At 35.5% G+C, this 288,358-nt stretch overlaps 4 protein-coding genes across 6 annotated transcripts in view; 2 read left to right on the top strand and 2 right to left on the bottom strand.

Moving 5' to 3' along the window:
• Positions 1–21,514: 21,514 nt before the first annotated feature.
• NEUROG2 (neurogenin 2) lies at positions 21,515–22,381 on the bottom strand. The gene has a single exon (XM_003772994.1). The coding sequence runs from the start codon at positions 22,379–22,381 to the stop codon at positions 21,515–21,517; it is 867 nt and encodes a 288-aa protein (XP_003773042.1).
• A 35,152-nt stretch (positions 22,382–57,533) lies between these two features.
• On the bottom strand, positions 57,534–144,067 carry ZGRF1 (zinc finger GRF-type containing 1). 2 transcript variants are annotated; one of them, XM_031944005.1, is made up of 29 exons: positions 144,022–144,067; positions 140,786–140,913; positions 140,597–140,677; positions 139,413–139,472; positions 135,161–135,346; positions 132,595–134,083; positions 126,461–126,540; positions 118,530–118,613; positions 114,496–114,681; positions 111,442–111,547; positions 111,254–111,354; positions 102,666–102,780; positions 94,101–94,762; positions 93,282–93,420; positions 90,372–90,556; positions 88,379–88,575; positions 87,362–87,501; positions 86,312–86,455; positions 85,901–86,015; positions 81,240–81,499; positions 79,780–79,939; positions 78,668–78,745; positions 75,053–75,200; positions 65,387–65,514; positions 63,845–63,968; positions 59,302–59,478; positions 59,077–59,208; positions 58,041–58,302; positions 57,534–57,814 (listed from the first exon to the last, which is right to left on the bottom strand). In XM_031944005.1, the coding sequence occupies exons 2-29, from the start codon at positions 140,804–140,806 to the stop codon at positions 57,693–57,695; spliced, it is 5,682 nt and encodes a 1,893-aa protein (XP_031799865.1). In that variant the 5' UTR covers positions 140,807–140,913; positions 144,022–144,067; the 3' UTR covers positions 57,534–57,692. The 2 variants fall into 2 exon arrangements, with proteins under 2 accessions (XP_031799865.1, XP_031799866.1); XM_031944006.1 differs by lacking the exons at positions 57,534–57,814; positions 58,041–58,302; positions 59,077–59,208; ... (1 more) ...; positions 63,845–63,968; positions 75,053–75,200 and having other exon boundaries at positions 65,421–65,514.
• Positions 144,068–144,160: 93 nt separating this feature from the next.
• On the top strand, positions 144,161–176,031 carry LARP7 (La ribonucleoprotein 7, transcriptional regulator). Of its 2 annotated transcripts, none has more exons than XM_012552061.3 (13): positions 144,161–144,307; positions 161,070–161,273; positions 163,686–163,786; positions 163,909–163,992; positions 164,206–164,370; positions 164,521–164,629; positions 164,716–165,087; positions 165,171–165,315; positions 167,050–167,189; positions 168,054–168,175; positions 170,404–170,563; positions 171,137–171,228; positions 175,677–176,031. In XM_012552061.3, exons 2-13 carry the CDS (start codon positions 161,072–161,074, stop codon positions 175,755–175,757), a joined length of 1,773 nt encoding a protein of 590 aa, XP_012407515.2. In that variant the 5' UTR covers positions 144,161–144,307; positions 161,070–161,071; the 3' UTR covers positions 175,758–176,031. The 2 variants fall into 2 exon arrangements, with proteins under 2 accessions (XP_012407515.2, XP_012407514.2); XM_012552060.3 differs by having other exon boundaries at positions 168,051–168,175.
• Positions 176,032–267,129: 91,098 nt separating this feature from the next.
• The window catches only part of ANK2 (ankyrin 2), an 819,525-nt gene continuing 798,296 nt past the window's right edge, over positions 267,130–288,358 (top strand). Inside the window, exon 1 of the mRNA XM_031944040.1 lies at positions 267,130–267,721. Within this exon, the coding sequence (XP_031799900.1) occupies positions 267,650–267,721 (72 nt within the window). The 5' untranslated portion in view covers positions 267,130–267,649. The remainder of the gene's footprint in view (positions 267,722–288,358) is intronic.

Raw genomic sequence — 288,358 nt, 5'->3', positions numbered from 1 at the left:
AAAAGCTTGTATAAGGAATTCAGTGAGCACTTGAGCTGTCTCTTCTGCTGCTGATATTGCAAAAGTAAATGCTGAAAAGGTGTCTAATACAAGATAGATAAAAGACAGACGACCAAAATATTTTTAATGGGTTACATCCATTTGCCAAATTTCACTGGGTCTGAAACCACAAGGGTTTTTCCCTGAAGGGACCTTAGGAGCATGGAAAAGAAGACAAGCTATACAGGCTTTTATTATGCTCCTAGCTTCCTTTTTTGTAATCCCAAATTGCAAATGTAAAGCTCGAGCAACCTGATGATATTTAGAATGAGATTCTTGGATTGTCTGAAATAAAGGAGTATTGGCTAACATGGTTACAAGACTATCTGCCTTTGAATTTCCATAAAAAGTAAGACGTGGAAATCCACTATGTGAGTGGACATGCAAGATATAAATTTTACCTGGATGCTTTCTCACTTGCTCTTGAAGTTCCTTAAAGAGCTGATATATATTGGAAACTACCAATTTTATTTGGGCTGCGGCAGTTCTTTGTGCCACACCTACTGAATAAGCTGAACCAGATATTATACACACATCTCCTGAATGATAAGTAAGAGCTAGCATGATTGCATACAATTCATTCTGCTGAGTGGACTGAAAAGGAGTTTTGACTACTCTCTTTATAGTTAAGTCATGAGAGTATACAGCACAAATGTTATGTTTGGATGCATCTGTGAAGATGCTCCTTTAAGAGCAACCTTAGAAACCTTTACTTCAAAAATTCATTGTCAATTATGTAATAGCCAGGACATCTTTAATGGAGACCCATGTGTAAAATTTGGAGCCATGGCCAGTAAAATTTGCCACTCAGGAATGGTTTCACAGCATACATTATTTTGTGCATTGGGATATACACCAAAAGATCTTATCCCAGATAATTGTACCATTTGCTTAATGGTCTTTAATAAAATTCTAGCCACAAGCACTGGGTAAGGAGTAAGGCTTTTTTCTGGTTGTGCTGGGAAATTCACCCACTCTATCACACTGTCTCCTTGATGAAGGACTTCTGTGGGTGCCTCTTTTGTAGCAAAAACTGATATTTCCAAGGGTTTTTGAGTGACTCTTTCAACCACATTGGATAAAGCCAGTTCAACTTCTCTCAAAGCTTCTTGAGCTTGTTTTGTGAACTGGCATGTGAGTTTAAAGCATTGTCTCCTGTTAAAATGTCATATAATGGTTGTAATTGATAGGTAGTTAAGCCTAACACTGAACACATCCATTGGATATCTCCTATCAATTTCTGAAAGTCATTTAAGGTGTTCAACTTCTCTGTTCTTAAAGAAAATTTTTGTATTGTAAGTACCTTAGGATATATTTCATATCCTAAATATTAAAAAGGAGTGTGCCTTTGAATTTTTCTTGGAGCTATATGCAATTTGTAGTTCCTTAGTGCTTCTATGGTCTTTTATAGACATGCTTCTAACATTTGCTCCTCAGGTGCACACCCAAGATATCATCCATGTAATGTAACAATATAACTTTTGGAAATGCTTTTCTTACTGGACTAAGAGCAGCAGCAACATACATTTGGCACATAGTAGGGCTATTTTTCTTTCTCTGTGGCAAAACTGTTCATTCATATCTTTTATAAGACTCAGCTAAATTAATGCTGGGCACTGAAAAGGCAAATCTTTTCATATACTCCTTATCCAAAAGGATAGAATAGAAGCAATCCTTAATGTCTATAACCCAAAGAGGACATTCTCTAGGTAACTGAGTACGAGATGAAGTCCAGGCTGAAGAGTTCCCATAGTTTCTATCTGTTCATTTACTTTTCTTAAATCAATCAACATCCTCCATTTTTCAGATTTCTTTTTTACAACAAATACAGGGGAATTCCATGGACTTAAAGAAGGTTGTAAGTGTCCTTGGTCAAGTTGCTCCTGTACTATATCTAATAAGGCCTGAATTTTATCACTTGCTAAGGGCTACTGTTCTACCCGCACTAGTATTGAATGGAAACAGGTAAGAGTGTTGGCAGGCCTTCAACAGCAGCCCTGCTTCTAAAAAACCGAAGTACTCATTTGTAATCCTAACTGTTGTAAGATTTCTCTTCCCCATAGATTGATGGGAATTTTTTCTACTACAAAAGGAGTAAAAACTCCTGTTTCATCTTCAAATATCCATCTCAAAGGGGTAGCACTAACTTCAGCTGCGATTGATCCTCCTATGCCAGACATATAAGTGTCTGCCTTAATCTTTGACCAATGACTAGGCCAATTGTCACCTCTAATGACTGTATGATCTGTACCTTTGTCTACCAACCCTTTAAATGGTATGCCATTTACATAGATAGTGAGCATAGGATGGTCAACTGTAACAGCTACAGTCTAAAATATTCCTGGATGCTGTTGCTAGGAATCAAAATCTGGATAAATATCACCAGATTGCCCATCAAGAATGTATATCAGCAACCCTGATGCTTCTACTTCTCCTGGTTGATAAGTCACATGTTTTCTCCCTGTATTAGTGACTGGGATATTAGCTACACCTTCCCCAATTTCCTAAATCAGTGTATGGATAGACATTGTTTTGTAAGCACTCTCAGGAGGTGAAATGATCAAGCCTACTGTGCCTGGAGACAAAGGATCCATAGGCTGGAGAGGGACAGATTTCACCTCTCTAGGGAATATCTCAGTAGTCTCAGCTGCATATAACTCTATTCTCCCCAATTGTAATCACGTTTTCCCATCAGTTTCCTTCTCGGCTAATTGATCATGTTGGAGTACTGAACTTCTAAAGACTCTCTGGGTGTAACATCAGCTGCCATCATGCTCCAAGTGTCTTTTTGCCTAGAGCCCTGAAGCTGGGATCCACTTCCCATTTCCCTGAGTCAGTCTACATTCTGTTGCCAAATGGAAGTCTTTGATGCATTTTGGACATAGGGTTTTGGGTCTTGTTCTCCTATCCTGTTTTTTATGCCAAAATTGAGCTTTCAGATACCCTACTTTATGAGTCTCTCTGGAAGTCCTTTGCCAATGGGACCCTGTCTTCCCATTAACAGATCTTGAAAAGTCTGCATCATAGCCTGGACATAAAAGGTATTTGTGCCCACTGTAGCACAGTCTTATGATCTCCTCTAAAGGAGCATCCTTGTGTAGTCCTAGTGTAATTCTTCTACAAACCTCAGTAGCATTTTTCCTAGCAACTTGTCTTATAATTTCTGTTGCTGCATTTCCACCAATAAGTCATATGACAGCTCTCTGCAGATGTCCAACAAAATCAGCAAAAGGTTCATTTGGACCTTGTGCTATTTTTGTGAAGGCTTCCCTTCTATCTTGTCTTCCTGGGAGGGTACCTCCTGCTTTGATAGCAGCAAAAGCAATTTGCTCATATGCTGCTATAGAGTAATTAATCTGCTCTAAAGTGTCTGCATAAGGACCTAAACCTACTAGTTGATCAAAGGTGACTGATATATTAACTCCAGGTTGCCTATTTCATTGGGCTCATATTCTATAGAGTTCACTATACTCACAATTTTTGTCCAGGTTCTATACATGCCTTTGCTACAGATTTCCAATCACTAGGGGTTAAAATTTCACAAGCCATGTTCTCCAATACCATCTTAACATGAGAAGATGTAGACCCATAAAGAGTGCAAGCCTTTTTCAGATCTTTGATAATTTCCAGATTAAAAAGAATGTATCTTCTTCTTTCTTGATTTGAAGAGTCAAACTCTTCAATCACAGGGTATGCTTCTATTTTCAAATCAGATGTATCCTGTCCTTCATTTTTAGCTTTTAAGTAATGCTTTTTGAAATCTTGTCATAGGGGATGGACAAAACTGCTTCATGGGTGGTGCTGATGATGTCACTAACCCTCCCATTCCTCCTCTTCTCTCCACCCACAAAGGTGAAATTGAGCAGGGAGGGTCAGGAGATGGGGAATGCCCTAAGGGGGCCCACTGAGAAACACCACACTCAGTTCATCAGCATTGTATTTAATTTCTTTCTTGTCCAATTCTCCATGCTTTTCAGCTGTTTTGTCAGTACCACCCTGCTCCTGCTCTTTCTACTCACACTTCCTTATCTGGCTGTTCACATTAAAAATTTTCCCTTATTTTAAAACTTGTGGGATTCCTTAAAGCTAATTGTATTATGTTATATATCTAGAATGTTTCCTCAGGAATTGAATCAGGACCTTTAGCTTTGTAATATTCAATTAGTAGCTCTTCCACTAGTTTCCACATATCTGGCTCTAATTTTTCTTCCTTAGAGAACCAAGGAGACCTGCACTCTAATATATTTAAGAGTCCAGTAATCTGCTTCCAAGTAACCAACAAACCTTGCTTTTTTTATTAACATAACTATACATTCTAACCACTTCCCTTGGGGTAGGGAAGACTCTTTTGTTAGTATTTGCCCCATTTCAGCTGAAAAACCAAAGTGACTAGTAAACCCTTACCAAAGTTTTCTGCTTGTCTATTTTTGTACTCACTTTATTTCTGAGTCACAGGGACTTCTCCCCTGAGTTTATGATCACATCAGTCAAATTGCCAAATACAGGTCCTTATGCCCAGACTCTCAAAATGTAGTGTACTTCTTTCAGTGCCTCATGTTGGGCACTAAAATCTAATGTCCAGGTTAGCTTTCTCTGAAGTCTGGAATGTGAGCTCAAGCTTGAGCACATACTCCCTCACTTGAGTCTCTCTCAAGTCTGCTTATTTCAAGTCCTTTCAGCCCTTATATATTTTAGTACAATTACATCACTACAGTACTCTGAGCATGTGCCAACTGTAGAACCATTACATCACCATACTAAGTATATGTAGACTAGGGAACCATTATCTTATCAGTCACACTAAGTAAACACCCTGTTGTAAGTATCCTTGTTTCAAGTATACTCTTCCAAAATTCTGGCCCTTTATCAATCTCTTTTCAAAGTTCTAGCAATTCACAATTCAACAAACCAGGTGCTTACAACTGGGCAGTGGCTAAACAAATTATTCTATGTGAATGTAATAGAAAATTAAAGCACTTAAGAAATGATAAATATGAAGAACCGAATTAAAGTCAGGGAAACTGAAGTAAAGTGAAATCATCAGAATCAGGAAAACAATGTTCCTGAAAAACAGAGGTTAAAGCTAATTGATTGTCCATACTAATTCTAGCACCAATATGATAAATATGTAGGAGCAGGGAGCCAGCAGACTGAGTAAAGTGGGACAAAATGGTGCATGTCAAAAACAGAACCAGTCAAAAACTTCCACGCTGACCAGTGGTACAGTCAGGCCTCTGAGAGCCTGCTATACTTCCAATCTCAGAGAAATAGGGTGATCCAGTCACAGAAAGTAAAAAGAAATAACATTAGAGGAAAAAACCCAACCACCTTTTCAGAGCTACTTGTAGAACCTCCTGAGGGAAGAGCAGTAACCACACTCTGGGAACCTATCCTGCCAATGGAAGTACAAGTTGGGATAATGATACCTTCTTCAGACTTACATGTGCTACATTTTAAGTGTGGGACTTTTTTTAATAGCTTTTTATTTACAAGTTGTATGCATGGGCAATTTTACAGCATTGACAATTGCCAAACCTTTTGTTCCAATTTTTCCCCTCCTTCCCTCCACCCCCTCCCCTAGATGCCAAGTTGACCAATACATGTTAAATATGTTAATGTATAAATGAAATACAAAATAAGTATACATGTCCAAACCATTATTTTGCTGTACAAAAAGAATCGGACTCTGAAATAGTGTACAATGAGCTTGTGAAGGAAATCAAAAATACAGGTGAACAAAAATATAGGGATTGGGAATTCTATGTAATGGTTCTTAGTCATCTCCCAAAGTTCTTTTGCTGGGTGTAGCTGGTTCAGTGCATTACTGCTCCATTAGAACTGATTTAGTTCATCTCATTGCTGAAGATGGCCAGGTCCATCAGATTTGATCATCATATTGACTGTTGTTGAAGTATATAATGATCTCTTGGTCCTGCTCATTTCACTCAGCATCAGTTCATGTAAGTCTCTCCAGGCCTTTGGTGGTTAATGGCATGGAATCATGGGAATAATTTGAACCTACTTTGCAGAATTGTTTGCACTCTGGCCTTTATTATCCCATGTATGCTTTAAAAAAGCAAAAGGTCAGTTACCAAAAGTTTTAAGATAGAGAAGTTCTTAACCTGAAGTCCATAAACTTGTTTGTTTGTTTATTTTAAATATTTTGATCACTGTATTTCAGTACAATTAATTTTGTTTGTTATCCTAAGGGGTTTATTGGAAGCTAGGACTCAAGCCTGAGTATTTGTAAAAGATTCTCCTCCTCAGTGGAGAGAATAATTATATGTCAATGACTAAAGAGAATGGCAGAATTTATGAAAGCATGGGAGAGTGGAGTTTCTCTGGCTCTGGGTTTTAAGAGAGGATGTGTACACTCAGTTCCAGGATCTCTTCAGAGAAAGGTCCCTGTTGGGAGAGAAAAACTCCGACAAAAATAAGTTTGTAAAGGAGTTGGAGCCTGTTTCCAGCTTGCTGTACCAAGACTTCAGGGAATTTACCTCTGGGTGAGATTGAGGGGTTTTCTTTCCACTGAGCTATCTCATTCTTCATGGGAGAACTTAGTCTCTCTTTGTATTATCTGGTATGTTCTAAACTGTTTGACTCCTCTGACTTTGTGTTTTATTCACTATTTGCAATGGTCTTTGTGTAACTAGCACTAGAAGAAAGTCAACCTTTTCACATAGTTTGGTATCCTTCTTCCCCATTAAGGGATGGCAATGACAAAAGTGGCATAAAACCAAAACTTTTTTTCTAGACTATCCATTTTTAGAGGAGCAAGTATATATAATTTTAGGGTTATACCTCTTCTCTGATAAGAAGAGAGAAAGTCAGTTTCATGGCCCTAATCTCTTTGCAGAAATCAGTCATCCTTGGAGAAGGATAGATGAGATTCCAGAGATCTAGCCATATCTCCCAGCATGCATTTTGACAAGCCCTACAAACAACCTACATAAACAACTTACATATCTTATAAATGCATAATATTTAAACATAATGTTTAAAAACATTATTTTGAGAAGTGGTCTGTAGGTATCCCCAGGTTACCAAAAGTGTTCATCACATACATACATTCATACACACACATACACACACACACACACACACACACACACACACAGACATACATAGTTCAGGTTAAGAACTACTGAAATTTATGATATTAATCAAATAATTTATCAGTAGATATGTGGTCTATACAGCATGTATGGGGGTTTTTTGGGGGTGTTGTTAAGATTTCTTTACAAAGAATGAGCTTTGTAGAGGGCATACTATGTTCAGAGGAGATGGGAGAAAATCATTTCTTGGTTTCCTCCTTGGAAAAAATCTTAATGATCTTCTATTTCTTAGCCTATAAATGCTCTTCCCAGCACTTTGTTTCCTTAAGTCACAGGCTTCAGCTCAGTCAGCCAGAAGTCTCTTCCAAGCCTTGTCTGTCTTAAGTTTATGAATGTGCTTTATGAGAATACTATTCTTGAACATAGACTGTAGCACATATGGTGGTCAATCTTTTCAGATTCATGATATCTTTGTAGATATCATGACATCTTTGAATGACATTCTCATTCACCTCATACAGGTCACTTTCTCAGGCATATGAGCACTAGCAGCAATGTTTCTCTTATCAAAACCTGTGTGTCTCCCTTTCCATCTAGAGAAAGTGTTTTTCCAGTATCAGGAATGAAAGTGAACAGTTATAGACACAATACATATTATGTAATTGTGTAATCCAAGAAAAAAGATATATATTTTATACTTTCTTTCATAGAATGTAAACTTCTTGAGGGCAAGGAATATTCTACTTTTGTTTTTGTATTCTTAGTGCCTAGAAGAATGCCAGTTGCATTATAGATGCTTAATAAATATTTGTGGCTTAAATGATCAACAGTCAATAGAGAACAGAGGAAACTCATCCCTGATTGTGCAGAGAAGTTCTAGGAAGACTTAGACTGTTAGAATGGGAGTTAGAATGGATTTATAGAAATCACTTTAATCCCATATTTTCTTAGTTTACCTCAGACCTTTTCCCAGAATGAAACCTTTTTCAGAATGAAACCAGCCTCTTTGAAATGTCTAGAATGGAAATGGTGTTTAAAAATATCACTGCAGTTAGATACACCCATCGAACACCTCTGAAAACCTTGCCCATTTCAATTCATTTCATTGGAGAGATAATATTTTGAGATCAAGCCATTTCACTGCTTTGTTGTTACCACCCTTTTAAAATCATATTTCCTAAGAAAACCAGTCTCATTGTATATGTGTTTGTGTGTGTGAGTGTGTGTGTCCGTGTCTGTGTATGTGACAGGCAAACAGAAAGACAGACAGAGAGAGAGGAAGAGAATAAGAGAGACAGAAAGTGAGCAAAAAGAAATTGAGACATACAAATAGAAAGACAGAGAAAAATACAAGAAGGAAGACATACAAGGAAGAAAAGGGGAAAAAAGGGATAGAGACCAAGTAATAGAAAAAAGAGAGAATGTGAGACTAAGAAAGATAGAGCAACACAGAGAGAGAAATATAAGAAGAGAGGCAGAAACATAGAATAAGAAAGAAAAAGAATAATAGATGCTGAACAAGAAAGACAAAATATGAGAGAGAAAGAAATGGAGACAGAGAGACAGAGAGAATCAGAGTAAGAGAAAGTGAGAGAAATAAAAAATAAGAGAAAGTGATATAGAGGCAGAGGAACAAAGAAAAAAAGAGGGAAGTTTCCAGGGAAAAGGTGAGAGATCTGTGGTTAAAATTACAAAACCAAAGAGTAACCATCCCAGGAACCCTAATTTTAATTACAGCGATATGTGGCAAGATTTATGTATTACATGAAAGAAAGTAATGGTATGCCCCAGGGGTTACTCTTTTGTCACCCTGGCACTAGTTTGGCTCCTTTCTGCTATTCTTATGCCAAGAAGGGTAATAAACCCCCTTGAGAGCCATAGAACTGCTCTTTCGGTTCTGACAGAGCAGAGAAGCTTTTGTGCCAAAATACAATATACAAAAGGACCGTAAACATGTTTTAAAGGGAAGACGACCTCTTTGTCACCAGGAATTAGGCTTTATTGCCAATGGTTGCCACAGAAACGAGCCTCAAATCCCCTTCGGTTATTTTGAAAGGGCATGTTTCCCTTTGGCACACCACTTCAGCACTTTCACTTAATTGTTTCTAGACCCAATATTGGAAGATTCTTTTCCACATTGTACATAACTCCTCCCCCCCCCCCCCCATATGTCTCTCAAAGTGCACCTGAGAGTGAGAGGAAGGGAAAGAGAAAGAAAAAGAGGTTGTACTTAGAAAAGAATGTATATGCTAGATGGAATGGGCAAATTTAAGTGACTAAGAAAGTGATCAAGAAGAGAAGAGACCAAGAAAGAGTTCTCTAGATTCAGAAGAGAGCCAGGGGTGGGGATTGGTGTAGGGGGAGGGAAGATTATCAAATCATGTAAGTTGAATTCAATTTAAAAAGCAAAGCACTTATAAATCCTATGGATAGAAAGCAGAACTAGCACTCAGAGATGAAACTATAACATCCCAGTTCTGCAACATGGAAGAGGTCAATATACCTGTTTGACCTCCAGAAATTCATTTTATATCCCTACATGTCATTTTCCTCATCTGCAAAACATGGAGTTTTGTTTAGATGGCTTTGAAGATCCTTCCCAACTCTAGAACTATCACCTTCATGAAAGTGGAGTGAGGCCCCATTAAGACAGAGTATTGTATACATTGTTAGAATGATTCTGAATAAAGGCAAAAAACATCAATAAAATGTTTTGTGCTGGTTTAAGTTAAAGAAGTTTGGAAAAGAATAGGCTTTCTAATGAACAAGGGGCACAATTTGAGGAAGACTTGATGAGGAATGTCAGGTCATCAGGAAAGGGGACCAATCTTTAGGTTCATAGAAACATAAATTTAAAGATTGTAGAGGCCTAAGTTCATCTAAAAATGGGAGAAAATCTATTGGAGAATATACCTGAATAAATTTCTCTATACGAATGTAATAGAATACTATTACATTATATGAAATGACAAATAAGATGATTTCAGAAAAATTTGGAAAGTGATCCAGATTGAACTGATTCAGACTGAAGCCATTAGAAACAGAAGAATAATTAATACAATAAAAGCAACATTGTAAAGACAAAGAAAAAAAAGAGGACTAAGAAAGCATTTTTTTAATGCACAGAAAAGAACCACTCCAACTTTTATGATTTTAGAAAGAAAACCAAACAACTTAAGGGATTTGTTAAAGGTTGTACAGCTAATAAGTGGTAGAGCTATGGTTCAAACCCCAAGTCTTTGACTATAAAACAACCATTTCTCTTTCCACTGTTCTCTTTGACAATTTGCTGTTAGGAAGCTATCTACCTGGAACATATTGAATAAATATACACATTTATGCTGTTGTGGGTAAAGTTCTTTTTAAAATTTTTTTTCTTTGTTTTTATTAAAGCTTTTTATTTTCAAAACATAGATATAGATAATTTTTCAGCACTGACTCTTGCAAAACCTTTCCAAATTTTCTCCTCCTTCCCCCCACCCCCTCCCCTAGATGGCAAGTAATTCATTATATGTTAAACATATTAAAATGTGTTAAATCTAATATATATGTACATATTTATATAATTATCGTGCTGCACAAGAAAAATCGGATCAAAAAAAGAAAAACTGAGAAAGAAAACAAAATGCAAGCAAACTACAACAAAAAGAGTATTGCTATGTTGTGATCCACACTCAGTTCCCACAGTCCTCCCTCTGGGTCTAGATGGCTCTCTTCATCATAAGATTTTTGGAACTAGCCTCAATTATCTGCTTGTTGAAAAAAATCATAACCATCAGAATTGATCATCGTATAATCTTGCTGGTACCATGTACAATGATTTCTTGGTTCTACTCACTTCACTTAGCATCAGTTCATTTCAAGTCTCTCCAGGCCTTTTGAAATCATCCTGTTGAATGTTTCTTATAGAACAATAATATTCCATAACATTCATATACCATAATTTATTTAGCCATTCTCCAGTTAATGGGTTTCCACTGAATTTCCAGTTTCTTACCACTACGAAAAGAGCTGTGTGGGTAAAGTTCTATAATGTATGTGCAGCCTTTTTCCCTTTGTTCATTTAGAGTCACAAAGCAAAAAGATTGGTAGAAGCCAAATTAATAAAGAAGAGACTCGCTACATATATATACATATGCATGTGTATATATCATCAACCCTACTGGGAATGCCCTAGTCTAACCTGTGAGTGACCACAGCTAAACAAAGCAGGATAGAAACAGGAGATTCAGGAATCAGACAGAAGTTTAATTTCAAAGTAAAGGAAATGGTTTTCAAGTATGGACACCTGTGCCAGTGTCCTGCCTATAGTGGAGGAACTTGAGATAGTGTGGAGAGAACTCAATACTTATATCTCTGGCTATGAAGTGAGCTTCAGCCTTACAATAAAGGCTAATAGCAGCAATGAGACAAGTTTGATTCATAGCCAGGCTTCACTATTAGAAACAATTCTAGGTGTTTGCTGTGGCTGAGATTATCCAAGGGTAAGTGCAAAGGATTGTTGTTATGCCAAGCTCAGAATACAGCCTACTTGCTGAGCCTGAGCTCTAGAAAAACAGGGTGTCTCCTAATATCCTGACAATATATATGCATGTGTGGTATATGAATGTTATGGAATATTATTGTTCTGTAAGAAATGACCACCAGGATGAATACAGAGAGGCTTGGAGAGACTTACATGAATTGATGCTAAATGAAATGAGCAGAACCAGAAGATCATTATATACTTTAACAATGATATTGTATGAGAATGTATTCTGACGGAAGTGTATTTCTTTGACAAAGAGAAGATCTAACTCAGTTTCAATTGATCAATAATGGACAGAAGCAGCTACACCCAAAGAAAGAACACTGGGAAATGAATGTAAACTGTTTGCATTTTCAAGCCATTCTCTAATTGAAAAATGGTCAAAGGATATGAACAGACAATTCTCAGATGAAGAAATTGAAACTATTTCTAGTCATATGAAAAGATGCTCCAAGTCATTATTAATCAGAGAAATGCAAATTAAGACAACTCTAAGATATTCTACACACACCTGTCGATTGGCTAAGATGACAGGAAAATAATGATGATTGTTGGAGGGGATGGGAAAACTGGGACATTGATTCATTGTTGGTGGAGTTGTGAACGAATCCAACCATTTTGGAGAGTAGTTTGAACTATGCTCAAAAGTTATCAAACTGTGATACCCTTTGATCCAGTAGTGTTACTACTGGGATTATATCCCAAAGAGATTATAAAGAAGGAAAGGGACCTGTATGTACACGAATGTTTGTGGCAGCCCTTTTGTAGTGGTAGAAACTGAAACTGAATGGATGTCCACAGTTGAGAATGGCTGAATAAATTGTGGTATATGAAAATTATGGAATATTACTGTTCTGTAAGAAATGACCAACAGGATGATTTCAGAAAGGCCTGAGAGACTTCATAATGAACTGATGCTGAGGAAATGAGAGGACCAGGAGATCATTATATACTTCAAAACAATACTAGATGATGACCAGTTCTGATGGATCAGGCCATCCTCAGCAACGAGATCAACCAAATCATTTCTAATGGAGCAGTAATGAACTGAACTAGCTATACCCAGAAAAAGAACTCTGGAGATGACTAAAACCATTACATTGAATTCTAATCCCTATATTTATGCACACCTGCATCTTTGATTTCCTTCAAAGCTAATTGTACAATAATTCAGAGTCTGATTCTTTGTACAGCAAAATAATGTTTTGGTCATGTATACTTATTGTGTATCTAAGTTATATTTTAATATATTTAACATCTACTGGTCATCCTGCCATTTAGAGGGGTGGGGGGGTAAGAGGTGAAAATTGGGAACAAGAGGTTTGGCAATTGTTAATGCTGTAAAGTTACCCATGTATATATCCTGTAAATAAAAGGCTATTAAATTAAAAAAAAAACTGTTTGCATTTTTGTTTCTCTTCCCAGGTTATTTTTACTTTCTGAACCCAGTTCTCCCTATGCAACAAGAGAACTGTTTGGTTCTGCACACATATATTGTATCTAGGATATACTGTGACATATTCAACATATATAGGACTGCTTGCCATCTAGGGGAGGGGGGGAGGGAGAGAGGGGAAAAATCAGAACAGAAGTGAGTGCAAGGGATAATGTTAAAAATTACCCAGGCATGGGTTCTACAATAAAAGTTATTATAATAAAACAAATGAATACTGTAACTACTACTAATAAAACTAATAATCACAAAAAAAAAGAAAAGAAAAAATATATATATAAATGTGTCTATATATCTACATATACATACATATATACACATATATACTATATATACACACTTATCTATCTATCTATATATATACACAAAGATAATTACAGTTTATATGTATATAATTATAGTTTATATGTATATATGAATTTATACATATAGCATATATGTATATAGTACATATATATAAATATGTATATTAGATATATAGATATATATATAAAAAACACACATTAGGCAATGTTAAAAATAAAATGGCATGAATTTTGTTTTTAATTGTGTACAGCAGAATCGTATGGAATAAGGCCATAAAATTAAGGTAAAAATTCTAGAGTTGGGGTCAGCTAGATGGACAGTAGATAGAGCACCAGCCCTGAATTCAGGAAGACCTGGGTTCAAATCTGGTCTCAGACAATTAATACTTCCTAGCTGAGTGACCCTGGACAAGTCACTTAACCCCAATTGCCTCAGCAAAAAAAAAAATAATAATAATAATAAAAATAAAAATAAAATAAATCTAAAGCTGATAGGGATATTGAACATCCATTTGCCTTGGGTCACACAGATGGTTAAGTGGTTAAGGCCTTTAATTCAAAATTCATTCTTTTCCTAGTTATCCCTCTAGACTGGAATTAGATGGTGGGAAGCCTGAAATGCTACTCTAAAAAGTCTATTTTTACTTTACAAGCTACAGGGAATCAGTGAAGATTTTGATCAAAATGCTGAGATTGTCAACAAAAATAGCCACCTAGCAGAGATTAAACCTCTGGATTTTTAATCTGGATCTAAATCTACAGAAAATTTCTATTTCTTCTTTCTAGTTAGTGTGACTAGGGAAGAACACTAGGGACAAAATGGCTGAAAAGAACAATATTCTAATCTTTTACCTGATGCAAGTTAGACAAGATTTTCCCTTAAGCACTGAAACTATACTTTGAGGTTTAATTGGTTTAGGGGACTACTGACAGGCTATTGACATCACTTCCTGGTTATATAAATAAAAAGCAACCACGAAAATCTTGAGTGATAGATGATCATGAGTAATTCAGAGAGATAATCATCCGTAATTCATACAGAAGTACATTCTTGAATATATGTCTCAAGTTATGGACAGGTAAAACTTTTGTTAATTGTTAATTGACTTACCAATATATCTTTTGTTCAGATATTGAGCCTAAATTACCAAGAGTTGGCTTGATTAATTTGCAGCCCCTAAACTCTCTCAGGCAAAAAGGTGATACAATGGGTAGAGCACTGGGATTGAAATCAGGAAGACTTATCATCATGAGCTCAAATCTGCCCTCAGACACTAGTTGTGTATCCCTGGACAAGTTGCTTAACCCTGTTTGTTTCAGTTTCCTTATCTCTAAAATGAGTTAGAGAAGAAGATGGAAAGTAAATCTAGTATCTTTGCCAAAACTCCTCCAAATAGGGTCATGAAGAATCTAACTGAAATAACAACAAACCAGCCAGACATTCCAATTCCAAAATTCTGGAATCAGAGAACTTGAGTCTTCACATAAATTATGCTTCATCTTTTTCAACCTTCCAATAAAAGTGATTGAGTTAAATAATATCCTAAATAATGCTCTAAATCTATGATCTCACTATCTGGCCTTATTCCATACTTTATTCTACTCTATTTAAGAAGCTAATAAATGAACATTTAGTTCGATATCATGAATTCTTACCATCAGACTTGGGTGAATTTCATTCTTGGGCACTGAAATAATAGACAGTATGATTGCTGTTCTCTAGTCAATAATATTTGATAGGCATATAAACTTTTATCCAAGTTGTACCCCATAACTGTGTAACAGGGAATGGGAGAGTGAGCCTAGAACTTTTATTTATCTGGAATACTCACTTGTGACTCTTTGAAATCCTTAGGTCCCTTCAAACCTCAACTTGAGTGCCCTCCTATAAGAAGTCTTACCCAGTTGACTTTGGACAAATCACTTGGCCTCTCTGAACCAGCCTCATTTCTTCATCTGTAAGATTATGGGGGTTGGGCTAGATGTTCTCTGTGGTCACTTTTATCATTCGATCTGTGGTCCTATTATCCCTGCTCTCTCTGAGGGATAGAGGCTAAGTCCCTTCCCAGGCAGTGCTTTCTCTCCAGTCAAGTTTTTCCAGTGGCATTTACAAGCTAGCTAATTCAAAGAGATAATTCCTCCCTCGGTTTCTCCCCCTCTTTCCCCCCCACTCCCCACTACAAGAATGATGGCAAAAACATCTATCCCACCCTTTCCCCTTCTTCTCCCTCACCCTCCCCTAGCCTTGGCACTTAAAGGCACATTAAACAATGGACAGCGACCACACCATAAGGATCATTTTCCAGACCCATTTTCCTGCCAATTTGGGGGGAGGGAGGGAGAATAGCCTCCCAGTTCCCCTCACTCTGTCCTGTTCGTTCCCAGAGGACTGTCTCTACTGCCCTTTCAGGCCCTCTCTGAAGCCTGCCAAAGGCTATATTGGCTATTTTACCTATATTGTCATGTCTAGCCAGAGAGGATGCTGACTAGAACCATTACAACAGCTAGGGATATTTCTGACTTCTCAGAAATCAGCAACAAGCCCCTCTTACAAAGAGATAGTAGGGGTGATTGTGAGATTTTAAAGAGTGCATCCAGTGCACGGGGCATAATGCCACACTGGGGTAGAGAAAGGATTAAGAAACAGAGAGACACAGAGATGGAAGTAGAGATGCAGAGACAAAGAGGTGGAGGTGAGTGGGAGAAGATAGACAGAAAGGGGAAAAGCCCTTAGCATAGAAAAGAAAATTCTGACCCCCCCAGTCCCAGCACAGGTCAGGGTCAGAGGGACTCAAATAAAAGTCATTTCATTCAGAACTCAGAGGTCTGTCACTCTCTAGCCCCAAACCCATGCTAACTCTTTCCCCTTCCCGCCCCTCCGTTTTCCCCTACCTCCATCCCCACCCCCCGCCCGGGTCTGATGTGCTTTAACATTTCCTCAATGTTCTCACTCCGTCAGAGAAAGAAAAAGAACAAAGTGACACGCGGTGTGGGCCTGGTAGTGGTAAGACTAGGGGAGGGGGGCTCATGACCACCTGAAGTGTCTCCCCCAAAGTCCATTTGGAGAAAGAAATTGAGAACAATGGACTTTGGGGGATTGGGGAGAAATGGGAGGGAGGGACACTCATACTTAACCCCTCCCCTGCCCATTTTTGGCATTCCTTAAATTTAATCATTAAAAGAGACCCTTTATTTAAAATTTAAAAAAAAAAAGTCTGGAGCTTAAAGAAGTTTGTGACGCTGTGCCTCAACACTGTCAGCAGAGTGAAAGCTCTTGTATCTGGCTTTGTTTTCTTCTCCGCCAATGGCAGATCTGGGGAGATCAAGCTTCAGATTTCTGGCCACATCAAAGTAGTGATTATGCAAATTCCACCTTTTTTTTTTTTTTAAGAGTAAAAGAAACTGGGAAGGGAGTGTGAGTGAAAGAGAATTATTTATCACACAATGAACCCCCTGCCACGGTTGGAAACAATAGATTCGTCCCCTGTACTTGTAGCCCGAGGCTGGGGGAGAAGAGAAGAGGAAAATGGCAAGGGGGAGAGGAGAGTGGGATGGAGGCCAGCTCGTTTTATTGGTCTAACCTAATTTCACTAATTCTCTTTTCACACGTTTTCTTCTGCGGATTCCCCGGCCAAGGCTTTTTCGCTCACAGCATCCCCCTAGCATTGGCCAGATTCACTGAGGGCCGGTTTTTATTTAATCAATGCATTCAGAAGATAGTCAGGGGAATCCAGGGAGCTTGAGGGCCTGGAGAGATGGGAGAGATGGAAGCAGCGCTTTTTAATAGTTTCCAGTTATCTATGCCCAGGAGTCACAACTAGCTCCGGGCTGTATAATAAAAGTGGAGGAAGAGGGAAGGAAACTTGGAGTGAATCAGGAGTAGGGCCGACCTAGCCAGAGAAAACTAAAGAAAGAGGTACTACCCGGAGCAGCCCAGACTCCGGAGCTAAGGCTGCTCTGGCTGCTTAAGAGGTAGGGGGAGAGGAGAGGGTGAGTCTCCAACGCGCTAGCTAGAAGATGGAGTTTACAATGAGGCCAGCCTCAGTTCATGGCCAGAGTTCGTGGAGGGAACTGGGCAGGGGTCTGGACTTCTTTGTAGGGAAACCAAGTACGAAAAGCGAGTATTTCTGGGAGACCAAGAGTAGATGCATGGTCAGAGTCTTAAGAGTCAGACCCAAGTCGAACTTTGGGCCTTCCTCCTTTTCCTTCTCTGTCACAGATAGGGAGTCTCTATCTTACTGTTCTCTGGACCGAACTGCGCCTGAAGATACCTTACACTCTTGCTCATTCACTTTGGGAAACAAACACCGAAAACCTGGGCGAGAAATTCTCGAGGAAGGGCAAAGCTTGCATGACTCTGTCTCCTGCCCACAGTCAGCCCGTAGTCTATTATGATATCACTACTCCTTTGATCTGTCTCACCACCTTGATCAGTTTGGCGCGGGCCAGCCAAAGACTTTGTAATTTTTGTAGCTCTCTTGAGCTTTAAAGTCTGGGATAGACTTTAAAAGTGTTGGGGAAGGAGTGAAAGGAGAAGATTCTATGCAAGGAAAATAGACTAGGATGATAAAGGTCTTAAAATGAAGAGGAAGATATGGCATTAAAAAAAAAAAAAAGGGTTTTTTAAAACTGTTTCCAAACTGTTAGGACTCTCAAGGTCCCTAAATTAGACAAGGATTTTCTGTAGAAATCTAATATCAATGTTTGTGAACAGTTCTTGAATTCTCCCCTACATTCTCTAAACTGACAGACACTGAAAGAAAGATTTGGTAAATTGCAGATGGTTGACTCACCCAGTTCCATTTAACATTTATCTAACACCTAATATATTCAAGGAAATTAAAGGACATATTACTATGTTGGTTCTAAATTGAGTTGGTTCAAGTTTCTGGTCCTAGAGTCATAGAATGTTAAACCTAGAACTGAAGGGAACCTCAGAGACTACCCCAACTTTCCCCCAGTTCTACAGATAAGAAAACAAGATGCCCAGGAATGTTTAATGATGGGGGAGGGGGTGCAGGCCAGCAAGATTACTAGGAAGCTTGCGACATATTTTCAATAATCTGGTCATCTTCACATGCCCTGAAATCTTCTCCTTGGATTTGAATGCAGAATGGAATAGGCACTTTAGTTTCTTATTATTTGGCTCTGGCCATTCCAGTTAACTTTGGGGGGACTGCTTGGTCTCCAGTTTGTTCTAAAAAAGGATTGAAATGCTTTTCAGAGAAAGCATTTCTTGTGAAAGAACTATTGCTTTTCTCTCTGCAATTCTGAAAGCTTTGTGGGAATAGGCACAAAAGGGAAGGCTTCCCAAGTAGAAATCTTTAGTCGTGGGATTGAATCACTGCCTAAATGGAATTGTTTGAGGGCAAGCTGGGTGAAAGTGACAGCAGCAGCTAAATTCAGAAAATAATAATAGTTATTAGTATTAGTTCTCCCATTCCACAGCTCACTAACTCAGTTTTTAGAGATGATTATTTGTAGCAACTTCTTAAGATAGATAGGTAGGATAGGACCTAAGCGAACTGGAGATAATTTCCAACTTAAGTCAAGTTATTTCATTAAGGTTGTCCAATTGCAGATTTGTTGAATTTTGAACCTGCTTCATTTCAGATTTTAGGGATGTCCTAACAGAACTGTCATTTCTCCTCTTTATTATTAGTTAGTATGATAATAAGCAGAAACTAATATGAAGGGATCATGAATTACCCTATGGATTACAAATTCCCAATACAATAATTTGGAAGGGGCAGGATGAGAAGGGTTAAATATTAGATGCAGAACTCTATGAAAGTGTTGAGAAAACAATACTTTCTTGCTGATAATGGCTTAAGCAGCAGTAGCTGAGTGTCATAGAAACATGGAATCTTAGAAATAGAAGAGTTACCCGATTATACCAATTACAATTTGGGGGAGGGAGGGAGAGTAGACCCAAAATTGTTTAAAAGTAAACTCTTCCCTGTGAAATCAAATCATTGCTTCATTTATTAGAGCACAGGATTTGACCTAGATGAGAAAGAGTTGATAATTATGATGATGTGGGGGGATATGGGTTAATGATGATGATGGATGATTAAAAACAATAATAACATCTGTAAATGAGAGAGGAAGCTTCAACAACCTGAGAAACAAAGCATAATCTCTCTCAAGTAAAATATGATTTTCTCTAGCTGAACTCAACAAAAGCATTAGAGCTTTTGAACTTGTACATTCCCATTCTAGGCCTTCCCAGACTTGAGGATATTTTATCCTTTACATAGATCAGAAATATGGGGTAGGAGGAAAAAATGGAGAAGAAAAATGATTTAGAGATAGTTTATTTTTTGTTTTCAAAGGAACTTTTTGACATTGAACTGTTCTCATATAGGAAAACTGAATTTTGTTTGTTTGTTTGTTTGTTAAAATGGACTTTCTGAAGTCAGCTTCCACCAGTTGTGGGTTTTTTAGACTATTGGAATATTACAGCTTGAAGAATCTTTACAGATCAACTAGTCCAACACTCTTTTTCTTTAGATGAGGAAAATGAAGCCCAGCAAGTAAGTGACTTGCCCAATATCATGATTGGAAGTGATAGAACTGTGGCTAGCTCCCAAATCTTCTGGCATCTAGACCAAAGCTCCTTTTTTTCAATTTCACTGCTTTAATTTTATTTTATCATATAAAATGAATTTTGGAACATATTGCTACTCAAATTGTAGTTTCCGTTCCATTTGGTGACTTTAATTGATCAGAAATTTATTTTTAAAAATATATTTCGGTTTGCATTTGCAAGGAGAACCACATCATATTGTCCTGGTTCTGTCAGCAATAATTCAATTTCCCTTTTGTTTTGTTTTGCTTTGTGTTTTTTTTAATACTATAATTATATTTCTGTTCATCCTTATCATACTACCCTTGGGAATTATGTTAGTAATCAATATGGTAACAATTTCAAAATCTAAGCTATATCAATGCACAACACGCAATCTAATCCATAACTAAAAACCCTAGTGGCCAAGGACATATTACTACACAAAACTTATGAAAATTAGATCCTTTATTATTATTTTAGACACAAGAAGTTTTTCTCGTTATTTTTCGGGCTGTAAATACATACTAGAATAAACTCTGTGAAATGTACAAAAAAAAATACATACTTTTCCCATGAAATCTTTCTTTCTTTATAATAAATAGCAGGGACCACGTGTGTGGCTGGTTGCGGTAATGCTCTGGGTCTACTTAGGTTTTCAGTCTGTTGATTTGTTTTTAATCTCTTGAAAGAATAAAGGAGTTCTTCCTCCCCCCAAAAGTCGAGATAAATAATGCATGAAACAACCCTCCCTCCCGATTTTTCCCTTTTCCTCCACATTTTTTTCCTTTTGATAGAGAGTTCAGCCTAAATTTCCACGCTTGCATTCAATCATTACAAAGCCTACAAATTATACAATGACTTCTAACCTGGCCCTCTAACAAAACAACTTTCCCCCCTTATAAATCATAAGAGACAGATGGCAAAATAGAGAAGAAAAAGGAAAGAGAAGGGCTGGACAAAGGGCATTGTGACAAATCTGGGAAACTGAGCAAAGTGCACATCAGAGAGGGAAAGTTTGGTTTGACAGGCGAAATTCCCACAGGCTTCGAGCAGCACTGGGAAGAAAGCAGATGCTAGCCATTGCAAATCTGTGCATAAAATTGTTATCATTCAGATGCTAAGACACATTTCTGTCTAGTCGACATTAATATCTTTTCGGAGATGCAAAAGTGACAAGATCACTCAAACTAGTTAGTTGTGTTCCCCCTCTGAGATCACAGGGTGAGACTAAAAGAGAAAGGGGGAAGGGGCGAATTTGTTGGTTGGGTAGACTCGTTCCCACTACTCCAGCCCGAGCCCTACAGAGCCGAGTAGTCTTGAGCACTGAAATTAGAACAAAGCTGAATTCGAACACACTTCTGCAAAGCAGATCCCCTTCTTCCACCACTCCCAAGTTACACCGAAATCATCTTGGAAGAAGAAAACCCAGAACAAACACAACCAAAGGACTTTGCAACTATGCAACATACAGCTAGATTGTTAAGTGAGCTGACAAGCGGATTTGGGGGTGGGTGGATGGAGAAGGGGGCAGAGGCGCAGAGTGCACTGTGCACAGCCATAGTGTTATATACTGTCCTTGGCTATGGAGTGCAGAGGTGCATAACGGTGTTTGTCTGGGGGCTGGGGCTGCCAGTAGTCCAAGTCAGAGCCACCACCTGAGCTAGCCGGGCTGGCAGGAGATAAAGTGCAGTTGTAGGGCGAAGTGGAACTGGAGGGTGTACAGGAGGCGGATGCTGGACTGTCGCTGCAACTCCACGTGGAGGCGGATGAGGGGCTATCCGCGCCGCAGCTGCTGAGGACCGCGTTTCCCCCGCCGGGGCTCAACAGCACTGTGCCCTCGAAGAATAGCCCTTCAGGCAAGCCGCCGGGGCCCCCGCCCCCGCAGTGATCAGCCAGCCGTAGGGTCTCGGTGAGAGCCCAGATGTAGTTGTGGGCGAAGCGCAGCGTCTCGATTTTGGTTAGCTTGGCGTCCTCAGGGAATGTGGGCAGCACTTCGCGCAGTGCGTCCAGCGCTGCATTCAGGTTGTGCATGCGATTCCGCTCACGGTTGTTGGCCTTGAGTCTCCGAGTCTTTTTGATTCGCTGCACCGTCTCCGCAGTCTTGGCGCCTCGGGAGCTCCCCCGGGCACGATTCGGTCGTCGTTTACACTCGTGTACCATGCTCAAAAGGCGAGTCCCGGGCTTGCACTCCTCTCCCCCCCCTCCGCCGCCACCCCCTCCGTCTCCTCCGACTCCTCCTCCAGAGGCTTGCTCAGCTTCAGACAACCTCGGCAGCCGCCCTCGAGATGACGCGTCCAAGTCATCCTCTTCCTCTTCTTCGGAGCTGGAAGTCAGAGGAGTCAGGGAGGATGAGGAAGGGGAGGACGAACCCAAGAGCACCAGCATATCCTCCTCCTCTTTCAGTTCTAAAGTTTCGGATTTAATGAACATTTCTGCCCAAGAACTAAGGGAAGGCACCTGTCAGAAAAAGGGCAAAAACACAGATAAACTCCCAGTTAAGATATGAATCGAAATGACATTTGCTTTGATAAGCTGAAGAGGCTTTTTTTGAAAGGCATGAAAGTGTGAGAGATGGATAGTTTCTTAAAAAATAAAACCCACTGCGACCCTCCAAATAAGAATCCAATATTCTTCTCTCCTCCCTTCAACTACACCTTTGGGTAAAGATTTAAGCAATTGCTTTACTGGACTCACACAACTCTCCACTTTGTAATCCCACGCGACAGTGTTTAGCCTCTTACTGCATCCTATTCTTCCACTTTTAGGCTGTCTGTGCCTTCTTACCCACCCGAACTCCCTTATATCACAACTTGATTCCCTGGAAAGACTCTCAGACCTCAAAGAATAGAATCGAAAGGCAGGAGACAAAGAGCGATCACAGGGGTTAAATAGTGATCATATAAAGTATGGATAAATAAGATAAGGAAGAATAGCGCTCGAAAGTCTTTAGCAGCTCCGAAACTTACTTGGCTGCCTTTAATTGCGCCTAATCACTCGCTCGGGTTTGGGCTTTGGCCTGTGCCCTAAGCTTCTCAGACGTATTGGAGATTCAGGTCTGCGTTCACCTCCTGGAGAGAGAGCTCGTGCTGCTGCTGTGCTTATCCGAGGGAGTTCCTCCCCAAGATCTTCTTTGCCAAGAGTCGATGCAGGGGCCCCTTAGCGACAGCTGCCCTTTTTAGTCTTGTATGTTTTGGTGGTGTTGAGTGTCTGTCTGTCTGTCAGTTAGCGATGGTGCAACTCCTGGCACGCGACTTCTCCACACTTCAGTTAAAGTGAAGCTGCTTGTGGTTCAATGGCTGTGTGTCTGGCACACGACTCTCCTTAAAACCCCTTATATACTACCAAGAAAACAATCAAATCTGCCTGCAGGGCCCCCCAGATCTCCCACCCCCTTTCCTTCTCCTCTCTCCCCCCTTCCTTTCCCGGGTTTATTCTTTTCATAGCATTATCATCACTCATTTCTTTCTTTCTTAGACCCTTCCTCCCTCCCCTATGCTGCCACCCATCCGTCCTCCTCCTCTCTTCACTCCCTCCCCCCTTCTCTTTATCTAATCAGCATAAAGTGGTTCTAAAGCTCCAGTCAGAGTTGAGACTTGCTGCCCAAGCTGCAGAAGCGGTGGCGGCGGCGGCTGCTGCTAAAGCTGCTGTTGTCGCCGTAGCCGCCGCTCCTTTTTGTGATTGGTGGCTTGCGCTCGGCTGGAGCGTGCCGCTAATTTATTAATGAATGGTGGTCGCGAGGCGCAGCTGGCCAATCAGTGCACCCCGGACTCTGGCAGTACTGCAAGCCACGCGCACCAGAGCCTGTTGCCTTTCAGCAGCCTCATTAGGGTTGGGGGGGGGGAGGGTGAGAGTGGGAGACGTGGAAGAAAAAGGGACTCGGAGTAGTGCGCACCCCCACCCCCACCCATTTCCACATCCCCTCTATCCAGAAGCAAGAGGAGGGGTGTGCGGGCACTTATACCCTGCCTGTATTCTCTCCATCCTCCCTCCTTTCTTCCCCTACAAAAAAAAAGAGAAGAATTAGTAGGAATCAGAATTCTAGTGGAATTAGTCCCGGCTTTGGGCCGCAGAACATTTCTTTTTCATTTTATTTTTGCAAAACTATAATTTAAGAAGAGTGAATGGAAGGGAAGTAGCTATCGCTGAAGATATGAACGAGTATGGGAGTGAGGATATTCTGGGGAGTAGGGAACAGTAGTATTTCTAAAACATATACTATATGTTTTTGAATATTATATACATAATATAGAAATCATCTAATCCATTTAACACGATGAGTAAATTGAGGACCACAGAGTCCCAGAGTGGAGCAGTGAGTGGCTTAAGGTCATACAGCTAGGTAGCCGCTAAGCAGGGTCTAGGGGAAGAGAGGTGTGTTCGTGTGTGAATGTTGGGCGGGGTATGGTTTCCCAGGTTAGCAAATTTGGCCAATGGGCTGTTTTTACTCTAAAAGGGGGGGGGGTCCTCAATGTCGCTAGAAGACCTTGGTACCAGTCTTCCCAGCTTTTCAATCGGTTAAAACTGAAAGGTTACTCTGTTTCAACCTCCTGGCTGGCAATCTGATTATTTGCCTCAACCATATAGCCTTCCCCGGCAGGTACACCTAATTTTTTTTTTTGGGGGGGGGGAGGAAGTAACATGTGCTTTTCCCGTCTGTGGAAGGAAGGAGTAGGTAGGTGGGATTACAGAATGTTCTAATGTGAGTGGTTAAAGTTATCCAGAATTCTTGTAGACAGAAAAAATGCCGTTTGCTATTCGTTTTTGAAAGGAAGTTTTGTTTTGTTTTAAATCAACAGATTGGCATTAATTTCTTTTTTCTAAATATTAGGGTTTTGTTTCAATGTTTTTATTTTTACCTCGATGGATGCGGGAGTGAGAGAAAGACAAAGATGAGGAAGAAAGAGGTCTATCTCTTTCATACTCGGTAATGTGGAGACACTGGGGTCTTGTTTTAGGGGAGGCAAACAACCAGGAAAGTTTTTAGGTGTTTGGAAGCATATTTTATTTAGTGTTTTTAAAATAAATGATTTAACTACGGATTTTCAAAAATAGTAATCTTGGGATTAATGAATAGAGGAAAAAAAAAATACTAAGCACTTAGTGCAAAGGAAACAAAACTTTGGCAAAGTGAAGTTTTCCATGCTCCAGATTAATCTTCTTAATGAAATTATTTTGTCAATTATCTTAATCCCCCCCCCCTTGGTAGAAAAGTTGATTCACACACATACACACACACACACACACACACACACACACACACACACACTTCACCCCTTCACTGATTTTCTTTTTTAATCCCTTTCATTTAGAATGGGGATTCGTTCCCTTTCCTTCACTCCTTCCCCAATCTTGATGTTGTTCTTTGTAAATGAAGGGATCTTTCAGAACTAATCTTTCTCTCTCACCATTCCTACTGCCTCTTTTCCCTGTCCATTCTCTCATTTTATTCCACTGTATCAATAACCATGATGTTGTGAAATCCAAATTAAAGAGAACTCATCGAGAAGTTAAACGTTTAGTGACTGTAAAGATGGGATGTTATGAAAGGTTGGATTTGATGGTCTTCATACTTAATTTTTGGTACTTTTCTAAAAGATATTATCAGTTATAGTCAAACATCATAATGAGAGAGAGAGACACACACACACAGAGACAGAGAGACAGAGATAGAGAGATGTGGGGAGTGAGGGAGAAAAGGAGGGAGAGAGGGAAGGAAAGAGTCAAAGAGAGAAGATAAGAAAAAGACCAAGGAATCCAATTCTAAACAGAAAAAGTTATTGAGGAAAGGAAAAGCTATGTCTTTAGTAAACAATGGAAATAAAAGCTTATTATAGTGTATAATAGTCTTGACTGTTAGAATATAATCAGGGAAGTTGATTGTAAAGAAAAACAAATGCACCAAATTGAGTTAGAGACAAAGAAAAGTTTTATTTAGTACCTCCTTTAGAAATGTAGTCAACCTGCAAAAATTCTCTAAGAAGTGCTGGAGGTTAGTCAAATAATTTAAGAGTAGCAAGAGAAAAAGTGGCTTCATGAAACTTTTTTTTCTGGACTCTTTTTTTCTAATCCTTCCAAATCTGTTGATTTGTTCTGGCATTTTGTGAAATTTGAGGTTTATCCCCAGAACTTCTAGGAAGTGAAAAATGAGCTTTTTCGGTGAATTTTCCACATAGTCACAAATTCATCACTTATACATGAAAGTGTTCTTGGAGGCTATGTAAGCAATACCCTCATTTATATATAAATGGGGAGACTGAGACCCAATAGATTAAGTGACTTGCCAATTATCACACAAGTGGTTAGTAGCTCAGGCAGTATTTTTACCCAAATCTTCTGTCTCCAAATCCTGCTTTTTTTCCACTTTCATTTGACAGGAGAGAAATCCATATAGTTTGCACTGAGATAATAAAGAGAAAATCCAACATTTTACACATATTCTGTTGAGACTTGTTTGGGAACTTGGTGCTGGAGGTGAAGGAAACTGGGACATTCAGGTGAGGAATCTCTAGTAATGCAAATCAATTCCTTCACTGCAAATGTATAGTCCTGGAGAGATTCCTGTGAGCCCTGAAAAGTTGAATGACTTGCCCAGTGAGATATAGATAGTATATCAAGAGTGCAACTTGAATCCAGGTGTTCCAGCTCCGATAGAAACTTTCTATTTAAGATACTACCCTCTCAGCCTCTGTTTTCATCATTATCAGAAGAAGAAAAAAAATGATAACAACAATTGTAAAGTACAGACTAGCTCCCTGGAGGGCTTCAGGGTCAACCAGAGTCAGGATTAATCAAAATTCTTGGTCATAAGGGGAAGAAGTGAAGGAGGCAGGCAAGCTAACAGACAGCTTGCCAAAGATGTATCCTGGATTCTGGAGTCTGGAGTCTCCAGCCTCTCTCCTCCTTGTCCTGCAGCCAAGTGACTCTGACTTCTCTCCCTCCATTCTCCAATCTTTGCCTATGATTACCTCACCACCACACATCAACAAGTACCAATCGAGAGGAGAGACATCATCTAAATATATGCTAATAGAGCCATTGTCTCACATCTAATAGGTAGCCTTAAGTGCTCTCTTGTCTGATTCAGAGCTTCAGCCCTCTACAAACAACAAACAAAACAAAACAAAAACAAAAACAAAAAGGGTACTGTCTATCCTCCCTTAGAATTAGTTTACAAGGAAAAGGAAGGTATTTTGAAGCAATTTGTTCAGACAGCATTTAAACATTAAGCCAACCTTGGAAACTGGCTGTACATAATAGATAATAAAGATATTATAAGTGTTTTGCATGAGAAGATGTCTATCAGATTTACTTTTTTTTGTTCCCCGAAAAGAGATGGGGCTGTGTTAGTCAAATCTAAGTCTGAAGTACAGGTTAATAATGAAAAAGAAAAGCAAAATCTTTGAGCCTCCTCTCCTAATTTATACCATAGTTGTCCAACAGAATTTGGGTTGTTATTGTTAGTAACAGTTCCTCTCTCCAACAGAACAATCTCCAAATGTTCCTAAAGACACCTCAAGAACCAGTTTTCCTGTAAATTTAGAAATACATCTTTGAGTACAAGGAAAACAAAAGCTGATGTTTAAGGACATTCTCAAAAGTATTTCTCAGGTTCAGCTATAAGAATGACATACAGATACTATTCACTCCCACACCCCCCCCAAAGGGTGGAAGGGTCTTGATGAAGGCAATTTTGATTCAGACAAGGATTTGAGGACAACATGACCCAAACCAAACTTTCTTAGCACTCTTAATTTAGATAAATTCAAGAGGTACTTGTGTGGTCTAAAAAGATTGTCCAGATGAAACCAAGCTGAAATGTTATGCTAAAAGAGGGGGGAGGGATGGGGAGAGAGGAAAGAACTAAATAGCGTCAGAGAAGCCGGTGACCAAGGGACCTACTGTCCAATGCCTGAATTGTCTGCCCTAAAGAGTCAAACTGTTCATCTTCAGCCCCTTTTCTATGCCCAATCCTACTTTAAGGAAAACAAAAGCTCAAAGCAGGCAGTTATTAAGAAATGGGAACACAATGATTTAAACTCCTGGAAGGGTCTTAAGAACTTTGTGGGGGGAGGGGCACGTTCAGAAGTGAGGGAGAGGAAAGGGAGCAGGGGGTGGAGATCTTTAGAAAAATCTTTGTTGCTTCTAAGAAGCTTGAACTCTGAGACGACCCAACAGCCCTAAAAGTTTAGGTAGGTGCCAATGCACACTTTGACCTCACAAGTGGCGTGTCCCCATGGTCCCAGCCCAGACAACTCGCTTTTGCAGGTGATTAAGGAAAGGAAAATGGAGGATCCTTCCCTAAGCTTCAGGTTCTCCATTTCTGGGATAAGGAAGAAAAGGTTTCTAAGTATGAAATGTGTTTCTCTAGAAAGGCACACTCCACTTTCTCCTACTACTCTAGATCAATTTTCCTACACTCGCCAAAAAGTGGATTTGGGCTCCTGAAGAACGGCTGAGTGTATTGCTCTCAATCTTATGGATGAATATCATCGAAAAATGGAAGGAATAAGAAAATGGAATCCCTAATACAGTCACGTTTTTCACAAGTGGCTCTTCGAAGTTCTTTCATCAGAAAGCACTGGAAAGCATGTGAGGACGGCAAAGATAAACGCTGAAAATAACTAGTCAGAAACAGATTTGATAGATAAAAAATAACCTGGCTTTCATCATGTTGTTCATTTCCAAACCCACTTACACATTCCTCTGAGGTTTTCACTCACTGTTATCATATGTAGGTATTCTAATACCTACAAGCTAGGAAGGCCTGGGGAAAGAGGATAGAGAACTCCCTGATTTGAGCCCTTACTGAGCACTGGTGTGTTCTTTTCACATAAGAAACCTTTCGTGGTATATGTGAGTCCCTTTATATTTTCTTTCAGCTTGGGTTTTCAAGACCTAAAAATATGCTATCCCATTCACCCCCAATGCTAACCTCCTCTTTGCCTTTTCTTCCTCTAGCCCTTCCCATGCCCCCACTTGTACTTGGAGAAGGCGATGGAACAGGCCCAGTGCTGAAAGCAAACAACCAAAAAAAGTAGAGGAAATCTTTGGGCTCCGCAACCTTCCCCAACCCTTCCCCGCGCGCTGTAAATCAGGGAAGCAGAAAGAACTGAGGCCCCAGTGCAATCGAGAAAATTCCCGGTTGTCTCTACCCATTCAGGTACTCCCTCCCTAGCCAGCCTCAGTCCTACCTCCCTAAATCGAGTCCTCCATGGAAAGGCGGGGCAGATTTAGGGTTTACTCTACTTGTTTGCGATCAGATTTCGATGTCAGGTGCCGAGAGGGATCTCTAGATCTGTGGCTCCCGCTTTTCTAGCCCCCTACCGTTCTTCCTCATTATTCTCTAGAAAAACTTACTTCCCTCCACTTTCTTCACTTTCCCCAATTCTACTCTTTGTCTGTCTCCCTTGTTTCCCACAAAACAAAGGAATCCTTTCGGAGCTTTTGTGAAGCGGACGGATTATTTCCTGCAGGTATGGTCAGGACAGCCGCGGTATAAATGAGGGAGGAGGAATAGAAGGCCAAATAACTCTCTTTCTCTTCCTCCTTTCCCTCGCCTCTCCCCTTCTCCCCTTCTCCTCTCCCCCCTCCCCCCATGAAAAAACCTTCAGTGCCTGCAAAAAGGGACATAGGCTGTCCAGGCGAAAGTGCAAGAAAGAGCACTAATCGCTAAACCAGGAGACAAACACGATTACCAGCTTCAAGTCTTGAGTCAGAAAGTCTCACAGACTTTAAGATGTTAATCCCCAACATAATCCTTCCTTTGGCGTGTAGGAATAGTGCAGCCACAAGAGTTGTTTTGTTATTTATATTGGCGTTTAATAAAACCCAGCCAGTGGTGAATGGGCTGCCCACTCTCCAATGGTAATTAATTCCCTATTTCAGTGACCCAATTGTGCTGGGATAGAGCAGTGAGACCGTCCCAGTGCCCCAATCTTCCTTTGTGCAGATACACAGCTCTCGTGCTTCAACAGCTATGGAAACTCATTCTTTTGATGTCATTCAAGGAGTTTTCCTTGGGCATCTTCTAAACTTCAAGGACGCTTTTCTTTCTCCGATTCATGAAAAGCAGTGCGAGCTTGACCACCTCTGTAGATAATTTAATGATTTGGTGAAAGGACCTTTGGGGGTTTGTGTAAGAAGTTAGAGAGAAAGGAAATTTGGTAGACTGCTTTCCAACGAGAATCGTTCCGAACCTGGAAAACACAAAGCTCATTCATCGCGAATGGATAAAGATCTTAACAGCTGATTTCCCTCAGACTCACCACCACTCCTCTTCATTGCCACTCCCTTTTATTAAAAATACTTCGGGTTCTCTTTTGGAAATAAGCGTGTTGTTTTGGGTTGTTAATACACAGAGGACTGTTAGGAGAAAGTAAAGACCAACATTTTACATTCCTTTTTCCCATTTCCCAGACATACCAGGATTACAGCAAGAATGAGGGCGAGGGAAATCAGTTTTGCATCCGTTTTGCAGGCACTTAGTGATAGGATGGTCTGTCTTCTTTCAGAGTACAATCTTGTTGAGTGGTTAATGCTAAGATAGTCATATGAGATGTGCTTGCACTTTCTAAAAAATCCACTCTTCCCTTCTTTGTGATCATCTGTTAATCACGATATATTTGAATTCTGCTAGCAAAACTAGTAACGCTAATGATGATTACTTCTCTCTCTACTCCCTTACCAGCGTTGAAAAGGAGGGGGCCTGAAGGTTCCCCACTGAAAAGCAGAGGAGCCCATGGAACGCACAGATTCGTCAACTGGGACCAGAAAGGGGGAGCGGAGGGAACTGGGTAGTGGAGGAGGAGGGATACCTCTTGTGGAGGAGGAGGGATACCTCTTCCGGACGAAGAGCCTGCAATAGCGTGGCTTTGAGCGACTCTGCACAAGTAGTTGTTCTATGTCTTTATATGCACTTCCAAAAAAAAACCCCTTCTCAAGTCACAGAAACAATTCAGAATTCAACTAAGAAAATACAGAGTGAACCATATGGCCTGGGTGGCTCGAGTCGGCTGCATTTTCCCTCAGACAAAGAAGGGATTGAGAGTTGAAGGAAAGGAGAAAAAAACCAACTTTCCGGCTGATGAAGCTGTTGTCTGGAAGCAATGATCCCAGATCTCAAGGCTTTATTCCAGGCTCCGACTGAGACGTGATATGTCATATGATTAGCATCTTTCATATTTACAAGAGTAGTATGGGCTGCCAGTCCTTAGAGAAAGGCGATAGAAAGAAGAGGGCATATGCTGAAATGGATTTAGCATTTGAAAGAGAAAAAAAGAGATCGGATAAATACACTTAAACGAGGATTTCGTTTTACTCCTGTTGAGTTCTAATGGATTGTTGATTGAGATTGTTGGAAACTCGGACTGAGGTGTCAGTAATAGACATGCAAAGGGGACATATAGGCCCCCAACGATTCTTGCTTCTATATTCTACCTCCCCGCCTCCCCGGGTCTCTCTCTCCCTCCCTCCACACCTCGCCTATTAATGCCTTCAATGAGCCCCGAGGTGGGAAAGGGAGAGAAGAAATGCTTTTAAAATAATATAATAAGACACTCGTCCTGGCGCAAACAAGAGAAGCGAGTGCTCAGCAGTAAAATCAAGCTGGGAGCTTGGACAGGGTCTTTCCCCAGGGTGCCCGAGGAGTCATGCGGAGCGCCTTGTCCTGGCTTCCTTCCACCTTTTTTCTTTTTCTAAAAGATTGTAAAATTTTCTTGGAATCATTCTGGTCCCTCTGAGTTAAACAATGAAGGTCCTGGCGCCACCCAGTGGAAGAAAAACCTAGTTCCCTGGGTCCCAGGAGAGTCTTTCAAGTGTCTTGAAGAAAATTGTGTATCCAGAGCAGGAATCACACAAACAACAAGTATTTATTAAGTGCCTACTAATTTCTACGTATTGTGCACTACAAAGACAATAGGAAACAGTTTCTGTCCTCAAGGAGTTTACATACAATCGAAAGGGATCTCACAAAGTCCATTTCTTGCAGGGGTCCTCAAACTATGGCCCGCGGGCCAGATGCAGAAGCTGAGGACGTTTATCACTCTCACCCAGGGCTATGAAGTTTCTTTATTTAAAGGCTCACAAAACAAAGTTTTTGTCTTTACTATAGTCTGGCCCTCCAACAGTCTGAGGGACTGTGAACTGGTCCCTTATTTTAAAAGTTTGAGGACCCCTGCTAGAGAAAACCTTGACCTAGGGAATTTAAAGAGACTTGCCCACGTTTACTCAAATATGTGCAATAAATATGAGAACTGAGACTTAAACCCAGTTTCTCTAACTCAGAGCTCTTAAAAAAAAATGCATAGGCTTCCTAGCTATGTGACCTTGGGCAAGTCACTTAATCCCAATTACCTCAGGAAAAAAATGCATAGGCTTTATTGATATCTTTTGTTTTTATATTGTCACTTTATCTTAATCTCTTCCCCCAGAGAGCTACTCTTTATAACCAAAAACAAAAACAAAAAAATAAATCAAATTATATTAAATAAAAAGATAAAGAAGACACAAAATTTAATGAAACAAATCAACACATTTAAATGTTATAGTAGGGAACCCCCACTTCTATAGAGAAAGGGGGAGGTTATTGTCTCATTTCTTCTTTGAGTTAAAGCTTTTTCTTTATCATTTTGATTCATCTTTCATGTTTCCTGGTACTTATTTCTTACTATTTATGCTGATGTAGTTATTATATAAATTGTTTTCCTGAGTCTACTAACTTCATTTTACACCAGTTCTTGTAGGTTTTTCCATGTTTCTTTGATTCGTGTCTTTCATTATACTCATTATCCCAGTAATATTCCATTAGCTTCATTTGCCATAATTTATTTAATCATTCCCCATGTATGGTTATTTACTTTATTTCCAGTATATTCACACACACACACATTCTCCTGCTACAAATACTTTGATGTATAGGGAGACTTGATTTCAGTGACCTCCTTGGGAAATATATTTATCAGTGGAATCGCTGGATCAAAGGGTAAAGATATTTTTGACATTTCATTTGCATAAAATTGTTTCTAAAATGGTTGTACTGATCACAAGTGCACCAACAATATATTAGTGTGCCTGTCTTTCCAGACTTCTTTCAACATTGTTTATTCCCAACGAATGTCATCTTCCCCAATTTGTTGAGGTGAAATCTCAGAGTCATTTTGGTTTGTATTCTGTTAATATTGGTGATTTGAAGTGTTCTTATGGTTATTAATAGTATGACAAAGCTATTTTCACTGTAATAATCTGCTTCCAATTATATCTGTCTTCAAAGTAGACACATGACCCAGGTCCTAGGCAGAACTGTGAGTGAGATAAAAACTGTCTGCCTGGCAAATTGTTTCATCACTCCCAGAATGTGTCCTCTTAGACCAAATGCTCATGATTGCCTGGTTCTAGACAGAACTTGAAATAACCTTGTAGAAAAAGCACTAGTTGGAATGAAAAAGAATGCCAAAGTCCAACCTCCAAATCTGCTAGCTCACTGCCTCTGTAATTTGGGGGAAAAATTTTAACTTTCCCAAGCCTTAGTTTCCTCATCTTTAAAAGTGAAAGGATTGGACTAAATGAACCTTGGATGTCCCTTTCTAAACCTGAATCTCACAATTCCTCTCTAAAGCCTGAATGAAGGCCTTGTGACTGAAGACAACATGCAGACCTTTGTTTTTAATCCAAAGAAAAACTTTGATGAGAGTTTCAGCATAGTACCAAAGTACGCTAAAAGAAAGGTTTTAGCTAGAGAAGGGTATTTCAAGTATAATGTAGGTAGAATATCCCATTTTATAAGCAGTTTTTTATGCCTATCATTAAGGCTAGGCCTATAGACTTGGGATTCAGATATAATTGCACAGGAAACTGAACTTTGGGCTAGCAAAGTGTATGTAGCAAATGTATTTAAGAAAAATACATTTTTTTTTAAAAACCACCAACTTTTTGCCTTAAACTATTAATGTAAATATCTCTACATAAAATAGAATCTTTATAGCTTATGTTAATTTCAATTTGTACTACTGAAATACAAAATCTTAGGGCCAGAAAACCACCTAGCCAATTATATTGAGAAAAGGCCATATTCAATTGTTTTATAGGGATTTGACTACATACTGTTTTTTTTTAAAATATATAGAAAAATAAATATGGACATTTCTCTTCCCCACACCCACTCAATAGCAAATACAAATGGAAAATTCTCTATAGCTTTCTCCATTTTTTTTCTATTCTGTCCCTTTGTAATCTTGTGGGGGGTGAGGGGGAAGAAGGGTGTATGTATGTACGTATGTGTCCTCGTAATTTTGTATTATAAACAAACTCCCTTAAATTTAAAATGAAACATTTTTATTAAATTAAAATAGTATTTAAAAACAATACTAGGGAAATTTATGGACCAGAAGATTTTTCTTTGCTGTTTTTTAGTCTTTGCCTTTTTTTTTTTTTTTTTTTTTTTTTTTTTTGCCTTTCCTGGTTGACCAAAAGTACATCTACCAAGAAGTAGAATACTATGAATTTCTATGCAAATCTACATTTTTATAGCACCAATCACCCAACACATTGAAGCTAGATTGTATTATTGTCAAGGCATGAGATAAAAGGACTGAGTAGAGAGGAGAAAGGATTTGCAGGGGGATAAAGGTATTCTTCTTACCATACATTTCATCTCAAGGAATTTTATTTTTAAGAAGTTAGGGAGACTATTTTCTTTTTTTTCTCTAAAGATTTTTATTTTCAAAACATATGCACAGATAATTTGATATTGACCCTTGCATATCCTTGTGTTTCAGATTTTCTCCTGCTTCCCTCAACTCCTTCCCCTAAATGGCAAGTAATTCAATATATGTTAAACAGTTTAAATATGTTAAATCCAATATGTACAAACATATTTATATAATTCTCTTGATGCACAAGAGAAATCCAACCAAAAAAAGTAAATGAGTAAGAAAACAAAGTGCAAATGAACAACAACAAAAAGAGTAAGGATGTTATGTTGTGATCCACATTCAGTCCTCTCGCTGGATGGTCTCTTCATCACAAGATTATTGGAACTGGCATCAATCATCTCATTGTTGGAAAGAGTCATGTTCATCAGAATTGATTGTGGTATAATATTGAAGTTGTTGTGTACAATGATCTCCTGATTCTGCTCATTTCAGTTAGCATCAGTTCATGTAAGTCTCTCCAAACCTCTCTAAAATCATCCTCCTGATCATTTATTATAGAACAATAATATTCCATAACATTCATGTACAATAATTTATTCAGTCATTCTCCAACTGATGGGCATCCACCGAGTTTCTGGTTTCTTGCCACTACAAAGAGGGTTGCCACAAACATTTTTGCACAAGTAGGTTCCTTTCCTTCCTTTAATATCTCTTTGGAATATAGGCCCAATAGAAACATTGCTGAGTCAAAGAGAATGCACAGTTTGATAGCTTTTTGAACATAGTTCCAAATTGCTCAGGGAAACTATTTTCTACCGAAAAGATGATGGGAAGCATAATACCAAGCATATGCCAAAAAAAAAAAATCCTAAAATGAAGTCAGATGTTTGCTAAAGTTTATCATGGAAAAGACAATGAAGAAATTCTGAAAAGCAAAATTAAAAACAAACTTTTCCCATCTATTTTTGTAATGACTCAAATACAATCTACTTCAAATATATTAGATAAAACAGTTTTCCCTGCTCTTTTAAAAAGACCACAGGAAAGTCCTAAGATTAACCAATGTCATTAAAAACTAAATTGGGTCTTATTCTTTGAGTCAATTTGGGTCATCATAAACTTTTAAGCAATCCTCTTGGCATCTGATGTTACAGCAGCATATACTTAAGACAAAATAATTTAAGTTATTCATATGCAATCAAACCTTGGACTTTCTTATGGCTTTAAAAATCTTAATACTCACTGTGTCTTCTTTTTTGCCTATTTTACATGATTTGACATTAAGTTCATAAAATTCTGACATTCTTAAACTTTTATCATGAAACTAAAGTTTTATCACATTGGATATTAATGAATCTTTGATGAACAGTTTATTTTCCAAGCCTAGGCTTGATTATAGATCATAAGTTTTCAGTGGTTTCCAATTAGGGGACTTACCACATAACTGAAGTATGTTTATTTATATCCAATTCTGAAGATCGCGTATTTTAAAATCAGCCAGAGTCAGGAATTCAGGTTAGGGGAAAATCGTCTATCTTTATTCTCAGTGAAGAAGGATTGGAGGTGGAAGAGAATCGGCGATAGCAATATGTGTAGCTGAGTCAAGAAGCTAGCAATACCAGCAGCCACACGACCAACAGCTAGGAGTATGGAACCCAGGCCCAATCTCTCTCAGCTTCTCTTCCTGTCTCTCTCTGCCTGCACCCACCAAAATCGTCATTTCCTATACAACACATCAGGACTTGCACGGAGAGTGGGCAGGGACCATTCTTTATCCAATCATGTATATTAATAGAGTATAGCCCAATTATTATTTAACCTCACGTACTTGGGACCTCAGTGCATCAACTCAAACCTCAGCCCATTACACAATTCTTCAAATATATCCAACTAGATATATTTTTTAATACTTTATGAATTCTAGCTTGGTGCCAGGTCAATAGCTTATTTCTTTTTGGGAATTTTCCTCTTTCTATATAATTTCTATTTTTCATTTGAGAATTTCTCTAATTCCCAGTTTATCTATTGGAGATTATCATTTCCTCCAAAGGGGATACAACTTCCAGGCTCATTCAAAGTAAAAAGATCCACCCATACCTCTAATTTTGAGGGTATATTCTGTATTCTGAGGAAGATGCCAACATCTTCTAGGCATACCCAGACTTATAGCAACAATAGTTTTGTTATACCTATGGATACAAAGCTTTAGTATTAAAAATTACTTTTCCCCTCGATTTTCAGGGCTTCAGTTTTTGTATCATCTTGCCTTCAACAATTGTATTGTTGTTATTGTATTAGTAATTTAAAAGGTTTTATCGTTTATTGTTATTGTTGTTGTTTTTATTGGTCTTGCTATTCTTCTAATTCCATGAAGCTTATGTCAACTGGAAAAGGATAAACTAAAAACTTTCTTATTGCCAGATTCCTCTGAAGGTTTTTTGCTTGCTATCTGAGGATTAATTCAGCTGTTTTGCAGTAAAGGTTTCTCAATTCTTGGCAATGCTTTTAACCAGAATTTCCTTTATCTTTTAGTGTAACTGATACTGTTTTGCTGAGTGCTTAAAAGAATCTTGAAATATTTTTGTAATTAGAGTGGTACCCTCACTACTCCTACAAGACATTTATCAAAACACAATTACAATCAAATTTCTTGGAGTCCTATGAAATTTTCCCCTGTTGAAGAGAAATTCTCTCTCTCTATTCACCACTCTAGCTCCTGAACCTCCATTGATGGCTTTCTATTTTTACAACTAACTATTCACAATAAAATGTACTCACATAATTTAGCCACTCACAATGACATTTTAAAATCTTAAACAAAACCATCTATTCAGCAAAAATATTCAAAATAGATAACAACATCATACTCATGTATTGAAACAAACACACAAACAATAAAATATGTCAAAATCTGGATCATTATACCATTGGGGAAAGTAAGTGCATAGGTACAGAAACTTGATACAGAAAACCAAGGGGAGAACTTCATGTTTGAGTTGTCATTATTCTTTATTTTAGATTTTGATATTATTAGTGCATTCAGAATCTACTGCATTATACAAAACTGCTTCTCTGCTCATAGCTTTGATTGTTGATCTTCACAAATCTTTAGTTGGTCATTTTCCTTTTTAATAGAACATGCCTTTTACAGTCTTTCAACTTATTACTCTTCAAGGATCATTTAGAAAATATTACTCTTAAAGTGCATAGTACTCATAACTTTAAACCAAAAAATTGTAAAGACCATCAAATTGGCTATCTCTGGACTCTACAGATCACATCACCATTCAATCTGAATGTTTCACTGTCTGATCAGAACAGAGATCACAGAAACATAGCTCAGGTTATCTTTAAACAAGGCAAAAAAAAAAAATCTAGTTAGATCACCAGGACACAGAGTAGCTGCAAAGTTCATCTTCCTCTTTGTTTTTTTCTTCTTTAAAACAGAGTCAATACATGAACTGATGCTAAGTGAAATGAGCAGAACTAGGAGATCATTATATACCTCGACAACGATACTGTTTGAGAATGTATTCTGATGGAAGTGGATTTCTTTGACAAAGAGAAGATCTAACTCAGTTTTAATTGATCAAGGATAACTACACACCTGTCAGATTGGCTAAGATGACAGGAAAAAATAATGATGATTGTTGGAGGGGATGCGGAAAAACTGGGACACTGATACTTTGTTGGTGGAGCTGTGAACGAATCCAACCATTCTGGAGAGCAATCTGGAATTATGCCCAAAAAGTTATCAAACTGTGCATACCCTTTGATCCAGCAGTATTTCTACTGGGCTTATACCCCAAGGAGATACTAAAGAAGGGAAAGGGACCAGTATGTGTCAAAATGTTTGTGGCAGCCCTGTTTATAGTGGCTAGAAGTTGGAAACTGAGTGGATGCCCATCAATTGGAGAATGGTTGGGTAAATTGTGGTATATGAATGTTATGAAATATTATTGTTCTGTAAGAAATGACCAGCAGGATGAATACAGAGAGGCTTGGAGAGATTTACATGAACTGATGCTAAGTGAAATGAGCAGAACCAAGAGATCGTTATATACGTCAACAACGATACTGTATGAAGATGTAATCTGATGGAAGTGGATTTCTTTGACAAAGAGACCTAATTCAGTTTCAATTGATCAATGATGGACAGAAGCAGCTACACCCAAAGAAAAAACATTGGGAAATGAATGTAAACTGTTTGCATTTTTGTTTTTTCTTCCCGGGTTATTTTTACCTTCTGAATCCAATTCTCCCTGTGCAACAAGAAAACTGTTTGGATCTGCACACATACATTGTATCTAGGATATACTAGGACATATTCAACATATATAGGACTGCTTGCCATCTAGGGGAGGGGATGGAGGGTGGGAGGGAAAAATCAGAACAGAAGTGAATGCAAGGGATAATGTTGTAAAAAATAAAAAAATAAAAAAAAAAGTACCCTGGCATGGATTCTGTCAATAAAAAGTTACTATAATAATAAAATAAATAAATAAATAATTGATCAAGGATAGACAGAAGCAGCTACACCCAAAGAAAGAACACTGGGAAATGAATGTAAACTGCTTGCATTTTTGTTTTTCTTCCCAGGTTATTTATACCTTCTGAATCCAATTCTCCCTGTGCAACAAGAGAACTGTTCAGTTCTGCACACATATATTATATCTAGGATATACTGTAACCTATTTAACATGTATAGGACTACTTGCCATCTGGGGGAGAGGGAGGAATGAGGGAGGGGAAAAATCGAAATAGAAGTGAGTGCAAGGGATAATGTTGTAAAAAATTACTCTGGCATGGATTCTGTCAATAAAAAGTTATTTTTTAAAAATTTTTAAAATAAATAAATAAAATAAAAGAATCAAAGAGCAGCAGGCACTTATAAGAAATGATATTTTTTTAAAAGCACAGAGTTAAAAAAAAACAAAAGAAGTCAACAAAATTTATGTGTATAGTATAACTCCAGCATTCATCTAACAGGATTAACTAAAGTTAAGGGAATTAGCTCTATATGTTTTTATTTTGTTAAATTTAGATGTTCTGAGTTAGCCTGGTAGCAGCAAATTCACACATGCATGACCATTGTTGTCACAAAATGCACCTTATCAAAATTATTCCTTGACACAAGTAATTCACACAGCACTGTATTTCAGATATAATTACATATGGCATTACATATAGCACTTATCTGGAACCAAAAAAAGATAAGTATTTTTCTTTTCTCTTCTTGATTTTCATTCTTTTCATTACTCAATTCTTTTTAGTGATTTATTTATTTAGATTATGGTACAAAATAAAATCTCAGCATGGTTTTACTTTGCATTTCTCCAATTCTACTGATTTGGATTATATTTTTCTGTCATCATTTGAAGTTTGCAATTCATCTCTAGGAAACTGTTTATGCCCTTTGATAATTTATTTATTGGGAAATAGCTTTTGGTGTTATAAATAAGTCAATTCTTTATTTTGAATATTCTGAACAGTATTCTGGATATTCTAGATATCTTTTTTATTCTGTATATTTTGGATATTCTGATAAGTGGATATGATTAAATTATATTTAATGCATGTATTTTCTCAGTTTTTGCTTCTCTCTTAATTATTTTCATTGAATTTATTCTTGCAAAAGTTTTTCAGTTTTACATGGTCAAAATTTTTTTTTATCTTTTATAATTTTCCCTACTCCTTGTTTAATTATGCATTTTATCCTTAGTCATTATTGTGAATAGTACTTGATATTCTTCCATTTTTTTTTAATGGTTTGAAGGATAGTTTATCCAGTTTGAGCTTTTTAGGCTATATAGTTTAAGATGTTAATATCCATGACTTTCCATTTTTCCCAACAGTCCTTGTCAAAAGGTTTATCAAATATTGTGTATTGTAATTTTAAATTGTTTCTGTTGGAGAGATTTGGCAAAATGGTGGAGGCAATACGGTCCAACTCTCTCAAACCCACAGTTTAATAAGAACAGCTTTAGTGATGAAAGGGAAAACCAAAAATAAACTAAAGCGAATGTTGTTGTTATTTTCAGCCCAGCCCAGCACAAGAAACAGCTTTAGTCCTGGACATAGGGGAGGTAGCACAACCAGGAAGGCCAGTATAGAAGCAGTCTAGCTCAGGGATAAGGACTATAGCTTCCAATTGTATGTTGCTGGCAGGGAGCTCCATAGACCAAAGGAAAGCCTATGTCACTTTGCTCCCAGACCATACCATTACCAAAACTAAAGCTAGAGGATACAGCTATGTACAGGAAAGGGAACAGGACCAGGGTAAAACCAGTAATGTCCACTGGAGTTATTATTTTTTTATTTATTTATTTAATAGCCTTTTATTTACAGGTTTTATGTATGGGTAACTTTACAGCATTAACAATTACCAAACCTCTTGTTCCAATTTTTCACCTCTTACCCCCCGCCCTCTCCCCCAGATGGCAGGATGACCAGTAGATGTTAAATATATTAAAATATAAATTAGATACACAATAAGTATACATGACCAAAACGTTATTTTGCTGTACAAAAAGAATCAGACTCTGAAATATTGTACAATTAGCTTGTGAAGGAAATCAAAAATGCAGGTGTGCATAAATATAGGGATTGGGAATTCAATGTAATGGTTTTTAGTCATCTCCCAGAGTTCTTTTTCTGGGTATAGCTAGTTCAGTTCATTACTGCTCCATTAGAAATGATTTGGTTGATCTCGTTGCTGAGGATGGCCTGGTCCATCAGAACTGGTCATCATATAGTATTGTTGTTGAAGTATATAATGATCTCCTGGTCCTGCTCATTTCACTCAGCATCAGTTCGTGTAAGTCTCTCCAGGCCTTTCTGAAATCATCCTGTTGGCCATTTCTTACAGAACAATAATATTCCATAATATTCATATACCACAATTTATTCAGCCATTCTCCAACTGATGGGTATCCACTCAGTTTCCAGTTTCTAGCCACTACAAAAAGGGCTGCCACAAACATTTGTGCACATACAGGTCCCTTTCCCTTCTTTATGATCTCTTTGGGATATAAGCCAGTAGTAATAGTAACACTGCTGGATCAAAGGGTATGCACAGTTTGATAACTTTTTGAGCATAGTTCCAAACTACTCTCCAGAATGGTTGGATTCGTTCACAACTCCACCAACAATGCATCAATGTCCCAGTTTTCCCGCATCCCCTCCAACAATCATCATTATTTTTTCCTGTCATCTTAGCCAATCTGACAGGTGGTCCACTGGAGTTATTAACAAGGATGAATTTGCGTCTGTCTGACACAGACTCCAAACTAAGATCATGATTTTGAAAAGGTCAGATGGGAAGGGATTTTATGAGATCAAGCCCGAGGTTAGATTCCTTAAGATTTGAAAATTTTCATATTACCAATCCAAACTTTCCCTTGGGTTTTTGAGGAAGCAGCAGCAGAATTTTTCTCACCACTTACATCCAAGCTGTTGCCAGGGTCTATTGATTTCACTTTTGCAACATCTCTTAATTATACCTCCTTCTTTCCTCTGACATTGCCAGCACTCTGATGCAGGCAGGCCCTCATTCTCTCATACTTCAATTACTGCAATAACCTGCTGATGGATTTGCATGCCTCAAGCCTCTCTCTATTCCAGTCTACTCTCCATTCAACCATTAAAGTGATTTTCCTAAAATACAGGTCCAACTACATCACTCCCTTCTTCAATGGCTCCCTATTGCTTTCAGGAACATATACAACATGCTCTGTTTAGTATTCAAAACACTTCATAACTTCTAAGTCTCACCTTCCCAGTCTTCTTACATCTGACAAGTACTCTTCCATCCAGTGACACTAGTCTCCTGGATGTTCCATAAATAAGACACTATCTCTTCACTCTGGTTGCTTCTCATGCTTGGAATGCTTTCCCTCTTCAGCCCTGACAAGCTCCCTGGCTTCCTTTTAAGTCCCAACAAAAATCCCATCTTTAACAGGAAGTATTCACTAATTCCTTTAAGAAGATTTTTGTGCCTTCCCTCTATTATTTCCTATTCACTGTATATAGCTTGCTTTGTATGTATTTATTTGTATGTTTTCTTCTCCATTACCATAGTAGGGTAGCTCCTACTATGTGTCAGGATCTATATTAAAATTCTTTTTTCCTCCTGTCTTTCTCCCCTTCCAGATCCATGATCTTTGATTGCTCTCCTACAAAACAGTTTGGTATCAAAGAGATGCCTAAACCACCCAACCCTTGTTCTTTTAATAGCTTTGATTTATTCTTCCAGTTGTTTTTGTCTTTCATCTCCTTAGCATTTCAGATAATGCCTAAATATTACTTTGAGTAGTCTCAGATCTGTCTTAAATTAATAAGTATAAGCACAGAATTTGTGAAATAAAGAATAAAGAGATACACTTAAAATAAACAAAGAAGTTAAAAATCACAATATTTTGGGACTAAAAAATTTGAAAGGCTAAAATGCAGTTGGGTTAGGATTATATATTTTTCTTCTATAGTTTGTAATCAAAACTAATTATGTAAAACAAAACACATCTATATTAAATACTATTTTTACTCATCATTAATTACAAAGCAGACATTTCAAATTAGTGTTTAACTAATTTTTGATAATGATTATTTTATTTACAATCCAATAACAAAATCATCAATTTCCAGTTCTTCCTTTATTTAATAGAAAAAAAAATCAGATTAGTGTAAAGCTATTTCACAGCTGTCTTCTCTCAATAAATGAAAGTCAACAGCACCCAACATCTAAGGATTTGCTCAGGGTATTCCAAAGTAAAAAATTTTGATTTTGCTGCTGTTTTTTTCATATATACATTAATGAGCATTGCCACACACAGAATTCTCTGTACAAGTTCTTTGTCATAATACTCATAAACATCACCTTTCACAAAAAAGCTTACAAATAAGATAAAATCATCAAAAGAGAAATGATATTGATATTTTCAATATACTTTATGGGATTCTTTTATTTGCCTTTGGGAATTGTTACTCCAAGTATTTACATGATTATTATGAAACTCATTAACAATCAGATTTTTCTACAAATTAAAAAGTAGCAAAGGAGTTATTTGCCAAATTACTTATAAAATGTTTTGTTGGGGTTTTTTGAGGCAATTGGGGTTAAGTGACTTGCTCAGGGTCACACAGTTAGGAAGTGTTAAGTTCCCAAGTTAAGGTAAATCTGAGACCTGAACTTCAGGACTGGTGTTCTATCCACTGCACCACCTAGCTGCCCCACTTATAAATTGTTATGATGGATACTGAAAAATATTACCTCACTTAAAAAATAAAAAAAGCCATGTCTACCAAAATAGAAACAAAGTCTGTATTAACTTGCATGAAAGTCAATTAAGTTGAACATTTACAGCTGAAACTAAGACAAGATCAATAAGTAAATGAGTGGAGAAGAGGGTCTAATTTATACCATTAAGACTACCTTTCCTTGGACCTTATATTTCCTGCTGGAATCCCTTTTGGAGGGATGTTTTCTATCAACTGTTTTTGCAGAACTACATTGGTTAGCACATCTTTATAAAAGTTAATTAAGGCAGGCTAAATAAAATTGTTCTCTGTTAATACTCTTCAGAGGATTAACATCATTGAGGGCTCAAACTAATGACACTAGAGAATTACAACATCCGTACATCAAAGATTCACATAGAAACTGATGTGGCTATGTACTCTTGCTTGGACCTGAAACTCAATTGAAGGGGTAGTTAGGATAAGAATACCTCAGAACTTATATAGGTTATCCTTATAACAAAGAATAAAAATAAGAGGAAGAGAAAAAATTCCTCAAAACCAATTTTAACACATCAAAAAAATCTGAAATTGTAATATTTCATATCTATGAATTGCTATCTCCGCAAAGGAATGGGGAAGTATTTTTTAAAATCTTCTTTAATAGGATATATTAATATATCCTATATATTATATATAATAATAATAATAATAAACCCAGTCAAACTTGGTTTAAAACTTTTAGTTTTTGTTTGGACATGTATACTAATATTGTATTTAATTTATACTTTAACAAATTTAACATATATTGGTCAACCTGACATCTGGGGGAGGGAAAAAATTGGAACAAAAGGTTTGGCAATTGTCAATGCTGTAAAATTACCCACGCATATAATTTGTAAATAAAAAGCTATAATAAATATTAAAAAAAAACTTTTAGTTTTGATTGTTTTGTTACTGTCATCTACATTATTTGTAGTCATTGTATATATTGTTTAACTCATTCTGCCTGATTCACTTTGTTCTCTGTACCCATGTTCCTCATTTCTTACTGACCAATAAATTTCCATTACATTTATGCACCATAATCTGTTTAATCATTCCCACAGTTAGTAGGCATTTATTTTGTTTATTATTCTTGACTACTACAATGATTACAAAAAGTAATGTTCTAAATAATTTTTGTTTATATGGAATACATTTTTTCCTCATTGTTCTCCTTGGGATATATTTCCTAGGAGTAGGATTTCTATGGACATGTTAGTCATTTTATTTGCATAACTTCAAATTTCTTTTCATAATGGTTGTATTAATTCACAATTTCACTAATAATGTATTATTATGTTTATCTCGCCACATTCCCTCCAACATGGGCAAATATCTTCTGTATTCTTTGACAATTTACTCAGCAAGAGCTGAAATCTCAGAATTGTTTTGATTTGCACTTTTTTCATATTAATACTATGGAACATTCTTTCACATTTTAAAATAATAATAGTTTTTTATTTTTCAAAATATATGCAAAGATAGTTTTCAATATTCATCCTTGCAAAACCTTGTGTTTCAAATTTTTTCCCTTCCCCTAAACAGCAAGCAATCCAATATAGGTTAAACATATGCAATTCTTCTAAATATATTTCCACATCAATCTGCACAAGAAAAATCAGATGAAAAAAGAAAAAAATGAGAAAGAAAAAAACAAGCAAGCAAACAACAACAACAAAAAGGTGAAAATACTATGTTATAATCGACAAATGTGATTCCATAGCCCTCTTTCTGGATGCAGATGGCTCTCTCCATCACAAGTCCATTGGAATTGCCTTGTATCACCTCATTGTTGAAAAGAGCCAAGTTTATCACAGTTGGTCCTCACATGATTTTGTTGTTGTGTACAATGTTTTCTTGGTTCTACTCATTTCATTTAGCATCAGTCCATATAAGTCTCTCCAAGACTTTCTGAAATGATCCTGCTGATCATTTCTTAGAGAACAATAATTTTCCATTCCATTCCTATACCATAACTTATTCAGCCATTCCCCACTTGATAGGCATCCATTCAATTCCACTACAAAAGGGCTGTTACAAACATGTTTGGACATATGGGTCCTTTTCCCTTTTGTATTATCTCTTTGGGATACAGAACCAGTAGAGATACTACTGGATCAAAGGGTATGCACAGTTTTTCACATGGTTTTTTAAAAATAGTTTATAATTCTTTTCAGATTGTTCATACTCTTTCACTACTTCTCTATTGAGAAATAGCTTTTTGGTCTTATATATTTCTGTTAGTTGTCTAAATATCTTGGATATCAAACCCTAATCAGATATTTGATGAAAAAAATTTTTTTAATTATAGCTTTTTATTTACAAGATATATGCATGGGTAATTTTTCAGCATTGACAATTGCAAAACCTTTTGTTCCAATTTTTCCCCTCCTTCCCCCAACTCCCTCCCCCAGATGGCAGGTTGACCAATACATGTTAAATATGTTAAAGTATAAGTTAAATATAATATATGTATGCATGTCCATACAGTTATTTTGCTGTACAAAAAGAATCAGACTTTGAGATAGTGTACAATTAACCTGTAAAGGAAATCAAAAATGCAGGCAGACAAAAATAGAGAGATTGGGAATTCTATGTAATGGTTCATAGTCATCTCCCAGAGTTCTTTTGCTGGGTATAGATTCATTACTGCTCTATTGGACCTAATTTGGTTCATCTCATACTGGAGATGGCCATGTCCATCAGAATTGATCATCATATAGTATTGTTGTTGAAGTATATAATGATCTCCTGGTCCTGCTCATTTCATTCAGCATCAATCAGTTCATGTCTCTCCAGGCCTTTCTGAAATCATCCTGCAGGTGATTTCTTACCAAACAATAATATTCCATCATATTCATATACCACAATTTATTCAGCCATTCTCCAATTGATGGTCATCCACTCAGTTTCCAGTTTCTGGCCTCTACAAAGACGGTGATGCAAAGTTTTTTTTTACACAGCCTATCACATTACTGATACTAGATCTTTTAATTTTGCTTGTGCAGAAGGCTTTCAATTTTATTTTCAAATCAATCAAATATTATTTAAATTTTTCTATTTTATTTTTGGCAATTGCCTCTATTCTTCAGTTAAGAATTGAACACTTACACATATCTGTGAAAGACATATGATGTCATCTTTCTTTGTGTGTGTATGTCTATTGTATCAATAATCAGGTCACATATCCATTTTTAATTTATTGAAGAATATGATATAAGAAGCTGGTCTAAACTTAATTTATGCCAGATTGCTTCTCAGTTTTCCTAGTAGTTTTTATCAAAGACAATGTTTTTTCCTAGGTAGTTTATTTTCAGGTTTATAAAAAACTGAGTCCCATGATTTTTCCTGGTCGTGTATAGCAGTGTTCTACTTTTCTTTTTAATAAAACCTATTAATAGGGAGGCTAAGTGGCACAGTGGATAGAGCACCAGCCTTGAAGTCAGGAGTTCAAGTGTGACCTCGGACACTTAATACTTTCTAGTATTTCTTCCCAGCTTCCTAGTTGTGTGACCTTGGGCAAGTCACTTAACCCCAATTGCCTCAGCCAAAAAAAAAAATCTGGAAAAAGGAAATCATAAGATTTCATAAGATATGAATTCATAAGATTAATCTGTTTATATTCTTATATGAGAGGATGATACTTATAATTCATAAGGATTTTGCCATTGTTAGGGCAGAACTGTGAGTTGAATGTAGGGATAATATCTATAAAATTAAAATTAAGGGATAAGGGAGAAATGTACTGGGAGAAAGGAAAAGGGTGAGGTAGAATGGCATAAAAGAAGCATGAAAAAGGTTTTACTTGGAGTGAAGAAGGGAGATGAGGGAGAATGAGTGAACCTTATACTCATCAGAATTAGCTCAAAGAGGAAATAACATGTACATTCAATTGAGTTTAGAAATCTATCTTACTCTGAGGAAAGTAAGAAGAGAAGAGGATGCAAGAAGCAGGGAGGATAATAGAAGGAAGTTTATATTGGGGAATAGGGTAGTCAGAAGCAAAATACTTTTGAGGAAGGACAGGGTGAAAGGAGAGAGAATAAAATAAATAGGAGTAATAGTAATTGTGAAAAAATTTTTCAATCAAGTTTTTCTGCCTTATTTTTCAAACACAGAAAGAACTGAGTCAAATTTAACCATACCTCAATTGATAAATGAACAATACATATGAAGTTTTCAAATGAAGTAACCAAGTTACTTATAGCTATTTTAAAAAATCACTAACACAATTGATTGGAGAAATGCAAATTAAAATAATTCTGAGATACTATCTTATACCTATAAGGTATTAGCCAGCTTTTGACTGACTAATGGGCCAGAAAGGAAAATGATAAATGTTGGAGGAAACATGGGAAAAATGAGACATTAATGCATTGTTGGTGGAATTGTGAACTGATTCTGTGGAGTACTTTGGAACTATGCCTAAAGGGCTATAAAATCATGCATACCTTTTGATCTAACAATATCACTACTAGGCATGTATTCCAAAAGATTCTTTTAAAAAGGAAAAGGACCTATATGTAGAAAAAATATTCATAACAGCTCTTTTTGTCAAGGAAAAGAATCGGAAATTTAGGGATGCCCATCAATTGGGAAGTAATTTAACTTTGTTGTGATTATGATGGCATATTATTGTTCTATAAAAAATGGTGACCAGGATACCCTCAGAAAAATTTAGAAAGACTTTCATGAGCTCATGCTGCATACAAAGTAATATCAATGTTGTGGGATGATCAATGTGTGAATGACCTTATTATTCTCAGCAATGATCCAAGACTACTCTGAAGGACTTATGATAAATAATGCTATCCATACCCAGAAAAAGAAATAATTTTTTCTGAATACAGGTTGAAACATACTTTAAAAAATTTTTTTCCATCAAGCCATTCTCCAATTGATAAATAGTCAAAGGATGTGAACAGACTATTCTCAGATGAAGAAATTGAAACTATTTCTAGCCATATGAAAAGATGCTTCAAGTCATTATTAATCAGAGAAATGCAAATTAAGACAACTCTGAGATACCACTACACACCTGTCAGATTGGCTAGAATGACAGGGAAAGATAATGCAGAATGTTGGAAGGGATGTGGGAAAACAGGGACTTTAATATATTGTTGGTGGAATTGTGAACACATTCAGCCATTCTGGAGAACAATTTGGAAATAATCTCAAAAAGTTATCAAACTGTGTGTATCCTTTGGTCCAGCAGTGTTGTTACTGGGCTTATATCCCAAAGAAATCAGAAAGAAGGGAAAGGGACCTGTATGTGCAAGAATGTTTGTGGCAGCCCTCTTTGTAGTGGCCAGAAACCGGAAACTGAGTGGATGCCCATCGATTGGAGAATGGCTGAATAAATTGTGGTGTATGAATATTATGGAATATTATTGTTCTGTAAGAAATGACCATCAGGATGATTTCAGAAAGGCCTGGAGAGACTTACACGAACTGATGCTGAGTGAAATGAGCAGGACCAGGAGATCATTATGTACTTCAACAACAATACTGTATGATGATCAATTCTGATGGACGTGGCCATCTTCAGCAATGAGATGAACCAAATCAGTTCCAATAGAGCAGCATTGAATTGAACCAGCTACACCCAGCGAAAGAACTCTGGGAGATGACTATGAACCATTACATAGAATTTCCAATCCCTATATTTTTATGCGCCTGCATTTTTTATTTCCTTCACAAGCTAATAGTACACTATTTCAAAGTCCAATTCTTTTTGTACAGCAAAATAACTGTTTGGACATGTATACTTATATTGTATCTAATTTATACTTTAACATATTTAACATGTTTTGGTCAACCTGCATCTTGGGGAGGGGATGGGGGGAATGAGGGGAAAAATTAGAACAAAAGCTGTAAAATTACCCATGCATATAACTTGTAAATAAAAAGCTATAATTAATTTTTTTCCTGAGATTTTTTTGGGGGGGAAGTTCTGTTTTCTTTCATAACATGATTTTTATGGTAATATTTGGCATAATGTCACATGTGTCTTCTCATTGGTTAGAAACGGAAAAAGGAAGCGAATCTGAACTCAATTTTTTTTTTTTTGCTTTTTATATTCTGCTTATATTCTGCTTTATATTCTGCTTATTCTGCCAGTTATGATATTGAGAAATACTGGATCCTACTACCATATTATTCATATCCTGAAATGCCAAGTTTGTAGCAATTTCTTACATGCTAAACAAGGAGAAATGCTGTGAAAGACTTTGATAAGGATTCCCAAAAAAAACCTTGAAAGAACCATGAAAAACAAGCCTCAATATACTAAGTGGTTTTGGAGATACAGACCCTGGAAGCAATTACTTCACAAACTGTTTAATCCTAGTATATATCATTTTCCCACTTACTTTAGTTACTTTGGTTTACAAACCACATGGTTTAAAAAATACCAAACCTCTAATAGAATTTTATATTATATTCTATACCACCGTACTTAAAATAATTTGTATTTCTTTAGGTGAAACCATTGTTGATGTGCTTACTTAATATCTTGAATTTTGGGGGCAGCTAAATGGCACAGTGGATAGAGCACCAGCCCTGAAGTCAGGAGAACCTGAGTTCAAATCTAATCTCAGACACTTAACACTTCCTAGCTGTGTGACACTGGGCAAACCACTTAACCCCAACTGTGATGACCACGTATTTTAGAATCAGCCAGAGTCAGGAATTCAGTTTAGGGGAAAATCGTCAATCTTTATTCTCAGTGAAGAAAGATCGGAGGTGGAAGAGAATCAGAAATAGCAATGTGTGCAGTTGAGTCAAGAAGCTAGCTAGACCAGAAGCCACAAAACCAGCAGCTACCAGAATGGAACCCAGGCCCAATCTCTCCCAGCCTCTCTTCCTGTCTCTCTGCCTCCACCCACCAAAATCATCATTTCCTATACAACACATCAGGACTTGCACAGAGAGTGGGCGGGGGCCATTCTTTATCCAAGCATGTATATTAATAGAGTATAGTCCAATTATTATTTAGCCTCACGTGCTTGGGACCTCAGTGCATCAACTCAAGCCTCAGCCCATTACATTTCCCGCTTTCTTTTGTTTTAGAACACAGGTGGTCATGCCATCCCTGACTCCTCAGGGAGGTCAGAGCCCCCAAGGGGAGGTGATCACACCCTCCTGACTTCTCAGGAAGGGAGGTGAAAGCACTAAAAAGGAGATGATCTCGCACTCCCTGACATCTCAGGAAGGGAGATGAAAAGCACCAAAGGGAAGTGGGAGTTGCTAGCGGGTTTCTGGGCTGAAGGGTCTTATTATGCACAAACCCATCAGTATGGGAGGTATTACACAAGCACATAGCAATAACGCAGAGGCTATTAGGGATGACCCTCCCCTCAGTCAGTGCAGGCTCAATGTGGTGTAACAAATATGAATTGTACACACAAGTAGCGGAATAACTACTATATAAATCAACATGGTGTTGTAAAAGATCCTAGAAGGATCTAGAAGGAGGCTATGTAAACACAGTCACACATACACCTTCTTCAGCAGCCAAGAGATAGTCTAAAACCAATCTATTGTCCATTGCTTCACATGTCAGGGAATCCAATGATCCCCCTGAGTTTTTGAAGTCCTGCAAAAGTCTTTTTATGTGTTAGGGAATCCAATGATTCCAGCAGATTTTGAAGTCCTGTAACAGTCTTATCATTTCTCAGAGAATCCAATGATTCCTGAGAATTTTCAAAGTCCTATGTCTCAGAGAATCCAATGATTCTTCAGGGTTTTCAAGTCCTACAACAATCTTATCATGTCTCAGAGAATCCAATGATTCCTGAGGGTTTTGAAGTCCAACAATCTTTGATGTCCATGAGTCAAACACCATAACTGCCATACTCTTTCAATGATGAACACAATCAGCAACAGAACCACCCGATATTTCTTGGGTCTTCTTCATTTCAAGGGTCTGCTCCATCTCTCTGCGATGGACAAGGTGAATATGGCTCGTTGGCACCCATCTGATTCCTTCTCCACCTGTAGAGATACAAGCAAACCCTCTCCCCCAAGCAGTTAGCCTATCTGGTCCTTTTCATTCACCATTTTCTGGGTCTCTCCACATCACCTGGCGATTATCTAAAGATAGTGGAGCTGCTCGCACTGGACACTGACCTTCCAGTGGATTATAAAACCTGTCTGCCGAAGCCAGTGCATCTTTGTCAAAAATCAAGAAGTTAATAGTTATAAAGAGCTAAATTTAGAAGTTCTCTAGGGTTATCTGTGGCTCCCCCTTTCTTTTGTTTTTGGAGGAGCGACTTAATATCTCTGTTTCTCCTCTGTACTATTGCCTGTCCTTGAGGATTAAAAGGTATGCGCGTGGTGTGTAAAATCTTATACTGTGCACAAAAGTGTGCAAAATGTTTCGAAGTATAAGCATGACCATTGTCTGTTTTTATTGCTTGTGGCACACCCAAATCCTGAATCCCAAAAAGTGAATCCTGAAAAGGTGTCTACCACAATGTGGATAAAAGACAGACGACCAAAAGATTTATAATGGGTCACATCCATTTGCCAGATTTCATTGGGTCTCAAACCATGAGAGTTCTTCCCTGGAGGCAGTGTAGGAGCATGGAAAGGAAGGCAAGCCATGCAGGCTTTTACTATGCTCCTAGCTTCCTCTCTTGTTATTCCAAATTGTAAACGTAAAGCTCAAGCAGCCTGATGATATTTAGAATGAGATGCATGGGCTTCTTGGAATAAAGGAGTATTGACCAATATAGTTAAAAGGCTACCTGCCTTTGAATTGCCATCAAAAATGGGACCTGGAAGTCCACTATGAGAGTGGACATGCAAAATATAGATCTTACCTGGATGCTTTCTCACTTGCTCTTGAAGTTTCTTAAAGAGCTGATTAGAGGCTGCAAATTTTATTTGGATTGTGGCAATTCTTTGTACCACACCTACTGAATAGGCCGAATCAGATATTATATTTATGTCTCCTGGATAATAAGTAAGAGCTAGAATGATCGCGTACAATTCATTCTGCTGAGTGGACTGAAAAGGAGTTCTGACTACTCTCTTTATAGTTAGATCATGAAAGTACACAGCACAAATATTATCTTTGGATGCATCTGTAAAGATAGTTGGTCCTTTAAGAGGAACTTTAGAAACCTTCTCTTCAAGAATCCATCACCAATTATGTAATAGTCTGGTTATCTTTAATGCATACCCATGTGCAAAATTTGGAGCCATGGCTAATAAAATTTGCCACTCTGGAATGGCTTCACAGCATACATTAATTTGTGCATTAGTATAAAAGGTGTATAGCTTGTCAGGTCTTGTCCCAGATAATTGTACTGCTCGTTTAATGGCCTTTAATAAAATTCTAGCCACAAGCACTGGATAGGGAGTAAGGCTTTGTTCTGGTTGTGCTGGGAGGTTCACCCACTCTATCACACTGTCTCCTTGATGAAGGACTACTGTGAGGGCCTCTTGTGTGGCAAAAACTGATATTTCTAAGGGTTTTTGAGTGACTCTTTCAACCACATTGGATAAAGCCAGTTCAACTTTTCTCAAAGCCTCTTGAGCTTCTTTTGTAAGCTGGCGTGTATCTCCTATCAATTTCTGAAAATCATTCAATGCATATAACGGTTGTAACTGATAGGTAGTCAAGCCTAACACTGGTCACATCCATTGGATATCTCCTATCAATTTCTGAAAATCATTCAATGTGTTTAGCTTCTCTGTTCTTAAGGATAGTTTTTGAACTGTAAGCACCTTAGGGTACATTTCATATCCTAAATATTGAAAAGGAGCATGTCTTTGAATTTTTTCTGGCGCTATGTATAATTTGTAATTCCTTAGTGTTGCTATGGTCTTTTGTAGACATGCTTCTAACATTTGTTCCTCAGGTGCACATTCCAATATATCATCCATATAATGTAATAGCATAACTTTTGGAAATGCTTTTCTTACTGGAGCAAGAGCAGCAGCAACATACACTTGACACATAGTAGAGCTGTTTTTCATTCCCTGTGGCAAAACTGGCCATTCATATCTTTTATAAGACTCAGCTAAGTTAACACTGGGAACTGAAAAGGCAAATCTTTTCATATCCTCCTTATCCAGAGAGATAGACTAGAAACAATCCTTAATATTTATGACCCAAAGAGGCCATTCTCTAGGCAATTGAGTAGGAGATGGAAGTCCAGGCTGAAGAGTTCCCATAGTTTCCATCTGTTCATTCACCTTTCTTAAACCCGTTAACATCCTCCATTTTCCAGATTTCTTTTTTTACAACAAACACTGGGGAATTCCAAGGACTGAGAGAAGGTTGTAATATCCTTGGTCAAGTTGCTCCTGTACTATATCTAATAAGGCCTGAATCTTATCGTTACCTAAGGGCCACTTTTCTATACACACTGGTGTATCAGTTTTCCATTGGATAGGAACAGGTGAAAGTGTTGGCAGGCCTTCAACAGTAGTCCTGCCTAAAAAACCAAAGTACTCATTTTTAACCCTAATTTCTGTAAAACGTCTCTTTCCCACAGATTAATGGGGATTTTTTCAACTATAAAAGGAATAAAAACTCCTGTTTTGCCTTCAAAAGTCCATCTCATAGGGGCAGCACTAATACTGATCCTCCTACGCCAGACATGTAGATGTCTGCTTTAATCTTTGGCCAGTGACTGGCCCAATTGGCACCTCTAATGACTGTATGATCTGCACCTGTGTCTATCAACCCTTCTAATGGTAGGCCATTTATATAGATTGTGAGCATAGGTCGGTCAGTTGTTACAGCTGCTGTCCAGTATATTGCTGGATTTTGTGGCCTGGAATCAGAATCTGGATTCTGTATGAGTAAACCTGATGCTACTATTTATTTATATTTGTATTATTAGGATTCTGTATGAGTAAACCTGATGCTACTATTTCTCCTGGGTGATAAGTCACACATCGTCTGCCTGTATTGGTGACTGGGATATTATCTACACATTCCCCAGTTTCCTACATCACTGTGTGGATGGACACTGTTTTGTATGTACAAAAAGGAGGTGAAATGGTCATGCCTACTGTGCCTGGAGGCAAGGAATCCATAGGCTGGAGAGGAACAGATTTCACCCCTCCAGGGGGTATCTCAGTTGTCTCAGCCACATACAACTCTATTCTCCCTAATTGTAATCCCTTTCTCTCATTGGTTGCTTCCTGGCTGATTGATTGTGTAATCCCTTTCTCCCATCATATAGCTTCCTGGCTGATTGATTATATCAGGGTATTGGACTTCTAGGCACTCTCTGGGTACACCAATGGCTGCCATCATGCCCCAAGTGTTTTTTGCCTGGGGCCCTGGGGCTGGGCCTCTCATCCCGTTTCCCTGAACCTGTCTACATTCTGAGGCCCAATGGAAGCCTCTGTTGCATTTTGGACATGGGGTACTGGGTCTTGTTCTCCCACCCTGTTTTCTCACTCTGTTTCTATATCAACATTGAGCTTTCAGATGCCCTACTTTACCACACTGAAAGCACTGACGAGTCTCTCTGGAAGTCCCTTGCCAGAAAGGACCTTGTCTTCCCATGTTGGGATCTTGGGAAGTCTGCATCATAGCCTGGCTATAAAAGACATTTGTGCCCACTGTGGCACAGCGTCTTATGAACTCCTCTAAAGGAGCATCCTTGCGCAGTCCTAGTATAATTCTTCTGCAGACCTCATTAGCATTTTCCTTAGCAAGTCGCCTTACTAAAACATCTGTTGATGTATTTTCCTCATTAGTTCTTGTGATAGCTGTCTGCAAACGTCCCACAAAGTCAGCAAAGGGTTCATTTGGCCCTTGTGTTATTTTTGTGAAGGCCTCACCCTTGTCATCTTTATTGTGAATCAAAGCCCACGTTTTGATAGCATTAGCAGCAATTTGCTCATATGCTGCTATGGAATAATTAATCTGTACTGTGACGTCTGCATAGGGACCTACACCTGTTAGTAGGTCATAGGTGATTGCAGCATGAACTGCATTTTGACTATTTTGTTGGGCTTGTATCGTACAGAGCTCACTATATTCAGAAAGCCACATGTAATTTTGTCCAGGTTCTAGGCATACCCTTACTATAGATTTCCAATCAACAAGAGGTTTGGCAATTGTTAATGCTGTAAAGTTACCCATGCATATATCCTGTAAATAAAAGGCTATTAAATAAAAAATAAAAAATAAAACTATAGATTTCCAATCATTAAGGGTCAAGATTTCAAAAGCCAAATTCTGTAATAATATCTTAACATAAACTGATGTAGCCGCATAAAGAGTGCAAGCCTTTTTCAGGTCTTTGAGGATTTCTATGTTAAAAGGAGCGTATCTTCGACTTTCTTGAACGGAGAAATTAAACTGTTGTATTATGGGAAAAATGTGGGTTTGGAGTTCTGCTACATCTATTCTTTCCGCTTTGGCCTTCATTAACCCCTGTTGCAATCTAGTCATAGGAGTAGTTGGATGCTGAGGGGGAGGTGCTGGTGCTGTCACTGCCCCCCCCCCCCACTACCCCTCCTCCTTCCATCCCGGAGGGTGGAGTTGATGAAGGAGAGTCAATCACCTGCTCCTGAGGTGGGACTGAAACTGCCTCCTGAGGTGGAAAGTCACCACACCCTTGCTCACTTAAGTCTCCATGCCCTGTGGCGATATGGTCATTAATCTCTTCATTGTCTTCTTCCTTAATATCAGGCTTCCCCATCTGGCTACTTCTAGCAGTTTTTTTCTTTCTTCTAGGGATAGGATTTCTTAGAGCTAACTATTATATTGTATAAATAGAATGCCTCGATGGAAATTGAATGAGGGCCATTTTTCACTGTAATATGCGAACGTCTGTTGTCCAACCAGACACCAATTATCTCGAGAGATTTGTTCTTCCTCTACGAACCAAGGGGAGATGCGGTTTAATGTACCCAGAAGTCTAGCTATCTGTTTCCAAGTTATAAGTAGCCCTTGTCCTTCTATCAGCTTAAGCATGCTTTCTATAGCGCCACTCCTGGATGTGGTTGAAGGGTTGGGGGTGGGGATGTAGAGTCTTTAGCTAGCATTTGTCCCATTTTAGCCAAAAAAAGATTACTCATTTAGTTTTTAAGAAAATAAGTTCCCTGTTTGTCTATTAACAATACTCACCCAAGTTCCTGGTCACTGGAGACTTCTTCAGTGAAGGTAGGGTTCTTGGTTCCCATGCTTGGGCGCCAAATGTGATGACCATGTATTTTAGAATCAGCCAGAGTCAGGAATTCAGGTTAGGGGAAAATCGTCAATCATTATTCTCAGTGAAGAAAGATTGGAGGTGGAAGAGAATCAGAAATAGCAATGTGTGCAGTTGAGTCAAAAAGCTAGCTAGACCAGAAGCCACACAACCAGCAGCTACCAGAATAGAACCCAGGCCCAATCTCTCCCAGCCTCTCTTCCTGTCTCTCTGCCTCCACCCACCAAAATCGTCATTTCCTATACAACACATCAGGACTTGCACAGAGAGTGGGCAGGGGCCATTCTTTATCCAAGCATGTATATTAATAGAGTACAATCCAATTACTATTTAGCCTCACGTGCTTGGGACCTCAGTGCATCAATTCAAGCCTCAGCCCATTACACCCAACTGCCTCAGCAAAAAAAAAAAAAAAAAAAAAGAAAGAAAAGAAGAATATCTTGAAGTTTATTTAAAACATGTATTTATTTATATTTGCCTTTCATTTAAAGGAACATTATAATCAGTGTGGAAAAAATAAGGAGAGTAGACTACTATTTTCTGTATTCAAAATTTTCTAATAATAAAAAAATTGTTATCAAATGCTTTTTAATTCACATAAATAGCAGATTATATCACATCTTTTTGTTAAAAAGATTTGTTGTTAGAATTATCTTTTTTTATTTTGTTCTTTTTCTCCAAATATCTTTTAAGAAGGAGGTTAAGGTTTGGCTCACACTGACTTGAATGCTGTAATCCATTTTCTTGCTCTGAAAAAGAAAATGCACAAGACATTGGTCTTTACTTCATTAAAGATATATTGGCAGAGCTTCCTAAGCTAGTGAAAAACATTTCAATGTTTGAGAGAAAATAAAGATATAATCATATCTAAAACATGCCTAAAACACAATGCTACATTTTTTTCCCAAGGAAGAAAAATCTTTCAGAAAACAAGTTTAATTCAATATTGGTAAATTTTTCATATTCTCACTTTACCTTCACAGTGTTGGATCACCTTTCCCCATAGTCTATTCTTCTTCAAACAGTCCAAATTTCCCACAATCAACAAGTGCCTTTTCCCTCTTGTCAGGGCAACATTCATTCTTTTTTCTGAGTCAATGAATCCAACTTGTTTTGTCCTCACACAAGACAGGATGATTATCTCCTTCTCTGCTCCCTGAAAGGCATCAACGGTGGACACCTGGACAGCCCTGAGGTTAGGATGGTCACAATGTGCAGTGCTAAATAGAGTGCAGAGCTACAGAAGAGAGAAGATTATTCTTTAAAAGGTAGTTCTTTTGTGGACTACTCTTTGATTTCTCTGGTTAGGATACTGAAGAACTCTGGTCACATTCAGCCTATAGGAGAAACATTCTTGAAGCATGTGCTATCTGATCATAGGTCACAAAATCTTGTAGCTATTGAGTACCCATGCTCAAGTTTAAACTTTCAGTTTTCTGGCAAATGGGCAATTTATAATTCTTTATTCCTTTGCAGCCCTGCTCTATTTGGCTAAATCACTTCTGAACTTCTGAACAATACTAATTCCAAGAAAAATCAGAACTAATCATCTATCCATTGATAATAGAATTTTTCTGGATGTACAAATTTTGGACAAATGGATACACTACTAATGAAAATAGATTTTTAAAAAGTACTTCAACATGTATACATTAATATGTAGTATTACCCTTGATTTGGTACTGAAATGTAATAATGAAAGTCTATTTTTGAAAACAAATTCAATACCATCTGTTTCAAAACACAAAGCATGCACCATACTCTCTCCCCTGTAATGTGTTTATTTGCATTCTTTTTGTAACAGCTGTTAAATGAATTTAATTAATCTTGTTAGGCATATATTTAATTAAAGATACCAAAAGCCAGACCATTCAGACTAAAACCAGAACATTTCAGTTATAATCCTGTAAGTAACAATAGACTTTAAAAACCAAAGAGGTGAAATTGATATAAAATATAAATACCAAATAGAAGTTTTATGGTCACATCTGGCTAAGAGATACACACAAACCTTGTACATCTGTGATTTGTATAATGTTATCACCCCAATCATGGATCCTTCTATTCCACTTACAATCAGTGATTGAATAAGCTTGAATGTAAAAGCAGCTTCTGCCACATTTTGGAAGCTTTCTTTTTCAATCTGGAATATGAAAGAGGTCTTAAATTACTCTCCATGAAAGGCCAACGAACCTTATAAGCAAAATTTTGTGGAGATTTGAAAAGCTTTAATTACCTGTTCAATTCCTTTGACATTATAGAAACACAGAGTTGGCAACCATTCCAATAAAGGGCTCCTCTCTATTTCGGAAACGCCATTTATTAAATTTCCTTCATAGAAGAGATCATTTGCTATAGCACTAATAGCAGGGTGACAACGGTACTGAGTTCTCAATAGAATTGTTTTGTGACCCTAGAGAGTTTAAGTGTAGTTTTAAAAGCAAGACAGGTTAAAAAAAAATCCAACAAACTTGTATTTTCCAATTAAAAGGAATAATAATGTTTAAAGGAATTTTTAAATTGCCAGATGTGATATTACATGGATTAAGAGCTAAATAATGTCAAATTAATAAATACTAAAAATCAAAGATGTTAACCAAAAATATTTCTATAATAAACCAATATAATCCTCCCAAACTACAGAATCTAAATATTTCTCTTTTAAATCAATTATCCAATAAAGGTTGTCTGAGGTTGTTTTCAGATGCTAAAGGCAATTATAGCCTGGGCCAAAATTTGAAATGTTATCCTTAGGGAAAAAAATTACAGACAACAGAAAATCCTGCCAGTAAATAATTTTCTTTCTCAGTTTATGGTAGAAGAGTTCTTCCGTAATGCCACTGCTGGAGATCAATTGTTTTGATAAATCAAAAAATCAAGATTCCAAGTGCTTTAGATTTAAAAACACCATTATACTTTAGTATAATAAGGATTTCTATCTGTCTTAAATTTTCTTAGAAATCTATTTGAAAATAATACTAAAGCATTTTGAAAAGTTTTTAAAATAATACATATTAACAAATAGGGGACTAATAAACATATAAGCAAGCATGGGGGAAAAACCAGCAGTTTCTATAAGAGAAAAATCATACCTTAGTAATTAGCTACATTTCGTTGAAAGGCAAATGATATTACTTGGGCTCAGATAGAGTCTAGCATAAGGAAGATCCATTTTTCTGAATTAAAATTTGGCCTTGGACACTACCTGTGTGACCCTGGGCAGTCACTTAATTTTTTTGGCCTTAATTTCTTCATTTTAAAATGAGCCAGAAAAGGAAATGGCAATCCACTCTAGTGACTTTTCCAAGAAAACTCCATATGGGGTCATGAGAAGTCAGATGTGACTGAAATGACTGAGCAACAACAATAAAATATGTTACTTTAGTGTCTTTAAAAGTCTTTGACAAAGTTCCATCTTAAAATGAAAAACAAAGCTATCATGAGATTGAGGGGATTTTATGTTATTCCATTCCATTCAACAAGGTCATAAATAAATGTCTTAAAGATTAGAAAGAAAAGATAAAAGATTAAATCAATTTCTCAAGGTAGAGAAATGTTAATACTGGGGTTCATTAGGAACTGATGGCAGGTTTTTTTAATTTAATAAAATAAATATTTGGGAAGATACCCCAAAATTTTTTCACATTACAGTGATTGGAAGGAACTCAAATGTCACATATACAAATTAAGAGTTCAAAAGACTTTTAAGTAGATGAATTTTTAAATATAAGCAAGTTATTTATGCGTATATATAAATATATATGCATACACACACATATACAAGCTTTCCTCTTTGCAGTTGATTTCCAATTCCTGAAAATCAACCCACTCTTTAAGCTGCATCTAAATATGATCTCTTCCATGAAAACTTTCCTGATCTCTCAAGCTGAAAGTATCTCTTTTCCTCTGAACTTTCTCATAGTGTGTTTTTTATCATTCTCTTATGGACTTATGATTTTCTTTTGTGTAGTATTAATTGCTTAATTTCATATTTCTTCTATTGGCTTTCTAAGCTCCTTAAGGAGCTTATCTTTGTATATCCCTTTTATATCCCATTTGTATATTCCATAGTACCTAAGAAAACAAGCAATTAGTAAATGTAGGCTGAATACTGTTGTTTAATAGGGTTGGGACAATTAAAAGTAATAAAAAGAATAGAAAAGATTTCTATATAATACTGAAAAAAATTAAGATCTGACTCTAAAAAAACAAAGACTAGAAGGGATACTTCAAGTTTAAAAAAATCAAAGAAAACATGAGAACAGAGTCATCAATTAGAGAACAATACTTGAAGCTTGGAATTAATTTTAGGACATATAAAAGGGCCATTTTACACAGCTGATAAACTTATAGAATTTGTTATCATAAGAAATAATACAGGATAGAATAAAGAGACTGAAGAAAGGTTTAGATAAATTCATGGATAAAAGCTCCATAACGGATAATTCATTCAACTGAAGTTGAGGGTATAGAAAATACCATTCTCTATACTATAACATATTTAACATGTATAAGACTTCCCCCATCTAGGGGTAGGGGTGGAGGGAGGGAAGGGAAAAGTCGGAACAGAAGTGACTGCAAGGAATAATGTTGTAAAAAATTACCCATGCGTATGTTCTGTCAATAAAAAGTCATAATAAATAAATAAATAAAAGAAGATACCATCCTCTCCCATAAAACAATTCTTGGCATGCCCACTGTTGGAATTATAATATTGGTCTAGATGGTCCACTGGTTTAAACCGATCATGCCATTTTTTATGATATTCTGCTATCATAGATGATTGGTGTATATATACTTATAAATATTATGTATGTGTTTATAGGATGACAGATTTAGAGTTGAAAGGGACCTTAAAAGTTATTAAATCTAATGCCATCATTTTATATATGAAAAAAATATGGTCCACAAAGTCTGTATAGTATAGTGTAGGGCCAAACATTTACTAATGTTTAAGAATTTAGGAGACAAGTTTCAAATCTTCTTGACTAGCACTCTGTCCATTACACTGTCATATATTCAACAATTAGTGAAAATACGCATTATTTTGTGATCCTTAAATATATATTACATCTATTTTTGTAATTTGGGGTCCATCTTCTAACTGTGACTAATGATGCAATTTTAATTTGTTGTGAAAACTTGCCAGGTGGCTTGTTGAACTCTATCCCATGCTTTGACCCTTCCTGACTATGTATATAAGTGACCATCTCTCACCCTATTTCTAAGCCATCATTGTCTGAGATGCCCATGGTCAGTCTTTTCCTTGCCTGGAAGATAGACCTACATTATTACTATGCAAATAATCAGTGGAACATTCTTAAAGATCCCTATATAAAATCTAGGGAGCAAAGCAATCACTACCAATCCCTTGATAGCCTAACTGTGTCTCTCCCTTAGCTAATGCCAGGAATCAATTCTTCTTTCTCCCAGATATTGCCAAATTCCCTGATCAGTATTCCTAGTATCCCATCTTTCCTTCAAGTTGAACTGTTTGAACCATTGCAAGGGCATTACATCTACAATCAACCTCTGATAATAAGTGTCAATTAATGCATTGCTGATAAAGTCTCCTATCAATGATTCCTGGAGTCAGCCCTTCCTTTCAGAATCTTACTAAACTGGCTAGATGGATAATAAGTTGGACCATCTAGCTCTGATGAGAAGATGACCAAAGCTTAAACTACATTTCCTGGCAGCTATACCCCCTGGACAGGGTGGAATAGGTAGAATAGCTACCACCCTCATCTTTTTCAGAAAAAGTAAGGGATTAGTCACTGAACCTTATGCTTTCCCTATAGATAAGCTCTTTTCCTCTAGATCTCTGAGTCACTAATCAGGACTGGGATTAGGACCCTTAATAGCTCCACCTTCACAGGCAGGAGTTCCCACCTTCACCAAAGTTAGAAAGGGCTGAGAGCCTGAACCTCATACTTACAAGACAAGAAATTCCCTTCCTCTGATGCCTTTTAGATATTTGAGACTGTTTAAGGCTAAAACTAGGACTGCTGTGTCTGATATTGTGTCCCAGTGAAAGGAATTTCTCTCCTGTTATAGTTTTGGTGAAACTCATACCTATCATATCATATAATCATCTTATCACACCTAGTATGTGTTACTTCCCTGTTTTCCTTGTTTGTAAAATAACTTCAGGATACTGATTAATGTAGAAACCATAATTCATCACCAAGTAATGTTTTTCTTTGGGCTAAACTTCTTTTATTCAATGAATACCTATGTGTAATGTATTGTGCTACATCCAGGAAAAAAAAAAAAAGAGATTTGTTTTCTGATTCACCATATATTAAAATATACTGCAATTAGAGTTTTATTGTGTCAAAATATTGAGTAGGAAATATTTTTCAAATGAAATAAATTTTCAACTTAAAATACTGTGTGCTTCAATATGAACAGTAGAACTCTATGGTGGCCCAGATATTAACAAACAAGAATAATGTATACTTTAGATAGGTATAAGTGTTACAGTGAAAATCTTCCTATCTATTCAGCTATCTGGTGTATCTGATATTAGTGTAGCAAAGTTTTCTAATAAGATTTACTGTTTTCATACAAACATGGCCCTAGTCAGCAATGATTCTTCTGATTGCACCTAAGCATTTAGTTTACATTATCTGAATTTGCACTCATTAAGTTGCTTTGTAAGTATGATTTTTCACATGTAGATATTCTGTTTTCCCAAATATAAGTTCCTTCACATGCCCAAAAGTCTTGTATTATGAGCTATAAACATTACTTTGGACAATGTCAACTTTACATACCATTAAACAAAGCCGGTCAAAGAGAGTCTGTTCCAACCCACTATCATGAACACTTTCAGAACCCTGAATGGTAGGAGGTAGCTGCTTGGGGTCTCCAACAAGAACTAGCTTTTCACAATTAAACCTAAAGCAAAAATTTCAAAAAATAAAAAAACTAAAATCAGGTTGACTGAAAAAAATTATCTAACACAAATTCAAATAAAGGAACAGATAATTTATATTTATTTAGCTCAAAATCCATGTACCTTTGATGGTTTAGTTTTCTCAGGACATACAGACACACATACATATATACACACCCACACACCACATACCATTATATGCTTTATGCATACCATGCTTTATGAAAAGATTTTTCTGAAATTGGAACAAGAGGTTTGGCAATTGTTAATGCTGTAAAGTTACCCATGCATATAACTTGTAAATAAAAGGCTATTAAATTAAAAAAAAAATTTATAGAAGTAAAAAAAAAAAAGATTTTTCTATCTTTAGACAAATATTGTCCAACTAACTGAGATTTCTTCCTTATTCTGAGTTGACTTAGCCCTTAAATATTTATTCTGATTATCTTAATCCGCAATTGTTAGCATTTTATATATACATATATTCTATATATATATATATATATATATATATATATACACACACACATACAACACATACATATATGTGTGTATACATATAAACATACACACATGCTCCCACATATAGGAACACATATTATATATAATATAGTCTTAAGTTTATGAAGAAAGAGAACTTTCATTTACTATCAAGTTGTTTTTTGTTGTTCTAATGCAGGGGATTTTAACTGGAAGTCCATGAACTTGTTTTTTTAATATTTCGATAGCTATATCTCAATATAATTAGTTTTCTTTCTAATTTATTGTATTTTATTTTATGCATTTAAAAAGATTATTCTGAGAAGCAGACCATTAGCTTTTCTATACTTACAATAGGATCTATGACATACTGTTCTAGAGCCTCAAAACCAGAATAATAAGGTTAAAGCTGTGGAATCGCAGGAGATCCTCTCAATGAAGGGAAATTTTCAAACTTACTGATATGCAGTGATGAAAAATCTGGAACTGGAGGTAACTTCAGGAAATCATCTAGTTCAACCCCTTTGTTTTAGAATAGGAAGAAAGTGAGCCTCCTGGAGATAAGCAATTTCCCTAAGATCTCACAGTTAGTGTCAGGTGAATTTGAAGGTAGGTCTTCCAATTTGAGAGCCAATACTCATAGTACTCTACCATGCTGCCACTCTTTCTCATACCTCAGTAAAAACCAATCTCTCTGTTACAATCTAATTATTATTGGTAAGAAAATGGAGACTTCTCAGAAAATTAGACCTAGATGGGAGTTCACAAAGTTTATCTGTATCTACTTCTGAAGAAGAGAAGTTCTTTCTTTTTTACTTAGAAAAAAATATCACTTTCTTTACTACTTTTCCTCTTAGAAAATAATTAACTGATGAGATAAGAACTTTCATGATTGTGGAATTTTAAAGTATCTTTTTTTAAACAGAAAAATTTTAATTACCTTGCAATGGGCAAGAGTGAAACAGGTTCTGTCATCTGACTGCATTCATCCAATACAACTACTGGAAATTTAAGATTATTCATGCATGGGAATGGGCAAGCTGCACAGGTTATTCCAACTACTTGTACCTGTATTTAAAAAAATGATTTTATTATTAGTTAGAAAGTATTGTCAGCTAAGCATCACTAATGGACTACCAAAAATTGCACTATAGAACAGGATCAGACTTCTGATTCTAAGACTGATTAATAACAATCTGAAATCTTGACCAGCTCACTAAAGTTCCTAATGTTTCATTATTTCACATTTCAAATGGAAATAACAGGACTGTTTACTACTTAATTCATAGGGTTATCAATGAATATAAAGTGTTTTGAAGTCTTTAGAATGATGCTAAAAATATCAAACATGACATATTACAAATGTTTTGTTCTTTCAAATGTAACTAATACAGTATACATAATACCTCCCCTCCCCAAATTTAAATTTTCAATAGAAAGAATAATTAAGTTTGTGAATTATCCTTTATTTGCAATTCAAATAAACCAGTTAGTTGTTTGGAATTTTAATATAACAAGTTAAACTTTGATTATAGATCAATACTGAATACTAGTAAATGAAAGGAAGAGTAGAAAAAATTATATTTTACAAATAAATATGTATCTCACAAGTTTTGAATTTCACTCCAGGCTGCTAGATTCTGAGATAACCTACATAAATCTTGACTAAATTTATATTTGTCCTTTGGAAAAAGAAAGAAAATTTGGAAATTTAACAGGATCTTTTTTATCTAGAAGGAACGTTGGTGTTCCATGTAGTCTATTTTACACTCAAAAGGAATTTCCATGCTGACATAGTGTTTCAATCTCCACTTGAAGACTTTCAAGGAGGGGAAACTCTTCAGGCAGCCCAATCCACTTTCATAAAGTACAATTTATGAGGAAGCTTCCTGACATCAAGCTTAATGTGATTCTGCAATTTCCACTCACTTACTTGATTCTATCTTTTGGGGCCAAACAGAACATGTTTAATCCCTCTTCCATCAGCCAGTCCTTCAAACAGTTGAAGACTTGTATCATGCTTCCATCTCTCTCTCTACCCCCTAATTTTATATTCTTCAGGATAAACAGTTCTTTAACATGGACTCTAGACTCTCTTCTGGACCTCTCCAGCTTAATAATGTCCTTCTTAAACTGTGATTCCTAGAACTAAATACAATATTCTAGATGATATCTGACAAAGGCAATGGGGGCTGTCACCTCTCTATTACTAGAAGCTAAATTTTCATTGTAGTCCCAAGTTTACATTAGAAGAATGTTGGTTGCCATATCATACTCATGCACTCCACTAGAACCTTTATACATTTTTTAGACAAATTTTTTTTCATCATGCCTACTCCTTCTAATAATTGTAGTATTTTTTCAAGTGCAAAACTTTGCATTTCTTTATGCTGAATTTCATCCTATTTGATTCAGTCCTGGAGCTTCTTAAACTTTTCCCACTTGGCAACCCCTTTTCACCCAAGAAATTTTTATGCAATCCTAGGCATGTAGGTAAATAGAATATGTATACAAATAAAATACTGATAATAAACCATAATTCTGTGATCCCCCATTCCAAGTTGGAGGGCTAGCTAGCCCTCCCAGCTTTCTGCCATCTGCAAAGCTGAGGGTAACACCTATGCTTTTATCCAAACCATTGATTCTAAGCATTCTTCCAAGTAAGAATCCCTGAAGTACTCCACTGGGGATTATCCTCTTAACATGGAACTGTTAATAACTATTCTTTGAGTCTGGTCATTCAACTAGTATGAATCCATCTAATTTTATTATCGTCTAAACCTGCATCTTCTCCACAGAAATAATGAGATACTTTTATAAAATATTTTGCTAAAATCTGGGTAAACTCTATCTACAGCATTCCCCTCATGGATCAGTTTAGGAATCCTGTTAAAAATGGAATAAGATTAATCTGTTCTTAATGAAACTATGATGGCTCTTTCTAAACCTCTGCTAAATGCTTGTCAACCTTCTTTTTAATGATCTGTTCTGAATTTCCCCAAAAACTGAAGTCAAGTTCATTGGTCTAAGGTTTTTAGAACCTATTTTCTTGCTTTAATTGAAAATCAGGACATTTACTTTCTCCAATTTTTGTGGTACCTTTCCTATATTCTTTTTTCTTTTTTAAAGAAATTCTATTTTGAATAGAAAAATGAAAAACAGAAAAGAAAAACAAAACAGAACAGAACATAAATTGTCATGTATCCAGCAGAACATCAGGGCAGATTCAAAATATATAATAATAAATTACCAATTCAAAAAAGTATATATATAATAGTAGAAGAAATTATATTTGTGAATGTCCATCTTTTCTTTACTTCCTAGTAGGGTGTTCTTTTATTCTCTGCTGAGCACTTTTTTTACTTTATTTTTTTTTCCCCCTTTCGTCTCCTCCACCTCCCACAAGCAATCTATAGCTAAGCATATATATATGTGTGTGTGTGTGTGTGTGTGTATACACACACATACATATACACATTACACATATCCCTATAATATGCCCTGCACACGTACACACATATGTATACATGTGCATTTACACCCATCCACAGACTCATCAATATATACATATATCCATACACACACACACAAGCAACATACATACATACTCACATTTACTTAGACATGATATATATGTGTGCACACATGTAAACATGTTTATAAAACAATATTAGTATGAATGACATATAATGTATATTTCTCTCCTTATTGAATCTTTAAGTTTGACTTTTTCTAGGATTAATGACTACTAGCTGTACTTATTTTTTTCTAATAAATTCTATTCTTGATTCTTATTATGCTGTTTGTGTATATTTCTTCTTTCTACACCTGCTTTAATTCTGCTCCTTAACTTGCCTTGCTATTACTTAACCTCCCCCCCACTCATGGGGGGGGGGGGTTCCTTCTGCATCCCTCCCTTCCCCTCTTATTTCTTTTTTATAATTAAAGCTTTTTATTTTCAAAACATATGCATAGTTTTCAACATTCACCCCTGAAAAACCTCGTGTTCCAAATTTTTTCCCTCCCTTCCCCCTACCCCTTCTCTAGATGGCAAGTAATCCAATATATATTAAACATGTGCAATCCTTCTATACATATTTCCACAATTATCATGCAGCACAAGAAAAATCAGATCAAAAAGGAAAAAAAGAGAAAGACAAAATGCAAACAAACAATAACAAAAAGAGTGAAAATACTAAATTGTGATCCACACTCAGTCTTCACAATCTTCTCTCTGGGTGTAGATGGCTTTCTTCATCACAAGACCACTAGAACTAGCCTGAATCATCTCACTGTTGAAAAGAACCACATCTGTCAGATTGATCATCATATAATCTTGCTATTGCCATGTACAATGATCTCCTGATACTGTTCACTTCACTTAGCATCAGTTCATGTGAAGTATCTCTCCAGGCTTCTCTGAAATCATCATTTCTTATAGAATAATATTCCATAACATTCACATACCATAACTTATTCAGCCATTCTCCAATTGATGGGCATCCACTCAAGTTTCTAAGTATTTTGACACTACAGAAAGGGCTGCCACAAACATTTTTTGCACATATGGGTTCCTTTTCCTCCTTTATGATCTCTTTGGGATACAAGCCCAGTAGAGACACTGCTGGATCAAAAGGTATGCAGTTTGATAGCCCTTTGGATATAGTTTCAAACTGCTCTCTAGAATGGCTGGATCAGTTCACAACTCCACCAATAATATATTAGTGTCCCAGTTTTCCCACACCCCCTCCAACATTTATTATAACTTCTGTTATTTTAGCCAATCTGATAGATGGATACTAGTGCCTCAGCATCTTAATTTGCATTTCTCAAATCAATAGTGATTTAAAGCATTTTTTAATATGACCAGAAATGGCTTTAGTTTCCTCATCTGAAAATTGTTCATATCCTTTGACCACTTATCAATTGGAGTATGACTTGTATTCTTATCTGAGCCAATTCTCGATATATTTAGAAATGAGGCCTTTAATCAGGACCCTTAGATGTGAAAAATTTCCCCCAGTTTTCTGCTTCCCTTCTAATCTTGGCTGCATTGGTTTTGTTTGTATAAAACCTTTTTAATTTAATATAATCAAAAGTATCCATTTTGCATTTTATTACGTTTTCTGGTTCTTATTTGGCTATAAATTCCTTCCTTCTCCACAGATCTGAGAGGTAGACTATTCTTTGTTTTAAACTAATAAACTAATTTGTTTATATGATCACCCTTTAGGTATTTATCAATGCCTAGTTTCTGCATATGTTAAATTTTCTACTGAGTTCAGGTTTGGTTGATAGAAAGTCCTAAAAATCTGCAAGTTTCTTGAATATTCATTTTTTTCCTCATTCAATATTATAGGCAATTTTGCTGGATCATAATATTTTTGACCACAGGCCTAGTTCTTTTCATTGTAAGTGGATATAATTCCAGGACCTGTGGGCTTTCATTGTGCTGCTGCTAAGTCCTGTACAATTCTAATTGTAGCTCCAGAATATTTTAATTTCTTGTTTCTTTCAAAATTTTCTTTTTGATATGGGGTTTTTGAAATTTGGCAATAATATTCCCATGTGTTTTCTACAAAGGATCTCTTTGAGGTGGTGATTGGTGGATTTTTTCTATTTCTACTTTCCTAACATGTTCTATCACTCCAGGACAATTTTCTTGGATTATTTCTGGCATTATTATGTCAAGGTTTGGTTTTTTTGGTCACAGCTTTCTATTCTATTTCTTCATTCTTTATATTTTGTTTTGTTATTTCTTGGTCTCTTATAGCTTCATTAGCTTCCTTTTATCCAATTCTAATTTTCAAAGAGTTATTTTTGTCTTTAAGACTGAATCTCTTTTTCTAGTTGGTTAGCTTTCCCCCCTCCCCCCATAATCTTCTTGATTTTCTTGGATAATTTTTATTTTTATTTTTTATATTTTCCTCAATATCTCTCATTTGATTTTTAAATCATTTTTTGAGTTCTTCTATAAATTCTCTCTGGACAGGGAGACATTTAATTCATTGTTTGGAGTAAAAGAAGTGGGTTTTTTTTGTTTGTTTTTTAATTTCAGTTTAGAAATTAAACTGAATTTTAATTTCAGTTAAAATTAAACTGAAGATGAACTTCAGTTCATCTGATGATGAACTCCGGTCTTCCCTATTCCCAAAATATGGTTGGATTTTTTCTTCTTTGCCAGTTTATTTTTTTAAAAAATGAGAAGTATTAGTATAAGCACTTCTAATCGTGGTGTGTAACTAGCTTTACTTTAGCTCTCTCCATTGACCTGAAACCCAAACCAAAAGCTACATCCTCCTGCAATGCTGTCCCCACTGCTTCTGCATACGCCAAGGTGCTGGTTCCTTTTCAACCAGGGCTGGGTCTTTGCAGCACAGCTAAGTCTGATGTTCCTAATCAGCAGAGGTTACCTCTGTTTTCCTAGACTCAGACTCCTTACTCAGGGAGTTGAAAATTCCTGTGGTTCAGGCTGAGACTCCAGCCAAACTCAGCTAGCCCCAGGATTCCCCATTGTGTGTTTCTGTGCCCCATTGTGTGTTTCTGTGGAGCTAGCTAAGGTGTTTACACTTCTTCCTTCAGATCTTCTTGGGTTGTCCCAAGAAGGACTTTTGTTCTCCCCAGCTCTTCTTGATTTTTCACCAATCTATGTTTGCCCTGAGGCACAAACTTGTTCTGTTTGTGAGTGAACTCTGGAGAGCTTGAAATTTACTGATCTACTCCTTCATTTTCCCCAAATTCTCCCCCCTCTTTCCCATTTTCCATGATTTTTCAATATGTTACTGATGGTGGCTCAACAATCACATCTGCCAGTTCAAGTGACTGTTATTCATCAAAGAAAATAAGGTGCTCACTTACTGTCTCTTAGACACTAACTTTCTGCTAATTATTTTGTCATTTTCAGTGCAGAAAATTCTTCTTGGCAGAGAAAAGCAAGGTAGAACACAAAATGATTTACTCTGATTTCTATTTTAAGCGCTCAATGTTCTGTATACCTATACAAAACTACTATCCCCTCCTTGATCTTTCTTTTCTCTCTCTCTCTCTCTCTATATATATATATATATATATATATTTTTTTTTTCTTTTTTTTGCTGAGGCAACTGGGATTAAGTGACTTGCCCGGGTCACACAGCTAGGAAGTGATAAGTGTCTGAGGTCAGATTTGAACTCAGGTCCTCCTGACTTCAGGGCTGGTGCTCTATCCATTGTACCACCTAGCTGCCCCTTCAATATATTTTTTAAAAAAACCTTTTTGTTGTCTTTAACTTCCTTCACCAGCCTCATCATCATTATCAACAACAACAACATCAGCCTTGGCTCATTCTGACCTCTGCTAAATGTTTTTTTTTTTCCAGTTACAGATATAAACGTAGTATGGATATTACATTCATGTATAACTGAAGCTTGATTACATTTCTTGGCAGTAAAGCTAGCATGTTCAATGAAAACATGTCATTTAACAACTTTGCTCTTTAGAAACAGTTTGGTGAGAACATATCACCTAATACTTATTGATAAAAGCTAACTTGAAGTTAAGAAAAAAAAATTAAAAATTCTAATCTATTTAATATTATATAATCTCTTTAAAAGTTAACTTAAGTAGTAATAAATTATGTATTACATTCTTGTATCTAGAAATACTTCCTTTAAAACAGTGAAGTCATAGGAAAAATAGGACTTAAGGCTGAAAATGCCCTAAGAGACTATCCTAACTCTTATATTTACAATTGTGGAAACTGAGGTCCAAGATCACAGCTAACAAAGTTCACATTTAGTCAATATTAAAATTTGCAAACCTAAATTAAATGTTTCTGGGTTAGATGGGAAGGGAAATATTTCTCTGAAAACTTGGAACCATGAGGACTTAGGGCACCCCATAAAGCCAGACCTCATAATTTCTTTTTCCTCCCTCTTTTCACCCCTATTCCAGTTGCCAGGTATGCATTCATCTTATTGTATTATTATTTAGACCCACTTAAAGCTGCCCTTGAGCTTCTTCTTCATAAAATATGAAATGAATAGAGTTAGTCTCTGCTCCACTTTTCTTGCTTGCTGGCTTCTTATCTAATCTAGTCCCATATTCAACAATGAAAGGGATGGAGAGAAGGAGGAAGGCGACTAATACCACAAGGGATGTTTTTATTCTCCTTTCAAACTAAAATGATTTGAGGACCCCAAAAGCTAACCTTTCCTTACTCACTCTTAATCAGGAATGGTCACACCTAACAGCTTGGAGCTCTGTATCATACAAGCCATGAGTAGACTTAACTGTTGGAAAAACAGGAGCCTTGAGTAGTAGTTGTAAGTTCTAAAGAAAGATCTCAGAATCCCTCAGAATCACTCTTCTCTTCGAGTTTGTATGACAAGGCTTTTTCCTAAATTTTATGACTTATTAGTTTTCCATTACTAGAACATTATCCATGTCCCACTCTCCATGCAAATATATCTCAGAGCTCTGCCCTGGATGGTATTCTGTTGGAATCTTTACAAACTGTTAAGCCATTGGAGTTGATTTGATGTTAGAAAGAGATATTTTGGGCCAGAACTTGAAATAAGGTACTAAGTGGAACTGATAAAAACAATGCTTGTGTTCACACCTTTAGAGAGCTCAAAAGTATCTAAGTACTCAATGGAGTTCACAGGTTTGGGAGACTGAAGGGCTTAGTATGAGATATCTGAATTCACACCTCCCTTAGGGCCAGAGAGCACTCTGGGAGATAACCCAGAATCCCTCTCCCTCCAGAAGGCGGAATTAACCTTTGGGAGATCACATATATAGAGGGAGCTCTTGGAGCTTGGGGACTTACTTGAGGTAGTTACTTGAGTTAGTTACTTGAAGAGTTACTAGAAACTCTGGGAGCTCAAGAGAGTTTTACTTGGAGTCAGAGAGAGCTCTTGGAACCCACAAGCCCTATCTTCGAGACAAGAGATTCATTGCATCTTCCAACTTGATGCTGACTGGAGGCTGAAGAAAGCAGAGGCAGAAGCCAAGGACAAAGCTGCAAGATCTCTTGGAACCAAGCAGAGAGTTAGGCCTCAACTAACTGGGCTATTTTGGAAGGTGAAATAAACATTTGCATTTTTACCAGCTGGATGCATTTTGGAGTAATTATTGATTATAACTAAGACTAAGGCTGCCTCCAGAAAACCTTCACAGTATTCTCTTCTTTTTCTATTCTTTCTCTCTTGATTCCCATTGGCTCCTTTTGTTTCAGTTATTTTCATGAAGACAAAACTCAGATCTACATATCCAATTTTCATTTCTCTCCTGAGCTCTAGTCCCATATCATCTTTAGGAAATCTATATTTGGATGTTCTAGGATCATATTTAAAGCAACATACCTCAAACCCAACTTGAAACTTGACTGTCCTACTTTTGATGAGAGTACCATTATTCTTCTAGTTGCCCAGTTTCCCTTTCGAGTCAAGTTCAACTCTACCAATTCTCTGACACTTAATATCCTATCAATTACCAAGTCTTGTCAAGTCCATTTCCATCTCATATTTAACAAGGAGGAGGAGGAAATAGGAAGAATTAGCAATCATGAGTTGATACTGGGAGTGAGGGAGTACAGAAACCCAAAAATGCTCAATAAGAATGGACAAGTATTATGGGCCAGAACTCTGAAATATGGATTCTTACAAGATGTTAAGTCAATGGATTTGATGAGACAATGGTTATCTAGTTTAGCATGGTGATTAACAGTTCTCTAAGTTCAGCATGATTGATTTAATCTTACAACAAATAATGGTTTCCTAGTGATATAATGATTGGTTTATACTCAGTGTAGAGCATATAAGCTAGGAGCCTCAGCCAGATTCATTGAGGGCAGAGAAAACAAAAGGACTCAAGGTGGGAGCTCAAGCTCTCAGAGCCAAGGAGAGAGATTCATTTCCATCTTCATCAGCACTGTGGTGACTGGCCTGTCCTCCAGCATTTTCTCCACTGAAACCAAGTCCCGTCTGAAAGCCACAATAAAGTTAGCTGAGCACCAAGAGAAGGAGACAATAAAGACTTTTGGACTTTAACACCTGGCTATTCTTATGGTGATTACTGAAACTAAGGTTGCCCCAAAGACCTCTAGAAAACCGAACTAAGAACATTACAGACAAGAACCAGGGCTATACAGAAAATAGAGCATGAGTAATTGGATGTTTTATGTTATATATATTGTGCAAATGTAACATGACAAAGAAAATTATATTTTCAAGAGAATTTTTAAAGAGATAAAGGATAAAATATTCATAAACTGGAAAACAGATATCCATTCTTTAATGATATTTTAAATGCCAGCTTACATTTTTAAGTAGAGAACTTTCCTCCATCTCATTCAATCAGTGAACTAAATCTATTTTTCTTACCTTTCTAGTGTTATTCAATGAATAAAAAAATATTACTCAATATGCATTATAACAGACTAGTTTGGGGATTCCGAAGGAAAGCTAAAAGATTTTATCAATAGAAATTTTAAAATACTATATTAAAAACAATTTAATAAAAACAAAATAATAAAAAAGAAATATCTATATACATTTTGTTTTTGTAGTTCCAATGTCTAACACATAGTGATTACTTAAGAAATGCTTCTGGATTGATTGGTACCTTTTTCAGCAAAGCTCTATTGGTGCCCAATTTATATTGTTCGATGCTTTTTCTCACATATATTTTTTCTACAACTGTCAGGTCTTCTTTCATCAGTGCATGCAGCTCCTTTAATTGCTCATTTTCATTTCCTAAGCCAGCATGCAAACTTAAGGGGAAAAATTAACATAATAGAAATAAGCTGAATTTATGTAGCTTTTATTAAGTTTCTTAAGTTTTGATAACAATGATAAGGAAAGCAGAACCTTTCCAAGGCATATTATCTGGGATATGAAAGAGAGCTCCCAAGATTTGTCAAACCTGATAACTACTACCCACTTCCAGTGATTTGATTAGGATTGATTAGGAAAAGAAAGTCTGTTTAAACTATAGTACAAAACTAATTAAGCCAGATCATCTGCAAAGCATTAACAAATAAAATGGAAAGGACAACATAAAGTGGAGAATACAATATCTGGAGTCAGAAGATCATGGTTCATTTCCTGACTCTATCTCTTACTTTAAATAAATCAATTCAAGTTCCTGGGCCTGAATTTTCTTCTCTGTATAGGAATTGGAGTACATAATTTCTAACGCCCAGCTCTAAATCTAGGACTTAACTTTATGATCTGTTTTCATCCTCCATCACAATGGAACCCCCACATTTAGACTCAATATAAGGGTATTTGATGTACTCTATGAAGAAGCAGAATTAGTACTCAAAAAAAAAAAAAAGAAAGAAAGAAAGAAAGAAAAAAGATGTTGAGAAGAATACTTTAACTTGACTAAATATACTCAGAAGAATTCCAGGCTAGAATTGCCATAATTTTGAAAGTACCCAAGAACTGATTTTCAATATATCTTAAAGAAGGTGAAATATTCAAAAGATCAAGAAATATCAAATTGTTTTATTACCTCAATAAGGCAATAATAAAGGCATTAGTAACTTCTGACCTATATACCTATTTTAGCTATTAAAATATTTATGAAAATTATATAAATATATTTTTAAATCTATAAAATATTTATGAGAAATATCTATGCCTGTGTCAAGAGTAATCTTAATGAAAATAAATGAAAAGAAAAAACCTTTCCAGTTAATTCTCCAATTTAATTCACATCTTCACTGTCATATAAGTAACAGAGGTAGAATCAAAAATTTAGTTGTGTGTATATGCTGATTACTTTTTTTTTTCACTTTTCAATAGTCTTAATTTTTCCAATTATATGTGAAGTTAGTTTTCAACATTTACTTTTGTAAGATTTTGATTTCCAACTTTTTTCTCTTTCCTGCAATCTGATAAAGGTTATATACATGTACAATCATTTTAAATACATTTCTATATGTCATGTTGTAAAAGAAAATATTACTTTTTTACAATGCATTTTCAATGTAGATAAAACTAGACATTTAAAGTTCTATTTTGATAGCTGCCTTCACATATATATATATATATATATATATATATATATATGCTAAGATTTATAAGATTATCCAATAAAAGCAGAGAACATTTTTCAACAAATGTCCAAATAAGGCATAAAAAAAAAAAAACAGAAAACGACTATCCTGGATAGTTCAGGAAGCTGACTTAGATAAAGTCCAAATAGAAAATGATTTCAATATTGATGATGAAGTCCGCCAGATGTTCTTGTTCAAAAATAATATTACATTAATTATATCAAGCCCCAAAGGAGATCTACAGGACCTCCTCAATGAGATTCATAGGTACTTAAAAGGAGATTAACGCTATGTGAGTAATAATACATATTACCTACATAATACCATGCAGTTGGATGTCCATCAGTTCATATATGTTGAACAATGAGCTTAGTCCAAAATTAACGAATAGGAGAAGAATGATTTGGAACACATTTCTGAAGTTGTGAAGCAATCAGCTGATAAATCCTAATTAAATATTTTTGGGACAATGAATGCCAAGATCTCAGAAAAATCAAAATGGCAGATGCAAAGGACAACAGGAAAATGTATGGGGACTATAAAAGTAGGTAACATAACATATTACCAACAATGACATATAACCAAGAAGTAATGTTAAAATATCAATAGCAGAGCCAAAGGACAGAGCAGCAGGAAATTGAGAGAAATGATTGTTTCTCTTTCATATTAATAGCCAATTATTAAAATTAGGGAGACTAAAGTGTTTTTTTTTCCCTGTCTAATTTCCTTGTCCAGTGAAAAAATTGGAGGGGAGGGGCAGAGTGGGGAAGGCTCTTTAAAGAAATACAGTTTGAGAAAAAGAATAATATCTTAAAGAATGTAAAAGACTATAATTCAGAAGAGGGATTAGGACTTAGCGCAGAGGGCAGAATAAGGACAGATGAATGAAAGTTGCAGAAAGGTAGAGTCTTCAACTAAGGAAAGACATCCTAGATATTAGAGCTTTCCCAGAATATAAGGCAATAGTTTCCTAATCACTAAAGAGCTTTAAATATATATATATATATATATTGAGAGAGAGAGAGAGAGAGAGAGAGAGAGAGAGAGAGAGAGAATGTCAAAGAGTTTTTCTTGCACAACATAACAAATATGGAAATATGTTTAAAAGTAATATACATATATAACCTATATCAGATTGCTTGCTATCTTGGGGAGGAAGGAGGTAAGGAGAAAAATTTGAAACACAAAATGTTGCAAAAATGAAATGTTGGAAACTATCTTTACATGTATTTGTAAAAATGAAATACCATTGAGGAGAAAAAAAATTTTTTTTAAATATCAGAGAGGATTCTTGTTTAGGTACAAATTGTACAGATGATGTACACATACATCTCTTTCATCTCCAAGGTTTTGTGAAATTCATCAAATGCAAAATGTAGAATTCTTCGACTTTACAAATTATATCGATATGGTTTTCCTATGGGTTTTGAGAATGTCTATTATAGGGAATGTGATATTAAGTTGGATGGAAAACTCAGCATAGACACAATGTACTGAGTCCAAACTTAAATAGGAATATGACAAATTCACATTTAGGAAATTGTATAGGTTTTTCAATGATTTTAAGATTCTTTCTGAAAGAAAATTCAAATTTTTTAAAAACTAATATTCTTTTGGCGATGTATAATGCTATAAGTTCTGTAATATCAAACTTTTGAGGAACCAAAATTTCAAACCATCCAAATGTTTTCATTTTCTCATTTTGTAAGATCTTCATGGGAGAGCAAATATAGGCTTGTGTTTGGAATATTTTTGGAACAGTGAACTATGTATATGAAAAAGTATAAAAAGTATTATCAAATGACAGAGGATTGGAAATGAAGATCAGATGGCAAAAGTGAGAAAGAACAGAAGACTGGGATACATACTACACTGATACCAAGATCAGGCTTAAGAGATTAAGAAGAAAGGTTCCAAATATGTTGGGTGGATTTCCTCTATACAATTTAAGAAGGTCATGGACAAGAGTTGCCCAAAATGATAAATGGTTGGATTGCAATTTGTACCCTCAGAAGGAATATTCAAAGGAGTATATCAATGAGAGATCATAAGGCCAATGGAGCAGGATTTTCTCCCTTTATCTTCTAAAAAGCACAAAATTAAAGTAATATTTCTGGAAATTTTTTAAGGTTCATTGATCTATACTGTAAATCCAGGAATTTATAGATTTTTACCTGTAAGGTAGAATTGGCTTGGAAATCTTTCTAATGCTTCCAACTCTGATAAAATTTTCAAATCCAAGATTGAGTAATCTGTATGAGGAAGATAAAAAATAAGATTCTGATCATTTAAGGTAGATTATAAAATAAATATTTCCCCCAAAATTAAAATAAATACCTCCAAGAAATCACTCTATGATACTAACATACTGAATAAAATAAAATCTAATCTAAATCAATATTACATTTAAGGTACATATAATTAAAAGTACCATTAGTGAAATCAGATATAATAAATTACAAAAACAAAATATTTCAAGAATAGTGACTTTTAAAAATTAATTTAAGAATGGATAAAGTAAAAATACATGTCATAAGATTCTAATGTCAGTTTACAGCAAAGAAATTAATTTTTCTGATTTCACTAGCCAAAATTTCAATTTTTAGACTGAAATACAGCTGGCTAAATGCTTAATGAAAATAAAACATTTATGATTGCTTTATACTTGGCAAAATGATTTATGTTTCAGGTACTACTGTTGCCATTTTTTCAAAAGAGGAAGCCAGTGTTGAGAAATGGCTTGCTCATCTTCATACAGTTAATAAATATCTGACGAAAGATCTGAGTTCAGGTGTTTTATCTAAGAACAAGTACAGTGACCTATCTCCTTTTTAATCTAATTTATCTAATTAAATCTAATACATTTGGTAATTGTGAAATGCTATACAGTTTTTTTCATTCATTTATTTGTTTGTTTGTTTATTTTTGCTGAGGCAATTGGGGTTAAGTGATTTACCCAGGGTCACACAGCTAGAAAGTGTTAAGTATCTGAGGCCACATTTGAACTCAGGTCCTCCTGACTTCCGGACTGGTGCTGTATCCACTCTTTTCATTTTATATATATTTTAATAGGATTTAATTAATTAATATGATTTTCCATTCAGAAATATGATCCATTTCCCAAATATATCTTTAATCTTTCTTATCCCTTTCTGGATCCTTCTAATTTAAAATTATAATAGAACAACTACTTATTCTAAATATAACATTATCATCTGCTCATGTGGACAGACAAATGATTAATCTACTATCTACAGATACCATTTAAATAAAAGTTTATACCTACCCAAGAAGTATTCTGTCTACAGCAATATTGGTGGAAGAAGAAATTAGAATTTTCCATGGCCTTGCATCTACATCTCTTGGAGCTGGACTCTTTTCAAAGAGTTGTACAAGGAATAATATCACTACTGTGAGTAAGTAACTCTTCCCTGCTCCAAAAACACCTAGTTGTTTTGGAAAGTAAAGAGAGAATGAGGGATAAAGAAGCAATATTCTAAATAAAGGAATTCTAGAAACATGAAAAGGAATTTGGCCCAAATTATATTCTATGGAGAATATTGTTACTCTCATTAGACCCATTACCCATCTTCCTTAGTATAAGAAAAGTTCCCTATACATTCTTCAGCTAAAGTCCTGTAAATGAGAAAGAATTGTAACTTATGAGAAAGAATCATAACCTATATTCCTAGAATGTCTTTTTGTTATGGTAAAATGAAAAGTTAACAATGCTAACAAGTCTTAACTATACTCCACTTTCCTTTGCAGCAGTGCAATACAGACTTTGATTTATTTTAGATAGTGACAGATTAATTTTGGGTTACTCTTCTCATTTTTATGTGCTGAGGCAATATAAGAAAATGAATCAAATAAATCTTTATCTTCTAAGGCAGCTAGATGGTATACTAGGGCTTGAGTCAGGATGAACTCTGTTTAAATCCAAATTCAGACACTTACTAACCGTGAGATCTTGTGCAAGCCACTTAACTTTTCTTAGTCTCAGTTTCCTCAACTGCAAAATACACATAACAAGAATTCACAGGATTATGAGGCTCAAAGGAGATATTTGTAAAACACTTAGCACAGTGCCTATCACAGAGAAGGAGCTATATAAATGCTTATTTCTTTCTTTTCCCCTTTTTTTTAAGACTTCCTGCATTGCTTGGGCTGAGACCTGAGGAAAAAGAGAAAGCCCAACAGATAGAGATGAGGACAGAATGCTTCCCAGAGAAAGAGTATGGCTGGTACAAAGGCATAAGAGGGAAACTGGAGGGTCACCTATGGGAAAAGAAAATAAGTCCAGTAAGTCTAAAACAGAGCTTAATAGATTAGAAGTATAAACCAGATACAATATGGTAAAATCTCATAAGAATAAACATAAAATTCTGCACTTAGGTTAAAAAAATTTAACTGTACAACATAGCACAGGTGAGCTTTAGTTTAATGGCAGTTCATAGGAAAAAAGATTTAATAATCTTTACCAGTCCAAACACCATTGCAACCTTAAATTGCATTTACAGAAGTTTAGTATCCAAAACAAAATGAAAGTCCATGACCATTCTTAGCCCAGGTCATATTTAGAATACTACATACAGTTCTCAGTGACACATTTTAGGAGAGACATTGGTACTTCCAATCAACCATTGGAAACTAGATCATAGCATTATGTATGGAAGAAACAGGAATGTTTGTCCATGCAAGATACCCATAACAGAATAATTGTTTTTTTTTCTTCTTACTCCTTACCATGTATGATTGTGATAGGAAGGGTATGCTGCTCTTGAGGGTCACTAGCATTTTCATGTGATGCCATCATCAGTGTTATCTGAATAAGAGCTGTGGCCTGATCCATGTTTAATTTATATATTTGAATTATCTCATTAGCTAGCTGCAATGCTGCTTCAGAGCTGAGTAGTTCACAGTTCTTGTTAGTAATCCTATTGAAGGCTGGTGGAATAAACTTTCTTTTATTGATTCTGTTATTGCTGTATTCAGTATAAGAAGACCTAGGAAAAATCCAGCAAGTAAAATTAGGTGAATTAGAAGTATACTTTAGTAACTTAGAGAAACTAGTGATAAGGAATTAGGTAACATCTAAAAATCCTAAGAAAGAAACTACCTTTAAAATGATGATAAAAATTTTGTATTTTCTTTTCTTTCTTTTTGCTTAGGCAATTGGGGTTAAGTGACTTGCCCAGGGTCACACAGCTAGGAAGTGTCAAGTGTCTGAGACCATATTTGAACCCAGGTTCTCTTGACTTCAGGGCTGATGCTCTATCCACTGCGACACCTGGCTGCCCTAAAATTTCATATTTTCTAGAACACTAACATGTATCAATATTCTCAAGTTTAAGTAAAAGTAAGTTTCAGCCCTTTTTAGATCAAGTTACATTCTAAAATGGATGAGTTACATAAGACCTTTCTTTGATTTCCTTGTGGTAATCACAATTTTGGTAATCAAAATGTACTACTTCTGGATCATGTACTGATATTATATCTTATCTAGGTAGATTTAATAATTTTTGAACTTTAATTACATGTAACAAATATTTGAATATCCATGCATAACAAGAGTATTGGTATTAAAAACTCAGATAAAACTTGATGAAACAATGTAGAAGATCTGCAGACATATTGTTCTCTGTTATTTTATTGGGCAGTGAAGAGTTAATAGCCACATTATTTTTTATATCTGCAATTTGTATATTACATATAGTTCCTATGTCTTTTTCAAAGGTTTCACTTTTCTTCCATTCTGTGCCTTATACATAATAGGAGCTTAAGGAATGTTTACTGAATTGAATTATGATAATTATCACATCTTTGGATATTTTACAGCACATATATTGTGCATTATTTCTTAGAAAAAAAAACCTATAAGATATTTTAAGTAGAAAATATTTATTTTCATATTCTCTTAAAGTATTGTCCAAATGTTATTCTCTAAATAAGAAAAAATGAGATATGACACAGGAAATCATAATGAGACATGAAGTTTATTAATAATGAAGCAATTGTGAGCCAAGACACCTATGATTCATGTTAAAAACATATCTATATGCAGAAAAAGCATTTGATAAAATTCAACACCCATTCCTATTAAAAACACTAAAAAATACAGGAATAAATGGACTTTTCCTTAAAATACTCAGTAGCATCTATTTAAAACCATCAGTAAGCATCATATGTAATGGAAATAAACTTGGAACCAGCACGAATTATGGAATATTATTGTTCAGTAAGAAATGACCAACAGAATGATTTCAGAAAGCCCTGGAGAGACTTACATGAATTGATGCTGAGTGAAATGAGAAGGACCAGGAGATCATTATATACTTCAACAATACTATATGATGAGTAATTCTGATGGATCTGGCCATCTTGAGCAATGAGATGAACCAAATCAGTTCCAATGGAGCAGTATGAACTGAACCAGCTCCACCCAGCGAAAGAACTCTGGGAGATGACTAAAAACCTTTACATTGAATTCCCAATCCCTATATTTTTGCCCGCCTGAATTTTTGATTTCCTTCACAAGCTAATTGTACAATATTTCAGAGTCTGATTCTTTTTGTACAGCAAAATAACGGTTTGGGCATGTATAACTATTGTGTATTTAATTTATACTTTAACATATTTAACATGTTTTGACCATTCTGCCATCTAGGGGAAGGTGGGGGGAAGAAGGGGAAAAATTGGAACAAAAGGTTTGGCGATTGCCAATGCTGTAAAATTATCCATGCATATATAACTTGTAAATAAAAAGCTATTAAAAATGTAAAAAAAAAAAAAAACCAAAAACTATATTATAAAGCAGCAGTCACCAAAACCATTTGGTATTGGCTAAATTGATTGGTATTGACTAATTAGTGGAATATGTTAGATTCACAGGACAAAATAGTCAATAATTATAGCAATTCAGTGTTTCAAAAACCCAAAGACCCCAGCTTTTGGGATAAGAATTCACTGTTTGACAAAAACTGCTGGGAAAATTGGAAATTAGCATGGCAGAAAATAGGCACTGAACCACACTTAACACCGTATACCAAGATAAGATCAAAATGGGTTGATGATTTAGCATAAAGAATGAGATTATAAATAAATTAGAAGAACATAGGATAGTTTACCTCTTAGACCTGTGGAGGAAGGAATTTATGATCAAAAAAAGAACTAGAGATTATTATTCATCACAAAATAGATCATTTTGATTATATTAAGTTAAAAAGTTTTTGTACAAACAAAACTAATGCAGACAAGATTAAAAGGGAAGCAATAAACTGGGAAAACATTTTTTACCATCAAAGGTTCTGATAAAGGCCTTATTTCCAAAATATATAGAGAACTGACTCTAATTTATAAGAAATCAAACCATTCTCCAATTGATAAATGGTCAAAGGATATGAACAGACAATTTTCAGATGAAGAAATTGAAACTATTTCTAGTCATATGAAAAGATGCTCCAAATCGTTATTATTAATTTGTATTTACAAATTAAGACAACTCTGAGATACTACTACACATCTCTCAGATTGGCTAAGATGACAGGAAAAGATAATGACGAAGACTGGAGGGAATGTGGGAAAACTGGGATACTGACACATCGTTGGTGGAATCTGTTGAACAATTTGGAACTGTTAACATTTTTATGTTAACTAAGTTAACTGTTAACTAAGTTAACAATTAACAAACTGTGCATATCCTTTGCTCCAGCAGTGTTACTACTGGGCTTATATCCCAAAAGATCTTAAAGAAGGCAAAGGGACACAAATGTGCAAAAATGTTTGTGGCACCCCTCTTTGTAGTGGCCAGAAACTGGAAACTGAGTGGATGCCCATCAATTGGAGAATGGCTGAATAAATTGTGGTATATGAATATTATGGAATATTCTTGCTGTATAAGCTCTATAAGAAATTATTTCAGAAAGGCCTGGAAAGACTTGTATGAAGTGATGCTAAGTGAAATGAGCAGAACCAGATCATCATACACTTGCTTCAACAATACTATATGATAATCAATTCTGATGGAAGTGACTCTCTTCAACAATGAGATGATCTAAATCAGTTCCAATTGTTCAGTAATGAAAAGAACCAGCTATACCCAGCAAAAGAACACTGGGAAATAAGTGTGGACCACAACATAGCATTTCCACTCCTTCTGTTTTTGTCTGCCTGCATTTTTGTTTTCCTTCTCAGGTTATTTTTATCTTCTTTCTAAATCAGATTTGTAAAGGTCTGGAGAGGAAACTCGCACAGCGCCATCAAGAAGTAAAGAGACCTTAATATCTGAGACACCAGGATGTAGTTTCTGTGATCAGTGAGACCTCATTATGAGCAGAAGCTCTGGTTGCACTGAGATTGCATCATCAATGAGAGATGTCTCCTTCTCTTATTGGCTATGCATGTCACCTCATAGACCCGATATAAGGAGTGGGGACCAGGAAATAGAAAAAGGGCAAGATGTGAACATGTGGAATAAAGACCTGAGCTTGCAAGCAATTGTGTCTTTGAATACTCTGTTGGACATGAGAACCACTGCTCAGAGAGGTGGTGGTCACAGATCTCTAAAGACCTATGATTAGGGTAAGATTGGTAAAGAACCACTGTATGAGACAGTGGCCAGAGATTTCTGAAGGTCAGGGAAGTAGGTAAGATTAATAACTAGTAATCTCTGGGTGGGAGGTCATACCAATTTTTCTTGTGCAGCAAGATAACTGTATAATTATGTAAACATATATTGTATTTAACATATATTGGACTACCTGCCATCTAGGGGAGAGGGTGGGGGGAAGGAGGGAAAAAGTTGGAACAGAAGGTTTTGTAAGGGTCAAAGTTGAAAAATTACCCATGCATATGTTTTGTAAATAAAAAGCTATAATAATAATTTAAAAAACCATATCTATAATATTCAACTTAAAAGTAAATATCCACAGTAAATATAAAGGAAAGCAGTACACAAGAAATGAAATTAACATGAGTGACATTTGGAAAAACTAACTTGATTTAGATAGATAATGTCACTCTCATGTTTAATGGGCTAAGAGAAAAGCAAACTAATCTTTGGATAAGTTCTTTTAAACTAACAGGTAATTATATTCCTTGAATGACAGTTTGAATTTCATTAGCAACATTTATGAACTATGTTGATGGTATTTTCACATTATTCTATATGTCATTTGTTAATCCAGGGGTCCTCAAACTTTTTAAATAGGGGCCCAGTTCACTGTCCCTCAGATTGTTGGAGGGCCGGACTATAGTAAAAACAAAAACTTTGTTTTGTGGGCCTTTAAATAAAGAAATTTCATAGCCCTGGGTGAGGGGGATAAACGTCCTCAGCTGTTGCATCTGGCCCGTGGGGTAGTTTGAGGACCCCTGGAATACTATTGAATCATTGATGATTAATTACATACATTGTTAACAGGTGCTGTATGATAGGTACAGTAGTTGGATTGAAGTATTCTTGCAAGTTTCTCAAAGTTGTCAGCTCTGTACTAGCATTACATACTAGTAAAGCATGAACCAGCGCTATAAAAAATCATAAAAATGAACGTTTATTATAAAGGAAACTGTTCACACAAGTCTCTGTAGTATATGTTACACAAAACCATAACTTTATCTCATTCTATTAAAAAAAAAAAACCTTCTCAGTAAACAGTAACAGGCAAGATGGACACGTACCATGGGGATTCAGCTAAAACATCATAAAATTTTCTCCTGTACATAGGCAAAATGCTTACATTGTTTTTACATTTTTTAAAACAAACAAAAAATAAAATTGAAAAAACTACAGACTAACCTAAACATTGCATAGTACTACTTACTGTCAGATGGCCAATTTGAAGGGAAATAGCCTTTCAGAGGCAAGAGCTCTACTTCGTTGTATGATGACGGTCCAAAAAAAACACTACAAGCAATGAAAGTATCCAGCTCAAAATCTAGAGTTTTTGAAATTACCCAGAGGTCATCTGCAAAAATATAAGCAGGGTTTTAATGAAATTTTTCCCCACTAAAGATGACAGACATGTTCTCAGTGCTTATTAAAGTTAAATTTCTCTAGTTTTTCTTACTGTAACATATCTGAAAAGAGAAAATCCGTGGAGAGAGTCAGAGACCCTCCCCAAGCCCTGAGATGGGCACAGGGCAAGCTTGCTCTGTGCTGCTCCTGGTAGCTGGTGGATAGGATTTAGTACTACTGGGCAGCAGGGAGGCTATCATCTGTGAGTTCTCCATCTCTACTCTATACCCCAGAGGATCCTATTCTAGAACTGTACCAAGGGAATGGGAGAGTCAAGTGGTGTTATTATATTTGGGAAGCCTCAACAAACATTAAGTCCCTATCATGTGCAAGAAACTATGTCAGGTACTAGGAGTACAAAAGACAATACAAAGGGGTCCTTATCTCCAGTGATTGGGACTTAGAAAAAAGAACTTGAATTCAGAGAACTTCAGATACCCAATGTTTAGTTTTAGTAGGACATCTTGTTTTATCAAATCAAATCACAAATATTTAACACAGATAACCTATACCAGCTGTTCTCAAAATATGGTCCCGAGAATCCTCGGGGTCTCTGAAACCCTTTTAGAGAGGCTACAAATTTAAAATTGATTTTTATTTCTAATATGGTAAATATATATATAAATATAGCCCACATAAACAAAAATGCTTTCAAAAGAGCTCCAATAATTTTAAATAATATAAAAGGATACTGAGAACAAAAGTTTGAGAACCACTGATTTATACTATCAAAGTTATACAAAGTTAGTGTGCATGTATATTTATCTATCTAGTTATATATGTGATATATATATATATATATAAATGAGGCAACATATGAAATGGGAGAATTTCCCCAGAGGTGATTAGAACTTACCTTTGCCATAGGTAGAAGAATTTTCTCTCCTACTCAGTTTAAGATAAAGTTTACTTTTAGATTCACTAAGAAATTCAGGATTTATATGAGCAAATCTTTTTGATTTGCCACACTGTTTACTTTGAAAATCAAATAGTTTCCTGCAAAATGAAAGAAAGATATGCCTAGACTCTAAACAACTGAAATAGTAGAACACGAGTAAATCAAAAATCTTAACAACATAGAGTAGTATAGTAATAAAAGTATTAGAACAGAAGCCAAGATGACTTGTTACTAGTCCTAGTGTTGTTATTAATTGATGTAGAACATTAGTCAAAACTTAAGTTCTTGAATCCAAATTCTTTATTTGTAGAATCAGGGAAATAGATATAGATATATCCAACCTAGTTCACAGATTGCTATAATAACAGATATGAAATGACCTGAAAAGGATAAAGGCATAATGTGCTATGAAAATCTTAAGTATTAATACTATTACTTTATAAATTAATTTTATTTGATGCAATAAATGTATTTCTAAAAATCTGCATATAAACTTAATTGTATTCTGAATGTAATAGAAAAGCTATTTAAAGGACTCCTACTGTGAATTATTTTGCAAAGTTAATCATCCTCAATTTATTTCTGTGTAAATGTCTGTATAGGTATACTAATATTACACAGGATGGTACAATAATATATATAAATAGAAAATATTCATATCTACTCCAGAAGCACAAACTACAAAATTAAAATCTTGCATTTTTTCACCTACTAGCCAAGGAACAATTGCATTCAGGTGACTAACTGACCTATGAATTCTCTTTCTATTATAAAGAACAGAATTCACACATATCCAATGACAGGGAAACAGTCTCCCTTATACCTGCTCTCCTATTGTAATAGTTTGTTGGGGGAGGCCAAAAGAGCTTTTGATCTGCTGCAAGTCCAGCATAATTAAGATAAAATTTGATTCAAACTAATCTGTTAGGATGACAGATCTATTCATTGTCAGAATCTTTAAAATGTATAACACACCTCACCAAAAGCTGACACTCCTCATAGAGGGCTATGTTTTGGCATCTTAAGTATATTCCAATACTCTTTATATCATGTAACACAGTGCAGGGTACAGATTCTGTCCATGTCAAATTAGCTGGGGTTATTTCTTCAAACCACTTAAAAAATTTACATTGGTTGACTTTTGATGCACCACAAGTGTAAAAGAGACGACCCTAGGAAGGAAAAAAAAAGTAGTTAAAATTTAATAAAAAATGGATTATTATAAACACAACAGAAAAATGAAATGATTTTTCCTTAAATTTAAATCAGGAACTTTAACAGCCAATTATTAATGTTCAATGCTAACAAACAAAAACATTAGTTTTATTAATAAAATAAAATTAATTTAATTATATTATTTACTATTATATTTACATTATAATAAATATAATTTTAAAAATTAATAAAAGAATTGGAAATGAAATAGATGCCTAGTAATTGGAAGAAAAGGTAAATAAGTTGTGATACATGAATGTAATGAAATATTCCTTTGCAGTAAATGACAAACAAGATGAATACCAAGCATTACAGGAAGACATGGATGAACTGATTGAAAGTTCAATAACCAGAACAGGGAAAATAAAAATAATCAGTTATTACAAGAATGAAAATGGAAGTAACCATATGCATACAAAAAACTAATATGAAATTATAAAGAGCAAACTTGGCCCTAGAGAAGATATATAAGAAGATAATAATCCCTTCTGTTCTTGTGTAGAAGTAGAGATGAGAAAGTCCAGGTCTGAAACATTGTATATATAGATTTTTCAATATATTGACCAATTTTCCTGAGTTTTTTTTTAATCTCTTTTTTTAATTACCAAAAAAAAAAAAAAATTGACAAGGATGACTCCCCAGTAGGGAGGAAGGATGTAGAGGGAAATATAGGCTATGTTAAAAAAAAATCACCAAAAATCTACTTTTATAAGAGTACATTAATATCATATATGATGGCCCATCTTTTTTCAAGTCAATCTAATTCAATAAACATTTTTTTTACTTTTTAAAAATTATTACTCTTTTTATCCTAAACTTAACAAACATCAACTAATGGGGGAACAAGCAACTAAAATAAGGGTTCTGAATAAAACTCTAAGTCTCTATTATATATAGGCTTCTCTTCTTTTAAAATATATTATAAATTCAACCTGTTACTCTCAAAGCTGTCCTTTTAGTCTGTGTCTTCCTTTTTCTGTGAGTTTCAAAAACATATTTCAGTGACTTATTTTATTTCTTTTGGCTTAGGGGGAGAAGAGTAATCTCATTCCTAGTCCCTTTCCTCCAGTTTCCCTAAATGCCTCTGTAACAAATATTGATAATCAAGTAAAGCAAATTCCCACATTAGCTATATCTGAAAATGTATTTATCCTTCTGCAACTTGAGTGATAAGTAGCATGCTTTGTTATTCATCCTCTAGAATCGTTTTCGATGTTGCATTAATCAGAGATTTTAAATCTTTTAAAGTTGTTTGCCTTTGCAGTGATGTTGCTATATAAGCTGATCTGTTGATGGATTTTGCTTGCTTCTCTCTACATTAGTTTATACCAGTTTTCTCAGATTTCTCTGAAATTGACTCTCATTTCTTATGTCACAATAATATTCCAGCATATTCACAGGCCATAGTTTCCAAGTGATGGGAAACAAATTTTTTGACTGAGCATTAATTGTTTTCAACATGCCAAGTACTGTACTAGATACTACATAAAGACAAAAATAAAACAGTTTTTGCCCTCAAATTAACTTTATATGAAAAAAAAATATATATATATATATGAATATTACTAGCCCACAAATACACAAATAAAGTCCTCTTTCAGGGTAAATTAGTACCAAGAAAGAGGAGTAAAGTCCTTAGGCAAACTGTATTTTGCACTGAATTAACAGCTAATTGCTGGTTCAACTACCAAGTAGCTTCACTTCTTCCAAAAATATACATCTAACAGTATATAAATGAAACATTATAGTATACCTTATTTGGACCTTCCTTTTTAACCATGACAAGCTTTGCATGCTCTTGATGATGACAGATTGGTGTGCTGTTTTCTATGTTTTTTTCTTTCTCTATTTTCATTGATGTATAAAAAGATGTGTTAACTTTCCAAAGAGCGTGGTGCAATCTTTTGGACACTTCAAACAGTAATATATTTAGATGTTCTAGATTTGAAAAGATTTTAAAAAGAAGGGAAAATTTAAATTTATCTCCAAATACATGTACAAGTGCTATTTAGTTTACCATTAGGAATGAAATTTCTTGAGAGGCAAAGCTACTGGAAATACACTGGAATTGGGATCAGAAGACTTGAGTTCTGTGTCTTACTCCACCACCTATAAATTTCATAACCTTGAATTTTACAATTCTATAAAATGGAAATATTATTTTAAGTTCTTGCCTCATGACTGTTGTGAAAAAATTACTTTGTAAACCTGAAATCATGAAATATATAAATGAGTTGTAATTAATACTAAATTTATTTTTTAAAAGTATAATTTTATGAGATGCTTCAGGGCAGTTCCAATGATCTTGTGATGATGAGAGTCATCTACACCCCAGAGAGAGAACTGTGGGAATTGAGAGTAGATCACAACATAACATTTTCATTCTTTTTATTGTGGTGTGTTTGAATTTTATATTCTTTCTCCTTTTTTTACCTTTTTGATCTGATTTTTCTTGTGCAGCAAGATAATTGTATAAATATGTATGACTATATTGGATTTAACATATATTTTTATCATGTTCAACATATATTGGATTACTTGCCATCTAGGGGAGGGGGTAGAGAGAAGTGGAGGAAAATTAGAACACAAAGTTTTTCAAGGGTCAATGTTGAAAAATTATCCTGGCATATGTTTTGAAAATAAACTTCAATAAAAAATAAATTTTAAAAAAACCTAATTTTAGTGCTGGTGGTGATCAACTGCAGATGAATGCAATGGCCTGAGGAATCCCCTTTGTTTATTTTTTTGGGGGGGTCCGCCACTGGGCCTCATGGTGGGGGTGGGGGGGAGGGGGAAGGGTGTTGGGTGTACTATAGTGTGAACCTAGGGAGGAGGGGAGCACTGGATCTGGAGAAAGGATTCAGGCGGGAGTTGGGGGGCAAGGAGGAGGGGGAATTGGGAGCTGTTGGTGATCTTGCAGGAGAAAGAGCTGGTCTGGCAAAATTACATTGTGAAAATCCTAGCCTATTTTCCTAATATGTTTGCCCCAAAAGTTACAGCAAACCTTAATTTATTCAAGGTTTCTTTTAGTAATGAACAAAATCTTTGGGTGGAGTGCTCTAGATGACTGGTCAGATAATACTTTTCTGTGAATGCATTACATAAAATACTGCCTCCTTTTGCATTTTTTTCTACTTTATCTACATGGATTTTATTTTGCTTTTTTGGAATACTAAGATGTAAATTTAAATTGATTTAAAGATGCTTAACCATTGTGGGTTGCAACTCAAGTTATGATCAAATTTATTGATAAAAACTGTATGGAACCTTATTAAAACATAAAATAAATTTCCCTTCTAATTAAAGTGTTAAAAAACAAAAGTATGATTTGTCCTCATGACAAATTCTAAAACCAAACATAATTAGAGCATCATAAGCATTCATTAATCAGTAAATGAGAGCAGTGGCTACTTCATCTTTTGTCTCTGTCTATGCCTAGCACCTGACATAATCAGGTAATTTATCAGGTAATAATTTAGCAAGTAATAATCAGGTATATATCTGGTGATTTAATAAATGCCTCATAGGATCCCCTTGGACAAATTATAGGCATAAGCTTCTCTCATGCCTCCAAACTGGGATTTTTGCTAATATCAACATTAACATGTCATCAGCATTAAATAATGTTTATAGTAGGTTTAGCATTATATACTTCAAGGAATGTAAAGTAAAAATGCCTACTATATATCCTTATGAAATTTTCAATTAAATAGTGAAAAATGAGTTCAAAATGATCTTTATTTTTGATAAGATAAATTTCATATGATGAAGAAAGCTACTGGTTACAATAATGATACAAATTTCTATGTTCAGCTTCTAGTTAAGTGGGAAAAGATTCATGGAAAGGGGCAGCTTTGAAGGATAAGAAGAACACAATGTGATGAACTGCCAAGAGTTTGCTATTCCTTTTACCATTTCCTTCAAATCAAGACCTAATCCAAGAATTCCTAGATCCAGTCCCTACCCCTCTTTACAAGGAAATCAGGCATTAAATTAAACCATGATGATCAGAAATAGTCTTAAATAAGTAAAAGGATATTTAAATTACTGTTTTAAATTAAATGGAGTTGGAATGTAGGAAAAAATATTTGCCATGCTTTGGTATCTTGGGACCAAACTGCAAATATTTGCAGTTTGGTCCCATGATACCAAATATGACAAATATTTTTGGATTAGGATGCTCTCCACTTCCACTTCGATGTAGCTTAGCATCTTTGCAAATCACATAGTCTTAGATAGCTGTGAGGTAAATGCTATTATCATCATCTCCATTTTTACAGATGAGGAAACTGAAATTTTGCAAGGGTTAATGTTGAAGAATTATCGATGAGTATTGATGAAAAATAAATTCTTTTTGAAAAATAAAATGCTTTAATAAAGAAAAAAAGGAAAGACATGTCAACCAAAATCCTTTGTACTCTAGAGGCTGCTCTCAGTCATTTTAAGGCTCAGGTTTATCAGTCCTTTTAGTTGAGCTAACACTATTGTGCACTATTCTCAGTCTACATACCTTGCTCCCACTGTTTTATTTTAGCCCCACATCTTTTTTCATGGATTACAGAAAAAAAAAGTACAAAAGCAAATTGTAAAACAAATTTAATTATTTTTTTATTAAAAGTTGTTTCATAAAATGAAAAGAAATAAAATAAAAGATGTTTCATACCTATCAGAGAGGTTGTAAAAATCTGTTTGTACTGAGCAGGTGACTGAAAATGAGCAGGTATGTGAATCTGTCTTTTGGGGACACAGGCATATTTTGATCTTGTTCCACTGGGAAATGACAATGTGCTGGTATTTATCTCCTGGAAAAGAACAAATTAACAGATAATAAAAATGATCAATTAGTAAGATGTTATGTCTAATAAAATATACAATGCTTTTATTTACTAATACAAGACTTTATTTCTGAATTCCAGATAAATACATTCTAATTCTAAATAAAGAGCAACATGTCAGGGATAGTTATGTATAATACCAAAAGCTTGATTTTATTCTTCCCTTTCTCTTGAAACTATGAAATATTTTACTTCTAGACAAATAAGAACTTCAAAATATAAGTGATATGGGTGGATAATTTTCTTGGCACAATATATTCAAAATATATAATTCAATTTCTGGTATCAAGAAAAACCCTACATCAATGAGTAACATTTTTTTAAAAGAATAATTCTACTTAAGAAAACTATAGTAGCAATACAAATGAGTTAATGACTATATAATCTTATTATTTTAGTAAGCCAAAGAGAATAGCATAAGTATAGATAGTATTTTGGGTCAAAAGTATTCTTTCAAATACTGCCTAGCTGTGTGACCCTGGGCAAGTCACTTAACCCCAATTGCCTCAGCCAAAAAAAAAAAAAAGCATTCTAATAGTGAAATAATAATTTGCAGTTTATTGTGCTCTCTTTTTCTCTAAAATTCAGGTAATGTTTTCTAATAGAAGAACTTTTAGAATGACAACTAGCTTATTACAGTTCTTCACCTGGGCACTTTCTGTTACATTGAAGCCATTGTGGGCTGTCTGACTTAATATCTTTTGTATTTCCTCAGGCTGGGAAGTTTGGTCTAAATTCTGAAACAGTGTTTTCTTTCTTATAACTAATTCCTGGTAGTAGAAATCCAGTTGCTGTTGATGAAGCATGCTTTTTATCATCTCCAAATGCATAGAGTTATTAGGGCTTTTCTTGACAGCCCTCTTGTAATTATCCTCTGGATCACAAAGTCGCATTGCAGAAGAAGAGGCAGCAAAGAAGTTTTCGTTCACATTCACATCAGTTCTATTTAGAGTAATAGGATCACCTTGAGACATGTTTTTATATTTCAGCCACTTGCTTTGTTTGCTTTGAGGAGGTACCAGAGAGAAGAATGAAAGCCTTAGAGGTGTCACTTCTCCAGACTTTTGAGAAACAGAGACTTCCCTATTCCTGTTTTCAGGGCCAAAGGAATTGACTGGATAACCTGTTGATTCCTTAGATGAGCCAAGGATGGGGCTACCAAAGGACTTCTGTACTTCTGAGTCCATTCTATATGAGCAGTTTTCTGATTGAGAATGTACTTTAACAGGACACAGTGTAATAAGTGGTACCTGAGCTTTCTGAAGTCTTTGGACATTGTCTTTTTCTGAACAATTGAATTTTTCCACTCCTAAAAGGTGATAAAAAAAAAAAAAAAAAACAATTAGGAATCATTACCAAGCCCACATAAATCATTGTGTACAGGATAAGAAGCAAAAATGCCACTGAACCTATAAGATCCTATATAATTTAGTATTCTGTATTAAAATAAAAATAATTAAGTATCTTTATGTTAACAAATAAGCACTGTAAATTTTACTGACATACTCTGAAATGCAGTTTTAGACTACTTGATTAATAGAAATGGAATGCCAAGTTTAGAAAATATTAAATATATCACTTTGGTTAAAAAATAAAGTCATTAGTGATGGAGGGATTTAAGTGCCAGATTAAGACTTTTATTATGATTATCCCATACCCATATCCCATCAAAAAATATTAACAATAAAAACAAAAATACCTAGTGGCATTACAATGACATTTTAAAATTTTATAGAAATTAATTGTAAAAAAAAATTGAACAGAAAAGTAATAGTATGAGACTTCAATATTCTACTATTGAAACATAACAAGTCTCAAAGTACAATAAGCAAAATAACAGCTTGTTGTTTTTTTAATAGCTTTTTATTTACAAGATATATGCATGAGTAATTTTTCAGCATTGACCCTTGCAAAATGTTCTGTTAAAACTTCTCCCTTCCTTCCTCTCATCCCCTCCCCCAAGTGGCAGGTAGACCAATACATGTTAAATATGTTAAAGTATATGTTAAATACAATATTTTTATACATATCCATAGTTATTTTAACAGCTAAAAATTGTAATAGATTGTTGGAAGAATTAAAATTAACATATAGAAAAAACTTAATGGAAATATTAATGAATCTATTTGTTGAACAATTCAAATAAATATAAATGCAAAAAAGCAAAAATTTTAAACAATACTTTCATAAATCTTAATACAATAAATATAATTTTAAAGTTTCCAATTATAAAGAGGTTAAAATGTTTTAGAAACAGAAAAACTATAAACATAATAGTTCATATTAACAAAAAACAAAATCAGGCTTATAGCAATTGATATCAAAAAGGTTTTTTTATACAACCTATAATAAAAATTTTTAAAACACAAGAATAAATGGGTCCCTCCTTAAAATGGTAAAGGGTATCTCTCTAAATCTAAAAGATATCATTATAATGACAAAACCTTAAATCTTTTCCCTAAACTCAGGGATAAGCAAAGATGTTCATTATCACCACTATTTTTGACATAGATGTAGAAACGGAAGCTATAACAATAAGATAATCAAAAGAAACTGAGGGAATCAAAAGAAAACCATTTTGGAAAGCAATTTGGAATTATGTTCAAAAGGTTATAAAACTGTGCATACTTTTTGATCCAATAGTCTTACTCCTGGGTTTGTATGCCAAACAGATAATAAAAGAAGAAAGGACCTACATATGCAAAAATGTTTGTAGCAGCCCTTTTTGTGGTGCCAAGAAATCAGAAATTAAGTGGATGCCCATCAGATGAGGAACAGCTGAATAAGTTTTAGTATATGAATGTAATCTAATATTATTGTTCTATAAGACATGATGAGCAGGCTGATTTCAGAAAAGTCTGGAAAAACTTACATGAACTGATGCTGAGTGAAATGAGCAGAACTAGGAAAACATTATACACAATAACAGCAAGATAATGTGATGATCAACAGAGATGGAATTGGCTCTTCTCAGCAGTGTGGTGATATAAGACAATTCCAACAGACTTGGGATAGAAAATGCCATCTGCATCCAGAAATTGTGGATTGAAGCACCATATTTTTACCTTTTTTGTGTGTTTGCTTTTCCTTTCTTGTAACTTTTTTCCCTTTTGGTCTGAATTTTCTTGCACAACATGACAAATATGGAAATATGTTTAAAAGGAATGCATGTTTAATATACATCAGATTGTCTAGTATCTGGGGAGTAGAGAGAGGGAGAAAAAATTGGAACAAAAATCTTACAAAAATTAAATGTTGAAAACTATCTTTTCTTGTATTTGGAAAAAAATAAAATACTATTGAGGAAAAAAAAGGAAACAATAATTGCCTTTGTAGATGATATGATGGTCTACTTAGAGAACTTTAATCAAGTCAATGAAAAATAAGTGAAATGATAATAATTAATAATTTTAGCAAAGTAGAAAGATATAAAAGAAATCTACAGAAAGCATTGAGTTATGTGAAAATATATGGAACTCCACCTCCTAAGATATACATAGAAATTAAATGAATAAAAATTAATTAATGAAAAAATATTAAGTGCTTACTACACCCCAACTACTGTGCTAAGTTTTGGGAATACAAATATATTATTTTGGCAGACTTAAAATAAATGGAGAAATAAATTATTCAAGGTTAAGCCATGCCAATATAAAAAAATTACAATACTGTTTAAATTTACTTATTTGTTGTTATACTAAACTACCAAAAGAGCTCTAAAAATAATATCTAAATTCATTAGAAAAAAAAACAAGAATCTCAAAAGAAATAATAATAATGGGACATAGCTATGCCAAATTTCAAACTGCATGACAAAGCAGTAATAATCAAACAATTTCATAATGGTTATACATCAAAAAAGTTGATAAGTGCACCAAATTACTAATATAATATCCAGAAGCAAACAGATACAGTACCATAATGTTTAATAAATTCAAATATACACTACTATTGAGGAAAAATATTCACTATGTTAGAAAAAACTCCTGAGAAAACTGGGAAATAGTCTGGCAGAAATTAGATTTATTCAATATCTTACACCACAACAAATTCCAAATGGCAAAAATACCTAGATATAAAAGGTCACATTATAAACAAATCAGAGGAGCAGGGAAAAAGATAACTTTCATAATTTTACCTAAGTCAGATAATCAAAAATGATCAAATAAGAGTTAGAATTACAGATGGGGAAAGGTCAGTTTTGATTACATAAAATTGAATAGTTTTGTACAAGCAAAATTCAAGAAGCTAAAATTAGAAGAGAAATAGTTAACTTGGGGGGGAAAAATTTTTTTTGTGATTAATTTCCTCTGATAAAGGTCTGATATATAAAATAAATAATGAACTGATTCAAATATATAAAAATAGGAAATTCCTCAACATATAAATGGCCAAATGATATGAACAGGAATTTCTCAAAAGGAGAAAAGAAAGCTATCAATAATAACAGGTAGGACTTCTGGTTAAGATGTCTTTGCCTGAACAAAGGCAGATAGCTAGACCCCACATACCTACTCCAGAAAAAATCTAAAAATAGAACCAGACTGAAGATTCGCAACAAATTCAATAATGATTTACTTCTTTTCCTAGCCTATCCACCCTAGAACTACACCAAAGATCCATGGGCAACAGGGAAAGAAGCCCACCAGAATGCCAGTGTTAGCAAAACAGGACATAGATACCAAATTACCTACAAAGCTCTATAAAATGGAGGCAGCAAAAATGGATTCAAGCCCCAAAACGGTTGGAAAGCTAAGATTTTAACCTTAGAAGTAACTAGGAATATTATGGAAGTACTCATTGGAATACCTCAGGCCCAAAGGCTCTAGATCAGTAGTATTCTGTCATAAGATATCACTGAGGTATTTTAATTTAGATCAAATACTCTCAACCTCAGAAATCCAGTTAAGACTAAATCATCCTAGAATTCTTTTTAAAATTTATTTGAAAAAACAGAGTAAGAAAAAAAGAAAAACAAAAGGAGTACAAAACAAAATAATCAAAACAAAAGACAACATTGTCATATACCTAGCTTCAGGGAGGATTCAAAATATATAACAACAAACTGTTCTTTGGTTCTCTGCTGTATACCTTATTTACATTATTCTTTTTCTCCCTTTCATTGCCTCCCATAACCCCCAAACAAGCTACAGTAAAGAAAATTTATATTTATGTATAAATATGTAGATATACACACACCACTGCCCACATACACAGTCATGTCTTTCCTATCCCTGCTGATTCTTTAATTAAATTCTGCTCCATAACTTGCTTTGCTATTATTTATCCTTCCCCCAGCCAAGTATCTCTCCCTAGTTTTCTTCCCTCACTCTTTGCTTTCTCACGTTGCTGCCCAACCTTCCCTTATTCCTTTATAAATTTTAGAAGGTGCCATATCCTTCATGGTCTATATGCAGTATTGCCTATTAAATTCATTCATAATGTGAGTAGGTTTTCAGAACTAAAAGCCCTCCTCCCCCCTCTAAGGCATCTCTGTCTATTCTTCCTCTGCAACTCATTTGTATAACATGTATATTATTTTTACCTTAACTCTGCCAGTCTTACTTTTGAGCTACCCTATTGTTGATGTGAATCTTAAACATATAGTATACATTTCTCATGTAAAAAAATAAACAATTTGTCCATGTTTAAGTCGTTTATCCATTTCCTTAAAAGTAATCTTTGATATTTACTCTTATATGTTAAAATTTCTATTAAGTTTGGGTTTAGTTGATAGAAAGTCCTGAAAATCTGCAAGTTTGTTGAATGTCCATTTTTTTACATTCAAAACTAAAGATAATTTTGCTGGATATGATATTTTTGGCTGCAGGCCTACCTCTTTTGATTGTCAGCAGATATGATCCCAAGACCTGCAGTCTTTTATTGTAGCTGCTGATGTTCTCTTACTCCAGGACAATTTTCTCAAATTATTTCCTGCATTATTGTGTCAAGATTCTCTTTTTGGTCACAACTTTCTGGCAATCCAATTATTCTTATATTTTTCTCTTCTTGATCTGTTCTCCAGATCCATTGATTTTCTTATAAGATATTTCACATTCTGTTCTATTTTCTTCACTGGCTTCCCCTTGTCCAATTCTGATTTTCATAGAATTATTTTCCTCTTTGAGATTCTGTACCTCCTTTTCTAGTTAGTTAACTTTTTTTTTTCATAATCTTATTTTCCTTATATGATTTTTATTTTTTTATTTTTTATTTTTTAGCTTTTCCTCAATGTCTCTCATTTGATTTTTAAATTCTTTTTTGAGTTTTTCTATAAATTCTCTTTGGGCGGGGAGCCTTTTCACATTACTCTTTGGGGTAGAAACTTTTTTTAACTTAAGTATCTTTTTCTAAAGATGAACCCCAGTCTTCCCTGTTCCCATAACATGTTTCAAGCATGGTGTCCTTTATTCTTTGCCAGGTCGTTTTGTAAAAGAAGTATTAATGTAAGCACCTTTAATTATAGGGTGAAGGGATGATATCTTAAACTTCCCTTTAGCTCTTCACTCTGACCAGGAACCCCAAACCAAGTGCTCCACCCTCCTGCAAATGCCCCCAGCCAGGAGCAGCCCTACCCCTTTGAATTCTGTACTCATCAGGTGCTGGTTCCGTCTTACTCAGGGCTCCATCTCAGCAGCACAGCTGGGCCTGGCATTCCTAATTAGCTGAGATTTACTCAGTGCTCCAGGATTTAGATTCTGATTTGACCTCTAATTTGACCAACAATCCATGAGGTGAAAGTCTCTGTGGTTCTTTCTGAGGCTCCAGCCACATCCAGCCAGCCCTGGGATCCCCATATGATGATTCTGTGGAGCTATCCCAGAGATATTTTCATTTCAGAAAGGTTAATCCTGGCTTGGGCTCTGTCTTCAGATCTCTGGTTGTATCAGGAAGACCCAAGTTCTGCCCCAAGTCTTCTTGATTTTTCACCAGTCTATGTTCACTCTGAGTTGCAAATTTATTCTATTTATGGGGGAAATCAGAGAGCTTGAAATTTACCAATCTACTACACCATCTTCCTAGAATCTTTCTCCCCCTCCCCCCCATCCTAGAACTCTTAGTATGTATATATCCTTGGTTATGGAAGTGTACACAGGAACCCTGGTCAAAACTAATCAGGGCCAACTACCTAAGAGACCAGCAAGGGGTCTTGACAAGAACTAAGTCTGAAAAGGAAAAGGAACCAAAAACCATAAAGAATTATTGTAGATCCAGAGACCTAAAACTCAATCTAGAAGAAAGTAACCACTTTCAGGAAAATAAGTTAGTTATTACTAGTTTTCAATACACATAGTATCTTCTTGCATGGGGGTTAACAATTGATAGATAATAGAAATTTATGCATTCATATACAAGCATCTATAATATTTTAATTTCCTTACATTCATTTTATTTTTTCTTGTGTTCTTGTTTGCATATTTGAACCTTTGTACTCATCAATAGGAGTTAATACTATAAATAAAAAATGCCATAATTTTGGACAAGATTATTATCTACTGGAAAAAATTTCCAAAAATCATTTCCATAAATAAATAATACAGTAGGGAGATCTGAGTGAGAGGTGGAAACAGAAAGAGCAGCCTTGAAAAGGGCATGAGAAGTCCTTATATCAGACAGAGTTGCTAGTCTTCTCTGAAGAATTTGATGTACCCCACAGTGGTACTAAGCTACTTTAATAGGCATTATACTATGAATATTATTATAAAAACTAAAAATGTAAGTATAAATAATATTATAAAAAAAGCAATGAACTTGGAGTTAGAAGACCTAAGTTCACATTAAAGTTCTGTGAGATGTTAGTTTCTGTGGGGAGCCGGCACTAATCTACAGGTGATAAGGCCATACAGATGAGAAGGCCATACAAATGATTAAGGCCACATTCCTAAGACTGCCTTAACCTTGAATAGGCGGATATCTAGGCATCTCCTAATCACATCCTGGAGCTTCCTACATGACCAAAGACACCTGATCAGCTCATCCTTGGGCGGGAAACCAATCCTTTATGTAGGATTGGTTTCTGTACTAAGTTTGCGCAACCCTGCTCCCTTTCCTATTGCTATATATACACCTGCACTCATTAAAACGAGGCTTGATCAGATTATTTAGTCTTGCCTCCCTTCAGCGTGTCCCCTGTCTCTTGCTCTTGTCTCTCTTCTTCTAGGGTCCACACACTCTGCCTCGCGGGCCAAGGCAAGTTCCCTCATTTTAAAAGTGAGAAAGTTCAATAAGATGATATCTTCAGGTATTTGCTAATTCTATATCTTATGATCCTAAATTCTGAATTTTGGTATAAACCTGATAGGTCAATAAAGCAACAATAGTACAAAGCAGCAAACAATCTAGGATGCTATTTTCAAAAGCAATTATTTACAATAGTCCTAAATATCTGCTTATATGAAAATGTAAGCTCATCCCTATCCCATTTTACAATTACTTTTTCCTTCCTGCCTCAACTCTACTTCCTCTTATCCATTTACCTATTATAACTTCTTGCATTTCTTTTTTCATCAATCCCTAACCATATTCCCTCCTTCTCTCCCACTAGCTACTCTTTAAAAACAGAGGAAAGAGGAATTTAGAGAAATAGAAAAGAAATGAGAAGGATAATGCAGAGAACTACTCTTCAATTGTAGAATGGTGGAGATGGCTATCCTCTTCTTTTAACACTCCATGCAGTGGCTAGAGGTTCAGTTTAGGAACTATTTCACAACACTCATGATTCTAATAGAGGAGGCAGAATAGATGCACTTAGGAAAGGCTATGAATGTCAATGGGCCATCACCCAGAAATTGAAGCTTCCCATTCTCCAATCTAGGAGTCCTGAGGAAGAAGAGTGAAACTGAGAAGTTGTAGTGATGGACTATGGCAGAGACCCCTGGAAATTGAAGATAGAGAGTTTAGGTACCTGAATTCCAGCTAAAAAAGAGCTGAAAATGTCAGGATTTTAGTAGTTTTGACAAAATGAGAAGAAATATGGTGATGATGAGGGACTTGGGGTGAAAAGCATTATAAGTTTGTGACTAGAGGAATCAAGGGACAGAGATAGCAGGAATATGAAAATAGAATTCTTAGCAACAATTTATTTGAAGTTTAGTCTCAAATATGTTCTTTTTAGTTCATTAACAGCTATCCAACTATCAATAGTCTTGCTCAGATTGCAAGTACTACAAAAATGCAACAGATATATTTAAGATTACAATAGTAAAGCTTACCAGATGAAGTTCTTGCTTTCAGAGACTCAGGTAAGTTTATCATAATTTCTTCATTTCTCAGGCTCAAAGGAAAGGTAGAGTCTGGGATCAGTCTCCTTTGTACTGGTGACATCATCTAAGCAGGAAAATATATATATAATGAGCCAAAAGAAACAAATGAGTGTATTAACATGTTTGGATTATCTACTTTTCAATTTGTCACTATTTTCTACAATCTAAATTTGCACATAGGTAAATATTTAATTATTATAATGAACACTACATAGGGACAAAGGAAGTTGTAAAGTCCTTTCAAATAAGATAGGATTAAAACTCCTTGCTTCATTAAATCATACAAAATAAAAGGTAGAATGTAAATAAATGTTGAATTGCTCAAATGACTAAGAGCTATCTGATTTGGGTCTAGTTTAGAAGTCAAGAAGCCGTGAAAATGTAAAGGAGAATAGGCTTTAAAACTAAAAATGTTGAGCTCATGTAGTCCAACATTCTCATTTTGAAGACAAAGAAAATAAGGATCTCAGAGGTTAAGTGATTTGAACGAGGCCAAAAAATGTAATAAACAGCAGAGCCAAGATTTAAATCCAGATAACCAGTTTCTACTTCCAAAGATTTTCACACCATGCATCCTCAAACAATCCCATAGCACCTCAGTTAACAATACTTACTCTGAATTCCTACAACAGTGTCTCTCGTTTTTGTATTTAATCACGTCAATATGTATCATTCTCCAAATTCTGGTATCCTAGATCCATAACTAAACCACAAGCTTTTCCAAGGTAGGGATTGTTTCTTCTTCCACTGTGCTCTTAGCATTTAGTACTACATCTTGCCAAAATAGCTCCTTAATGATAACATACACACAGGATTGAGATCTAGAGGATTAATTCTAGTTTGCTGTTTGAAACAAGGCAAATCATTTCAGCTTTCTTGGCTTGTTTCTCATCTGCATCAAGATGAGATTGAACTAGATGAAGGTTCCTTACATTTCTAGATTTCTGTACCTATGATCCCACAATTCTATAAATACTTGATGTTTCAAAATTTAGTCTGATTGAAAGTGTTACTATATTATTCGGTGAAACAACTAACCTGAGTGAGACAAGATAGTTTCTAGGAACAGGGTTTATTTGGGTCACTAATAAATTGAATGAAACACACCTTAAGACCTAGCACCTGAATAAATCCTCTTGATGGCCACAGATTCAAAGATTACCCTCAAAGATTATCCAAATCTAAGTGGATAGAGTCCATTAAAATTAACTTTGCAGAACAAGTCAAATTTGAACACAACAGATTTAAATGGACTCCATTTTAAGTTAATGAGTTACTGAAGAGTACTGGGAAACAAATGGCTATTAATTATGTTATTATAAAAGAAGTAAAAAGTATTATATTTCTAAACTAAAAATTGTAAAAAGAAGTGTTGACCTGTTATAGTAGGAAGAATTACCTCACCCAAGAATTTGCTACACTCAATGAAAACACAGGTGCATTCTGTTTCTTATTCTGTCTTGTTTGTCTTAAATTAATTGCTTTAAAATAGTTCTGTGTGTGTGAGTGTACACCACACACACACACATATATGTATACCTGCACACACCTGGCCCTGTGGTTGGTGGAGCAGCTGAGGCAGAGCTAGAGACAGGCCTAGTCTGGCCCCTCAGGGGCACCTGGGACCGGGTGAGCTCTTCTGCAGCTGGGGGCCCACTCCTGGGAGCCTCCAGGGAAGGGCTCCAGGTTTATACATGCTGAGAAATTTATTTTTGCTCAAAAGAGGAGGCAGCCCATGCCCCACCTTTGGTCCCCATGGAAATCCCCTTGCCACTGTCCCCACTGTAACCCACTGTTTGGAGCAGGAGCTGCGGGAGGGACAGGAAGCAGAGGTGGCCTCTCTACAAGGTCACCTGGAGCTTGTGGGCCAGAGCATCAAGGAGATAGGGCCACCGTGAAGAAGCTGACACTTAGCAAGGGCCAGGTCGAAACAGAGACCCAGTGAGCCTGGCTGAGCACCACGGAGCGGGAGCAAGCCCGGAGGCTGAAGCATAAGGCTGTGAATCTGCTGCCAGAGGTCCCCAGCAACCAGGCCAAGCCGCAAGTGGTGGTGGAGACCAGCACCTAGTGTATCATACACCTGGCTGGCCAGTGGGAGAGGCATCAAGTGCCGTTGCTGGCCAAGTATCAGGTTCTGAAGAAGTGCCAGGACCAGAAAGAGATAGAGTCGTTAGACAAGGCTGTGGAGCTCCAGGTCCTGCAGGAGTGTGTGTACAGCTGGTAGCTGTGGAGTTCTGCAGCAAGGATGGTTTATACAAGCAATTGGTCAAGGAGCTGGACACCCTGCCTGGCAACATGGCTTGTTCAACCTACACCCATAGAATTCTGGAGATCGTGGGCAACGTCAGGAAGCAGATCACCAAGATTCTCTCTGACACCAAACTGCTTCAGAAAGAGATCAATGCTCTGACTGGCAGGCTAGATCACACCTTTGCTATAACAGACAAATGGTATTGATAGATAAATCAATATATCTATATTTATATTGATAGATATACACACACATACAGACATATACATACATAATACTCTAGTTAGAGTATTATGGAAAATAAATGGAAAACAATTGGGAGAAAGATTTATTATTATTTTTTTAGAATTGGGATAGCCAAATTAAGCTGCCAAAAAAATAGGTGTTGTGATATATTGTATTTAACATATATAACATATTTAACATGTATGGGACTACCTGCATCTAGGGGAGGGAGTAGAGGGAAGTAGGGGAAAAGGTGAAACTGAAGTTTTTGCAAGGGTCAATGCTGAAAAATTACCCATGCATATGTTTTGTATATAAAAAGCTATAATAACAAAAAAAAGTGTTGTGCCTCTACATGCTTCCTCACACCTCAAGAAAAGGGTTCTTGAAATTCACTTAGAATTAGGTAATTCAGAACTTTGAACTTACCAAAAAGAACATTAAGCAATTGTTTTTGTTGTCATGTAACTTCAGAAAACAGGGTAGGAAAAAAATCCTTTTTTCTCAACATAATGTAGCCCTTTTGCAATATGTGTATCTTCTCTTGCCACTAGGTACTTATTTATGGAAAAACATTTATAAACAGATAGTTATGGATTATTATAATTATATTTGTAAGATGGTGCTGAAGGAATTTACACAAGAGCTAAAAGAACAGATGAACTGGCAGTCAAAACTCACAAATAAAAAATATTAAAATTACAAAAAAGTACAAAATTGGTCTTTTAAATACTCTTAGATAAACAAAGGGATAAAAATTGAGGTTTTGAAAAGAAGGTACATTTTTTTAAAAAATTACAACAGGATAGAATACTATAACAATTAGAGTAAAAATCAGTTGAGAGAAAGTAAGAAGGGCAGAAATAGATTCTCAAGATTTCAATTTTTAGTAACTTGGAATTAGGAAAAGTAAAAAACAAAGGAAATTAGAAATGCTACATGATCAATAAAGTCATGCTTTGAGCATTCTCTATTGAAAGAGATGCCCTGATAAATGTGGAAATATATAGAAGAATTGCACATGTTTAACATATATTGGATTACTTGCTGTCTAGGGAAGGAAGTGCGAGGGAAGGAGGGAGAAAAATTTGGAACACAAAATTGTACAAGGATGAATGTTGTAAACTCTATTTGCATATATTTTGAAAATAAGCTATTATTTTAAAAAAAAATTTCTAAAATTTCAAAAAAGGAAGGGATGCCCACTGCATTACAGCTTTAAATTAGTTCAAGTAATTATCCAATATAGCCACTCCTTTTTATATTCTGGTATTAGAAGTTGAGGGGAACATTTGTCCTTTGTCTGCAATAGAATTAATGAGAGCAAAAATATAATCTTTTTTTTAAAATATAACTTTTTATTGACAGAACATATGCATGGGTAATTTTTTACAATATTATCCCTTGCACTCACTTCTATTCCAACTTTTCCCTTCTCTCCCTCCACCCCCTCCCCTAGTTGGCAGGTAGCCTGATAGATGTTAAATATGTTACAGTATATCCTAGATACAATATATATGTGCAGAACCATACAGTTCTCTTGTTGCACAAGAAGAATTGGATTCAGAAGGTAAAAATAACCTGGGAAGAAAAACAAATGCAAGTAGTCCACATTCATTTCCCAGTGACCTTCTCTGGATGTAGCTGATTCTGCCCTTCATTGCTCACTCATTTGGAACTGAATTAGATCTTCTCTTTGTTGAAGATATCCACTTCCATCAGACTACATCTCCATACGGTATTGTTGTTGAAGTGTATATGATCTCCTGGTTCTGCTCATTTCACTCGGCATCAGTTCATGTAAATCTTTCCAAGCCTCTCTGTATTCATCCTGTAGGTCACTTCTTACAGAATAATTGTTAAGAGGTTTGGCAATTGTTAATGCTGTAAAGTTACCTATGTATATATCCTGTAAATAAAAGGCTATTAAATAAAAAAAAAAAAAAGAAAAAAAAAAAAAAAAAAAAAAAAAAAAAAAAAAAACAACAGAATAATTGTTAAATGATTTTAGGTATACGTGGCAAAAGGAGCTGTATAGCAGGAAATAACCTGAGGAGGGGGAACAAGGTGTGCAGAGGAGGAAAACAGGAAGGCAGTAGTGAAAGGTTGTTTACCCCAAGATTAACGATTTTGTTATAGACTACCCTGTACCATGACGGGGTAAAGACAAAGAAAGCTGGGTATGAGATGATGTAATGAGATGGTATATATGAAGGAATGTAACTGTGAGTAGCTGCAGACGCCATTAGAGAAAATGTAGAGTGCTTAAACGCTTGCAGTACTTAGTAATATCTCGTGTCCCGGGTGTTCTGTGGGAAGGAGAGCAGCTGGAGGGAGCTGCTTCGGAGACGTCCAAGTACTTGGAGGAGGATAAGGAACCCAGTTATAGTTCCCTCTTGGTGAGTAGGGGAACTCAACAACTGGCGGCCAGAACAGGGACATTCTGTGGGACAGGGGGTCCCTGGGAGGAAATCCCAAAAGCCCTACAAGTTGAAAAATTTGTTTAAAGTCGGAGGAGTTCAGAAAAATGGGATAATTTAAGTCAGATCCCATTATGAAATCCGATGATAGTGAAATTTACGTACACCAGATTTATAATTTAGTTAAGGGGCAAAGGATGCAAGCAAATATAAAGCTATGTAGACAATTCGTAGAGAAATTTTGGACATCTTCCCCTTGGTTAGAACATACAGGACAAGACTAAAAGCAGGGAGAGTGGTGGGCTCGCAAATGGCTTCTAATATCCTTAACAATCTAATCAAAATAGCCCTCTAGGGAGGCTCTATGCTTCCGCCCATCTTAGTGAATGAGGAAGCACAAACTGGTAATTCTTTGCTCGGTAATGAAGAGCCACGCTTGGATAAGGATAGTAGCCAAAAAAGTGAAAGTACAGGGAACTGGCTGCCCCTGCAGCTGCTGCTGCCTCCTTCTGTGGAATCTCGAGCCCCGGACAAGGAACGCTTACCTATCGCCCATTAAATCCGTCTTTGGGCCGTTTTAAAACTAAAAATGGAGCAGGGGTGGAAACACAGGGGCAGACGAATTGCTGCCCCCACCTAGTGAGTGGCAAACAAAGCCGAATAGAACATACCCCCAGAAGAGGGAGAAACTAGGAAGTTGTTGTGGAATGTGGTACAGCTAGTAAAACAATAGTAGTTAAACCAGTTTTAAAAGAAACTGGTTATAGTCATAGAGCTCCCCCTAGTGGCCAGCGTACCAAAGCGGCAAGGTTATTATTAGAAAGTAAAAAAAGGAAGAGGTTTCTGGAGCCCTTATTACCTTTTGCTCTCTAACATTAAGTTACCAAAGGTTGCCCAATTATATCAACAACTTGATATAACTATTCCTTCTCATGTGATTAGTGTAACTCCTGTTGATGGCCCTAATATTTTTACTGATGCTACAAAAGATATAGAGCTAGTTTTTATATACCTTCCATGGAAGCTCTACGTGTTTTATCTATTCCTTATGACTCTACCCAGAAAAACGAATATGTTATTTTATATGTATTACAACATATCTCCCCACCTTTTAATATTATTAGATAGTATGCTTACTTAGTAGTTAAGAATTTACAGAGATAGTAAAGAAGTGTTTGAAACGCATTCCTTTTGCCCCTCATAAATGTGATCCTACTTATAATCCAAAAGGAGATAAGACTAATGATATCTGGCAAATGGATATTACTCACTGGAGAACACAGTGTGTTCATGTAACTGTAGATATTCTAATTTTATAGTAGCTACTCTTCAACCTGGAAAGGCACTAAAACATGTTATTTCTCACTTACATCATTGTTTTGCTTCTAATGGTGTGCCTCAACAGATAAAGACAGATAATGGACATTCTTACACCTCAAAAGATTTTTAGTCCTTCTGTTCTGAATTTGGCATCACTCATGTGACAGATATTCCTTATAACCCCACAGGTCAGGCCATAGTTGAAAGAGATAATAGAATCCTTAAGACACTCCTTGTAACAAGAAAAGGGAGTGTCATGGGGCAGGCCAAAAGGTCGCTTAACCTAAAGTATGTTAGACAAAGCAGTATTTACATATAATTATTTACAATTTTCTGCCAATGAATTAACGCCAGCCATTCATTTTTGGCATACATTTGAAAGGACACAGTCTATCACAAAAGTACAAAACCAACAACTAAAAAAGACAAAATTAATAGAGTGCTTGGAAGACAAAGGAAGGAAATTGGGTAGGTCCAGGGACAGTCGAGGTGTGGGGTCCCAGGTATGCTCTTATTGTTGCAAATGAAAATGGACGTGAGCAGTAGGTGCCAACCAGAAGGATTCGGGTCATCAAGGGGGTCGAACGGAACAAGAGGAGAAGGCAGAAAAGCTCCCAGGACCACAGACAGAGATGGAAAGGAGAATTGTAATCTCTGCTGGGACTATTATCTCTCATGAGCCTCAACACAGGAGCTATAGCACAAAGAGAGTGGAATAACTTTGTGGCACCAGCACAATGCCTGGCCGATCAAAAGGGACAATATACTTGGGGGGGGTTATACCTGGACCACTGGTGGTGCATATGGTAGGGTGGGGACAACACACACCTGATTTTCATGTATATGGCAATGTGTTGCAGTGAATGGGACATTATAGTACTGATACACCCCAGGCAAGGATGATGGACACTTATGTAAATAATGTCACTTTTATTACTTATTCTGCTCCCATTTGTTTTTCCACAGGGGTGATTGGGTCCCCCAAGGGAGGTATTCCATGGGTAATGAAATCCTTGAGTATGGGCCCTCACAGAGAGGTAGAATTGGGTTATCATCTTTTAGCTTTGAGTGTAGGACTGTATGAGATATATGCTTTACAGATGGCAGTAAAGTGGTTGGGAGAGGAATTGGTCCTCCACACTTTATTACAATCTATACCTTGTCATTATGCATATTGCCCTGTATGTGTTACCCCTTTGTCATAGGATGATATAGCACTCAATTAACACCTGAATTAAGGTGCGAGATCATTTAAGAAGAGCATTATTGTCAACAAATGTTACTAATCAAATTGAAGAATTGGCTAAATTAGTCCAAGACATTAATGGTATGGCTGTACAATTTCAATTACCTGATGCTGCATCACAAGATTTTGTAAATTGGATCCAATCTAAAGATTGTTTACCCCAAGATTAATGATTTTGTTATTGAGTAGCCTGTACCATGACGGGGTAAAGACAAAGAAAGCTGGGTATGAGATGATGTAATGAGATGGTATATATGAAGGAATGTAACTGTGAGAAGCTGCAGACGCCATTAGAGAAGATGTAGAGTGCTTAAACGCTTGCAGTACTTAGTAATATCTGGTGTCCCGGTTGTTCTATGGGAGGAGAGCAGCTGGAGGAAGCTGCTTCGGAGACGTCCAAGTACCAGGAGGATGGTAAGGAACTCAGTTATAGTTCCCCTTGGTGAGTAGGGGAACTCAACAATAATAATATTCCATAATATTCATATACCACAATTTACCCAAGAATTCTCCAATTGATGGGCATCCATTCATTCTCCAGTTTCTAGCCACTAGAAACAGGGCTGCCACAAACATTTTGGTACATACAGGTCCCTTTCCCTTCTTTAGTATCTCTTTGGGGTATAAGCCCAGTAGTAGCACTGCTAGATCAAAGGTATATGCACAGTTTGATAACTTTTTGGGCATAATTCCAGATTGCTCTCCAGAATGCTTGGATTCGTTCACAACTCCACCAACAATGCATCAGTGTCTCAATTTTCTCGCATCCCCTGCAACGTTCACCATTATTTTTTCCTGTCATCTTAGCCAATCTGACAGGTGTGTAGTGGTATCTCAGAGTTGTCTTGATTTGCATTTCTCTGATCAAAAGTGATTTGGAACACCCTTTTGTATGAGTAGAAATAGTTTTAATTTTATCATCTGAAAATTATTTGTTCATATCCTTTGACCATTTATCAATTGGAGAATGGCTTGATTGTAAGAATATAATCTTAAAAGACATGGTATCATTCACATTCTTTTAACAATAATATGTAAAAAATAATTCCCCAAACAATGAAAGGTTTGTTTATACCTTATTTATTTCCCATGAGGACCCTTCTGATAACTTCAAATTGTGGTCCAAAGAATAAGATGACACAGTATTGCCAGAATCAGTAAAAGGGAAATCCAAAACTGTTATAAGGGAAAAAAAAAACCCAACCATACTTAGTAACTATTCCTCATATTATTAGTCAATTTGCAAAGTTAAATATCACTTACAAGTATTATTTTCATTTGGGTCCTTAATAAAGTCAGTTGACATCTGAAAATCCTCTTCTTCTCTGAAGTTTAGACCTTCTTCCAAAAAGTTTTCTCCATCTGAGGGCTTAAATACATACATTTATTTAACTCATTAAAACTAACAATGAATCAAAAACATTTTTGCCATGAAAAGAACATTTTCAAATCACAAATTTGTCACTGTGACTGGAGTACATTATTGAACGCAAAAGAGATAATTTCAATTATATTAAGTTAATGGGTTTATATCCCAAAGAAATCATAAAGAAGGGAAAGGGATCTGTATGTGCATGAATGTTTGTGGCAGCCCTCTTTGTACCAAAAACTGGAAACTGAGTAGATGCCCATCAATTGGAGAATGGCTGAATAAATTGTGATATATGAATATTATGGAATATTATTGTTCTGTAAGAAACGACCAACAGGATGATTTCAGAAAACCCTGGAGAGACTTACACGAACTGATGCTGAGTGAAACGAGCAGGGCCAGGAGATCATTATATACTTGGAGGAGGGGGAAGTGTGAAGGAGGGGGAAAATTGGAACAAAAGGTTGGCAATTGTCAATGCTGTAAAATTACCCATACTTGTAAATAAAAAACTATTTTAAAAAATTATATTAAGTTAAAAAGTTTTTATAATCAATGCAAATAAGACTAGAAGGAAAGCAATAAACTGGGGGAAAAATTTACATTCAAGGGTTCTGATAAAGGCCTCATTTATAAAATATAGAAAATTGACTCAAATTTATAAGAATTCAGGTCATTCACCAATTGATAAATGGTCAAAAGATATGAATAGGCAATTTTTGGATGAAGAAACTGAAACCATTTCTAGTCATATGAAAAATCACTATTGATCAAAGAAATGAAAACTCTGAGGTACCACTATGTAACTCTCAGATTAGCTAAAATAACAGGAAAGATAATGACGAATGTTGGAGGGGATATGGAAAACTGGGACACTAATACATTGTTAGTGGAGTTGTGAACTGATCCAACCATTCTGGAAAGTAGTTTGGAAGTATCCTGAAGGGCTATCAAAATGTGCATTGCCTTTGACCCAGCAGTATTTTTACTGAGCTTATATCACAAAGAGATCTTAAAGGAGGGAAAGGGACTCACATAAGCAAAAATGTTTGAGGCAATCTTTTTTGTAGTGGCAAGACACTGGAAACTGAGTGGATGCTCATCAGTTGAGGAATGGCTAAATAAGTTATGGCATATGAATGTTATGGAATATTATTATTCTATAAGAAATGATCAGCAGGAGTGAAACGAGCAGGGCCAAGAGATCATTATATACTTCAACAACAATACTAGATGATGACCAGTTCTGATGGACCTGGCCACCCTCAGCAATGAAATCAACCAAATCATTTCTAATGGAGCAGTAATGAACTGAACCAGCTACGCCCAGCGAAAGAACTCTGGGAGATGATTAAAAACCATTACATTGAATTCCCAATCCCTATATTTTTGTCCACCTGCATTTTTTATTTCCTTCACAAGCTAATTGTACAATATTTCAGAGTCTGATTCTATTTGTACAGCAAAATAACGGTTTGGTCATGTATACTTATTGTGTATCTAATTTATATTTTAATATATTTAACATCTAGTGGTCATCCTGCCATCTAGGGGAGGGGGTGGGGGCTAAGAGAGGAAAAATCGGAACAAAAGGTTTGGCAATTGTCAATGCTGTAAAGTTACCCATACATATAATCTGTAAATAAAAGGCTATTAAATTTAAAAAAAAAAAAAGAAATAATCAGAAGGATGTAGGCCTGGAGAGACTTACATGAATTATAAATAAACAGAACCAGGAGATCATTGTACATGGCAATCATAAGATTATATGAAGATCAATTCTGATCTCAATTTCTGCTGATTGAGGCCAGTTCCAATGATTTTATGATGAAGAGAGGTCTATGGAAACTGAATGTGAATCATAACATAGCATTTTCTTTTTGTTGTTTTGCTTGCATTTTATTTTCTTTCTCATTTCTGTTTCCTTTTTGATCTGATTGTGTTGCACAATAATTTTATAAATATGTATACATATATTAGATTTAACATATATATATTTTAATATATTTAACATACATTGGATTACTTGCCATCTAAAGGAGGGGGTGGGGAGAAAGGGGGAGAAAATTTGGAACATAAGGTTTTGCAAGGGTTAATGCTGAAAAATTATCCATGCATGCCCATATCCATAAAAAGCTTTAATTTTAAAAAATAATAAAATAAAATAAACAAAAGACTAACAGGAAAAAATATTAACAGATTCAACAAAGGCAACATAGTGTATATGGAATGAGAACTGGATTAGAAGTCAAGAAAACTCAATTCTATTCATGACAGGATCATAGATATTGGAGTCTTTTTCAGTGTCTCCATATATTAAATGGGAATAGCAACTGACCTCTTTACCATAAAGGATTTAATGAGATGATATATAAATGATATAAAAGAGAAAATCTTTGAAAAGCATAATATATAAGATAAATGTTGGGTATAATTATAGTAATCTTTATTCAAATGGTATATGTGAAGAACATTTCAAGAACATTATACACACTTGTGTGTGACTAAAATATGTACTGTCACCTTTACCCATCAGCCTCATGGTTTAACTCTTAATTGTATTAATTAACTGCCTAATTGTATATTAAATGAAGGAAGTTCTAAAACAGTGTGGAGAACATTTATTAGCATGTATATAGACTTCCACAATGAGAGGCATCATTCTGCATATCTTTATGAATTGGTATTCCTATTTTAATAGATCCATTACCTTTTTCATTAATTATAATCCTTTTATGCAGAAAGTAACAATTCTTTAAATACTTGTTTCTAACAAGTAAGTGATTTTTAAAATGTTTTTTTCCCCTAATCCTAAGTTTTTGGTGAATGTACTGATTTAGCTGTACCACTACTTTTACTAGTATTACTCTCTTCAAAGAATGTATTTTGGTATTAAAATAAAGGAAAATAATATGCTGAGCTATAAACATAAGAAATCTTTTTACCTGTAAGAAGTCAGTCATCATACAACTACTAGGCAACTTTGGTGTCAAAAAGCAAGGTCCTTGTGTGAAGCTCTTGTATTCCACACTATCTAGATATTGATTCCACTCCATTTGAGAACTGGGTCCTCTGATCATTACCTCACTAGAAGCTGATCCTACCACTTGGTGCCCCTGAAATTCAACTCCCTAGAAATTAAAAATGAAAATATTTAAAATGCACAAGGAAGAAGAATCCATTTTTAATATCTCTTTAGAAAAATCATAGTTTGGTTTTCTATAAAATGTCAATTAAGGTAAATAATTACTAAGACATTGATTCTCATCCTACAATAGGAACTGCAAAATTATTCAAATGCTAAAGCCCAGAAAATATTTGCTATTCTATCCTAAAGTATAAATAGAAAATATCTAAAATATATATTTAAAAAGAAATTAGATAAAAGGCAGTAACTGTTTTAATTTCCTCTAGAACATTTTATATATATATATATAATCTTCAAGATGTATAATAGGCACATTCCCAAAAGTTATAAAGAATAACTAAACAATGAATATGAGAACCAACTAATCCTGTGTGTGATTCATTTTGCAAAGACTTCTGAATATCTCTAGACAAAGAGAAGATGTCTTAATAAGAACTAGGCTGTAAGGTAGAGAGGGAGAGGGAGTGTTTCTGTCCATAGTAAAAGGAACAGACTAGACGCTCTGGGAACAAAGATTAGAATAGAAATACCAAGAAAGCTGCTGTATCTCTTCTATCGTTAGACATTGTTGATTGACCTGAGCCTCTGTCTGATGCTCTTTCTTGGGGGTCCTATATATCATGTAATCACTATTTTCTATTCTATAAGAAATTAACCAAGAGAAGCAACAAAGAATCCTAGATTTAGATTTAGAATCTGAGAACCTAGATTCAAATTCTATGCTATGCTCTGTATTATGATCTTGGGCAACTCACTTCCCTCAATGGTCCTCAGTTTCCATGAGGAATTTGATTAGATGATTTCCAATGGCCCTTTCCATTCTCAATCCTGACATTTTACCTATGATATTTAAAGGGATACATAAAGGATTTATTTCTAAATAGTCAACTACCAAAACAATGAATAAAAAGTTACTAAAATTTAATCCAGAGATTCTAAATTACAAATTTAAAAGGAAAATAAGACTCCTAATATATACAGATAAAAATTAAGGAAGAGTTTCTTTTGAGCATAAAGAAACATAAATATGAACACATTTTCTTTCCTGTTAAAATGTTTACTTTTACCCCATTATACTAAGAAATACATATTTCTTAAATCCACATAGGAAAAGAGCCTTCTGTTCCCCCTACCCCCACAAGGATGTGTTCCAAATTTGTAATGAATTCTAGGGGTAGAATTATATCCTAAAGCCAGAAATCTATTTAACTTCTCCCTCTATAACAACTAAATGTATTAACAATTGATTTATCAGTCATTGCCTACAGTTAAAGTTTTATAATGCTTTTTAAGTCATCAATCTGTATTCCAAAAAACATACCAAGAACTGCTTAACTGCAATGGAGATATAAAAATGCTAACCAATTCGATCATCAATAGTGACTTCAAAGGATTAATGGTAAAGCACACCTCCCACCACTTGACAAAGAGATGGTGTACTCTAGTTATGAAATGAAGTACACATTTTTAGACATATCCAAAATATTGATTCGTTTTGTTTAATTCTACATGTTTGTTATAAAGGAGAGTTCTGTTTGGAGGTAGGAAAAAACCACTGGGAAGTGATGGTTAAGATTTCAATTAAATTTTAATTTTTCAATTACCAAGTGTTTAAAAAAAAAAGGTAAACAAGACCCTTGCCTATGTTTTTATTAACTGTATCCCCAAAGTTTAGCATAGTTCCTGGCACATAAGAAGCACTTAATAAACATTTATTAGATTATCTTGGACCCTTTTAACAAAAAAAATGGTCAAGCAAAACAAATTTCCATATTGGCCATTTGTCTAAATTTGTCTGATTTTTGTCTACATTTTCATTGACCACCTCTGACAGTGATCTTTTTAAAGCATCAATAATTTTTTAAAAAATAAATTGAATGTCATAATCTGAGTGATGAGATCATGGAATGATTAGAGAAATGATCAAAAGCCAATATCCAATTAATAAAAGGCTAAAAATAGGAAAGGAGAACTCAAATCTTTTCTGTGTGACCCTGGGCAAGTCACTTAATTCTGTTCATCTTAGTTTCCTCATCTGTAAAATGAACTGGAGAAGAAAATGGCAAATCACTCCAGTATTTTTGCGAAGAAAACCTCAAGTAGGACACAAAGAGTCAGACATCACTGAAATGACTAAACAACAAAAAAGACAGGAAGAACAGCATGTGTCATTATTGTGCCCCCAATAGAACCTGTTTAAATAAGCTCTAAAAAAGAGGGGAAAGAGAGAAATGGACAAAAGACCTATCTTTTTATCACACTTATAAGAAAAGTTTAACAAATGAAAAGCAGTCATTACAGAGAAATCAAAAGAATTCAAAAACTACTCCAGCCAGAAAACAACTGACCTCATTAAGAAAAAAACCCAGCAGCCAAAGGCAATTCAAGTTTAAAGTTTGAGTTTATATGCCAAACAGTACTGAGGAGGAAAAAGAAGATTGCAAAGAAACTACCTTGCCAAAAAAAACAAAACAAACAAACAAACAAACAAAAAAACCATGAAGAAAATTAACCTAGGAAACTCCAGTTACCTTGAGTGCATCTTTTAAAAATGAAGTTGAAAGAAAAAAGGAAGAATGTGAAACCACTCTGGTCTATCAGTGTTACTGTGATCATTTATTCATATCAGCAAGAACAGCAAAATTACCAAATTTGGACTTATCCTCTAAGTAAATTTAAGAAAAGGAAGCTAAAAGCAGGCTTTATAAATATATGCAGAAGAAAACACTCAGAAATCATTTTTTTAAAAAGCTGAAAGTATAGAAGAGTTCCTCGACATGCCCCCAAAAAAATGTAACAATTTTTTTCATTTCTATAAAAATATTTTAAAATTACCTATGTACCCATTGAGAATTAAAAAAAAAAAAATCCTAGAACTAGACGGATAGTTTTCAATAACAAATCACCACTTTATTTTCCCACAAGGGAGTAAGAAAGGAGAATGGAAGATTACACTGTGTCTATTTTCTGCTGATTTTAAAACAGCATTTAATTTAGTAGAACTAAACAGCTATACATTTCTTTTCAAAGTATCTTCCACATTCATATTAAAATCAAGCAAGTTTTGTGACAATATAACTACAGAGATTACTTGTTCTGTGAGGCATAAAACAAACTGCCTGTAGATCTTTATTAGCATCATGGAGGATATTACAGAGATTCCAATTAGAAGAATGATTCCTAGTAAGGTTTTCTAAAAGCTGATATCTGCAGATGACATCGCACATCAATTTCCAGAACAAGACAAAGGTTTCTTACAGAAATGAGAAATCAATAAGTCATTTCTTTTTTTTTATTAAGTGCCTACTATATTATTCCAGGCACTGTGGTAAATAATGGGGATGTTAAAAAGGGCAAAAACAGTTCCTGCCTTCAAGAAGCTCACAATTTAATGGAAACAGTCATCTGAAAGAGATAATCTAACTATATAAATTGAAAAAATAGTTTTTGAAAAATACTTATTGCCTAGACAATAACATATTGGGTGGGCTGCTGTTTTGCTTCCATTGCAAAGTAATTTGCCCAGGATCACATAGTCAGTATGTATTGACACAGACCTTTCCATCAAGTCTTTTGGTTCTAAGGCTTGCTATTCACTACATTTTTGCTGTTTTTCATTTCTTTGATAAAACTGGTAGATGCAATATGTATGAATAAACTACTAAAAAGGAAGAAGACTTCAAAATAAAAAAAAAAGAAATGCCTTATCATTTTTAAAAATAATATTTCATCATTTTGGTTCAATAATATTCTGATAGCAGAACTGATTCCAAATATCTGTAAATGTTAAGAAACTGAGAACACATTTGAATAGTTCTTCATAATTTGTACCTTAGGTTTATAGAACTTCCTCTCTTTTTCCTTAGGTATAAGAGCTATAAAAGAATTCTCTTCTTTATCTTTCAAGGAAGAAGACTGAAAGAAAATACCAATAACAATGTTAGTTAGAATCTGCAGTACATCAGGCCTTGACTAATTCATCATACTTGACTTTTTCTGCATTGTGATTGGGGGTGCGTGTGAGACCCCCCACAACTACAGAAGGCAAATAGTGAGCTCCTAAATCCCAGCATAAGAAAGTTGGCAGTACCGATCCCAGAGCAGCATGAAGCCCTGTTTCCTGTATATAGGAAGCTTCAGACAATCTCCCCTTTGTCCTAGGAAGACAAATGAGCAAAATGAGCAAAAAAGCAAAAATGGCTCTAATCATAGTTTTTATGGAGATAGAGAGGAACAGACCTCAAATCCTAAGGATGCTAAAGGCAAAATGCCTCCAGATGAAGACTCAAAGGGTGATATAAGGTGGAATCCATCTCAAAAGACTATCTTGGAAGAAGAAAAATGTGTAAAGTAAATGAGAATTCTGGAAAAGGAAACAGAAATTATTTGAAGAAAATCATTCCTTAAAATATTTTGGTGAAAGAAAAAGAAAACAACTCTTTGAAAAACAGAATTTGTGAAATGGGGGGGGGGGGAATCCACTGACAAAACAACTCATTAAAAATTCAATTGGCCAAATGCAAAAGGAGATTAAAAAAAAAAAAGGAAGAAAGTAATTCATTAAAAATGAGAATTGAACAAATGAAAGTGAATGACTCAATGAGACATCAAGAATCAAACTCCCCCAAAAAGGGGGAAAAAAAATTTGAAGAAAATGTAAAACACTTCATCAGAAAAACAACTGACTTAGAAAACAGATCCAGGAGAGACAATCTAAGAATTATTTGTACTACTTGAAAACCACATTGTGGCTCAGACAGCATTTTTCAATAAATCATCAAGGAAAACTGCCCCAATATCCTAGAACCAGAAGGTAAAATAGTCATTGAAAGAATCCACTGATTACCTTGTGAAAGATACCCCAAAATATAAACTCCAAGGAATATTGTAACTGAATTCTAGAATTATCAGATCAAGGAGAAAACACTGCAAGCCAGCCAAAAAGAAACAATTCAAATATCAAGGAGCCACAATCAGGATACCCAGGACCTAGCAGCTTCTACTTTAAAGGATCGCAGGGCCTAGAATATGATATTCTGGAAGGCAAAGACTTGGACTACAGTCATGAATCAAATATCCAGCAAAATAGCTCATTATCTTTCAAAGAAAAAGATGAACATTCAATGAAACAGGGATTGTTTCATTTATTTTTGATGAAAAGAGTTGAACAGAAAATTTGATCTTCAAATACAGAACTCAAGAAAAATATAAAAAGATAAAAAAGGAAGAAAAAAAAACTATGCTTTTTAAAGGTTTACATCCCTATATGGAAAGATAACATGTTTAACTCCTGAGATCTATATCTTTGTTAGGGGTATACTTAGAGAAGGTAGGTATAATTTGACTTTACTGTGATGATATAAAAAAGAAACTAAAGGTGGAAAAGAGATTGTACTGGAAAAGGATAAAAGGGGAGGTAAAATAGGGTAAATTCGATCATATGACAAGGCCAAAAACCCTATTACATTTGAGGGAAAAAGGGAGGGGGAAGAGCATTGATGAACCTTAATCTCATTGTATTTGACTCAAAGAGATAATATGAGACATATTAGGTTGGTAAAGAAACTTATCTTATACTACAGGGAAGTAGGAAGAGAAAGGGGAAAGGAAAAGGGAAGGTAATAGAACAGAAGGAGAAGGGAAAAGTGATAAGAAAGGGGGGAGGCACAAATAAGAAATAAGTTAAGAAGCTAAACAGAATTTTAGAAAAGTTTGGTATGACAGATCTTTAGATAAAAGTGAATGAGGATAGAAAGGAATATACTTTTTTTTTGGCAGTACATGGAACCCCCACAAAAACTGACCACATATTAAGGTATATAAACCTCCAAATCAAATGCAAAAAAGCAGAAATAGTAAATGCATCTTTTTCAGATCATGATACAATAAAAATTACATGGAATAAAGGACCAAGGAAAAAGAGACCAAGTAGATAAACCCTTACTTAATTTGATTAGAAAAAGAAGAAAATCAAATTTCTAGTAACAAAAATGAAAAGAGTCAGCATAGGAAAAAATGGAATTTTCTTTAAAATGATCAGTAGCATCTATCTAAAATCATCAGTAAGCATCATATGTAATGGGGATAAACTAGAACCAATTCCAATAAGATCAGAGATGAAACAAGGTTGCCTATTATACCATTATTATTCAATATTGTATTGGAAATTTTAGCTTTAGTAATAAAAGAAGAAAAAGAAATTGGTAAAGAATAGGTAATGAGAAAACCAAATTATCACTCTTTGCAGATGATACGATGGTATACTTAGAGAATCTAGAGAATCAATTAAAAAACTACTAGAAACAATTTTCAGCAACGTTGCAGGATACAAAATAAATCCACATAAATCATCAGCATTTCTATATGTTACCAACAAAATCCACCAGCAAGAGACAAAAGGAAAAATTCCATTTAAAATAACTGTAGATAATATAAAATATTTGGGACCCATCAACTGGAGAATGGTTGGGTAAATTGTGGTATATGAATGTTATGGAATATTATTGTTCTGTAAGAAATGACCAGCAAGATGAATACAGAGAAGCTTGGAAAGAATTACATGAACTGATGCTAAGTGAAATGAGCAGAACCAAGAGATCATTATATACGTCAACAACGATACTGTATGAAGATGTAATCTGATGGAAGTGGATTTCTTTGACAAAGAGACCTAATTCAGTTTCAATTGATCAATGATGGACAGAAGCAGCTACACCCAAAGAAAAAACACTGGGAAATGAATGTAAACTGTTTGCATTTTTGTTTTTCTTCCCACGTTATTTCTACCTTCTGAATCCAATTCTCCCTGTGCAACAAGAAAACTGTTTGGATCTGCACACATACATTATATCTAGGATGTACTAGGACATATTCAACATATATAGGACTGCTTTCCATCTAGGGGAGGAGGTGGAGGGTGGGAGGGAAAAATCGGAACAGAAGTGAGTGGCAAGGGATAATGTTGTAAAAAAAAATTACCCTGGCATGGATTCTGTCAATAAAAAGTTACTATAATAATAAAAAAAAATATATATATATATATATATATATATGTATATATATATATTTAGGAGCCTACCTGCCAAAACAAAGTCAGGAACTATATGAATACAATTACAAAACACTTTTCACACAAATAAAATCAGATCTAAACAGCTGGAAGAATATTAAGTGTTCATGGATAGGCCAAGCTAATATAATAAAAATGACAATACCTCCTAAATTAATCTACTTATTCAGTGCCATATCAATCAAACTACTAAGAAACTACAGAGCTAGAAAAAGTTCATCTGGAAGAACAAAAGGTCATGAATTTCAAGGGAACTATTTTTAAAAATGCAAATGAAGGTTGTAGAGGGCTGAAACTATTGGGTTGATGCACTGAGGTAGGGACTGCTGAGCACATAAGGCTAATTACTGATTGGTCAATACTTTATGGGCATATGCTTGGAAAATGGTCCTTTCCATGCTGGCTCAGTGATTGGTGTATACAAAGGATTGTAGGGGGGACTAGGGGGTGGAGTAAGACAAGCCAGAGACATATTCTTGGCGGTAGATGATGGAGAAGGCGGTCGAGGAGATTCTGCTTCCATCCTGTTCAATCCTGTGTCTAGGGGACCAAGAATAAAGACTGAGAACTTTTGTTTATCCTGACTCTGGCTGATTCTGGGGCATCCTGGGTGCTAGCGCGGTCATCACAGAAGGTGGCCTAGCTGTACCAGACCTAAAACTGTATTACAAAGCAACACTCATCAAAACCATTTGGTACTAGCGAAGAAATAGACTGGAATCAGTGGAATAGGTTAGGTTCACAAGACACAATAGTCAGTGACTATAGTAATCTACTATTTGATAAACCCAAAGATTGCAGCTTCTGGAATAAGAACTTAATATTTGACAAAAATTGCTGGGAAATTTTGAAAATAGTATGGCAGAAACTAGGAATTGACCAACACCTAATACCCTATACCAAAATAAGGTCAAAGTGGGTTCATGATTTAGATAGAGTGATACCATAAACAAATTAGAAGAATAAAGGATAGTTTACCTCTCAGAGCTATGGAGAAGGAAAGAATTTATGACCAAAGGAAAACTAGAATACATTATGAAATGCAAAATGGATAATTTTGATTATATTAAAAAGGTTTTGTACAAACAAAACCAATACAAACAAGAGTAGAAGGGAAGTACAAAATTGGGAAAAAAAAATTTTATATCCAAGGGTTCTGATAGAGACCTTATTTCTAAAATATATAAAGAATTGATTCAAATTTATAGGGATACAAGATATTTTCCAATTGACAAATGATCAAAGGATATGAAAAGACAACTTTCAGATGAAGAAAATGAAATCATTTCTAGTCATATGAAAAAGTGTTCTAAATTACTATTGATCAGAGGAATGCAAATTAGGACAACACTGAGGTACCACTATGTAGCTCTCAGATTGACTAGAATGACAGGAAAAGATAATATTCTACTAAACCAACTGGACAATCCACATATATGACCTTTGATTGATAAAATTTCATTTGACAAATATTTACTGAGATTAGAACTTTTATGTTCAAAGTATTTTGTTGGAGGGGATGTGGGAAAACTGGGACACTAACACATCATTAGTGGAGTTCTGAACTAATTCAACCATTCTGGAGAGCAATTTAGAACTATGCCTAAAGGCTGTGCATACCTGATCCAGCACTGTCTCTATTAGGCCTGTATCCCAAACAGATCATAAAAAAGGGAAAAGGGCCCACATGTGCAAAAATGTTTGTAGCAGTTCTTTTTGTAGTGGCAAGGAATTGGAAACTGAGCAGCTGTCCATCAGTTGGGGAATAGGCAGTATGATTTCAAAGAAGCCTGGAGACACACGAAGTAATGTTAAGTGAAATAAGTAGAACCAAGAAAGCATTATACACAACAACAAGATTATGCGAAGATCAATTCTGATGGATGAGGCTCTTTCTAGCAATGAAGTGATTCAGGCCCATTCCAATAAATTTGTGATGGAGACAGCCATCTATATGCAGAAAGAGGCCTTTTGGGAGTGTATGTAGATCACAACATAGTATTTTCACCTTTTTTGTTGTTATTTGCCTGCTTTTTGTTTTCTTTCTCATTTTTTTTCCTCTTTTGGATCTTATTTTTCTTGTGCAGAATAACAAATGTGTAAATATATATAGAAGAATTATATATGTTTAACATATATTAGATTGCTTACTCTCTAGGAGAGGAAGTGAAAAGAAGAGAGGGAGAAAAATGTGGAACAAGGTTTTGAAAGCACGAACACTGAAAACTATCTTTGCATTAAATTAAATTGTTTTTAAAATAAGTATATAAAAATACTAATAGATATACTTAAAATATTAAGGTCCTTTATTTTAACATTTTAACAAATCTGGGAGCAACTTTACTGACATGATAAATATATAACATGATATCTAAACTGGTGGAAATGTAATTAGAAATATATGGAATATTTGCAAAAAGAAACCCAAAACTTTATTTTAAATTTATTTTATTCCTGAATTTGGATGTATAACTTTTGGCTAAACTGTAATTTGAAAAATGACCCACCAGCAATGATTCTAATGATCCATTAGGTTCAGTTAAAATGTCATCTTGGTTTTCTTGTGGCACCTTGTAGATATATAATTAATATAGAAATTGCATGATATTCCAAAAAATAACAAAATTTTGATTTATATCTCATATAAAAGTATGAAAATCATCAAATGCAATCAATTTACATTAAACATTTTAAAAGGTACATTTTTAAAAGAGTAAAAACATATAAAAGACAATCTAATGTAAAATTCTTGAAGACTTTTCATTTATGAATGTAGTCAGAGAAGGGAGAGGGAATTGTGGGTGACAAAAATAAGTTATCAATAATTTTTTTTAAAAAGAATGATGACATTACATGAAAATTCAAATAAATTGATAAAAGTATTTTTGAAAAAAATAAATTGGAAACTGAAATAATATTAAGAACATCAATGGAAACTGAATACTTTTAAAATACAAAAAATATCAGAAGTACCATAGTTTGATTTATAAAAAAAAAAAAGCAATGTAATGACCCCATCTCAAATAGTCTACTAAACCAACTAGATAATTCATACATGTGACCTTTGACGAGATAAAAATTCAATTGACAAATATTTATTGAAATTTGAACTTTTATATTCAAAGTACTTTGTTGAATGCAACAAGGAATAAATACTGCCTACCAACAATGTGCAAGGTACTGTGATGTGAGCTGGGAATATAAAGATAAATAAAAAATAGGCCATCAAAGGGGATATAGATTTAGATAAGATAGCATCTGAAATCACCTTAAAGGAATAGTAGGACTTTAACATCTGGAAGTGAAAATGGAAGAAGAAAATTGAATGAAGAAGGGTATAAGCAAAGAAAGAGATGGGGAAATCACTAATAAAATATAGACAGATAAGTAGATAATATATGACATTGTTTTATATAGATACATAATATATATGACATTATGTATATTATTGTATAATATATGCTATATAGAAAATGCTGTTATATAAATGATACACATTCTACGTTATATAATATTATATGTTATGTTAATGTATATTTTCTTAATGGCTTTTCATCTCCATACCTGGAATGCATTTCTTTCCCCCATCATAAACACACACATGTTGGAATCTTTACAAAGTGTTAAGCCATTGGAGTTGATTTGATCTTAGAAAGAGATATTTTGGGCCAGAACTTGAAACAAAGTACTAAGTGGAACTGATACCATAAGTATCTAAGTACTCAATGGAGTTCACACCTTTGGGAGAGTTCAGGGCTAGTATGAGATCTGAATTCACACCTCCCTTAGGACCAGAGAGCACTCTGGGAGATAACCCAGAATCCCTCTCCCTCCAGAAGGCGGAGTTAACCTTTGGGAGATGACATAAATAGAGGAAGCTCTTGGAGCTTGGGAATTATGACTGGAGGTACAGAGAGATTCATTGCATCTTCCAACTTGGTGCTGGCTGGAGGCTGAAGAAAGCAGAGGCAGAAGCCAAGGACAAAGCTGCAAGATCTCTTGAAGCCAGGCAGAGAGATAGGCCTCAACTAACCAGGCTAATTTGGAAGGAGAAATAAACGTTTGCATTTTTACCAGCTGGCTGCGATTCTGGAGTAATTATTTATTTCAATAAGGCTGCCTCCAGAAAACCTTCACAGACACACACACACACACACACACACACACACACACATATATATATACTTACATACATCTATATAAACATATAAATATATATACAGACACACACACATATATGTGAAAAAGTTTAGGGAGATAGTGTGGTACACTGGAAAGAACATTGATTTAGCATCAGAAGATAGACTGAAATCACAGCTATTCCACTCCACTCTACTCATATGATCTTAGGCAAGTACCTTAATATTTTTGTGGCTTATTTTCCCCAGCTATAAAATGGAGGTGAGGGAATGTTCTTTCCAACTCTAATCTGAGTCTATAACAGATCTGCTACTAATTATTTGAATAACCGTGGCTTTAAACAACTGAACCCGTTTCCTAACTGTAGGTTAAAAGGGGTGGACTCTATTTTTGATTCCCTATCAGTTTTAATTCCAGTAATGAGTTAGGCTTCAGACATATTGATTAGGGAGCTGGCAGGGCCATTATCATTAAAGGGTTGGAATATCCTAGTTCTTTCAGTCTTAGCCTTGGGGTGGAGGGTTGTGGGGATGGGCACATAAAAATAAATTACCTGTTGAGTAGAATCTTGATACAGATTAAAGGGTTCCTGTATATCTGAGAAACAGCATACTTCTGTAAATTGTTTGTTGGCTACAATGGACAAAAGTACAACATTCAGATTATCAATTATACTGATATACAATCATATTATATAAAAATGCAAATGAAATCATATATTTATAACTGAAAATGATGGGTAAAATATTATTTGAAAAATATTTTATGATTAAAAACTATTACAATTAAAAGTTTTATCAGTTTTTATAAACTTATGATGAAATAAACACTAGAATGGGGATGGTAGTCTAAGACAAATAAATTTAAATAAGATGGAATCTTATTTTCAGTGCTATCTAGGTCAGCTGCTACCGCTGTAGTCCCTTCCTTGACTATCACTGCTCTGCTGCTAAGAATCTCTGGTTAACACTGAGCTCCCTTGGAGAGGGGGAGGAAGGAGGTGAATTGATAATTTCATTAACACTCTACAGGTATTCCCAATAAATTATTTTTATAAAGTTTAATAAGCAGAAAAATCATAAAAGGGTTCTCTGGTATTTAAATATGTTCGTCAACACTAAAAGTAGAATGAAATATTCATTTGTCATCCCTATTTATAAATTATGTATAGTCTTTATAAATTATTTTATGACAAGTAAATGAATAATCCCATTTTAAAAATCACTGTAGTCTCTAAATAGCATGCAATATTCTAAATCTGACATAAGTCAGACATGACATCTTATGGTCTGCCTAACTGATCTTAAGAACTATAAACAAATAGGTTATTCCTCCCCATGTCAAATTCATTGCTCATTATGTCATGTTGTAGCTGATCTACAAATAGTGTTACTCTAAATATATTTTTTGCATATATATATATATATTATATATATGTCTATGTAGATAGGTATATATACACATATACATCTTTATGAATATCCATATCTATCTCTCTAAAGAGTAGGGACGAAAGGATAATAGCATTTCCAGAACTTAAACAATGGAGGGTTTTTTTGTTTGATTTGTTTTTTTGCTGAGGCAATTGGGATTAAGTGACTTGCCCAGGATCACACAATTAGGAAGTGTTAAGAGTCTGAGGCCAAATTTGAATTCAGGTGCTCCTGAGGTCAGGGCTGGGGCTCTATCCACTGCACTACCTAGCTGCCCCTAAAATGTTTTAAAGAAGCAGTTATCAAAGCTAATTGGTATCAAAACTAAATGGTAAATTAAAAAGTAAAACAGATTGGATAAGAAAAAGAAACAATGGAACTCAACAGTCCAGTGTTCAATATAAAAATCACTTACTAGGAAAGAACTTATTTAACAAAAACTGCTAGGGAAACAGGAAAGCACTAGGCATAGCCCATCATCTTACACTATATTCCAAAATAAATTCAAAATGCTTAGAAAAATGCAAATTAAAAGATATCCCCTCACATCTCTCAAATTGACCAATGACAAAAAAAGCAAAGTAACAAATGTGGAGAGAATGTGGAAAAATTGTGATACTAATGCATTGTTGGTGAAGTTGTGAACTAATCTAACCATTCTATAGAGCAATTTGTAACTATGCCTAAACAGCAACTAACCTGTGCATAATCATTTGACACAGCTATACCACACTAGATCTATATTCAAGAGATCACAAAAAAGGGAAGAAGACTTATACACGCAAAAATATTTATTGCAGTCGTTTTCATGGTGGTAAAATATTGGAAATGATGCTCATCAATTAGGGAATGGCTGAACAAGCAATGATATATGAATGTAACGAAACATTATTGTGCAATAAGAAATGATAAACAGATTACAGAAAGACCTGGAAAGATTTGTACAAACTGAGGCAAAGTGAAACAACTAGAATCAGGTAAATGTCATGGAATCATCAAGAGTATCAGCAACAATGTGTGATGATTAACTATGACCCAGCTCTTTTCAACAATATAATGACACAAGACTACAAAGAATTCACAAAGAAAAATGTTATCCATAACTAGATAAAGAATTGATGGACTCAGAATGCAGAACAAAGTATATTTTTCTCACTTTAAACTTCCATGTTTTTTTTTTTTCCTTTTGATGTTTCTTCTTTCTTAATTGTGAATAATATGAAAATGTTTTACACATATATAAAACATATCAAATTGCTTACTACCTTTGGAAGAGGGAAGGGGAGGCAAAGAAGAAAGAAATTTAGAATTCAAAAAAATTATAAAAATGAATGCTAACAATTTGGAACTATGCTCAAAGAATTATCAAACTACACATACTCTTTGTTCAAATATTCTAAATTGTTTCACCATAAGAAAAAATTGTCTTTCTGCCAATCAAAAGACAGATCAAATTGTATAATTTTTCCCAAAAACTAGTGATCATGAAATTCCTTGAAATTATGTCATATTATGCCTTTATTTTAATGTTTTTTCTTATAACATTCCCCTCATTTTAATTTTAAAGATAGTAAGTCATTTCAGAATTACAAAATAGTATCAATATTTTAATGCATTATTACCAGAATTGAGGATTCCTACCAGAACATTTTGAAATAACTATTTTTAATATAGTTATCCTTAAGAATAAAAATAAAATTTTGATACTTCTAATTTTCTGTAAAGTTCAGAATAGCTCCTTGGAGGCTTCAGAATCAGCCAGAGTTAGGATAAGCAAAAGTCGTTGGTCTTTAGGGGGAAGAGACAGACAAAACTGCCAGGAGTTTTGCCAAGGATTTCTCCTGGCTTCTAGAGTCTAGAATCTCCACCTTTTTTTCTCCTCCTGGTCCTGCCACCAAGTGAGTTCTGGTAGTCTCTCATCCCACCCTCTAATCCTTGCCTACTATTTTCTTTACACCAAACATTGAGCCAGCACCAAAGGTGAGAAGAGCATCTTTAGAATAGGTAATTAGCCATAAGTGCTCCAATGTCTAATTCAAGTGAACTTATTCAAAGTTTCAGCTCTTTACAATTTTCTTTCATAATAGCATAAATATACAATTAATATTCATCTGTGTAGAATGCCATATTGTAATTTTCCCTAGATTTGTTAATATTGGGTTTTGGTTGTTAGATTTAATATGCTTCAGTTGAATAATAATCACCAACATCGTGATCAACCAGTTGCTTAATGTATTCGCAAATTAAAGGTTGCTTATTTGATATTTCATTAGGAGCTACTTGCAAATCGAAATGAAAAGCCTAGAAAAGAACTTCATTCCATTTACATTTACTCTTTCCTTGGAATGAACTGGGATTTTTTCAACAATAATTATAGCATGGTTGATGTACTAACCTCTTAACAAGCCTAATTTAATAAATCACAGTGTTCAGTTTAGAAAGATAAAGACCCAAATAAATGTACTCTTTCCAATCAGATAAGCAGTTATTAGATAACCATAAAAATTATTGATTTACTAACTGAAGCTACTTATACTAACATGATGTAAAACCTGTAATGGTTTCTACTTTATCCAGTCATCTATTGATAACAACACTGAGCCAATATTCAAATTCAATCTGTTTGGGAGGGAAGGGGGGAGGAGGGATTAATAATGCCAGAATTAATATTCCAGACATGGTTTTGGAAGCCTTGTCAATCTTAGTTCTATTTGAAAAACTGCATAACATCTTTTTAAATTCAATTTTAAAAAATCTAAATTAGGACCCACAATAACCTATTACCATTTGTTAACAATAAGTTCATCTATGCTTTTTTATTACATAATGCATTTTTATAACAATTTGTTTTAATTATTTTTACCCTACTTTTCAATTAGGCAACTGATTTGATGAAAGTATTCTTGCTTTGTAGTCTTCATAAAATTCCTGTTACTAAATATAATTAAATAATCCAAATCTAAGTATTGACTTTTTTTATCACGTTACATTGAAGTCACCTTTCTTCTGTTGTTTCCTCCAACATTTTCCCCTTAATAAAAATCACTTAACTCCTTTAAGTTGCAAATATTTTTGAATAATAGTATAGGAAAAAAAAAAACTAATATTTTTCCTCTTCGATTTCAAAGCAACAGATCAAGATGGAGATTTTAAAATTATATCACTTGGAGAGAGCCATTTGCATCAAGAAAGGACTGTAGAGAAGCAAGTGTGGATCACAACAAAGTATTTTCACTTTTTTTGTTATTGTTTACCTTTTTTTTTTGCTATTTTATATATATATAAATATTGTTTGTTTTTTTGTTTTCTCATTTTTTTCCCTTTTTGATCTGATTTTTTTTGTGTAGCATGATAATTATGGAAATATGCATAAAAGAATTGCACATGTTTTAACATATATTGGCTTACTTGCCCTCTAAGGGAGGAAATGAAGGGAAGTGAGGGAGAAAGAAAAAAATTTCGAACACAAGGTTTTATATATGCATATATTTTTAAAATAAAAAGCTAAGGGACAGCTAGATGGTGCAGTGATTAGAGTACCAGCCCTGAAGTCCAGAGGACCCGAGTTTAAATCTGGCCTCAGATACTTAATACGTCCTAGTTGTGCGACCCTAGGCAAGTCACTTAACCCCAATTGCCTCAACAAAAATAAAAATAAAAAGCTTTTCAATTCTGAACATCATTCAGTTCTCACAAGGACAGATGTAACTTTAAATCTTTTCATTACCTAGACATTATTTAACCAAAATATAATCTTTACTTTCTAGCTAACATACTGGGTGGCTATCAATATTAGGTCACAAGGAATTATCCAAATATGACTTCATTGAAGGTTATTTTTATCTAATAACTAATAAATGCATATCATTCAGCCATAGTTCTTTAAATTGCCATAGCTAAGAAGTACAATTTCTAGAATGACACATTAAAAAGTCATATAAAGTCATTTTATGTTCTTTCAAGGAAATTTCAATTTAAAATGAAATTCTTAAAAATAGCCATTAAAATGAAAAGTACTTTGGAAAACATTTTTGTTTTGTCTTTGTACCTATTTTATTAATTTAGGCAGCATCCCCAAACATCAGGAAATTATTCTAACCTGTGCTTTTAATTGGTTCACATATCAGCTGAATTCTATGATGTTTCAAATTAGGATTTATCTCTTTCAACTTTTTTAAGCTTTCCAAAGCTATACTATGTTCAGCCAGGGACTTTAAAAGGGAAATGCTGTTAACTAACTCAGGAAGTCCAAAGGAATTTCTAGTATTTTCCCAAAATTTCTTATATTCTTTATTAGCTCCTACTTTGTAAATTCCCCATACTTTCTGTATCCTCAAAATCAAATATATTTATTTCTTTGGAAATAGGATGCATTTTTTTTTCTTTATTAAAGCTTTTTATTTTTCAAAACATATGCATGGACAATTCTTCAACATTAGCCCTTGCAAAACCTTGTATTCCAATTCCCCCCTCCCTGCCCCTTCTCCACACTTAAATGGCAAGTAGTCCAATATATGTTAAACATAGTAGAAATAGATGTTAAATCTAATATACACATACAAATTTACATGCTGCTCAAGAAAAATCAAATCAAAAGTAAAGAAAAAAAAGAGAAACAAGATAAAATGCAAACAAACAACAATAAAAAGAATGAAAATGCTATGTTGTGAACCACAGTCAGTTCCCACAGTCCTCTCTGGACGCAGATGGCTCTCTTCATCACAAGATCATTGGAACTGGCCAGAATGATCTCATTGTTGAAGAGAGCCACTTAGGATGCATTTACTTCCAAAGAGGGGTGTTAAGAAATTTGAGTGCTTGATGTATCAAATGTGTCACATTCAAAATCTGAAGTACAATTCTTAGTATTTACAAGTGGCAGATTATCATTTTTAACTGGTAATGTAACTGCAAGTAATTTCCTAAAATACTGTCATATCCACCATCTTTAGTGAATAAATAGCATATTGTCTTTGGAAGTCATGCCTATGCTTGATAAAGAAAACAGATGCAAAGTGTTTTCATTATCTTTGGACTTACTTTGAGGAAGTACATGATCATAATCAGTAATGAGTGGGTGAACAGATTGATTACATTGGTCATTACCCTATATTAATGTCATCAGTCTGCTTTGAGGAATCCTATTTGGTTTCTCTGCTTAATATTTCAAAATGTGATGTACCCACTGTCATTTCTTCTTTACCATTCTGAATTTTAGGAAGATTTGAGTTAAACAGGAAAGATGCTTCATTACCTTTTCCAATTCTTTCAAAATCTATTGCAGTTTCAGTACAAATCTGTGAAGATAGAGTTTTCTTACTGGGATATTTTGCTGGAAGACTAGAATCAGTTATCAAATGTGAAAAATGTTCGTTGTCATCTTTTCGACTATAATTGCTATCAATGAATTTCCCTTCAGCACAAATATTGTCCTCAGATGGAATTTTCTTTAGCCAATGTTCAGAACTCAGAGAAAAGATGCTGTTTTGTGATTCTTCCTCAGTGTCACTGATATCAATATTGTTCAGATTGAAAGTTACCTCCAAAAATGTTTCTGGTTTGCTGTCCCAATCTGTATTAACATTAATATTTTCATTTTCAGCTCTACTTTTAGAAAGAAATGTGGCCAAATTTTCAGATATGGCTAAATTATTATTTATGCAAGAAGAATCTTTTTGTAGATGTGGATATTGCTTTTCTAGCTGAAAAGAATGATTTTGGTGACTTTCTCTTTTTGGCACACTAGTTTCATTTAGTTCCTGTGTATTTTTTCTAGTGAAAACAGATTCTTTTATGCATTTTGGATAATCATTGCTGAATAGCATTTCACTCTTGGACTTTGATAAGTAATGGTGTTCATTATTGCTATAGACAACTGGTAAGCCTTCTCCCAACTCACTTTGACAGGATGAAGATACCTGAAAATTTATTTTCTGATTACAGATGGTTCGGTCATCATTATATATTTGATTATCTGTGATACACTCAACCTTTTTTTCAGAACCAGTTGCAAAGAGATACATTTTTTGTTCAAAAGGACCTTTCAAATCTAAATCTAAGTTGTCATCCTCAGATTTTCCTTTGGTATTACTTACATCAGAAGAATTTATAGATAAATTATTTGGTAAATAAATATCCCATTGGCTTAATTTTCTTACATCATTCTCTAAATGAAGCTGATGAGGTATAATTGTGGTATTCTTTTCTGTTTTCTCTTCTCTTCCTGTTTTGGATTGTGATTTAAGGGAATCTTTTATTTCTTCTGTTAACTTTCCAGGAGGAAAACATTCTATAACTTCCAAAGTTGGAGATGATTTGGACTTTAGAAGTGCTAAAATCTTTTCTTTGCTTCTGGTGTTCTGTGAAATGTCTGAGTCTTTGGTTGTCAGACTATCTTCTTTCATGTACTCATTATCCAATGAAGAGTCTGATTTCCTCCTTACAGAATTGAGAAAAAAACAATCATCTTCATAGAAACCCTTCTTGCTAGAAGTGATGGATGAAAGAAGTAAGGAGATAGACTCATCAGTGGTGTTGCCATTCTTGTAATCAATGATACTGTTACAGTCAGATGGCATAACAGTATCCTTATTGTTCTTTCCAATAGTAGAAAATAATGGAGGTGTGCAAGAGAACAGAGAAGATGAAGTAGAATAAGATTCCTTAAATAAAAGGGATGCAGCTGATTCATCATTTTCTCTGGTGGCCATTTTCTTTGGTATTTGACGTGGTCCTTGGAATCCCTAAATATATAAAAATAACATTAGCTTCACCACACTTTCACAGAGAATCTTAAATAATTTGAAAATGGAAAAAGAATGTTTTTTCTTTAAGAAATAATATAGCTAGCATAATAAAATAATATAAGGTTTACAAAGTCCTTTACATGTTATTTCATTCAATACTCACAATAACTTCTTGATAATTCTATAATTATTCTATGATATGATAATTCTATAATTCTAAAGTCTATAATTCCAATTCTACAGATGGGGTTATTGTGGCTCAGCGAAAATAAGTGTCTTGCCCAAAGTCATATAGTTAGTGTCAGAAGCAGGAACGGAATCCAGGTTTTCCTGTCTCTAAGCCCAACACTTTATTCTATCCATAGCACTGCCTATCTACCTCTAAAATTAAATAATTTATTAAACTTTGCTTTTATAGTTTTTGTCCAATTATTTCAGTAGTATCTAAATCTTTATTACTCTATTTGGGCTGTTGTGGCAAAGATACTGGAATGGTTTGCCATTTTCTTCTCCAGTTCATTTTATAGATGAAGAAACTGAGGTAAACAAAGTTAAATGACTTGCCAAAAACTAGTAAGTGTCTGAGGCTGGACTCATCAAAAAGATGAGTATTCCTGACTTTACTCTCTCCACTGTATCACCTTAAGGTGATATTTACTACACTAAAATATGTTAATACATAAATATCACCTCAGAGTCAGATACGTATTTGGTAATTTCCTCACAGAATATTTTAGCAGTGAGATTATAGTATGGAATTATACAAAGAACCAGCCTTAGAATTAGGAATATCTGAGTTCAAGTCCCATCTTTTATTATAAAGTGATACAAACTAAGTTACTTTAAGTAATCCATTAAACTTCCAACTCTTCTAGACTAATCTCTAAGTCTATAAATGACAAAACGAAATTTTATCTGCATTGGCTTAGAGAGGTTTAACAATGGAAATGCCTTACACCAATGAAATAATAAAATGAAGTCCTGATAAACTGTAATAGCCTTAAAACTTGCTGGTCATTTACAAAATTTTACATATATAATCTGATTTTTTTTATTTTAAATAGAAAAACTTACAATAAACTTTCTTTTTAAACCAGTACGTAGACATGGTTTTGGCTTGTTAGAAGGTTTCAATCTTTGTACCTTCAACATAGGTATTTCCATTTTAGCTTCTAAATTGCTAGGGATGTTTTCAACATTTTTTACATCTTCAATGGTGATTAAATATCGATCAGTCTCTAAGTCATCTCCAGGTTTCATCTATATTTTAAAGAAAAAAGCCCCAAATATACACATTTGTTAACATAAGAAGTCAAGATGCAAATCAAAAAGCAGCTTCTCTTAAATGACATAAAAATGTAAATTTGTATAGGAATAATAGGAATCAATTTGATTATATCTTTTACTACCAAAATGAACATATAGCATACATTTGTTCAAAATTATACCACATACATATAATCACTCTACTAAACAATACAAGAATGTAAGCTCATTAAGGGGCAAAAACTGTTTTTTGTCTCTTTTTGTATCGCTGGCACTTAATATAGTGGCTGGTACATAGGAGATGCTTCATAAATGTTTACTGATTGCCTTGATTTACAACTTGTAAAGTTATTTAAATTATCTTAAAATGCATTGTTATTTTAGTTGATCAATAAAAACCTTGTTATGGTTTTTAAAAATTAAGACAATACCCAGTCCTTAGCATAGTAACTGGCATACAGGAGGTGCATAATGTTTGGTGATTGACTGATAGATGAAACGAATATGTTTAAATATTGAAATATTTTTAGATTGAATAGAAACAAAACACAGTTTATTGTTGTTGTTGCTTAGTTGCTTTCAGCTGTGTTCAACTCTTTTTTGACCCCATTTGGAATTTTCTTCATAAACATATTGAAGTGGTTTGCAATTTCCTTCCCTAGCTCATTTTACAGATGAAGAAACTAAGGCAAACAATGCTAAAGACTTCCTCCAGGCAAAATATCTGTAGAAAAAAAAAGACAATTCTAGGCTGTTGATGGGCCTGAATTAATTAAAACCACAGAAAACATTAATGTCTCTGGGATAGGATTTGAACTTAGGTCTTCCTGACTCCAGACATAGCACTCTATCCACTCTCCTACCTAGGTGCCCAATTTATGATTTAAAAATGTGCAAACATTTTTATCAACTGGATTGACACAGTTACATAGAAACTAAAAACATTAGGGCAATGCATCAATATAAAGTAATACTTACTAGAATTATACATATTAAATAAGTTCTCTAGAGAAAAGAGATAAGATGGGGGAAATATGTGGAGTAAGTATACCACATAAGGTTGACATCCTGAATGTCCTAATGTTTATGTTTTTATGACTCACTATTTCTTGGGGAAATTATGTTTTATTTTATGCAGTTGTTTCCAAACTTTTGGATCTTATACCCCATTTATACCCTTAAAAATTACTCATGATCCTCCAAAGAGCTTTTGTCTATTGGATTATAGCTACTGATATTTACCATATTAGAAATTAAAACATCTTACCATTATTATAAAAATGTTTTTTTACCTTGCAGATTCCCTTAAAGAATCTTAGGGACCAAAGATCACTGACTCCACTTTAAGAGCATCACTAGTCTTCTGTACATGAGATAACTTTTTTTAGGGGGAGGGGTTATTTTTGTCGTTGCTTCTTTGTTTTTTAAGGCAGCTGAATTTAAGTAACTTGCCCAGGTTTACACAGCTAGTAAGTGTCAAGTGTCTGAAGCCAGATTTGAACTCAAGTTCTCCTGAGTTCTTGGCTGATGCTCTATCCTGGTGCCATCTAGCTACCCAAGACAACTTTAGATAGAGGAAATAGCACTATACAGTGAAGAAAGAGCTCAATTTAGAGTCAAGAAGATTTAGATTCAAGCATAGTTATATCACTATCAATTAACATTCATAAGTGCCAGCTACTATGCTAAGTACTGGGAATTTAAAAGGCAAAAGACAGTTAGTTCTTGCCCTCAAGGAGTCTACAATCTAATAAAGGGACACAATATGCAAAGAAATATATACCAAAAAAAAAAAATTTATATTCAGGACAAATGGGAAATAATTAACAGAAAGACTGTACTAGAATTAAGAGAGGTTAGGAATGGCTTCTTGTAGAAGATGGGATTTTTGTTCAGACTTGAAGGAAACCAGGGATACCAGTAGCTAGAGTGGTGGAGGGAGTCTGGGCATAGGGGATAGCTAGAAAAAATGCCTGCAGCCAAAAGATGGGAGTGTCTTATTCATGCAACAATCAGGAGACCAGTGTCACTGATCTGAAGAATACCTGAAAAAGACCTGGAAAGACTTATATGAACTGATGTTAAGTGAAAGAACCAAGAGAACACTGAACACAGTAACAATAAGATTATGTGAGGATCAACTTTGATGGACTTGGTTCTTTTCAATAATGAGGTTATTTAGGCCAATTCCAATAGATTGGTAATAGAGAAAGATCTAGAGAAAGCACTATGAGCACTGAATGTGAATCACAACATAGTTATTTTGACCTTTTTGTTGTTTGCTTGCTTTTTTTCTTTCCCTTTTTTCTCCTTTTTGATGAATTTTTTTGTGCAGCATGATAATGTGGAAATAGGTTTAGAAGAATTGCACGTATATTGGATTACTTGTCTAGGGGAGAGAGAGGAGAAGAGAGGGAAAAAAATTTGGAACACAAAGTTTTTCAAGGATGAATGTTGAAAACTATCTTTTGTATGTATTTTTTTTAAAAAAAGCTATTATTTAAAAAAAAAAAAAAAGAATATCTGAAGGGGAATAAGGTATAAGAAAACTGGAAAGACAGGAGGGGGCTAGGTTATGAAAGGCTTTGAATGCCAAGATGAACATATTATATTTGATTCTCAAGTCAAATGAAGCCACTGGAATTTACTCAGTGAAGGGGTTTGTGGGTATATGTGTGACATAATCAGTCTTGTGCCTTAGGAAAATCACTTTGGTGGCTAAATGGAGACTGAAGCAAGGAGAGATTTGAAGGAGGCAGACCCACCAGTAATCCAGGTGTGAAGTAAGGAAGACCTGCACTAGAGGAGTAGCAGTAGCACAGGAAAAAAGAGGAAATACCTACGAGATGTTGTAAAAGTGAAATTCACAGGACATGGTAACAGATTATATATGCAGGTGGAGATGTGGGGGAGTGATAGAGGAGAGTGAAGAGTTGAAGCTGACACCTCGATTACGAACCTGAGGAACTAGGAAGATGGTGTTGCCCTCTACAGAAATAGGAAAAGTGGGGTGGAGGGAGAGAAGAAAGACACAGAGTTAGTAGGAAATATAATGATTTCTGTTTTGGATATATTGAGTTTAAGATGTCTACTGGACAATCAGTGAGAGATGTCTGAAAGGCAGCTGGAAATTTCAAGATTAAAAATTAGTAGAAAGATTGGGGAAGGAAAGAAAGGTAGCTATGAGATCAACAGCATAGAAATAGTTATTAAATCTATGGGAAGTGATGAGATCATTAAGTGAAGCAGTATAGAGAAAGAAAAGAGCACAGGACAGAATCCTAAGAGACACATATGATTAAGAGACTATGATCAGAGAAGGAATAGTCATAGAGGAGAAGCAATAAAAAAATCTAAAAAGAAGAAAGTATCAAGAGATGAAGAGAATGGTCAGTAGTGTCAAAGGCTGCAGAAAGATGAAGGAGAATGATGAGAGAGTTATTGGATTTGGCATGTAAGAAATAACTGGTAACTTTGGAGAGCAGTTTCAGGTTTCAGAAACCAGATTACAAGGGGTTAAGAAAATAATGGAGGGAGAGAAAATGTTTGTAAAATGTAAAAAAAAGGTCCATTCTAATTCTAAGTCGATGAAAATTGACTATAATCACCTTATAGCCACCAAATAACCAAAGTATCAAAACAAAAAAATATTATGGTGCTACCAAAAAAAAAAATATATATATATATATATATATCACATACAAAGAAATGTGAAAAGGCCCATTCATAAGAATCACAACTATATTCACAGTAACAATTATCTGAAGATAACAAAGAAAACAGAAATCTTTAAACAACTTTGGAAACGATAGATAACAAAAGCATTTTTGCTTGTTTATTGTCATTTGGTTCAATTTTGTTAAATGCTACAATTTTAGGTCGGATTTCCATTTTATATAAAATAGTATAGTATTTCGGTTATTATTTTCCTGTTAATAGTATAAGTTTACAACAAAAACATTAAAAAGAATTATACCTTTTATTAACTATTTTCATAAAAAGCTATCCCAGATTGATTTCTGAAGTTATTTTTCAAAGTTAAGAAAAAATATTAAAATACCTCACACTGTTTAAGAAATAAACTCTCCAAGCACTGTCCTTTGTCATCATATAAAGTTGCCTACATTAAAATAAAATAACATTTAAAAAACAAAGTTAACAGGAAAACATTTCAAATTCTTTAAAACAAATTAACAATTATTAGATAAATCACATAAAATGTATTATTTGGCTTTGTCACATTTCAAATACCTGTCATCACATTAAGTAGTTTGTATTCATTTATTTGTGGCAGAATTCATTTATCATTTATTCTAACACTATGCTAAGGACTGAGGGAGACATAAAAGACCAAAGTATTGCCTTTATAAGATCTGATAATATAGCTAGTTGGGAAAATAAGAAATAAACACATTTACTTACAAGTTCAAAAAATAATGCAAGGAGTAAACTAACATGATATTATATGAGTTTTGTGGAAGTGGTCTGTTTTTTTGGTTTTGGTGGGATAATTAGGGTAAAGTGACTTGCTCAAGGTCACATAGCTAGTGTCAAATATTTGAGGCCAGAATTAAACTCAGCTACTCCTGACTCCAGGCCTAATAATCTATCCACTGGACCACCTAGCTGCCCCATGATACTGTTTTCCAAAGTAAAATCAGTGGGGTTTTATATACAGTGGAATGTCCTGGTGCAGAGAAAGAAGAGGAGATAAGAATAAAGTATGGAGTATTTGGTGAAGAGGGAAGAAACTGTCCTATTAGTCCCAGAAGACTTATATTAAAGTAAGTAGATAAAAAGTTCTGTGGGTAAGACAAAAGCCAGACTGAGAAATCTGTTTCATTCTATATGCATTAGATCTTATATGTCCTAGTCTCAGACAGTATATGAATTTACTTTTTAAAATTGTTAAACATTAATGTCCTGTGTTTCTTTTTCTTTGAAAATTGATAAGTAATTAATAGGTAATCTTGTGAATTCACTCAAAGATACAATTAATAATTAGTTACTACTACTACTACTACTACTACAACTACTACTACTACTACTACTACTACTACTCCAAATATAAATTAAATCAACTACTCATTGAGATTCTGCTATTTCTAAACTAGCCACTGTAATACTTGGATTTTCAAATCCAAGACAAAGACTATGCATTACAGTTTATGTAATTTTCTTAATGTTCAAATGTGAATTTAAGAATTGAACTTTTAGATTCATTAATGATTATCCCAAACTTACTTTATTTCTTGAGAAACTGATCTTCAGTATTCCATCTTGCCACACTTTTGATTTCTTCATCTTTTGATGAGTATACAGTACCTTATTTATAAAAGTATAGAAGAGATAGTTTTTAATAATCCTATGTTTATAGTTGTTAAATACATGAATCAAATACTGAAATTGTAAAATCAAAAATTAAACACTTACAATAAATTCTTGATTTGTCATTGTTTACGCTGGAAGCAAAATCCATCTACACCCAGTAAATCTTCAATAACTGTTAGAGCACTTGCTCATTTTGTTCTGAACATACATAGGATGCCCAGAGTATATCACTGTTAAGAAATATAAATAAAAATTTAAATCTGGAATGTATAAACTCATTTATAACCTGTTCTGGGCACTATAGTGTTTTAGATGGCATACAAAAAAAATTAACTATTATCTTTTCTTTGTACATGGCAATCTAAAAAATAAATCCAATTTGAAACATGTATCAGAAAATAAGTTTCTTTGCTTGATAATAAAACTTTGATATTAAAAAGTCTTTGGCTTTGGGAATCAAGAGACCCAAATTTGAATCCTGGTTTTACTATTTGCTACTTCAAAACAAATTGCTTCAGTCTTCAGTTTTTCAGTCTATAAAAGTACATTTTCAATAGTAAAATATTACCATCCTTGAATATCAAACTCCAATTTAAGTTTTCTGGATTGCCTTAGAACCACCACAAGATGGCTCCCTATAAACTTCCATTTTCAATCTGTCAATACACTGCTAGGGAAGTGTGTAATCATACATGTGTAAATGAAGTAGCAGAAAATACTCTTGCAAAGTGACTATTGACAGATTAAATAGGCTTCTGTGTTCTGGGACAAGGCAAAAATCATAAACTGTGGATGTCTTAACATTTCATATAGAAAATACAATGTTCTTTTTCTCCTGTTCCTGTAATAGTCAATCCATTTCTGGGGCTTTACTTGTTTAAAGAATATACTGGGTTAGGTTTCAAATTGTAAAGTTCTATGATTTTATACAGAAAGGCTAAAAAAAATTTTTTTTTTTATCTGAAAGCAAAAATTCAGAAACAGGAATTCTATTTACAACTGTGTGGCCAAAGGCACTGTATTTCACAATTTACTGGTTCTTGTAAAATTGATGCTAATTATCATCGAGGTGGGGAAATGGACACAGCAGGAAAAATCAGGAAGACCTGAATTCTAAATTGGCCTCAGATACTTAACTCAGGAAAATGACTTAATCCTATTTGCCTCATCTATAGAATGAGCTGGAAGAGAAAATGGGAACCCACTCCAATATTTTTACCAAAAAAACCTCAAATGGGGTTATGAAGAGTCAGAGAACTGAACAACCTTCCTGGGCGTTTTGGGAATTGGGTTTTTAGGATTATTTTTTTTTTCATCCTGATCTATAACAGGAGTTTTTAACCCTGGTCTATAAATTTTTTTTTAAATGTAGCTTTATGCTGTTAATTGTTTTTCAATGTAATTGGTTACTTTTATAATCTTATAGATTTGATTTTATACATTTAAGCCAATATTCTGAGAAGGGGTTCCTAGGTTTTGACATATTGCCAAGGGAGTACAAGACACAAAAAAAAGTTAAGAACATCTGGTCCAGAAAAATAGGGGGTCTTTGAATATATTTTCATGGGGTCCCTCAGCTTTGCCAGGGAAGAAAATTACATCTTCACCTTCACCAATCTCTAAGTGAAATGCATTATTTACTTCCATTTGAATGTAGGTTACAAACCACTCCCCTGAGAAGTGTTCTATCACACCCTACTACTAAAGGGGACTATGAACCAAAAAAGGTGAAGAATCCTCTCTACAAGATCTTTTGTTGTCACTGTTATTGTTCAGTTGTTTTTCTGTGACCTACTCTTTGTGACCCCATTTGGGCAAAGATAAATTAGAGTGGTTCACTATTTTCATCTCTAGTAGTTTAAGGCAAACACAAGTTAAATGACTTTCCCAGTGTCACATATCAAATAAGTATATGAGTCTAAACCCCACCCCCCACCCCCCAGTGCCCTACCCATTGAGCCAGGTTCAGTGACTTGCCCAGGGTTTGCCCAAACCTAAATCAACAGAACACATTTCAAGAATCATTATTCTAGATGAAACCTTAAAGATTTCTCCTGACACAACAGCGTCAACAAGAAGGCACATTAGAGTTTCAAGCCTTGATTTCTGCCAGTCCCTCAGGGATCTCAAAGTACAAAGATAAGGTTGAGAGAGATCACAGGTTTTTAATAGAGTCTAAAATACCCTTATCATACAAATGAGAAAACTGAAGATCAGAACGGTCCGAAGGACTCAGAACAGTACCTAGCATTTGGTAGTTATTTTAACAAATATTTTTTGATCGCCTCCCAATGCAGCTAGCATTTTAAGTTATTTATATAGTGGTATTAAAATCTGCAAAACCCTTCACATGTTAACTCCTTTTATTCTCACTATAAGGCAGCTGAGTGGCATGACATATAGAGCCAGAAGTCAGGAAGACTCATCTTCCTGAGATACTTAACTTGCTGTGTGATTGCAGACGAGTCACTTAACCCTATTTGCCTTAATTTCTTCAACTGTAAAATGAACCCGGGAAAGAAAATCCCAAATAGGGTCACAGAGAATCGGACACAAATGATAAAACAACAACATTCTCACGGTCACCCTAGGAAGTCTAATGTTGTTATTATCCCCATTTGACAGATGGCAGATTAAATGACTAGATAAGTTCGGGCAGCTAGCATCTTCTGAGGCCGGATTTGAATTCAAGTCTTCTTGACTTCAAGTCCTATGCTCTATATGACAGTTGTCTAAATTTCTCTGCTTGTAGACCATGCTTGCTCGCATTGGGCTTCCGCCATCGGATGGTAGGCTCCTCGAGGTCAGGGCCTGGGGGGGAGGGGTGTTATTTGCGTGTCTGTTGTCGCCTGTGATTGCATCCCCTATCCCTAGCACCAGTGTCTAGCATACAATAGGCACTTAATAAATGATTGCAGATTTGACATCCTTCAGACGCAAGAGGTCTTTGTAGCCTCCAATCTCCAGAGCCCCGACAAACTCAAAGCCCTCCAACCCTCCCTTCTTCCATTTTCCTAGCCAACAATGTGCCCGATTATGTGTGCCCGACTCCCTGCTGTCTAGGGGGCACAATCTGGGGAGGTGGGGAGGAGGAGGGCCGATGCGGGGAGTGGAGGAGAGAAGGGGAAAGGGGGGTCACAGAAGATTCCCCAGTACCCGGACGGGCAATAATTGTTCATTTCAGAATTCCCTAAGCAGCGTCCCCCCACCCCACCAACCCCGCGGTGACGTCACAGAAACACACAAGCACAGAAACAAACTCACGGACACACAACACATACGTGCGTGTGACTCGCACACACCGACCACACAAACACCAGGACTGTTTTGGAGATCACCTGGTCCAGCAGCAAGTCTCGGCTTTTGAATTTCCCCCCCCCCCCGCGAAAACCCGTGACGTCACTGCTTTGCGACAAAGCCCCGCCGCGCCCCTCACGCATCCCGCCCCCGCCCTCCGAAAGCACCAATAGCGCGGGCTCTTCCGGGTCTTTGAGCGCGCGAGCGAGGCGACGCCTCCGGTCGCCGAGTGCGTGACGTGCTTACGCCGGTTACGGGGAAGAACGGGGAGGAGACCGTTTCGGAAACTCGCGTTGTCTGGACCCGTTGCCTGGGGTACTGAACCGAGTAAGTGGGAGAGGCGAGACGTTGAGGGTGGAATACACCAAGAGCTAGATGCTCCGCGTAGTCAGGCCCAAATCTGCCTTTTTTATTTTGGCTGGATTAAATTCCGGCATCTTCCTAACCCCCCCCCTTCCTGTCTGAAACCCCGCCTCCGCGTTTCCCGCCCCTCTACTTTCCCCACATCCCCTTCCCTTTTTGTATCCGGCACATGCGCCGAAAGGCGCCTGCTCTCTGTCGCCTTGTAGTCTTCAGCTGGGGGCAGCCTCCAAGTGTGAGGGAAGGGAAATGGGGGGTAGGGGGAGTCGGGTTCCCCGAGATCCGTCCTTCTCGCTAGTCACTCAATAAATATTGGTCACTGACCTTGACCGGGCTCTGTGCTTTCCATCCTTCTTATTTGCCAGCTAATCATTGAGCAAACATTTATTAAGCGCCAATTTGTGTGCCAGGCTCTATTAATTTGATCTCTTAAGTTTACTATCCAATCAGTCAATAAAGTTCTTTTTTTTTTTTAATTATTTTTTTTTTTATTGAATAGCCTTTTATTTACAGGAAATATACATGGGTAACTTTACAGCATTAACAATTGCCAAACCTCTTGTTCCAATTTTTTACCTCTTACCCCCCCCACCCCCTCCCCCAGATAGCAGGATGACCAGTAGATGTTAAATATATTAAAATATAAATTACATACACAATAAGTATACCCGACCAAAACGTTATTTAGTCAATAAAGTTCTATTAAACACCAGTGGAACGCTAGGCCTGGGTATTCCGTCCGGTCTTGCAAGGCCCGCCGCCAGGAAGACGTTCCACATCCGTACCGCAAGTAGTGATGCTCTCGCTCAGAATCCATATCTCCTGCCTGCCTTCTTTCCCGTCATGTCCCACTTTCCACAAGAACACTCTGCCAGTTCTCCTTATTCTTAGTGGTTTTCTTTCCAACGCAGCCGGTATATAACTTGTTTGTACAGAACTGTTGTCATGTTGTTTCCCTAATTAGGAACTCCTTGAGGTCAGAGACTTTTTTTTTTTTTTTTTTTGCCTTTCTTTGTATTTCAAGTGCTTAGGGTGATGTCAGGGACCATATAAAATAAACATTTAATATAAAGGCTAGTTGACTTGACTTCCCTCCCTTTAATTTTTACTCCTTAATCAGTCGACAAGATTTTACGGCACCTGTGTACCAAACATTTAGCATTCCATACTTTTGATTTGCCATAAAATCACCCAATATTCATTCGATATAATAGATGTAAGGTTTTGGACTTGAAAGTCTGGAGACTTGGGAGCAGCTGGATGATGCAGTGGGTAGAGAGAGCACTGGGCTTGAAGGCAGGAAAACTTGAATTCAAAATTGTGGTATATGAAAATTATGGAATATTACTGTTCTGTAAGAAATGACCAACAGGATGATTTCAGAAAGGCCTGGAGAGACTTACATGAACTGATGCTGAGTGAAATGAGCAGGACCAGGAGATCATTATATACTTCAACAACAATATTATATGATGACCAGTTCTGATGGACCTGGCCATCCTCAGCAACGAGATCAACCAAATCATTTCCAATGGAGCAGTAATGAACTGAACCAGCTACGCCCAGAGAAAGAACTCTGGGAGATGACTAAAAACCATTACATTGAATTCCCAATCCCTATATTTATGCACACCTGCATTTTTGATTTCCTTCACAAGCTAATTGTACAATAATTCAGAGTCTGATTCTTTTTGTACAGCAAAATAATGTTTTGGTCATGTATACTTATTATGTATCTAAGTTATATTTTAATATATTTAACATCTACTGGTCATCCTGCCATTTAGGGGAGGGGGGGGGAAAGAGGTGAAAAATTGGAACAAGAGGTTTGGCAATTGTAAATGCTGTAAAGTTACCCATGTATATATCCTGTAAAAAAAAGGCTATTAAAAAAAAAAAAAAAAAAAAAAAGAATTTTAAGCAAAAAAAACAAAAAACAAAAAAAACAAATGTGACCTCAGATCTTGAGCAAGTCACTAAAGTACCTTTGACTCAGTTTCCTGCTAAGTAAAATAAGGATAATCGCTCCTACTTCCTATGGTTCTTGTAAGGATTGAATGAAATAATAGTATAAAATGCTTGATCCATGTTAAGCACTATATAAATGTTACTTTTTTTTTTTTTACTATAATTAATCTAATTCCATTACATAGCACTTTGCCTTAAAGCAAAAAGTTATTCGATGCTTTTTCAGTCATATCTGACTTTTCGTGATCCCATTTGTAGTTTTCTTAGCAAGATAGTAATTTGCCATTTCCTTCAGGAAGCAAGCAAGGAGGGAGGGGGGACAGGGGGAGCCTTCCTTACTCCATGTAGTTTCTAGCTATGTGACCTTGGACAAGTGACTCAACTTGTGTTTGTCTCAGTATCCTCTTAACAATCACACCTACCTCCCAGGGTTGTGAGAAATGAAATAATACCTATAAACTAGCTACTGTTATCATTAATCTTGGATCTATTCCTTACCTAACTCTACCATTGAACAGCTCAGACTTAATTGTTTTACCTTCTAAGCGAGAAACACTTAAGTATGGAATTAATGATAGATCCTTTTCTTTTCTGACACACAGCCTAGTCAAATTCAGAGAGACATCTTTAAGTTGACTACAGAATAATGAATTTCTCATATATAGCAACTCAGGAAGGTATTAAGTACAAAGGTCATAATGTGTATTAATTAAAGGTATATACATGCAGTTAATTACAGATCCTTGAAAGAATAAAGCAAACTTTGCCTGGTGTGCTGTTGAGATAAGAAAATCCTAAAATTCCATTTCTCTTACCTTTCATGCTTCTTCCTCTTTCTGAAAAATAAAATGGTCCAAAGTAGTTTGTATTGTTGATAAAAGATATCACTGATATAGTCCCTGAGTAAATTGATGTTAGCTATAATAAAAATAAAATATAAATAAAATAAGAATTCATCTAATTCCTAAAAACCAGATTAGTTATAAGAAAAGGTATAGCAAGATTAGAAAAAAAATCATTAATTTTCTAAGTGGAAATAATTGCTGTATTTTAAAAGATAACACTTTTGTCTGGGAGTTAAACTGTGTGGCATTTTTAATATCATTTCCACTGATAAAATATGTTTCTGATGTTAAAATTTGACACTGCCAAAGACGTTAGTGACTAGAACATTCTCTTCTGGTTTTTCCTACAACAGTAGCTGTGGCTGCAGCATCCTCTATGGATATAACTCCCAACATAGTAGTTGCTGCTGATTTCAGGGGCTTGTAGGATCTGATATCTGGAGGATATTGCCATTTATAGGGTTCTCAGTAGCAACTGGTATTGGTGATAATAGTAGTGAGTGCTTACTGTGTTTAATGGATCCTCATTCCTACAGTGATTGCTCTCCTTGATATCTAGGAGGCCTAGGCTTGAAAGCAAGGCTAATGATTTGGGGTTGGGGTTCAGAGTCCTAGACCTTCTCTAGCAATGTCTAAGAGCAAGTGTTAGTTAAGGTAGTGATGTTGATTTAACTTGCTGTCATATGCTGCCCTCCTATCTCTTCAGGTTATTTCTATCTTCTTTTGGTATAGGGTGTAAAGTGCTTGTCAGTTATTTCTTGAGGCATTTCATGACATTTTTAAAAATATTAAAAAATAAAAAAATTTTAAAAATATATTAAAATTTATTCACTTGAACCATTAAATTTATCTCATTTCTTCTAGGAAATGGGGGAATCACAAATTCTTAAGAGAATACAAGAATGATCCAAATTTAAAATATTTGTCAAAAATTATTGTATAATTCAACATCTTATCTCCATAAAGTTTTGTGTTTTTAATCACCATAGGTAAAGCTAATTATTTGAAAATTAGCACATATCACAATATATAATATCTGGAAATAGTTGGACTTCAAAGTCCATTTTCTGTGTGAACCCAAATCTATGTTACCTTTCTGTTCAGTTAAAATTATCTTCCTAATCTCCAAGTCTCTGGTAACTTGCTAACATTTATAAATTTAACTTAGTGTTGGGTAACAGTTTGTAAATCATGTTTATTATTTTGTCATCTTGATGTATTACTGCTTCAATGATGCTAGCCCTAAGGGGAGAGGAACCTTTATAATTACTCAATCAAATGACATTTGTTATGTTACTTATTTATATGCCAAATACTGGGCTAAACACTAAAGATACAAAAATCTAAATAGTCACTGCTTTCAGTAGTTTACATTGGGGGCATCTAGGTAGCACAATAGATGGAGCACCAGCCTTGGTGAACTGAGTTCAAATCCGAATTCAGATACTTAACACTTCCTAGCTGTGTGACCTTGGGCAAGTTAGTTAACTTGCCTTGCCAAGAAAAAGAAACTTATCTTCTGTCAAAGGAAACCACAAGTACATACAGGATTACATACTAAAAATACTCAAAAGTTATACAGAGCTGTTTTGGGACAGTACATTTGGGGAGAGGAGCCAAAAAAGCTTTTTTTAGTGGATGCTTCTTTAGCTGACTTTTAAAAGAAATCAAGGATTCTAATAAATGCAGATGAGCGTGACATTATAGGCATGAGGAACTACATATGGGCTGCCAAATGAGGCAGGAGATGGAGTATCAACTGTGACAAAAAGCAAGTCAGCTTGATTTATACAAGAAAGGGAGTAATGTATAATGAACTTCAGAATATAAATTGATGCCAAATTGTTAAGGCCTGTCTGTTCTGTTCTGCCTGTTAAGGCATAAAGAAGAGTTTGTTTGACCTTACAATTAACAAGAAGACACTAAAGTATTGAGTAGGATAATAACATGGTTAGGCTTGCCCTTTAGGAAGACTTCCAGTAGTTGAGTGGAAGGAGTATTGGTATGGGGAGAGATTTGAGACAAGAAAACTCCTTTTACAATAGCTTTTTTCCTTCAGTGTTCCCAACTGGCAAAAGTGCCCAAAAGGCACTTTTTTTCTTAAAGTAATTTATGTTTTCTGGTTTATAGAACAGATTTATTGAATTCCATTATTTCTTTGTTTTTTGTCTAATCTGCTTCAATGATTAACCTGTCTATTATTATTTTTTTAGCCCGGTATTAAATATTTTTGATAATTGCTATTTTATAATATGGGCAGCTAGGTGGTACAGTAGATAAAGTGCTGGACCTGAAGTCTGGAAGACTCATCTTTCCAAATTCAAATTCGGTCTCAGAATTTGAATTTTGCCTCAGGTGACCTGACATTTAATCCTGTTTGCCTTCATTTCTTCATCTGTAAAATGAGGTGGAGAAGGAAATAGAAGATATCAATAGAAAATATCAAGCAAAAATAAGCATGATAAAAAACAAAAATGGTAGCAATTTAACAGAAGTAGATGTCCAGATTACACAAGAGAACTATATAAGAAAGATTTAATTATAGAGGGTCACAGTCAGTATGAAAACTCTGGGTAAGGTATCCAGGGGTCCTCAAACTACAGCCTGAGGGCCAGATGCTGCAGCTGAGGAGGATTATCCCCCTCACCCAGGGCTATGAAGTTTCTTTATTTAAAGGCCCACAAAGTTTTTATTTTTACTATAGTCTGGCCCTCCAACATTGTCTGAGGGATAGTGAACTGGTCCCCTATTTAAAAAGTTTTGAGGACCCCTGTAATAAGATCATTCAGCCCAGAGAGAACCTGATAACAATGTCTGATTTGGCTCCCCATCTCCCCTAAGGGCTCTCAGCCTTTCTGAGAAGTCAGGGGGTAGTGACAACCTGTGTGATTGAAGCAGAATGATACCAGGTGCATAGCAAGTTGTTTATGTGGTCCCATGTGCGCAGTATTGTTTTTGTTACATTATAAAAAGGAAAGTCCTTGAAATAAATGGACTCCATTTTTCCACCATCCTTACGAGTTCCTCTTCATCACTTCTCCAGTAGGAAGGTATGTTTTAATCACCCGACATGGGGTGTTTAAAAAGCAGGATATTTTAATCCCCCCAGTGTGGGAGCTCTAGGAAGCACGGTATGTTTTGTCACCCTGTAATGCCAAAAGAAACTGAGCAAGACAGAGATTAGAGACCAATTCAATAGTTTATTAAAATGAGAGAAATGCTGGGACCAATGGATCCCAGGGCTAGATGAGACTACCATCTCAAAGAGTCTAGCCCTGAGTATGGGGACAGCAAGCCTTTTATGGAATAACAAGAACATTGACATAATGCAAAGACCTAGGTGGGGATAGCCTCGTAGATGGAGGTAACTGATATTCTAATGACATTAAGGAATGTCTATAACACCTTTATCTCAACCATTAAGAGGGGACGGTGATAACCTTAAGGCAGAATACGAAATAGGACAAATGGAGGAACTGGTCACCCCATTAAAAGTGACCTTTGGCATTACAACCCCAACTTGGGGGCTCTAGAAAGCAGGACACAATATTTAATATTGCTGATAATCATACTGATGTGATTATTGATCATATGGAGACATAATGGAGAACAAAATCAAGTGGGTCTTAGGAAGCATTGTTAACCTTAAGGCTGATTCCTGCTGAATTATTAAAACCCTAAAAGATACTGCTGTAAAAGTGCTGCACTCAATATACAGCAAATTTGGAAAACAATAGCCACTGTCTTAGAAAAGATCAGTTTATATACCAGTTGTAAAAAAGGATAATGCCAAGGAACTGATTACCAATCAGTTGTACTCATTTCACATACCAGGAAGGTTTAAGATTCAGCAAGCCAGGTTTCAGCTATATGTAAACCAAGAATTACTAGAAGAGCAGAGGAACTAGAAACTAAATTGCAAACCTTTGTTGGATTATGGAGAAAGCAAGGGAGTTCCAGAAAAACATCAACAACTGTGCAGATCACAACAAAATCAAAGAGAAATACCAGGTCATTTTACTTGTATTCTGGGGAAACTGTATGTATATCAAGAAGCAACCAACCATTAGAGCCAAATATGGTAAAAACTGATTAAAATTGGGAAAGGAATACAAGGCTGTGCATCTTTACCTTATTTAATTTCTATGCAGAGCATACCATTTGAAATGCCAGGCTAGATGAATCAAAAGCTGGAATTAAGGTTTCTGGGAGAAATATCAAACATTCTCAGGTATGTAATTAATATCACTCTGATGGCAAGAAAATGAAGAATTTAAAAGCCTCTTGATGAGGGTGAAAGGGGAGAATATTAAAGCTGGCTAGAAGCTTAATAACAACAACAACAACAACAACAACAAATCTTGGCAATTGATCCCATCACTTCCTGACAAATAAAAGGAGGAAAAATGGAAGCAGTGTCAGATTTTATATTCTTAGGCTTAAGAGACCATTGCAGATGATAACTACAACCAAGACACTTGCTTCTTTGAAGGAAAGCTATAGCAGGTCTGGACAGCATATTAAAAAACAGACCTCACTTTGCCAACAAAGGTCTGTATAGTCAAAACAATGGGTTTTCCAGTAGCATTACTTTCAAATTGTGGTGCTGGAGAAAACTTACAAGAGTATCTTAGTCTCTCTAAAGGAAATCAGATCAGTCAATGTTGGAATCTTTACAAAGTGTTAAGACATTGGAGTTAATTTAATCTTAGAAAGAATTATTTTGGGCCAGAACTTGAAACAAGATACTAAGTGGAACTGATTGAACAATGCTTGTGTTCACACCTTTAGAGAGCTCAAGTATTTAAGTACTCATTGGAGTTCACACGAGAGTTCAGGGCTAGTATGAGAGCTGAATTCACATCTCCCTTAGGACCAGAGAGCACCCTGGGAGATAACCCAGAATCCCTCTCCCTCCAGAAGGCAGAGTTAACCTTTAGGAGATCACATAAATGAAGGAAGCTCTTGGAGCTGGAAGGAATTTCTCTGGAATATCAACAGGGCTCTGAGACAGAACACTCTGGAAGAAAAGACTACTCGCCTCAGACTGGAGTTTGAGAAGCCACGAGTTGGAGCTGGCTGGAGGCTGAAGAAAGCAGAGGCTAAAGCTAAGGACAAAGCGGCAAGATCTCTTGGAGCCAGGCAGAGAGATAGGCATCAACTAACCGGGCTAATTTGTAAGGAGAAATAAACGTTTGCATTTTTAGCAGCTGGCTGCGATTTCAAAGTAATTATTTATTGCAATTGAGACTAAGGCTGCCTTCCCAGGAAAACCACCAAAAGTCAATATTTAAAGAAATTAATTCAGGCTATTCACTGGAAAGTCAAACTTTGTTAGTATTGTTATTTTTATCTTATTTGTACAGCTCAGTCACCAGCACTGAATATATTGAATATTCCTCTATTTAAATTGTCCTTCATTTTGTAATTGAAGCTGTATAAATAATTGTGTTTTGATAGATGAATTTAAACTTTTTTTTTTAATTTTGTAGTTATTTAGATGAGACTTCTTTTTCCATTATTGTTTACTGGATTCTGTTGTTATTGTTTATAAGTGCTGTTGGGTTTTGTGGCTTTATGTTTGTATAAATGCTAAAAGATATTTGTGGCTTTGTAGTTGTAGACTGCTACTTTAGTAAAGTCGTCTGAATGTTCAGACTGCTTCAGCAGACAGCAATCAGACAGATTGCTGAATACTCAGGATTTTATAGGTAAATCAGCAGATGCTTCTGATGTTTAGAATCTTATAAAATAATAGCAAGGAAAAGGTGAGTTTCCTCCATCTACTCCTATATTTACTGGGAAAGGTTCAGGTGCTTCCCCAATGCATATACTAGTTTTTAGCTTTAGATAGACAATTCTTTCGACTTTTTTTTTTTTAAGATTGCTCTAGGTTAGAGATATCAAACATTTGACATAAAGTTTGTTATTGTTCCATAGTTCCAACTCTTGGTGACTCCATTTGAGGGTCACAATATTCTTGGCAAAAAATATACTGCAGTATTTTTTTCTCTAGCTCATTTTACTGATGAGGATACTGTGGCAAACAGGGTTAGGTGACTTACCCATGGACATACAGCTAGTTTGTTTCTGAGGCTGTATTTAAACTCGGGTCTTCTAACTGTAGTTCCCTCTATTGAACCATCTAGCTGCTGACAAAATTTAGTGGCCCAGTTACTGTGTTGAGTATGGCACCACTGCTCTTTGCCTGTATTTTGTAACATAATAGGTTTGTACTTTGTCAGAAGCTTTTTCTGCATCTATTGAAATGAATGATCTTGTGGTTTTGGATATTTTTGTTTTTAATACAACTATGTATTGTTTTCCTTAATGTTGAGCCATCTTTGCATCCTTAGTATCACAGTGCCATTTACTTATGTAATTTTAGACAATGGGTTTCAATCACATAATATGTCACAGGTTTTAAATATCTGCACCTTAGTAATAATTTGGTTATTGGCTTGAATCACCATCACCACAAAACAGTGAGAGATCAAATTTGTTGGGGATGAGAAGGGACTTGCTGAATATCTTTACAAAGGTTTAGATTTTGGGAAAGTAACCTAATTCCTAATCCCTCTTTCTGAAAAATATTTTTGATTGTTAATACTCTTCCCAGAATTAGGCCAGGAAATATGTGATGTAAATATAACAGATGGATTCCACAAATTGGATAGTTTGATTGGTTCTGAAATTTTTTGGAAGACAGGTTTTGGAATTTGAAAAATTGCTTTATAGGAATCCAGTTATGTTATGATTCATCTTACTAATTTATAAAGAACATATGTTTATGTTAATTTGGATAATTAACCAATAAACATTTGTTAAGTGCCTACCATGTGCCAGGCACAGTGGTAAGCACTTTTGTTCAGTCATTTTCGGTCATGTCTGACTCTGTGACCTCATTTGGGGTTTTCTTGGCAAAAATGCTGGAGGGATTTGCTGTTTCCTTTTGCAGCTCATTTTATTAAATAACTTTCTCAGAGTTACAAAGCTATTAAATGTCTGAGGTCATATTTGAACTCAAAGCTGAGTCTTCCTGACTCGGCTTTCTGACACTATCCACCTTGCTACCTAACTGTTCTTATTGAGCACTGAGGATATCCTCCGTCCCTTCCCCCCCCCCCCAAAAAAAAAAAAAAAAAGGCAAAAAGACATTCTCTGTCCTCAAGGCCTTACAATCTGATCGGGGAGAAGACAGGCAAACAAATATAAGAAAACAAGCTATAGCCAAATTAACATTCTGTTAAGTCATGTCTGACTCTTTGTGACCCCATTTAGTGTTTTCTTGGCAAAGAAAACAAAAGTGATTTACTGTTTCCTTCTCATCATCTTACAGATGATGAAACTGAAGTAAACAGAGTTAAATGACTTGTCCAGGGTCATATACCTATTAAGTAAGGCTGGATTTTTACCTACATCGTCTTTTCTCCAGGCCAAGTGCTTTATTTACTATAGTTGCCTATAGCATACACTTAAACCCAACTCACTTGCATATTTTGGCATCACCACCCTGATACCATGGTTGTCTTCTAGGACAAAGGAAAAACAGCAATAGTTACCTACAAAATATAAGAGGGGTTAGGGAAGACTTCGTACAGAATATGCAATTTTGTTGGGCTATAAATGAAGCCAGGAAAGTTAGTATTCAATATGGAGAAGGCAGAGTTCATCATTCTAAGCTTGGGGTATAGCCAGAGAAAATGCTTGGAGCCAAAAGATGGAGTGTCTTATTCGCTGAATAGCCAAGGCAGTGTCACTGTACCTAAGTGTTCCTATGTGGAGTAAGATGTAAAAAGACTAGAAAGGAGAATAGGGGGGGGCTTTTAATAAGCATTTTATATTTAATCCTAGAAGCAATGTGGAACTACTGAAATTTGCTGAGGTGGGAGGGACTGAGGAGGGCGAGCGTATTGGAGCAAAGAGAGAGGCTTGAAGCAGTCAGACCTACCAACAGGCTTTTACAATCCAAGAATGAAGTGATGAGGGCCTCCAACTAAAGTGGTAGTAATATAACTAGAGAGAAAGAACACCTTCAAGTGTTCTTGCAAAGGCAAAATCGATGAAATGGCAACAGTTCTGTAGGGTGAGAGTTAAGAGATAGTAAGGAGTTGGGAATGAGTTCTAGTCTAAGGAACTAGAAAAATGGGATTGCCCTCTACAATAATAGGAAGGGGAAACGGACAGTTTAGGAGAAAAGATGAGGAGTTCTGTTTTGGATATACTGAAATTTCAATTCAAGTATCTGAAAGACAATTGGAGATGATAGATTGAAAATCACTACAGAGAAACTAGCTGAGGGGGTAGGCCAGAATTACCTGAGAATTATCAGCATGGAGATAGTGATTAAATCCATGGAACCTGAGATCACAAAATGAAGTATTTATAATAGAAAAGAAGAGAGCTCAGGACAGAACCCTGATCTCTTGGAGATATAGACTAATTTGAGACAATGCTGGATCAAAGGGATCAGGGTTTGATAACCCTTCAGGCATAGTTTTAACTGCTTTCTAGAATGGTTAGATCAGTTCACAACTCCATCAAAAATGTATTTGTGTCCCAGTTTTCCCACATCCCTTCCAATATTTATCATCTTTTGTCAGCCAGTGTGAGGACTATGGAGTGGTACCTCAGAGTTGTCTTAATTTGCAATTCTCTAATCTCTAATCTAAATCCCAATAGTGATTTAGAACATTTTTTCATATGACTAGGAATGGCTTTAATTTCTTCATCTGAAAATTATTCATATTCTTTGGCCATTTATCATTTTAGTTTTTGTTCTTATAAATTTGAGTCAATTCTATCTATTTTAGAAATGAGGGGTTTACTTTTTGTAGTAGCAAGAAACTGGAAACTGAACAGATGCCCATCAATTGGAGAATGGCTGAATAGTATATGAATGTATATAATATGTACATAATACATGTATATTATGTATGTATATAAAATGTATATAATAGTATATGAATGTTATAGAATATTATTGTTCTATAAAAACAGTTAGGAATAATTTCAGAGAGGCTTGGAGAGAGACTCATGAACTGATGCTAAGTGAAATGAGCAGAACCAGAAAATCATTGTACACAGTAGCAAGATGATTTATATGAAGATCAATTCTGATGGACCTGGCTCTTTTCAACAATGAGACGATTGAAGCCAGTTCCAATGATCTTGTGATGAAGAGAGCCATCTACAACCAGAGGAGGTGACTGTGGAAACTGAGTATGGATCACAACATAGCATTTTCACTCTTTTGTTATTTGCTTGTATTTTGTTTTTTTTTTTTTTCTCATTTTTCCCTTTTTGATCTGATTTTTCTTGTACAGCATGATAATTATATAAATACATCTATTGGATTTAATTATATTTTTAACATGTTTTAAAAAAAAAAAAGAGAGAATGAAAGAAGGGCTCTGATAGAGCCCTTGAATGTAAAAAAAAATTTTTTTCTGTTTTCTGCTTCCCTTCTAATCTTGGCTTTGGCATGTATAAGAAGCTATTGTTTTTTGTTTGTTTTTTTAATTAGTGTGAGGAAAGAAAGTGGAGTTACCTATTTAGGTAAATTCGCAAACTTTTTCAATTAGTTTGGCTACAGAGGGCAGAAGAAATATAAGATGATAGTAGAGATAAAAGGATCAAGTGAGAATTTTTTTCAGAGTTGGTAAGACATGTGCCCATGCGATGAAGAATGAGCCAGTAGAAAGGGAGAAATTGAAAATAAGTGAAAAGAGTGGAAATGATAGAGGAGCTCCTCTGTTGGAGGAAATGGGATAGAATGGGATCACTTAAAAGTTGAGGAGTTAGCCCTGGAAACTGTATTGCCAGAGAAACTGAGGCAAGATAGAGATTAGAGAGTCTTCAATATTTTATTTGAAAGGGCGAGATTTACTGGGACCAAATGGATCCATGGTTTGGTCCCAGGGTTGAATGAGACTATCGCCTCCAAGAATCCAGCACCAATGTGAGTTCTCAGTGACACACACACACACACACACACACACACACACACACACAGTAGACTGAGGCAAGGGCAGAGTCAGAGCTCTGAGAGCGGGAATGAGATTTATCAATCCAGTTCTGATAGGGTGGGGGGGAAGCATGGGACATTCTGATAAATTAGGATTACAGAATGGGGAGAGGAACTGGACATTCTAAGATATAAGATCTTTGTCCTTTCAAACATTCTGATGATGTCATGATTAGGAGAGAGGGGTAGTGTTGCAGGATTGAGCATTACAATTAGGAATTGAAGCAGAACAATTTAGGGAAACTGAGTCAGGATAATAAAAGGGAACTGTGGCAAACAGAAGTAAGGCCACTTTTTCATGTAAAAGAGGAGAGAAGGAGTTGACCTGAATGATTGGAGATGAGGAAGAGTGGTGAGAAGAGGAAGTTCATGTCTAGTGGCCTCAATTTTTTTTGTGTAAAATATGAGACAAGCTTCCCCATCTGAGTGGGAGATTTGGGAGATTAGAGAACTTATCAAAAGATTTGAAAGTCATTGTAGAGAATGGAATTCAGCCATAACTTACTTATATTGTGTATTTGATTTCAGGCCAGTAAAGTGAATCCTGATTTTTTTTTGACTTACTCCTGCATATAAAAGTTACATTTACTCTATATTGTCATTTTTTAAGCATGTGATAGTGATGCATTTAAGGTTTGCTAGGTTTCTGATTACACTCCATGTTAGTAGAAGAGTAGGAAAAAAATATTGGCGGCCAGAGGATTTCAAGCACCAAATGATGAAGTCAGGATGGCAATTCCTAGTTTGAAATAAACATATGACAAATTCACAATGGCTCTTCTTTTTCCCAAAATGTGGTTTATATAGAAGAAGTTACAAACAAAATGAAGAGGGAAAATATATGAAATAGATTTGGGAGAACAATAGGGTTACCAAGGAAAAGGAGTTTTGAAGAATCTATTAAATAAATATGCTGTGAGACCTGAATATGCCAGATTGTCAAGCTAAATCCATAGAGGAGTATAGTCGACTAACCAGAGTTAGTTATAGTAAGGAGAAAGAGGCCATTAAAGGAAAAACACTATGAAGAAGAGAGAGAAAACTTCATTGTGGGCTTAGTCCTGAAAAAAAGCTTAGTGAAGATTTCCATCATGAGCACATCTTTTGTAGGAGAAATATAACCTTGGGGGTTTCTTTGGGGAGAAGTACTAAGGCAGAATTTGGTAGCTGTAGGGGAGAGATCAGTGGGGTGCCAGATGGAGTACACCTGGCTGACCTAGTCCCAGACCTGCCAATATCCCAGTATCTGGGACTGATAAAAGTTGCTTCCTGACAAGGGAAGAGAGTAAGCTCAAAGTCCATATCAATAATATTATGTTTAAAAAACATACTGGACATACTTTAATTTTAAAAAATACTATGTTGCAAAAAATGATAGTCTTCACCAGAATCTTCAGTGTCATACTTTTTTTTTTTTTTTTTTTTTTTGCTGGTGTAGGGTTTTTCCTCATTGTTGATGATTGCTGAATGATCAGGGTGGTGGTTGCTAAAGGTAGCAGTGGCAATTTCTTAAAATAAAAAAATAATTGGGAAAAGGACGTGTGTGTAAAAAATACAGCTCTTATAGTAGTGGCAAAGAATTGGAAATTCAGGGGCTGTCCATCAATTGGAGAATGGCTAGACAAGTTATATTATGTAACTGTAATTGAATACTATTATGCTATAAGAAATTACAAGCAGGATGATCTCAGAAAAACCTGGAAACACTTTTATAAGTTGATGCAGAGTTGAAATGAACAAAACCTGAACAATGTACTCAGTTAACAATATTGTATAATGATCAAAACAAATGACTTAGCTATTCCTAGCAATACAATGATTTCCAAGACAATACTTAAGGACTTAAGATCAAAAAAAAATTTTTTTGTCTATCTCCAGAGAAAGAACTGGTGGAGTCTGAATACAGATCAAAGCATACCTTTTTAACTTTGTTTTTCATGGTAGTCTTTTTAATTAAATTGCTTACCATCTCAGGGAAGGGGACAGATGAGAGATGGAAGAAGAACATTTTAAATTTTAAAAAAAGACTACAGTTCTTTTGCAAAAGATTTCTCTGTAGCAGGTAAGGCTATAGAATTTTCTTTTCAAAAGTGGAGTCAATCCTCTCAAAAACTACTGCAGCTTTATCAACTGAGTTTATATATTATTGTATCTCGGGGAATAGGGAAGCCTAAGGAAGAGACAGGGGAACAGCCAGTTTAGAAGAATAGTCAAAACATATAACATTTATTAAGTTATAGGCATATATTGTGATGGCCCAAAATAATAACAGTAATAAGTAACAACGATTGGTGATCATAGATCACCATAACAGATATAATAATGAAAAGGTTTGAAATGTTGCAAGTATTACCAAAATGTGTTACCACATACTACACAAGAATTACCACATGCTGTTAGAAAGATGCTCAATGAATTTTGCTGTCACCAACTTTCAAAAATTTTTAAGAGGCAAAGTGCAATGAAACTTGTACCAAGTTGATAAGAGGTATGAGGGCGCAGTTGAGGTTGTGTAACAAAATTTTAGTTTACCTAGTCAGAATGGTCGTATGATTTTCTCCATTTTTATTTAGAAGTACACGTGTAAGAGGACTGAATAATGGGAGTAGTCCAAGGCCGAGATTTGACTGGGAGTAATCAGCAATATGATGAGGGGCTACAGATTCAAGAGAGGACAATAGAATTGAACAGATTTAAGGAATCAAAGTGGAGAGAAGAGAGAATGGCCATTGCAGGAGAAATGACCTAGAAAGGAATTGAGAGGTCAAGGGATTGAAGGTAATAGTGTAGCCAATAGGGTTTTGTAAGGGACAGCAAACAGAGAGGTGAAAAGCCAACTGATTATAGTTGGATAAAAGGGGATTTGAACATAGAGTATATTAGCAAGATCAAAGATTATTGGCAAGATCTTATGGGGAGGGGGGGTAGCATAAGAAGTGACTAGGTTGAGGGAACTGATGATTAAGATATATGAGAGTTAATAAATATGTTGAAACCCTCTAGTATGAGGGCAGGAGTTGAGGAGAGAAAAATTGTAGGCCAGGTACCACTCATTAAGCAAGAAAAAGAAATGATCTGTAAGTATGTAGATAACAGGATTTTGATGGGAAAATAGATTAATACATAGCATGAAACTCAAAGGAAGAGAAGTTATTGAATGATGGAGGAAGGGGGAGAACTTGGAATTGTCAATGGAGAGTAGCAAGCTGAAGAAAATGAAATGGGATTAGAGTGGGGGAACAGGGACAGTTTTAAGTAAGAGCTAGTAGAGTGTAGAGGGAAAGATTTCAGATGAAGAAAAAATTTGCCTATGCCAACAGGTATTCTAGATGGAAGAATTGGATGGAGTTGTTGAAACTTTGCAGGAGGAAGATTGAAGGAGGTGGGAATAAGGAACTGGATAGTGGAGGATGGGAGTGGAGAATGAAGTTTGGATGAGGATCCAGGGGAGTTGTCACTCAGATATGAAGGGTATGACCAGGTGTGAGAAGGCCTAGACTTTACATGTTCAATATAGAATATATACAAGATAATATGGAAACACTGGTTACAGAAATCTGTATCACTGGAGGGAATTTTCAAATGGAAATAAAGGGTCCATACTCTCTTCTTTCTTCCCTTTTCCCACCTAACTGCCTGTACAAATAACTGTTTATGTTAATTGAAAAATAAATGCAAGCCAATCATAATAGTGGAAAATATTTGGAGTTCATTAAAAATGTTCTTATAGAAGGCTGCACTAGATTCTTACTAGAAATTTTTAGCCTTCTCATTAAAAATATCTTTGAATAATCCTTAAAAAGCTAAAAAAAACTAATATTTTCTTTATAAAAATATAGCTAATATGAAAAGAAAGTACTTTTAAAAATTCAATTTCTGAATTTTATAGTAATGGAAACAGAAACTGGCAATCAAGACAAATCAATGGAAGAGGAAAACATTGAACAGAAAAAAGAGGGAGAAAAAAAGAAGCGGTCAAGAGTGAAGCAGGTACTTTCAGATATTGCTAAGCAAGTGGATTTCTGGTTTGGGGATGCCAATCTTCACAAGGATAGATTTCTTCGAGAGCAAATAGAGAAGTCTCGAGATGGGTGTAAGTTTCCTCTTTTATTTTATATGTATTAGTCATGTATGTAGTAATTTTGAAATCAATAGTTTATATTAATACAAAAATTAAGTGCAGTTTCTACAAAATCACTTGGAGTCTTTTAAAATACTTTTATCATATAGTTAGCTTTGAATAATAGCAAATGCATACTTGTATTTTGCTTAAATCATACATCCCTTCATTTTATGCCTTTTTATATAATCAGAATGTTTCATTATCTGGTCCAATTATGCTTCAAATTGCTTCATGTAAGTCTGTAAATTCCTTTATATTCTTCATCTCTATTGTATCTGATGTCATTTTAGCCTATTTGTTCCCTTGTTTATTTAGAGAATATAGAAAAGGACAAATCCATGGTGGCAGGCATGAATGGGTTGAAGTCCTCTGCTAATAAATATATCTTTTATGTTTAAACATATTTCTTTAAGAATACTATGTTGTTAAATTTTTGGTATTCTTGAAAGATCAAATTGCCTTTCAAAATATATTCTATACATTTGTATTTTTAACCAATAGTGAAAAACTGTACAAGTTCCTGCATAAACTGGAATATTTTCTTTTTTGCCAAGAATATGATATTGATATAGTGTTAATTTTCATTTCTCTGGGGCGGTGAATTGATCAGAGTATTCATACAGTAGTCCAACTGTTGGGTATATATATTCTAAACAGATCCAAGAAAAGAAAGATTGTACACGCATGGACATTGGCTTCCATCAGATTTAAGATGACAAAAAAAGGAAAATTGTATAAATGTTGGAAGTGCTGTATTGCTAAGTGGAGCAAACTGGAAACTGATCCAACCTCCTGGAAAGTAATTAGGGAAAATAGCCCCAAAGATATCCTCAGAGACAGTGAAAAAAAAATGCATGTACAAAAATATCTACAGGAATTGTTTTTTAATAAATATCAACATGAAAGAGTATTATTGCAGCATAGAAAGTAAAGTTGCACACACTTTTAAGAAATTTATATTTTATTCCTTTTATAATAAGTGTAAAATAAAATATGTGGAGCTGAGCTTTGAGGATTTCAACAAACTTCTCTAGACGTTTTTTTCAATCGGAGTATTGAAGTATTGGAAAGTGAATCCTTCCCCTAATGCATTTTTACTAACCACAGGTTTATCAAAAATATCAAAAATTTGAGAACTGAGTATTACAAATATTTTAAAGCCATATCCACATACATATATTAATTTATGTAACTTCTCTAATTTAATCCACTATTGTATATACTTATTAAAGAATGAATTTCCAGGAAAAAAATGTCATCTTGATATTGTATTTCCATCATGTGTCTGAAATTATTTAAGGTTAGAATCAATTTAACTTGGATCTCTTTCACAGAATCAAAGAATTTCCCCCAACTTCCATTTTGTCTGCTACATTTTAAGTTTCTTCCGACTTAATACTTTGTGGTAACTTTTCAGATAACTGAAGATAGCTGGAATGTCCCCATTGAGTTTTTCCTCTAAGACCCTTCTCAATTTTAGTTACCTGCTTCTGAAGCTTCTCTGTTGAGAGTGGCACTGTACTGCCTAAAGCTTCTCTGGTGATTCATGAAATCCCACAATCAAAAAAAAAAAAAAGTGAACAGAGATCTAAAAGCTCACTGACCCCGCTTTTTTTTTTGACCAAAAGGGAGTAGGTGTGTGTGTGCGTGTGTGTACATTGTTACCTTTCAGAGATTTTTCCCTTTATCATCTTATATAGTAAAAGCTTAATCCTTTTTTTTCCCCCTCAAGTTTTGGCCTTTTATATTCCCAGTGTCTATATCTAAAATTCATATTATTCCACTGATTGCTTCCACTTTCTCTTAATAGTTTTACAATACTTATTGAGAACTTTCTTTGGGACTGACTTCCCCTTTAGAAGGGAATTCAGTGGTGGCTGGGTAAGGCAAATTTTCCCTAAAATTTATATTGGCAAAATTAAACTTCTCTATATAGGGAAATGAATTATTCTGTAACTGTGCCACCTGAAGGACAAAGAGGGAGTGAAATAGCTGAGCTGGGGACTTTTAGATATTGATCTAACTAGATAAGTAACTTGCCCAAGGCCAGAAGCTACTTTTGGAATTTGAAACTGACTTATAGGTAAAAGAATACATGTCCACAACCCCTTAATACATGTCCACAACCCCTTAAAAGTGTTTTTAAAAATATTTGTCATCCTTGGACATTTCTCATCAGTTGAGCTTTTAGGACCTGATGACCTTGATTTCTTCATATGCAGAGGAATATATGGGGAGGCAGTTTATAAGCCTTGTGCATTTAGGATCACATTTTATGGAACCATTTAGTTCTTAATAGAAATTTAACTTCCCATTTTGGAAACTACTTCTTTGCTTTCCTTAGATACAAGCAGTTCATATTTGTGAAATTTTACTCCTTAGATGTCGATATATCCCTTCTTGTGTCCTTTAACAAAATGAAAAAATTAACAACAGATGGGAAATTGATAGCCAGAGCCTTGAAAAGTTCCTCTGTTGTAGAGGTGAGTTTGACTTTGTAGTAACTAAAATTTCCATATCCCTCTATCCTTTATATGAGCAGTTTAATGATTATGACTTTTGGACTTTTTCTTCCTTTGTCTCTCCACACACACCCCTCCCCAAGTTGGATTTGGAAGGTACAAGAGTAAGGAGGCGGCAGCCCCTCGGTGAGAAACCAAAAGATGTGGATGATCGAACTGTTTATGTGGTAAGGTTTTTTATGTATATATAAAATGTAATTCTGGCTATGTGACTTACTTAATCTTTAGTATTTGATTATCTTGTCTGTTTTCTCCCCACCTCACCCACCCAAGTCAAATCCTGTAAACACCTTCAGCACTGGAAGAGGTGTAGGGGAAATGCTGGAACTTAATTCTCTCCTGAAATATTGAAATTTTTAAAAAAGCATTTTTATTTTTAGGAATTGCTTCCCAAGAATGTCAATCACAGTTGGATTGAAAGAGTATTTGGAAAATGTGGGAATGTTGTTTATATCAGCATTCCTCATTACAAGTCCACTGGAGACCCAAAGGGATTTGCATTTGTAGAATTTGAAACAAAAGAACAAGCTGACAAAGCCATAGAGGTAGGTAGTGAGGTGAACTATTCTCACCCCCATAGATACATAGCAGGGAAAGTAGTTGGGCCAAAATAGTTGAATTAAATTTAATTTTAATAGACAATTTTAATTAAATTTTAAGACAAATATTAATAATGTCCTACTTCCATTTTTAAGTTTTTAAATAATCCACCAGAGGAAGCACCAAGAAAACCTGGAATGTTTCCAAAGACAGTGAAAAACAAACCTATACCTGCTCTCAATAGTAGTATTTGTAGAGCTGCTGGTAGGTCTCAAAATTTTTCATATTTGAATTTGAATTTAAAGTGAAAACATTATAGACACTTAATAACGACACATCATTGTACACAGAGGAAAAGAAGAAGAAAAAGAAAAAGAAATCGCGAATGAAAAAGGAAAGTATTCAGACCACAGTGGAGACCAAGGAAACAAATACAGATACTCCAGATGATGAACATTTAAATAAGCTCAAAAGACACAGGACAACTTCGGATAGTTCAGAAGTGGGTAATTTGGATATTCAGAGGCCACCATGTAAAAAGGAAAAGAAGAAAAAAGAAGTGTTAGATTTACCTGCAGAAACCAGAGGAGGGAAGAGGAAGAGAAATAGTTCTGGAGATGTGGATACATTGATACCAAGTTCAAAAGTCAAGAAAAGCTCTCTTAAGGAAGAAAGTGCCAAAGATGAACATCCAAAAACTGAGATGCCCAAGGATTGTAAAGGTAAAAAAAAAAAAATTGCATGCTGTTAAGGATAAATAAAAAGTGCAATAATTAAATTATAATTAATCATTTTCTCCTTTTAGATGTAGAAGTCTCTACTGAAGAGGAGAAAGATATTGGAGATATGAAAGATGGCTCTCTTTTAAAATCAAAAAGAAAGCATAAGAAAAAGCATAAGGAAAGACACAAAATGGGAGAGGAGGTTATACCATTGAGAGTACTATCAAAGTATGTTACTAAATAACAATTTCTTGTTTTTAATTACAGGCTGTTTTATTATGCTAGACATTCTCGTTTGGACTGAAACCAAAACAAATTTTTATTTGGGGAAAACTTAAAAAATGTCTTCCAGGCCATCACCATTGCTAAAGTGCAATTCCCATTTACATGTAACAGAGTTGCATGTTAGCAACAGTAGTGGCCTGTAGCCAAAGAAATTTTGTAGCTCACATGGGAAAATCCAACAATAAAATTTTAACAATTCTTTCATAAAGCAATTAGGATTCACCACAACTCAAACAATTAAGCACTTAAAAGATATTAAATAACTATTTGCACAAAAATAGTTCAGAAAATTAACTTTCCAATATACATTAAAGTTATTATTGGAAAAGTAAGATTCACCATCACTAAAACATGGAAGCACTTACTTTTTTAGAAACAAAGCAAGTAAATCCACGTTTAAGTGGTGGGGAGTCCTGAAACAAATACTTTTGGAAGCCCAATAGTAATTCTCCGAATACTTCATTCTGCAAAAGTAAGAACATTTTAATTTTCTAATTCTAAGAAATAACACAAAAATCCACATTAACTTGAAACTGTGCCCATTTGGAATCTTCTCCACTGAAACATGGAAGCACTTACTTTTTAATTATGTAGCAGGTACCCCCATGTTAAAGCGAAGAGGATCCCTTCTTGCCAAAAAGTTGACATACAAAGAATATTAAAATGACAAGGAATCAAAACCACCTGAATTCGGTGAAAGAGAACAGGAGTCACTCCTACCAAAACATGGAAGCACTTACTTTTTTTTTAGTCACAGAAAGTACCTCCATGTTAAAGTAGAAGGGGTCCCATAAGTTCCTGTGGTTCTTATTAGCAAGCGTAGTAAATTGGCAAGGTGGAAGGTTTCCTGAATCCACTATACCTTTACAGGAGTAAGTTTTCTTTACCTTCCTAGCTTAAATGCCTTTGCTTTCTCTTCTTCTTCAGTGTGTGTCAAAGACTCTAGCTCCCCCTACTTCTCTATTTATACCATTCTTAACTCCAGAGTTCCTTTTGCCTTTTTATCTCAAAGAATCATTACATGAGTCTTTTGTTATTTTAATGTATCTGCTCTCTGGGAAATGTATGGTCCAGGGGTGGGTCTGGGTGCTATTTTTTTTTTTTTTTAAGTATACAGTTGTCCATGTTAACTGCTAAAACCATTACCACAAGATAGCCTCCTCTTTAAAAATCCCCTATCTGCTTGTTTGATGGCACTGATTAGGGTAACAATGAGTATTTTCACAGTGACCAAATAGTCATTGTGTTTCTATCTAGCAAAACTGGAGCTGTTTGCCCTAAACATCTATGTGTTAAATGTATGTAAATATATAAATTGCTTCCTTTGAGTATTTTTTTCTTTTTAGAAATTCTTTTTTATGCTAATAAATACTAAGGAATGCTATCATTTTAACTTATGAGGCAGGGAAACCCATAAATAAAACTTTTAAAATCTTGATTTTTTTATCTAGAAAAAATTACTTACTTCCCTGATTAATTAATTAATTCTGGAACTTTTTTCCAAAAACCCATATTTAAGAAACATGCCTGAGAAGGTTCCAAGAGAATTTAAAAACTACATGTCTGATAGTTAGTGGGATACTGTTATTTACTTATTTGCTACAAAGTCATTTAAGCATGTTCTTTTGGCATTAGTTGACCACAGTATTTCATTCATTTTTCTTCCTTTACTTACAGGAGTGAATGGATGGAATTGAAAAAAGAATATTTGGCTCTGCAGAAAGCCAGTATGGCTTCTTTAAAAAAAACAATCTCCCAAATTAAGTCTGAGAATTTAGGACAGATGGACACAGACCCTGGAATAAAAAATGGCCATGGTAAAGAAAATTGATGGCTTTTATAATGTACATATCCTTTTTGTTAAATGTTGTTATCCTATTTGTAAATATGCCTCATAAGTGAAAACATTATGGCTAATATAATTTTCTTTAACCCATTTAATTTATAAAAATTTGTCAGGGGAATAGATTTTTAGATATTATTTAAAAAGTGTAGACTGCCTAAATTGGGTCTGAACATTTTATTTTGGAATGCTGTCTGGAAATCAAATTTTGTTTTTGCAGGCTTTTTTCTAAAACTTATTTGTTGTGTAACTTAATCCTTCAAATAATATGTAATTTACAGTCCTTCAGTTCCAATCTTCTTACTACCATAAAGATCATATTTAGCTTGGTTTTTTCTTTATTTTTTATTTTTTTATTAAAGTTTTTTATTTTCAAAACATATGCAAGGATAATATTTCAATATTGACTCTTGCAAAACCTTGTGTTCCAATTTTTCCCCCATTCCCTCTACCCCTTCTAGCTTGATTTTTTTTAAGTATTATTATTAAATAACTTTTAAATAATTTTTTACAAATCTGAATGAGTAATTCCTGAGAGACTTTTCTCCATTTGATTTTATATTTTCTCTGAAATTTTTGAAAACTTTTCACTTTTGCAATCTTAAATTAACACTTGTTTGTTTTTTCATATTTGGTGTTTTTTTTCCCACTGTAGTTGACCAAAAAAACACGTCATCATGACTTTAGGGATTATAAAATTCTACCAAAATTCATTAAGAAATAGTGGTAAATTTAATAATTATCATAAGAAATCCTCATATTTGCTGTGATTATTTTGCATTACATTTTTTTTCTTTTTTACACTGCAAAATTTTTTTGTCTTTCCTTTTCAAAGTAGCAGCAAACAGGGAAGACTATCAGCCCACTGAGAAGGTTAACACGGTGGGACCCCAGTTTGTAAGTGGTGTGATTGTGAAAATTATTGGTATGGAGCCCTTGCCAAGCAGGAAACACCTCCGGGTAAGATTTTGAGCCTTCTAGTTAACTATCACCTTTCCCTGGAAAAACTACTGGCTTGGGAAAATATTTTAAATATGCAAAACTGTTGAGATTAATCAAATTGGAATTTCTCCTTGGTAGAAACTGTGGTTAGTTTTCTTTTGTTAGCAAATGGTAAACTTGGCCCACAGCCTTTAAGAAGTACTTTCTGTTGCATAATAAACCTTATTTTTTAAATATTTTTAAACCTATGAGTTAAAACTTTTAAGTAGTGTGAAAGTCAACTTCCATTTTCCAATTTCATATTTTTACTATTTGAAATTAAATAAAATTGTGGGAAGATTTTAAAAGACATTAAGTTTATACATACATATCCAATAATTTTCATTGAAGTCAAAAGTTTATGACTCCTTTAAAGTGGAATAATTTTATACTATAGTAAAAACGTAGTTGGTTAAATTGTTTTAATTTATTAAAATTTAAGACATATTTTAGATTTTATTAACGTAAGATTTTTTCCAGTGAAAGCATGCCTTTTCAGGAAACTTTTAAGTGGCATTAATGTCTGTTTGTACTGTAACTTTTTATTGGGATGAATATTTAGTTGTTCTCCATAGTTGCTCTTTCTTGTAAATAATGTTGTGTTTGATAAATGTTAAATTAAATTGATTAAACCTTCCCCCATGGGGCAGTAGACCCAGAAGGGACTTGACCTCATTAACATAACTATTGACCAATTGTCTGCCCAGACGAAAACTATGCAACAAAAATACCTGTCTGCTTGACACTTGAAATTTTTCATACAGGAATTAGTAGTGAAGATTGCAAATAAGAAACTAATTAAAAGAAAATAGATCAAGTAAAAATTGAAAAAAGTGTAAATAATAAAAGGCAAAAGAAATTGGACTATTTAATCCTGGTAATGGTTTCATTATGTTTATCATCAAAAAGGTTATAAAATCCTAATAGCATTAATTTAGCATCACCAGATTTACAAAAAAGCCCTCCAAATAACCCCAAAGTTGCCAAAAGTTTGGTCAATTTTACTCTTTAATCCAAAATGAAATCCTATAATATATCACTTCAACAATTGAAATAATTTAAAAACAAATTCTCCAATTTCTAAGATGCATTTTCAAAAAAAATCTTGATTTGGAATTTGTTTTTTAAATTGTTAATCAGAAAAAAATCTTTCTTTCTTTCTCCCTCCTCCTCCCCCTTACCCCCCCCCCGCCCCATTTTAATATCAACCAAATTTCTTTGGGTATTTTTTGTTACCTAGATTAATCTTATAGCCAAAACTTACCTCAAAGTTAAGGAGGGAGGGGAATTATGGGAAGATTCCTTTTTCTATTGAATAGTTTGTTATTTTCTTTTAATTTTATGGATGGGTCTTGGAGAATAAGAGTAGTGTTGCATTCCTGCATAAGAGGATTGTCTTTGTAGAACCTGCTGTGACCAGAATTGATTAGAAATACCGGATCCTAGTTAATTTCCCCTCACAGCAGGTTTTTACAGGTAAACTTTTCAATGTTTGGGACTGAGATTGTTGATCTCAATTGTATAGAAGAGTTTATTTAGGATTTTGATAGAAACTAATGAGAGACTATAGGTCAAGTGTCCATGAAGCATATATCATTTAAAAAGTCTTTTTCTTTGTACCTACAATATTAACCAAATATCTTTAAAAAGATTAAATTTTACTTAAAGTGACTTGAATTTTTAAAAAGGTATATTTGTCTTCCTGATGTACTTTTTTTTTTTTTATGGGGGTTGGTAGTGGGCATTAACTTTAAAAACTAATTTGCTGTTTTTAAAAGTTAACTCTCTAATGCTGTAAAGTTACCCATACATATAACATGTAAATAAAAGGCTATTAAATTTTAAAAAAAAAAGTTAACTCTCATTTTATATAGTGTTAGTATACTATTTCTTTACCTCTCTTCTGCAATCTTCACATTCCTTTAGCTCTTTAGGAATGTGAAGTGATATATAGATATAATCTAAGCTTACATTGTAGGGTTGTGGTTATTAATAGAAAATAAATGTAGACAATGTATTAAATATTTCCAGTTTTCCTTTCATAAATATTTTAACTGCTCTAGAAGAAATATTTGCTTTATAATATTTGAATTTTGGAATTTAAAGCATTCATTATTCATGTTTAATTTTGGGTAAAGAATAAGGTAAGAGAATAAATTTATTTATTTAAATTACTTTTCATTCTCTCTTTCTTGTGAGTTCTGCAGGAAACCTTGGCAGTGGTATCAGAAGTTGTTTATGTTGATGTACTAGAAGGGGATACAGAGTGCCATGTTAGATTTAAAACTCCAGAGGATGCTCAAGCAGTAATCAAAGCACATGCAGAAATTAAAAAGAAATATAATTGGAAATTTGAGATCCTCTCTGGTAAGATTTTCAGTGATAGGAAATGTTAATTTGCTAACCAGTTCTTTAAATTGGACAGACATGACAAGGGATGGTCATAGAATTATCTTAAGTTTTTTGAATGTCATAGTCTTTGTGAGGCTGCCTACAGGCTGATACATAATTAAAATTGGACTACACCAAATCAGATAATCACTTTGTGTGATCATTCTTACTTTCTTGCTTTTTTGGGTGGTGATGGGATCAGTGCAATCTTTAAATTAGGAGATAAACACAAATGTTTGTTAACAGTTTTCAAAAATTAAAGTGCGCTGCATGAGAAAAGATGGAATATTTATAGAAGTCTCTAGATTATAATTATATTCTTAATAATCACCATTTTTGTGTTCAACATTCACTAATTTGGGGGAATTTGTTATTTTGGATTCAAAACTACATAACCTTTTGGGTAAATTTACTTCCCTTTTATAGGTAAACCTAGGGACTGACTTTTTCATCCCATAATTTGAATACTTAAAAATTGTTTTTAAATCTTAATTTGTTTTCTTTATGTATTATTAATCAGTTGTTCATATTTCTTTTTTTTTTTTAAAGGTGACCATGAACAGAGATATTGGCAGAAGATTTTAGTAGATAGACAGGCTAAACTTAATCAACCCCGTGAAAAGAAAAGAGGAACAGAAAAGGTAAATAATTAAATCTACCTTTCTTTTGCTTTTGTAACATATCTAAAAGTGTTCCATGATCGAGAGATTTTTTTCCTTCCCAATTTTATGTAACTTAATAATATTTTACCATAATCCATGTTAATTCCCCGTTTAGTATTGTTTAATTTGCCATAGCAAATCAAGTCAACAAGCATTTAAGGGCGTGGCCTACAGTCCCTGGCATTGTACATGCCCTGTACTAAGGATGAAAAGAAAGGAAAAACCATGATTCCTGCCCTCAAACAACTCACAGTCTAATGGGGAAGGCAGTTTGTAAACAACCATTTACAAGTAATATATATTATCAAAACAAAATTCTCTAGGGTTCTTTTATAAAACAAATTAAAAATAGTGTGCCCCTCACCAAAGTACCTTTGGTATTTCTTGGTTTCTAATGTACTTTGTGTTCTGAGTTAAGCAGTCTTGATTTCTAGCTCCTCATGTGTTAAAGTTTAAAGAAAAACTATTATTTGAAGAATGTCTTAAAGGCAAAATCACAATGTATTTAGAGCAGTTTATAAAGATATGAGGCTTCACAGATAAGATTGAGAAACCTTATGCATACTGTGCCTTTTCATAATGATTGTTTTATGACTTTGGGGAGGATTATTGTTTTAAACTTAATGATACAATCAAGATCTTTAAAAAATTAAATTACTTATTGCATTTTTTCTTAATCTTTGAATGGTATATAAATAAAGAAAAATCATTATTGTAAAATTATGCTTAATTTTTCCTGACATTTGCTATTAACTAAAATGGTAGGATAATAATAATAGGTTCTTTTTATGCTAGCATTTTCTAGATGGGAAAAAATAATTCTAATTATGGACTTATAACACACATGATTAATATATATGAGACAAGCATTTACTGAGTTCTTAGACTGCACAAGGATGTGTATTGGGTGATTGGGATACAAAGATTTTCGTTATTCCTATGTTGCTCTCTCCCTCCCCCTTCCCCCCTCTTCAAACCCCCCAAAAGAAAGAAACTAGTCCTTTGGAGAAAGAATGTATTCACAAAGAAAAGCATTTCTTGGGAAACTAGGTATTCAAAAAGATGGAGTTAAGAAGGAGCATGTTTGAGTGACTCATAAGAGGAGTGAAAACAGGGGTTTTCAGAGTAGAATTCTAAAAAAAGTTTTTCTGGACTATCTGGAAGAATTATCCTGTTATATAGAAATTTTAGATCCAAAGAAACCCATCTCTTAAGGTTAGAAACAAGAAGGACAATCTGTTTGGGTTTATTTGCCCTTAAGTTTTGAGAGAGTCTTCATGAGTAACTAATTTGTCCAAATATTTAGCAGAGTAAATAGGAACCAACCATTCTCTTGCTGTAGTAGAATTTAGAGCTAGTAAAGATCAAGGGTCTTTAACATAATTCAATTGAGATTTGGCCTGCATATTTTTTGCTCTTATTATGAGTAGTATGTGAGAAACAATACTAGTTAATATGCTTGTATATACACCATTTGTGCAAAAAATTGTTGATTTTCTCACTAAAAAACTACCTTTAATAAAGATGCCTCACATGCAGTAAAGAGATTCTTTAGGGTTGCTGTCTGATTCTGATAGTAGAAGAACTTAGATTAATTAATTGTCTTTCTGAATGGAAACCTCTGTAATCTAAGTGTGAGAATCTACTTCCTAAAGATACTTAGTTTAGAGCGGTGTTAATTTCAAAACTTATTTGAAACTATTTAAATGTTAAAATCATTCTTCCAAGAATCTTTCACTGACTGGAAATATTTGCAAACTCTTTTCCTGTATTTGTAAAATCAAGTGAAATAACATGAGATTTAAATTTAATGTTCAAAAAATAATTGATTAGTTTGTCTTGGGGAAAAAAAGGGAGGAACTAATGAGAAAAGATAAAAAAATGTTACCTAAATAGATTTTAATAAAGGCCAGAAATGCTATCAGTGTTGAATCAGTATACTATGAAAATTGATGTTTTTGTCTTTTCTTGTTATGTCTGAATTATGTCACAGTGTTGTCAAGAATGTTGCACCCATGCTTAGTTGAGAAAGATCTAAGATCATAAGCAGGACAGTAATGCTGGAAACTGACACTCTGCCTACAATATAGATTAGTATTTTTTGAAATCATTGACGGTAATACTAGCATTCAATTCTCATTTTTAAAAAACAGAAAAATTAGTAAGCTAATTTGCCAAAAAAAAAGTTTCCTAAACAACTGATTTAACTATAAATCTCTCTTCTCCTCTTGGTATGTCTCCTACCCCAGAGAAAGAACAAAAGCATTGATAAAAATGAACTTTGGATCAAATTAAAATCATATTTTAGTATATAAATAATCATATTATTAGATTAGATATTGTATTTTAATTTCTGTAACAACCTATAGAGAGTAATAAATTAGTATGACTTATTTTTTTTCATGTATTCAGAATTCAAAAGAAATTTTCCACAACAACCCAGTAATGAAGCTAAAATCCTCATTATACTGATGAGGAGGCTAAGGCTAAAAAGGTTAAAGTTTGATCTTGAATCTAAAACTTCTAACTCTAGTTCTCTTAAGTCAGGAATCAAATATGACACAATAGGCTGCCAAATTTAAATATAAATGTTATTTTAATCACTTAATTTTAGCAAAAAAATTTTATAATTATAATAATAAATTTTGCTATATTTATAGAAGCTTTATTTGTAATATGACTTGACTGGCATGAATCTTATACAATATGTAAACACACATACACTTAACCATACATTAAGTGGATGCATATGTTCTCCAACAGGCACAATTTACTGTAACATTCCACAGATAATATTCAAAATAACATTAGGAAAACATCATGGCCTGGTTAACCAGTTGCCTATTTCTGAAGCAAGAATACATGAGCCCTACCTGTAAAATTTGCTACTTTGAAACCTGAACTTCTCTACTCCCCAGACAATTCTCTTAAGGGGATTGGAGATGAATTATTGATCTGCATCAATTTTAAAGGAATTTCTAAAATCATAGCTTCCTAATACCAATGAAATCACAGGTCCAGCCCCTTCCCCACCTTTACTCTCCATCCATATTAAAAATCAACGGTAGTGATGAGCCTTTTGTATAACAAATAATATAATTTAGTTGTGTTTGTTGTAAATTACCATATTGGTGACTCAAGTATTATAATATTGGTCCTACTCAAAGTAGATTCACAATAAATGTTTGTTGAATCTTGGAAAATAAAAAGACCTTTAAAATGAATTGGTGGTGAGTGGTATGATTTTGTAAGAGAAATATCATCATTCAAAAAAAAAAAAATCATGAGGTCCAGCATTTTAGAGATTACCTACTCTCATTTTATTAATGAAGGAACTAAAACGTTTTAACGTTCCTGTGTTTTAACAGGAAAACATGTAAAACATGAATGTAATCTGTTTTCTTTACAACTGTGGCATCCTAACATACTCTAATTTCATTTTTATCTATGTTTTTAACATTATAAATTAGATAGTCATATACTTTTTAATTGGAAAGCACAATTTAAATTTAAAAACAAAGAATTATCTTTATAAACCATTCTGGATTTATTGCAGCTTTCAATTAATCAAAATGGTGGATGTAAAAGCTGGAAAGTCAGAAAAGTAGATGAGTGCTGTCAAATATTTTAAAAATCTGGAATGTTGGTTCTAAAATCAGTGATAGCTATAATATTCTAAGATATAAACAACAATTTCTTAGTTCCAAGGCAATAATCCCTATCCTGTAAGAATTACCTTCTGAGACATTCAGTGTGGTACTTTACAGTATAGTGAAAGGAATACTATTCTGGAGTTAGAGGACCTGGATTCCAGTCCCATTTCCTGGGCCTCAGTTTTCTTATGTATAAAAAGGGCTAAATGGCTCCTGAAGTTAGCAACTCAAGATTATGATCTGTAAGCAAAGATAGACAAGGAATATAAATAGGGGAAAAGCACTGTTTGAAGAGTCAAGGAGTTCTTGCAGCAGGAACAGATTTTCAGAGGGCAACATCTAAACTGAACAAGAATCCAAGAATTCTCTAAGACTCAAAAGTGATGGATACAATATATTTCAGGCATGTGCAAAAATGAAAAGTGGTTGAGAATAGTAAAAGGAATTATTCTAGTTTAAAGTACAGTAGTAAGATTTTAACCTGGATTAATATGCTCAAAGTATCCTGGTCAAAGCTGTATTATATGTTAAATTAATAGATTACCTCCATTCCTTTTAACTTTGTGATTTCTTTACAAGTCTACATTTTAGGATTTATTGTTGGCTAATCACAGAGTCACATAAGTGTTCAAAGAAGATTTATTAAATGAAATTAATGATTTTTCCCCCTTGAATTGAGCCCAATTGATCACAGGTGCTTTAAATTTGTGTTGTGTGTTTGAACATTATTTTCATTTTGGAACATATTCTAATTTTCTATACCTTCTCTCCTAGTTGATCAACAAAGCTGAAAAAATTAGACTGGCCAAGACTCAACAAGCAAGTCAACACATTAGGTTTTCGGAATATGATTGAAGATTTGAATTTTGCTTTACCTTATGGACTTATAAATTCACTGAATCCTTTTATCATTCTTAAAAAATATTTCTTTCTGTCTTTTCAACATGGTACTATAGAATGTTGTTTTAAAAGTCTTTTTTTTTTTCATTGAATTACATTTATAACTACTTTGAAATCTGTAAATAAGGTATTTCCTTTAAGAGCTTTTTTTTTTTAATTTTTGAATGGTTTATGTAAATCAACTAAACAAATGGCAAATTAACAATAAAATGTTTTGAATACCTGAGAATTAATTTTTTAAAAAATTTACCTAAATTGAGTTCATCTAAACATGATTTAAAATTTTAAATATATTTTATTTTGACACAGTTACTTCCCAACATATAGTCAATCATAACTGAATACATAGTCTATTTTCCAAAAAAAAAAAGTTGTTTCTGAAAGAAGATTCCTCCAAAGACATTAAAGTCAGCCTGAGATAGGGATTCTTGCATGACTCCCTCTTGGAGCCCTAGAGTTTGAGAAACATCTGATGAACTGGTAAGGTATTTATTCTGTTCTAAGACTGTGCCTCCAAGGCTAGGCAGAAACTGAACTATGGAAAACAAAAGAGCTAAAGTTAAACTAGTATTCTGCTTATTCTCCAGTTGAAATTGAAATGTATTTTGAATACATTGATTATTTTAAGAAAGCTCCATCAAATCAGATTAATTTTAGTTGGTTAATTCAGATATAATCTTTTACCAAAAAAGATTAGGGGAAATTCCTTAGTAAAGTTCATTGGAAAAATTTAGATTTTAAGTGTGCGATCCAGCCTAAATCTTTTTTTTACTAGGCAGAGCCTTTCAAATTCCCAGCAGATGGTTGAGAAAAGGCATTGTTTCTGTTTCCTGTGGATTCAACAAACATTAAATTGCCTGTATTCTAGGCCACCTGGGGTACAAAGACTTTAAAAATGGGGGGGGGGGGCAGAGGAGAGAAGAGAAAGGAGAAGGATGACAAAAATAAACTATGAAGGGAGGGATCTGTGGATCCCACCACATCCCAAAAGTAGATAATACAGCTTAAAATTTTAAAAATCCTAAATTGGAATGATTTGGTCATTTTTCAGTGACTTGAGTTGACTTTTAAATCCTTGAAATTAATTAACAATTAAAGGTTACCTATTTATGATAAGAAGCTTTAATTCCATATTATATCATATGAATCCTAGGTTTATGTACAGTCATACTACTTCAAAAGTATACTGTAAGAATTTCTTAACTGTTTGTAAGGAGTTTGATGGGTAGAGTTTAAAAGTATCTCAAAAAGTACAAAAGACATTCTGAAATGAAAATAGCCTTAGTCTTCAACAAATGGAAAACTAAATACTTCAGAGAAGGGCCTTTCCAATAAAACAAATGAGGGTAGAGCTTGCTTACTTGGTCTAGGTAATCTCTGTAAGTAAGGAGTGAGTCATCAAATTAAAATTCAACTATTGAAGATAAGCACCCAGTTCTAAAACAGTTTGTTTTGTAATTAGGAAATCTGACAAACTGGAAGTCAATCTAAAGACATTAGATGAGGCAGAATAAGAAATAGATCAGTTTCCTAGATTGATGGTGAATTTTAGGAGGAGGAGGGAAAGGTCACTTAAAGCCTGGGATTTGCACTGTAATAAACATGAGAAATGATGAAAGAGAAAATATTAATGAATGAGATGAACTCTCCCATAAAACAGAAGTGGATAACAAAAAATCCTACAATATATATTCTACAAAAAACACATTTGACACAGATATAGTCAGAGAGAATAAAAGTAAAAGGCTATTATATTGTGCTTTTAGCTGAAATTTTTAAAAACGGGTAATGATTTTGATCTCAAAATAGCAAAAACAAAAAGATCTAATTAAAAGAAATAAGCAAGAAAACTATCTTACTAAAAAGTACCATAAATAATGAAGTATTTATCAATGCTGAATATATTTGCATCAAGTGGTATTGCATCCAGATTTTAATTTAATAGAGCAGAATTTAAGCAGGAAGTAATAAACAGTAAAATTAAACTAATGGGGGAATCCCAATATCCTTCTCTCAGAACTAGTTAAAGCTAACCACAAAATAAGAAAGAAGTTAAAAGAGGCAAATAGAATTTTACAAAATTTAGGTGGTATAGGACCTCTAGAGAAAATTGAATGGGCATAGTAAGGAATTTTTTTTCCTAGTGGTACATGGCATGAACACAAAAATTGATCACATATTAGGGTATAAAAACTTAACAAATGTAAAAGGCAGAAATAGTTAATGCATTCTCTTCAGATCATAGTAAAAATTACATGTAATAAAGAAACATGGAAAAATAGACTAAAAATTAATTAGAAATTAAATTATCTAACCCTAAAGAATGCATGGGTCAAACAACAAATCATAGAAGCAGTTTCATCCAAAAGAATGATAATAATGAGACAACATACCAAAATCTAAATGGGATGCACCTAAAACAGTTCTTAGAGGAAGTTTTATGTCTCTAGATGTTTACATCAGTAAAATAAGAGAAAGAGAAAATTTTAAGCTAAGCAATCAACTTAGCTACGTGATTGCAACAAAAAATAAATCTGGAAGTAGAGGTTGGTGAAATCTTAGGAAAGAGAATTCCAGAGTAATAGAAAAGTATACTAGTTTCACTAGGCACTGATGATACTAAGAAGTATCCTAGGACTCAAAATCTAGTTGGGAATTGGGAATATACTTAAAAAGTAACAGCAAGTGTTCATAAATGCCACTTGATTTAGTTCTGAGATCAGAGCTTTTTAGAAGTAGAACCTTGTGTTTTGAAAAAAAAATACAGGATAATAAATCAAGGAACTACAGCTTGCTTTTCAAAAAGGGGGGCTTTGGCTTTTGGTAAGCAAATACGCCCAGACTATAAAAACCTTTATATCTCAGTTGATTGAATTGGATTCTTTGAGCAGTGGGAAGACATTCATGGGAAAAACACATGGGAAGTGATCTGTCATCTTTAGAACCCTAAATGAATATCTCCTTGTAAGGACTTAACATTCTAATGGAGGAATCAAGTACCTTTAGAAGTGTATATGGTATAAATTTAAGGGGGCAGCTAAGGTGGCACCCTAGTCAGAAGGACCTGAGTTCAAATTTGGCTTCACACACTTAACACCTCCTAGTTGTGTGACCTTGGGCAAGTCATTTAACCCTAATTGCCTCAGAAAAAAAAAAAAAAAAAAAAAAAAGCCTGATGGTTTGGAAGAAAAGAGAATCACAAAAGATTTCCTGCTGAAGCTGGTCATTGAGCTACTGCTAAAGAGAAGTACCTTGAGGCTAAGATTTGGAAAGAGCACCTTCCATGCATGTGGACTAGTTGGTGATATTAAACAGAGATTAGAGGAAGGGAAAAAATTAGTTGCCTGACTGTTGTAGTTGTCCACCAGAAGTCACAAACGAGGACCATACTGGTGCTGTTCTAGTGTCAGTGCAGAGAGTTGTGAGAATCCCCTTTTGGTCAGAGGCACAGGTTCAATGTGAAAGAATTCATGAACCCGAAAAGTTTGGCAAAAGGGAAATTTGTTGTTGACACTGCAGAAGCCAGCTTTGCTAGGAAGACAGATTTCTGAGTGACAAGGTCCTGGCAGAGAAATAAAAGGTTTTCCCTGAGAAGAGGGTCTCTTCACAACGGGCAAGAGTTCTGGCAGGAAGCTATACCAAGGAGAGAGGTTCCTTGACAAGGCATAATCCTGCTTTGGACATTTTGCAAGTTATGATTACAAGTTTAAAATTATGTTTTTTATAGGAAATCTGAGACACATTTCAATTGAATGAGATTGCTTCAATGTTGTCACTGCCCTCAGGCCTAGATTTCCAGTTGAATGAGCCCACTTAAGTTTGAGCTAAGTAGGAGTGGTCCTGGACTAATTTTCAACTCCATAGAGGGTGCAGCTAGTCACCACCAAGATAACAGAATGAAGCTACTTTATCTTGATTCCCTGAGGCGGGCCTCTCCCAGAGGAGAGTTTCTCAAGAATTTATCTTCATGGCTTCCCCCCATAGTTAGGGAGGACAGTTTCAGTTCCCCCGCCCTCCAGGCAATGCCAAGTGATGTCAATGAGAATAGAAATAAAAGGACAAGTATAAAAGACTTTAATTTAGTGATCTTGGATAAAAATATATGATAGAAAAGATTCAGAAATTTTTTTTTTGCCTAGATATATTGAAAAAAAGTCAAGTGTTTAGGGAAAGTGGCCCTTGGGAAGAAATCTGAAAGTGCCTATTTCTGGTTTTCAAAGAATCTGTGTTCTCTTTGGGAGGGTACAACATACTCTTTAATGCCTCAGGTATGAGGATTGTGGGGAGACAAAAGTAGCTTAGCTTGATAACACCAAGAGAGGCAGTTAGAGGAAAAAAAATCCTACTTTGGGCTTGTGCTGTAACTGGAGAATGAGTAGCAAACAAATCAGCAAATGTTGCATGCTTCCATGTACCAGATGCTTTGGGTTACAAAAATAATGTACCAGTTCCTGCCCTCAGTTTTTATTCTGTAGGAGAAATGACTAATAAAAAAATACATATATATAGAACTGTATATGACATCTTTAATATTGGGGATTGAGGCCTTCAAAAAGAGGTATCTGTGTGGAGGTTGTTCATAAATAGGATATTTGGAAATAGAGGAACTGCCTGTACTACTGTTTCATGATTGTAGAAGTTCAGTCTCTTATCTAGTCACTTTCATTCTGTCCATTAAAATGCTAATAATTAGTTGAACATAGAAGGAGCACTTGGGATAGATGCATTTTCTCATTCAATTAGTATAGTGATTTCTAGATCCTAGCAGGTGAACTCCAACTGGATTTTGTCCCTACAATCTGTGGTTATTTAACATTTTTAGTTTCTTTACTAGATAATGTATATGGATAGAGTACCAGGCTGAAGTCAGAAAGTTTCATCTATCTGTATTTAAATCTGGCCTCTGACACTGTCACGCTGTGTAATCTTGACAAATCACTCTGCCTCAGTTACCTCTTCTATAAAATGAGCTGGAGAAAGAATACCCAATGGAGTCACAAATGGATACAAATAAAGCAATACTGTATGCTATCATATGATATGTGGAGTATCTTGTAGTTACTTTGCTTAACAATTGAAAAGAATAGCCCCAGAGACAAATGCACAAACTGACTTTTCCACAGTCACACATAACAATCAGAAATAGAATTTCAACTCTAGTCTTCTGACTTGAGAACCAGTAATCTCAGTAAAAAATAATTTTCTACCCCATTAATGCCTAAACATTGTATTATAAAAATATATACATTTATATTACATTATACTTTTTTTTTAAGTAGGACCAGACAAAACTAACAGAAAATGCATACACTACATGTTTTATTGATTTTCTTCTATTTATATCACAATTTTCTCTAGTTTCTCTCTAAATGGATTGGTTATGTGATCTATTGGCTCAGAGAAATGAAAGGAGACACATGAAAAATTAAAAAAAAAAAAAAGTTTCTCCAGGGCTCTCTAAAATCATCCAGCCATTCTCCAATTGATGAGTATCCATCAGTTTTCAGTTTTTTTGCCACTACAAAAAGGGCTGCCACAAACATTTTTGCACATATGAGTCTCTTTTCCCTTTTTTATGATTTCTTTGGGATAAAACCCTAGTAGAAACCCAAAGACCCTAGCTTCTGGAATAAGAACTCACTATTTGACAAAAATTGCTGGGGAAATTGGACATAGTTCCAAATTGTTCTCCAGAATGGTTGGATCAGTTCACAGCTTCACCAACAGTGTATTAGTGTCCCAGTTTTCCCTCATCTCCTCCAACATTTGTCATTATCTTTTCCTGTCATCTTAGCCAATATGAGGTAGTGGTACCTCAGAGTTTTCTTAATTTGCATTTCTCTGATCAATAGCAATTTAGAACAACTTTTCATATGACTAGAAATGATTTCAATTTCTTCATCTGAAAATTGTTCAAATCCTTTGACCATTTTCAATTGGACAATAATTTGAATTCTTATAAATTTGAGTCAATTTTCTATATATTTTAGAAATGAGGACTTTAATATGCCAAATAGATTTTCCCCCCTGAGGCAATTGAGGTTAAATGACTTGCCCAGGATCACACACCTAGGAAGTGTTAAGTGAATGTCTGAGATCAGATTTGAACTTGTACAAAAACTTTTTAACTTAATATAATCAAAATTAGCCATTTTGCATTCCATAATGTACTCCATTTCTTCTTTGGCCACAAATTCCTTCCTTATCCACAGATCTAGGAGGTAGACTCTATCCTTTGTTCTTCTAATTTGCTTATAATGTCACTCTTTATGTCTAAATCTCGAACCCATTTTGACCTTATCTTGGAATAGGGTGTTAGGTGTGGGTCAGTGGCTAATTTCTGCCATACTAATTTCCAATTTTCCCAGCAATTTTTGTCAAATAGTGAGTTCTTATCTCAGAAGGTAAGATCTTTGGGTTTATCAAACACTAGATTACTATACTTATTGATTATTGTGTCTTGTGAACTTAACCTATTACACTGATCAATGACTTTATTTCTTAGCCAGTACTAAATGATTTTGATGATTGCTACTTTGTAATATGATTTTAAGTCTGCCACAGCTAGGCCACCTTCATTTGCATTTTTTTCATTAATTCCCTTGAAATTCTTGACCTTTGTTCCAGATGAACTTTGTTATATTTTTTCTAGCTCTGTAAAATAATTTCTTATGATTTTAATTAGTATGGCATTGAATAAGTAGATTAATCTAGGTAGTATTGTCATTTTTATTATATTAGCTCAGCCTATCCATTAGTACTTGCTATTTTTCCAACTGATTAGATCTGATTTTATTTATGTGGAAAGTGTTTTGTAGTTGTGTTTGTTTAGTTCCTGACTTTGCCTTGGCAGGTAGACTCCCAAATATTTTATATTATCTACAGTTATTTTGAATGTAATTTCTCCTTGTTATCTCTTGCTGCTGGACTTTATTGGTAACATATAAAAATGATGATTTATATGGATTTATTTTGTATCCTGCAATTTTGCTAAAGTTATGGATTGTTTCTAGTGGTTTTTTAGGTGATTTTCTAGGATTCTGTAAGTATACCATCATATCATCTGCAAAAACTGATAACTTGGTTTCCTCATTACCTACTTTAATTCCTTTAATTTCTTTTTTCTTCTTTTATTGCCAAAACTGACATTTCTAATACAATATTGAATAGTAATAGTGATATTAGGCTTACTGATGGTTTTAAATAGATGCTACTGATCATTTAAGGAAAACTTCATTATTCCTATACTCTCTTGTGTTTTTAGTAGGAGTGGGTATTGGATTTTGTCACCTGTTTTTTCTGCATCTATTGAATAATGAAATATGATTTTTGTTAGTTTGATTATTAATATAGTCAATTATGCTAATACCTTTACTAATATTGAACCAGCCTAGCATTCCTGGTATAAACCCTACTTGATCATGGTGTATTATCCCGGGGATAACTTGCTGTAATCTCTTTGCTAATATTTTATTTAAGATTTTTGTATCAGTATTTATTAGGGAAATTGGTCTATAATTTTCTTTCTCTGTTTTGACCTAGCTTAAGTATCAGTACATATCTGTCATAAAAGGAATTTGGTAGGATTCCTTCTTTCCCCGTTTTCCCAAATAGTTTGCATAGTATTGAAATTAATTCTTTAAATGTTTGGTAGAATTCACATGTAAATTCATCTAGCCCTGGAGATTTTTTTCTTAGGGAGTTGATTAATAGCTTGTTCAATTTCTTTTTCTAAAATGGGATTGTTTAAGTAATTTATTTCCTCTTCTGTTAATCTAGGCAATCTATATTTTTATAAGTATTCCTCCATTTCACTTAGATTATCAGATTTATTGACATATAGTTGGGCAAAATAGCTCCTAATTATTGCTTTAATTTCCTCTCCATTGGTGGACAATATTCCCTTTTCATTTTTGATACTGACAATTTGATTTTCTTTCCTTTTTCTAATCAAATTAACTAAATGTTTATTTTGTTGTTTTTTTCATAAAACCACATCTTAATTTTGTTTATTAATTCAATAGTTTTCTTACTTTCAATTTTTAATCTCCCCTTTTATTTTCAGAATTTCAAATTTGATATTTAATTGGGGGTTTTCAATTTGTTCTTTTTCTAGCTTTTTTAGTTGCCCCATTCATTGATCTTTTTCTATTTTATGTAAGTACTTATCTCGAGATATAAAACTTGCCCTAAGAACTTCTTTGGCTGCATTCCATAAATTTGATATATTGTCTCATTATTGTCATTTCTTTGGATGAAATTATCAAGTGTGTTTATGATTTGTCATTTCATCCATTCATTCTTTAGGATTAGATTATTTACTTTCCAATTAATTTTTGGTCTATTTTCCCCTGGCTTTATGAGATAAGATTTCTAAAGTGCTTAGCACAGTACCTGACACATAGCAAATAAATGCTTGTTTCCTTTTTTTTTCTTTATTCATTCCTTTTCCCTTCCTTTTCCTTCTGAATCTTGCCCTTCAATGATCCTGAGATTATGTGGATTGTTCAGGTCTCGGGAGCTACTTTATATCTCCATTGAAATCTCAGTAAGAATAGTAATATATATCTGGTCGGATTGCTTGACTGAATGAGTAGAAAATCTAAGTCCTTTGCCTTATTCAAGGTAGGATGTGGGGGCTAAAGTTGACCCAAATTAGTATTGTAAGCAGAATAGATTCTTGGGATAGTGAAGCTTGCTGGAAAGTTAAGTTGACTGTTCATGAGCTTAAAGGCAAGAAGTTGTCATTTTATCAGATCAAATAAATTTGAACTGGCTGACCCTGATGTCTGGAATGCTCTACCCCACCTTGTCTCTCTTTCTCTTAAGACCACATAGAAAAAACAAAATGGATGATGAAATTCAATTGTATCGATAACCTACTCTAGATATTTATGTGTATGTACATACACACACATACATATAAAATGCCTGTTATTAAAATATAAATTACTTGAAGATTTAGATTCCTCTACTTTTCCTTCTTGAATCTGCAGCACTTGTCTTGTGTGGTTCAGAAATGGTGAAGAGTCACCATTTAATAAAAAAAGCTGGAGAGATCTCAAGAAGCAAAGCAAAGTTCATTATACATTCTTGTGAGAAGGGTCTCTCACCTGTGGAGCAGACAATCTAGGGGATGAAGCACCTTCTGGGGCAGGGTTAACACTTTTAATCCTTAACGCAAATATCCCCTCCCACCACTAACCCTCATCCTCACTGGCTAAGGATCTTACATTCTAAACTCAGGAACTACCCAAGAAATTGAACTTGACCAATAAGTACATAGTTGCCCATATTTGACTGAAATAGGGAGAAAATGATGTCATGGGGGTATAGCAGGAAGGGGACTTAGGTATGCCCTTGGATCAATGCTCAAAGTCCTTCAGGCCTATTCAAACTAGATTTTTACAACTGTTTTGAAAGATCTCACCTCATCTCATTCAGTCCTATGGTTAGTGATGGGGTTTGGCTCAGGGCAGAGTTATGGGAACCCCTTCTGATCGGCGCAAGTCCTTTGTAAAAAAATTTACGAACCCAAAAATTTAGACTGGCAAAAAGAAGTTTATTGGCAACTGAGAAGTCAGCTTTTGCTAAGAGGCTAACTTCCGAGTGACAAAGTCCTGGCAGAGAGATAAAACAGAGAAATCCTGTCAAAGAGATAAACAAGGGTATGTTAACATCAGGAAAGATCCTGGCAGGCAGCTATGTCAAGGAGAGAGAGGGGTTTCTTAACAAGGCATGGTCCTACTTTGGGCCCCTGCCAGGTCCTGACAGAGAAGTAAGAGAGAGAGATAAAGAGGAGTTAATGCTGAAAAGAGAATATCTTCTCAGCGGGTAGGGCATCCTTGCAGGCAGCTATGCCAAGGAAAGGTCCCTTGGCCTGACCTGGTCCTGCCTTTTAGATCCTCTGCAAAGAAATGAGTTTAAAATTGCCATTTTTATAAGGAAATCTGAGACAGAAGTTTCAATTGAAAGATTCCCTCAATCCAGTCACTGTTCTCAGGCCTAGATGACACCACTTACTGGGAGTGGTCTTGAGCCAATTTTCAGCTCAATAGGAGTTGATAGAAATCTAGATCTTCAGCTAAATGAGACTACTTAAGTTTGAGCTAAAGAAGGAGTGGTCCTGGACTCAACTAGTCCCACCAAGATAACAGAATGAAATCACTTTATCTTGATTCCCTGAGGTGGGTTTCTCCCAGAGGAGAGTTTCAAGGAGAGTTTCTCAAACTTTACCTCCAAAGTCAGAGGACAGCTTCAGGGTTCCCCCCATCAGTTAGCACATAGCAAATGCTTAATAAATACTTAGTGATTGAACCATCCATAGCTATCTAGCCAATGTCATGTAGGTGTCTGTCCCACCTTCTTTTCAAATCATATGTTTCACTGATGATATCTTTTTTTATATCTCCAATATAATGGTAATATGTTGTAGCCTAGTCACATTCATTGTGCACCTTTCCATTACCCTCTGTGTGACCCACAATTTTCACTGTTAAAAGAAAATTTAATTTTTAAGTTCTAATTCTCCATGACCTGAAACCATGCAGCTTGACCAAAAGAATATTAATGTTTTTTTAAAATGGATCTCTGTTTCAGAAAGGAACACGAGGATATTGAAAATTCTACATGATTTTCCTCCTGTCTAACTCTAGGCCTTATCCTTCTCTCTTCACAGTGTCAGCTAAAATATAAGTACTGATAAAAAGAGATGTATGAATTAACAACAGCCTTGAAGTCAGGGGAACCTAAATATTCAAACCTAGCTCAGACACGGAATACTTTCTATCTGTGTGACTGGGTAAATTACTTAACTCCAATTGCCTAAGGGCGGGCAGGGGGGAAGGGGGGGAGAGGGAGAAAGAGAGAGAGAAGGGAAAAAAAAGAAAATATTATGCATCTCATTTAGAAAACTAAATGTAACACCCTGGAGTTTGATGCATTTACTACAATGCTATCCACATACTCGAATACCTGGGAGCTTTCACCACACACAGAAATCTCTCCATTTGAAAGCTACATTAAATATTCTCTGTGACAGTGGCAAATATTTTTCACATGTTTTGGCTCTTGTTTAATGTTAATAATCAGAGATCAAAGAATAATGTCTGGTGCTATTCATTCTTTTATGATTTTGACACACATATATGAAGTAGTTTCTGAAAGCTACCCCAGTGGTGGTCAAACCATAGCTTCCAAGCCTCTTTCAACTTATTTCTTTTATCAGGCTAACTAGAGGACACATTGTTTCAAAACAAAAGACAAGATTCCATAGTTACCATGATGGCAGTAGAAGAAGAGACACAAGCACAACACACCTGGAAGAGACTTATCAGTTAGAGAATTCTCATATATACCTAAGGCTACTCATGCTTCCCTTAAGGCTATGTTGCTACCTGTTTCCTTACTAAGCAACGCGTATAACAGTTGATATCATCAGGTTACAAGCTGCTCAAGATCTGAGGTAGTATGATCAAAGTTCCAATAGCCAGGAGGGATCCTAGAGGCCAAGTCAACAAGCATTTAAGTGCTGATTGTACTCCTGGAATTGTATTAAGCAAGAGAGTTTTAAAGGGATAAAAAATTTCTGCTGTTGAGAAGCTCACAGTCTAATTGGGGGATCAACATGCAGACTTCTATGTACAAACATGATATGGAAAGGACAATTGCAAATAATCTTAGAGGAAGGAATAACATCAAATGGTATCAGGAAGTTTTCTTACAGAATATGGGATTTAACTGAGGTTTGAAGGAACAAGGGGAAACCAGGAGTCAGAAATGAAGAGATAGAACATTCCAAGTGTTGGGGGACATTCACTGAAAATGCAGAGTTGGGAGATGGAGAGCAAGGAACAAGAAAGCTGAATCACATAGTACCTGGAGGGAAGTAAAGTATAAATAGACTAGAAAATGAGGAGGTGACAAATTGTGAAGGACTTTAAAAGTCAATAGGATTTTAGCTTTGATTCTGGAGGTAATCAGAAGCCACTGGAGTAAATTGAGTAGCAGTGAATCTTTTAGGAAGATTCAATTTGATGGTTGAATGGAGGATGAATTAGAGAGAGGGAAGACTTTGGGCAGGAAGACCAACAAGAGTATGGCCATAGGACAACTATAAGGTGATGAGAATCTGAATTTAGGTAGTGGGAGTATAAGAGGAGAGAAGGAGGATGCATATTGAGACATATTACAAAGATAGAATCAACAGAACTTGGCAATTAATTCAATATGAACAGGTATGAGAGATTAAGAAGCTCAAAATTACACCAAGGTTATAAGCCTGCATAACTGGAATGATGCTTGGCCTTCCATCCTCCTCCCATAATAGTAAGGAAGACAGGAAGAAGGAAGGGATTGGGAAAGAAAGATAATGAGTTTAGTTTGGGATATGTTGGATTTGAGATGTCTATGGGACATCCAGTTCAAGATATACAATAAGGAGTTGGATATGTGAGACTGGAACTTAGGAGAGAAGTTAGGCCAGGATAAATAAAACTAAGAATCATCTGTACAGAAATGATTATTGAATTCACCAAGCAAAATAGTATAGGAGAAGAGGGCCCATGACAGAGTCTTGGGGAGATACTCATGGTTGAAGGATGCAACCTGGATGAAGATCCAGCAACAGAGACTGAGGAGTGATCAAATGGGTAGGGAGAGTATAGGAGACCTGTGTGATGAAAACATAGAAGAAAAAGACTATCAAGGAAAAGAAGATAATTGACAGTGTGAAAGGCTGCAGGAAAAACAGGAAGAATAATAGGGCAATTCCCATGTTTTACAAGTGAGAAAACTGAGGCCCGGAAAATATAAATAATTTGTCCCAGCAGGTAGGAGACACAAAAGGTGGATTTTCCATAATAAGGAGTGAAGCAATTTAGTTGTTGGGAAAAGTAAAACAAAGAAAACTTCACTCTAATGAATTCCTTTTCACCTTGCTCCCAAGATGATTACCATGGATTTAACAGAGGCATGATAGGAATTGAAAATAATCTCATCACACTAAGATATGATAAAAGACAACTAATTTGACTATTTTTTTGTTTTAATATCTTATTTTTCCAAATACATGCAAAAATAGTTTTCAACATTTACCTTTGCAAAACCTTGTGTTCCAATTTTTTTCCCTCTCCTCTCCCCACCCCAAGACAGTAAGCAATCTGGTATGGGTTGAACATGTAGGTTTGTATTCCAAAGAGATTAAAAATAGAAAAAGATCCACATAATAAAAATATTTATAGTGGCTTTTTTTGTAATGACAAAGAATTGGATATTGTGGAAATATCTATCAAATGAGTGGATGAACAAGTTGTAGTATATGAATGTAATGGAATACTATAGTTCTATAAGAAATGATGAGCAGGCAAATTTCAAAAAAACCTGGAAAGATTTATATTAACTAATGCTGAGTAAAGTGAACAGAACCAGGAGAACGTTGTACATAGCAACAGCAACATTGTATAACAATTAACTGTAATAGCTCTTCTCAGCAAAACAATGATCTAAGACAATTCCAAAAAACTTATCCTGGGAAGTGCTATTCATGTTCAGAGAAGGAATTATGGAGTCTGAATTCAGATCAAAACATTCTTAATTTTAAAAAAAATTTTTTTGGCTTTTCCCTTTTGTTTGTTTCTTCATCTTTTTTCTTTATTAAAGCTTTTTATTTTTCAAAACATATCCATCAAGAATTCTTCAACATTAACCCTTGCAAAACCTTGTGTTCCAATTTCCCTCCCTTCCTCCATTCCCTTCCCTAGATGGCAGGTAGTCTAATATATGTTGAACATGTAGAAATATAGAATAAATCCAATATATGCATACATATTTATATGATAATCTTGCTGCACAACAAAAATCAAATAAAATAAAATCTAAGTAAACAACAACAAAAAGAGTAAAAATGCTATGTTGTGAACCACTCTCACTTCCCACAGTCCTCTCTCTGGGTGTAGATGGCACAAGACTATTGGAACTGGTCTGAATCATTTCATTCTTGAAGAGAGCCATGCCCATCAGAATGGATCATCGGATTCTTCTTTTATAACTTAACTTGTAATGCCAGAGAAGCTGAGGCAAGACAGAGATTAGAGAAATTTAAAAATTTGTTTAAAAGGGAGAGATTTACTAGGACCAAATGGATCCATGGTTTGGTCCCAGGGCTGAATGAGACTATTGTCTCCAAGAATCCAGCCAACAATGTAAGTTCTCAATGACCTATATACCCTCAGGGGGTAGATTGAGGCAGGGGCAGAGTCTGGGTGTTGAGAGCAGGAACTGGACTCTGACAGGGTTGGGTGATCCACCATAGATGGGGAGAGGGATCTTGATAAGACTGATTATTCTGATAGCTTGGGATGAGGAGAGGCATTCTGATATTTTAAAACATAAGATCTTTTATCCTAAGGATTATTCTGATATTCTGATAAAGAGGGAGGGGAGGTTTTGCAGTGCTGAGCTTTGAGCTGACAATTATAAACTGAAGCAGAACAATTAGAGAAACTGAGTCAGGACTGCCTCAGGATAATTAGGTCAACTGAGTCAGGACAGTAAGAGAGAACTGAGGCATAACATTAGCTAAAGTGGAAATATTTTTAGCATGATTGATAACCTAAAGTTTTTTTCTAAAGATTTTTTAAACAAATTCTTCCCTTGTAATGTAATTCATTGATATTTAGTTTAAAAGACTACAATGTCAATAAAAAAGACTACATAATCTTTATAGTAATAACCACTGCAGATTAATTCAAGAATCTCTCTGAAAGTATCAAAAGCTCAATTCTCCACAAAGAGCTTAAAAAGAAAATATAAAAATGAATGCTCTCCACATCTGTAATGCCAAAGAAACTGAGCAAAACAGAGATTAGAGACCAATTCAATAATTTATTAAATGGAGAGAAATACTGGGATTCATGTTGATCCCAGGGCTAGAGGAGACTATCATCTCAAAGAGTCTAGAGTCAAGTCTCTGGGCAGGGAGCCTTTTATGTAATAACAACAATGGAGGAACCTAGGTGGGGATAACCTCATAGAAGGAGGTTACATATTCTAATGACATTAAGGAATGTCTATAAAACCTTTATCTCAACCATTAAGAGGGGAGGGTCATAACCTTAAGGCAAAATTACGAAATAGGACAATTGGAGGAACTGGTCACCCCATTAAAAGTGAACTTTGGCATTACAGATCCACTCCACCACCACCCCCCCCCCCCAGATTTTATAACATTTTTTTCTCTTTTTTTAAATTTATTTTTTTATTTTTCAAAACGTACGTGTGGACAGTTTTTCAACATTAGCCTTTGCAGAACTCTGTGTTCCAATTTTCCCTCTTTCCAATTTGCCATCTAGGCAAGAAGTCCATTATGTTAAACATGGTAGAAATATATAACATTTGTTTTCTTATTTCTTGTATCTGAATGGATTTGTATTTGTATTATATTTTTAATTGCATTATTAAATCTTTACAGTAAGAATTTCTGCAGTTTTGTTATTCTTAAAGAATCTTACATTAGGCATTTATTATTAAGTAAACTTTAAAATATGTATCTTATTTTAATGTAAATATATATTCTCTGAAGAATACATAGGAAGAGTAATATCTCTGAATTAACTTATCTGTTTATTACCCTGTACTCTAAATTAGATTATGAGCTCATTAGCAAGGTCTAATATAAATACTTTGCATTTATTTAATATTTTACATTTTCAAGGTACTTTAACAGTTTTAGTATATTTTATCCTTTTTTATGAGGTAGGGCTAGTTAGTAGAGTAATTACTATCACTCTTCTTTTTAAAATGAGGAAACCAATGCACAGAAAAGTCAAATGAATTGTCTCAAGTCATGAATCATTTTCGTGGTAGAGCTGTGTGGTTCAGAAATTGTGAGGGATCACCATTTAATAAAAAAAGCTGGAGATCTCAAGGAGCAAAGTAAAGTTTATTATACATTTTAGTGAGAAGGGTGTCCCACCTGTGGAACAGACAATGGAAAACAGGAAGCACCTTCTGGGGCAGGGTTAACACTTTTAATCCCTAATGCAAATATCCCCTCATCCTCATTGGCTGAGGATCTTACATTCTGAACTTGGGAACTACCCAAGAAATTGAACTTGACCAATAAGTACATAGTTGCCCATATTTGACTGAAATATGGAGAAAATGATGTCATGGAGATATAGCAGGAAGGGGATTTAGGTATGCCCTTGGATCAATGCTCAAAGATCTTCAGGCCTACTCCAATTCTGAAGTAGATGAAGCCTTACTCAATTTTCACAACTGTCTTGAAAGATCTCATCTCATCTCGTTCAGTCCCCCCTCTTATTGTACACTGAGATCTCTTCAAATTTTTGTGACATAACTTCACATTTCCTATCTAGTTCCTCATCCCTTTCTGGTTCCTGTTGATCTTCTTGGGCCACTGGCTCCACCCTTGTCTTTTTTAACACCATCAATCTAACAGACTCTTCAGCTTTCCCTTCCAGCCTAATCATTCGAATAAGGTATGCAGGTAGGGAGTAATATAACACCACTAATAGCTATAAGACCAAACCAAAAAGTTGCTTCAGCCTGACTAAGGGCACAGAGCTGACTATCCACCCAGTGGGGTCCAGGCTGAAAAGGGGAGAGGATCGAGTTGTAAGCGGGGGTACTAGCAGCAGCAGCATCTGTTCCTGAATGTCAGAATCAGTTCTCAATGCTTTTCAGGATGACCAAATAGTTGGAATTTCATGGCTCAGAGTCTGAAAGAAGCAACTCTCACAAGTATATTAAAATGCAAGGTCTAAATATGAGTAAAAGAGAAAGAATAAACAGTTTATAGAGTAATTGATAGTAGAGATAATATAGTAGTTAATAAAGAGGTTACTAAGGACTGTAACCAGGAACCCCTGTTATGCCATAGTTCTCTTTAACTGTTCTGACTTGGTTTCCCTGAACTAGTTTCCTTTGTCTCAGTTTCCTTAACTGTTCTGTCAAATCCCCTTAGTCGTAAAAACCCACTCTGGTCCATTAAGATTGGGAACCATTTACTCTAAGGTTATAAACTGCTAGCAAGATAAACAAGAAGAGCAGACCTCCTGTCCTCAAGAATTTACTATATCCCTCTAAAATATTCCAAGATACCTCACTGACATCTTTATCTCTGGGTATTCAGACATCCTGTCTCTGGGCTTTTAGGATTTATGGTCTCCCCCAACCTGACAGAAACTTTCGCGCGCTTCTTGGTTCTTTGTCTTTAGAGAATATTTAAGAGGTTGGCTTTCTCCTATTGATTGCTGGAGGCTGGCTGCTAGATGCAGCATGCTGAATTCCAGCCTTGGGACCAACATGGTTTCCTTGATCCCAGTACATTTTTATCTCTATCTGACTGGATAATTTGAGACGAGAGTCCTGTCCAGTCAATTATACTGTCCAAAAATAAACTATAGAAAACTCTCTAATCTCTCTCCTGCCTCAGTTTCTCTGGCATTACACCCCACCCAGAAGGTTGGGGGAGAATGAGCCCATCAAAAATGCATCTCATGCAATAGCTTTCCTAGGATAGATGCCAAGGAGTGTTTTCCCCAAATTCTTGCTTTTGTTTCCTCAAAGGAGTAGGTACAATAGAAAAAGCATATGCCTTTCAGTGAGTATGATCTCTCTCACAAAAAGCATAATCTCTCACGCTAGAGCCTTACAAGGGAAGGTTTTTAGCCAAGTTTTTTTTACAGGTGTTAACAAAACAAAGCAGTTTGAAGTCCCTGCAAGGGGCACATGTGCAGGCCCTTTTCAGAATTTACTTGCCTGGTAGCTATATGAGGGAAAGCAGGAGTCAGTTGCCATGGTCAGGGACAAATGATCAGCAACATGGGCAGCTGATCTATAAGTCTGCTTCCCTTCACCTGGAGTAAATTCCCCTGCATTTCATTTTCTCTGCATATTTAATGGAGAATTGTTTGGGTGTCAAAAATTCTCTTTCCTATAGCACCCCATGATCATGCAAAACATGAAAAACGAATTTGAAGACAGTATACATCAGGGGGCTAAGATTCCAGAGACCCCAAAGGGCCTAGCCCCGCCTTCCATCAACATACAGTGTAAAAGGTCTAGGCAGATTAGTTTAACTTTTAGGGTCCTAAAAAAACCCACCTTAGCCTAATCAGGCCATGATGAGATTCCCAGCTTTCTCTCAAAGAACAAAAAGGCAAAGTGGGAGGGCCCCAAGTACTTGGTCCAAGCAAGCCTTTAGATAAAGAAACTCTAGCCCCAGGAAGTAAAAGGGTTAAAAGATTTAATAGCAGCAACCAAAAAGTCCTCCAGGGCTGGGCTGCAAATTAAAATATCTACATACTTGCATTTTATATCTTACTGACCACTTGCTCCAATTACAGACATTTGTAACTGTCCTAATTTTTAACCATTCCACCTTAAACCAGAGTCAGGAATAATCATGTGGGTTCTCATTCAAAAGAAGACCACTGGGAAATCTAGTCAGAAGGATCCTATCTCAGTTGAGACCAAGATAGTCCTCCCAATTCATTCCCAAATGCCATCTTCCACCTGTGCCCCTTCTCAGTATGCTGTGGCATATTCCTTTCAGATGGTGGAGTTTGATGATCTATGCAGACAGTTATACCTGAGTTCAAAACTCTAAATTTTTTTTTTTTTTTTAATTTAATAGCCTTTAATTTACAGGATATATACATGGGTAACTTTACAGCATTAACAATTGCCAAACCTCTTGTTCCAATTTTTCACCTCTTACTCCACCCCCCCCCTCCCCTAAATGGCAGGATGACCAGTAGATGTTAAATATATTAAAATATAACTTAGATACACAATAAGTATACATGACCAAAACATTATTTTGCTGTACAAAAAGAATCAGACTCTGAATTATTGTACAATTAGCTTGTGAAGGAAATCAAAGATGCAGGTGTGCATAAATATAGGGACTGGGAATTCAATGTAATGGTTTTTAGTCATCTCCCAGAGTTCTTTTTCTGGGTATAGCTAGTTCAGTTCATTACTGCTCCATTAGAAATGATTTGGTTGATCTCGTTGCTGAGGATGGCCTGATCCATCAGGACTGGTCATCATCTAGTATTGTTGTTGAAGTATATAATGATCTCCTGGTCCTGCTCATTTCACTTAGCATCAGTTCGTGTAAGTCTCTCCAGGCCTTTCTGAAATCATCCTGTTGGTCATTTCTTACAGAACAGTAATATTCCATAATTTTCATATACCACAATTTATTCAGCCATTCTCCAACTGATGGACATCCATTCAGTTTCCAGTTTCTAGCCACTACAAAAAGGGCTGCCACAAACATTCGTGCACATACAGGTCCCTTTCCCTTCTTTATAATCTCTTTGGGATATAATCCCAGTAGTAACACTGCTGGATCAAAGGGTATGCACAGTTTGATAACTTTCAAAACTCTAAATTAATATTAGCTGCAGTCCCAAAAGATTTTATCTCCTATAGCAATTATCATTAATCAAAGCTTCAGAAGAATCTAGTTCTCAAGAATCACAGTAAAGGATTCATCCTAGAAAGTTCACAGTTTATACAGCTTATCTTTCATATCTAAGTAGATGGTTCTAACTTTAACATTACACAAATCATTTTGCTTTTAAAATACTCAATACAAAGAAAAATTCTATATCGAATGTTGTCCATCCTATTTCTACATAAAAGAAACCTTCAGATCTTTCAGATTTAGCATTAATACTCTCTTCACTCTAAAAACAAATTTTTTTTTGGAAACAACCCTATCAAATTATCAGATCAGATTAAAATCCTGCTCTAGGTTTTTGTTTTTTTACCATATTACCTTAAACACACAAATAAACATTAAATAATTTGCTTTAGATAGATGGGATATTTTGGTAGAAATAAATTTCTTTCAGAAAACTCACAGTTCCAGCAAACTTCTTAAAGCAGCTATAGACTTGAAAAACAAAAATAAAACATTCAGTTATTAACACCATATAAATGTAGGCTGTTCCTTTAAACAACAGAAGCAATTAATATTTGAACCAGCAAGGAGCTGCAGTTTGCCAAAAAGCCACCATACTTAATGGGGGTGGGGGATTAGATCACTTGACAAGTTCCCTTTCCTCATGGCCACCCTTCCCCCATTCCACCATGCTTCTGTAATGTCTAGAAACTGAGACAGGATAGAGATTAGAGAACAATTTAATAAATTATTTAATGGAGAGATTTACTGGGACTAAATGAATCCATGGTTTGGTTCCAGTGCTGAATGAGATTATCATCTCCAAGAATCCAGCAGTGAATGTCAGATACAAGATTCTTTTATAGGGTAACAAGAACAATGACATAACGGGGGAGGTACCTGGATGGGGATAACCTAATAGGGGGAGGCACCTAGGATGACACATTGGAGGGCATAAGACCTTTATCCCATCAAACATTATGAGGCAATGATTATAGTCTAATGTCTAAGACAGTGGTTCTCAAACTTTTGTTTTCAGTATCTTTATCCTATTAAAAATTATTGAGGATCTCTCCAAAGTGTTTTTGTTTATCTGGGTTATATTTATAGACATTTACCATATTGGAAATAAAAACTATTTTTGAATTTGTAGACGCTCTAAAAGGGTTTCAGAGATTCCCAGGATTCTCTAGACCATACTTTGAGAACCACTGGTCTAAAATATAAGACCTTTATCCTAACATTAAGAGGGAATGGTTATAACCTGAGGCAGAATAACTGAATAGAACAATTAGAGAAACTGGGTCAGGACATTAAAAGAGAACTGTGGCACAACACTTCCTGAACCCAACTTCTCACAGCTAACCTTTTTAGGGTGCTGTATCCCCCAGGATCCAATCTGCCAGCTAAAGACAGGCCCCAACCTCATGGGGTATCTCCTTTCCCATGGCAAATGGCATTCATTAGAGGTTCATGGCCTTTTGTTTCCCATTTCTGGAAACTATTTTCCTCTTTCTTCTTCCTTCTCTCATACCATCTCTTATCTCTCTTTCTCCTCCCAATGCTTACTTGCTCAAACCTTCTCCGACATACGTTAAAAACTCCCAAACCAATACTAGAAGCTTCATTTAAACTATTAAATGCTTTTGCAAATCAATCTCTCTTGTCCCTTCTCGGTAAGTCAAAAAAAATTTTTTTTTTAACTTTAAACTTCAAGGTTCACAAATAACTGAACCAAATTTCATAAAACTTATACATGCCCAACAGAACTGATAAATTTTTAAGGCATAACTCATAGCTTACAAATGAAGGAGAAGAGGTGAGATCTTTCAAGACAGTTGTGAAAATCGAGTAAGGTTTCATCTGTTTCAAAGTTTGAGTAGACCTGAAGGACTTTAAGCATTAAGTCAAGGGCATACTTAAGTCCCCTCCCTGCTATCCTCCTGAGGGCATACTTGAGTCCCCTTCTTGTTATCCTCCCCATTTCAGTCAAATATGGGCAACTATGTACTTACTGGTCAAGTTCAATTTCTTGGGTACTTTCCACGTTTACAATGTGAGATCCTCAGCCAATAAGGATGAGGGTCAGTGTTGGGAGGGAGTATTTGTGTTAGGAATAAAAAGTGTTGACCCTGCCCCCGAAGGTGCCTCCTCCCTTAGATTGTCTGCTGGATGGGTGGGATGCCCGATTCTATCAAGAACTTATAATAAACTTTTGCTTTGCTTCTAGAGATCTCTCCAGCTTTTTTTTTATTAAATGCTGTCTGAACCATACACAAATTACCCAATACCTTTAGAAAACAACATACCATCTAAGTAGGGAGATACAACCACGACCTCCTGTAAGGTAAGCTACTGGCATTTTGTTTTAATAACCTATATTTTAACTTAAAATCTAATCAAATACTGCTTTAAATTCCCAATAATATAAAACTACTTTTGCCATTATATTTAAAATAATAAATTTCATTAAATAGCAGTTTCTTTCCCCCTGGCCCCACAGGCCCTGCTGCAGTCAGGACACAAGAGAAGGAAAGGAATGATGCTACTATCTTCACTCTCTGGATCCCATATACTTACAGAAGGGAAAGATGTAAATGAGGTAAGACTACATATTTCTCCTGTGATTCAACAGTTTAACTCTTCAGGTCAAGAAAGTATAAAATACACTCCTTTTGATATAGAAATCCTCAAAGACCTGAAAAAGGTTTGCACTCTTTATGGGGCTACATCAGCTTATGTTAAGATATTATTACAGAATTTGGCTTTTGAAATCTTAACCCCTAATGAATGAAAATCTATTGCAAGGATATGCTTAGAACCTGGACAAAACTTGTTGTGGCTTTCTGAATATAGTGAGCTCTGTAGGATACAAGCCCAACAAAATAGTCAAAGTAGGGTATATACTCCAATCACCTATGACCAACCAACAGGTGTAGGTTCTTATGCAGATGTCACAGTACAGATTAATTACTCCATAGCAGCATATGATTGCTGCTAATGCTATCAAAGCGTGGGCTTCTCTTCTCAATAAAGACAACAAGAGTGAGGCCTTCACAAAAATAACACAAGGGCCAAATGGACCCTCTGCTGACTTTGTAGGATGTTTGCAGACAGCTATCATAAGAACTAATGGGGAAAATGCAGTAACAGACATTTTGATAAGGCAACTTGCTAAGGAAAATGCTAATGAGATTTACAGAAGAATTATACTAGGGCTGCACAAGGATGTTCCTTTAGAGGAGCTTGTAAGACACTGTGCCACAGTGGGCACAAATGCCTTTTATAGCCAGGCTATGATGCAGACTTCCCAAAATCCGAACATGGGAAGACAGGGTCCCTTTTGGCAAGAGACTTGTCAATACTTTCAGTGTGGTAAAGTAGGGCATCTGAAAGCTCAATGTTGGTATAGAGACAGAATGAGAAAACAAGAGAACAAGACCAATACCCCATGTCCAAAATGCAACAGAGGCTTCCATTGGGCCTCAGAATGTAGACTGATTCAGGGAAATGGGATGAGGGGCCCAGCCACAGGGCCCAAGGCAAAAAATACTTGGGGCATGATGGCAGCTGATGGTGCACCCAGAGAGTATCTAGAAGTCCAGTACCCAGACATGACCAATCAGCCAGGAAGCCAGCTGATGGGAGAAAGGGATTACACAATAAATCAGCCAGGAAGCAACCTGATGGGAGAAAGGAATTACAATTGGGGAGAATAGAGTTGTATGCAGCTGGGACAACTGAGATACCCCCGGAGAGGTGAAATCTGTTCCCCTCCAGCCTATAGATCCTTGCCTCCAGGCATAGTAGGCTTGACCATTTCACCTCCTGAGAGTAAGTACAAAACATTGTCCATCCCCACTCTGATGTGGGAAACTAGGGAATGTGTAGATAATATCCCAGTCACTAATATAGGTAGACAATGTGTGACTTATCACCCAGGAAAAGTAGTAGCATCAGGTTTACTGATACAGACATAATAAGCAATCTGGTGATAGTTGCCCAGATTCTGACTCCAAATCACAAAATCCAGGAATATACTGGACAGCAGCTGTAACAGCTGACCAACCTATGCTCACGATCTATATAAATGGCCTACCATTGGAAGGATAGGTAAACACAGGTGCAGATTATACAGTCATTACAGGTGCCAACTGGCCCAGTCACTGGCCAAAGATTAAAGCAGACACCTACATGTCTGGCGTAGGAAGATCAATAGCAGCTGAAGTTAGTGCTGCCCCTATGAGATGGACTTTTGAAGGCAAAACAGGAGTTTTTACTCCTTTTATAGTTGAAAAAATCCCCATCAATCTGTGGGAAAGAGACATTTTACAACAATTAGGGTTAAAAATGAGTACTTTGGTTTTTTAGGCAGGACTGCTGTTGAAGGCCGGCCAACACTTTCACCTGTTCCTATTCAATGGAAAACTGATACACCAGTGTGGATAAAACAATGTCTCTTAACGATAAAATTCAGGCCTTATTAGATATAGTACAGGAGCAACTTGACCAAGGACACTTACAACCTTTTCTAAGTTCTTGGAATTCCCCAGTATTTGTTGTAAAAAAGAAATCTGGAAAATGGAGCATGTTAACTGATTTAAGAAAGGTAAATGAATAGATGGAAACTATGGGAACGCTTCAGCCTGGACTTCCATCTCCTACTTAGTTGCCTAGAGAATGGCCTCTTTAGGTTATAGACATTAAGGATTGTTTCTATTCTATCCCTCTGGATAAGGAGGATATGAAAAGATTTGCTTTTTCATTCCCAGCGTTAACTTAGCTGAGCCTTATCAAAGATATGAATGGACAGTTTTGCCACAGGGAATGAAAAACAGCCCTACTATGTGTCAAATGTATGTTGCTGCTGCTCTTACTCCAGTAAGAAAAGCATTTCCAAAAGAGATGTTATTACATTATATGGATGATATATTGGGATGTGCACCTGAGGAACAAATGTTAGAAGCACATCTACAAAAGACCATAGAAACACTAAGGAATTACAAATTGTACATGGTTCCAGAAAAAATTCAAAGACATACTCCTTTTCAATATTTAGGATATGAAGTATACCCTAAGGGGCTTACAGTACAAAAACTGTCTTTAAGAACAGAGAAGCTAAACACCTTAAATGATTTTCAGAAATTGATAGGAGATATCCAATGGATGCGACCAGTGTTAGGCTTGATTACTTATCAATTGCAACCGTTATATGATATTTTAAGGGGAAACAGTGCTTTAAATTCACCACGTCAGCTCACAAAAGAAGCTCAAGAGGCTTTGAGAGAAGTTGAACTGGCTTTATCCAATGTGGTTGAAAGAGTCACTCAAAAACCCTTGGAAATATCAGTTTTTGCTACAAAAGAGGCACCCACAGCAGTCCTTCATCAAGGAGACAGTGTAATAGAGTGGTTGAACCTCTCAGCACAACCAGAACAAAGCCTTATTCTTTACCCTGTGCTTGTGGCTAGAATTTTATTAAAGGCCATTAAGTGAGCAGTACAATTATCTGGGACAAGACCTGACAAGATATACACCTTTTATACTAATACACAAATTAATGTGTGCTGTGAGACCATCCCAGAGTGGCAAATTTTATTAGCCATGGCTCCAAATTTTACACACGGGTCTCCATTAAAGATAACCAGACTATTACATAATTGGCAATGGATTCTTGAAGAAAAAGTTTCTAAGTTTGCTCTTAAAGGACCAACTATCTTTATAGATGCATCCAAACATAATATTTACGCTGTATTCTCTAGTGACTTAACTATAAAGAGAGTATTCAGAACTCCTTTTCAGTCCATTCAGCAAAATGAATTGTATGCAATCATTCTAGGACTCTTATTATCCAGGAGACATAATTATAATATCCGATTAGGCCTATTCAGTAGGTGTGGTACAAAGAATTGCCATAGCCCAAATAAAATTTGTAGCCTCTAATATATATCAGCTCTTTAAGAAACTTCAAGAACAAGTGAGAAAGCATCCAGGTAAGATCTATATTTTGCATGTCCACTCTCATAGTGGACTTCCAGGTCCTATTTTTGATGGTAATTCAAAGGCAGATAGCCTTCTAACTATATTGGTCAATACTCCTTTATTCCAAGAAGCCCAGGCATCTCATTCTAAATATCATCAGGCTGCTCAAGCTTTATGTTTACAATTTGGAATAACAGGATAGGAAGCTAGGAGCATAGTAAAAGCCTATATGGCTTGCCTTCCTTTCCACGCTCCTACACTGCCTCCAGGGAAGAACCCTCGTGGTTTGAGATCCAATGAAATCTGGCAAATGGATGTGACCCATTATAAATCTTTTGGTCGTCTGTCTTTTATCCACATTGTGGTAGACATCTTTTCGGGATTTACTTTTGCAATACCAGCAGCAAAAAGAAGCCAAAGTGGTCCGTTTCACACAAGCATTTGCCATTATGGTGTGCCACAAGCAATAAAACAGAAATGGTCCTTTTTATTAAAATTTTAACTTTTTGTGAAGTATAAGATTTTAACCACTGGATATTTTAATCCTCAAGGACAGACAATAATGGAGGAGAAACAGAGATAAAGCCCCCAAAAAACAAAAGAAAGGGGGCCACAGATAACCCTAGAGAACTTTAAACTAGCCTTTAAACTATTCTTTGTTTTGATAAAGATGCCGGCTTCAGACGGTTTTAACCCACCAGAAGGTAGTGTCCAGGCAAGCAGCCCACTATCTTTAGATAATGCCAGGGATGTGGAGAGACCCAGAAAGTGGTGAATGGAAAGGACCAGATAGGCTAACTGTTGGGGGAGAGGGTTTGCTTGTATCTCACAGGGGAGAAGGAATCAGGGGTCCAAGGAGCCTTATTCACCTTGTCCATCACAGAAAGACAGAGCGATCCTTGAACAAGGAGAAGATCCAAAAATATTGGGTGGTTCTGTTGTGATTGTGTACCATTGAAAGAGTGTGGCAGATGGGTTTGACTCAGAAATCAAAGATTGTTGAACTTCAAAACCCTAGGAATATTGGATTCTCTGAGACAATAAGATTGTTGTAGGACTTGAAAACCCTCAGGAATCATTGGATTTCTGAGAAATGATAAGACTTTATAGGACTTCAAAATCTGCTGGAATCATTGGACCTAAACAAAAACTTTTGCAGGACTTCAAAACCAGGGGGATATTGGATTCCCTAATTGAAGAATGGACAATAGATTGGTTTTAGACTATCTTCTTTTGCGAAGAAGGATATGTGTGATTTTTTTAATACCCTCCTTCTAGGACTTCTGGGATCTTTTTACAACACCATGTTGATTTATATTGCTTCATTCCCCTTCTTGTACTTACAACATGTTTGTTACACCACCGAGCCTGACTGACTGAGCAGAGGGTATCCCTTAGCCTCTGCATTTTGTAGTGCTTTGTAATCCTCCCATACTGATGGGTTTGATAATAAGACCCTTTCAGCCCGAAATCCGCAACCCCACTTTGGTCATCTCCCTTCCTGAGATGTCAGGGAGGGTGTGATCATCTCCTTTTTAGTGTTTTCACCTCTGTTCCTGAGAAGTCGGTGGGGGGGGGGGGTCGTGATCACCTCCTTTTCGGTGCTTTCACTCCTTTCCTGAGAAGTCAGGGAGGGTGTGATCACCTCCCCTTGGGGGCTCTGACCTCCCTGAGGAGTCAGGGATGGCATGACCACCTGTGTTCTAAAACAAAAGAAAGCGGGAGATGTAATGGGCTGAGGCTTGAGTTGATGACCAGGTCCCAAGCATGTGAGGCTAAATAGTAATTGGACTATACTCTATTAATATACATGCTTGGATAAAGAATGGCCCCCGCCCACTCTCTGTGCAAGTCCTGATGTGTTGTATAGGAAATGACAATTTTGGTGAGTGGAGACAGAGAGACAGGAAGAGAGGCTGGGAGAGATTGGGCCTGGGTTCTATTCTGGTAGCTACTGGTTGTGTGGCTTATGGTCTAATTAGCTTCTTGACTCAGCTGCACACATTGCTATTGCCAATTCTCTTCCACCTCCGATCTTTCTTCACTGAGAATAAAGATTGACGATTTTCCCCTAACCTAAATTCCTGACTCCGGCTGATTCTAAAATACATGGTCATCACAGTTGGGATTAAGTGATTTGCCCAGGGTCACACAGCTAGGAAGTGTTAAGTGTCTGAGATTAGATTTCAACTCAGGTTCTCCTGACTTCAGGGCTGGTGCTCTATCCACCTAGTGCCTTCTAGCTGCCCCAAAAATTCAAGATATTAAATAAGCACATCAACAATGGTTTCACCTAAAGAAATACAAATTATTTTAAGTACGGTGGTATAGAATATAATATAAAATTCTATTAGAGGTTTGGTATTTTTTAAACCATGTGGTTTGTAAACCAAAGAAACTAAAATGTAAGTGGGAAAATGACATATACTAGGATTAAACAGTTTCTGAAGTAATTGTTTCCAGCGTCTGTATCTCCAAAACCACTTAGTATATTGAGGCTTGTTTTTCATGGTTCTTTCAAGGTTTTTTGGCAGGACATTGTGGGTTTATCCCCTGTAGTCAGTCTCTCTTCCAATGCCTCTCCCGGTTGCACTCAGGGAAAGGACCAGAGAGTTTTCAAGGACAGTTTTGGGCTCAATGATCCTGTTCATGATACCTGAAGCATGAACCCCTGTGGTTCCTGGATGCAGCAGATAAAAAATGTTCTCCATTTCTTTCTTCAACTCTGCAGTCTTTTTCCTCTGCTGCAGTTTGCTCCCTATTATTAAAGACTCCAACAGCTGTTTCTAACAGCTGAGTGGGAGAAGTTTGAGGGCCCAAAGCTGGCTTATGCGGCTTCCTCTGTATATCTGGAGCAGATTGTTTAATATCAATATCTCCCCAGGAGAGATCAAATTGGAGGGCATTGGCCTTAGAGCCCTTAATAAACTGGATCCTCAGAGTAATGGCCAGGTTTTTCCTTAGTCTGGGAGAGATTTGACATTGAAGAAGACACCTGTGTTTTCAGTGTCTCTCCCTGAGAGTCTGCTGCTTCTCTCAGAAGGCAGAGATTAGAAAGGGTGGCTAGATCAGTATCTTGAGGAGGAGAAAAAGGGGTCCCATTCCTTTTATCAGAGGGACTGAGCAATGGGAGCTGGGAAGTCTCAGGAGGTGAGGGGGATAGAGTTAAAGAAATATTGTCAGACATAAGGTCCTGTCTTTGGTAAGGAGGTGGTTTTGAAAGGAATTCAAAGGTATCCTGTGTCCTTAGAGGAGTGGAAAGGAAGGAGTTATTTAAAAGTTTAGCATCTAATTTTTTTTTTTTTTTTTTTGGGTAATTTCATCATTTTATTAATAAGGTTAGCATATTTTTTTTTTTTATTTAATAGCCTTTTATTTACAGGATATATACATGGGTAACTTTACAGCATTAACAATTGCCAAACCTCTTGTTCCAATTTTTCACCTCTTACCCCCACCCCCTCCCCTAAATGGCAGGATGACCAGTAGATAGCATCTAATTTTGATTTCCCTCCAGCAAATTCAAGCAGCATCCTGCAGTGGTATTTTAATTTAAGCTTTTTAGTTTCGAGATCTTTTAAGCCAAATTTGTCTCTGTTTAAGAGATTGCCTAAGGAAGAATCCTTAGGGATAAAGATAGAGGTGGATTGTCCCATTTTGCCACAAGTCTTAGATTTCCTGGATTCTATAGTGCCTCCCAGGCATTCCAGAAGAGGGAGAGAAATGACAGAAGTTCCTTGATTAAGAGGACTCTTATCAAAAAACAATTCCCAATCTGAGCATTCCCAGCTAAAGAATTCTGCTGAAGCATAGAAGCTCCCAATGGCCCAAATCTTCCTGAGTATTTGCGTGTCCCACTATAGAATAGACAATAGCAAGAGAAGGCTTGCCTTTGTCAAAATTTTGGGGATCCTGAGGGGGCCACCAAATGCTGAGGTGGGAGAAATGAGGGTTGAGAGATCCCCTGACAGCAATGGGGTCTCCTTGCTAGTCGCATGCTTTGTGAAAGAATTCACAAACCTGAAAGAATACAGGTGCAAGGTTTGTGGCAAAAAAGTGTTTATTACATTAAGAAAACAACTTTCTTAGCAGGCAAAATCCTGTTAGGATATTTTGCAAAGGTTTGGGTAGACAACCTTTGATTATATTGGGGTTTTTTGACCTGGAGCTGGGACCAATGTCCAGATGAATTTGAGGGACTAATTTTCAACTCAATGGAGAGCAGTGATTATGCACTAGGCCAACTCTCTAATTGAATTGAAGAAGATTACTATTTGGGAGTTTCTCCTAGAAACAAGAGGGTAGGGCCCCTTCCAGAGGCCAGGAGCGGTTGAGACTCAGGACCACCTTTCCCCCAAAGATCAAAGGGGACACAGTTTACATCAAAACCACTCTTAGTTCTTTCCCCCAAAGTGATCAGAGAAAAAGGAAAAGAACCTTTATGTTGTAAAATATTTGTATCTGCTCTCTTTGTGGTGTTAAAGAATTAAAAATTGAGGGGATGTCTGTCAATTGGGGAATGAATAAATAAATAAGTTGTGGCATATGGTTATAATGGGATATTACTGTGGTGTAAGAAATAAAGAGCTGATTGATTTTAGAAAAACATGGAAAGACTTTCATGAATGGAAAGTGAAATTATCAGAATCAAGAGAAAAGAAAGAAGGAAAGAGAGAGAGAAGGAGAGAGGGAGGGACTGAGTAAGAGAGGGAGGGAAGGAAGAAGGAAAGAAGGAAGGATAGAAGGAAAGAAGGAAGGAAGGAAGAAAAAGAATTGTGAACAACGAAGTTATTCCAAGTATTTTAAACCCTCAAATTAATCATAAAACCTATGAAGAAAGATGCTATCTATCTCCAGAGAAAGAATAAGTAGAAGAATGTATAGTATTATTTTAAACATGTATATATATATATATATATATATATATATAGTATGCATATATGTATGCATATGTATGTATACATACACAGATGCACATGCACATACACACACACACACACACACACATATATATATATACATATACTCATGTGTATATGTGAAATGGTTGATTTCTCTATCACAGTGTGAAGATGGAGAGACAGTTTGACACTTGAAATTTTAAAAAAATTTATTACATTTTTAAAAAAACCCAATATATTAAAATCTATAAATGAGCTTTTTACTTTCATCTCAGATCTACATTGTCTAACTTTTTGCTGAGGCAATTGGAGTTAAATGATTTGCTCAAGGTCACACAGCTAGTAAGTATTAAATGTTTGAGGTCAGATTTGAATTTAGATCTTCCTAACTTCAGGGCCAGCACTCTATCTACTGCACTATTTTATTTAGTTGCCTTTTCTAACTCACTTGGGAGAGAGGGTTTGCTTGTATTCCTACCGATGGAGAAGGAAACAGATGGGTGGCAATGACTACCTGGAGAGAGACAGAAAAAGAGGAAAATCTGGAAACAAAGGAGATCTAAGAAACATCGGACACTGAAAGAGCATGGCTGATAATGAGGCTGTTAAAGAACTTTAAAATCTGCAGGAATCACTGGATTCCCTAACACAAGATGAGACTGTTTCAGCACTTAAAAACCAGCAGGAATCATTGGATTCCTTGAGATGAAAAATTGTTGATGAGGCAGGAATTAAAAACTTGCAGAAATTATTGGATACCTGGCACATGAACTAATGGACAATAGATTCCTTTTGGACTATTTCTAGGACTTATGGACATGTATAATTCCTCATGTTGATTCATGTTATTTTTAAAGTCACTACTAGCCTGTGTCTTATTGCTATGTGCTTATGTAATTTATGTAATTATGTGTAATACCTGCCATATTGATGTAGTGTTCTTCTCTAAAATATAATGTTCTCTGGGAGCAGGTTTCTTGGGGGTTTCTGGAGGCAGCCTTAGTTTCAGTTCAGTATAATAATCACCTCAAATGTAGCCAGCTGTTAAAGTCCCAAATCCTTTATTGTCTCTTCCAAAATAGCCCAGTTAGCTTTCTTAAAGGTCTATCTCTCTCCTTGGTTCTGAGAGCTATTGCCACTAGTCCTTTGTCTCTTCTAGCTTCAGCCTCTAGCTCTCTTTGAATCCAAAGCCTCCAGCTAGCACAAAGGTGGAAAATGGAATGAATTGACTCCGCCTCCAAGAGAGTGGGCTTGTGGGCTTCTGACTTGTGAATCTCCCCGAGTCTCTAGTGGGCTTGTCCTTTAGTGGGCTCCTCTTATCCTCATATGCTCTCTTAAAAGGTGTGAACTCTAAAGGTGTGAAAGGTGTGAACTCTCTTAAAGGTGTGAACTAAGTACATAAGCATTGTCTCTATCAATTCCAGTGACTTAGCACCTTGTTTCAAGTTCTGGCCCATAACATCTCCCACTTTTTTTTGATTTAGAACATAGGTGGTCATGACCTCCCTGACTTCTCAGGGAGATGAGAACCCCCCAAAAGAAGGTGATCACGCCTTCCCTGAGTGCTCACAAAAGAAGTGAAAACACCATAAAAAGGAAGTGGTCACACTCTCCCTGACTTCTGAGGAAGGGAAGTGAAAACACCAAAGGAAATGGTAAATCAAATCAGATGAGCGGGTTTCTGAAGGGGCTCACTTGAAACAGGTATACATAAATCCATCAATATGGGAGGTATTATGCATAATTACATATACATAAGCACACAGTAACATAACACAGACTACTAGTGATGTAACAAATAACATGAATCAACACGAGCAATTATACAGGTCCATAAGTTCTAGAAATAGTCCAAAAGGAATCTATTGTCCTAATGTTCATGTGCCAGGAATCCAATAATTCCTGAAAGTTTTGAAGTCCTGTGTTAGGGAATCCAATAATTCCTGCTGGTTTTCAAGTCTCTATCAACAATTTTTCATTTCATGGAATCCAATGATTCCTGCTGATTTTAAAGTTCTTTAACAGTCTCATTATCAGCCATGCTCCTTCAGTGTCAGATGCTTTTTAGGTCTTCTCCTTTGTTTTGAGGTTTTTTTCTTTTTCTGTCTCTTTCCAGATGCTCATTGCCACCCATCTGTTTCCTTCTCCATCTGTTTCCTTCTCTGTCTGTAGGAATACAAGCAAACCCTTTCTCCCAAGCAGTTAACCTATCTAATTCCCTTCTATTTACCACTTTGGGGATTTCTCCACATCATCTGGCAACTACATTGGAGCTGTTTGCAATGGACACTGCCCTGTTGGTTTAAAAAACCCGTATTCTCCCTAGTTGCAATCCCTTTCTGCTATCTGATTGCTTTTCTGTTGATTTATCAGGTAATCCCTTTCTGTCATGTGATTGCTTTTTGGTTGATACATCACATCAGAGTCCTAAACTTCTAAAGACTCTTTGGGTATAAACTCAGCTTCCATCATGCCCCACCTGTCTTTTGTATGACATCTTGGAGCTGGGCCCTGCCTCTTATTTCCCTGGGTCAATCTACATAATGAGGCCCAGTGGAAGCCCTTGTGGCATTTTGCACATTTTTAGGTCTTCTCTCACTCTCTCACTCTCTCTCCATATCTACATTGAGCTCTCAGATGTCCTATTTTTCCACACTGAAAATATCGACGAATATCTCTAGAAGTCCCTTGCCAAGAGGGACCCTGTCTTCCCATGTTCATCAGTCTGGGTATAATAAGCATTTGTGCCCAATGTGGCACATCATCTTATGATCTCCTCTGAAGGAGCATCTTTGTATGGTCCCCATATAATTTTTTGCAAATCTCATTTTCCTTAGTGAGTTGTCTGGTCATTATTTCTGTAGCTGCCTTTTTTCCAATGGTTCTTGTTACAGCTTGTTACAGCTATTAGCAAACATCCCACAAAATCAGCAAAAGATTCATTGGGACCTTACTCTATTTTTGTGAAGGCTTCCCCTTGATCTTTTTGTCCGGGGAGGGAACCCCAAGCTTTTGTTGAAACACTGGCTATCTGTTCATAAGCTGCTATGGGGTAATTAATCTGTTCTGAATCCTCTCCATACTGACTTTCACCTGCTAGTTGGTCAAAAGTGACTTGTACATTAACTCCTATTTGTCTATTGCGTCTGGCTTGAATCTTACATAATTCATGATACTCTGAAAGCCACAACAAGTTTTGTCCAGGTCTAAACATGTCCTTGATATGGATTTCCAGTCACTAGGGGTTAGGATTTCATAAGACAAATTATCTAGTAACATCTTAACATAAGATGATGTAGCCCCATAAAGAGTGCAACCCTTTTTCAAATCCTTAATTTTTTCCAAATCAAAAGGAGTGTATCTTCTCCTTTTTTGACCTGAAGAGTCAAGTTCTTCAATCATAGGGTAATGCATGTATTAAATCAGATACATCCTGTCCTTCACTTTTTCCAAGAGCTCTTGGCACTAGTCCTTCCAACTTCAGCTTCTAGGTCCCTTCAAATTCAAAGCCTGCAGCCATCACAAAGCTGGAAAATGGAATGAATTGACTCTGCGTCCCAGAAAGTGGGCTTGTAGGTTTCTGACTTGTGAATCTCTCAAAGTCTCTAGTGGGCTTGCTCTTTAGTGGGCTCCTCTTTATATATGCTCTCTTAAAGTTGTGAACTCTAATATGTGAACTAATGTGTAAACTCTCTTAAAGGTATGGACTAAGTACATAAGCATTTTCTCTATCAATTCCAGTGACTTAGCACCTTGTTTCAAGTTCTGGTCCATCCCCATCTTCTGGCTAATTTGGTTATATGACTCCCCTGTCTGTGAATGCTATCCCTAAGGGTCAGGTCAGTTCTCTGAAAGCCTCCACAACTGAGAATCATAACACACTTGAAGGAGTTGCTTGTGCAATGAAAATGAAATAAATTGGAGGCAAGAGGAGAGAGGTCAGAGAATGCATCTGCCTCTCACAGGAAGGGATCTATTCTGCTGGTCAGAATTAGATCCACAGCAATCACTAGCAGGTGGCTCCCATAACACCTGTCAGGGGTTATCTGAGAAATTGGCCTCTGAGAAGTTGTAGGTATAGTATCTTCTACTGATGGTCATTCAAACATCTCAAGGAATGGGCCCTTGGAGTCCATGAAATAAGTGCTAGAGATGGACAGTCTGCCTTGGGATCACTGCTCAGACCTGTGTTCAGAGAATGAAACAAAGTAGTACAAACAAAAGGGCTCTGAGATAATTTTTCAGGCTCACAAACATTTGTCCATGCTGCCGTGTGTTTACAGCCATCATGACTGCCTATGGAGGAGAGAATCCCCTTTCTCCTTAATGGAAAGCCCAAGGGAAAGATTCAGAGGTTCTGAACACTCTCTAAAAGTAGGATGAGAGAGTTTAAGAGCCTTTTAAAGACAACTAAAGAAGTCACTCTGGTTCAGGACTCAATTTTTTAAAATAGTATTTTATTTTTTCACATACATACAAAGATTGTTTTCAACATTTACCTTTGCAAAATCTTGTTCCAAATTTTTCTCTCTCCCTTCTCCTCTCCAAGACATCAAACAATCTAATATAGGTTAAACATGTGCAATTTTCTAAATATATTTTTATATTTATCATGCTGCCCAAGAAAAATCAGGTCAAAAAGAGAAAAAAACACAAGCAAACAAACAACAAAAAGAAAAACAACAACAAAAGAAGGTGAAAATACTATGCTTTGATCCATATTTGGTCTCCATAATTCTCTCTCTAGATGCAGATGGCACTTTCCAACCCAAGTTTATTGGAATTGCCTTGAATCATCTTTGTTGAAAAGAGCCAAATCTATCACAGTTGATCACATAATCTTATATGTGTGTGTGTATATATATATATATATATATATATATATATATATATATACACATGCATAATATATCCTTGTGTGTGTGTGTGTGTGTGTGTGTGTGTGTGTGATGTTTATCTGGATCAACTAGGTAGAGCAATGACTAGAACCCTGGGCCTGTTATCAGGGAGATCTAACTGAAAATCTGGCCTCCAGACTTTTAATAGTTGTGTGACCCTATGCGAATGACTTAGAGTATCTTTGCTCCCAAACCGTCATAGACAACTTCAAGAAATCCTGAAGAGTCGAACATGACTAAACAATAATGCACATGTCTATCTATATTTAGATGTACAGAAGAAAACAGAAGGAAGTTAGGAAATTCAGAAGGAAGCACAGCCATTCAGTGCAGGCAGTTTTAAAGAAACGTGGAATTTATTAAATATTTTAAGAATAATTGGGGCGAGGGGGAGCAGCTAGGTGGCACAAGGGCAGCTAGATGGCTTAGTGGATAGAGTACCAGCCCTGAAGTCAGGAGCACTTGAGTTCAAATCTGGTCTCAGACACTTAACACTTCCTACTTGTGTGGCCCTGGGCAAGTCACTTAACCCCAATTTCCTCAGGAAAAAAAAAGAATAATCGGATGGTATGAAATGGATACTCATGGTTTTATAATGAATCTTCTTTTTATACTCTGCTGAGTATATGGAAATGTCTTTTGGTTTTCTTTTTTTGGTGTCTAAGCTGAAAATAAAATAAATCAAATATCTAAGATAGAGAACTATAAAACCAGAAGTAATATAAGTAACATATGATTTTCATCATTTTATCTTTGGGTCAGATAGTAATTAGTAATCAAGATCTACTATAACATCATCTGTATTTACAACTTTCTAATATGCTAAGACTAGTACAGTTAGATTTTAATAGTGGAATATATTTTTTTTAAGGACAATTAAATGATATGATGGTTAAAATGCAGTCCTGAAGTCAGGAACACTCCTCTTCCTGAATTTGAATTTAGTCTCAGCACTTACTAGCAAGTCAGTTTCCTCACCTGGTCAATGAACACAGAAGAAAGAAATGGCAAATCACTTAAGTATGGTTGGCCAAAAAAACCCTAAATGGGGTCAGAGAGGGGCACACACAACTGAATGGTGAAATATTTTTTAAACATTTACTTTTAATTAGGTACTTGGAGATACCCATTCTAGTTAAATCTCACTGGAATTGTAGTGTGTTTCAGGAGCATTCTTTCAAATGTAGTGATCACCTTGAATGTCAATTCTTGGCAATCCTGTTAACAGAACATGGCTCTGGATTGAAGAATCCATGGTTTTGTCAAAGTAGTTGAAAGTTTTAGAAGGAGCCAGTGACCTTCTTGGTTTATAAATATTAAAACAAAAGATTCCCCATTAATTGAGCTCTATCTACTGAAACAAATTGGGATTGGATACTTAGTAAAAAATGTTTGTAGGCTTTGATTGTAGTTACTAAGGAACCTAAATTTGTGGCCATGTCCTTAATTTTTAGAGAAACAATAAAAATAAATTCAAAGGTTAAGGAAATAAGGGCAGATGAAAAAATATTTTAAAATTTGTCTTCTAATAATTTGAGTTTTTTGAAAAATTGAATCAAATGTTATTTCTGAGTTGTGGGTCAGAGTGTTTTTGATTTAGTATTTTTTTCTCTTCCTTTTTTTAGGGGTGGAGTGGGGAAGAGAACTAGATTGCTATCTTGGCACAAGCTATCTCTTTGTCGTCAATAATAACTTTTAAAGAGTGGATGGTTTCATCATTCTAGTTTTGTTTTGTGATGGTTGTTGTATTGTTTTTGATATTATTTTGTTTTAGAAAAATAAAGAGAACAACTGAAGAACAAACAGGACACTTGAAATGATGTTTAGACTGATGTTTTATTTGTCTACAATTTCTTGAGTTCCTGCAAACATGATTTAAAAGCAGTAAGTTATGAAATAATACCCATGTGGGAAGAGAGAAGGATGTAATTTCAGTTAGAAATGCTAAAACAAACACTCCCACATACAGTGAAGTGGGAAACATATGAGGAGAGGAAAGTCTGTATTTTTAGCCAACTGAACTGATATTTCTGGAATATGTCAGCATCTAATTGATTGTATGACTTCAGTCAAACTTAGATTTTTGAAAAGAGCTATACTTTCCTTCCACATTTTATTTTGACCTCAGCCACTTTGGAATCTGCATTTTTTGGGTTGGTAGGAGAATCTGAAAGAAAATGCTATTTCTGGGACTCAAGCCAAGACTTTTCAGATGGATGTACAAAAAAAGTTTTAAAAAATTATAAAAGCAAAAAAAAAAAAAAAAAAAAATCCTCAGATTTGGGAGAGTAAGAGTTTTCATTTAAACTAACCACTCTCTAGCTCCACTTCATATTTTGTAAAACAGAAATAAGAACTCAAGATATATATTGAAGAATAATATGAATGTTCTATAAGAATTTCTATAGGAATGTTCTATAGGAAAGATGGCAGACAAGAATTTATAAGGGAGCATGTCTCCTCAATATCTCAGCCTAAAACAGTAATAAAATGAAGGGAAAAAAATCATATTATAAGGATCATAAAACAAACTTTTTGAAAATCACTCAAAAAAATGAACAAACTGAAGAAAATATTCAAGACAATAGAAGATAATATGGATAAAGAAGCAAAGGCAAAAATACCAGAAGAAATTTACTGAAATAGTACCAAGTGTAGTAGCTAAAACAAAAATGAAGTTTTCTTAACTCATGTCAAAATGGATAATAAACACACTAAAAAATTAAGCTACAAAAATAAGTAAAGATAAATAAAGAAGGAACTGAATATAATTAAGGAATCTTTGGACAAGCTGAATGTGAAACTCATACATTAGGAAATACGGAGATATGGAAAATGCAATGAAGCAATAAATTCAGTGAAATATGGAATTATTTTACTGGATGATGGGCTAGGAGAAAGAATAGTGGAAACAAAAAAGAAAATATCTAAAATATTTCTACAAGGGAAAAAAAAGAAAGAATACAAGGAAATATGATAAATCTAGAAAACAGATGAAGGATAGAAAATTTAAGAATTGTTAGGTTTTTTGTAGCAGAACAAACGAGAAGTGACCAGGTGCTCAGACCAAACTCATGTTCCACAACGCACCCCTATTGTAGAGACTCCAACCTAGAGGTCCAGAGTTGGGACATACCCAGAAGATAATCTAGAGTCTGGTCTAGCCATTTATCTAGGCCGTGTAACCACCTCTCTATCCACTTAGCCAAGGTGCTTCCCCATCCTATCAGGGGGAGTTCAAACAATTCTTGTTGAATTAATGATACCTGATGTTTTGGAGGCAATAGCTAATAAAGCTCTTTTGAAGAAACTTGCATTTGACTTGCTGGTGAGATTGAGCCCCCATCAAGTGTGAGGAAGAAGCTTCCTTCTGATATTTGAGATATCCTTGTAGGGATAGCCAGGTTCCCCATGATCTGAAGCAAATTAAATCCATCTTTCAATGATGTGCCATAATATAAAATTTATCATCATCATAAACATTTATTGATTTTTTTTCTGTGTATTTTAGTCTTGTACATTAAAATGTTCATAGCTATAATTGTAAAATACTTGGAACATAGTAGGCATGATATTTCCATAATACCTACTATGTGCCAAGTACTTTACAAATAGTATCTCATTTAATCCTAACAATAGCCCTGGAAGATATTGTTATTTCCATTTTGTAGTGGAGGAAATTGAGGCAAATAGAGGTTACATGGTTTGCCCATGCTTATACAACTATTAAGTTGATACGCTATCCACTGTACCTCCTGGTTGCCTAACATATTTGTTGAAGATTATGTTGATATTATAATAAAAAAAGAAACTTTTAACAACAATACTAGATGATGACCAGTTGTGATGGACCTGGCCATCCTCAGCAATGAGATCAACCAAATCATTTCTAATGGAGCAGTAATGAACTGAACCAGCTACGCCCAGCGAAAGAACTCTGGGAGATGACTAAAAACCATTACATTGAATTCCCAATCCCTATATTTTTGCCCACCTGCATTTTTTATTTCCTTCACAAGCTAATTGTACAATATTTCAGAGTCTGATTCTTTTTGTACAGCAAAATAACGGTTTGGTCATGTATACTTATTGTGTATCTAATTTATATTTTAATATATTTAACATCTAATGGTCATCCTGCCATCTGGGGGAGGGGGTAGGGGGTAAGAGGGGGAAAATTGGAATAAGAGGTTTGGCAATTGTCAATGCTGTAAAATTACCCATACATATAACCTGTAAATAAAAGGCTATTAAAAAAAAAAAAAAAAGATAATGATTATGGTACTGAGAATGCAAAAAAAAAAAAAAAAAAAGATAAGCTCAGAACAACAACAACAACAACAAAGATAGTCTTGTCAGCATCAAAGTAAGATACCACATTCAAATTTCATAATTTTTAATAAAAATGAAAAAAAAAGCACCCAAGAACCAAGTCAGCTTCCTAACAAAGTTCACTGCTCTTTTATAAGACAACTGATGAATATTTAAGTTAGCACAAATTTTAAAAACAAATGTTAAAAATCATTTTACATGTAATTGGGAGAAAATAAAATTTTAAATATATTTTAAAAACTTACTGTTTTAATTTCTTATTTAAAGATTTTTAATTGTGAACTTAAATACCAAAAAAGATTATTTACATATACGTTAGAACACAAAAAGAAGATTCTATATGAAATCATGAATTTCCATTTCATACTATTGCTATGTTTATAGTATGTTATTAATTACATACCTTACTTTCAAAGCTATTTTATGAATAAAACAAACTTTCTCATGCAGATGAAGGCAAATGAGGGGGAAAAAAAGCAAAAAACTAAAATTGAATGTAATGTAATCTAGAATAAAAAGGCACCTTAGACTACCTCAAATAACTGAGGAATAGCTGAACAAATCTAGGTATATTAGTATTGTGAAATATTTGACTATAAGAAATAACAAAGGAGACAACAAAAGGAGACCATTAAAACAATTTTTAACACCTAGAAAAGAACAGAATGAAATTCAGAAAGAACTAAGTTATTTTTTATAGGCTGTTGTAATACAAAAGAAAAAATTAAGTCCATTTGGATACATACATGACCAAAAGGATAATAAACACACTAAAAAATTAAACTACAAAAATAAGTCACAAGATAAAGAAGGAACTAAGTACAACTAAGGAATCTTTGGACAAACTGAGTATGAAACTCAAACATATGGAAATATGGAGATAGGGAAAATGCAAATGAAGCAATAGATTAAATTATGTACATAATATTACAAATTATAGACATAGTAAATACATGTTTAAACTCTTATCCTAGAATTGTTCTGAGTGGAGTCAAGTCTGTGAAAAACAGAGTTCCCTAGGGTTTTTGTGCCAGGGTTCCTTAGCCCTAAGAAAGATTAGCAGCAAACCTTATCTACTTCAGCAGCAAAATATCATTAGTTGCCATATTGCTTTTAATTCATATTCTTATAAGTTTCTCTATGGAGATCCAAAAGGAAAATGTATAAGATAGAATCTGAACATATGTTTGTGTGTAATCAGAAAAATTGATCAATAATAAACAAATGCACTCACTTTCTCCTCCCTCTTCTGCTATCAGTGACTTCAGCAGAAAAAGACACTTCATCTAGTAGCTCCAGATTTCATTGGTTTTAAAAAGTATGAAGCATAATTAAACATGCAGAAACACACACTCCAGGCAAATATAAGAACAAAAAGGCAGTTTTTTTTTTTTTAAATTTTTTATTTATTTATTTTTTAAAATAACTTTTTATTGACAGAACCCATGCCAGGGTAATTTTTTACAACATTATCCCTTGCACTCACTTCTGTTCCGATTTTTCCTCTCCCTCCCTCCACCCTCTCCCCAAGATGGCAAGCAGTTCTATACATGTTAAATACATTACAGTAGATTTTGGATATAATATATGTGTGCAGAACCGAACAGTTTTCTTGTTGCTCAGGGAGAATTCGATTTAGAAGGTATAAATAACCTGGGAAGAAGAACAAAAATGCAAGCAGTTTACATTCATTTCCTAGTGTTCTTTCTTTGGGTGTAGCTGCTTCTGTCCATCCTTGATCAATTGAAACTAAGTTAGATCTTGTCTTTGTTGAAGAAATCCACTTCCATCAGAATACATCCTCATACAATATCGTTGTTGAGGTATATAATGATTTCCTGATTCTGCTCATTTCGCTCAGCATCAGTTCGTGTAGGTCTCGCCAATCCTCTCTGTATTTATCCTGCTGGTCATTTCTTACAGAACAATAATATTCCATAACATTCATATACCACAATTTACTCAACCATTCTCCAATTGATGGGCATCCATTCATTTTCCAGCTTCTGGCCACTACAAACAGGGCTGCCACAAACATTTTGGCACATAAAAGTCCCTTTCCCTTTTTTAGTATCTCTTTGGGGTATAAGCCCAGTAGAGACACTGCTGGATCAAAGGGTATGCACAGCTTGATAACAAAAAGGCAGTTTTTTGAGAGAAGAAGCAGCTTTGAGGAATGTGGTCCTTGCCAAAAGAGAAGAGAGCTGTGGAGAGAAGCAGGATTGTTGTTTTTTATCATCTTTGGTTCTTGAAGAGGACGATAACATCAAGGAGATGATGCTAATGAGTTGGATTCAAGTGAGGGAGGGCTGTGCAAAGTCACCTGCCTCACTTTCCCCTCCAGAGAGCAAGATGTAGATCAAGACAACTGGAGATAGAGGGAAGCAGTAAGTGGTCATATAGCAGAAGTGTTATACCCAAATGGAGCTTAGAAGTCTCTATAAAGAAAGAAAACACTTCCAGGCCTTAGAGTTTCAGGACATATGAGCATTTTTTTCCATACACATATGTCTCACTATTATTATATTCTATGTTTAACTTCACTTTTTCCCATAGATGTTGTGTATATTTAGGGGAGAGTATACCACAGATTTATGGGAGGGGAGATGCTTGTGGCTGCTGTTTTACTGTGTCATCTTGATAACTGCCTTTGCTAAGAACTAATTATGTCTATGGCTGATTGCCACCGGGAAGCACATATTGGTGGAATCATTGGCAATAATGTCAGGAATCTAGAAGCAGCAATTACCTTTTGGAAATCTAACCCATGAATGTAAGTGAAAACTGGGGAAATATTTCAGAGCAGTTGCTAAGGGAAAGAACCTAAAATCATGAAAGGGGAACTTCTTTTATTTTTGTTTGTTTGTTTTGTCCCTGCTGCTACACTGAGAAAGGAGGAAAATGTAGTCAGAATAGGAGTATAGTACTAGAGAAAAGGAAGGGACAAAAAGACTAGAGGTTACAATGAAGATTTAAAATAAGTTTAGGAATAAAAAGGTATTAGTAAAGATGGAGGAAAGAGATTATCATTAAGGAGAAAAATTTTAGAGTTAAAAATCATGGGGCTGTAACTCTGGGGTGATCATTGACCTATGTTTCCCTTCCTTTAAGAAAATTGGAAATAGAAATTAGAGAAGCTGAGGAGGCTAGTTAAATGGAAGATGCCCAGATGAATGGGGCATCAATGTTATATCCTTCAAGTTTGAGAACTCGAGATTGAGGTAGAGAGGAAGACTATGAGTTAAATACTATACTCTTTGGTGAAAAAAAAAAGAGAGTTGGTTAGGGTTATTTAGCTGATAAGCGATTACAAAAGGGATCTGGGCAAAACAGTATAATAGATAGAGCAGACTTCAAAAGAAGAGAGATTGAATGATGGTAGCAGGAACACCTAGAAGTAGCAGTAGGGAACAAGGACTATGTTTACTTTCCTTTATCCAGGGTGACAGGAATGTGAGAGAAGAAGCAGTCAGTACTAGAAATGAAGACCAAAGGTGATGTGTCAATCAGAGAAAACCAGTTTTCTTTCCAGACCAGAAGATTGGAAGACTTTGAGAGGATCAAGGAGAGTTTGTTTATAATATAGTAGTGGTCCAAGGGGCATAACTGAAAAGGATAGCAGCAGAAGGTAAGGCCTGAAAGGGTGAGGAGGAATTGAAATGAATAGAAAAAAAAAGGAAAGAAGGGAGGCAGGGAAAAACTGGAAGGCAAGAAGAAAGCAAAGAAGGAAGGAAATGAAAAAAAAAATTATTGAATACCTACTATGTTCCAGGAGTTATGCTAAGCACTTTACAAATATTATTTCTTTTGATCCTCACAAAACCCTGAGAGGTAGGTGTTGCTATTCTCTCCATTTCATAGTTGGGAAAACTGAGGTAGACAGAAGTTAAATGTCACTCCACTAATAAATGTGAATTGGAACACCAGACTTCCTGACATTAGTCACAAAATGAGAGTAGTAAGATGAGTTGTTGCTGAAATTCAGGATTTTTGTGGTGGCAGAAGATAATTCTGAACTACATGGATTAAGAGAGCAGGAGGTGTGAGTTTGCTAGCCATATATATATATATTTTTTAAACAGGGAAAGTACTAGTGCATTGAAAGGGAGGAAGGAAGGAAAAGAAGGAAAGGAAAAAAGGAAGGAAGGAAGGAAGAAAGGAGAGGAGCAAAGAGGAGAAAGGGAGTGACATTTTCCAGTAGTTGAGTCTCTGAGAAAGCAAATTTGAAGGGGTCCTCAAACTTTTTAAATAGGGGTCCAGTTCACTGTCCCTCAGACTGTTGGAGGGCCAGACTATAGTAAAAACAAAAATTTTTGTTTTGTGGGCCTTTAAATAAAGAAACTTCATAGCCCTGGGTGAGGGGGATAATCGTCCTCAACTGCTGCATCTGGCCCACAGGCCGTAGTTTGAGGACCCCTGGGTCACTAGGCTGGGTAGGTCTTCTAAGACATATCTACTCATTTCAAAATTCTCTGAAATATGAAGTTTTTTTTTCTGAAAAGATATTCTTTAATCAATTTTGAAAAACTACGTCTTCAGTTCTTTAAAACCCTGCCCCCCAAAATTGAAAAAAAAATTTAAACCTAAAATTCATCCTAATGTCTACTACTTGTTATTAGTATCATGATTGTCCGATTTTCTTTCTGGTCATGGAAGGAAACAAAATTGGCCCATCAACCTTATGCCTATTATTTGAGGACAGTCAGTTCTATACAGTAGAAAGAAGATTTGACTCATTTTCAATAAGAGCAGCTTCTTACTGCTCTTCCAACAGCAAATTATCTTAACCAAAGGAAATGTATGAGTCACCTAAGTAAAAAGCTCTGACCTATATGTACCTTAATAAATTGAGGAAGCTAATTTAAGACACTCAGTTTTTTTCTTCATATGTTATATGAAGATTAATGAACTAAGAGCTCAATTTCTCTTCTTTTCAATTATCCTCCTTCCTCTTTAAACTATGGTTTCATTTGTGGAGTGTGGATTTGCCACACTCCAGTCTCCCTACCTCCCAATCTCCAATATCTCCTCCATGTCTCTTCTCTTTCTCTGAGTTGATTCACTTTATCCAACCTGCACTTGGATCAGCTTGTAGGTCAGTAGTTCCCAAAAGAACATCTACAGGTAACCCCCATGGGGGGAAGAAAGGTAATATACTTCCACAACAGTACACTATAGCTCCTTAACTCCCCACAGATGTGCTTCTTAGCCAGCTGAAATTCATTAACTTTTTTATTAGAAACATTACTTGACAGAATACAAAGCAATAACAATAAAAATATGCAGCATGTGTGCTAAGGACATATCTTGCTACAAATTCATACCACATACATGTATCCTTAGTATTCAGTACCATGCTTGGAACATAGTAGGTTATTAATTGATTAATGAAACCTGGACCATACATCTTTTGGGATTTACATGATCTAAATAATATAGGAGAAATAGCATTTGTGAACCAAAGGAATGCAATTCTTCCCAGAATTCCTTTACTTTCTATTATTTCCTTACCCCCTATTCCCCAGCAGGAAACAGGAACAATAGAGCAAAATTAGTTTACATTTAAAAGGCATAAATGAAGGAAGAGAATAGCTTTACATCTTCCTCAATAGCATTTATTTGATAAGGAATTTTTTTTTTTTTAACAATTCAGTAAATGTGTATTTATTACCTGTATCACCTTCATTTCTCTAGATCTTGTCTCCCTAATTTGTCAACTGAAGAGGTTGGTTTCTGAGGGCACTTCAACTCTACATATAGAATCCTCTAGGGTGCAATGTATTGCTAAAACACCATTTGAGTAGAAATCCTATAGTTTAATACATTCTGGTTTTTGTTTTGTTTTCATAAGTAGTTGGCTATTAAAAAATTATAGACTGTATTGAAAACAACTCAAAAAGACCCAAAACCCAACATACAAGAAAGAAACAAATGAGTCTAGCTGTTAGTTTTTTTTTTTTTTTTTACATTTATGTATAATTTATCTGCCCTAACACGTCCTCCATTATTGTAAAGGAGGTGCTGACAAGTATGAATATTCTTGAATGTACCAATTCAGAAGAAGAAATAAATCTTTTAGTTCTAAGTTCTCCATTTGGAGAAAGGAACATTACAGTCTCCTACAATTATTGTGTGGCTATCTATTTCTTTTTGAAATTGTCAACTTTTCCGTTGTAAATATAAATGTGTAAAAATGTAAATGTAAAAGATACCTTTTTGCAAATGAGTCTTTAAAGTAGCATTTTGCTTTGGCAAATCTGATTTTTAAAAATTATTATTATTAAAAAAACAACAGCTTCAGTGGCATCATATCTTTTGTATCTTTTAGTGGTAGTAAAGATATATATTTTGGTGTTTGAAGGAGAGGAAATGCAGTATGGGTACAAAATACAGTGGACTCAAAATTGAGTTACATTTAGTTCTAGCTTTTTCTAATACATATAAGTCATTTCTGGATCTCCCTGAGATCTCTGAATCATACAATCTTCCTGACCTCCCTTTCTAGCCCTGGCCTTCCCTTTTCCATAGCCATCTCTTTACTGGTGAGGTGGTAGAGTTGAAAATATTTCTTCCTATTTGCTACTTCTAGGTTTCTCCTACAGCACCATTACCTAGTAACTTCTCCTTTTAAAGATTTATTCAAACCATTTTTACCACCCAATCAAAATTCTGGTAATTTTTGTCTACTTGAGCTCCAAAACACTACCTTTCTTTCCTCAATGAGTTAAGTGCCTAGTCTGACATTTTTTCTCACCTTCCTAAATCCTGGCCTCAAACTAGGGGACTTAAACATATACATTGATTAGAATTACCTTATTTTACTCATTTTCCATGACCTATTCTTCTATCCCTCAGCCATAGGCAAAAATGATCATATTTTTGATCTTGCCATCACCCAAAAATGTTCCACTTCCATGTTTATGTGTTGTGCCACAGTTCCCTTTAATTATCCTGACTCAGTTTCCCTGAATTGTTCTGCCTCAGTTCCTAATTGTAATGCTCAATCCTGTAACACCACCCTTTCCTCTTAATCATCAGAATGTTTGATAGGATAAAGATCTTATATTATCCTATGCACTCGTTTCTGTTCCAACTTTTCCCCTACCTCCCTCCACCCCCTCCCCCAGCTGGCAAGCAGTCCTATCTATACATGTTAAATATGTCACAATATATCCTAGATACAATATATGTGTGCAGAACCGAACAGTTCTCTTATTGCCCAGGAAGAATTGGATTCAGAAGGTAAAAATAACCCAGGAAGAAAAACAAAAATGCAGTTTACATTCATTTCCCAGTGTTCTTTCTTTGAGTGTAGCTGCTTCTGTCCATCATTGATCAATTGAAACTGAGTTAGGTCTTCTCTTTGTTGAAGAAATCCACTTCCATCAGAATACATCCTCATACAGTATTGTTATTGAAGTGTATAATGATCTCCTGGTTCTGCTCATTTCACTTAGCATCAGTTCATGTAAGTCTTTCCAAACCTCTCTATATTCATCCTGCTGGTCATTTCTTACAGAACAATAATATTCCATAACATTCATATACCACAATTTACCCAACCATTCTCCAATTGAAGGGTATCCATTCATTTTCCAATTTCTAGCCACCACAAAAAGGGCTGCCACAAACATTTTATCACATACAGGTCCCTTTTCCTTCTTTAGTATCTCTTTGGGGTATAAGCCCAGTAGTAACACTGCTAGATCAAAGGGTATGCACAGTTTGATAATTTTGGGGGCATAATTCCAGATGGCTCTCCAGAATGGTTGGATTCGTTCACAACTCCACCAACAATACATCAGTGTCCCAGTTTTCCTGCATCCTCTCCAACATTCATCATTATTTTTTCCTGTCATCTTAGCCAATCTGACAGGTATGTATGTAGTGGTATCTCAGAGTTGTCTTAATTTTCATTTCTCTGATCAATAGTGATTTGGAATACTCTTTCATATGAGTGGAAATAGTTTCAATTTCATCATCTGAAAATTGTCTGTTCATATCCTTTGACTATCAATTGGAGAATGGCTTGATTTCTTTTTTTTTTTTTTTTAATTTAATAGCCTTTTATTTACAGGATATATACATGGGTAACTTCACAGCATTAACAATTGCCAAACCTCTTGTTCCAATTTTTCACCTCTTACCCCCCCACCCCCTCCCCTAGATGGCAGGATGACCAGTAGATGTTAAATATATTAAAATATAAATTAGATGCACAATAAGTATACCTGACCAAAACGTTATTTTGCTGTACAAAAAGAATCAGACTCTGAAATATTGTACAATCAGCTTGTGAAGGAAATCAAAAATGCAGGTGTGCATAAATATAGGGATTGGGAATTCAATGTAATGGTTTTAGTCATCTCCCAGAATTCTTTTTCTGGGCATAGCTAGTTCAGTTCATTACTGCTCCATTAGAAATGATTTGGTTGATCTCGTTGCTGAGGATGGCCTGATCCATCAGAACTGGTCATCATACAGTATTGTTATTGAAGTGTATAATGATCTCCTGGTTCTGCTCATTTCACTTAGCATCAGTTCATGTAAGTCTTTCCAAACCTCTCTATATTCATCCTGCTGGTCATTTCTTACAGAACAATAATATTCCATAACATTCATATACCACAATTTACCCAACCATTCTCCAATTGAAGGGTATCCATTCATTTTCCAATTTCTAGCCACCACAAAAAGGGCTGCCACAAACATTTTATCACATACAGGTCCCTTTTCCTTCTTTAGTATCTCTTTGGGGTATAAGCCCAGTAGTAACACTGCTAGATCAAAGGGTATGCACAGTTTGATAATTTTGGGGGCATAATTCCAGATGGCTCTCCAGAATGGTTGGATTCGTTCACAACTCCACCAACAATGCATCAGTGTCCCAGTTTTCCTGCATCCTCTCCAACATTCATCATTATTTTTTCCTGTCATCTTAGCCAATCTGACAGGTATGTATGTAGTGGTATCTCAGAGTTGTCTTAATTTTCATTTCTCTGATCAATAGTGATTTGGAATACTCTTTCATATGAGTGGAAATAGTTTCAATTTCATCATCTGAAAATTGTCTGTTCATATCCTTTGACTATCAATTGGAGAATGGCTTGATTTCTTATAAATTAAAGTCAATTCTCTATATATTTTGGAAATGAGGACTTTATCAGAACCTTTAACTGTGAAAATGTTTTCCCAGTTTGTGCTTCCCTTCTAATCTTGTTTGCTTTTTGTACAAAGACTTTTTAATTCGATATAATCAAAATATTCTATTTTGTGATCAAGAATGATATCTAGTTCATCTTTGATCACAAATTTCTTCCTCCTCCACAAGTCTGAGAGATAAACTATCCTATGTTCCTCTAATTTAGTTATAATCTCATTCTTTATGCCTAAATCATGGACCCATTTTGATCTTATCTTGGTATATGGTGTTAAGTGTGGGTCCATGCCTAATTTCTGCCATACTAATTTCCAGTTTTCCCAGCAGTTTTTGTCGAATAATGAATTCTTATCCCCAAAGTTAGGATCTCTGGATTTGTCGAACACTAGATTGCTATAGTTGACTATTTTGTCTTGTGAACCTAACCTGTTCCACTGATTAACTAATCTATTTCTTAGCCAATACCAAATGTTTTTGGTGACTTCTGCTTTATAATATAGTTTTAAGTCAGGTACAGCTAGGCCACCTTTTTTTTCATTAATTCCCTGGAGATTCTTGACCTTTTGTTCTTCCATGTGAATTTTGTTGTTATTTTTTCTAGATCACTAAAATATTTTCTTGGGAGTCTGATTGGTATAGAACTAAATAAATAGATTACTTTAGGGAGTATTGTCATCTTTATTATATTTGCTCAGCCTAAGGAATGGAAGATTTTAAGGAAAGGTGTTGGAATCCTTACAAAGTGTTAAGCATTTGAATTGATAGAGACAATAATTATCTAATTTAGCATGATTCAGTATGATTGATCTGATCCTACAAGGAGATGTTATGGGCCAGAGCTTGAAACTTGTACTAAGTGGAATTGAGGAGACAATGGTTAAATCTAGTTTATCATTGATTTAATCCTACAACAAATAATGGTTTTCCAGTAATATAATGATTGGTGTGTACTCAGTGTACAGCATATAAGCAAGAAGCTCTCAGGGCCAGAGACAGAAGCCCACTCTTGGAGGCGGAGACCATTTCACCTCCTGAAAGTGCTTACAAAACAGTGTTCATCCATACACTGATGTGAGACACTGGAGAATAAGCAAGAAGCTCTCAGGGACAGGAACAGAAGTCCACTCTCGGAGGCGGAGACAGATTCATTCCATATTCCACCTTTGTGCTGGCTGGAGACATTCGGAGGGAGCTAGGGGCTGAAGCTCAAGACTTTGAAAGACACAATAAAGGAAGTTCTTGATTATATACAAAGAGAAGAGACCAGTTATAGGTAGTTACTCAAAATGTGAGTATTTAGTCTAAATGTAAAGGTTGTCCTGGAAGAAGCTGAAGGAAGTCAGACAACTAGAACCATTAAATTCTTTTTTTTTTTTTTTAATTAAAGCTTTTTATTTTTCAAAATATATCCATAGATAATTCTGAAACATCTTGTGTTCTACTTACCCCCCTCCCCCATTCTCCTACCCCTCTTCCCTAGATGGCAATATATGTTAAATATGTTATGTTAAACATGTTTATTTTAAACACGGTGAAAATATTTGTTAAATCCAACATATGCATATGTTTATATGATTATCTTGCTGTACAAGAAAAATCCAATCAAACCAGAAAAAAAAATGATGAAGAAAATAAAATGCAAGCAAACAACAAAAAGAATGAGAATACTAATGAAAAATCACAGTTCCCACAAACCTCTCTCTGGGTGTAGGAGCCATCGCTCTTTTGATCACAAGACCATTGGAACTGGTCTGAATCATCTCATTGTTGAAGAGAGCCACGTACATCAGAACTGATCATAGTATAATATTGCTGTTTCTATGTACAATGATATCCTGCTTCTGCTCATTTCACTTAGCATCAGTTCATACAAGTCAATCCAGACCTCTCTGAAATTATCTTGATTATCATTTCTTATAGAACAATAATATTCCATAGCATTCATATACCATAACTTATTCAACCATTCATTCTCCAACTGATGGTCATCCATTCAGTTTCCAGTTTCTTATCACTACAAAAAGGGCTGCCATGAACATTTTTCCACATATGGGTCTCTTTCCCTCCTTTAAAATCTCTTTGGAATATGAGCCCAGAAGAAACACTGCTGGGTCAAAGGGTGTGCACAGTTTGCTAATTCTCCATTATGGTTGGATCTATTCACAATTCCACCAACAATGTATTAGTGTCCCAATTTCCCCACATCCCCTCCAATATTCATCATTATATTTTCTTGTCATCTTAGCTAATCTGAGAGGTGTGTAGTGATATCTCAGAGTTGTCTTAATTTGCATTTCTCTGATCAATAATGATTTAGAGCACATTTTCATATGACTGGAGGTGAAGCAGTAAATTCTAATATCACACCACCAATCCTTGCATTATAAGAGATACTCAGCTTTTCTTTATGGTAGCTTTTTAATCAACAAAATTTAATTTTACAAAGCACTGCCTTCTTATAAGGGGTTGTTGTTGAGCAATATGTGATTCCATTTGGGATTTTCTTGGCAAAGATACTGATTTGCCATTCCCTTCAGTTTCTACAGATGAAGAATTGAGACAAATAGGGTTAAGTGACTTGAGACAAAGAGGGTTAAATGACTTGCCTAGGGTCTTATGAAGATGAGTTTTCCCCATTCCAAACATAGTACTCTATCCACTGTACCTCCTAGCTGCCTCCTTATAATAAATAGCTAACTACAAATTAACTATTGAATGCCTGTCTTTCCTGTAACTGGAAGGTTTAATGAAGAAATAAAAGACATGGTCATTTCTTTGCCTTCTATAAACTTACAATGAAAACTTTATTTTTTTCTACTTTTAAAAATAATAATAGCTTTTTATTTTTCAAAATGCATGCAGAGATAATTTTCAGTATAAAAATAATCCAATATAAGTTAAACATGTGCAATTCTTCTAAAGATATTTTCACATTTATCATGGTGCACAACAAAAATCAGATCAAAAAGAGAAAAAAAATGAGAAAGAAAAAAACAAGAAAGCTAACAACAACGACAAAAAAGGTGAAAATAGTATGTTGTGATCCACATTCAATTGCCATAGTTCTCTCTCTGGATGTTGATGGCCATCCCAAGTCTATTGGAATTGCCCTGAATGACTTACATTGAAAACTTTGGAAATGAATTAAGAGCTCTGCATATGGGATTTTGAAAAAATACTTAAGTCTGAATCCTATTTCTGTTGCTTATAATCCATGTTTGTTTATATTCCTTTGTTTGAAGATATTTGAACAAATTCCTTTCCTCTTTTGGGTCTCATTTACATCTGTAAAATGAAGAGAATTGGCCCTTTAAGAGAATAGCAGAGAAGAAGTCCCTTCTAGCTCTGTGTCTATAATGTTATCACATGAATATGATGATGATGTAAAACTACAATGTACTATTAGGTTCACCTCATACCTTTCATGTTGTCAGTCCCATTGGGGTTGTATCCCTAAGAATTTTCTTCATTAAATATTTCTATGTTGCTATAGAGACCTTTACAGGGGTATAAGCTACTGGCTGAAAACTGTGACCTGGATCAAAGATGTCTTGGATTTGCTGTCACCACATGGCAAATGTTCTTGCAGCAGCTGGGAGGAAATATTTAGTGTTCAAAGTGTACAAAGTGTATTTTTGTCTCAAGTGTATAGATCTTTGTCTTTAAATACCCTGGAGTGAATTTTGGGATGAGTCCAAGAGACAGAACATTCTGAATTCATGATTGTTCTCCAATTATTCTTCAAACTTCCCTTTCCACTAGCTTTCCTAGTGAACTGAGGAGAAATACATTTTATCCTTCAATTGGGGGATTTTATTTTGGTAAAAAATCAAATTCTCTGTTTCCTACAGTACTCTACGGCTATCTTTAACTGATTATTCACTTCTGATCCCTTGAAGTTGTAATGCCAGAGAAAGTGAGAAAAGATAGAGATTAGAGAGTTTTTAATATTTTATTTGAATGACCAACAGGATGATTTCAGAAAGGCCTGGAGAGACTTACATGAACTGATGCTGAGTGAAACGAGCAGGGCCAAGAGATCATTATATACTTCAACAACCAGTTCTGATCGACCTGGCCATCCTCAGCAACGAGATCAACCAAATCATTTCCAATGGAGCAGTAATGAACTGAACCAGCTACGCCCAGAGAAAGAACTCTGGGTGATGACTAAAAACCATTACATTGAATTCCCAATCCCTATATTTATACCCACCTGCATTTTTGATTTCCTTCTCAAGCAAATTGTAAAATATTTCAGAGTCTGATTCTTTTTGTACAGCAAAATAACGGTTTGGTCATGTATACTTATTGTGTATCTAATTTATATTTTAATGTATTTAACATCCACTGGTCATCCTGCTATCTGGGGGAGGGGGTGGGGGGTAAAAGGTGAAAAATTGGAACAAGAGGTTTGGCAATTGTTAATGCATATAGCCTGTAAATAAAAGGCTATTAAATAAAAAAAATAAATAAATAAAAAGAGAGTTTTTAATATTTTATTTGAGAAGGAGAGATTGTGCTGGGGGCATGCTGCCCCCAGGGCTCATGTCTCAAAGCATCCAGCAGGGAAAGAGTTCAAGGCAGGGGGGATGGTGGAGGCTGAGCACTGAGAGAGGAAGGGACCATCAATCTGGTTCTGACAGAGTAGGGGGTAGGACCATAAATTCTTACAAGATGGAAGTAAAGGAGATAGTCAAACTAGACCCAGGAAGTTTGAAGAGATAGAGGTAGACAATGCCAATTAAATATCTGGAGAGGGTGCTAGGGAACCTAGCAACAAGAATGTTAGGGAACAGAATAACAAGAATCTGCATTAATCTTGAGACCCTTCATTGTGTACCTTGCACATAATACCCCATTTGTATAGGCAACAAGTCTGTGCAAAGACAAGTCTTGTGCAAACTTGACCCTTATGGTCTTTGGCTGATTGGATCTCAGTCAGCTCACTCTTGGGAATGGATGTTGAGGCTTCGGGTGTGAGTTCTGCTTCATAGGCTACAGGTCCGGGGTACACACCCTGTAGACACGCCAGGACAGGCATCGAGCATGCACCAAATCGAGATCGCTTCCACCGTCTCAGGAGTTGGGCTCCTGGATACACAAGCTAAACACATACCTGTTGGTGGGGCACGTTGGCATGGGAGATGAGAACAGTATAAGAACAGGACAACAGAGGGGAGAGAGGAAGCAGGAGGAGAGACAAGATGTTGTAACCAAGCAATAAAGCTTCTTTAACTGCATAAAGGGTGTCAGACTGCTCTGTCATAACCAGAGACATCCGAATTCTGAAGGTCATAGAGGAGACAATAATTGCGTAAGTGCTCAGACTCCAGCTGGTGTCACTAGATCTGCACTAGCTGAGGACCCCAACAAGAGGGCATCTGGTGTTTTATCTTTTGGAATGCCAGAGTACCATAGCCCTAATAATCTCAGTCCTAATGAGTAGGAGGGGGAGGTGTTGCAACCAGGGGGATTTAGGCAGAACAATAAAAGGAACTGAGGCAGAAGAGTTCAGGCAAACTGAGGCAGGACAATAAAAGAGAACTGTGGCACAACAAAGTAACTTGTTTGACTTTGCTATCTATGAAAAGAAGATATTTATTTAACTGAGTGAGAAATGTCCACCAAGGCATGATAATTAAATAGGGACTTCTGGCCAAGATGGTGGAGAGGAGGCACACAGCTGTGTAAACTCCACGTTTTCTCTCAGAATTCATTTCATGACAAGCTTCTGAATTAATGCTTGACTGAAAAAAAAAACCCCACAAATAATTACCAAGAGAAAACATCCTTGAAATTCACCAGGAAAGGTCTGTTTTTGCTCAAGGGCAGAGACAGTTTTTGATCGGGCGCAGGCTGAGGACAGGCAGTGGCAGTGAGAGCACAGAAGGAAATTCACAGCAGAGTAGATCAGAGAGGGTAGGGTGTGATCTCAGCCCTCTCTGCGGGGAAAGCTTTGCTATAGAATTGGATACTTTGCCCTGGCAGCAAGTCAGTAGCCCAGCAGAGAAGCTAAAAACACCCAGGGGTGAAGAATACAACCCCAAACAGCTGGAGTCTCTCCGAGACCTGGCCACCCCTCCCTCACAGTGTCTCAGCACACAAAGTCTCAGAGCACAGGTGCAGCACAGCCATTACAATACTATTAGGGCCTCGCTGCTCTCCCTGCCCCCCCCCCTCCCCCTGCAGCCTGTAGAGGAAGCTCGGTAATACCACCCAGTACAAAACAGAAAGCAAATTCCTTTTGGGTTTTTTTTCTTTGCTAGTTTGTCTTTGATTCTTCTCTAACAAAATGAGCAAAAAATTTAAACGGACCTTAACCACTGACAGTTTCTATATGGATAGAGAGCAAACTCTAAACCCTGAGGAGACTAAAAACAGACCGTCTCCAGGTGAATCCCCAAAGGAGGAGATCATCTGTTCCTCAGCACAGATGAATCTCATACAAGAAATTTAAAAGGCTCTCACAAGAGAGCGAGAAGAAAAATGGGAAGAGGAGAGGGAGGCTTGGCAAGAGAATCTGGAGAAGCCATCCCACTCATTTAAAGACAGAGTGGATAAAGAAATCAAATCGTTGAAAAATAGAATTAGTGAACTGGAAACAGTAAATAGCTCTCTAAAAAATAAAATTGGCAAAATGGAAAAAAATTCCATAGAACAAAAGAACTCACTTAAAAACTCAATTGGACAATTACAAAAAGATATAAAAAGTGAGTGAAGAAAATACTTCATTGAAAATCAGAATCAAACAAATGGAATTGAATGATTCAAGGAGACAACAAGAATCAGTCAAGCAAAACCAAAAACATCAAACAATGGAAAAAAAAGTCAAATTCCTTCTTGGGAAAACAACAGACCTGGAAAATAGATCTAGGAGAGACAATTTAGGAGAGACACTATTTTCCAGGAAATTATCAAAGAGAACTGCCCAGAAGTCATAGAAACAGAGGGTAAAATAGACATTGAAAGAATTCATCGATCACCTACTGAAAGGAATCCTAAAGTCAAAACACCAAGAAATATAGTGACCAAATGCCAGAACCCTCAGATGAAGGAAAAGTACTGCAAGCAGCTAGAAAAAACCAATTCAAATATAGAGGAGCCACAATAAGGATTACTCAGGATCCAGCAGCATCCACATTAAAGGATAGAAGGTCCTGGGATATGATATTCTGAAAGGCTAAGGAACTTGGTATGCAACCAAAAATAATTTACCCAGCCATTATGAGCATCTTTTTCCAGGAAAGAAGATGGTCATTCAACAAAATAAGCAAATTTCACCTATTTTTGATGAAAAAAACAGAACTTAACAAAAAGTTTGATCTACAAATATAGAATTCAAGAGAAACCTAAAAAGGTAAAAAGAAATCTTGGGAACTATATTTTTGCTATAAAGATGTATAAAGAATACATGTATACCTTGTTCTAGAAACTAGAGGTGGAAAGGACATTGTACCAGAAAAAGGATAAAGTGTGGGTACTACATCTCATGAAGAGGCAAAGGAAACCTATTATATCTCAGAGAAAGAATGGAGGGGGATGAATATAGTGGGTATCTTACTGCCATAAGAATTGGCTTAAAGAGAAAAATTGGCTAAAGGGAAAAGTGAAAAGAGATGGAATAAGCTAAGCAGAAGGGAATACGGAAACTGTGAGGAAAAGGAGTAAGATAGGGGGAGGAACTTTAAGGTGGGGGTACAAAAGGAGAGCTGTGGAGAAGAAGGGGCCAAGTTTAAACCGGGGAGGGGGTAAGGAGAAAGAAGGGAGAAAAGCATCGGGGAACAAGATGGGTCAGAGAATTGGTAATTTTAACAAAATGGAATAAACCCCAAAAGAGGAAGCAATTGAGAATGGATTAAAAGCCAGAACCTCAAATGATGTTTACAGGAAACACACCTGAAGGGGAGAACATGAGGAAAAGGTGGTTGGAAAGAATCTAATATGCCAAGCAAAAGGTAGCATCCAGATCCTGGGATCAACAAAAGCAAAATTGATCAATTAAAAGAGATGGAAGGGACATTCTTGCTAAAGGGTACAGGTAATGAAGCAATATCAAATTAAAATATATGCAAAAGTGGTGAATCAAATTTTAAAAGAGAAATTAAGAGGCTGAAAAAAAAGACAAAACATAATATGGGAGATCCTCAAACCTTATTTTAAATTAAAAAAACCACAAAATAAATAAGAAAGAAGTCAAAAGAGGTAAAAGAATATTGAAAAGTTAGATATGATAGATCTTGGAGAAAACTAAATGGAGACAGAAAGGAGTAAATTTTCTTTTCAGCAGTTATGGAACCTATACAAAAATTGACCTTATATTAAGACATAAAAAATCTCAAACCAAATACAGTAAGGAGAAATTTAAACACAGCCTTTGAACCACAATGCAAATGAAAATTACATTCCAAAAAAACCAGGGGAAAATAGGACCAAAATTAATTGGAAACTAAATAATCCTAAAAGAATATTGAAACAGCAATAGACAAATTAAAAACCCAAAAAAAATGAAATAATGAGGCCAACCAAAATGTGGATGCAGCCAAAGTGGTAAAAAGGGAAATTTATACTCTAGAGGCCTATTTGTAAAAAATAGAGAAAGAGAAGGCAATAATTTGAAATAAAAATGCTAGAAAAGGAAAAATTAAAAACCCCCAGTCAAAATAAACTTGAAATTTAAAAAAAAGGGGAAGATCAATAAAATTGAAAGAAAAAAACTATTGAATTAATTAATAAACTAAGATTTGGTTCTTTGAAAACCAAAAAATAGACAAAACCTTAGTAAATTGATTAAAAAGGAAAGAAGAAAATAAACTGTTATCTAAATGAAAGGAGAACCACCGCCAAAGAGGAAATTGAAATAATTAGGAGTTACTTTGCCCAACTTTATGCCAATAAATTCAACAACTTAAATGAAATGGAAGAATACCTTCAAAAATATAGCTTGCCCAAATTAACAGAGAAAGAAATAAATATCATAAACAGTCCCATTTTAGAAAAAGAAATAGAACAAGTTATTAACCAACTCCCTAAGAAAAAATCCCCAGGACCAGATGGATTTACATGTGAATTGTACCAAACATTTAAAGAACAATTAACTCCAATGCTATATAAACTATTTGAAAAAATAGGGATTGAAGGAGTACTACCAAATTCCTTTTATGATACAGACATGGTGCTGATACCTAAACCAGGCAGGTTGAAAACAGAGAAAGAAAATTATAGAAAACCCCAATGAATATTATTAAAACTTAAATAAAAATTAAAAAAGATTACAGAAAATCATCCCCAGGACAAACACTATGACCAAGTAGGATTTATACCAGGAAAAATTTGGTTCAATATTAGGAAAACATTAATAATTGACTAATCGAAACCAAACAAAAAACCATATGATCATCTCAATAGATGCAGAAAAAGCATTTGATAAAAATCCAACATCCATCCCTAATAAAAACACTTGAGAGTATAGGAATAAATAGACTTTTCCTTAAAATAGTCAGGAGCATATATTTAAAACCATCAGTAAGCATCATATGCAATGGAGAGCCCACTATCATCATTATTATTCAATATTGTATTAGAAATGCTAGCCTCAGCAATAAGAGTCGAGAAAGAAATTAAAGGAATTAGAATAGGCAATGAGGAAACCAAACTATCACTCTTTGCAGATGATATGATGGTATACTTAGAGAACCCCAGAGATTCTACTAAAAAGCTATTAGAAATAATTCATAACTTTAGCAAAATTGCAGAATACAAAATAAATGCCCATAAATCCTCAGCATTTTTATACATCACCAACAAAATCCAACAGCAAGAGATACAAAGAGAAATTCCATTCAAAATAACTGTCGACAGCATAAAATATTTGGGAATCTATCTACCAAAGGAAAGTCAGGAATTATATGAGCAAAATTACAAAAAATTTTCCACACAAATAAAGTCAGATTTAAATAAGTGGAACAATATTAAGTGCTCTTGGATAGGCCAAGTGAATATAATAAAGATGACAATATTCCCTAAACTAATCTATTTATTTAGTGCTATACCAATCAGACTTCCAAGAAAATATTTTAGTGATCTAGAAAAAATAATAACAAAATTCATATGGAAGAACAATAGATTGAGAATCTCTAGGGAATTAATGAAAAAAAAAAAAGGTAGCCTAGCTGTACCTGATCTAAAACTATTTTATAAAGCAGCAGTCACCAAAAACATTTGGTATTGGCTAAGAAATAGATTAGTTGATCAGTGGAATAGTTAGGTCTAAAGACAAAATGAACAAAAACTAGTTTTGGAAACCCAAAGATCCTAACTTTGGGGATAAGAATTCATTATTTGACAAAAACTGCTGGGAAAACTGGAAATTAATATGGTAGAAATTAGGCATGGACCCACACTTAACACTGTATACCAAGATAAGACCAAAATGGGTCCATGATTGAGGCATAAAGAATGAGCTTATAATTAAATTAGAGGAACATAGGATAGTTTATCTCTCAGACCTGTGGAGAAGGAAGAAATTTGTGACCAAAGATGAACTAGATATCATTATTGATCACAAAATAGAAATTTTGATTACATCAAATTAAAAAGGTTTTGTACAAACAAAACTAATGCAAACAAGATGAGAAGGAAAGCAAAAACTGGGAAAAATCTTCACAGTTAAAAGTTCTGATAAAGTCCTATTTAAAAATAATAGAGAATTGACTTAATTTATAAGAAACGATTCTCCAATTGATAGATGGTCAAAGAATATGAACAGACAATTTTTAGATGATGAAATTGAAACTATTTCCACTCATATGAAACAGTGTTCCAAATGACCATTGATCAGAGAAATGAAAATTAAGACAACTCTGAGATACCAATACACACCTGTCATATTGGCTAAGATGATAGAAAAAAATAATGATGAATGTTGGAGGGGATGCAGGAAAACTGGGACACTGATGAAGAGTTGGTGGAGTTGTGAACGAATCCAACCATTCTGGAGAGCAATTTGGAATTATGCCCCAAAAGTTATCAAACTGTGCATACTCTTTGATCAGCAGTGTTTTTACTGGGCCTATACCCCAAAGAGATACTAAAGAAGGGAAAGGGACCTGTATGTGTTAAAATGTTTGTGGCAGCCCTGTTTGTAGTGGCTAGAAACTGGAAAATGAATGGATGCCCATCAACTGGAGAATGGTTGGGTAAATTGTGATATATGAATGTCATGGAATATTATTGTTCTGTAAGAAATGACCAGCAGGATGAATACGGAGAGGTTTGGAGAGACAGCTTTGTCTAAAAGTGGATTTCTTCGACAAAGAGAAGATCGAACTCAGTTTCAATTGATCAATGATGGACAGAAACAGCTACACCCAAAGAAAGAACACTGGGAAATGAATGTAAACTGCATTTTTGTTTTTCTTCCCGGGTTATTTTTACCTTGTGAATCCAATTCTTCCTGTGCAACAAGAGAACTGTTCGGTTCTGCACACATATATTTTATCTAGGATATACTGTGACATATTTAACATGTATAGGACTGCTTGCTATCTGGGGGAGGGGGTGGAGGGAGAGAGGGGAAAAGTCAGAACAGAAGTGAGTACAAGGGATAATGTTGAAAAAATTACCCTGGCATGGGTTCTGTCAATAAAAAGTTATAATTATTAAAAATAAATAAAGATAATTAAATAGTAGGTGGGAAAAGTTTCTATTTACTTCTAAATTAGTAGGAGATAGCTTGCTTTGTATATATTTATTTGTATCTTTTTCTTTCCTATTAGACTGTAATTTCCTTGGGAGCAGCAAAGTCCTTTGCCTCTTTTTATAACCTAGCTCTTAGCAAGGTGCCTTGAACAAAGTAAGTGCTTAATACATGCCTATTGAATGAAACAAATACCAATATTTCCCTAGTATGGACTTCTAATCTATAGAGCAAAGCCAATTGTTCTGTAAGAAATGACCAGCAGGATGAATACAGAGAGGTTTGGAGAGACTTACATGAACTGATGCTAAGTGAAGTGAGCAGAACCAGAAGATCATTATATACTTTAATAATGATAGTATATAAGGATGTATTCTGATGGAAGTGGATTTCTTCGACAGAGAGAAGATCTAACTCAGTTTCAATTGATCAATGATGGACAGAAACAGCTACACCCAAAGAAAGAACACTGGGAAATGAATGTAAACTGCCAGGTTTACTATGTGCCAGGTACTGTATAATACTAGTAACAAAATAGATGAAACATTTATTAAGTATTTACTAGATACCAGTAGGTATTGAGATGCCAGAACAGATAGAATGCTGGGCCTACAACCAGGAGTATCTGAGTCCAAATCCAGCCTCAGACATTTACTGGGTCTTTGACCTTCATTTGAGGATTAAATGAGGTCCTATTGCTAAAGTGCTTAGCACAATGCCACTCATGGAATAGATGTAGTACAAGTACTACATATACTATATAAATAAATGCTATATAAATTCTCTTTTTTTTCCTTTTTATTTTTTAATAATTTTCCAGTGTTCTTTCTTTGGTTGTAGCTTCTTCTATCCATCATTGATCAATTGAAACCGAGTTAGATCTTCTCTTTGTCGAAGAAACCCACTTCCATCAGAATACATCCTCATACAAGTATCGATGTCGAAGTATATGATGATCTCTTGGTTCTGCTCATTTCACTTAGCATCAGTTCATGTAAGTCTCTCCAAGCCTCTCTGTAGTCATTCTCCTGGTCATTTCTTACAGAACAATAATATTCCATGACATTCATATACCACAATTTACGCAACCATTCTCCAATTGATGGGCATCCATTCATTTTCCAGTTTCTAGCCACTACAAACAGGGCTGCCACAAACATTTTGGCACATACAGGTCCCTTTTCCTTCTTTAGTATCTCTTTGGGGTATAAGCCCAGTATTAATGCTATATAAATTCTCTTCCATCTTCCCAATAAATAATTACTTTTTATATAGCACTTCAGAGTTTGAATTTATTATCCATTACATTTTAGCCTCACATCAACATCAGTGTTTTTATATACATTTTACAAACAAGGAAACAAAGAAATATACGTTTAACGTCATTTACCCAAGGGGACAAAGCTATCTAGTAAGTAGTAGATAGGATTGAAACTCAAGTCTTCCTGACTTCAAGTGTAACCACACAGAGGAGTTGCAATGCCAGAAAAACTGAGGCAAGATAGAGATTAGAGAGTATTTAATAATTTATTTAAAAGAGAGAGATTTACTGGATCCATGATTTGGTACCAGGGCTGAATGAGACTATCGTCTCCAAGAATCCAGCAAACAATGAGAGTTCTCAATGACATATATTCATTTGCTCAGACTCATGGGGTAGACCGAGGCAGGGGAGGAGGCAGGATGCTGAGAGCTGGAATGGGGATCTGACAGGGTAGGGTGAGCCACTGGAGATGGGATGACATAAATGGAGTGAGGCATCTTGATAAGACAGTATCTGATATTTTAATAGCTTGGGATGGGGAGAGGCATTCTGATATTCTAAAATATAAGATCTTTTATCCTTATTAACTATTCTGATTAAGAAGGAGGGGGTGTTCTTGCAGGATTGAGCAGAACAATTATAAATTGAGGCAAAACAATTAGGGGAAACAGGCAGGACTGAATCAGGATAATTAGGAAGACAGAGTCAGGACAATAAAAGAGAACTGTGGCATAACAGAGTTTGTTCTCAGTAGCTCCAGGCTTCGTCATTCTGTGCTCTTTTCCTTTCCACCTTCATCCTCTTTATGACCTTTTGGTCTTTCTTTTCTTATTGCTCTATCAAAGCCTACTTTCATCTCTTCCTTTCTTTGATAATAGTATAATGACTAATAACTGCTTGATAGATTACTCTCCTCAAAGGCACTTGCATTTTTTTTTTTTTTTAATTTAATAGCCTTTTATTTACAGGCTATATGCATGGGTAACTTCACAGCATTAACAATTGCCAAACCTCTTGTTCCAATTTTTCACCTCTTACCCCCCCACCCCCTCCCCTAGATGGCAGGATGACCAGTAGATTTTAAATATATTAAAATATAAATTAGATACACAATAAGTATACATGACCAAAACGTTATTTTGCTGTACAAAAAGAATCAGACTCTGAAATATTGTACAATTAGCTTGTGAAGGAAATCAAAAATGCAGGTGTGCATAAATATAGGGATTGGGAATTCAATGTAATGGTTTTTAGTCATCTCCCAGAGTTCTTTTTCTGGGCATAGCTAGTTCAGTTCATTACTGCTCCATTAGAAATGATTTGGTTGATCTCGTTGCTGAGGATGGCCTGATCCATCAGAACTGGTCATCATATACACAGGATCTAGATTGTAGAAGGTAGAAAAAATATTAGAGGTTATCTAGTCCAATTCTGTCTTTTGATAGATGTAAAAGAGGAGTCCCAGGGAAGGAAAGTAATTTGTTCAAAGTCACACCATTAGTAAGATAGAGCTGAATTTCAAACCCAGTGCTTCAGACTGCCAATCCACATCTCTTTTGATCCCACCCCCTGCCTTAAGGCTGACATTATCATGCCCTTCTCTGAATGGGTGCATTGTAACTGATGGCTGATGAGAATGTTGATGCTATGGACTTCGAAATGATGACCAAAGGGAGAGAAATTTCCCCCCAACAGAAGTGTCCTTGTATATAGGGCAAGGTTGAGATAAGAAATGTCTTGATCCAAAAATGCTGTGGCCTCAAAGACCAATAATTGGAATGGAATCTGTTTTGTTGACTCATAACAAACAGGGCAATTTATCTTTGTATCCGGAGTCTTAGGACTTCATTTTAGTTGTTTTTTAATTGATTCAGGTTTTCTGATTCAAAAGTCCCTTCCTACAGATTCTTTCTGCTTCCTTTCCCTGCTTGAAACAGACCTTCTCTTAAGGCTCTGGAGCTATTGATTAATGCACTTTCTTAAGAGGCTTTCAGGAATGCCTGGAAATCATTTGAACCAAGAGTTCAGAACTACTGATAAAAGCTATGCTTTTAGCTATTCTGGAAAGTAATTTCGAAATGTGCCTCTAAATTACTAACCTGATTCAGTGATATTAACACTAGGCCTAGGCTTCAAAAAGATTAAATAAATTTTAAAAAAAGGCTTTTAGGTATAAAAATATGATAATAGCTCTTTCTATGGTAGCAAAGAACTGGAAATTAGGGGTGGTGGTGTCATTGATAGAGGAATGGCTGAATAAATCATGGTATACGAAAGGTACAATTTCAGAGAAAATTAGGAAGACTTGTATTGTTGTGCCACAGTTCTCTTTTAATATCCTGACCCAGTTTCCCTAATTGTCCCATTTAGTTACTCTGCCTCAAGTTATAATCGTTCCTTCTTAATGTTTGATAGGATAAAAGTCTTATATCTCAGACCTTAGGCTATACTTATTCCCTTTTAATGTTTGATGGGATTAAGGTCTTTGTCCATTTGAGACATCATTAAAATATCAGGATCCTCTCCAGTACCTCCCATTATGTCATCAGAGGTGCCTCCCCCCATTAGGTCATCCCTATCCAGGTACCTCCCCCATTATGTCATTGTTCTTGTTACCCTATAAAAGAATTTTGTATCTGACATTCACTACTGTATTCTTGAAGATTGATAGTCTTATTTAGTCCTGGGACCAAACCATGGATCTATTGGTCCTAGTAAATCTCTCCTATTTAATAAATGGTTAAATTGCTCTCTAATATCTATCTTGCTCAGTTTCTCCGGCATTACAGTATGAAATGATGAACAGTGATAAGCAGAACCAAGAGAAAAATTTATATAATAACACAATAAGGATAAACAACAATGAAACACAAGAGTACAAATTAAGTTACTGTCATGATTTCCAGAGGACTCGCAATGAAATGTACTACCAGTTTCCTTACAGAGATGATGAACTTGGAAGTTCAGAATGACATGTATTTTGGGGCAAGGTCAAGAATTATTTAGCTTTACTCTGCATATTTATTACAAAGGTTTTGCTCTCTTTTCATCCCCCTCCCCCCCAATGCAGGGAAGTGGTAGAGAGAAAAAATAGATTTTTATTAAATGAAAAAAATTAAATTTTAAAACAAAAAAATGGGTTCAAGGAATATAATTGCATCCAGAAAAATATATACGTGTTGGAGCTACTTCATCCTACTATACCACCCCAATTCCAATCACATATTTGATCACATGTCCAAATAAGACCATAGGAAGTTGTAGCTGAACAAGGGACAGCCTCATTCCACTGATGCAGGGTCAACAGACTTTACTCTTGTTTGCAAATGTCCACTGAGACTATCTACAAATGAGATTAGTGAATTGATTGTCATTATGTTTTGTTATACCACAGTTCTCTTTTATTGTCCTGACTCAGTTTCCCTAATTTTTCCGCCTCAGTTTATAATTGTTCTGCTCAATCTTGCAAAACCACCCCTTCCTGTAATCAGAATATTTGATAAGGATAAAAGGTCTTATATTTTAGGATATAATTTATTATAATATGTCATATTTAGGATATAGTTAAGATACCCTCTCCCCATGGCAAGGTATTAGAATATCAGATACTGTCTTATCAAAATGCCTCCCCCAACTCTGGTGGCTCACCCCACCCTTTCAGAGTCCCATTATTTCTCTCAGCACCCTGACTCCAACCCCTGCCTCAGTGTACCTCCTGTGTCTGAGCTACACGTATATATGTCACTGAGAACTCAGACTGTTTGCTGGATTCTTGGAGATAATAGTCTCATTCAGCCTTGGGACCATGGATCCATTTGGTCCCAGTAAATCTTTTGCTTTCAAATAAAATATTATAATACTCTCTAATGTCTATTTTGCCTCAGTTTCTCCAGCATTACAGTTTATGTTATAAATAAGATTTTTATATAAATGACATATTTAAATATAGTTCCACCCCCATTGTGTCTGCCCCTTCCTAACTCTTCTATGTATACAGCAACGCAAGAGAAGGACCTGTGGAAAAGAAAGATTTTTCTAAGAAAGTCATAGCAGGAGTCGGGGAGCGGGAGAGGGGCAGCTAGGTGTTGTAGTAGTTAGTGCACCAGTCCTGAAGTCAGGAGGACCTGAGTTCAGATCTGGTCTCAGACACTTAACACTTCCTAGCTGTGTGACCCTAGGCAAGTCACTTAACTCCAATTGTCTCAGAAAAAAAAAAAAGTCATAGGGAATGCCAAGGCATGATGAAATTAACAGGCTGTTCTGACCATCACACACACACACACACACACACACACACACACACACACACAGAGGCTCAATAAACTCCACTGTTTCTCTATTGTCTTCAGGATTCAAATTTTAAAATCCTCTGTTGGGCTTCAAAACCATATATAACTTTACCCCCTTCTCCATTCTTACTTCCTACTCATATATCTTTTGTTCCAATGATACTGATCTCTTGGCTAGTTCTCAAAAAACTATTTTCAACAAGGTCTGAGCACCCACCCTCTAGTAAAGTCCTGTTCATCTCATGATTCTGCATTTTTACTGATTATCCCTGTTATCTAGGACAAGCTCCTTTATTTCTGTCCCCTGACTTCCTTGAAATCCCACCTAAAATCTTGTTGTAATCTTCCTTCACTTTTTGAAGACCAGTAATATTCATTGGGTGATGCCCAATAATATCATGCCGTGGGGTGATTTGTGAGTAAACTGGATTTAAGTGAAGCAGAGTTGTACAAAGTTATCAATCTCATTCTCTTTCAGTCACTGAAGTCCAGCAGCAAGACAAACAGGGAGCCTTTCATATTTCCTCTTAACTATAATGACTTCTCTCTGTTGATTTCTTTAAATGTATCTCATAGATAGCTTCTTACTACATTGTTATTTGCATTTTGTCTTTTTCTTCTCCTTCCCCTTCCCCCCAATAGACAGCTTTTGGCGGGTAAGGACTTGTTTTTTTTTATTTTTTTTTTTGTATTTTCAGCTTTTACATAACTCCTCAAACTTAGTAGGCATTGACTAACTGACCTGTTTTTTAATGGGCTAGCTGCAGTTAGATGTTAGAGAATTTTGCTAAGGAAATGCCAGCCAGGATTTAGTTCCAGTCACACCCTTGTAAAAAGTAAAATCCACCTGTTTTGTGGATCGCAGGGTCTGATTTCCTCCAGAATTTCTTTTCTTCTGAGTCAAGTTTCAAATGGATACTCTTTTGTGTGCTTTAGAGGTTCTAGGTTAGGGGAGTTGGAAGTGGATAGTAATAAGAAATGAGAAACTAAAACCCTCAAGATATTCATTTCTTAGGACTATTGGGTACAAGCATGAATCAATATCTGCAAGGAATCAACAACAACCTAGAGCAGGGGAGAACAGTAGGTTTTCAATGACCTTGTTAGATGTTTTATGTGTTTATGCAAGGCGTGTCTTTAATTACTAATTACTATGGTAAACTGCATACTGATTTTATGTTAAAAGTAAATGCTATGTGTAGCATCTAAGGCGGGTGTGTCTGCTCTTCTGCAGAGAACTAATTCCATTAGGCTATACTCACATGACTGAGGCTCATGGAAATACAGTAAGATAAAAAAGGTGATAGGATTTTACTGGAGGATGGGTCTTCAGACCTTATTGTAATTGGATAGAATTACCATTCCATCTACCCCTAGAGAAGGAATTGTTCCACCTAGAGGTAAAGCTAAAAGGTCACAACTTTCAAGGACATCTTTTGCCCTTTTGCCTAGCAGACCATTAATAAACTGCCCTGGAACTAGCCTACTTCAATCTAGATTCTTCTTGTTAATCAGTTGTTTTTGTTGTTGGCGGTGGGTTTTTTTTGGGGGGAAAAGGGGGGCAGAAAAGAAATGCATGTTGATAATCAGGAATTAAAGAAAGTTAAAGGAGACTTGCTAATCCTAAATTAGATAGGGAATTTAATGGCAAACTGATCTTTTTCCTGGTAGGAGAAAATTGAATTAAAAAAGACAGTACACATGAGCTCTAATTATCTGGCCAAATTGTCTGTGTTCTAAAAGCTTAGTTTCTTAGATTAAATTCCTAAGCAATGAAAAGATATCTCCCCTTACGGAAGAAAACAGCTAAGTTATGGGTGTATGAAAGTGCTACAGAATCTATGGGGCATGGAAACATTAATCAGTGTGCCCAAGATAGTACAATTAGCATGTATCATAGGTAGGACTTCACTGAAATAAGAACACACAGCTCAAGAATGCAGGGGCAGTGGTCAACTAAGAACAAAATCTTTTCATTAACTATTTCTACTAGGTATGTGATACCCAGTATAAATGGACAACTAACAAATATATGACCAAAATTTTTTCCCCAGTGGATAAATGTTAAAGTATTGAAAAATAATAACAACAATAAGAAGGAATATATTACATCATTATAATATTGTAAATAATATTTGTTTATATGCAATACATATATTGTAAATAACCAACAATAAAATGTAATAATCACAACAAACTATTACTTATTAATTTTAATAATTTAAATTGTTTAAAAGAGTCATTGATAACTATTAAATTAACAATTAAAATACAAACTAAAACAACTCTAAGAGGCAACTAATTGTCACAGATAAGAAATGATTGGAATGAATATTGGAAATTCCTAGAAAGATTTGTTATGCCAAAGTTCCCTTTTAATGTGGTGACCCAGTTCCTCCAATTGTCCTATTTAGTTATTCTGCCTTAGGTTATAACATTTCTGTCTTAATGTTTGAGATAAAGGTTTTATAGATATTCCTTAATGTTTAACAAGATAAAGGATTATCCATTTTAGATGTCATTAGAATATCAGTAACCTCCCTCCATTAGGTTATCCCCACCTAGGTCCCTCCAGTATGTCATTGTTCTTGTTATTCCATAAAAAGCTTGCTGTCCCGTGATTCAGGGCTAGACTTCTTTGAGATGATAGTCTTGTCTAGCCCTGGGATCAACATGGATCCATTGATCCCAGTATTTCTCTCCCTTTAATAAACTATTGGTCTCTAATCTCTGTCTTTCTCAGTTTCTTCGGCATTACAATACTGACACACTAATGTACTATTGTTAGTGCATTGGTAAATGCACTTGGTATCAATTGGTAAAACCATTTCAGAATGTAATTTTAAATGACCAGTCAACCACCCACGTATTATTAACTTGGCTAGGCATTATGCTAGAAGCCTGGATTTCAAGAACAAAGAATGAAACAATTCCTGCTTATAATGAGTTTATGTTTCTAAACATAAGGATTAGGAGGAAAAAGACAACATATGCTTTAAAAAAAAAAAAAAAGATATAGCATATATATAAAGTTAACAAACTCAAATACATACACACATAAGATAGCCAGATACAAGGAAGCATGGGAGAGAATGCCCTAGTAATTAGAGTGAAGGGAGCCCCGAAACTCTAAAACTCCTTGAAGGACAGATTCTCCTTGAATCCTGACCTCTCTAAAAGATCCTGAGAGATTGGCACCACACCCATTGATAATACTCCTTACTGATTAAGCTTCCTATTGAATTAAAGAGACTTATTCAATTCTATTCAAATTCAGCTCAAGCTGTATCCAGCCCTATCAAGAACTGCCCACAGCTTGTAGCTAAAAGCTTCTATTATAAAAGAGCCAATCTTAAACCCTCTCTTTGCAGAGGACCTAATATGCCAAGGAATCTCTCTTCCTGGGAAAGGGACCTGTATGTGCACGAATGTTTGTGGCAGCCCTGTTAGTAGTGGCTAAAAACTGGAAACTGAATGGATGTCCATCAGTTGGAGAATGGCTGAATAAATTGTGGTATATGAATATTATGGAATATTACTGTTCTGTAAGAAATTACCAACAGGATGATTTCTGAAAGGCCTGGAGAGACTTACACGAACTGATGCTGAGTGAAATGAGCAGGACCAGGAGATCATTATATACTTCAACAACAATACTATATGATGACCAGTTCTGATGGACCAGGCCATCCTCAGCAACAAGATCAACCAAATCATTTCCAATGGAGCAGTAATGAACTGAACCAGCTATGCCCAGAAAAAGAACTCTGGGAGATGACTAAAAACCATTACATTGAATTCCCAATCCCTATATTTATGCCCACATGCATTTTTGATTTCCTTCACAAGCTAATTATACAATATTTCAGAGTCTGATTCTTTTTGTACAGCAAAATAACATTTTGGTCATGTATACTTATTGTGTATCTAATTTATATTTTAATGTACTTAACATCTACTGGTCATCCTGCCATCTGGGGGAGGGGGTGGGGGGTAAGAGGTGAAAAAATGGAACAAGAGGTTTGGCAATTGTTAATGCTGTAAAGTTACCCATGCATATATCCTGTAAATAAAAGGCTATTAAATTAAAAAAAAAAAAAAAAAGGAATCTCTCTTCCTGGCATAGCAAGCCTCTGCCCTCTGAAATATTCTCTTTCAGTGTTACCCTCTCTTTATCCTCACCTATTTCCCTAACGAGATTTTATATCTCTCTGTTGGGATTTCTCTACTAGAAACTTTACTTCTCTGCTGGAACCTTGTCACTAGGGAATTCAGCCTTTCTATTCATGCATAGCAAAGCCTGACTTCCCAATGCCTGTAATAAATCTCTTTTTATCAGTCTAACTTTTCAGGTTCCACAAAGGATCTCTGCGCTGCCAGAAGGGGGATTCCCAAGACTCCCTACCCATGGGCAGAATACCAAGGGGATTTAAGGGAGCCAAACCTCTTCACCCTGAACCTGCCACTATCTCATCATTTAACTCCCTGACCACCAGGAACCCTAATCTCATTTTAGTTCCCTGAATCTAATCTCATCAAGAGAAATTTGAGGAATAGTATCATATAGAAAATTGTCTCTTAAGCTGCATGTTAAAGGAAAAGAAGAACTTTATGAAGCAGAGTTAAAGAGGCAGGAAATTCCAGGTATGCAAGATCATTATTAGTGCAAAGGCATGGAGAAAAGGGAGATAGAAAATCATGTGAAGAGCAGAGAGAAGCTAGGATGAATTATGTCCAATAAGACAGGAAAAATAGATTATGGCCAGATTATGTAAGAATTTTAAAGCCAAATAAAGGAGTTTTTATTTTATCCTAGAGACAATAGGAAGCCATTGGAGTTGGTTGAGGAGGGGAGTCAAATGATCAGAATTTAATTTAAAGCTAATTACTTTAGTAGTAATATGCCTGATGGATTGAAAGGGGATAATTTGAGACAGAAAAACCAATGAGGAGGTTGTTGCAATAATTTAGGTGAGAGATAATGATGACATGGATTAAGATAATAGCTATGTGAGAGAAGGGAAGGGATCAGATGGAAGAAATGTTGTAGAAGCTGAAACAATAAAACTTGGCAACTGATTGATTACATGTGGTAAGAAATAATAAGTTCAGGATAATGCCAGAATTACCAATTTGAAACATAGGAAGGATGGTGGTGCCATTAACAGAAATGGGGAAGTATGGAAAAGACAAAGGTTTAAGGGAAAACATAAGGAGTTGTTTCAGCTATCTCAAAGACATCCACTATTAAATGGCCAATAGACAATTGATGATGCAGGACTAAAGCTCAGGAGACTGAAGCTGAATATTGATTTGGGAAAAATTTGTATAGAGATGATAATCCCACATGAGCTGATAAATTTAAAAAGAGAGGGAATATAATGGAAGAAGAGGAAAGGGTCAAATATAGAATCTAATGGAATACCCTTTAGAGAATGTGACATGGATAATGGGCCACGAAAAGAAATTGAGAAGTGATCAGAGACAGGTAAAACTATTGTACCACAGTTACCTTTTGATGTCCTGACCTAGTTTCCCTAATTGTCCTATTTAGTTACTGTGCTCCAGGTTTTAACCTTTCCCTCTCAATGTTTGATGAAATAAAGGTCTACCTCAGTTGCTCTGCCCCCAAACCCCAAGCTATAATCATTTTCTCTTAAATGGTTGATGAGATAAAGGTTTTATATCTTTAGGTTATAATCATTCCTTTTTTTAAAATTTTATTTAATAGCCTTTTATTTACAGGTTATGTGTATGGGTAACTTTACAGCATTGACAATTGCCAAACCTCTTGTTCCAATTTTTCCCTTCCTTCCCCCCACCCACTTCCCCAGATGGCAGGATGACCAGTAGATGTTAAATATATTAAAATATAAATTAGATACACAATAAATATACATAATCATTCCTTCTTAATGTTTGACAGGATAAAGGTTTATCCATTTTAGATGTCATTAGAATATCAGTAATCTCTCCAGTACCTCCCTCCTTTGTGTCATTGTTCTTGTTATCCTATAAAAAAGCTTGCTCTCTGATACTTAAGTGCTGGATTCTTTGAGATGATAGTCTCATCCAGCCCTGGGACCAATATTCATTTGGTCTCAGTATGTCTCCATTTAATAAACTATTAAATTGGTCTCTAACCTCTGTCTTGCTCAATTTCTCTGGCATTACAAAACAAGAGTACACAAAGGTCCAGAGAAGGGAGAATATCAAGAGAAAAGGAACTTTTCTCATAGTGTCAAATGCAGTAGGTAGGTCAGGAAAGATTAGAAATGAAAAAAGATCACCAGATATTTGGAAATTAAGATTATGATGTTAATAAAGTTATTAAAATGTCCATATCTTAAAACTTAGAGATTTTACTATTAGTCATATATTCCAAGGCAGTAATAATATTATATATATAAAATTATATATTATATAAAATTAATATATAGTAATTATTATTAATATATCAATTAATTATATTTATTTATTATATTATATTAATTATAACCAATAATTATATATTATATAATATTTATTTTATTATAAATATATAATTATTAATATGATCATTAATTATATTAATATATAATAATTATACATAATATATAATAATAATAAAAAGAAAATCCCAATATATACCAAAATATTCATAGTTAACATTTTTTTATGATGGCAAAGAACTGGGAAATAAAAGATGTCTATTCACTGGGAAATGGCTAAACAAGATGGCACATAAATAAAATGGAATATTATTGTACTTAAAGAAATGTTCAATATGATGAATACAGAAAAAAATAAAACCTCATAATACAGAAAAATTAAATGACTTCTATGAAGTGAAGAAATCAGGAACCTGAAGAATCAGGAAAAAATTTATGAAATGACTATTACAATGTAAATGGAAAGAATAAAAATCATGACAAAATAATCAAAACTGAACAGTCTGAAGTTATTAATGACCAACCTTATCTTTAAAGAAGAGTTATGAGAATGCACATCTCTCCTTTCTCAGAAAAGGTAGAGTACTATGGGTGTGAAACAGTATGAATGGTGTTAGAATTCTTTGATGTATTAGATTTGCTGAAATCATTTCCCCTCCCCACCTTTTTTTATTTAGTTATAAAGTATGATTCTCTGAGAGGAGAAAGGAGAAGGGATACATTGGGAAATATGTGTTTAAAATACCTCGAAAAATATCAGTAAAATTTATTTCAATAAAACAAGAATTCAAATACTAAAATTTACTCTGAGAATTTTATCATTTCTTTACATATTTATTACTTTAATAATACTCTACTTTATTACCAACTGAGGACATGTTTGATCGCTTTTTCTTTACTGAATTATTCTAAGTATTTAGCACCATTTTCTGTCTTCTCTATAAATCAATGTCTTGTGGAAAAAAGAATAGCTGAAGATTTTAAAAATTATATAGACATTATTCTATTTGACTACAACAAGAGATCTACCAATAGCGACATTTTCTTGTGATTATAATTGCTTTTGTTATGTATCAGAGAACTCGAATGTGGAGTAAAAAATAACATATACCTCTCTCTCCCTCTCCTCTGTTTCTTTGTTTCTCTCTCTTTCAAGCTCATTTATTAAGCCTCATATAACTTTATGAAGCAAGTTCTGGAGGTATTATTCTTCTTCTCAATTTATAGAAAAATTGTGTAGGAAACTTTAAAGAGGTTATAATTCTTATTTGAGAATGTGTAGTCAATTGGTCTCAGAGGCAAAATTCAAACCCAAAATTCCAACTCCAGACTTTTATCTTCTCCTATCTTGCTATTTGTGTATGGTCATGATCAGGCCTGTAGAATTTTTGAAAATGTGTAAACTTGATACATTTTAATCAGATCTTATTGTAGTAGGGGATTTTTTGGATCTCTTTGTGGAGACAAAGCAGCCAAAGAAAAGGAAAATTTCCAAGTTATTAATGATTGCCATAAGTCCAAAAAAATCTGAATGGGTAACTACTACTGCTGTTTGTATTGGAGGTTTATTATAGTTTGGAGAGAGAGTAAAAGCCTACTAACATAAAGTGAGTTTCTCTCTTAGGGAGTTGGATGGCATCAATAGGGAAAAAAGTAGACACTTGATTTTGGGACGAGAAGGTACAAAAAGGAAAACAATCACAGATGAAACCTGGCAAAGAGGTGCCACAGAATCCCAGGATCCCAGGCATCCAGCCCTGGGACCAAGATCCATTTGGTCCCAGTATCTCTCGCCACTTAATAAACTATTGAATTGGTCTCTAACCTCTGTCTTGCTCAGTTTCTTTGGCATTACACTTAATGCAGAAAACTTTTTTAAATTTTTATTTAATAGCCTTGTATTTACAGGTTATATGTATGGGCAACTTTACAGCATTGACAATTGCCAAACCTCTTGTTCCAATTTTTCCCCTCCTTCCCCCCAGCTCCTCCCCCAGATGGCAGATGACCAGTAGATGTTAAATATATTAAAATACAAATTAGATACACAATAAGTATACATGACCAAACCGTTATTTTGCTGTACAAAAAGAATCAGACTCTGAAATATTGTACAATTAGCCTGTGAAGGAAATAAAAAATGCAGATAGGCAAAAATATAGGGATTGGGAATTCAATGTAATGGCTCTGTCATCTCCCATAGTTCTTTCACTGGGAGTAGCTGGTTCAGTTCATGACTACTCCATTGGAACTGATTTGGTTGATCTCATTGCTGAGGATGGCCAGGTCCATCAGAATTGGTCATCATACAGTATTGTTGCTGAAGTATATAATCTCTTGGCCCTGCTCGTTTCACTCAGCATCAGTTCGTGTAAGTCTCTCCAGGCCTTTCTGAAATCATCCTATTGGTCATTTCTTACTGAACAATAATATTCCACAATATTCATATACCACAATTTATTCAGCCATTCTCCAATTGATGGGCATCCACTCAGTTTCCAGTTTCTGGCCACTACAAAGAGGGCTGCCACAAACATTCATGCACATACAGGTCCCTTTCCCTTCTTTATGATCTCTTTGGGATATAAGCCAAGTAGTAACATGAGCAGAAACCTTTTAATATAGTGCTGCCCCCAGGACTGATTTCCAAAGCATCCAGCAGCTAATATATGCTTCCCATTAAGTATATATACACACATGGCAGGGGTAGAGTCAGAGCACTGACATTGGGAACAGACTATCAATCTGGTTCTGACAGGGTAGGGAGAGGCTCCAGACATTCTGATAAATTGGGATAAAAAAGAAAAATGATAGGAAAGGGGGTAGGACCATAAATTCTTGATGACTTAGGAGGATTTAGGAGCCAGGAAGTCTGAACTTCCCCTTATCTTGAGTTTACACATTGACAATTTATAACCTTAGAGTAAGTAGCTCTGAGTTATATCAGTCTTAATGAACCAGAGAGGGGGCGTTGCAACTAAGGGGATTGAGGCAGAACAATTCAGGGAAACCAAGGCAGAAAAATGTAGGGCACTACTTATTAAAGAGTTACTTATGAGGCAGCTATAGGTGGCTAAGTGAACTGAGAAACAGATTTTCAAATCTAATTTCAAATCTGGCCTTAGATACTTACTAGCTGTGTGATCCTGGGTTAAGTCATTTAACTCTGCTTGCCTCAGTTCCTTATCTATCAAATGAATTGAAGAAGGAAATGAGAAACCATTCCAATATCTTTGCCAAGAACATGGAGTCAGAAAGAGTTAGACACAACTGAACAGCAATTCCTTAGGGAGTTTTTCCTGACAAGAAACCTAAATCTTCTCTATAACTTCAATTCAATATGCCTCATTTTATCCTTGAGAGTCAATCAGACCCATATTTTCTTCATGTACTTTCTAAGGTGAATATAATACTCCAAGCCAGGGAAGAATAGTACAGAACTACCACTTGTCTCTTTTGGGACACTCATTGTGCCTCTTTGATGTGGTTCTAGTGTAGAGAATTGAGGTGTGAGAATTGATATGAGAATCCCCTCTTGTCTCCACCTAAGTCCAACGTGAAAGAATTCACAAACCCGAAATCTGTTTGTGGCAAAAGGAAGTTTTATTGTTCACCAAGTGGGAATTCCCTTAGTGGGCAAATTCTTTTTTTTTCTTCTTTTTTTTAACAGCTTTTTATTTACAAATATATGCATAGGTAACTTTTCAGCATTGACAGTTGCAAATCCTTTTGTTCCAACTTTTTCCCTCCTTCCCCCAACCCCTTCCCCCAGATGACAGGTTGACCAATACATGTTAAAGTATAAGTTAAATACAATATATGTATACATGTCCAAACAGTTATTTTGCTGTATAAAAAGAGTCGAACTTTGAAGTAATGTACAATTAGCTTGGGAAGGAAATCAAAAATGCAGGTGGACAAAAATAGAGGGATTGGGAATTCTATGTAGTGGTTCATAGTCATCTCCCAGAGTTCTTTCCCTGGGTATAACTGGTTCAATTCATTACTGCTCTATTGGAACTGATTTGGTTCATCTCATTGTTGAAGTGGGCCACATCCATCAGAATTGATCATCATATATTGTTATTGAAGTAAATAATGATCTGGTCCTGCTCATCTCACACAGCATCAGTTCATGTAAGTCTCTCCAAACCTCTCTGTATTCATCCTGCTGGTCATTTCTTATAGAACAATAATATTCCATAATATTCATATACCACAATTTATTCAGCCATTCTCCAACTGATGGGCACAGTGGGCAAATTCTTAATGAAGAGATTTGCAGAGTATGGGAGCAGCAACCTATTTTATGAACAAATCTTGGGGAGAGGTCGGCTGGGGGCAGTTTGAGCAGATTATCAGACCAAGAAATTTTCAAAATCTGAAATTTCCTGAAGAGAGTCCAGGCTACCCCCAAAAGATAAATGGAGGGTCATTTGACCAAGATTTCCAATTGAATAAAATCATTTTGAAGGCTTTTTCTCAAACTCTAGATTTTCCTGAAGATCCGGGCCACCCCAAAAGATGAATGGAGGATTCTTTGACCAAGATTTCCAATTGCTACTTAACTTCTCTGGGAAGATATGCTCTTCCAGAGGAGGGCCTGAAACTCCAAATCTCCCTTCTTTTACAAATTAAAGGGGACAGAGTTTCAGAGGTCACTCCCATTGCTTCCCCTCAACAGTCAAGGGGGACAGTTTCAGGGTTCTCCCCTGTCATTTCAATACAACCTAAAATAGCATTATTTTGTTGTTTTTGTGGTTGGCTATTTGATTATATTTTTGACCCCTTTTTCCATTCTCTTTTATTTTTATTATGAAGTTTAAAAAAAGTGAACATTTCCAAATTCATTATAGTACAGAAGGCAAGGATTATACATGAAACTATATAGATCTATTACTCAAATCTTGCTTACCAATAAATATTCTAGGCTCATACTTCTAAACTATAGGCAGTTTGGATTTTCAAAATTTGGCTAACATGCTATTTTAGTCTGGGCCTAATTTAGAAGTCTCTTGGTGGTTTAGAATCAATATTGGAACAAAATGATGCCGTTCAGTAGTCAAATGTGTTGTTCAGTTATTTTTTCTTTCATATTTGACTTTGTGATCTTGGGATTTTTCTTGGCAAAAATACTGGAATAGTTTGCTACTTCCTTCTCCAGCTCATTTGATTTATGAGGAAACTGAGACAAATAGGATTAAGTAATTTGCCCAGTGTCAAACAGCTAATAAATGTCTGAGTCCAGATTTGAATTCAAAAACATGAGTCTTCCTGATTCCAGGTCTAATGTTCCATGTACTGCACAACCTAGCTGCTTCAATTAGAAATAATAGAACAAGGATTTTCATTTAACAAGGATGCTTATTAAAGGCATGCTAAATTGATTCAGCTGAACAAATCTCTCTTGCATCATCCTTTGCCAAAAAAACTCTTCCTTTAGAATTTCTTTTAACCAAACCTCAATTTGCATTACAAAGCAGCAATTATCAAAACTTGGAGCAGAGAGGTGGTGGATAGAGTCCTGTCTTCAATCAGGTAGATCTGATTTCAACCTAGCCTCAGGAGATGACTATCTGTGTGTTCTGGGCAAGTTATTTAGCCCTGTTTGCCTTAATTCCTCATTTGCCAAATGACCTGGAGAAAGAAATGGAAAATTACTTCAGTATCCCTGCCAAGAAAACCCAAATAGGATCTGATTAAATATAATTCAACAACAAGAAAATTTCAAAACTATCTGGTATAAGATAAAAAATAATGGAATAGAATAAATAAGACCTGGAAATAGAAGAACAGATAATTAAAATCCTTAAAAATATCACAACAAACCTTGTAACTTTAGGGATTATAGCAGGAGCAGAAAGTAAAGAAGCAGTTTATCTTCTAGAAAATCTTAAGTTACCTAGAACTGTCTCGTATTCTCCTTTAGAGTTTGTTTCTGATCTAGAAAAAATAACAACAAAATTCATATGGAATAATAAAAGGTCTAGAATCTCAAAAGAACTAATGGAAAAAAAATCAAATGAAGGTGGCCTAGCTGTACCTGATATAAAACTATATTATAAAGCAGCAGTCACCAAAACCATTTGGTATTGGCTAAGAAATAGATTAGTTGATCAGTGGAACAGGTTAGGTTCACAAGACAGAATAGTCAACTATAGCAATCTTGTGTTTGACAAACCCAAAGATCCTAACTTTTGGGATAAGAATTCATTATTTGACAAAAACTGCTGGGATAACTGGAAATTAGTATGGCAGAAATTAGGCATGGATCCACACTTAACACCATATACCAAGATAAGATCAAAATGGGTCCATGATTTAGATATAAAGAACGAAATTATAAACAAATTGGAGTAACATAGGATAGTTTATCTCTCAGACTTGTGGAGGAGGAAGAAATTTGTGACCAAAGACGAACTAGAGACCATTATTGATCACAAAATAGAAAATTTTGATTACATCAAATTAAAAAGCTTCTGTACAAAAAAAACTAATGCAAACAAGATTAGAAGGGAAGCAACAAACTGGGAAAACATCTTCATAGTTAAAGGTTCTGATAAAGGCCTCATTTCCAAAATATATAGAGAACTGACTCTAATTTATAAGAAATCAAGCCACCCTCCAATTGACAAATGGTCAAAGGATATGAACAGACAATTTTCAGATGATGAAATTGAAACTATTACCACTGATATGAAAGTGTTCCATCTACTGGTCATCCTGCCATTTAGGGGAGGGGGTGGGGGGGTAAGAGGTGAAAAATTGGAACAAGAGGTTTGGCAATTGTTAATGCTGTAAAGTTACCCATGTATATATCCTGTAAATAAAAGGCTATTAAAAAAAAAAAAAAAAAAGTGTTCCAAATCATTATTAATCAGAGAAATGCAAATTAAGACAACTCTAAGATACCACTACACACCTCTCAGATTGGCTAAGATGACAGGAAAAAATAATGATGATTGTTGGAGGGGATGTGGGAAAACTGGGACACTGATACATTGTTGGTGCTGTTGTAAATGAATCCAACCATTCTGGAGAGCAATCTGGAACTATGCCCAAAAAGTTATCAAACTGTGCATATCCTTTGACCCAGCAGTGTTTCTACTTGGCTTATACCTCAAGGAGATATTAAAGAAGGGAAAGGGATCTGTATGTGCCAAAATGTTTGTGGCAGCCCTGTTAGTAGTGGCTAGAAACTGGAAAATGAATGGATACCCATCAATTGGAGAATGGTTGGGTAAATTGTGTAAATGAATGTTATGGAATATTATTGTTCTGTAAGAAATGACCAGCAGGATGAATACAGAGAGGCTTGGAGAGACTTACAGGAACTGATGCTAAGTGAAATGAGCAGAACCAGGAGATCATTATATACTTCAACAATGATACTGTATGAAGATGTAATCTGATGGAAGTGGATTTCTTTAACAAAGAGACCTAATTCAGCTTCAATTGTTCAATGATGGACAGAAGCAGCTACACCCAAAGAAAAAAACACTGGGGAAATGAATGTAAACTGTTTGCATTCTTGTTTTTCTTCCCGGGTTATTTTTACTTTCTGAATCCAATTCTCCCTGTGCAACAAGAGAACTGTTTGGTTCTGCACACATACATTGTATCTAGGATATACTACGACATATTCAACATATATAGGACTGCTTGCCACCTAGGGGAGGGGGTGGAGGGTGGGAGGGAAAAATCAGAACAGAAGTGAGTGCAAGGGATAATGTTGTAAAAAAATTATCCTGGCATGGGTTCTGTCAATAAAAAGTTATTTTAAAAATTTAATTAATTAATTAAAATTTTTTAAAAAGTACAATAAAGACAGAATAGACTAAAGCCTGAAAAAAAAAAAGAGCTTGTTTCTGCAGACATCCTGTTCTGGTTTTCTTTATATATTTTGTTCTATTACTTACTAATACATAGATACATACCACTGGTAACAGTAACATGAATTCATGCACCCAGATTCTCCCTCAGCAGTTTATAATGTTATGCCACAGTTTCCTTCTAATGTCCTGACCCAGTTTCCCAATTGTCCTATTTAGTTACTCTGCCCAGGTTATAATCTTTCTTAAGAGGGAAAGATTAAGAGGGAAAGCTGTTTGATGAGATAAAGGTTTTATATCTTTAGGCTATAATCATTCTTTCTTAATGTTTGACAAGATAAAGGTCTATCCATTTTAGACATCATTAGAATATCAGTAACCTCTCCAGTACCTCCCTCCATTGTGTCATCCTAGGTGCCTCCCCCCATTAGGTTATCCTCATCCAGGTACCTCCCCCATTATGTCATTGTTCTTGTTATCCTAAAAAAAAATCTTGCTGTCCTGATATTCAGAGCTGGATTCTTTGAGATGATAGTCTTGTTCAGCCCTGGGACCAAACGTGGATCATTTGGTCCTAGAAAATCTCTTATTTAATAAACTATTAATTTGTTCTCTAATCTCTGTCTTGCTCAGTTTCTCCTGCATTACAATAACAACAAAAAGGTTATCTAGAAACTGTTAGATACCTGTGTATTCTTTGCATAACTAGAGACCCAAAACTTATTTGCATTATTTTCTCATTGGTGAAGATTGATTATTCACTGCTCTGATAGACTTGGCCCTATTTGAGAGAGTACAAATTGTAGTGATCCAGCACTAAAGGAGTTGCCTGAGCTTTGCAGGGTTTAATGACACTTTTAAGAGCTGAGGTTTGCTCTAAAATGCAGAATCATCACTCTACAATGACCTGTTATGCTACAGCTCTGTCTCCCTAATTATCCTGACCAAGTCCTGACTCAATTTCTCTGCTTCAGCTAAAAGTTCAGTCCTGCAAAACCTCCCCTCCCTCTTTATCAGAATATTTGATAAGGATAAAAGATCTTATGTCTTAGAATATCAGAATGCCTCTCCCCATCCCAAGCAATTAGAATATCAGATACTGTTTTATCAAGATGCCTTTCCCTATGTCTGGGGTGCTTCCCCTTGATTATGTCATCTCATCTCCAGTGGCTCACCTCACCCTGTCAGAGTCCCATTCTATTCTCAGCACCCTGACTCTGCCCCTGCCTCAGTCTACCCCGTGTCTGAGCCACTTGTATATATGTCTTTGAGCACTCACATTGTTTGCTGGATTCTTGGAGACAATAGTCTCATTCAGCCCTGGGACCAAACCATGAATCCATTTGATCCCAGTATATCTCTCCATTTAATAAATTATTAAATACGTTCTAATCTCTATCTTGCTCAGTTTCTCCAGCATTACAGACCAAGGTCCAGAAGAGGACTTGTACACCTCTGATGGGATCAAAAAAGTGCTGTTAAGCACAAGAAAGTAATAAATATGGAACATATGCATGAAAACCCGGAGGCATCAGGAAATTAAACAATCCAAAATTCTTCCAGAAAACGCGCTCTCTTGTATATATAAACTTGGACCCTCGAAGAAACCGACTTTGCTGAAGCACCCCTCTGTCCCATATCATACTTTCTCCTTGGTGAGACCCTAGAGTTAGTCTTAAGTGGTGCCTGAACAGGAACTCAAAAAGTGAAAGTACTTCCAGGCAAGACTATGTAGCAACAAAAGTAGGAGGGCAATGGGAAAGCTCATGTGCAATGGGTATTGGTGATAAAACAGGAGCTTTAGTTTCAATTTAATGGAATGGGACAATCTCAGGAGGAAAACAGAGATTTTTTTTTTTACCTGAAGATATTGAAGAAGATAGTTAAACAAAGGGGGTTACTACTAACTACAGAGCAATTAAAGGAGTTTATGTTCTATGCAGAGAATGCTGCCTCTTGTTTCTGCCCCAGGGAATTGTTGACTTAGAAAAATAGGAGACAATAGGAAAACAAATGAGTGAAAGAGTTTTCTTTATCTGGAATGTGCTTAAAATTTGATTACAGTTCCCTGAAAATATCCCTTTAGCTACTAAAAGAATATAGGTGGATGCAGCAACGGCTATGCAAGACAGTGAGAGTGAAAGTGAGGAAAAAGAAACAAGTTCAGGGAAAGAAGAGACTGAAGGTTTATGAGACATGGAGCTTGAATAAAGTCTTACTGAAGAAGGCACCTTCTCCTCCTTCTTATTACACTTATGATAATCTAGAAAAGATGGGGAGAGGCATTATGATATTCTAAAACATAAGATCTTTCATCCTTATCAAATATTCTGATTAAGAGGGAGAGGTGGTTTCACAGGATTGAACAGACAATTATAAGAGGAACAATTAGGGAAACTGAGTCAGAACTGGCTCAGGATAATTAGGGAAACTGAGTAAGGACAATAAAAGAGAACTGTGGTATAACATTCTACACACTCTCTCTTCTGAATATTCAAATCATTGAATTACCTTCCTCTAGAAGGTCTTAGCACCATAATTTTGACCAACCCTATGAAAAAGGAAACCAAACTAAAACTAGAAAAATGCAAGGACCAGTCTCTCTCTGATAACCCCAGAGTTATTAGCAAAAAAACAGCATTCCTCATTTAGGGAGATAGGCCTTCCTTTTGCAGAAATAGCAGGTCCTCTGCATTTGGGGAGCATTTCAGCCAAATAATCCAGTTTGAGATGGACAGTTCATTGTGAGTTAGGTCTGTGATCATTTGTGCATTTAACTTAGTCTTTGTTGGGTAGCAGTGCTTAAGACAGTCCTGCTGACTATCCTAAGAGAAGCATCCCAAGTCTGTCAGGGACTCCAAAGGGGGAAAATGTGGGGCCTGGAGTAGCTTTACCTGTCCCCTCTGATAGAACAGGAACTGCTACTAGGAAACAGATTTCTGAGCAGATTATGCAGTTAGACCAAGGCAGGCAACTCTGACCTATAAGAGGCCTGATTTCAAAATGCTGAAATACTAAAGGAACTGGGGTAACAGGAGTGGAGAAACATATCAGAGAGACTTTCATTTCCAGGATAGGTGTCTGATTTCTAGTTGTTTCTAAAAAATAATCCCCAAAACTGAGTCTGCTAGGGTAATTCCAGCAGAATAAGGGATTTCAAAGTTAAAACATAAGTTCCAACTCAATCTGAACTAATGAGATAGGGGCAGAACAGAAGTGCTAAGAAAAATACATCAGTTTTCCCAATTTCCTAAGCAATTTTTTCCTTCCTTTTTTTTTTTTCATGGAAAGGAATTATCAAATAACCATTCCACATATAAATCCCGAGTGAATAAAAATTCCTATATATAACAGACTAGTACAGTAAATATCCTAAAAATCCCTCAAACATACAGCAATAGTTAAACAGTTTTAACAAATCTTAAACACAGTAATACAGTTAAAATTTTAACAATAATTCAACCATTTTTCCACTCCCCAGTATCAATCCAACTGATCACCAGGAGCAATGGTCTCTCAAAAACTGCTTCATGCTGAGGATGGTCCAAAATGCTCAATCCAGGAACGGATGGGCGTGGCCGTGCTGCCTGCTACCAAAACTTCAGATGAGCAGATACATCTCAGAAGCAAGTCAATACCTGTAAGTTGACCAAAATCTAGAACAAAAAACACAAATCTAACAAGCAAAGATTAGAACAGACTGATAGAAAATGTGCAGAGGCCAGTATGAATTGGCCAGCAGCTTCCCAATAAATAAAATGGCAGTTAGGCTTTTGTCCTTTCCTTAGTTAGAAACCTTAAAAAAAAACCCCAACAAACTTGAATTTCCAGTAACAAATAGATGATCAGACTGAATACTTATTTGCCCAAGTATTTAAGATATAATGATTACATATAACCAGGTTGGAAACATCAAGGTATGGCATAATTGAATTGCATTAACAGTTTCTTATTGACATTCCTCTGATCATAGAAATTAGTTACAAGAGGAAAAAATGTAGGGCTACAACCACAACATAAGCAGTTAAAACTTAACTTTCAGCAAAACAGGATAAAATAGCTTTAATTCATTTTTACTTCAGTTAATTAATCCCACTAACTGTGGAGCTTTAAAACTCCCAAATAGCATTAACTATAAGTTCAAGAAATTTTACTTCCAATAACAAATTTCATTAGCTGAAGTTTCAGATAAATCCTAAACAGATATTTACCATAACCTTATATTTATAACAGTAAGAATTTTTCTCAGTAAGTTCACTTCTTTCATATCTAAGTAGGCCAGTTTCACAAGTGAACATTATACATACAAATCATTTTGCTTTTAAAATACCCAATACATAGACAAATATTCCAAATTGCATATTGTCCATAACAGAACCATTTTCAAAAGGACAAAAAATATATTATTTTCAGAGGCTCTTTAAATGACCTCAGAATGATCCAATACAATCAATTAAAACTTAGAATATCCTATACAGAATATCGTAATACCATATAAAAGAATCCAAGAAGTTCTTAAAACTGCTAAACTTTTAGAAGTACCATAACCTCATATTGATAACAGTAATAAATTTGTTTCAGTAAGTTCACAAGTTATCTTTCATATTTAACAGAAACATTTTCAAAAGGACAAGGAAAAACTATTATTTTCAGAAGCCCTTTAAATGATGGGCATAACCTCAGGATACAATCAATTAAACTCATACAGAATACCCAATTCTACAGAAAAGAATCTGAAAGATTCTTTAAAATATCCTATAAACTTTTAGAAATAGCCTTTCTAAATTATAGATCAATTAACTTAAAAGCGGGCCTATCTCTTGAAATCTTTTGCCAAAGTGAAGCCTCTGAATAAAGAGGCTAGAATATATTTAGTGGAAGGGTTTCTACATGGCCACCCTTCCCCTCACTCCACCTCCAAAGAGTCAGAGGGCAGTGAAGGTGAGCTAAACTTCAACCCAGGCTAACTAGGCGCTCTGTAGCTAGAGTAGCAGAGAGCAGTGGGGCTGAGTTTAATCTTCACTTTTAAAGACAAAAGATCCCTACCCCATCCAACCTTTAAAGTAGCAGAAAATACTGGGGTAGGGGTGGGGGTAATGATGCCATGTGGCCATCTTTCCCAATGGACTTTTCCTAAGCCCCAACTTTGGCCAGAATTAAGAAAAGTCAGACCTTTCTTTACCTAATTAGAGGCACGTGATCCTTTTCAGGTAAGTTAACAGAACAGTAAAATTATTTCCCACAATTTAAAAACCATCCTAAAATCCGTAATCAGATGTTTCTCCAGCCAGAGTTCAAAACAATTAGCATAAACTACTTTTGTTCTCCAGAGGCCTTATCTAGGCTAGCTCCATCCAAGCCATGCCTGAATTTAAACTATCTGAGTGCCAATTTTTGAATGTTTAAAATCACAAACAAATTTTATACTAAGTACAGTTGCAACATTGAAATAGCCAATTCCCAAATTTCTTAATTTAGCAGAGCTCTGAACCAAACAAATCACAAATAAGTAACACAGATAAACAAGTCACACAGAACACACAGACATTGACTGGCAGTCAAAAACATTTAACACACAGACCAGGGGCTATCTAGAAAGAATAGCCCTGAGAGAAATTGTCATCTTGAGAGTCTTCCCTCCCAGTTTGGTGCATTTGTCCACAGAAAATGCCCAGAGTAAAACCAGGTAGTAGCAAAAGGTACTCAGATACCAAAAGGGTACTTCAGAACCAGATAGTACCAAAAAAGTACTCAGATACTCAAAGGATATTTTAGATTCAGAACCAGATAATGCCATGTAGCGTCCTACTGGCTTTTCCCAGAGTTGTATGGCTCATCAGGCCAACTTTTTCTGGGGACCAGACTTGCTAGCAATCAGACCAGATAGAAAATTTACACTGCAGAGGTTTCAGACCAGATTCTCCCATGATCAAATGGAGGTGTCCACCACCAGGCACAGTTGTGGCTGGAAACTGCTCTCTTTCTTGGAGGCTCTGAGAAAAATATCCAGAGGGCTGGCTTTCCAAGCAAAGAACCCAGATCCCCACCTCCCTGAGACCCAAGGCGGAGACCCAAAGGTCTTCTAATTTCTAATCCTGCTCTCACTTCCTAACATCTAAGTAGGAAGCCTCCAAAATGTATTGCTGGAGAAACTGAGTCAAGATAGAGATTAGAGAATATTTAATAATTTATTCAAAAGGGAGAGATTTACTGGGACCAAATGGATCCATGGTTTGGTCCCAGGGCTGAATGAGACTATTGTTTCCAAGAATCCAGCAAACAATGTGAGTTCTCAATGACATATATACACGTGGTTCAGCTCAGGAGGTAGACAGAGGCAGGGGTGGAGTCAGGGTTCTGACAGGGTAGGGTGAGCCTCGGGAGAGGGGGATGACATAATAAGGGGAGGCACCCCAGACATAGGGAAGGGCATCTTGATAAGATGGTATCTGATATTCTCTTAGTTTGGGATGGGGAGAGGCATGCTGGTATTAAAATTTTTTATCCTTATCAAATATTTTGATCAAGAGAGAGGGGTGGATCAAACTGTGCATACCTTTTGATCCAGCAGTGTTACTACTGGGCTTATATCCCAAAGAGATCATAAAGAAGGGAAAGGGATCTGTATGTGAACGAATGTTTGTGGCAGTTCTTTTTGTAGTGGCCAGAAACTGGAAACTGAGTAGATGCCCATCAATTGGAGAATGGCTAAATAAATTGTGTTATATGAATAATATGGAATATTAATGTTCGGTAAGAAATGACCAACAGGATGATTTCAGAAAGGCCTGGAGAGACTTACATGAACTGATGCTGAGTGAAATGAGCAGGACCAGGAGATCATTTTATACTTCAACAACAATACTATATGATGATCAATTATGATGGACCTGGCCATCTGGGAGTTTTCATGAGGAGAAGGAAAGTTTTAGATTTTGTTCAAGTAGCAGTTTGATGGCTGCCATGTATCAGGTGGAACACAATGGGTTAGCTAGATGAATTAGAGCTTGAGCTGACTCTTCTGCTTTGTGCTTTTTCCCTTGAATGTAGGTGACTAAACATTGATGCTGATATGGATATGTTTAGAGTTGGAGTCAATCTTGTGCATTTGAGAGGTCCAAAGGTTCTAGTTCCCTTTGTCAGAGTGAGATAAACTGTGTCCCCTTTAATCTTTGTGTGGGGGGGGAAGGGTTGGAAAGGCCCTGGTGTAAATTGTGTCCCTTTTAATCTTTGGGGAAAGTATGGTCCTGAGTCTCAAACACTCCAGGTCTCTTTGAGGGACCCCACCCTCCTATAGGGGAAACTCCCAGATAAATAATCTCATTCAATTGGAAATCTTGGCCTGGGGCATGGTCAACTCTTCTATTGAGTTGAAGATTAGTCCCTTGAACTGCTCTCCAACTTGGGGTCAGGGCAAACCTGATAAAACCCTAGGCCTGTCAATCCATCTCTACTAATTTCTAATCAGGAATGCCCACTGAGTTGCTTTTCAGTGTAAACCCATCTTAGCAAAAGTCCTAACAGCAATCTGCCCACTGATGAAGATATTTCTCTTCTCAGCATAATAAACCCATTCTTGCCACAAATCTTGAGACTATATTCATTTGAGTTTGTGGTATGCCACTGGTCAAAGTGGATCCCATTGCTGTCAGGGGATCTCTCAACTCTCATTTCTCACACCTCAACAAGAGCTAACTGGCAATAAAAAGGAGTTACTGCATCACAGACTATGACAACCAACAAAAAGAGATATCAAACCCAAGTAGGGTTGACCAAAGACATGGATTTTGAGGAGATAGCCAAAATAAAATGTAACAATGCCTACTTAATAGTCCTACTATGTACTAATTCAGCAAGCTTCTGTAAGTTCTGATGAGGGTTGTCTGAAACTTCTAGAAGTATAAACAGTAGTTAAAAATTCATTACTTCATTCTTTTTAAGTCTTCCTTTCAGTGATTTCTTATATTTTACATTTGCCATTTCTTTTCTTGGCAGGAACTAAACCTGTCTCATTCCTGATTCGTATTGTACTTTTCTTTTCTCCTTGAAGAGAGCCTAGACAGGAGCTTTAATAAATTTTTCCCTGGAATGATAGCATGAGAGCGTGTAAAGAGTGAGGAGATATAAGAAAAGCAATTTAATCCCTATCTGTAGAGATCAGGTACCCCCAGAACAGGATCCACTGTGGACTGAGTACCTCATTCTAAAGCCAATAGAGATATTACAGTGGCTCAGCCCCACTGGGCTAAACAGAAGTTATGGTGTTAGAATATGGAACTTGAAGGGACCTGAGGCCATCTAGGTGAGGAAATTGAAGCCTAGGGAGATTATAAATGGATTGCCCAAGGTTACATAGGCAGTAATTGTTTCAGATGTAGGATTTGATGGAGACCTTCACCCTCCCTTCTTTACCTCACTCAGTCTCAAAGCTAGTGCTCTTTCCTCTTTGCTTCAGGATATCTTACAGTATTTTCATTTTTGTTCGGTGTTGTAGTATACATGAGTAATGTTTCTCCTGATATTTTACATGACTGACTTTTTTTCCTATGGAAACAAAGGAGAGCCCTTCTCTCCTTTCATCATATGAATGCTTTATAAACAGTAGATGACATAATTTATCGATAGGCCTTTTTCCATTGTTCTGGTAAAGTACTCCCTTGTCCTTGTGGAAACCTAGGAATTATAAAGAATTGTGCTCTGGTAGAAAGTGTATAATGGGGATGTGGTAAAATGAAACTAGGCTCAAGCTTTGAAATGTGCCATTCTATTCTAACTGTAATGGGCTGAGGTTTGAGCTGATGCACTGAGGTCCCAAGTACATGAGGCTAGATAGTAATTGGGCTATACTCTATTAATATACATGATTGGATAAAGAATGGTCCCTGCCCACTCTCTGCGCAAGTCCTGATGTGTATAGGAAATGAAGATTTTGGTGGGTCGAGGCAGAGAGAGAGAGAGGAAGAGAAGCTGGGGGAGATTGGGGCGGGGTTCGAGACTCTGAGCTGCTGGTTGTGTGGCTGCTGGTCGAGCTAGCTTCTTGACTCAGCTGCACATATTGCTATCGCCAATTCTCTTCCACCTCCGATCCTTCTTCACTAAGAATAAAGACTGACGATTTTCCCCTAACCTGAATTCCTGACTCGTGCTGATTTTAAAATACGCGATCTTCACATTTAACACCATAACTTATTAGCTTTATGTTTCCTCCTCTGCAAAATGACAACAATCTTTTCATTGCAACTTTGCAAGACTGTTGTTGTAATGTCTGAGTTAGCTCTCTAGAGGATCTTGGGACCAGCCTTGGTCTTAGTACAGGAGTGAAGTAGGCAGGAGAGTCACCAGGAGGGATGGTCAAAGATGGAATGTCTCTATATTTCCAGTCCTCTCAGCCCTTAAATACCTCAGTATGATTACATCATTATAGCACATTAAGTATGTATGAACTAGATAATCATCATCTCATTAACCACACTGAGTTATCACCTTGCTGTAAGTATCTTTGCTTTAAGTATACTTTTCTCAGTCCTTTTCTCAGACTTTTCTGCAGTCTTCTAGAGTTGTGAAAATCAAACAAGATAATACATGTAAAGTGCTAGTGTGATAAGGTCAGAGATGCCAGGTTCAAATCCTACCTTTGATTCTAGTGATATTGGACAAGTCATATTTTCCGTGGGGCCTTACTTTCCTCATGTGTAAAATGAAGGGATTGATTAAAGCTTTTTATTTTTATTTTGCTGAGGCAGTTGGGGTTAAGTGACTTGCCCAGGATCAAACAGATAGGAAGTGTTAAGTGTCTGAGGCTAGATTTGAACTCGGGTCTTCCTAACTTCAGGGCTGGTGCTCTATCCACTGTGCCACCTAGCTGTCTCAAGACAATTAATTTTCAACAAATTGAAACATGTTTAATAATCTATAGATACATGCTTATATGTGGACACATTCATTATATACACACACACATATGTATGAATATGATATTGGTAAGATACAGAACTGTTTGAGCTTTGTCTAAAGTCATGAAAACTTGATAGAAGAACAAATAATGAGTTAATGACTATAGAGGGTCACAGGCAGTGGGGGAACTCTGGGTAAGGTATAAGACCTTTCAGCCAATGGGCAATCTGCTAACAATGTCTGGTTTGGCTACCCATCTCCCCTAAGGGCTCTTGGTCTTCTTGAGAAGTTAGGGGGTGGTGACAACCTGTGCTATAATTGAAGCAGAGTGATACCAGGTGGCAAAGAGTGATACCAGGTGACAATCTACATACAATAGCAAGTTGAAATCAAGAGCAATGTTGCTTTAGTTATGTAAGAGAATGAGGGTATATAAAAGGGAAAGAACTTGGAATAAAATGACACAATATTTTAATCACCCTGGCATGGGGGCTCTAAAAAAGCACAGTACGTTTTATCACCCCAACGTGGGGGCTCTAGAAAATAAGACACAACAAATAACAGCATCAGTTCCTTACTCTTTTAGTGAAGAGCCTCCTCCCCAGCTTGCCCTTGCATTCACCTTGAGATGGGACCATGGCAACTCCATTTATTCAGGATTAGGGAACGATGTCTCACAATGCAAAAAAAAAAAAAAATCTCAGAAGGAGTAAGATGGAAGACCTGAGTATTAAGGGGATCAACTGAACACTAAAAAAATAAAGAGAATCACATGTTTAAAAGCATCTACATAAAAGCGCATAGATATTTGTACACACACATAAAAGAAAAAGGCAGAACAGATTTTGTTAAGTGTGTATGTGGAGGGGAGGGTGATGACGAGACTATGAATAAAAAAAGTTGAAAATGAGTATGAAGGTGGCTATGTGATGCAAGGGTAATCCTGTGTATAAATGATTGCATGTTTGTGCTTCTGATTGTAAGTAACCCCCCAAACCTTTTTTTCCCCAGCTTTCTTTCCCCTCACACGCATATTTTTGAGAGCTGTCCATGATCTCTTCCTCCTCCTCTTCAGCCTAGGGTAGCAGTAGCAGGTGCAGGCTCCCTTTCTTTGCTGCTATAATCGTTTCTGTGCTCTCTCATATTCTCTCTCATTCTTACACACACGTACACATCCACACCCATACCCAGAAGGTGGGGGCTGAAGGGAGAGCCGGGTTACCCACTGTTTCTGCTGTTACTGCAGCTGCCGCAAACTCAAGGAAACCCCTTCTACCCCCCATCATCCCGGGAGAACTGCACCCAGTGGTCACTTTTCCTGGACGGATCTTTTCCCTCCCTCCCTCCCCGCCCCCCAGAGCCTACGCCCCAAGGGCACCATGGCACTGGTCCCCGCGCCTGGGAGGTAGGTGGGGTGGGAGGAGAAGGACTCCTAGCAGGAGTCTGGGAGAACAGGGGGCCAGAAAAGGAAGGGGGCTGTAGTAGTAGCCGGAGCTGCAGCTAGGGTAGAGCCCTGAGGGGGAACAGGTAGACGAGATCAGTCAGTCAGATCAGGGCTAGCTGCTGGAGACAGCCATCGTATGCAGTCAAGGACACTAGCCCTGTGCGCCAGGCTTCTGCTGGGAAAAGAGCTCGGGCCTGGGAAGTGCGGGCCAGATCCTGCAGGAGACTGAGGGTGCGAGCGAGAGGGACAGGAGCTGGAGAGACCGCTCCAAGTGCGCAAGAATGGCTTCGCCCACCTCTTCGGCCCCTGGAGGCGGGGCTTCTCCCCCGCCGAACCCGACACGGATTCGTCAGGTGGGTGCCAGCCTGCAGCCCCCTAGGCGCGTCCTATTCCGCCCAGCCCACCTGCAGAGTCCTCACCCTTAGGGGCTGAACTGCGGGAGCGCACCGATGGGGGAATCCAACTTGCTTACACTGCATCTCTGGAGAGGAGGGACCAGAGGTGGGGGTGGGGGTGGGGCGGAAAGCACACTGCTTGCAGGTATAAGCTTTAGTACCTAAACGTACAAAATGCTCTTTAAGATTCCCCTCCCCCCAACACTCATTCAGAGATGCTTCCATACCTGCCCATCACATGCCTCATATAAGCACATCTGTGCCAAGAGAAGAGAAACGCATAAGAGACAAGATCACCTGAGACTGACGCTCACGTGTTTCCTATCACCCTTCATACTTACCTACAACTGAGGTGCCCCGGTATTTTGAAGGGTGATCTTTGTTATACTGCAGTTCTTTCTTTTCAATGCAAAGATAATTTATATCCTGAGGTTTTAATATTTGTACATAATTTCGAAATGACCTATTTCCTAAAGAAGTTGTCATTGATGGGGCCAGCATGTAAGCTCCTGGAGGACAGGAACTATATCCGGTTTGCCTTTGGCTCCCCAGTGCCCAATACAGTTGCCTAATCCCTTTATATTTTTAATGTTTAATACACTACACTCTTAATGGATTGATTGGTTACTAGAAGGAACCCCTCAAATGTGTTTTAGCAGTCCTAAGCTTCTAGCCAGGAATTACTATCACAGCTCTTCACCAGACACATCATTCCCTATAAAACCTCAAGGGTTTCCCTAGGACAAAGAAACCTAATATGACCTAATATGTGTCAGGTAAGGTTATGAAACATAAATAATGCTATGAGACTCAGGGAAAGAAGTACAGATTCTCAGCTTTTTGCAGAAAACAAAACAAATTAACAACGAAAAAGCATCTCTTTGTGTCTCTTTTGTAGAAGATGGAGGTTAGTTTGTCAAAAAAGAAATATCAAAAGGAAGAGAATCTGCTGGAATTTGGTGGCTGGGATCTTGCTTCTGACTGTTGGATTCACAGGGGCTACTGCAGCATGATATTCATGATAGATATTAAGGCAGCTGAGACAGCTACAGCAGAGGAAGCAAGATCCTTAGCTGAGTATTTCTCAGTGTGAGGGAATATGATATTTGTTTAAAAATGGGTGAAAGATAAAGTTCAATAGTGTTTGGGATTTGAGATGAGACTGGCTAAAGAAAGAGAGGCTTCAGGACTGAGTAGAGAAATTATAATGATATTCCCATATGTTCAGAGATGCATTTTTGATTTTGGACAATGTGGAAACTGTTAGAACTATTGCAGGATTTTACAATATCTTACCACTAAAAATAATTATCTGTTTCACCCTTTTACAAAGTTTCTGAATTAATCTTGCCTTGAATAAGTGGTAATGGTATAATGTCAAAGGTGACCTTAGTTATCCTGCAGTTTCTTTTTTTTTTTAATGCAGAGAATAGAACTTATGTCCTTGGGTTTTAATATTTGTACATAATTTTGAAGTGACTTCTTTCCTTAAGGAGTTTCTGATTAATATTCTGATTAATGAAATTTATCTGTGAAAAATGCAGGACACTGGTTTATATATTTTTGCTAGTTGCATCTTTCATGATTCACTTTGGCCTATAGAAAAAATCTATCACTATATCTATGGTGTATATTGGACATTGTTGTAGGGGAGGATGTGGGAGAAGGGGAGGGGGAAATTGGAACACAGGGTTTTGCAAGGGCTAATGCTGAAGAATTGTCCATTTTTTTTGAAAGATAAAAAGCTTTAATTAAAAAAAGGAAATTAAAAAAACTATGTTGATATCATTAATGTACAAATATGAATGAAAGTAAAATGACTGTGAGAAATATATATATATATGTATATATATAAACCCAAATTTGTCATATTAGCATTTCTATGTGTATTTTGCCATATATTCATATATGTAGACAATAAGTTTATAGCTTTCATATTAATGTAACTGAGAATTCAAACACCTATAAAATCACTGAATCCAATTTAGAGCATATCTCTTTAGTATTTTTATGTGTATTCAGTTACATAGTTATATGTATGCTATATAAAGGCAATGAAGACTATTATAATATAATATAATAAACTAATATAAATGAGAATGCATATATCAAAAATTACTGAGTTTTCAAATTACATTCAGACTAGGTAGCATTAGTATTTCTAAATGTATTTAATTAAGTAGCTATATGTGTATGTTATGTAAGGCATTAAGAAAACTAATGAATAATAAAAATAAAAATATGTATTTTTATAAAAATCACTATATTAAACTTATATTTAGAATATAACTATTAATTTGGGGAATAATAATGCCTACTAAAACAACACTAAAAAAAATTATTATTTGCAGAATTAGAACCACACTAAAGGCTCTCTCAAATAAAACCTTTATAAATCCCATAATGCTACATTGTTCTAATAGTTCCTCAATAGCAGCTTAGCCTTAGTCTCTTGTAGTTCATTTGTCCTTCTGAAAGTGCTGTTTCAATGATTGGTGCATTAATTTGTATAGGTTTTTGGAACTGGTTCCTGTAATAATTTGTCATTCTAGTTTCCCTCATTCACCTGCCCAAGTAAGAAAGAAGTAAAGATGATTTCCAACTTCTGATTACAAAATCAATATTATTTTTCTATTAAGTGATATTGAGCAAAATAGAAAGAAAAATATTAAGAGTTTGCAGCAATGTTCATCCAAATGCTACAATTTAGGCCATTTTAACCAAATTACCCACTATTTTCTGAATATAGCCCTTGTTTTGCTATAGCACTATTATTTTAAGACAGTTCTGGTTTGTATCAAAATAATTTAAAATTTAAAGTTTAAATGAAGTTAAGATAAAAATTCTGAATGGTTTTTCCACCAGCTTTTAGGAATCACATTTTAGTGTAAAAAGAACCATCATAAATGGAAAAACACAATAGCACAGTTTAATGTATATTGAGCTAGTCCTGGCAGATTAATTTTTAGGATTCTAAATTTATAACAACAATGTAGAAAGGTACATCCATTAGAAGGGAACTTTGGTAGGAAGTCAAGTAACAGGTTTAAATATTAATTTTGTTGAAAGTCTGCCCCCTCCTTTTTTAAAGCTTTTTATTTTCAAAACATATGCATAGATAATTTGATCCTTGCATAGCTTTGTGTTTCAGATTTTCCCCTTCTTCCTCCACCTCTTCCCCTAGACGACAAGCAATCCAATATATATTATACGTGCTAAAATATATGTTAAATCCAATATATGTAAACATATTTATTCAGTTCTCTTGCTGCACAAGAAAAATCAGATGAAAAAGGAAAATAAATGAATAAGAAAACAAAATGCAAATGAACAACAACAAATAGAGTGAGAATGTTATGTTGTGATCCATATTCCGTTCCCATAGTCCTTTCTCTAGGTGTAGATGGTTCTCTTAATCACAAGATCATTGGAACTAGCATCAATCATTTCATTGTTGGAAAGAGTCACGTTCATCAGAATTGATCATTGTATAATATTGATGTTGTCATGTGCAATGATCTCCTGATTCTGCTCATTTCACTTAGCATCAGTTCATGTAAGTCTCTCCAGACCTCTCTAAAATCATCCTCCTGATTGTTTCTTATAGAACAATAATATTCCATAGCATTCATATAACATAACTTATTTGGACATTCTCTATCTGATGGATATCCACTCAGTTTCCAATTTCTTGCCATTACAAAAAGGGCTGCCACAAACATTTTTGCATATATGGGGGTCCCTTTCCTTCCTTTAAGATCTCTTTGGGAGATAGAAATACTGTTGGATCAAATACAATAGAAATACTGTCGGATCAAAAGGTGTGCACAGTTTGATAACTTTTTGAGCATAGTTCCAAATTGCTCTCCAGAATGCCTAGATCTGTTCACAGTTCTACCAACAATGTATTAGTGAACCAGTTTTCTCATATGTCCTCCAACATTCATCATTATCTTTTCCTGTCATCTTATCCAATCTGAGAGATATGTAGTGGTATCTCAGAGTTGTCTTAATTTGTATTTCTCTGATCAATAGTGATTTGGAGAATGTTTTCATATGACTAGAAATAGTTTCTATTTCTTCATCTGAAAATTGTCTGTTCATATCTTTGGACCATTTATTGATTGGAGAATGGCTTGAATTTTTATAAATTTGAGTCGATTCTCTATATATTTTAGAAATGAGGCCTTTATCAGAACCCTTAAATGTGAAAATGTTTTCCCAATAAATTGCTTCCCTTCTGATCTTGTCTGCATTAGTTTTGTTTGTACAAAACCTTTTTAACTTAATATAATCAAAATTATCTATTTGGTATTCTATTATGAGTTCCAGTTCTTCTTTGGACACAAATTTGTTCCTTCTCCACAGATATGAGAGGTAAACTATCCTATGTTCTTCTAATTTGCTTATAATATCACTCTTTATGACTAAATCATTAACCCATTTTGATCTTATCTTGGTATGTGGTGCTAGGTGTGGTCAATGCCTAGTTTCTTCTTTTCCCAGCAGTTTTTGTCAAAGAGTGGGTCTTTGGGTTGTCAAACACTAGATTGCCATAGTTATTGACTATTTTGTCCTGTGATTCTAACCTGTTCCACTGATGGACTACTCTTATTTCTTAGCCACTACCAAATGATTTTGATGGCTACTGCTTTATAATATAGTTTTAGGTCTAGCACAGATAAGCTACCTTCACTGGCAATTTTTTTCTATTAATTCCCTTGAAATTCTTGATCTTTTGTTCTTCCAAATGAACTTTGTTTTAATTTTTTCTAAGTCTATAAAATAATTTCTTGGCAGTTTGGTATAGCACTAAGTAGATTAATTTAGGTAGTATTGTCATTTTTATTATATTCTCTTGGCCTACCCATGGGCACTTAATATTTTTCCAACTGATTACATCTGACTTTATTTGTGTGGAAAGTGTTTTGTAGTTATGTTCATATAGTTCCTGACTTTCCCTTAGCAGATAGATTCCCAAATATTTTATACTATAGGCAGTTATTTTGAATGGAATTTCTTTTTGTATTTCTTGCTGCTGGACTTTGTTGATAATATATGAAAATGTTGATGATTTATGTATATTTATTTTTTATCCTGAAACTTTTCTAAAGTTGTGAATTATTGCAGAATGTTGGAAGGGATGTGGGAAAACAGGGACACTAATACATTGTTGGTGGAATTGTGAATATATCCAGCCATTCTAGAGAGCAATTTGAAACTATGCTCAAAAAGTTATCAAACTGTGCATCAAAGGATCCAGCAGTGTTACTACTGGGCTTATATCCCAAAGAGATTTTTAAAAAGAGTAAGAGACCTGTGTGTGCAAGAATGTTTGTGGCAGCTCTCTTTGTAGTAGCCAGAAACTGGAAACTGAGTGGATGTCCATCAATTAGAGAATGGCTAAATAAATTGTGGCATATGAATATTATGGAATATTATTGTTTAGTAAGAAATGGCCAACAGGATGATTTCAGAAGGGCCTGGAGAGACTTACATGAACTGATGATGAGTGAAATGAGCAGGACAAGGAGATCATTCTATACTTCAACAGTAATACTATATGATGACCAATTCTGATGGACATGGTCATCTCCAACAATGAGATGAACCAAATCAATTCCAATAGAGCAGTAATAAATTGAACCAGCTATACCCAGCGAAAGAACTCTGGGAGATGACTATGAACCATTATATAGAATTCTCAATCCCCATATTTTTGTCTGCCTGCATTTTTGATTTCCTTCACAGGCTAATAGTACACTATTTCAAAGTCTGATTCTTTTTGTACAGCAAAATAACTGTTTGGACATGTATACTTATATTGTATTTAATTTATACTCTAACATATTTAACATGTATTGATCAACCTGCCATTTGGGGGAGGGAATAGGGGGAAGGAGGGGAAAAATTGGAACAAAAGGTTTGACAATTGTCAATGCTGTAAAATTACCCATGCATATAACTTGTAAATAAAAAGCTATAATTAAAAAAAAAATAAAGTTGTGAATTATTTCTAATAGCTTTTTAGCAGAATCTCTGGGGTTCTCTAATTATACCATTATATCATGTACAAAGAGTGATAATTTGGTTTCCTCATTGCCTACTCCAATTCCTTTAATCTCTTTTTCTTCTCTTATTGCTAAAGCTAACACTTCTAATATAAGATTGAATAGTGATGGTGATAGTGGGCAGCCTCGTTTCACTCCTCATCTTATTGGGAATGGTTCCATTTTGTCCCCATTACATATAGTGCTTGCTGATGGTTTTAAACAGATGCTACTGATCATTTTAAGGAAAAGTCCATTTATTCCTATACTCTCTAGTGTGTTTAATAGGAATGAGTGTTGGATTTTATCAAATGCTTTTTCTGTTTCTATTGAGATAATCATATGGTATTTGTTAGTTGGGTGATTGATATAGTCAATTATGCTAATGGTTTTCTGAATATTGAACAACTCCTACAATCCTGGTATGAATCCTGCTTGATCATGTTGTATTATCCTGGGAATGACTTTCTGTAATCTCATTGCTAATATTTTATTTAAGATTTTTGCATCAATATCCATTAGGGAAATTGGTCAATAATTTTCTTTCTCTGTTTTAACCCTATCTGGTTTAGCTATTAGCACCATATCTATGTCATAAAAGGAATTTGGTAGGACTCTTTCTTTCCTTATTTTTTCAAATGGTTTATATAGTATTGGAATTAATTGTTCTTTAAATATTTGATAGAATTCACATGTAAATCCATCCGGCCCTAGAAATTTTTTCTTAGGAAGTTGATTAGTAGCTTATTCTATTTTTTTTCTAAAATGAGATTATTTAAATAATTTATTTTCTCTTCTGTTAAGCTGAGCAATTCATATTTTTGTAGATATTCCTCCATTTCATTTAGATTATCAAATTTATTGGTATATAGTGGTACAAATATAACTCCTCTAATTATTGCTCTAATTTCCTCTTCATTGGTGGGAAGTTCTCCCTTTTCATTTTTGATTCTAATAATTTGATTTTCTTCTTTCCTTTTTCTAACCAAATTAAACTAAAGGTTTATCTATTTTGTTGGTTTTTTCATAAAACCAATTCTTAGTTTTATTTATTAATTCAATAGTTTTTATATTTTCAGTTTTATCAATCTCCCCTTTTATTTTCAGAATTTCTAATTTGGTTTTTAATTAGTTCTATGTCTACATTTTTTAAAATTGTAAGCCCAATTCATTGATCTTCTCTTTCTTTATTTTATTCAAGTAAGCATCTAGAGATATAAAATTTCCCCTTATAATCTCTTTGGCTGCATCCCACAAATTTTGGTATGTTGTCTCATTATTGTGATTCTCTTAGATGAAGTTGTTGATTGTGTCTATGATTTGTTGTTTCATCCATTCATACTTTAGGATTAGATTATTTAATTTCCAATTAATTTTTGGTCTATTTTCTCCTAGCCTTATATTGTATGTGATTTTTATTGCATCATGATCTGAAAAAAATGCATTAACTATTTCTGGCTTTTTTTTACATTTGAATTTGAGTTTTTTATGCCCTAATTCATGGTCAATTTTTGTATTGACCGAGAAAAAAGTAAACCCCTTTCTGTCTCCATTCAATTTTCTCCAAAGATCTATTATATACCTAACCTTTCTAATATTCTGTTTATCTTCTTTCTTATTTATTTTGTGGTTCAATTTACCTAGTTCTGAGAGAGCCAATTTGAGATCCCCCACTAGTGTAATTTTGCTATCTAATTCTTCTTGTATCTCTCTCAACTTCTCCTCTAGGAATTTGGATGCTTTACCACTTGGTGCATATATGTTTACAATTAATATTGTTTCATTATCTATGGTACTCTTTTGTAAAATATAGTTTCCTTCCTTATCTCTTTTAATTAGATCTATCTTTGCTTTTACTTGATCTGAGATCAGGATGGCTACCCCTGCTTTTTTTTACTTCACCTGAAACATAATAGATTCTGTTCCAGCCCTTTATCTTCACTCTCTATGTATCACTCTGCTTTAAATGTGTTTCTTGTAAACAACATATTGTAGGATTCTGGATTTTAATCCAGTCTGTTATCTGCTTCTGTTTTATGAGAGAATTCATCTCATTCATATTCACAGTTAAAATAACTAATTCTGTATTTCTTGCCATCTTATTTATCCTAAGTTATCCTTTTCTCGTTCCTTTCCCTCTTCCCTCCCCTCCAATATTGTGCTTCTGATGACTACCTCCTCAAACAACCCTCCCCCTCAAGAGTCCCTCCCTCTTTTTTACACCTTTCCCCTAATACTTCTGTTTTCCCTTCCATTAGTCTTACTTTTTCTCTTTCTTTTCCTTTTTCCCCTCCCACCTCCCTATAAGATGAGACAAGTTTCTCTGTGAAACCAAATATGTCTGATATTCTCTCTTTGGAGCCAAATTTGATGAGAGTAAGATTCACACAATACTCATCCCCCTCTCTTCTTTCCTTCAATTATAATAGGTCTTCTTTGCCTCTTTGGGAAATGTAATTTCCCTTATTTTACCTCCTTTTCCCTCTTTTTCCAATATGATCCCCTTTCCACTTCTACTTTCTTTTTCATATTATCATAATAAGATCAAATTATACCCATACTCTCTAAGTGTATCCATAACAGAAATATAGTTCTCAAGAGTTTTTTCCTTTTCACCTTTTTATGCTTTTCTTGAGTTCTATGTTTGGAGATCAAATTTTTTGTTCAGTTTTGGTCTTTTCAATTAGAAATAGGTGAAATTCACCTATATCATTGAATCTCCATTTTCTTCCCTGAAAGATAATGCTCATTTTAGCTGGATAGCTTATTCTTAGTTGTAATTAAAGTTCCTTTGCCTTTTGGGATATCAGATTTCAGACCCTTGATCCTTTAAGGTGGAAGCTCCTAGCTCCTGGGTAATCCATATTGTGGCTCCTTGATATTTGAATTGTTCCTTTCTGGATGCCTGCAATATCTTTTCCGTGGTGCAATAGTTTTGAAATTTAGTGACATTATTCCTTGGCGTTTTAATTTTGGAGTCTCTTTCAGTAGGTGATTGGTGAATTATTTAAATGGCTATTTTACATTCTGATTCTAAGACATCAGGTCAGTTTTCCTCTATGATTTCCTGTAAGATAATATCTAGATTCTTTTTTTTCATCATGGCTTTCAGGAAGTGCAATAATCCTTAGATTGTCTCTCCTCAATCTATCTTCCAGGTCAGTTGTTTTTCCTACGAGGTATTTCATATTTTCTTCCATTTTTCATTTTTTTGTTTTTGTTTGACTGATTCTTGAAGTATTATTGAGTCATTCACTTTCATTTGTTTCATTCTAATTTTTAATGTATTATTTTCTTCATTACCTTTTTTTAGCTCCTTTTGTATTTGGCCAATTGAATTGTTTTGTTTATTGCATTTTTTTCCATTTCACAAATTTTGTTTTTTAACAAATTGGTATCTTTTCAATATCTATTTTGTAAGGCATTATATGTTTTTTTCCATTTCATCAAATCTATTTTCTCGGGAGTTATATGCTTTTCCCATCCCTTCTTGCAATGATCTCATTTTGTTTTACCATTTTTCTTTGAACTCTGTTTTATGCAATCTTCCAAGAAAGCCTTGTGAAATGGGGACCAGCTCACATTTCCCTTTGGGATTTCATCTGGAGTTGATTTGTCTTTAGGAATTTCAGGATTTAAGGTCTATTTTCGCCATAAAAATTGTCAGTGGTGAGAGTTCTTTTTGTTTTTTTGCTGAGTTTTTAAAGGATTTTGGTCTGCTCTTTTTTTCCTTTCTTTTTTTTTTTTAAATTAACCTTTTTATTTTCAAAACATATGCATAGATAATTTGACATTGACCCTTGCACAACCTTGTGTTTCAGATTTTCTCCTCCTTCCCTTCCCCCTTTCCCCTAGATGACAAGCAATTCAGTATATGTTAAATATGTTAAAATACATGTTAAATCAAATATATATAACATATTTATACAATTCTCTTGCTGCACAAGTGAAATCAGATCAAAAAAAGAAAGTAGATAAGTAAGAAAAAAAATGCAAGCAAACAATAACAAAAAGTGTGAATGTTATGTTGTGATCCACATTCAATTCCCACAGTCTTCTCTCTGGGTGTAGATGGCTCCCTTCATCACAAGATCATTGGAACTGGCATCAATCATCTCATTTGTTGGAAAAAGTCACATTCATTAGAATTGATCATCATATAATATTGATGTTGCTGTATACAATAATCTCCTGGTTCTACTAATTTCACTTAGCATCAGTTCATGTAAGTCTCTCCAGGCCTTTCTAAAATCATCCTACTGATTATTACATAGAGAACAATAATATTCCATAACATTCATATATCATAACTTATTAAGCTATTCTCCATCTGATGGGCATCCAGTTTTCTGGCACTATAAAAAGGGCTACCACAAACATTTTTGCACATGTGAGTTCCTTTCCTTCCTTTAAGATCTCTTTGGGATATAGGCTCAATAGAAATACTGCCGGGTCAAAGTATATTCACAGTTTGATAACTTTTTGAACATAGTTCCAGAGTTGCTCTTCAGAATAGCTGGATCCATTTACAACTCCACTAACAATGTATTAGTGTCCCAATTTTCCCACATCCCTTTCAACATTCATCCTTGTCTTTTCCTGTCATCTTAGCCAATTTGAGAGGTATGCAGTGGTATCTCAGAGTTGTCTTAATTTGCATTTCTCTGATCAACAGTGATTTAGAGTACCTTTTCATATGATTAGAAATAGCTTTAGTTTCTTCATTTGAAAATCATCTGTTCATATCCTTTGACTATTTATCAATTGGAGAATGGCTTGGATTCTTATAAATTTGAGTCAATTCTCTATATATTTTAGAAATGAATCCTTTATCAGAACCATTAAATGTAAAAATATTTTCCCAATTTATTGCCTCCCTTCTGATTGTCTCTATATTAGTTTTGTTTGTACAAAACCTTTTAAGATTAATATAATCAAAACTATCTATCTGGTGTATAATTATCAGTTTTAGTTCTTCTTTGGACAAATTCCTTCCTTCTCCACAGATCTGAGAGATAAACTATCCTGTGTTCCTCTAATTTGGCTGTAATTGGTCTGCTCTTAAGGGAAAGGAGGGACAGTTGCTTTAGTTTGCCCTGGAGCAGTTGTGTTGATTAACTTCCTGAACTGGGTAATAGTGGATAGGTCCAGCATTCTTCTGGGGCTCAGTGGTTTATAATTTGCCTTTTGTAGCAAATCTGCTAAACCACCTGCTTGCAACCAGGACAGAATAGCCTAAGAGGCTCATAGAAGATTCACAGGTATGTGAAAGCTGCAATGCTCTGGCTCCCTGCCCCAGCTTCTTGTTCCAGGCTATCTATGCTGCAGTCTAGACTTGGCAGACTGTCCCCTGCCCATTTTAAACAGACCTGTTCTTAAGTTCTTACAAGGTATCTTCTTCTGGAAATGTGATGTACTCCAAATATTTGTGGGTTCTTTGCCTCCAAAACCAGTTTAGAGGCTTAAAATTCTATTGGTTTGAGAGGTCAGAGGAGGTCACAGAAAGTCATGTCTGCTCTTGCCATATTTGCTCTGCCCTTTCAAACCCAAATCTGCCCTTGTTAGGTGTCATTAATGATGGCAAATTTTAAAATGTCTGGAATTTGGTTTAATCTCCTCATTTATATAATTGACTCCTTTTGCTCAGAAGTTAGAGTAGCACAGTTACCAATTTTTAGAGCTTACTGGGCTTGACAATCTTTATTGGGCTCTCACTGGAAACTTCTAAGTTTTTTTTGTTTTTTTTGTTTTTTTTTAGTTCTAAATCATATTATTCTATTAAGTTTTAAATGAAGACACCTTTCAATGACAACTGCTGCCATATTTTTGTGTGTGTGGTTAAAAGTATTTAATTCCTTCCTTCTTTTTTAATACTTTTTCCTCTTTCAAATTCCCTGACACTACTCTTTTTTTAGTTTTCTGATTGTTTAAATGAAAGACCACATAGCTAGAGTGACAAATTTAGTACTGCAATCCTAATATCTTGCCTCAAAGATGGAATAGAACTCCTTCTCTATAGTGCCATTTCCTTAATTTTTTTTTATAATAGCATTCTATTTTCAAAATACATGCAAAGATAATTTTCAACATTTACCTTTGTAAAACCTTATGTTGCAGATATTTCTCCCTCCTTTCTCCGCATGCCCTCCCCTAAACAGCAAGTTAACTAATATATGTTAAACATATGCAATTTTTTGATGCATATTTCCACACTTCTCATGCTACATAAGAAAAAGCAGGTCAAAAAGGGAAAAAATGGTAAGAGGGGGGAAAAAAGCAAGCAAACAACAACAAAAATGGTGAAAATACAATATTGTGCACAGTTAAAGGTTCTGATAAAGGCCTCATTTCCAAAATATATAGAGAATTGACTCCACTTTATAAGAAATCAAGCCATTCTCCAATTGATAAATGGTCAAAGGATATGAACAAACAATTTTCAGATGATGAAATTGAAACTATTTCCACTCATATAAGTGTTCCAAATCACTATTGATCAGAGAAATGCAAATTAAGATAACTCTGAGATACCACTACATACCTGCCAGATTGGCTAAGATGACAGGAAAAAATAATAATGAATGTTGGAGGGGATGCAGGAAAACTGGGACACTGATGCATTGTTGGTGGAGTTGTGAATAAATCCTGGAGAGCATTTTTCTGGAGAGCAATCTGGAATTATGCCCCAAAACTTATCAAACTGTGCATACCCTTTGATCCAGCAGTGCTACTACTGGGCTTATTACCCAAAGAGATACTAAAGAAGGGAAAGGGACCTGCATGTGCCAAAATGTTTGTGGCATCCCTGTCTGTAGTGGCTAGAAATTGGAAAATGAATGGATGCCCATCAATTGGAGAATGGTTGGGTAAATTGTGGTATATGAATGTTATGGAATATTATTGTTCTGTAAGAAATGACCAGGAGAATGAATATAGAGAGGCTTGGAGAGACTTACATGAACTGATGCTAAGTGAAATGAGCAGAACCAGGAGATCATTATATACTTCAATAATGATAGTGTATGAGGATGTATTCTGATGGAAGTAGATTTCTTTGACAAAGAGAAGATCTAACTAGTTTCAATTGATCAATGATGGACAGAAGCAGTTACACCCAAAGAATTTTTGTTTTTCTTCCTGGGTTATTTTTACCTTCTGAATCCAATTCTTCCTGTGCAACAAGAGAACTGTTTGGTTCTGTGACATATTTAACATGTATAGGACTGCTTGCCATCTGGGGGAGGGGGTGAAGGGAGAGAGGGGAAAAGTCGGAACAGAAGTAAGTACAAGAGATAATGTTGTAAAAAAATCACCCTGGCATGGGTTCTGTCAATAAAAAGTTATTAAAAAAAAAAAAAGAAAGAAAATACAATATTGTGATCCACATTCTGTTAAGGACTTTCCTTCTGAGAATTGCCATATATGTCATGTCAACTGGTAGGGTGGACCCAAGAAGTAAAAAGGGGCTTGGCCTCTGGGGCAGGTAGTTGTGTCTTACAGATGTTAAAGGTTCCTTGAGATGGTGAGGGGTGTGTCTTCTTGCTAGATCTTTTCTTAGGATGCAGCACTAACTCCAGGTGTCTCCCTTCTGGGCATCCAACTATGCAGTGCTGAGTGGGCTAGGTATAGTGTAATCCCAGAGGAGATTACCAGCTCTAACTCCATAGGCAAGGATGGGGAGAGAAGTAGAGAGAGGCAGACATGTAGAGAGATTCAGAGATGCAGAAGGAGAGAGAGAGAGATCTATACTTGCTCTTACTTCCTGCTAACCCCTGCTGAGATTACCAATAAAGAAAAGCTGTTTGGCACCTTAACATCAGCTCATCTTCATAGTGTATCCAGGGAAGATTCTTTTTTTTTTTTTTTTTCCCACATTACTTTTTTTTTTTTTTTAATAACTTTTTGTTGACAGAACCCATGCTAGGGTAATTTTTTACAACATTATCCCTTGCACTCACTTCTGTTCCGATTTTCCTCCTCCCTCCCCCAAATGGCAAGCAGTCCTATACATGTTGAATAGGTTACAGTATATCCTAGATACAATATATGTGTGCAGAACCGAATAGTTCTCTTGTTGCACAGGAAGAACTGGATTCAGAAGGTAACTTGGGAAGAAAAACAAAAATGCAGGCAGTTTACATTCATTTCCCAGTGCTCTTTCTTTGGGTGTAGCTGCTTCTGTCCATCCTTGATCAATTGAAACTGAGTTAGATCTCTTTGTCGAAGAAATCCACTTGGGGAAGATTCTTAAGTATGACCCTGGCAATCAGTATCCTTGGTGGGAAGTTACAACATTCACTACCCATAATACTCTTTTTGGATGCAGATGACTCTCTCCATCACAAATCTATTGGAATTGGACTGAATCACCTCATTGCTGAAAAGAGGCATTTCCATCAGAGTTGATTATTACATAATCGTGTTGTTGCTGTGTACAATGTTTTCTTGGTTCTACTCACCTCACTCAGCATCAGTTTATGTAGATCACTTTTGGCCTTTCTGAAATCATCTTGATGATCATTTCTTATGGAACAGCAATATTCTATAACATTCAGCCATTCTCCAACTGATGTGTATCCACTTAGTTTTCAGTTCCTTGCCACTACAACTAGGGCTGCTACAAACATTTTTATACATATGGGTTCTTTTCCCTTTTTTATGATCTTTTTGGGATACAGACCCCAAAAAGATACTGCTGAATCAAAGGGTATGCACAGTTTGATAGCTCTTTGGGCACAGTTCCAAATTGTTCTCCTGAATGATTGGATCATTTCATAACTCCACCAACAATATATTAGTGTCCCAGTTTTCCCATATTTTCCAACATTCATCATTATCTTTTCCTGTCATCTTAGCCAATCTGAGAGGTGTGTAGTGGTACCTCAGAGTTGTCTTAATTTGCATTTCTCTGATCAATAGTGATTTAGAACATTTTTTCATATGACTAGAAAGGGTTTTACTTTCTTCTTTTGAAAATTGTCTGTTCAGATTCAAATCAGTTCCAATTGATCTGTAATTAAAAGAACCAGCTACACCCAGAGAAAGAGCACTGGGAAATGAATATGGACCACAACATAACATTTCCAGTCTTTCTGTTACTGTTTACTTGCATTTTTGTTTTTTTTCTTCTCAGGTTATTTTTACCTTCTTTCTAAATCCGATATTTCTTTGCAAGAAGATAATTGTATAAATATGTAAACATATACTGTATTTAATATATACTTTAATATATTTAACATGTATGGGACTACCTGCCATCTAGGGGAGGGCATGGGGGGAAGGAGGGGAAAAGTTGGAACAGAAAGTTTTGCAAGGGTCAATGTTAAAAAATTACCCATGCATGTATTTTGTATATAAAAAGCTATAATAAAAAATAAAATTAAAAAAAAAAAAAGAAAATTGTTCATATCCTTTGATCACTTATCAATTAGAGCAGGGCTTATATTCTTATAAATTTGAGTCAGTTCTCTATATATTTTAGAAATGAAGCTTTTATCAGCCCCTTGGATGTAAAATTTTCTCCAAGTTTTCGCTTTCTGAATCTTGTCTGCATTGGTTTTGTTTGTGCAAAACCTATTTAATTTTTATATCCATTTTGCATTTCATAATGTTCTCTAATTCTTCTTTGGTCATTATTTTTCTCTAGTAGAATTTTCCCCACAATCATGGTATCTAGAGCAAAAGGTTCAATTATAATTGAATATACCAATTGAATAACCAATAATAATCAATATATAATTTCTCTAGGAGGTTCCTTAATTATACATATTTCCATGGAGAAGTAACTGAGCATAAGATAAACTAGTAGGAACGTCTGATCCTGTGAAAAGAAATTTTGTTTGATGTTTTCAATCTACTATTATCTTTTTTCACATTTTTATTTCAACTTTTGTTTTAAAATTTATTGGGGGAGAGTTTAGAAATATGATTACATTGGCAAGGGGAAATGAGGTAATTCATAGCCTCAGAGGATTGTCAAAGGCCTTGAAGATTTCAGTGACTATTGTTTATAGCTATACCATAAACCAATGGAAGAAATAGGATTTAAACTCAGATCTTCCTAACTTCAAAGCCAATTGTCTATCCATATGCTATATTCATTTTGTCTATATGTTTGTCAGTATGTCATAGATTGATTTGCTACGTGAAAGTTTTCAGGAGAAAGAACTTCAGTTTGGACTTGCATGCTACATGCCAGGAATATCCTTTATTATTCAAAAAGAGAGATGTGGGATTATAATCTTGATTCAATATTGAGGAAACTGAAGTAGAAAGAGGGTAAGTGACTTGACCAAGGTCATATAGGTGGTAAGTGATTGAGATTGAATTTAAACTCAAGTCTTCTTTACTCCAGGCCCAGTGCTCTATTCACTATATCACTTCACTGTCCAGATGTTTAATATGATGATAGGCAAATATAACTGAGAAGTGAAAAAGACATTTATTAGGTACTTCAGTTAAAAAAAATTTTTTTTTTTTTTTAAAACAACTATGATTTCATCAATGTAGAAGATTTCTGGGGAAGAACTTCATCATAAAGATCAATTTCTTCTCTGCAATTTATAATCTTGGAAATTTATTTAGGTGAGTGAAAATGACTTGCTCAAAGGCACACAGTGCAAGTAATAAGAGGGACTTAAATCTCAGTTCAAAAATCCAAGTATGTATCTATTTCTGTAGTATTGGTCTTCATTTAAAATATGACTACACATAGAAAACTTATATCAAATTGCTTGCCTTCTCAATAAGGAAGAAAAAGATGAAGTGAGGGAGAGAATTTGAAACTCAAAATTTAAAAAAAAACTTAATGTTAAAGATTTTTTACATGTAATAGGAAAAAATAAAATATTTAGATTTCAGTCCAAAATTTGGATATTAATTTTTTTCACATTTCATTATAAATATATCTGTTTATAAATAAATAAATATATATTTATTTATTTATCTCCTTTTTTAAAGAAAATTTTATTGAAATTAGTGAGGCATCATAGGATAGTGGAAAGAGAGTAGTCTTCAGCCCAAGCATCAGAAAGACCTAAGTACCTCTGGCCAAGATCTCTTTTAAACAGAGATAGGCAGCCTACCTCCCACATACCTGTCAATGACTTAAGAATAGCACCAACTTGAATAAAGATCAAGAAATCCAATGAAAAACTGGATCAAGAAATGTAATAAGTTAAAATCCAGAACTGCTTAAAAATAATCAATCAGAACCTCACACATTGCAGAAAAAACAACATGAGAGCCTGTAAAAAAGATGGAAGTCTTCCAGTACAGCAAAAGACCTGTTCAGAAACATGAATTCTGCAAGATCTTGTTTCTGAGGGCAGCAAAAATGGAGTAGAAAATCCACAGCTTGTATTTTGGAAATGACCAGTTTGTGAACTAGTTTTGAGATTAGACTAAGACACCACAAGTTTTCAGTCTCTAAGATGCCATAAAGCTCTCTGAATCTGAAACATCCAGGAAGCCTAAATCTACCAATACTCTGTATCTGCATATTCCAAGAAGTAATAGATCAATGTAGGAATACAAGTGACCCAGATTTATATCAATGAGGGCTGACTACCTTCTCTAAAAGTAAAGCCTAAAGGTCAGGGATTCAGCCTTCCTCTGATACAAAGTCACATTTCAAGGCCTCAGGTTAGTGATTTAATGAAACAGAAAACACTAGTCCTAGAAATGTTCCAAAATTAAACATCAAAGAAAAGAATAAATCCACAGGTACAATGACACTTAAAAGGAAAAAAAAAAAGCTTTCCATAATAACTGCATGAAAACTTGAAATTAATGAAGCAATAAACAAAAAATGAAATAAAATTTCAGAAGAAAGCATTGGAAAGAGAATGCATGTCTAAGAAGAGAAAATAGTAAGCCTTTTTCAAGTGACAGACTTACTGAAAATTATAATAGACTAAATAGAAATCAATGACTCTGTGAAACATAATAAAATATTAGAAGAAAATTTAAAAAGATACATTTTACATGTTTTTCTATTTTTAAAATCAACAATAACTGACCTGGAAAACAGATCAGGGAAAATTAATCTAAAAATTATCAGATTCCTTGAAAACTGATTTCAAAAAATCCAGAGCACTATATTTTAAGAGATTCTAAATGAAAATTTCCTAGATCACTTGAAACCAGAGGACAAAAACTAAAAAAAATTCAATGCTCAGATCCTGAAAGAAGTCTCAAAAGTAAAATTCCGAGTATGTCATACCCGAAATCCAGGGTTTTCACAGCAAAGAAAAAAAAATAATACAAGTTTTAGAAAGAAAAAGTTAGCAGTAGCACAGAGCTATAGTTAGGGTTACATAAGATCTGGCAGCTACCACTTTAAATAAGAGGAGAGGTTGGAATATGATCTTCCATAAAGCAGAAGATAAAGGCAGTCAACTTCGAATAATTCATTCAGTAAAATTGAATATAATCTTACTTGGTGGTAGAGAGAGGTGAAAGGGTAAGTATGGATCTTTAATGAAACAGAAGACTTCCTACTGTTCCTACTGAAGAAACCAGAACTGAGCACAGATGCTGAAATATAAACACAGTAAACTAGAGAAATAATCAACCAACAAGCATACAGGCATTTATTAAGTGATGCTTGTTGAAACCCAGACATTGGACAAAGCCAAAAACAGTCCTTCTCCTCAAGAAGCTCCCATTCTGATGAGGAAGACAAGATGTAAAAAAAAAAAAAAAGTTTACACAACATAAGATATAGAGATAGAGAAAGTTCTCTCTCTCTCTTTGCATATACATACATATATACATGTGTGTATACACTTACACCCACACATGCACACACATGTCTCTAAACTCCACCAAACTATAAAACAATAACAACTATAGAGAGAAAGGTTGGTGTACTAAGTTGGGACAGGATTAGGATCAGGTTAGATTGCAATATATCCAGGCAAAGAAAGGGAAATTGGTTCTAAATGTGAAATATAAAAGGTAAAAATGTAGTAAGAATGTAGAATCAAATAAAAAATAGTGTCATATTAAAATAAATACAAATGAACTTCAAGGAAAAACTGGGGATATATCTTTAATTTCATTCTTTATTCAGAGTTTCTTTATGCAGTTGATTTTAATATAATCTTGTCTTAAAATCAGCTTTTGGTAGTTTTATGCATTAAGATAAGAAAGAGACCATAATTTCTAGCTGGAATTATGATATACTTAGTGTAGATCATCATTTTATGTTTTCATGAGGAATTTTTAAATGGATAGATTATGACATTCTAAGTAGCTAATGAGAAATTACACATATCATCTTTATTCAAAATCCTGACAATCTAATCTGTTACAAAGAATATGTAGTTTTAAGCCAATTCTCAGAAAATTTAGCAAAAGAGAGCTATAGTAAAGACTAAATTAATCTTAGACTAAGTTTGTATTATAAACTTGGTCAGTATCATGGATTCATCAGTACTTAATGGAATTGGAATAAAATTTTCATTTAAAATTAAGCAGAGACAAAATGATATATTCCAAAGGCAATTCACCTTTCTCAACTTTCTGTATGTCACCAATATAGAACTTTTAAACTATACATTAAGACTAAAGAGACTCCCAGTTAAAAGAACTGGATTTTGAGATTGAGAAAAATAAATCTTAGGATCAGTATAATTAATTTAAAACAATTTAAGAAGGATTAGATAAAATGCAAGCACATTTGAAGTGTTTTGCAAAACCTTAAAATGCTATTTAAATGCCAAGTTTTATTATTATTTATTATTGTTATATAACTCTAAGAGATAGACTAAAATAAGAGAAAAATTTAAGCTTCATTCAAACAAAGCAATATGAAAATGAATGGGCTAATTTGAGTAAGACTGGGAGTCTATTGATTACCCCATTTTATATAGAAGTAACTACCTAAACTGGATGAAAGCACATTTTGATTGATTCAGCCAATAGGAATTAAATGTGATTCAGGCCTCAACATTTCCTTTGAGTCAAAGACATTTCAACTAGGTACAACAGAAAGTCGGCTCTAATTGGCTAATGGACTTGTTAACATCCTGTGGGATCTCTATAAAACTAAGGTGCTAGATGGAATAGGGGATTTGAATTAGAGATGAATCTGGACAGATCATTACAACCAAACCTGAGAAAGAATAGCTTTTTGGGAGAGCATTTTGGTTGTGACCTCCTTCTTACTTTGGCTGGAAAAGACCTCTGGGAACTTCCAAGGAAGGGTGCAGACAATTGTGAATTTCCCATCTTTCCCTTTGTATCCTACTATCACCCCTAGGATAGCAGAAACTGCTGGTGATGCTGCATTGGAAGCTGAAGTAGAATACAAGGGAAAGATAGGAAGACCAAAATTCTCTGGACTATATCAGATGAGGTAAGGAGGTTTCAAGGGTCTGTCTACCAAGAAATATCCTAGAAGTAGTTATTCCATTCCAAAGGAAATAAAGCAAACATGACCTGTGATTTGCAACTTTGCTACATGTATCTCCCAAGCTTGAGATTACTTTCCCCTGAACTCTGTATGTATTTGTGGGAGAGGTCATGGACTATTGAGAGG

The sequence above is a fragment of the Sarcophilus harrisii genome, chromosome 6, assembly GCF_902635505.1.
Source record: "Sarcophilus harrisii chromosome 6, mSarHar1.11, whole genome shotgun sequence".
Classification (NCBI taxonomy): domain Eukaryota; kingdom Metazoa; phylum Chordata; class Mammalia; order Dasyuromorphia; family Dasyuridae; genus Sarcophilus; species Sarcophilus harrisii.
This window is presented reverse-complemented; position numbering and strand designations above follow the sequence as displayed.

Coding starts and splice junctions, on each gene's coding strand:
- NEUROG2 (XM_003772994.1), bottom strand. CDS start 22,381: ATGTTCATTAAATCCGAAACTTTAGAACTGAAAGAGGAGGAGGATATG.
- LARP7 (XM_012552060.3), top strand. CDS start 161,072: ATGGAAACAGAAACTGGCAATCAAGACAAATCAATGGAAGAGGAAAAC. Junction 164,630..164,715: donor TAGTATTTGTAGAGCTGCTG/GTAGGTCTCAAA, acceptor CATTGTACACAG/AGGAAAAGAAGAAGAAAAAG. Junction 165,316..167,049: donor CCATTGAGAGTACTATCAAA/GTATGTTACTAA, acceptor CTTTACTTACAG/GAGTGAATGGATGGAATTGA.
- ZGRF1 (XM_031944005.1), bottom strand. CDS start 140,806: ATGACAAATCAAGAATTTATT. Junction 86,456..87,361: donor TTCTTCTACCTATGGCAAAG/GTAAGTTCTAAT, acceptor ATATTTTTGCAG/ATGACCTCTGGGTAATTTCA. Junction 81,500..85,900: donor ATACAGCACCTGTTAACAAT/GTATGTAATTAA, acceptor GATTTTTCCTAG/GTCTTCTTATACTGAATACA.